General features: G+C 40.7%; 1 protein-coding gene and 1 long non-coding RNA gene across 2 annotated transcripts; both read left to right on the forward strand.

The window, feature by feature from the left end:
• Positions 1–65,047: 65,047 nt before the first annotated feature.
• Positions 65,048–179,117, forward strand: tsnare1 (T-SNARE Domain Containing 1). The gene is made up of 12 exons (XM_084027916.1): positions 65,048–65,157; positions 85,116–85,237; positions 103,831–103,908; positions 105,252–105,321; positions 117,108–117,198; positions 117,308–117,382; positions 117,603–117,659; positions 119,980–120,126; positions 138,298–138,370; positions 145,353–145,435; positions 157,825–157,934; positions 177,921–179,117. The coding sequence occupies exons 2-11, from the start codon at positions 85,153–85,155 to the stop codon at positions 157,918–157,920; spliced, it is 855 nt and encodes a 284-aa protein (XP_083884042.1). The 5' UTR covers positions 65,048–65,157; positions 85,116–85,152; the 3' UTR covers positions 157,921–157,934; positions 177,921–179,117.
• On the forward strand, positions 91,889–93,531 carry LOC311024806. The gene is made up of 3 exons (XR_014598338.1): positions 91,889–91,943; positions 92,775–92,902; positions 93,013–93,531. It is a non-coding gene; the product is annotated as an uncharacterized lncRNA (long non-coding RNA).
• Positions 179,118–216,199: the final 37,082 nt, after the last annotated feature.

Genomic DNA, 216,199 nt, shown 5'->3' on the forward strand with positions numbered 1-216,199 from the left:
TTTATCTCTCCCTCCTAATGCCCATATCTCTCAGTGGGGATGTTACTGATGGCAATGTGATGGTCCTTTTTTTTTTCTCCACTAGCGCCATAAGTCTCTGTATAATGGCCACTTTGTTCTAAGAAGTAATCGCATTAATATGAAAGGCAATTGCTCTGGATAGCAAATCAAATCAAGTCGGATCGCATTCAGATGAAAACGAGCTAATCAGAAAAGCTATGTGATTCCACAAAGGGAGGGGGGATTACAACTGAAAGAGGACATCATATGCAACCGGGTGCTTTAAATGTCGTTGCAGCTCCGTTCCATCCGGCTGTTAAAAAAAACACATTGCACGCGAAAACACCTGACAGTAGACAATATGGGAATTTAGTGTGCTTGCATCAGGTGAAATGAAGACAGCTTCTTTATCCCTTCTTCTAATTCTACAATATACGCATCCACAGGGGAGGCTGAGATGGTATTTGAAGAATTTGTTAGGATTGATTTGTATTAGAGCACAGATCTGTTTTTCTAACCAGCCTGCTCCCACTTCCCACAGTCCATTATATTAGGCCCGCCACAGCCCACAATTTACACTTAGTGCCAGTTCTCATCACGGATGTATTAGTCTTGATTAGACATCTCTATGAAAGATGGACTGTGTGGGGCTACATACATTCAGCTGGCAGATTAAAGAAAAACAAAATGAATGCAAATGCTTCCAGGTCACTGGGTTCTCTCACTGAATGCTTTGAAGAGTGCGGAAACGATGTGATTCATATGCTGTCGTACGCCCCAGCCACCAGATCTCAACCCATCTGAGCACCAATGGGAGGGATGTGACACTGTCCTCCATCACCATCATCTCAACGCTTCATTTGCAGCGCCGCAGATCTCAAACCCGTCCCCTTAAAAATTTAATGTCGCAGTTCGGCCAAACGTAATTTAATCTGAGTTCATTCTCCCGTTGACACTCATTCTGCAGGGAGAGGCCGCGGGGTCCCGCCCACGCTTATTTATTTTCAGCCATTCTAACTGGTGTTGTGCTCACTCACCGCTGCTGCTTCCCCCCCGAGGCCGTCACTGTCTTGTGCAATCCTGTCCAGGATCAACGGCAAGTGGGGCAGCTGTTTTATTCATTAGAGGTTTCCCAAAGTGTATTGTCACGTTTAATCCAGTTTCGTAAAGAACAAGGATGAAGTGTGTCATTGACGCGAAGCAACAAGCAGTGTGTCAGTTATGAAAAGGAAGCGAGTTGGCTCAGTCGAGAGCTACTTCCATCATCAGTTCCAATTAACCAATGTGTTGAATTACTTGTGACCATTTGCTTGGACAAGTGAGTTGCTAGACTTAGTAGCTGTAGGTGGCAAGCTTTATTGGCGAGCCCTGCTGTCTAACATAGTTACTGCTGCACATTTGTATTTTAATATATAAATGTAATTCTTAAGAGGGTGGATGCAATCTGCATACTAATTTGATCTGGAAGAACTGCTCTTAGCAACCGGGACTGCAACATTTGTATGAACTAAAAACAACAAAACAACGCCGTGTCATCACACACATTATGACATTACTCATGTAATTGCAATTGGTCTGATTAAGGTGCATTGGAGGTAACAAAGGCCCATCACCCAGAATATACCATTAGTATAGGGGGGTTTGATTATCTTTCAGACAGTTACCGTTGGGTAAAATATCGTGATATCATCGTATCGTGAGTTACTCTGTGATTCCCATGCCTAGTTGATACCAATGCAGTAATAAAGATGACTTGAACACTTAGCTGTGAAGTTGACCTTGAAATATGAAGCTAACTCTGTTAACAGCTTCACACCAGAAGTCAGAAGTCTGTGTGTTTGGCAAATCCAACCGCCTTGTGGACTCCTCCGCAGTCATAATATGGTCACTTCCTTCACTGGTTGCAGAAATTCAGAGATGGTGACGGCCAAAATCCGACATGGCAACAGCCAAAACATAAAGCTTCAAAACCAGAGTCCACAAACCAGTGAGTGTGATCACCGGGACAAAGTCCACTTCTTTCATGCAGGCTATCGTCAGGCCAAATTAACTGTCCGTTTGAGGCAGGTATTAATTGTTTGCACTGTTACAACCATGTCAGCTATTGTTATTTGAGAACCTCCACTTCAGCTGAATCCTTTCTGTGCTATTTAAGACATTTTAGCCAAATTTGCATGTTCTATTCAGCTACTCCTCATTCCGTTGTAAGGCCATTCTCTTTTACAAGCACCTCGCACGTTGTCATGGTGGATGTGTGTCACTTCAATGGAGCACATTCCCGATCATCTGCAGGTTAAGTGCTGTCGGGTGAGGAAAATGATTCCATTCATTACAGCGTCATTAACGACGTGTGGAGAATCATATGAGGCTGTTTGTGCCAAACGCTCAGTGAATTCCAGCGTGGTACTTTTGATAGGATACCACCTGTGCAACAAGTCCAGTCGTGAAATTTCCTCACTCCTAAATATTCCACAGTCAACTGTCAGTGGGATTATAACAAAGTGGAAGTGATTGGGAACGACAGCAACTCAGCCAAGAAGTGGTAGGCATCGTAAAATGACAGAGCGGAGTCAGCGGATGCTGAGGCGTATAGTGCACAGAGGTCACCAACTTTCCGCAGAGTCAATCGCTACAGACCTTCAAACTTCATGTGGCATTCAGATTAGTTGAAGAACAGCTTCATGGAATGGGTTTCCATGGCCGAGCAGCTGCATCCAAGCCATACATCAGCAAGTGCAATACAAAGTGTCGGATGCAGTGGTGTAAAGCATGCCGCCACTGGACTCTAGAGCAGTGGAGACGCATTCTCTGAGGTGACGAATCACACTTCTCCATCTGGCAATCTGATGGACGAGTCTGGGTTTGGCGGTTGCCAGGGGAACGGTACTCGTCTGGCTGCATCATGCCACGTATAAAGTTTGGTGGATTATGGTGTGGGGTTGTGTTTCAGGAGCTGGGCTTGGCCCCTTAGTTCCAGTGAAAGCATACCAAGAGATGTTGGGCAATTCCATGCTCCCATCTCTGTGGGAACAGTTTGGGGATGGCCCCTTCCTGTTCCAACATGACTGTGCACCAGAGCACAAAGCAAGGTCCATAAAGACATGGATGAGAGAGCTCGGTGTGGATGAACTTGACTGCACAGTGTCCTGACCTCAACCCGATAGAACCCAGACTTCCTGCCCAACATCAGTACATGACCTCACATATTCACTTCTGGAATGGTCTAAACCTTGCTGAAAGCCTTCCCAGAAGAGTTAAAGCTTTTATAGCTGCAAGGGTGGATTGACATCATATTAAACCATATGGATTAAGAATGGGATGCCACTTACATTTACATTTAGGGCATTAAGCAGACACTTTTGTGTCTGCTAAACTAAGACAGTGTATGTCAATGTCCAAAGCAATGTTGTATGTGTGTGTGAGAGAGAGAGACACACACACACACACATACAAAGGGTAGCAATGACTCAGTATAATAGCCATTTGTGAAAAGGACCTTAGAGAATGACGCGGCGACTCATCATCCACACATGAGCTCACAGTCTGATAAAGACCACTCTGTAATCCTGAACACCTCAGCGCCACATCGGCGCTGTGACTTTAAGATTGTGATTAGAACTCCATCATCATTTGCCAGTTCATTTATACCATATTCTATTGAAGTTATCATGATCTACTCAAACTATGTGCTGATTCATTCGTTAGTCATTCGTTATCATCGAGTAAAAATGTCAAACATTCTCTGGTGGGAGTTTCTCCAGTGCTTTAAACTTTTTTTTTTTTTTTTGAGGCATGATTGCTGATGAACAAGATTGGTGGAAGGTTGGTAAGGTTAATCATTTCAACTCAGATAAAGATGTTTTCCTGAGGATGGCAGCCTTTTTGTACTGTATTCTTGATTATTAACTATCACATGTTAACAACACCAAGCTGCTACATTACTTACTGTGAAGAATTTACAGTAAGTAAACAACATCAAGCTGCTACATTATTTACTAGAATTTACAGTAAGTAAAGAGTCAGTGTGTCATGTTTTATTCTTGAAAAACATTACGGTAAAAATCAGCAGTGTCACATTTGTAGACATGACGTAACCATTTACGACATCGATACAGCAGAATTATGATTTTCATTGATTGAAATCTTTTAAACTAATTCAAACACATCATCCGTCTGTAGCTGCAACATGATTTTCTGGAGAAGCGGATTCTCACAGTCGTAGCATTTTGAAATTCTTGACGCGTTTTGAATAGTTGTAAAAATATTTTAAATATCAGCTGTGTCATTCCGACAGCATGGGCCTTCAAAATCCCATTCGCTGTCAAGAGCAAGAGAAAAAGCTCAAACAAGAAACAATAGCGGAACCAGCAGACTGTGTGAGAGTGCCGGATACACACAGTTACGCTTCAAAATGCTTGTAGCAGTATGAAAGAGACTGTGAGAACAAAACCCCTGTGCTGAGCGAGCAGACACTAAATTCCTCCTCAGACTATTTCCAGTAGTGAAAGCAAATTTCACAGGTTGTGGTCCTGGCGGATTTCAAAAAGGCTCTCGTCTATTTTGGGTTGGGGGATGGATTGGTGTAATTCGCTGGTAGACGATGGAGGAAGGCTGTCATCGGCTCATATATCGGGCTGGAAATCATGTTTGTGATTGCTCACACACACTCAGGGACATAGTTGTTCTTACTTGTGAATTACTACACTTATTTATTAAGCCTTTCCTTTACCTGCACCACAGATTAACATAATGACTGAAACTATATACCTGTCCCAGCTCAATGTCCTGGCTATGCATGTAAGATTTCTGCATCAGGCAGACAGTGGATGACAAACTAGATATCATTTTAGTGAAGGAGGGCAAGAGTGTATAATGAAGTGAAGCTGATCATTCAAAGTTGAAATAATTCTGAGATGTTTTCCCATCCTCTGTGGCAGAATGTACAACTGGATGTTACACAGCTTGCTAATACAAGGAGAATGTTGTTTAAGTTTGCAATAACAATATCAAGACAAAGCTTCATTTTCTAGCATACTAGAATACTGATTATATTAAATAGAAGACACGGAATAAATACATAGAATATATTGGATTCCACCACGCTGTTTAAAAATAATTTACCTCAAGCAGCTGCATTTTGTTTTCCTTTGTTCTTTCAAGCGGGAGTTTAAGATATAGGTCTCCTGGATTAATACAATTTAGCTGTCTTATTGCCCATGCTGTTTCTCGTAATATTGAATCAGATCAATGGATCAGATGCAATCAGCCATCCTGACTCCTACTTCTGAGTTACGTTTAAGTGCTATCTTCATCATTATTCCACCACAGGAGCTTTCACTTTGCCCATTGCATTGTAGCATTCTGGGGTTTGTGTGGTTTCCACTACAGCTGCTCTAAGAAGAATAAACTGACCAGAGTCCCTTGATGTTTCTCAAACGGATGTATAAGGACAACCTTGGATCGACGCACTAACCGTTACTGGTCCAACAGTCTAATGTTGACATCAGACACAAGAAAGGTTCTTACAATGATGCATTGTCCGAAGTGTAGTTTGCAACAATTTGACATGTTTTGTGTTGTAGTGTAAAAAAACCTGTGTTAATGCTCATGGTACAGGGTGTTATGTCCACCGATTTCCCCTCTGGCTCTTGTTAGAGGAGACGAGGCAACAAGGCCAAACAGACAACTGGAAGTAAGTGAAATAGTTTTTAGATTAATTCAGATAAAACAGCAACATTCTATGCAGGTGTCTCAAAAACAAGGACTCTGCAGAACAAAGCAGTGAGAAAACCAGCATGCATAGCACACAATGCTGTAGCTGTTTACAGCGGCACCGTCTACAGTTTGTTCACTCTCTGCTTGCAGTGCTCTGTGTTGCAGGTCGGAGGGGGAAAATACTGAACCCATAGCATTGTTGCTGTGATTCCTGGTGTTTTTGGTAAACCTGACGCTATTTCATATACATTCCTGCATATTGTGTACCTGATGGTTAAAATTAAAATCCACTAGATCAGGGCAGAATCCAGGTCTCCAAAATAACTTTCTTTCTTTGGTTTTGCACACAGTAAACCTTCCTAAGCATGCTGAGACTTGAGTTCCTATATATTGTTAATGAAGCAGCAACACGCTCTATTCTTTCCAGTCTGCTTCTGAATCTACATCCTGGTGGGCTGCTCCCACGGTTAATTGGTTGAACAGCATTGTTTTCTAAGTAAATGCACAACCAACACCTAGAAGGAACACACAACACGCACACACAACGGAAGTAGTAAATCGGTGCTTACTGCTGCTTATGTAGGACCACCTGCTGACATAATGTGTGAAACCACTGTAGTGTGCTTCTGACTTCACAATAAGGTTTGTATCACTATTTATACATTTGTTGGATGACACTCTCCCAGAAATAATTGTGATAAACAATATTGTTGTCATTTTAGGAATCCTATGCCACTGATATAACCATAACATAATTTTGTCATAATTCAGGAAAACCCTTTAAAAGAGAAATTAATCATTCATTCATAATTATTCAAATATTTAGATATTGGAATTGGAATGTGAAAGCAAATATCAAAGTATCTTAAATAAACATGAATAAATAAAACCACACAACCAATACCAAAAGGTATAATAGATCTTAACGTCTGTGAACAAAAACGTGGTTCGGTCAATATTTCATAGGATAAGTCGATGATGAAAAAAACGGCTGAGGTCATGTCCATATATTGTGCGATAAGCTGATCTATACGGTCTATATATCGTACAATAATTTCATATTGTAAAGATGATGGATGGCGGTAGATGAGTCAAACCAAACCTAGGCTTTCAACCAGCTCAGTCAGGTTCAAGCCACCTGTGTACTTCAGATTTGGATCCAGACACCATGGATTGTCTTCATACTTTCTGCTTGTAGGACACAATACATTTGCGGTGAGCGACCCACACCTCACCTTGTGATGACCAAATGTAAGTCGTGCAAACCTCAGTGGAGCCTCACAGACACGGAAAGTAAAGCTTTGGCTGACATGAACATTGAAGCCGAGTCGAAAATATGGTTTTAGAGGTTTGATGAGGAGCCACAGTGAAGTCTGCCTGTGGGAATAAAGATAGAAGCCAGCGAGGCAGTACAGACCTGCACTGTCCTGTGGTCGTCACTCAGCTGGTGTGTGTGTGTGTGTGTGTGTGTGTGGCGATTTCCCAGGCCTGAAGGGCTCCATTGAGATAGGTTCTCCTCTTTTCCTCTCATTGCCATGCAAAGGGGACCAGCTGCCTACACTCGGCCGTGACGGCTGAAATATTTACCACTCTGTTTACCAGGGACGTGCTGACTGACAGTCCCAACCTCCCGAGCTTCTCCTGGCCTCACCTAGAACTTCATCCCTCCCGTTCTCCTTTCCCAGCGCTCATCTGTCCGAGCCTCCTATTACTGCCGGCTCACTGCTGGCTCCGAGCATCTTCCACTGGTTTTGTCGATAATAGACTCTCTGAGTGACAGATTTTAATCCTGTCCCATTCTAATGATATTTGCACTCCCCCCCAGTGTGTCACCCACTATCAAAATGTCACAGAGAGATTTACAAGTGCACAAGCTGCCAAACAAAGCTTATTTTAGCCTGGGGCTTTAGGGCGGGGGCAAAAAGAAAATCCATATATACAACAAATCAATGGGGGAAATTTATGGCTGGCACCTGTGGACTCAAGATTGCGAGCGGCTTGCATACGCACAAAAGGAAATAAAAAATGGCATGGATGGATTTGATCTATGTGTGTGTGAGAGTTCCAATCTCTTTGAAGTTTACAACATGAAAAAAGGAAGACAAGATCTCATTACGACAATTTGAACAAATACGACAGCAAAAATGCTGTAGATGTCTTTTATGTTGTTTTCCTTTGACTGACATCAGTGGATTTGCAGCCATGTTAGCGAGGGTTTGGAGTTTGTAAAGGCAATTTATTTCCATGTAAATGAGCCTCACAATAAAACACATTGTAATGTTGCTCTAGGTGACATGTTCCTTCATTTTACTTTGATTCAGTCCCACATACACCACATACTCAACAACCACTGCTGAAAATAGTCCCCGACAAATGCACTATTTCCTCCTGTTTGGTTCAAAACTACGGTGACCAGCTGTTTTATAGGACATTACTGAGCCTTTTTCCAAAAATAAATGAAACTTTATATTCAAAGTTTTTAAAATGATTTGTTTCTTGATGTGCAAGAGTATGTTGAGCGGTATTTGCCTGGCTTCTCTTCAGACACTGCATTGAATTACAATCACTTTTTTGAAAAGTGTCGGGTGCTTCCTCAGGGGAAACTGTGTTTCCACACACATCGGAGCTCAAAGCCCCACTGCCCTGTGTCCTACATCTAATGCCCACTAGGGGGCTGAAACGAATGCTTCATCTCCGTTGGCGGCCAAGTTCACTGTACTGTAAACTGTAAGCCTGACATGACTCACGGTTCTCAGTATCTCCTTCTTTTCTATCTTTGTCATCTCGCTCCCTCCTCCGTCTATCTATCTCCCTGCACTTGCCATCCATGTGTGGGGGTGTTGGTGTGATTCCTCAGTGCAGAAACGAAAAAAGAAAAAGAAAAAAAAGAACACATGATATGCCTTGAGGGCACAATTACCCAATGCCAGCAACTATTACCGTGGTTCCTCTACAATCATTCCCTGAGGGAAGGGGCCTTGGAGCCAACACAGCACCTCCCTACCCCCCCTGAGTAATGGATTTATGATATCCCCCTCTCCATATGGAGCCATCGGCCACATAAACATACACAACCTGTGAGCTTTTCACTTCACTGCAGCCATATGCTGAAAACTCTCACTGACTTATTCAACCAAAGCTATCCTAAAGCATATATGCATTTTCCATACAGGGTCATGCACACTGTTTTTTTTTACAACTCGGTGTGTAAGGATTAAGACTGACAGCGGGAGAAAGACAATCATCTATAAAATGGCTTAAAAGGAAAATCCACCCTCGGGTCTTTATACTGCTGTATAGTGTATGCTTTATACTGTGTGAGACTTCCTTTTATCTCCTTTGAGAAAAAAGGTGTAGTAATTTACTCACCTGTACCCTTTGACTCATATATTACATGGTGTGACAGTTAAATCTGGACCATGAAGAAAAAGAAAATCAATTCACTAGTTTTTCCAGAAAGAACCAAAAGTAAACACTAGTATATACTGTATATGTGTTATTTGTTTTAATTTACTTCCATAACTTAACTAAGTAGCCCGTTGTTACTCACATCTGTATCATTATTTAAATGTCTGAGCAACTGATGTATAAACAGTGTGGAATTATGTTAGTGTTAGGTGAGTAGGTAGGGTAGTTCTGTCAAACAAACACAGGACTTTCACCCCAGAGACTACTGTTCATGTCCCTTATTTTACAGCAGCTCTGTTTTTAATTTACATACTTCATGAAACCTTAAAAAAAAACAAAGTAAACCTGACATGCACATACGTGTACTACATAAATTAGGAATGAAAATGTGTAGACATAACGTAACACTATCCTATTTTAAGCATGACGTTCTTACGAAAGCTAACCAAGTACCTGTAGTCTTGATGCCTAAATGTAACCAAGTAGTGTTGCAATCCCGCAGAAATGTTTCCCTTAAAACGTAATTGCAAAAGCAGTTTAGTTTTATAGGAACATGATTTTTAGGAGACAGGTTTGGGCAATGACGCCATGAACTTTCACATTTTTCATAGAAATTTGTGGTCCGTAGCCATTGACAGAGAGTGACATCCTAAAATATAAAAATTGTGCGGGCTTTTTGGGCTTTCTGGGAGATTGGTGGGTGGGACTTGGACCATAGCATTTCTTAACCTCTGGCTATGGCTGTTGTCCTTTTGTGAGTGTTTTGGTTGATTGGTGTAATAACTAGACACACACCGAAAGGAAGGAGCTGTTGTGTATGTGCTGTGTCACTTTGAGAGACTGTGTGTGTGTGTGTGTGTGTGTGTGTGTGTGTGTGTGTGTGTGTGTGTGTGGTACATGGCTGATTACACACTGACAGGCCTGCTTCATCACTGTACACTAAGCCTATGTCTATGTGTTAGTTACTATACATTTTGTTCCTCCCAAACTTTCTTTTCCAACAAAACATTTTATTCCCACTGTGTAACCCTACATTAACTTAATGGGCTGTGGCATTTTCATTTACATTAATGTCTGTTTTTCCTGCTCCCATACTGATGCAAGTAAAAGTTCATGAAAGTTTGCACATTTGGTGTTCTGAAAACAGTTACTTGTCTTTCCTAAGAAAAATCCTTGAGTGCACAGCAAGTGAAGTGTGATGTGTACCCCCCCATTTCTCTGACAGAAATAGAAGATTTGGGTAGTTAGCATGAGCGGTGGCTGAACAGACAATGAAAACAGTGCCAGCTGCAGAAAAATTACACTTCGTCAACAAAAAAATTTGAATCTGTTCTACCAACGCAGACGAGAGATACAAGCTTTCAGAGGTTCCAGAAAGGGCAGATGGTGGAGAGAGTGAATTAAAGGCCAACAGCCACACTTCCAACACATTTATGGTCGTCATTAGACAACAGGGACGGTAGGGGGTGGGGAAGGTGATACTTGATTTGGTATTTGCCTGTTGTCAGTAGGTGTCCACTGCTCTCCCTTTGACCCTGAGCCAAAGGAAAACAATGGCTCTTTAGAAAACCAGCTCCCAATTGGCAGCTTGATAATTTCCCTGCAGGAAGTCACACTATTGAAACTCCTAACTCCTAACCTGAACCTGTTCATCAAGGTTACGGCAACCACAATCTATTCCCAACCCTACTTAAGCCCTACTCGTCCTGTGAAGACAGAAGTTCATTTTGAGAAGACCCTGAGTGTTTATGGACATGGCGTCACCAACACATGTGAAACCGATGCTCGAAGGGAACGTTGTTGGTTTCCAGTGAAAATCCTGCTGGCACACACCATTCCCATACAAACGTTACGAGGTGATAATACGTCAGTGTTATGTTTATAGCCCTGCTGCCCTTGTTTTTCCAATGAATACGGTTTTATTCAAATCATAGTCTGTATGTCTCCATCAAAACGAGATTAAACTGAAAAGTTAATTACATGTCAACTATATGTAATCACTGTCAGTGTCACCCCATACACCCCACTGTGGCTGCTAAACATGAACACATCTGGCCTCACCCCGGCTGTGACCTTTTTCGCTCTTTTACAGACAGCCAGTCTGTAGACTACTTTGAAATTACTCACACACTGTAGTGCATTATAGCAGCATATGCATACAATTACAGAATATGACAAAAGAGATTATTGTCTTTAAAAGGTAGTAACAGGCTCCGTGATTTTGTTTTCATTAAGTATCAATGCGCTTTATCCACCAATTCATTTTGTATTTGAATATTTTTGCATAATGTGGTCTTGGAATTGCATAAATGAGGTATGAAAGGAAAGCTGAGACTCTCATAGCAATTAGTCCACTTGTATTCATGTGTGATGATGTGAGCACCCATAGTAGCTACTTCAGATAGTCAGACCATTATTACCGTATAAAATGACCCGTTGTGACCTCTAGTAGGAGCACAGCCTTATGAAATGCAATTATTGCAGAAATCTCCAAATGTCAAATGTTGATAATAAATTGCAACATGATTTTGTATGGTGTTCCTCAAGGTCTTGACGTCTAATTTGGTATTCTGAAGGGATTTTATATCATTTTTTTCTACCACAAAAATTTATTTTATAATGTTCTAAGACATTTTACAGTTTCACAATATATTTAAATGTATTAACTAATTCATTCTGATTTGATAAAGTGCTTAATCTTCAGGTTGCCAGCTTTCAGATGACAAAAAAAAACAACAAATGTGGTTCTGTGTGCCTCAATGAGTGTTGATCCCTTGAGGCCATTAGACCAATGGTAGCACAGGTTCATAGAGGACAGGTTAGGAGTTTAGGATAGGAGGTGCCATCGTAGAAAATCCTGGCACATTTTGAACTGGTATGGGTTAGAATAGCTGTGCTTTCTTTACTGTACTGTGTTTTGACCCGTAAGAAACTTGATGACAGACCAAAACTGAAACCCGTCTGTTGTGGAGTTGAAATGCTCCCAGCAGCAGATGTCTGTAGATTGCTGTAGCCAAAGATATGTTGGGGGGGATGAAGCTCCACTCTCTAATACCACTATACAACGGCATGCTTCTTTATCGCTCCAACATGTCCAACAGAGTGATAGGTCTTCTCTCTAATAGATGCTGTCAGGTCAATTTCAGGAGTCGCATTTCCCTAAATAGTCTTTCATTCATGTCACATTACTGACATAACTTTATAAAGTCATTTTGTTAATGAGATAAATATAAGTAACAGTTCGAAATTGGCATTATTAAAGGACTTAGAACTACTATCAAAAATAACACATTGGCTCTAAAGTTTCCAAATAAATCTTTCAAAAAATGTATGAAGTTTTGGAAATATTTTTTCATGTTCCTTCATTTACAAATATTTTTGGATCAATGTGTTGTAACATATTATGAAGAAACATGTCAGATTTTGTCAGATTATCATGTTGTGATACTCCCAAAAAATACAGAAGCAAAAATGCCATTTCTATTGCAGAGTTCAAAGAGTTAATGGGTTGTCTCCAGTCTTTTTTTAATCTTCCTAGTTAAGTTTGATTACTTTCAGCTGACAAAATAAACAAAGATGCAATGATTAGGGCTTCTTATTTCTGTAATCCAGGCTAAGGCTCTGCAAGTGTTGCGTCACTTCCCACGTTCTGATATTAATCCTGACCATTTCTTTCTTAAATTCATGCATTTTACCAAAAGTCATATTTCTGTTTTTGGATTGTGTATATGGTTTCATGTTTCCTTATAAGAAAATGGTGAATACATTGAGGAAAAGTATTGTAACAAGCAGCTTTCTAGACAGTTCTACTCAGCTCAACAACTGGCTGTACCCTCAATCGGTATCCAATCTCCTGTTGCTTCAGTACGGGAGTAAGACAGAAGCAGAAAAAAACCTCTTCAACCTGCTCCTGCAGACTCGAGTCAATGACCTGAGTAGACTGGCGATAAAGCTGGGGAGGGGCAGAGAGATAAGGCTAACAGCCATGGACTCTGAACAGTGACAGAGGCTATCACTGTCAGAGGCTGCACACTGACCCACACCATCCATCACATCCAGGAGAGGAGAGGAGAGGGGGAAAGGGCAGCAGAGGACAGGACAGTGGAGTTACTAATGCTTGGACCAAGAAGAAAACAGTACAGGACACAACATTTTAGGGGATCACGAGAGGATGGAGAGCTGGATCGGGTAGAAAAACAGGAAAAGAGCCTGAATAGAGAGAAAATAAGACAGGCGAAGAGGAGGAGGGAGGGAACAGTGGTTTGATCCAGTTAGGACAGGAAGGGGAAAATCCTCCCCAAAATTGCACTTGCTTGTTTGTATTTATATATTTATTTATTGGTCCACTATTAGCTCCACATGAAAGAGCATAACAGCAAATTAACAAGTGCTCAAGTAGTCCAAATATGCCGAGCTCAGTATCCAGCTGCAATGTCCTTTTATGTGGAGAAAAACAACATTGTAGATGTAATGAGGTGGAACGTTGAGGGGTCACAAACAAATGCTTCACTTCCGCAGAGCTGTTGTACAACACAGCTGACAACGGCAGATTGAAAAGTCAGCACTTCAGGGCCACTTTTCCTTTTTTTTTTTTTTTTTTGGAGGGGAAGGGGGAGACAGAAAAGTTTACCAAGACGTTTTTCTCGTGGAAGACAAATTGCCACCAGATGTGTTCTGGATATATGGACCTCCGTGAGGAGATTGACAGCTAAGCTCTGGCAAACATCTGTTTTTTGGGAGAATCTGATTGCAAGAGCAGCACAATGAGCATGGTTTTCCTTAGATATTACAGTAGATCAGCACTACTGATCAACACTCTAAGCATAAAAAAGTTACAACTTCATCACTCCACCATCCGTCTTGAGCTGTGGATCATCTTTGTTGAACAGATGCCGCTGAGGTATCGCATCGCAATGGACTCGACTTTGACTTGAATAATCTGGATCTTGTCTAACATGATACTTGACCTGTAACAGTCCCAGGCGGACTTGAGAACTGACATTAAAAGCACTCTAACAGACTAGAAAATCGACTAAAAAACAAAATTTAAGATGCAACTAGGAATGGGAAGATAAAGGATTTTAACACTCCATTGTCAGGATAATTGTAAAAATCATCACGAGTGACTTGAAAAAGCTGTCTAGCTCACTAAGTGTGTAGAGAAGCAAAAAAAGAGCCTGATTTTAAAAAGAAATAGGCCTCCAGGAATAATAAGGAAGTACAGACTCACACAATGTTGCTATTTTACATTTTATACCTTTTTTTACTTGCCCTATCTGATCTTCACTCTCACAAAATGTGTTCTATCTGTGATGCAATAAAAATGTGTTTCTTGACGAGATATGGAGTAAAGTGATTCCAGTAGATTTTGCTGCCAATTTTAACATATTTTGATGATTATCAGAATAATATAATATCGTACAACAATGCCTTCAATGCTTAGAAGTGAAAAACATTAAAGAGGCTGCAAGTGTGGGCCTCTCTGTGGCTCCTCTAAGCACCTGAGACTTTACCAAAACTTCCTAAAGGAGTTGAGACTTAACTTGAGACATCCTCTTGCATGAGACTTAAGACTTGACTCAAACTTGTGTCGACGGATTGAGACTAAGTTCTGTTGCCCTGAAGGACTTGAACTCTTGACTGAGTTTTACTTTGCCTGGACTGGGCTGAACTAGAGTGGATGGCGTTACCTTTTACATTTATTGTGTCCAGGTTCCCTCTGCCAAGTTACAAATATGTCACATGATCACTTCATGATGGTGTTAAATGAATCGTCATAGGAGGAACCGGCTATTAACAAACGTTGTCATTCATCCATCGTCTACTTATCCTGTATCCCAGCTGTCATTGGGCCTGGACCCTGGACAGGACGCCAGTCTATCACAGGGCTGTAGAGACATACAACCATCCACACTCACACCTACGGGCAATTTAGAGTGATCAATGAACCTATCCCGAAATAATGTCATGTGTTTGTAAATGTAATTCTTCTCACTTTTATCCCTCCAAGGAAATATCAACTGGTTCTTCACTTATTTTTCCGTCGCTTTAAAAGCAGGGTTAGCAAAGGCGGCTTTCACTGCAGGTGAAATTCTGGTGACAGAAAAAATTGAATCAGCAAACAGCAATGAATCAAGCTTGCGCAACATCAACACGAAGCAGAAGATGAGCGGCGGAGCCGAGCCCACATCTGCAGAAGTGTGACGTTCAGTGGGGAGAGTAGTAATAACCCTGATTAGTTCCAGTGTTGATGGAGCTTCCAGGGGAGAGCTGAATAGAGATGGAAATCAGGGCTCAGCTACGGATGATTATCTAGCCACTCCAGATCAAAGATTTCCCTTGGTCTCATCACAGAGGATAAAGAAAAGAGCATCTCACCCCCACGCTAAGAAACTACCTGTGTCTGTTTTATTGATATATTCTGAAAAGAGTGGCAAGGCTGTCTACAATGAAACAAACCAGCATCAAACAGAGGCAAATCTTATGGTTGTAATTTTACTTGCTGCAGCACAAAGTCGATTTTGAAATTCTTCTGAAAACGGTTATTATGGAGCTATGACTATTTAATGAATTAATCAAGGAAGTGCACAAAGGAGATAATGGCTGTGATAATTTGTGAGAACTGATATTTTCAGCCAGAAAGAGGGTCACGACACCACTGAGAAAGCTGTGGATGAAGCGGAGAGAACCATCTGTGATTTCTTAGGCAAGGTGTTTAAGGAGCTACAGTAAGTGCGTGGGGGGGAAATGCCATAAACATGCCTACATGCATGTGACAAATTCCTGTGGCATTTCTTCAACTTGCAGTGTGAAAGAGCTGGCGTTGGTTGTGCGGAGAAGTTGGGTTTTGTTTGACATTTGAGTCATAGCCATCATTGCCAATCACGAAGCCTTTGGATGTAACAAACCCTTACGCTACAATTTAATTTGAGTAAAACAAATCTAGGTGAAACCTAGTATATGGCTGGACTGTTTGGTCAATGTGCTTAATTGCAGTCACATGATATTGGTAAGCTACACTTGAGTAAAATGTTACAAATGCACAGGACTAAAACGTCATACTTATATCTTAAGATGTTACTCTTTGATTCCAACCGCTAATCTGTGGTCCCCCACGGCTCTATGATAGGACCCCTTTCATTAGTACAAAAACTGAACTTAACTGTGTGTATTAACCAGAGACTATGGTACAAATAACAAGGGTCCAGGGTGAGTGAGGTGAATAAACACAAATGATCCTGTGGATAAACATAAATGATCCTGAGAATAAACACAAATGATCCTGTGAATAAACACAAATGATCCTGTAAATAAACATAAATGATCATGCGGTCTAAGCGAGTAATGCAAAGAGAAAACTTTGGATTCAGTGTGAATGTACCTTAATACCTGTAGCTCTTTGTCAGCAATTTTTTAAATAATAATGTAATCATTTTCCGAGAGACTACAATATAGCACACAATAGCAACATGATGGAGTGACATTTTATCAACAGGCCTAAAATTCTGATTATTTGATGATTTTTTCAGAATCACTGGAAGTACAGAGATATTTATTTGTGTGATTTCCCACAAGTGGTGAAAAACACTGCCTCTACTGTAACTCGTGACTGGTGTGATGATTAATACGAAGCAGGCGGTTGATATCATCTGATCCAACTGTTTTCAACAATGCCTCAGTGCAAACTGTGAGTGTGAGCCAAATCCTCCTTCGTGTGTGACCAATGTAAAGTCTGTTAAATGTTTAGATTTTCAAATCAAACTGCTAGCAAGTAGCAAGTAAAACTTAAATAAAAAATATACTGGGCCGATATTACAACTATATTTTTTGTGTATAAATGTGTATAGAGTTGTGAAATCTAAATCAATGTGTATAGTCATATTTGGGAATGCGTTCTACAATATGTATGTGTACTTACATTTTGTGTGTTTAGATAATAAAAAATCATTTTATTAATAGAAAATCAAAGTGCAGGGCCATCAAGTGTTCTGGTAGTAAAGCTCCACTTGTAAAAAAAATAAGTAGAAAAAAAGCTGGAATGACAAATTGGTCACATAAGGTGTATAATAGTCTTTAATCTTTATTTATTTTACTGTATGTACTTATATGCAGCTCACATGGTTGTGTCAGGCTGCTGGGTCTTTTCCTCATTAGAGGATTCCAAAGGTGTGAAGGTGTTTCCTCTGCTTCTCTCACACATGAAGGTAAAAATAGCAAACTGACTAGAGAACCCTCAAAACTAAAGACTTTGACTCCAAAGCGATGCAGCACAGATCCTCACAATCGCTGGTCCACAAGGGTCCTGCCATGATACGAGCCCTAACCACAACTTAACTGATATTTTTGCCAATAATCAGAAACACTATGGTTGTTATTCCATGTCTTAAACTACACAATGTATGATATTTATATTCAACATAAGTCACCCAGATGTATCATGTCTGAGGTAAAAACTGCCCCAAGTAATAAAAGGGAGTCAAACCAAATTTTTTCTACACTTGTGAAACGAATGTCCCTATTTTTACCAAAAGGGCTCCAGGATTTATGAGCAGCATATATTCTTGGCCACATATGAATGTCACCTCAACGCTCCACCTTTGCCTCAAAGCAAGTTTATTTTCAGAACGAGTTAAATGTTTAAAGAGAGTCAGGCCTAAAACCAGTTTTAAGTTCTGACCCCATTTAGAAGTGAGACCTTTGCTAATGCAAATGTAGGAAGTATTCCTTTAACAGGCGGCTCGCTTCGTGCATGCGCTACTGCGCTTGTAGATGTATTATTTTAAAGGCTCATTATTACGAGTTTGTATTTCTCTGTCATGTAGCAAACTGTTAACAATGTTACTTATAACATTATTTCTCAGCCCTGGAACTCAAACCATTTTCTGATAGGACGGCTCTTTTGACCTTAACCCTCTAATGGCTTCAGACTGGAGACATAAAGACTTGTAAGTAAGATGGAGGTAACCTTCGGATAACCTTATAAATAACCGTAAAGAGAGGGAATTGATCTCCGCATACAGCATACAGCTCAGTGGGATGTGTCATAAATACACTACCAGTGTCAAATCCCAGGGCACTGTGCAAATAAAAGAGTTTCAGAAAAGGAGGAGAGTGAAAGCAGTAGAACCTTGTATCTGAAATTTAGAAAAAGAAATCTATCCGATGTCAATCTAAAATAGACAATGGTTAAGTGTTTAACAAAGGAGGCAACCTCAGTTGGTTTTCCTTTAGATGTAACAATCTGCCAGTGATGCAGGAGTTTCCACCTGTATTCTCAGAACAGCGTTTACATCCTTTTGTCAGGATTCAAGAACACGTTAACAGCTGAGCCTGAAACCTTTTTCCTGTCTAGCTGCTGCTTAAAGCTGGGGCAGGTTACGTTGGAGAAACATTGAAGATTTTTTTAAATCATCCAACTGGAAATCCAGCCCAGTGTTGCCAATTCTTTTCCAATGGAAGTAGCGAGAGGAACTAGCTCCAAAAGTCGCATAATTAGTGAGAAAGTCGCCAAGTTGGCAAGCTTGTCCCTACAGGCCTCCCTGCAAAGCCTCCCCTCAAAATGATCATGATGAACGTAAAAAAAAAACAACTCGCCTCCATCGGCTCCCACACAGTCTCCTACTTTGTCATGTACACTACTGATGTGCTGTCAATTTGCTTCAGGAAATAAAATGATTTCATAAATTGTTTCATTTTTGACCTCCACACTGTCAAGCGTTCTCCCTCCTTTGTTGGACCTGTGAGTGAGTTCATGACAATAGTGCCATCTGCTTTCTATGAATCAATAAGAAGCTCTGCACAACATGGTTTTCTCTAGGGCTGCCCCTGACCAAAGATTTTGCTAGTTGGCTAGTAGTCGTTAGTACATTAGTCAACTAGTAATCGCAGAGGAGAGTCTCCGCAGAGACGAGTCTCCGCAGAGACGAGTCTCCCCAAAGACGGGAGATCTATATATTTCTATTCTGAAAAGGAGCCTCTGATGACGCAAATATCGTCATTTTGCGTCAACGGAGGCTGCTATGGATAAGAACTGGACCGGTCCTGTTATAATAAAAATGCCACTCTGCCTTCTGTCCACAATCAATGTTCAATCAATTTTTTTTTTTTTTTTTGCGACTAACCAACCAATGAAAACTTGGTCGACTGAGGCTCTTCTTGACAACGAACGTTTGGTAAATGCATTCAGCTCTTTTATTCTCAACATCAGATCGCTTACCGGGTCTCTGCATGCGTGTGTTTATTTGCGTCCACAAAGCATCGTAAAACCGAAATCTTTTTGATTTGGGATGAGAGAAAAGTTGACTGCCACACTGACGACATAAAGTGAGATCTAGAGCGTTCAATCAACACAGGATTAGTATTTCCATGCTTATAAACACCTTTGTCAACCAGCCGGTGTTAAGCTCACATTATGCTCGGCTGCTCTCTCGACAGGTGTCTCCAAACAAAAGGCCCCATGCAGCAACTCAACCAGCGTTTCCACCTTAGCAACAGGAATGATAAAGTGATCACGCCGTTTCTTCCGCAGTTCCCACTGCTGTCATTTCACTCATGAAGGAGCAGAGAAATAAATAGTGGTGGTAAAAGATAGAATTTTACTCGTTTGGAACTAACGTTTTTTCCCACTGCCTGCCAAGTGCCAAGATTCACCCTGACTACAAACTATCAGATCATGCTGCATGACAGTCCTTGACATGCCACTATAAAATTGTTCATTAGCAACACTTATGCTCAGTGACATCATTTTCAAACAAAAACAGCTTCATTTCTGGGGTTTCAAGGGTGTCTTGGCGCCCACATGGTCGACATCGCACACCTGATTGGCTCTGAATCGGGTATTCTTCTTCGCAGGATGTTGATGGGAAAAAATCTGTGAAACTGTAGGCCATCCTACTCCTCTTTGAGTGTCAAGGGAAAATGCTCATCATCCTAAGTGGAGTGGCCTTATCTGACCCAGAGTCAGAACCAGAGACCACTACACAACAATCCAAAGTATGTGTTTTTCGGAAGGAATGGCTTGTCCAATTTCTGTGGCTCAGATACGATAAAACAGTCAACATTATGCATCGCAATGATTGCACAGTACACGGCCAAAGCACGTCTGTGCTGCTGTTACTGTCCAACCACATCGTTCCCTATTCAAACGTTAAAAAAGCACAAGAAACACACCCTGTATCGTTAGCCGTGGAGAATCCTGCTTCAATGCTAAGTAAGATGAATGGAGGGCACTGCCACTTCAGAATCAAGGTCACAAGAGTTTCAACGCCTACATCGGCTCATTTTGGCATCAGACACAAATTGCAACCTCCGTATGAATAACCACTCAGAGCAAACACGACTAAGCAGCAATTCAGAACTGAGCATGAGGGCTGAGGTGTGAATGTGTCCATTGAGGCTCTTTCGTGGTAAAGCTTTGTGGCTGTTACATGCTGGTCGACCTAAGTTCCTGTCTCACTCCGCACATTGGCCAAGCCTCATTAAGCACCCTTCCCAAGATCCTTGTTTAGCCCCTAATTAGGGGAGCCAATGATGTTGCAGGATCTGGTCAACCTCCGAAACATAGATCCTCTCCCCACAGTACTGTTGACAAGCCATTAGGAACTTTCAGGACACGGGATATTGTCATGCCTATGTTTTGTGTGCGCTGTGTACCGGTGGGTGTCGCCCACAAAGCGATGTGTGGAGCTCAGAGGCAGCCGAATAACACTGTCTATCTATGTCACACAGCCCTGTGTCTACAGTCCCTCTCTATCTCGCCTCTAATCCATCTTCTATTATCCCGCCGACTGTCTCCTCGTCCCCCATCTATTCATCGCCACTCTTTCAATGACTCCCTCTGTGCCCCCCCACCCCCCTCACTGTCTCCTCTCCCTCCCTCTGATGTCACAAATTCAGATATGAGGTTCTCTGATAGCACACAGCCTTGGACACTGCAGCCTTGTTTGGAGAGCAGTGATCAGAAGGATGAGAGAAGGTTGGTTGGGTGGGGTGGGGGGGATGCAAGTGAGTTGACATTGCAGGTTTTTTTTCCAAACATAGGGAGGTTGTAAGATGCAGAAACAAAGGAGGACATCTAGGTTAAAAAAAAAGCATGCATGAATGCCTCTGAAAAGGCCTGTGTTGTGTCGCCGGCTTGTATCATCCGTGTGACTCCGAGCCAGCCGTGCCTGTCAGGGCACTACCGTTGAGTCTATTTATGTTATCTGCTCCCTTTCTTGCGGATGAAACAGTTGACTGCTAATATTCATACCTGAGGGGATGAAGGCAGGGTTTTCAAGACTCTGAAACCTGGCACTGTCCCAGAAATGCATGTGCTGTCATAAGAGCAGACAAGTCCTGTATGCTTGACTCTCCTCAGAGCCTTGTGGCAAGTCTCACATATGGATTTTAATGGCGCTGTGACAAAATAGCACTTTTCTTGTTTAAAAAAACATCACAGAGAACACTAAAAAAATGATGTGTGGTGGTGTCTGGGGCCCCCCACTATTTCCTTGTGGTATCATGTGTTTAAGTTGATGTGGGACTAACACGTGCACGGCCTTGATTTTGGAAATTTAAATATGAATGACATGTCAGAAGTAGGTTCATACCCTTGGACCACAACAAGGGTTAGGAACATTTACAGATTTTATCATGGTTTGAGATAATAAAAAAAATAATGTTTTTAAAAAACAGATCATGTTGAATTTTCATTGTTGGTATTATTGAAATAATCGCTTGCTTGCTTTGATACAAAACAGAGCCTAAAAAGCACCTTTTAAAAATAGGAATAATTATAGGAACATGCAGGAATTATCACATCAAAAAAACTGAATACCTTGATGTTATTTATTCTTATGATTTCTGTTCACCTTATTTGAGATTGTTTGTTTACAGAAGTGTCCTATCTGTGAGAATATTGGAAAATATTGTGAGCTGCAATTATTTTAGCAACATAATCATGACATGGAATTTTAAGATCCTCCAATGTCTAACCTCAACTGTGACACTTTTTTTTTTTTTTACTATTTTTTTCTTTTGCAGGCATCAGACACTGCAGTGACATGCGTCCTCCTGCAGGTTTTTCTCTGATGATGTAAATGGAGTTTTTACATCAGCCCCTAAATGGAAGATGCATCAGTAAAACGGCAAAACTGTTGGATATAACAGTAGAAGAATACACTGGGTATCAACATAGCAAGGGCACTTTTAACATACAGTAATTTGACCTTCAATACATAGAGTATATCTACCTCTGAATATATCTGCATTGTTGGAGCTGCTTTAAAGAGCTAACCCAAAAGGTTTTCATTTACGCCCATTCTGGCAGTTTTAGTGCTTTGTAAACTTTCTTTCTGCTGCCTTTGAACACTTTGTATATCACTATTGATTTGAGTCTGGGAATGTTGGCTGTTAAAATGACACACAGTTGACAGTTTTCTTTTCCTATTAAACAGATCAACAAGCAACTATAAACATAAATGAAAAGATGATTTAAAAAAAAAAAAGCTTCTGCACATTCTAAGCCACTGCCTTAATTAGCTGGTTTATTGACAATTAAATACCACGTCATCACCTGTTGAACACTTCTTCATGAAAACCTATATGACTCTGCATTTTCCGCTCTGTCGCGTTGTAAGAAAGGCCACATTATGCTGCTGTAAATCAGCAGTGGTCAGCTCAGCCATGACGCTGATGGGAATTTAACCTGTTATGTCCAAGGGATTGGCTTACGTGTTTTTATAGCGCCCCCAATAGTATGATGTGGTAACTTATTACAAGATATTTTGCCATACACAGAAAACACACCACAAAAGTAGAAAAAAACAAATATACAGTTGCTAAAGTTTCTCAAAAAACAGCAAAGACACCCCACCTTTTCCATTTACATGAAATTGTGGGCGCAAATGAAGCGTTGCCATAAATTGGACATTAGTGAGTCTTACCCATTCTGTAGCGAATAAGACTGCCGGCCATCCGTGAGTGAAAACAGGCTGAGAGAAAGTGCGCCACAGCGATCTAGGCTCCGAGCATCCATCTGCCTACTCCACTGCAAAGACATCAGCTACGTGCCTCTGGTGTCTCCCACGAGCATCACCCTGCCTCCTCCTCCTCATCTACTACCAGGACGTCGCTCGAGCCCACACATTATGCATTTCAGCAGGTTATTATAATCATTCCATCCTGCCTTAAAGTTTGTGTACAAATACAATATGTGTTTTTTTTAAACTCCAGCCTCGTCTCTCTTCACACTTCCAACATATTACTCTGTATTTAATCCAACTCCGACAAGTCATGCACCAGGTTTGTGCCCGGACACGCAACGCTTTCCCCTGGATGGAAAACCCAAAACGTCAAACTCTATGAAACAAATGTGAAACGCAGCCGTGCACACTGGCAACGCGTGCGTATCAACTGGTATTTTCTGTATTAAAAACATCTAAAGAAGATGGGATTTTGACGTAAATTAAAAAAATCAGTCTGATGGACCCAATTTGAAGAAAAAAAAAGTGTAAATCTATATGTTTACTGAAATGCATTCTGCTGTGTGTTTCATGTGTGCCGATGTAATAGTTCCGCTCATTCATTCTAAAAAAAAAAAAGGCTCAAAAGATCACCAAGCTGGTATTTAACCTTTGCGAGTGAGCACACATTAAATTAGCTGTTTTTCGAACGAAGTTGGGCAACAGTGTATCCCCAGATGCACACGCCGCCTGCCGTCCTTGCGGGCTGACTGTGGAGCCCAGACGGCGACTACCAGCGGTGCGACTCCCTGAGCACAGACCGGTTGGGTGTGTGAGACCCCTGTCCAAACGGACTACCCGCAGACCACATTATAAGGGGGGCCACCAACAACCACAATAAATGTCCCGAAAATGCTAATAAATTTTAGCTAATTTTGCCCCAAACCGCCCGAGACACGCAGTTGACCAAAACAAAACGCAAAGGCAACAGAAAACAATGCGATGACGTGTGTGTACAGTTGACTCGGAGGTGTCAGTAAGAGGTCAATTAGAGTAAATATGATTCATTAAAAAGATGTATAATTTACCTTGAGTGAGTTACGAGTCCCTTTGATGCATAGTGTCAGCGCTCGGTGCGTTCACGGGGCATTCACAAATTCCAAAAAGCCGGGGGATAAGTCCTGGGATAAGTCCACGTAACGCCTGGTTTTGAACGACAGCTTCGTCTTTGCTGAGCAAAACAGGTGTAACGTTAATGGGATAAAGAAAAGGGGGGCAACTCAGAAAGGAGTTGTGAATGTCCGTTAGTTCCCAGTGCGTAAAACGGGTTCAAAAATCCAGAATGTGTTCAGCGACAGCTATTTTCTTACATTGTTCCGAAATGAAACGTGCTTTGCTCCTCTTTTTTTAAATGTGTAAGAAAACTCCTTATCTTCAAAATAAGTGCCGTGTTTCCTTATTCCAGAAATCAATAAGATTAGTCTCAAACAAAGTTATTCACCAAATCTCCCGTCTTCAGTTCACACGGTCTTCCGGGGGAATGTGAGGGTTTAACGGAGCGACAAATCAAAGAGGTGCTCGCGCGCGTCTAGGGAACCGCCGTCCCCAGCTCGCGGCTCTAGAGCGTCCTTGTCTGTCTGTGCGTCCGCGCGCAGCAACAGCCGGATTCCTTATTTGGAAGCCCGGGGCTCGCGCTACTGTCAAGAGAGACAAGTTGTAGCAAAATGACTTCCAGCTACATCTTTCAAAATAAAAATCATATCCGGAGATCCGCTTGATTAACGCAGCACGAAAGCACAAAGGTAGTAATGCCGAATTAACCATAGATGACGTCTATATACACACACACACACACACAAAAGATAAACATATTTTCATTTAATGGGGAAAAAATGTTTTCTGTATTTTTTTATTTTTTTCAAAAGACTGCCAATCATTGAAAATTGAAAGCGCAGATGTATGTTTCCACAACCATCAAACACATACAATAAACAGATTGTAGCTAGCTCATGTTATGGGTGGATACACGTTTGTTCTGTCGTACATTACAGCAGTAATGACAAACAATAATTAAACTACATTCAATAAAGAGAGACTTCCCCCCTCGGGAATTATTTTATTTTGAAGGCTACATCGCTCACATTTCCTGCTATACTCTGCTTTAACTGTGGTCAAAGCTGAGGGGCTTCCTCTCGTCACCCACCAGCCCCCTCTTCTGGAGTCAAACAGCGTCAATTGGTTGTTGTGCAATGTCTGTGGCACCACCTACATTTACCATACAAAAAGGAAAATGTTAAGAATAAACAGCCTCAACTCAGTGTTTTGTTTATTTATTTCTCTTTTTTACACTTTATAGAAAAGCATTCAGGGGATGCTGAGTCAAACACATTTTGCCAAATGAGGTGATGCTGCAGGGGTTTGGATTTTTAAGCTCAGCATTACTTAAATGCTGAGGGGCCTGGAAAACTATGAGACTCTCCAGTTCCTCTTACTTTCTGTGCCTTGTACATATCAAGTGCACACAGCACACACATGGCAGCTGTGTTATAGTTTGACCCAGAAACCAAGTGATACTCCAGTGTTTGAATGTCATCTGGCCCCAGGTTTGCTGCCCTGTGTCTCCGTTTATGCTGATTTTATTAATCTCATATTCTTTTATAAATATACATCCTGTAGCCATATATCAATAGAGATATTGATATTTTAGCTGATTCTCTGTATGAAAAAAAGGTATTAACCCTAGATTTTGACACAGAGTGCCTCAAGATTGGATACAAAATTCACATTGTAATATCTGTATAATTGTTATTTTAAACCATAAAGGGCTTTACACATCGGGAACGCAAATTGGCATGTCAATGTATGTTTTCAAATTGTAGTTTTTGTTATGAGGACACAAAATGCAAATATTTTTCTGCATAAAAGCTACTTTTAATTTTTGCACTGTGGATCATCAACCATTGTGCATATACTATATTGTACAACAACACAGCGGCTCCTTGGTCCAAACCTTAATAATAAATGTATAATAAGCGGACGTAGTCATCAGCGAGGCCAGGATAGCGAGGCCAGGATAGCAACGCCATGGTAGCGTCCTCTCCTTCTGGTCTTACCTTTCACAATAAAAGCCCTGACATAAAGAATTCCTAACAGTTTACCAAAGGGAACTCAAATTCATTCAGAGCATTTCGCTGAAAGGAGACAATAAAATAGCTGACAGGATTTCTGGCTATACAACAATTTACCTCAGACAGACTGTCAGACGTTGCTCTGGGTCAATAGGATCCTGGTAGTAGGTTCTTCGACTGTATGAATCTCTCAAAACCTTTGATTGAAAAACTCTTGCAGCTGCTGGTAAGAAGAGATTTAATGAGAAACATTCGCAGCACAGTATTTCAGATGCACCAGCTTTCACAATTTCTTTTGTCATTTTTTCATCACGCCCCAGGTTAAAAAGTTATGATGTGCTTTAATGGCAGCACAGGGCCTCTGGGGCCCCTTGGGGGAAGCACAGCAACGCTTATTTCTACGATGTCTTGCCCCAGGGCAGGAGTCCACTTTATTCAGTTGGTCGTCCTGCCTCGGATGTGAAACATTTCAAATATAAATATCAATATGACTTTTATTCTGTGTGTTTCTTCTGTTCTGCAATAGCAGAAGACAATTAAATTAGACCTTCATTTTTAGATATGTCATTGTTGAGGGGCGTTCACATCGAACCGTTACTCTCGCGAATATAACCGAGATAACGGAATAACCACAATTACTGCTTTGTACATGTTGTTGAAGTCCCGGATACACCGGGAAACCAAACCAAGTCCTGTTTGAGTTCATTATTTTACCCAGAGGTGCTCAGTGAATTCAATAAAGCTGTATGAACTCTGAATAGCAGGGCGCATATCCCCTGGCTCCTACAGTGGTATTCTCCAAAATCAAAAAACTATGTTGTGATTTAATTGCAATAAATGCATAAAGATTATGCCGAAAGTTATGACGATTGGTAAAAAGTTTCAAGTCTAAAACATGGACTTATATTGATGGCTTTTCCAATATAAAGGGATGCCAGACCATTGCTGAGAGAACTGGCTCATGCAATTTTAGGGCCCTGAGGAGAATCTGAACCCAGGTCCCACTTGGAACAGACATTGACAACGGTATTCATGCGTTAACTGAAGAGCAGACTGCAAATTATTGCCACAGTGTTTTGCACTGCAATTAAATTTACTGAAAGAAAGAAATTATAACTTGATGATATGTCAGTATGCAGTTCTATTTTTTATTTTACATGAAATGACATCTGTTGCTATACCCACTTAAACTATTCATGGTATAAAACAAAGATTCAAAAAAGAAAATATGTCGGTTCTGAAAAGAAGCAAACAATGTTGTTAAATGTCTATGTCCGAACCGGCTGCTTAATTATCTTATGCCTAAGGCCGGCTGAGATTGACTGCTAACCTTCTCAGTCATTAGTGCAGTGTGTGTGGTAGGTCAATATCAGCAGTGGTTAATAAAACATAAAGGGAGGGGGAAAGGACCCACAGACCAAAAAGCAATAGTCAGAAACTACATTTGTTCTAAGAAAACATTCACCTTCTAACCTGTTCTCATTTCCCTCATCAACCACTCACTACCTTCGTTCCCTTGTCAGATTGTCATAATTGTGTTGCCTGTTAACTGCCAGTCTAATTTGGATACCAGACTTGGACAGGATGTCCTGCCCCTCTCCCTGATTTGAATTACTTGAAAAGACATTCATTTAGCATTTTCCTACTGTGTACATTAGAAAATGGTTTGAAAATTGTCTTGCTAAAATGGGGTGCATGTGGAAATTAAATGCTGAAAAAGAAATGAGACTTTTATAGACCAAGCTGACGCCCATGAGTGTGTTCTCCCCAGCAGTGGCCAGCATATGTTTATATAAGTGGTTAGTGTCATTTTGAACACACGCTGGAGCCATTAGGCCATATCGGAATAGATGGAGTGTAAATAATACGACCGTCGTAAGAGAGTCATAAGTATTACATCATGTGCTGCCATGCGGCCCAGAGGTGTAAATGGAAGTCCACGTCGGTCTGGTCTGCTCTCCAGCAGGAAGACTCCTGCTCCCTGCACACTGGGGCTCCGTCTGAAGGCAGAGTGTTGGAGGACGGACATGCTCATGCACAGATGGTTGGGACAGCTTTTCCTGTCAGTGTGAAGAAACAAATGTTTTTAACAAAGGTCGAGATGTTGTTTTTTGTGGACTTTTATTATCGAGTCCTTTGTAATGTTGTTACATTATCGCTCAAGATAAGAATGATAAAATCTGGAATGGATGGAACCACTTACTGGTGAGATCAGAGCGCTCCATGACCGCCTCCTCTAGGTGGAACTACTAACATTAATGTTTGTCTGGTGTGAGCCAGCATGCACAATACCAAACCTTGGAACTAGCTCACCTAAATGGAATATAGCCTTCATTAAAAGTTCACCCTTTTTTCATATCAATAGCCGAAAAGCAAAACCTCCTGTCTGCAGGATTTTCTGATTAGCAGATTTTTAATTTGGATGATGACAACAAGGAAGGTTGAAGAAACCTTGAAAGTAGAGATTGAGACCAGATCAGATTTCTATTTGCCAGCAGAGTGAATGCAACATTAAGGCACTTCAGGGTTGGCTTCACTTTTCAGAAGCGGCTGACAACACAGGATCAGGACCACGGACAGCTGCCCAGTGTGCACCCCAATGAGTGGTGACAAAACAACGAACACAAATCACGGATACGATTCAAAAATAAAAAGGAAATTGTTCTTTCTGTATGTGAAAATCATTCTAAATGACATTTTGAGGACCCTGAATACGGACAGCAGATTTTACGGCCCACTGATATCACTAAGACAAAGCAGACAAGCAGCAGAGGAGAACCTTTGAATTGCTCTGTGTTACGATGCATTCAGTCCAAGTATGTCATGTTGGTATAGCAGCAGTTAGTGGCCACTGCAGCATCCTGAACCCTCATGGACAAAACCGCAGTAATAGTTTGCATCTGTCTCCTCAGTCTCACGCTCTCTCTCCCTCACTCTCTCTCGCTCTCTCTTCAAGCTGTGGATGATATATGTACTCAGGCGTTCCCCTTCCTCCACACACACACACACACATGTAAACACACCCTTAGCATCGCCACCGGGCACGGCCACACAGCTGGGAAACCCTTCTGATGTGAAACCCAGAGAGATCTGAGAGGCTTCTAGAGGCAAGTGCACAAACAAATACATCTTCCCTCCTCGACAGCCATTGTCTCCACTTCAATCAAATACAAACGGGCGTGTACAAGTGCACACGGATGTACGCAGAAAGATACATTTGTGATGTCTGATCATTTTTTTCAAGCTGACGAATACACCAACAGTGGATCCTGTAATGCTTGCCCACCACCCAACCCTTTTTTCTTTCTTTTTTTTTTTTGCTGCACCCATGAAGCAATCAAATTCCTGGCACAATCAAAGTCTTATGCAGCCTCGTCATGAATTGCATTTACAGCGGGCTGAGGGTGCATTTTTTTTCCCCGTGGCTCTTTGTGTTGGAATTATGTTCAGCTCGAATCCAAGAGCTCGGGGAAAGCACGGGGATGAGCACGGAGTGGAAAGCAGTGGTGTTAGCGGCTGAACTAATACCAGAGCATTTAAAAAGAAACACCCCCGTCTCCTAATGCCTCACACTGACACGGAGGAATTAACTATTGCTAAGTTTCCAGGAATTCATTAATGCTTGACATGATGGACTATTGCGACTCATCATCATTTAAAGTAGTACAATAGCTGGGATTTATCACTCCCGTCTATCTTTGCAGAGAGAATGAAGTTGTAATTTCGGGCACATAATTGCCAACATGCTTCATGTTGTGACACGGTTTTATGACCTCACTGTGGTGATGCGGTAATATTTTGCTTCTGCAAATAATGTGGTCCCACATTTCATAGACTGGAAACACAAGTTGAATGATTTCAAAGTTATTGTGAGGACTGTAATGGGATTATTATGTACTCATATCAGTACTCGGTATTCTGGTGAACCTACGCCTTACATTTACATTTAGGGCATTAAACAGACATTTTTATCCAAAGCGACTTACAATAAGTATATTTGTCATTTATCTTTCCATTCCCACAACAATGTACAAAGAAAATGATAATTTTTAGAGTATATTTATGAATGGTGATTAATCGTGATTAATATCCTTGATATTAATCTGATTACATGTTTAATGGTTTCACAGCCCTAGTATGAACACAACCTACTAATTGTCCAGACCTGTTGTAGGAGACATGTGCAATTAGTCCGCTGTTATCCAAGCTTAAGCTTTTCACAAATTAATCTCATTAATTTGAACCAATTTTGAGTTTGAAAATCCTACACTTCATAAATTCAAATACAAGCTAATAAATAATAACGAATAACTGATTCACATAGCCTGACAATATTACCATGCATTTATATTGATTATTGCTGCTATTGTATAAAACTCCAATGTCCAAAATATAGACTTAAATCATTGTTCGCCTTGCTGTGGCGAGACAATTTTCATATGGGACCTTTTCTTCTTTATTTCCATGACAGTACGACCCTCAGGTGACACGGCATTAACACGTTATTTTTCCACATTCCTTGGCTTTAGGTCTCTTAATTCTGCCACTGATGCTTTTAAACATTCTCGTCTTTCTTTTATGGATCTCTAAAATCGTGGCGTGACGCGTAGCCTTATATCGTACTGTTAATTATCCTAATTAACAATTCTCATGAACCCGTGTTCATTTACATACAGGTGGCATCCATCATGTTTACGACGGTCATTTACGCAGGTTATCTGAAGTTAGGAACGTTTGCTGAATCTAATGTGGCACATTCGTGCCCATAACACCAAAAAAAGAGAGGGAGATGAGAATACCAAAATGTTCTTGAATGAGTTTCATTGTTAGCTTCTGACAGAGCGAGACGAGCAGTTCTCCCGGCCTCCAGCTGTTGTGGGAGGCTCCAACGGGCTAAACACATCCTGGAGCTATCTCTGTACACACAAATGGAATTGATATTGATTTTTTTTTATTTTTATATATATATTTTTTTTTAATTTGTGACCAGGTTTTATAGCAATTGACCATATTTTCTTCATATCATCCATAGTCCTACTTCGGAGCTTTCAGTTTCAATTCTGTTAATCTTTTTTTATTACAAAAAAGGACCACATTGAACGTCTCTTTTCTATTTGGTAATGTGAACAAGCAGGTTGCGCTTCAGGGCTCTGGAGACTGCAGAGCCCTGTCATCTGCGCTGCACACCATTATCAGACATGACTAATTCAGCACGTGGCCAAAAGACTCTAAATGTGTAATTAAATATTTAATAAGACCACTATCCACCCACCTCGCATTGGCCGTTTTATGTGCAGCATTTATGCAGAAAAAGCACCAGAAGCTTCTGCCTCACCTGAACACAAGCTTGTCGTCTTCGAGATGTGCCTGGTTGAGTCTCCCGTGGGATTTAAGAAATGCATGTGTGCTTTATATGGAGGAATGCCACCACGTGAACCATAATGGCTCTTCGTCATCCTCCGCGTACACATGTAATCTTCCTGATTTGTCTGTTTGTCCTCAATTGTTTGTTTTGTGTGATCTGGACTTGCTATCTAATCTCTGGTCGCAGCCTTGTGTGTCATTTGAATTCGCACAGCCCATGCTGGATAACGCTGTCAGGGACATTAAACCCCAATTTGAGTGTGACCTTTTTAGCTGCTTTTATCTAAATGACTCAGGGAAAGGCGGCCTCTCTCATTGTGAGGATTTTCTTCAGGATTCTGCTTCAGTAGCTATTCAGAAATTAGCTTTTGTCCCTGCCTACTGTACGCCAAATAGTCCAAACCATACACTTACACAAGCTTAATAACCCCTTTTTAAATTTGGATGCAGCTGCATTCCATGTGCCTTTAATCACACAGTGCTATTAAAATACAAAAAAAGGCGGACTTTTGTACGAGGCTTTATTAAAGCGGTGCACTGATCCTCCGTGCTTGGGTACGTTCAGGCCTAGCGTCGAGCCCAGTGTGCTGAGCTGGGATCTGGCCCCGGTTCACTTCCACTGCGGCTTGGGGTGTTAACCGTGCGGGGGAGGCTGGGACCATCCAAGCCAGAGAAATCATCGCCGCTCACATCTCGTCCCCCCAGCCATGTTTCTGCTGAGAGAGGGAGAAAGGCGTGCCAGAGATGTGAATATGTGTCAGCTTATGGAGCATACACTGAATAAAGTGATTGTACCAGTGTGTGTGTGTGTGTGTGTGGAAAGACTGCAACCCATGGTATCTACACTCGTGCTCCCAATGAGTCGATACGACTGCAGTGACGTGCTGACCGGCGCCTCTTGATGCCTGTAAAGGTTAATAATTCTATCAACGCGATAGCATCGACCGAGATGAAAGTGGACGATATTTGCAATGTTGTCATTTAAAGTCCGTGCGGGAAACGGGAAAATGGGCCACTTCCCTCAACATTATCTCGACTGATGTACATTTCCATGCAGTGTTTGTGCTACACATACACTGAATGTGCAACGCAGCTCTGAATGTATTACAAAGATTAAAGTCTAAAGCGCCCTTTTCATTTCATCCCACAATACGGTGGCAGGATGTAACTATTTTTCAGAGCTTTTCTAGTTGGGAAACTGAAAGTATGAAGTGTCCAGAGAGAGAGAGAGTGGTTATTTAGTTATAATCAGGAACCTTTAAGTGCTTTTGAAACACTCTCAATTTAAAGATGCCTCTTTATGAGCTACATAAGTCAACAAGACCATCACCTGTGAATTTTTGAAACCATGCAGGTTCACCAGATCCTCCGTCATGACTCACCCAGCATGATTCCCTTTCAGCTGCCGCCTTCGGCCTGCAGGCGGAGCTCAGACGGGAGCAGCATTAAATTATATTAATTTTTGTGTTTTTGGCCTGATGGTGGCACAGGAAGGGTTAGGGGTCATCACATTAATCTTAACACTCCACTGAGTATAAATATTGAAAATGGAACCAGCACCTTACTGAAGATGTAAATCATGTAGAAATCTCATCCTAAATGCACAACTCTCTGATTCCAGTTCCCATTGCTGGTTTCTTTGATATGACCGTTTTCATGTTAACAAGAGTAATAGTTGGGGCTGGTGTTGGCACCATGACATTGGCCAGTTCCTGCATTCTGCTCTCCATCCCCATGCCTGCTGGGTCCCATTAGGTGGGCTGTTTTTGTCCTTGAGCGCTTTGCCACTTTTGATTATTACGCTACATATTTTTTTTCTTTTTCCCATCAGTATCTGCTTGAAGTCTGGATGCAGCAACACCACTTGTGAATAGATGATAATGTTCCAAGGTGCTTTGGAGGTCTCCTGGGGCGGAAGGGGAATTCGGTCTCATTTCAATGTGCTTGCTCTCCGCCACAAGGCCCTGGATTATACGCATGGCCCTGCGTGTGCATGCCTCTGGGCCACTTCTTTGTATTAATACTTACTAAGCATGCTACAGAATGTTTCTCGAAACAAGGGATGACAAACTAAGGTCATAGCAGCATTCTCCTATTCACCTTTACACAAATTGTCCCCCACTCTGAATTGAGATCATAATTTTTTACCTGATCAGAGACGGAGAGAGCAGACCCTTTGCTATCCCCTGGGGAAATACACCCCTGCATCCTCTGAGGCTGAAAACACTGAAACTGCATTTCATCCAATGGCCACTTGAGGCTGGGGTTCAAAAGCGAAAAGACCTCCATGTTAAAATGCCCAACTTTACAGCAGAAATAAACACGTTTACAGCATGAGACAGGGGGCAGCTATGGAGAATGTTCTGTCGCTCCAGGTTCGGTACTCGATCCTGAGCAGTGGAGACAGGAGGCTGGCATCAGACGAGTGGAGGCTGCGGGACGGCATGAGGTAGGAGGGGGTCTGGTTATGGAGAGCAGGAGGACTTTGAATTGGATCTGTTGTGGGACTGGGAGCCAGTGGAGGTTCTGTGGGAGCTATCAGGGGTATGATCACAGGAGCTGGAATGGGGAAGCAGAGAAGCAGCGGGGTTCTGGATGTACTGGAGTTTAGTTTGGACATTGGATGATGTGTTATAAAGAATGCTGTGTCAGTAGTCAATTCTGGATGTGATGAAGGCATCGATCACAGTTTCAGCAGCAGAAGTGAGAGTGATGGATGGAGGCCAGTTAAGTTTTTGAGGTTGAAAAATGCAGTCCTGGTGATTTGAATCTCTGTGACAAAACCTTAAAATGATGTTTGTGTGCGTGTGCGTGTGTGTGTGTGTGTGTGTGTGTGTGTGTGTGTGTGTGTGCGCGCGCTCTTTTTAACTAATCAAACTAGTGTGCACTGGGGCCTGTTGAATCATAGAGGCATGAATAGAGATTTTAAAACAAACATTTAATTTTGCAGATCCATAGCTTGTAAATATGTTATCATCATCATCATCATCATAGAAATCTGAGCAGAGTGAGAACTCTTTTATCTCTAGGAATGATTCAAATTCTAAAACAAAAGTCATTCTAAAATATTAGTGTTGGCATCAAATAAATAAAACCAGCTGGTGTGACACGAACTGCCCCCATTGGCTTAAAAAGCCTGAGCTAAAGAAAGGATGGAGGATTTCAGATTAATTTGCCTCTGCCTTTCGGCACTCAATCTCAGTAGAAGGCAGCTGAAGGCAAGTATTAGGGGAACTGGTGAAAGCTCATTTTCCTGTGTCTGGTTTGGATAGAAAGTTATCCGTAGAGTAAAGTCTGTTTATTTGCCCCCTTTCTTGTCATTGTCAGCTGACTCCAATATATTTGTCACATTTGATATTTGATATTTTCCTCCTTGCAGATGGACACAGTAGGCTCAAACATAGATGTACTTCAAATCAACGCCCAGCAGTGGAGGTCATGACCTTGGAAACCAAACATGTTTTCAAATCAGGATGCCTTGAGGTAACATCTGGTCAGGAGTAGTTCAGCATTTAGGGAATAGGGCTTTCTCAGTGAGAGTAAGATGAGAAGATAGATCCCTCTTATAGCTGTGCTGAATAGGAATCAAGAGCTTTCAGGTGATTAGCCTAGTTTAGGATAAAGACTGAAAAAAAGGGAAAAAATATAAAACATGTTCAAATTCCATCCTGATTAAATGGGTGTTATCAATGGTTATCAGCCTCCTAGATATGGGTAGGGAGCTGCTACACCTATTAGATCAAGGATCAGAAGACTGTTATCATAAAGTCACACGGCTGATCATCATTATGAATACAAGAAGACAACCCCAAAATCTAGTGGCCACAGTAATATTGTTTGGAGCAAAAGAGGAAATCAGGTGACAATATCACAATATGGTCAGGTCACAATATGACTTTAACACAAGAAAGCTGTTCTCACATTAATCTGTGGAAGGCTTAAAGTGCCTCTGTACACAAGTATGTACGATCATGACATCACAACTAGTTTGAAAGCCAATCATTGCCAAGCTCAAACTTCAGGTTACCGAGGTTTAAAGTTCATGCTTGACCTCGCAAAACGCAATCTCACCACAAGGTCCATTTAGTTGCTGCTCTATATGCGTTCGATCACAGATGGACAATTCAATAAAACAATTTCAAGGTCAAGCTTTTAAGCCTTTAACGTCGAGGGGTTGTCCTAAAAGTGCTTTGGAACTAATAGGGATTTGAACATCTAATTCCGTGACAATTTGGCAAACTGCCGCTGAACATGACAAATGTATGCTCAACAGCTTTAAAGGATTAATTAGGGTGTGTAACAATGGTATTTAAGGAAGTTCCCTTCCTTGTGCTTGTGGCAGGTATGATAATCCATGGAATCGGAGTAGGGAACTTGTACAACAGTTTAATTATAAGTGAGAAAGACATTCCTAACAACATCAAATTGCTATAACACTTTTATGGTACTGTAGCAAACTATCCAGCACTCACAACATTTCCAAACACGTCTCTACAATCTCCGGGGCTCTGTTAAAGAAATAGCTCCAAGGTATTAATATGTTTTTTAAAACCAGTGTCTCATTTCCTGTCAAGCTTGTGTTAAATAAGCAACAGTAGCTGGCAGGCAAAATCCACGTTTGCCCATGCAAGGCTGGCAATTTCCTCTTGGATCTAGTTTGTGTGCAAAGTCAGTGCTCCGAGATCTGTCACAGTTCAGGTAAGCAGGCTCTGGACCCAATTCACACACAGACTTAGCAGAAACAGGAAGTTAACTGTGGTCAAATACAGGTTTACAGACTGCTACATAGGGGCAGTGCAAAAAAAGCAACTGAAAAAGTAGGCTGGATGCCAATAGACTGGCATAGATACTAGCAGAAATGGGCAGCCAGCAAAGGAGGACGGCAGGCTGGCTACTATAAAAACAAGGGGGTTCATTCGAAGTGGAAACAGTTCAGCAAAGTATTTGAGAAGAATGTTGGCTGGTAAATTAGATATGGCAGGGTCATTACCTTTAGAGATCCCACTTGATAGGGTATACGTGGACTTAGTTAATCCCCCAAAGGAATTCGTTTTTCAGACAATATTAGCACAAGTATCTACTGAATATAATGGATGAATGGAGAGGACATTGTATCAACGTTGTTTATTAAAACTGCTGCAGGAAGAAAAATGTCCTGAACCTTTCAGTAGAGGATTTGGGCGACAGGAGCCAGTTGCTAAGCTTCCGTCTGGTTCTCAGCTCTTTGAGGGCTTCCAGAGAATTGGGAGTCAGGCCAAAAACATAACCCACCTTTTTGTTCAACTTGCTGATACTGTTCATGTCCACACACAAAAAAAAAAACACATGTAAAAGAGGCCTGCTGACTTCAAATGACCCGAGCTTCCTGAGGAAACAATGGTCGTATTTCTGAAGTTCTGCCAGAGAGGGCAATTGAAGCAATAAGACAAAACAGTGCAATTAAGTCAATAATGGAGAGCTGTGAAGTCACATGCCAACTGTTCAGCTAATCTCATGATCATTTGGGTAGCTGGCACTCATCCACTTAACTCGTAGACAGAGCCGCCTCCTCAGGCTGGCCTGCACCTGGTCTCTGTCGCTGCTGCAGGTTCTATCAGCTTACAAACTGCTGTAGTGATACGGCCTCTCCCTGGTCCCTGCTGTACCTTGATGTGGACCTAACCTCTAGAATCACTGATTAAATGTCCTTTTTTTGGTTCTCCCTTATATTAGATATCAATATAAGGTACTTAGCAATTCAACTTATAGTTACCTCTAGTCCCAGTGCACCTATTTCATACATCACAGGCTGCTGTTCCCCAACAATAATCTCATCACATAGCTGAATGACCAGGTTATAGCTTAAAATGGGGGTAATCGTTAGCAATACAACACAATCAATATGCACAAGAGTTAATAGACTGGCTAATACCAAGTGGTTTGGTTTGCCTAAACTTAACTTCCCTTGCAGATGAACATTTATTTTGAAAAGACACTATGCATGTAGCACACTGCAACTGACGTCCTAGAAGGCTATGTGGAATGTCATAGTTAGAGGCTTATGTCCACCTATTAAGCCTCAGTATTTGACACATTTGTGGCTGGGATGTGTTGATAGGTAAAAGCTGCTCCTGTACTGTGTTCCTTGTTGTAGTTTCTGTGGTCACGCGGCAAATTTTGAAAAAGGCAGCAACATACGGTTTACGATAGCACCTCCCCTCCTTTCCTTGCCTCTGTCGCTGAGAAAACAAAAGGAAGCTGCAGTAGCAACCTGGCTGTCTGACAACACCTTCAGGCTAGTGTGCAGCTGCTCGGCCATGGAAACCCATGTCATAGTGCCTCCTAACAGACAGATGTTGCGCAGTCCTGACTATTGCAAAGACTCTACAATACTGTGGGGCCTACGGCTTCGCAGCCGAGCTGTCGTTCCTCCTAGATCTTAAACAACAGCAGTGCCAGATTGCAACCTCTTCAGTGTGACCCTTTCGAGTGCTTATGTTGATTAATGGAGATTCCATAGATGTTTTGAGTGAGACTGAGGCAGCTGAACCAACTCATTTGAAGGGGTGTCCACGTACTTGTGGATATATAGCATAACGACACAAATCTGACTTTAACTATCCTGTATGTCTGACCAGAGAGACTTACAGCATCAGAGGCAGGTCTCTGCAGACATTATACAGCCAGAGCTGTAGGAGTCTCATCCAATTGCATCTGTCTTGCTTGAAAATACTGGCAGAGTGGAGCATTAGTTCTTTGGCTGGAGATCAGTGAGCACATTTGGAAACTAATCCTTCCCCGATTCAGTAAATACTCCCGGCGATTAGACTGCATTTACTGTACCTCCTCGCTCCCTTACGTCTAAGGTTCTACTCATTACCTGGATCCCTCTGTGTCATCATGGCTGATGTAAACACCTGAGTCAGAGTTGGCCCAAATATGTATTAATAAAACAAACACAGGCAGAGTGGCTCCGACTGATTTTCGAATTCAAAAGATACCACAGTCGATCACACTACTACGACAAAGCAAAGTCTTTCTTTGACAACATCTCGTCTGATAATAAGTTCAGGCTAACATGGGCCGAGGAGCGGAAGCGTAATCTGGAGACTTTTGGGGTCCCCGGCCGGTTCCTGATGGGCCAAGGCTTCAGAGGAGGCTATGTTGGACGGAGAGGACGGGGCGCCGCTCAGACACTGTCCTCATATCGAACCAGGATTGAACAGCAGTAAAAAAAATACATATCCTCCTATGATGGCTTCCTATTTTATGTGTAACAAATGGAAATGTTGCCCATTAATGATGATCAGCAAAAGCAGCTCTGTTGTGCCAAATTAATAAGGATCTTGGCAGCTTGGTCAGTGGCCGCACATTTTAATTCCACGTTAAACATGATTTCATCTCATGATTAATATAAAATGTGAAAAGTTTGGAGTTTCTTCTATTTCCTGTTATTTCTGCAAATATTCTCACATAGCTGGTGTATAGATATTTTACTGGACTGCATTATGTTTAAGGTTACTAGTGATACGTATTGGAAGTTAACCTCATCCACAGGTTGCACAGTTCCAACACATCTAGTCACCTGTCTGGCATCACTTCTCAATGAAGGAGGTGGAGCATGCTGACCAGAACGTCATGCCCACCACAGGGAATGGAGTTTACTTCTCCTAACCTTCCTGTTTACAAGAACCCAGGATCAACAGCTCAATTGTGCCATACCCATAATCAGAATAATAATGGAACCCTTCCTCCCCAACCTTCTAACCAAGGCAACAGCTGTCCCTCCTCTCCATGTCAGAGTCGCCTTGGATGGCACGCAAAACTGAAAAGCATCTTGGGCGTTCTTGGAACACTGCTTCTGAGACTACTCAGTCAACCCAAAGGCATCCAAGTTTACACCAACGCTGCTCCTTTAAAAAGTTTGTTCCTATGAGTTGTAATCTCTCAGCTAAGAGATAAACACTCTCCTTCATCTGTGCTCCATGCGTTGTAGCCTTTCCACATAGCTGCCATTGGGGACACCAAATGGTCTGAGAAGTCCAAACTCATAACACAGCCATTATAGGAATCCTAAAGAAAGGTTGATTTTGCCCCAATGTTTAACTAGCTCCACAACTGGAAAACCTTTCAAATATCTCACAAGAATCCTTCACAACATTTCCCTACACTCACTCTCATCCTTACCGGTTGCTTTCAACACATGTCACACCAAAATCCTTTCCTTGTCAAGATGTCTATCTGCAATGCAAATCAACCATCCACTCTTCTAGCATTCAGACCTTGTAAGGAATCAGCCTTTTTCATCAAATTAGTTATCAGCAGCGGGTGTCCTTCTACCTCCTATTCCCACGCCTCCATGCAAAAATGTGGCTGCCAAATGTTTCGGTCCTTGGATGATCACAGCATTTTCAAAGCTGGAAGGCAGAACTTGCTCTGTACTATTATGTTGTTCCTGTTTTCTGCTTTGCATGTTCTCCCTGCTTTAGCGTGGGTTCCCTCCGGGTACTTTGGCTTCCTCCCACATTCCAAGGACATACATCTTAGGTTTAGTGATGACAGTTACAGATGATGGATGGGTGGTAAATTGCTTTTATATTTTGATACTTTATTATGATATTATTTTACAGATGTTTTTTAACAATGGTAAATAGTAATTGTATCAGAATGTATTTTAAATTCACCCTTTCAACCCTGGCGATGCGGTCAAACTAATATTACATGATGATTTGCTCAGTTTGTAGGCTACACATACAAACTCATTCAGTCTGTTTCCGATCTCAACAAGGGGAAGAAAAATGCAGCCTTTGCTCATGGTGCACCAAAACCACGACACTTTGAATGTGTAAGCCATCTCTAGACTGTGATGTTACTGCTAATTGATCTCATTCTAACTGCAATGATGGAGGACACCTCTGCTGTGGGATTCTTGTGTCACTGGGGTCCATTCACTGGTACAAACATGAAGCTGTTTAAATGCAGAAAGTGCATTTTGTGAGATCTTTGTGACTGCATTAAACATTATGGAATCAATACTTTTTAATAGGTACTGATGCCAAATGAGTACAGTATTGAGTCGTGTATCGAGGTATGGATTACTGTGATATTGATCCAGGCAGCTGTACCTGCCAGGAAGAAACCTCTCTTCTCTTGGGTCTTAAAGCCCACATCCAGCATGTTCTGAAGTATTTTTCTTCCTTCTTCTGTTCCTATCCTCTCCCTTCATTTTTTCTGTCCCTATCCACTCCCACTAATCTGCAGGATTAACTTATTCTGCATCTCTACCTGTATTCTTTGATTATTGCCAAAAGCCTGAGCGCTGAAAACTGGCTGGGATTATCTCCCATTGGAGTGTTTGATGTTCCTGTCTTAATGAGGCTGGCAGGAGAAAGCTGCCACGCTTAAAGCCTTCCCTTTTATGTTAATGCACTGTTGCAGCCATCTTAAAAGGCAGTTATTACAGAACCATTGCATTCACTCAGGCATGTCCACTTCTGCATCAATTTCAGGTCACACCCGGGTCAAGTGGTGTTTATGCTCAGCAGCATTGCAAATAGTTTGGATAGCTTAAGGCAGCGCTGAATATCAGACAGGCGTTTTGAATTGCAAACATCCCGTCAATGCAAGATAATGTAGCCACACACACACACACACACCACTGCACAACAGGAAATGCTTAGTCGATGATAAGCGGAGCTTAGTAAATTGACTGATTAAATTGTTGCTTGTGTGGAGTCTGTCGAAAAGACTATTAACATATCAAAGGAAGAGTCAAGAGTCAAGACGTTACAGTACCAAACATGTACATTTTTAAAAAGTTTAAACATGATTTTGAATTTTCCAAATAAAAGTAAAAGATTAGGACATTTACAAAACGGAACTGGATTAGTAAATTTAGTGGGGCTTACGTTTCTTTGCAAGATGAAACACTGTGATGCTGAATTAAAAAACAACATGTGAAGTTTTTTTTGGCTAAGCTTAGTTGTCAAATTTTGTCTTTGTCTTTGATAAAAAATAATAATAATAATTGTAGGACATCTCCACTCTTTCCCATTCGTGGCAGTGTAAGCATGAGAAGAATGTCTATGGTGGATTGTAATTCTTTGTAGAAACATTAATCCATTTAGTGGCATATCGTATTAGTCTACAGAACTCTTTCCAGCACCAAACAGCAGGCAGACAAAGTTGCCTAGCTGGTGAACATGTTGGATATGCAAGACTTGTTCTGACTTTCTAAAAACTAATTATGAATACAAGTGCTCCTCCAGATCACCAAGCAAGTGCACAACTGTGAGGAGAGTGGCTTTTTCAGGCCAGAAAACCAAAACAGTGAGCTGAAAGACACCAAAATCAAAGAGACAAGGACTGCAGAAAATCAATCATCAAACATGGTGATTTGCAAAAACACAACACGACTCTTTGTGCACATTCAAAACAACTTTCAATTCTCTTCTCACTAAAACCTTAATTTCATGAATGTATTTTGCATAATATTTGCTATGGGAATAATAACAGGCTTTAGCGTGGCACATTTATATGATCTGTGATCATCGTTATTGCACAGACGTTTCAGTTCCTGATAACAGGCAGCTCCAGATCTTCAGAGAGCCTGATAGCTCGCTCCACCCTGAAACCAATCCAAGCCAATCCAGCCCAGCTGCTCTGGAAGGACCACTACGTCACGGTTCACAAACTGACCCTCCAAACAACCAGTCATGCAAGGCTGATTGAGGGAAGGGCATGGGATAAGTTAGGAGAATACTGAACATGTGAGCAGCGATCAATCGCATCTTCTCGTCCCACAAAGTTTCCGCTTCATTTCCCCTTCTTGTCATGACAAACATGTGAAATAAATCTGAAATAATAGCCTACCACAATTTACCCCCCTTTCCAGGTACATTTTAAATGTGTTTCAATAAATTCTTTACCTATCAGCTTCTATTGCCAAGTTTAGCATCCATCAAATCAGCAATCTATCCACTTTCTTTATTTAAGGCAATAAAGGATGGCGCCAAGATTGTTGTCGATTCATGCATCAGCATAATAAATCTGGTTAAACTTGTGGAGAAAAAACAACAACAAGTGAAAACATAACAAAAGTAGCAAAACAGAGTTCCCCATCACAGACTGTGTCTTGTTTCGCAGCAGCGATCGATTCCGTCATGTCTCAGTCGACGGCAGATAAAAAGTGTCTGCTAATTTATCACCTTTTGCGATGCTGAAAAATCAAAAACACATGTTGTGAGAGAAAAAGAGTGGCTCAGCCCTCTTCATAAAGCCCAGGAGTGACAGCAAATCCATTTCTGTCGCATGCAATTACCAGCATGCTGATTCGGGGAAAACGCTCCCGCTTTATTTTTCATCAAGGCCATAGAGGAGCTGAGATGGCGCTCAATACTGGCCTCCAGAGCAGCACACACACACACACACACACACACACACACACACACACACACACACACGTACACGCGCAGTAGATAACTACTAAATGACTAGACATGTGTAGAAATGTTGTACAAGGCCACACAGCTCTCTCTCTCTCTCTCTCTCTCTCTCTCTCTCACACACACACACACACACACACACACACACACACACACACACACACACAGTTCAGGCAGCAAAGCAGCCAGCAGCCCCTTCATACTCAGGACCTAATCTGTCCAACCCCACCCCCCAAATGCCACTAAATGTGTTTTTCCCCAAATAGCTAGTTTAACAACTCCTAAAAGAAAAGTTGATCGACACGGGGACCGCCAGGATTCCAGCGCCCCCTACAGGCAGCACAATGGTCTGCCAGACCTTCATGATATCATTTCATTGTCCGTATCCACAAGCAGATCAATGATGATTTGTTTGATGAAGTTCCTAAAAATGATGGGAAATAAATATATCACAGATCATAAGGATCGCCTCCCTTATTCATTGTGCCGTGCCAATTAACTGACAATTTTGCTGACAGGCAGAAATCAATCGAAAGCAGTTACTTTGTAATGAAATAATTGAGAATAATAATCGTCTAGGAGAAAGGTCCCGACCAAAAACATCAGTCCACCTCGACTCTTTCAAATCAGAGCCTGTCAGGCCTGAATAGAAAGCCGGGAGTCCAGTCAGATCAGCCTCCTGTGAAGAAAATAAAAGAGGAGAAACAAGGATGACTCAATTTATCTTATTGTTATCTATTATTCATCAGCCTCAGTGGGGGAATATGTGAAGACTTGAGGTCACACAGCCACTTGTTGCTTTCTGTCTTATGTGTGGATTAAATCAGTAGATGAGGACCTAACCTATTTATTCACTGCTGGATTCAAATACAATTGGAATAAAGTTCATCCTGACATTATATATTGTGATGTATTGAGATGTTGGGAACTCTTCTCGAACATAGGAGGTGTGGCTATAGGGAACGAAGACTGCCAAGTGTTTTCCAAATTAAATTCAGTGCATTCAGTCTTCTCTTAACATGACAACTTTGATCTTACAGACAGGAGGTAAACCAAAAAACAGGTCATTAAATCAAAACTCCAGCCCACGGATTTCTTAACCCTCCTGTTATGTTACGGGTCAAATTGACCCGTTTTAAAGTTTGAAGATCGAGGAAAAATAGTTAAAAGTACTTTTTCAGTATGAAACTTCTTCTGCTTGCCTTAATTAGTGTAATCAACATATAATATGAAAATGGTTCATCTCACATATTTGCAACCACCCCCGCGCATGTTTATATCACATAGATACTGTTCGGGTCAATTTGACCCAGCAGTCAAACTGGAGGTAAAAGGGTGTCAGAAATGTCAGAGTATTTCTTTCTTTGCAACTTTGAGACATATTTCACCCCAATCTCACACACACACATGCACACACACACACACACACACACACACACACACACACACACACACACACATACATAAGCACACGTTCATATTTGTTGTATTGTTGTATTGCGATTTTGTTCATTTCTGGTTCACAGTGCATGTATGTAAAACAAAATTTCAATGTTATATTTCAAAGTTATGTAAAACTATTGAGATTTATATGTTGGTCTTTCAAAAGTAATAAAGTAGTGAAACATTAAAAAAAGGTTTGAACATGTATTTTTTTTATGAAAAACGAGTAAATTATCCTAATTGAACCATTTCCTGTTAGAGGTAAGGAACACCATTGCACTAAATATTGATAGAATAATTAGTAATGGAGTTAGTAATGAAGTATTCACACTGCTTGTTAGCATTTTTTTGGTTTCAGACATCCTTTGGATAAATAAACATGCAAATTGACCCAAATTGACCCGGGAACACCATTGCTGTTCCTGACAAATGAACATAACAGGAGGGAGTAAGGCTCTGTTTCTCTGTGTATAACTTTCTTTCCCTTTTTAACTCGAATCGGCTCATATGGTTCCGCTGGGCAGCAATCATTGTCCTGGCTGCCCTGCTGACTGGGTTTTGTAGACTTTTACTTTTTTGTTGCATCCATTGGGAGGGGAAGCATCTCCCCTCTATGACACTACCTCTCCTGACATCACACATGTGACAAAAATGATTCAAAGAGATGGATGACAGCTGAAAAGAGACGCAAAATACCAGAGAGATTAGAAACTACTACAAAGAGACACAAAACCACTACAAAGACACAAAAAAACACTATAAAGAAACACAAAACAACTACAAAGCGACACAAAACAACTACAAAGAGACGCAAAACAACTACAAAGCAGAGACAAAACAACTACAAAGAGACATAAAACAACTACAAAGTAAAACAAAATAACTACAAAGAGACACAAAACCACTACAAAGAGACAAAAAACACTACAAAGACACACAAAACAACTACAAAGTGACACAAAACAACTACCAAGTGACACAAAACCACTACAAAGAGACACAAAACAACTACCAAGTGACACAAAACAACTACAAAGAGACACAAAACTACTAGAGAGAGACAGAAAAAGGCAGATAGATTCTAACATGTGCAAAGAGACACAAAGTAACTACAAAGAGAGACAAAATAACTACAAAAAGACAATACTGAATACAAAGCAATATAAAACTACAGAGAAATGTGTAACAATTATGCAGGGACACAAAACAACTCGAAAAACTATAAAGTGTGTTTGCTTCTATGTAGCAGATGTGTCCGTCATGTCTGTGCCCAGAGGCTCACTGTCTCATAATCCACTCATGGGGGTAGGATAATAATCTTATCTGACATTATGATTAAATAAACAAGTTGCAATACGTTGGTACAGCATCATCAGGCATAAATTTATATCGGTATATATTACTCCATTAAACTCTAACTCTAGATCATACAGTGTATGTTTAGAAATGCATGATTAGCCCGTAGGGAATTAAGTATGAAGTATAGTTTCATATGGAGTTCTAATAGAGAAGCAAGCGATGCTTGCCTGAGGCCACTCCCAATCAATCTTTTTAAGTGTTAAAATCTCCTCTAAGCTCTTCCGAGCTTTTGATGTGCACCCTGAACCGCTTGTCTAACCTGCTAATACATTGTCGGATACTGTCGGAGCTCACTGCATGAACCCAGTTGACAGTTATTAGGAGGCGAGGCATTTCCCTCTGCTGTGTCATCCAAAATCCATTTTTAACCCCTGCAAACCGTGCTGTTAAGAGACGCCTCTCACAGGCCGCACAAGCCGTATACAAGCAGCGCTGTGGCTGCAGATGTGCAGTCCGGCTCCGGGCTACAATGATGCATCTGTTTATCATCTTTAAGACGGAATCTAAAGATATGACTTCTGCATGATTCATTCTGTTTAGTTAACATCAGTATTAGCAACAGAATAGCAGAATAGAGAGTTGCAGACGAAATTTTCGGTAAATCTCGAAAAAAAGAGAAAGGCCCGAAGCTAAGTGCACTCAAACACAGAATTCATATGTTCTGTGAATGAAACAGTCAGATTATCCAAACCAACAGACATTCAGGCCAACTACCTGGTCACCATGTGGTGATACTTCCAAATCAGAGCAGGCCTACAAACATTCTGATAACATTTAAAAAAAATATATATGCTTGTTCTTTATGGAAGCAATTAGCCTATTTTAATTCTGCATAAATCCTGGAAGTAGGAAGAAACTAATCTGGCTCAGTTCCTGTAACACCCCATAAGTAAATTAATGTATGTGACATCTGGTTTTGCCAAGTGTGGACACAAACAGACACAGACCAGTTTTCCTTGACACCATCCACACTGTTCACTGTCATCATTTTTCCTTAGCTAGCAAGGAGGGATGGGAGATACCAAACCTTTTAAATTCAGTAAGATACTGATACTTTTTGTTCCAATCTTAACGATGCCTTGACCAATATTGATCATTTCTTGAATGGGTAGGCTACCTGATTGTTCAATATAATGGTCATTTCTAGGAAAAGGAAAGGGCAAATGAGATTACGCATGCTCACTATTAATTACAAATGATTTACAAAATCAAATATGAGTGCAATGTTAGACAACTGATGGATCCTTCAAGACCCAACCTATCCTGACAGTCATTGTGTGTCGGTGACAATTGGATTTCAATCAATGTGGCAACAAGCGATACGGTTGGGGTAGAAATACTCACTCGGCTAAAATATTCCATGTGGCGGTGGCGCTGGCCGTGAAGCATATCCTCTATCAAAATATAACATAGAAAGAATAAAATATGATCTCTGGCTCCATTTTTATTGTATAGCATTAATTACCTCTTCTATGCTTTCTCTTGTCATCCGCAGCTGGTTGCTAGGCAACGGGAGTGGCAAAGGTGACACAACCGAGAAATCCTCTGTAGAGCAGACCGTCTCATTTCAGAGACCGTCCGGTTCGGCCCTCGTTGTCTTCAAAAGGACGCGGCCATATAGAGCGAGAAGGCGGGATATGAAGTGAGAATTCTTTTACCCTCTTTGGTGGACTCAAAGTAACCCATAATTCATCTTAAAAGTGGTGTACAACCGATGAGCACTAACCAGGCATTATGTACCATCATGCATTGTGCTGAAGGAAAAATGACAGACGGACGAGAGCAGAGAGACAAATGCATGTAAATAATAAATGTAATGTGAGTAGAGCATCACAACACAGACAGTCACAAAGTACTTTGTATTTATTTATTAATTTGGGAAAATACGCTTATTGCCTCCACATTGACAAAGACAGTGTGTACCGCTCCTTTTGTTCCAACCTTTCACATTAAAAGCTCTAGACAAAGAGACGGCGTCAGTGCTTACCAGGGGAACCAAAATGTACAAAATACTAGCTAACAATTTGTATTTATTACAAAATATGTTTTCCATTATCATATTGAATGATCCACCAGCCACTGTGTGGGACAGATGTTTTCATTAATCCTTCCCACAAAGTTCTGATTGGACGATTGTTTCTCTCAAACCACCCAACAAGAATGTAGGTGAACTTTTAAACGGCTGAATTATTTAACTTTATCAATAAATAACGTCTGTTAAAACCATTTCACCTACGCAGGTGTAATTACAAAGATAACTGGATGCATTTATTTTCAGCTCGGCTTGCTTCAGGACTTTGGTGATGGACTCTGTCAATTCAATTGCGTCATTCAGTGTTTTTGTATTTCCTGTTTTATTTTCTTAATTACCTCTCCTCGTTTTTGGATGTTCTGCCCTGTCCTTGATTGGATCCACCTGTGTCCCTTTGTCCCTCCTCTTTGTGTTTAAAGCCTTTGTAATCCGTTTCCTGTTGCCAGTTCATCCTCGACCCTTTGTCTCACATTCCAGCATTTCCTCTTGTTTTCCTTCCCTTTGTTTTTGGATTATATTCTGCTTCATCAGACCTGTTTTTTTTACCTGACCCTGTCTGACTTCGCTCCGTATCAAACCCTGAACTTCAGTAGAATACATTTTCATTTTAAAATATTGCTATGTTCATGTGTAATTCATCTGGAAAGGAAGCAGCCATGTTCATTCTAATTTGTCCAACATTTTTATTTATGACATCCCCATCAACCTCAGCTGTACTTTGTCTTCAGTGCTGATTAGCAAATATTAGCATACTAGCACGCAATAAAGAACAATGTCAGTTGGCTGGCCGGGAGAAGAGAGTGAAAGGAGCACGCAGGTCTGATTTATAGACTCCTGAGCCCGGCCTAGCTAATGTATCTTTAACAAGGTCGCAGCTCCACCTTCGGACTTCCAGAAATAAAAAGGCAAAAACACCCAGAGATGACGATATGTCGCTAGCACCACCCTGGGCCTGTCACCGTGCTAATTCTCCACTGGTGGCCATTAAACCACTACTGAAGAATTGGGCAACGGAATGATGGCCTTTGACCTCAAACCAATGGTAAAAACTAATTAATACTTTAATGTATTAATGTGAGGAATATTATAGTCTCCTTATCGCTCAGTCAGCCTAAAGTACACACTTCTTGTACGTCATGATTAATTAGCTGAGTCTCTTTAGGGACGTATTGTAAAATATATATTCTGCTGTTGCTCTGCCTTGCTTCCAATTGTGGCCACTCACAGTATTGCAACATACAATCCCTTTGGTCACAAAGGCATCTCCCTCATAGACCACCATTGTAAAGGATGAATCAAAACCAATCAGAGTATCTGCCATTCCCTCAAAAGCCAGGTCTGCCTGCAGTTCGACACGCCATTGCACAGAATGTAGTATTAAGGTGGAATTAACCTTGCCTGATCCCGGGTTTTAGTTTTATTTATTTAAACAACCCCAGTTTCCTGTTAACATACAGAGAGTGATGGGGACTTTAATGGTGAAAGACAACCCTCATCCTGAGCTTCCTGTTTGTCTGGGGTTAAAAAAAACGTTGCTATGACGTCCACAGGGAGGTTTTTGTATACGGTTAAGAGAGATCAGGGAGGTAGGAAACAACCTGACCTGTTTGACATGTCCTTGCAGGGTAAACACATGTGTAAATAATAACATGAAGTTGGCCCTGTTCCTTTCGGCCCTGGTATTGTGCATGTTGGCCCACTGGAATGGCTGGGACACACAAATTGAAATATGGATAGAATAAATATCATATGGCCTATATGCTGAAATAGTTTTCCACTGCAACTTAAACTTGGTTTTAACCACAAAAAAAAAAAAAAAACACCTTCAACAAAGTACAACTACCTTTTACTTTTCGCACACCTTAAATGCTACTTCAGGCACTGGCACTGAACATTGGTTAGTGGGCATAAATTGTGTCCTGCTGAATTGTCTGACTGGGCTAGTAATTTCTTTACAGAATGCTGACACCATTAAGAAACTGGACAGGAGGAAATTAGATGACATTAATTAAAAGATTTTTTTTTTTTTTTTAATGCACAGGCTTTAGTCTGCACTGGTAGGGGAGCCAGTAGTGACAATTTGATTTACCTGATCATACAGCTTAAGGGATCACTGTGTGTGTGTGTGTGTGTGTGTGTGTGTGTGTGTGTGTGTGTGTGTGTGTGTGTGTGTGTGTGTGTGTGTGTGTGTGTGTGTGTGTGTGTGTGTGTGTAAAATGACCAACACTTGGAGGCCTGGCCGACAATCCTGTAGAGATAGCTTTGAGCAGACAGAGGCAGGCTAACAGCGTGACTAGCTGTGTTCCTGTAGAGTTGTGATAATGGATGAGGTCCAGGGGAAGGAGGAAGCTGGAGATCTAAAATAGTGTGTGTGTGCACATGTGAGTAAACCGTGCTTGTGGGAGATGTAGTGGAAACGGTGGAAGTGCCTTTGTCTGTGTTTTTAATGTGGAGGTGCTGCCGCTTTGAATTGTTTTAAATAGGAAACTCTGTCTTTATTAATAATTAACAAGCTCCTTGTTTTCCAACTTTTGCTAAATGTAATAAAATTAAAACTTTATGAGGGTTTCACGCATGAGAAACTTGCTAATAATAAATAAGTTAAATGTGAAACGTCATGTTGCCTGCTGTTTGACTTCCATCTCGGAGAAGAGACTTCGGAGTTAAACAAAGAGAGAATCTGTCTCTTCCTCGAATGTTTTTAAGCAGTCGCGTCTCAGGATTTGTCACCGAAATGTAGCTTTTCTGTCGGCCAAAACAAAAAATTTAATAAAAACGGATGAAGTTTTTACCATAACTCTAAAGATGCACTAATATCACGGAGATACTCTGAATATTCAAGTGATTTTTTTGTGGGCAGTTGCAATTGGGATTATCAAAAGACTTATTAAAATCATTGCCTGTAATTTGGTCAGACTTTTTAAAAAGCTTACCTGGTGTTTTGGACAGAGACATCGCTGGAGGACTCTCAGCAAGGGACGATCCTGAGGGGGTTGTCAACAAATGAATAGATGTCGCAGGTTTCACGATTCATTTTCAATAGCAACTCTAAAAAGCTGGTATGAAGAATGAACCATTCAAATTGAAAGACAAGCTAAACCTTAAAAACATGTTTGTGTGATTGCGGAGAGGTTTATGGAGTGCCTGCACCAAATAAAGGCTGTTGTCCTAATCCAGCCTTCGGAGGATACTCAGGTGTAAAGAGCATTTCCTGTTTGCGTCACCATTGCCACTCCCATCACCTAGCAACCAGCTGCAGTTGACAAGAAATGGTATGGAAGTGATAACTACCATTACATGATTGAAAGGGAGCTAGAGATCATATTTATTGTTTTTTTTTCAATAATATGATAGAGGATATGCTCCACCGCCGGCGCCGTCAGCACATGATGTATTTCAGACAGAGAGAGTGTATTTCTGAAGCATCTCCCGCTGCTGATCTGCTCGCAGTTGCCATGTTGATTAAAATCCAGTCGTCACCGCCACCCAATGAATCTCGGGATAGGACGGGCCGTGGAGGATCCATCAGTTGCTTCCTCAGAATCCGAGAAAAGAAGGCCGCATTTCTCAGCTGCTTTTATATTCTCCCACTAAGGCGGCAATTCACAAAGGCCATGGTTACACTTGAATTTTCTTATTAATGCAACTTTTGTCATCCGATAATACCATTGATTCTCAAGACCGTGCTCTCTGAGATCTCGCAGTGGGATCCCATCACCCCTGACCAACTGTCCTGGACCTGAATTTGGACCTGAATTTATATATTTTTTTTTTACTACTCAAAGTGCTTTACATTCAGTCTACATTGACCTATTCACACACATTCATACAATGATGGCAGAGGAGCCATCTGCACATTAGGACCTAATCTAACTCATTCACACACATTCATAAGCCATTCATTGTGAAGACTGTATAGGAAATTACATTTCTTTGACCATGAAACATAATGATCGCTATCTGATTAGACCGTGGTGCATAAATACACACACACACACACACACACACACACACACACACACACACACACACAGACACACTGGTTGTAAAAAAGTATGGTTGTAATACATGTTTAAATAATTCTCCTAAAACCTGAATAATATCAGTATATCTTACACAACGAAACGCCTAATTCAGAATATCCAAATGCAATATGCTTCCATGACCCGCATTACATTGAGAATATTGTCATTATTGTACTTGCATATTTGCAATATATTTGAAAGCATTAGCATAGTTGTAATCCATCACAACCTCCTGCAGCTACGCTTGGCTTGGACTTCCCCTATATGTCTCTTTGGACAAACAACGACATGATTAAATGTAAATACACACATGAGAAAATAAAGACTGAACTAAATGAGTGCTCATAAAAAAGGAAATAAAGTAATGCAGAAATAAACAATGAAATAGCGATATTATACCGTATAACTATTTATTGGCTCTGTATGTATCATGCTAATTTATTTATTTATTTACGTATTTCCTAACATTCTCGACAGAGATTTACAACGGTGGGGACAGCGGTCGCATGAGTCATCACATCGGTTTGAAACATGTAATCATGTATCCATCCACTCATGTGAAAACTGTCGGTCGGTTGTTGTGTACGACTTTGAGACTGAATTCAAGCAAAGAAAATGTCCTAATGCAGGTGCTTCTGAAGGAATCCTACCAAGTCCATCGGCTCAGAGTCGCATGTTTCCCCTCCGACCTCTCACGACACGACAATAGACAGTAGATAGATGCTTCCTCCCGGCTGAGACTCCTCTCTCACTCCGTCCTCATGTCTTAAAGGCCAATTTCAAATGCAACGCAGGATGACTTAAAAATCCATTTCCCACTTCACGTTCTCATTCTCAGTCCATTCGTCTTGCCAGGATTCCTGTGTTTTGTGTATTGATTAGGTGCCTGCTGTTACGCTCTGGACCAGAAGAGACCTTGAGAGGAGGGGAGGACCGTAATTGAGTCGTCTCCACCTTGTTATCCCTGTTGTGTGAGCAGGAGAGGAAACAGCCACGAATCCTATCTGACCTTCACCCCCTCCCCAAAAAACAAGAAATGACAGGCCGTCCTATTGGCACACATAATGGAAATTAACTGTACACTCTCTACTGCCCCAACCTTCCAGGACCTCATCAGGTTTCTGGGACCCACCACCTCCCAGGACCTCAAGTTCAACCTGCCGATCCAGTCCTTCACTGCAAAAATTGAATCTGTACATTCATGTATCAATGTCCATATATATCCGTGTGAACCCAATAAACATAGCCATCCTTACTTGTTCATGCAGTACATAGTCATATCCAATATTTATTCATTACACAACTTGTTTTCAATTTAGAAAGCATTTGACTTGTTTATAGATGTTTATTCTTTACGTTTATCCCTCCAGCTTTTTTACATCCTTGTTTCTAGTTTATTTCCATTTATTTAAAAGTGCAATGAGGGCATGAAAAGAAAAGACTCATATGGCTTGTTTCATTTCATGGTAACATTGACTATATTTACGTGCACAATATAATCGTCTTCTTAAAAAGGCAATAATCCCGCTAAACTGTTAAAACGGCTGATGAAAAATAATCATTCCATTAATAATCCTGTTTATGTGCAGCCGAGCGTCTTCCTATTAACAAACGGCGGCGGACTTGTTCAACCGTGCAAACTAAGCCTCCCTCGTTTATTCCTTCAGCCGCCTCCTTGAAAAGGTCGCCATGTTGTTTCGGCCCCATCTCAGTGAGCGAGCACGTCGCCCGGCAGCCAAGAAGAATTAACATCCGCTATATTTTCTTTAAGTCAATAATCAGTGAGAGTGCAATAAAAGCATCATAACAGAGATTGCTTAGCAGGAGTGTAGCGGTGGTACTGCATTGTAGTGAGCTCCCGAAGCGAACATAGAGATGATAAAAGGAGGCAAAACAGTCACTCGAAGATCTCTGCAACACTAATTAAATGTGCACATATAGTGCTGTTATATAGCTCACAACAGGCCGTGGTATTTAAGGGAGTTGTTCAGCCCGGCGTGAAGCAGGGGGCACTTAGTAAGGCAATGTGAAAACTTGAATTGTATCAAAAATAATGATGTTCACAATAAAATAGGTCCTCCTGGGCTGCACATAACCAATCGTTTGCCACGGTACATACACAAGCATATTTCTTCTTTCATCACATATTGATTTCATTATTTCTCTTTATTGACAGTAATTGTATGTTATCAGAGGGATGGATCCGATAACTGGATGTTGCTTTACCTTCGTGTTTCGTTTGCTCGTAGCTCCACAGAGAGGTTTCACACTCACGGCTATAATCCCTCTCGTGTCAACACCCGGCAGATGGTTTCTGATTTGTTGTGATTGACATTTTCAGCCTGCGCTCTCCTCTCCAGTTGATTTGTGGTTTCACTAGCCCAAACTCTACCTGTCTCTACTCCTCATGTTTGGCATGGACATGGCGTGAGAGATGAGATGCAGCAGGAGCTGAAAAAAAGCTACAAAGTAGACCTTGAGTTGAGGGTAGTTGTCACACATATTCATCATAAAGTGAATCATACATATGTATATTGATAATGATATGTATGTAGAGAGTTACACCGGCCCTCCGTAAGTGTTTTAATGCACGCAGCCCAATCAAATCAGTGGAGTTACACATGTAAGTGGCAAAACAATGCGTGAGTAAAGTGGAAGCCTTTATGCAGATTATGAACACACGTTATTGATTTAGAAATTAACATTCCATCTGTGATATGTCTGATGAAATCTGTTCCATCAGACGAATTTTTGACAAATATTGTTCTATAATTTTGTTTGGCTGCCACTTCAACCGTCAAAGCTGAATCTTACACTCAAAACATCTTCTGTTTCTCTCGTTGCAAATGACAAATAGAACTCTCTATCACCGCATTATGTTTGACTGATGATCTTTTTTCGACATTATGTAAAATCATGCTCAAGCCTCACAGCAACTGCCACCAAAAAGGTAGGGTGGTTAACGTGTTGCCTGAGAGGTGAATTCAGGGGCAAAAAAAACAGCCATAAACTCATGTGGTTGTAAAGTTAAAATGCTGTGGGTTCATGGTAATAACTGAAGGCCACTTTAATGAGCATAGGATTTCATCAACTCAGAGCTTCTCCCACCTGGATTTTGGCAGTCGGACAGTAAGAGCACAAGGTTTACTTGCATTTCAGTGGATGGAAAATTGCACCCCAGGGTGCAGAAACGGAGTAAGTTTGTCTTGGAGCCAATGTGTAGGATTTGAAACTGTCTTACTTTGGGAGTAAAGTGTACTTCGAAAGTATTCACATTTGAAGTTGCAGCCTTATGCTTCGATAATTTAAGTTAATTTTGCCCTCATCAAACTAAACTCCATCACATAATGAAAAGCCAAAACAAGGTTTTAGAAATGTTTGCCGATTGATTAAAAATTTAAAAAAAATATATGACATTGATCAGTGTATTATGCCAGGTTATATTTACTGTAGCTGGTCCCTTCCATTTCTCCTCTTTGTGATGTCTCACACGTCAGCCCACCTGTGGTGAATGCTGATTGGACATAATTTGGAGAGGCAGACATCTGTGTGTATAAGATCTCATAGCCGAGTGCATATCAGAGCTGAAGGTCTGTGTGAAAATTACCAAACTTCTCACTTAATTTATTACCTCAGAAAACATTGTAAACATGAGTTTATGGTCTCAATCTCTAGTTTCAAAACTTCTCCAATACAGCAAGGTCCATTTAGAGTCAAATAGACCAGAAAGCAGGATGTTAGTTATGGCTTTTGTGATTGACAGGTCACCACCATGGCGTTGTCTGGTTGTTTTAGAACATTTTCAGTCTCTTTTCAGACCGTAAAAGTTGATTGTAACATTTTGGGCACCCAAAAACCAAGACACAGTTTCCAGAGAGCGCATTGGCCTCCATGATTCTTAAATAGAATAAGTTTGGAGCAACCAGGACTCCATCGGGGCTAAAGGGTCAGGGTAAAGAGGTGTCCAACACCATGGTCAATCTGAGCTGAGCTCCAGAAATCCTGTGATGAGATGGGAGAAACTTCCAGAAGGAGAAGCATCACTGCAACACTCCACTGATCTGGGTTTTATGGCAGAGTGGCCAGATGTAATTCCCATCCTGAAAGAAGTTTAGAGGATCTGCAGAAAATCCTCAAATCCAGGTATGCAAAGCTTTATCACATCATATTCAAGAAGACTCAAGACTGTAATCAAAGGCAAGTACAGACTACTGAGTTAATGGTCTGCATACCTTTTTCAATGTGATATCAATGTGATTTTGTCTTTTTTAATGCTTTTGAAAAAGAATCCAAAGTCCAAAGTGTTATTTCCCCTTCAGCTTGAGGCTGCAACATAATAAAATGTGATGAAAGTGAAGATATCTGAATATTTGCTCTCAGTATGTTTAGTTTTTTATTTCCCCCTGTGAGTGCTGTGAAGAACTTGGTTCATATATGTTGGGCGTGAAGTGCTTTATAAAGGAAGTTGATTTTAAATTTGGTACAGTCAATCATTGTTTCCAGATGATGAAATTGGCCCAGCCCACTTCTGAGAGAAACTGAACGTTTAGTTGCTTTCCAGCATCCCACTGCTCTTGATGCAGAGGACGGTTCAAATACAATATGACACCTTAAGTAACTTCTGATTTAACACTGAACCCAAACAGTGGTCTCCAGGGTGAAAGTTCTGTCTTCGAACCCACCTGTCAAAAGTGCTTTCCTCCCTTATGTGGACTTTGTCTGACTTTCTAATTCCTGATTACATACAAATTGATTCAGTGAGTTATATAAGGATTAAGCTCGATTCGCACAGGGCTATTACTTGGGAGAGCAAGTTATTTGTAATAATTGCGGTTAATTTGAGGTCATTGAATGTGTATCTATGTGCATAACTCCCATCCAACCCTCCACTTTTATTTTGGCAAACAGAGAGGTCATGTAATATAAGTGCTGTGGGCATCTCTGTGATTTTTCGATCAGCATTTTTCTGCCTCTTTCCCAGTCAAAAACGACGGAGGCTGCGTTGGCAATTATAAATGAAAGTTTAGGCTTATTTCGCTACACAGCATAGAGTTTCCTCCGCAAACAGAGCAAGAGGTCTTTGTGAGTATTATACATAACATAAATAGGCCCAGAGGATATAATAATAGTCATAACATCAAATGTTAGAGGTATAATATCTTGAATACAAGCGGATGTTTTGCAGGGTCTTGACTCATACAATACGTTTCATAGTTATACCACAATATATAACAGCCTGGTTACATTGTACCTGCTTCACTTCAGGGAGAGAGCTGCTTCTTACTTTGTCGAGTTCCATTCTAACTGCTTTAAATGTGAACCATGAATGTGCAAGGACAAGTCATTTTAATGGTGGATAAAAACTGACTCTGTATTCACACTAAATTGTGCGCGGCACTAGAAAGCTATCATTATATTTAGCCCAGAATTGTGTTAAGCCCATCAAGTGGCATTGCTGTTCTATAATGAATACTGCAGAACCTTTTTTTCCCCCTACATTTATAGCCTTCATTCGAGAGAGTAGGAGGGACGGCGAGTGCACCCTTTATGCACACGATAATTCGGGTCCTTATTAGGCTGACTGAGTGGTTCACTTAGCGCTCGGTTTACATTTTCCCCGTCTTTTCTCCTGCTCTGGTTCTCCAGGTGTCTCCAGGATGATACTGCGTGAGTGATTTCTCCACTCGCTGCCATCTGGTGAGGAGGACCTGAGCACACAGCCATAACGCCGCCCAGCCGTCTGCAGCACGCAGAAACACCCAGCAAACCGAAGGCTGGAGAGAGCAGCTGAGAGCCACACACTGGAAATAACTTAGAGTATGTTAAAAACAGAGTGTTGGCATGCTATCAGCCTTTACAATACAAAACAAGTGGAGTTTTCAAAGCATGTCTGCATGCAAGGGGACTATTTGTCCAGATTTGATCACATTTCTTTGAATACATTATTTTATTTCTCATTTTATTACTAATTTTAAATAGTCTTTTTTTAAATAATCCATTATAACCTGTAACTTCAGTGTGACATCATAATGTTCATGTTTTACGTATACATTAAAACTTCTTACATAAAAGCTTCTCTTACTGTTAAAAGAAAAGTAAAATGCACTATTCAAGTATATGCCGCATTCCACCTTAAAGTATCTTATTCGTGCCGTAGAAGTGGAAGGTACTGTATGTGGATATCCGGGAACAACAGTCCTACTGGGAATACTGATGCATGTTTCATGTTTGCCCTTAAATCAGCCGATTTCCCAAGGATGAACAGTGCAGCGGAGTGGAGTGAATGGCACAGTTAACCTGAGGGATTGTGTTTGCGCGAGACACAGTAGGCTGATGAACTATAGATCAGCGTGAGTAAAGTGTGCTGTGTATGTATCTATGTGTGTGTGGTGGCACTGAGGAGGCCTGACAGACTTGTCCTCTGTCAGCAGATGGAGGCATACATAATTCAATCTGGAGGCAGTTTCATGCTGTTTCTCTTCCTGTCTCATCACTGTTCCCAAAGACAGACAAAGCAGGATTTGGCTACAGAAGGGGGGGGGGCGCATGGGTTACAAGGCGTCTTCCCTCACTGGCCCGGCAGTCTGCCTACCCCCGAACTCTGGCAAACCTCCAATTTGCCTACCAGCAGAGCAGGTGTATGGAGGACACCATCACCATGGCGCTGCCCTCGGCTCTCCGCCACCTGGACAACAGTCACTCTCCGATCGCGATCAAGAAGGCGCACCCTTCTTCCTGAACAGATATCTATCTGTCAACACAGATTCTGGTGATCTTCTCCAGCTACACCATCTGATACCATCCTCGCCACCTGCAACTGCTCTGAGAATTCCCGCCATGGAGGGTTACACCTCTCGCTCCAGCTACAGACTGCCTTTGCCTTTTCTCCTGACTCTTTTGGAGATACAGCACTCTCCGTTCCAGGATCAGCTGTCTCAGGAACAGCTTCTTAGCCTCAGAAGTCAACTTACCGAACTCTGCACCATGGTGATAGACTCCCAACCACACCTCAAACACCTTCCTCCAATGACTAAACATTTGCACAACAACTCATTGACTGCTGGATCAAACTTACTTCTGACTGCCGCACATACCTCTAGACCTCTAAACAGCTGATCTATAGTAGTAGAAGTAATAGTAGTAATATTCAAATATCTACTGCCGGATTTTGAGTCTTTTCAGTACACAGTTATCTTTGTGTTTGCCCGGGTAGTGTTTTCTCACTTATGCCTTTACTCTCTGGTCCCTCTCATAAACTATCGGCTATCGGTCTAGTGACGCTAAGCCTCGAGGGACAAGGGACAAAATTCTGGGGTTCTGTCCAGACCAAGACTACTCGGCCAACTGTTTACAGGCAATTTGCAACATCTCTTGATTTATTATCTCAGTAAACACTGAGTTTATAAATCTTCCTAAATACAGCATGATGTCCTTTTTGCAAGTTAAGGTCCCATTTAGAGTCAAGTAGAAGATTTGATAAAAATGCATCCTGATGCTGTGCTCAATTTGTACTTGAAAAGTTGTTTGATGCTGAACCTTTCCTTCAGTCCTCCTTGAAGCTCTTTGGATGCCCTGTGCAGCGTTGAACTGTGGTAATGTCTGAAGCATCTGTCCGTTTAAACGTCCGTCTGTTCCTGTCTGTGCTGCCACTCCCCACCGCTGCTCCTCCCTGCTATGCTGCCATCATTCTCTAAACTCTTCTCCTTGTGACGCTGGATAATTGTACAGATTGTGTGAGCGTTGCACCTGCTACGCTGGCTTATTTAGGATTGCCTCACAGTGATTATACTGTCAAGGTAACATTTTTGTTTGCCTGTCTTTGTAGGTTCACTGAACCATGTATATTGCTTTATATCTGATGCTGTTACATCTCATGGGAAGTTTGCAATTCCTCTGTCAGGATCCTATATAGAAACACAAAATGTTGCCCAGGAGGAGTGACTCCCACATGGTTGCACTCCTAATGACAATCCTGATAAATCTGTACTTTCTCCACTCAAACATGGACGCAGATCCACATCTTTCCCCCCGTAAGATCAGCAGTTTAAATATTTGTCCAGTAGAAAGTACTTCCATTTACAACGGACTTTTATGGGTTTGCCTGAATAAAATGGACATTCTTTTTAGGAAAGAGAGCAGTACAATGAAATATAATGAGTAAATTTAATTTTCAAGTACCAAAGTGGGACTCTTTGCTCTTTGTTAAAAAAAAATTTCAACCTGAGCGGTTATTGGGAGTCTTTATGACTGCAATTCATAATTGTACAGAGAGAAGAAGAAAAGCAGAGCAGACACTTTCTGGTGAGTTCTCAGATCAGTCAGAGCTGCCACACAAACACAAAGTTCATCTGTAAGAATATGAACTCTGCGTTTTGCTCTGTTTTAGCCTCCACCAACTTCTGAGAAAAAAAATCCTATTTGGAAACAAGATTATTGAAAGCGATGAGACGGAAGCAACACAATATTAAAGGCGGTACAATCGAAACAGTGAAATAAATGACTGAATCGGATAAACGAACAACTAGAGACTGGCACCCATGAGACCGCTGTTTGTGTCCAATGTAAATTATTAAATTATTTTACCTCACTTTGTTATTTAGCTTAAATATTTTGAATAACAACTATGGTTATTTTCAACCAAAGCACTATCTTTCCTAAGCCAAAATACTAGTGTTGCCTAAACCTAACCAGGAAAACCTAAAAACTAAACGTGAAAACTGAAAGGTGAAAAGATAAGAGAAACCCAAGCTAGACTCGCCTCTGTATTATACATTTAAACATTTCAGCCCAGAAATTAAAAACCTACATTGCATTACAATTACTTCTCCAGGGAGCATAAATTATTCCTTCGCTGTCAGTAGACGTCCCGCGGGCCAACAAGGGTTAAGGGACTGTACGCCGAGGCCAAAATGACAAAGCCCCTGTCAGACTTCACAGTCACAGGCCAAAGTGTTTTTAAAGTGGAGTGGGACAGCCTGTTTCACACACTGACAGCATGAAGATTGAGTAAAGAGAGTAGAATCGTCCATCATCTCACACACACGTACAGCGTAACACTGACTGGCCAAGATCCAAAAGATGTCATTAACAGCTCGATTACTAGGTATATCAGTCTCAATGTGGACGCGACAGCTGGCCACAGTCTCCGCCGTTCCTCTTGCCATATGCACCGTACCGATCAGACAGCGGGAGGTTGTGAAGGTCACTTTGGTGTCAGCGAGGCAGATGTCTCTGTGGACACGATGCCCCCAGAAGAGATCCCAGTTTGTGGTTGGAAAAGCAGCGGCGGCAGTCAGAGTGGAGCAGGGTTCACAACCTGCACAACACAGCGCAGCACCGAGTTGAGGGGAAATTCAATAGCAAACGGCAGGCTTCTGCTAATAAACTTTTAAAATAAAACGCTGCAAATGGATTTGAGGAAATAAAACATGAGTTTAAGTCAAGAGCTGCTTTGTATGCTCATGTTTTGGACAGGAGGTGTATTTTCCAACTATGATTTACAATAACTCCCCTTATTTAGCATTCATAAGCTCTATATCAACATATTTCATATGACTGGTTTGGACTTTCAGAATATAAGTATCAGTAATATAACTTGCTCCACACAATGCAGGACTTTAACTTTAGTTTCATTGACTGTTTTACAAGCTTCTCTCTGAACTAATATTTCTAAAAGGAAGCCTATTGAACTGGTTTTAATCATTGAAATGGAGAAACAGGAATCATACGTGTTCACATCTTGAAAAGCCACAAATGTGCCAACAGTGGCGTTTATGCTTTTTTATGCTTCAGACGGTTGCTGATGTCACAGCAATTGGTTGATTATGTTCTGTCTAAATAGTAACCACATTCTAATATAACCCCCACCCCCCCCCCCCCCCCCCCCCCCCCACACACACACACACAAAAGGTTATCCAGTGTAATGGCCAGCTCTGCAGAAAGCAGATTAATGATCAAAGCAACTGAAGCCAGGAGGGTTCCACACGGTGCATTAACATTTACAATTAACATTATATTCGTTGATTGTATGACTGAATCTATAGCTATTACAAAGGTCTTATGGCTAGCTTGGCTTTGACTGATAGGTATGACTTCTGTACGCCAGTGGCTCTACATGGCTTCTGTAAACCAGGCATAGCAAAAAGGGTGTGGTCCAGATCTGGAATGAGAATCCTCAGATTTGGCTCAGACCTGCTGCCCAGCTGGGCTCACTGTCAGTGTTAAGCTCTAGCGTCTGTGCCCAGTGGTGTGGTCTTAAACCAAACTGACCTGATTGGATGAGGGCTGCTGCTCTATTGTTTTTATTTAAATCAACTTTCAGTTCAAACCTAAAATCTGGGTTTTGTCCCGATAATAAAATCATTAATAAATAGTGACTTGCCAGCCAGAGACCTGATATTTAATAAAGCTAAGCTTAGTGTAATAAAGGCATTGTCTGGCACAGTCTGTAGCTGGCGCACAACTGCAGTGAGATTAGATAAAGCAGCTGTGCGCTTTAAGTGCACTCTGTTCAGGCTGATGCTGGTCAAAACAGGAATGACAGATATTGGAGCTGCTCCTCCCTGTCTGGGTGGGCTGTATCGTCAACATCTGTACATGCCTGCAGGACAAAAGCTGATGAAATTGAATACATGGAATACATATTTATGTATTCATTTTTTTATCAAAGTTTTTTTTTTTTTTTTTTTTTACAGGTTTGGGTCCAAAACTGCTGCCATGGTTTATACTTCGGTCTGGCTTGGATACTATGCAGGGTCACATAGGGTCGGGCCAGATTTTGGGGAACTGATCATAGGCCTAGAGGCAATTTGGAAGGAGCTATGGAGTCATTGAGCAAGGGAGGATGGGCCAACTTTAAATCTTGTTTTAAAAAACTACAACTGATAAATCCAACGCATTGTACCTTTAAGGCTCATTTATGATCTACGCTAGACACGCATACGGATACGGACGGAGCCTTCTGTCCATTCTCTGCGTACATTTCGTCCGTATTTCTGTCCGTATCCTGCAAGCTTGCGGATGCGTACCGATACGGACCAAACGTTGCAGTTCCAACGGAAATCGTGGGGGCAGTGTTGGGCATTGTACACAGAAAGTGCCGTGAATAGCATACACTAATTAAACAACGTTTTAAAAATGACTGATCCCTGACGCGAGGAAGCGAATGGTGACCGCTAGTCGCTCAGCTGGTGTCACCGGTGAATTGTGCGAGTTCCCATGCTTAATGTGAGCAGCCACCCGGCGAAGCCAGTTGTCGAAAGCCCCGACGGACATCCTGATATACTGAAAATGACGTTCGTCGTCAATTTCTCTCATCGGTAAAACCAATGAGTGGAATTCTCCGTCCACACTCGGGATGTATTCAGTGGTCTCACAGACCACCGCCGTCTACAACGCTGCCTGCGACTTTGCCTCCTTCTCAATAGATGCAGGATCATTATCTCCTCCATTGTCCAGTCGCCATGTTTGTTGTTATGATAAACTTATTTTTTTTTAAACTTTATTGGACTAACGTTTTAATGTGAACGACACCCCTCTGGAGGATGTTTTGCTCAACGTCCATTCCAACGTAGAGGACGCATGAAAGCATGAGGGCAGCGACGTTTAGAACGTTGATCGCACATCTCTATTCACGCACGAAATGGAAGCATAAATTAGCCTTTAAGCTGCAGTCGGCAAGTCTGGCAGATCGAGTCAAATTTCGAACGTTTACAACACTCACGCCCCTCCCCCTCTAACACCGAGCTCCTCCGCTCACTCTCATCTAGTGCTCGTCAGTGCGCGTGCACCAGATTCCTGTGAACGCGCCCGTGTCTTCTCTCATCGATAAACTTCATGGAGTACACGCTATGAGGTAGGCTAGCTAACTTACTCATAGTTAGCAACTGCTAACCTCATTTAGTGTATGCCTAGCTTAGCGGGCATAGTGTCGGTTTCAGTGAAAATGATCAAACAAATTTTGCCGACTGCGACTTTTAGCTTAACTTACTGGTGGGTATTCTCTGCAGGCAAACTCAAAAGTTACTTGTTTCCTCAACAAGAAGCCAGTGGGATTTCTTCATTTGAGTTTGGATTGTTCGTCAGAAGTAAAAAGCTAACGTTTCGATATATGAATTACAGTAGTGTATGTACACAAAGTGGCTGTGAAGGCAGACTAATCAGCATGATGATGTTTCCTCAGTGTGTAAAAGCTTCAACATTATTGAGAAGTCTTCAGTGGTGTGTTTTATGTTGTAGAACAAATGTTAAAATATCTAAAAGTTGTGTTAAACAGACTTTATTTCAGGCATCTAACCAAAGAGCCATTAAAAAACACACTGACTTTGAGATGAGGGAACATGGTGGTACAGAAATGTGGACTCATTTCTGGCTTTTAGGACTGCATGCCTAAGCCATTATTAACAGTATGCTCTATTATTGTAGCCCTGCAAAGCTATTGCTTGCTAAATTATGTTCTAAACAGGTGGCATCATACAGTTCTGAAAAATGAAACTAAACTGCCTTTAAACATGCATTGCCTTTATCTGTCACAAGGGGGCGACTCCTTCAAAAATAATTCTGATTGCATGTACGATATGACAAAAGGACCCTACTTCTCACTTGATTTATTATCCCAGTACTATTACTATTTCTGTTCTTGTTGCTATGGCATCTTATTGTCATATGACTCAATTTATTAACAAGTAAGTAAGTAAGTAAAAAAATCAATGAACAGAAAATGAAATTATTATGACTAATATTAGTGGGACACCATGGCAGGGACCAGAATAACGTAGATATGTTCGCATCTGAATATTGTGATACGGTATTTTGTCAAATTATATCGTCATCTTATGACTGCTATCATAGAAGGCCAAATATACAATATTCATACATATTTACTAGATAAAGAAATCAGTGGAATGTAAAATGCTTATTGCAACTGGTAAACATTTACTGTATTATTAAAATGTAACAAATCACAATTACCCAGTCATAACATTTTCTAATTCTGACATGTACAATTTATTTTAATAATCTTAATGTTCACTGATGAAATTGTCATCGAGACATAATCTGTATTTTTGTGTGAAGTTAATTCATACCTCTCACTTATTTTCATTTATGCTTTTAAACCACCGCACATGATCCTATTGAGCGTGGAATCCCATCATTGCCATCCCCTCAACTACAAATCCCAGACATCCTTGCTGTGGCCTAAACTGGTCATATGACCAGGCAGCAGGAGGTCTTGGTCACATGATGTTGTTAGCCGTGGCTGAGGAGCAGCACCATCTGAGCTGAATCAAAGCCCACATCACTTCCTACATTGAAAGGTAAAGCCGGAGGAATCCCTCTTTTTCTCCCTGTTTTTCTACAATTAGTGACGGATGCTGCAGCCTCACACAGAGGCAGGGGAGGAAGAGGAAGGAGGGGGGAGGAGGATGGGAAGCAGGAGTGAGGGGGATGGGAGGCCAACAGGGATGCCTCTCCGTTGTCTCTCCTTTTAACAACAAGGAAGCACAGATGTTTGTAGTGTGTAAATCTATCTTCTGTAAACATGTTGTGCCCGAGGTTGTGCATGAGGAGTGTGTCTGTCTTTGAATGCATCCCATATTGTTGCAGGGATATGACAGAGAGGAGGGACGGCAGTGTGAGTGTGTTGCATCCAGTTCCTCTTTTAACATCAGAGCCAAACGTGGATGAATGATTCCCATTTTCTATTTCCCATTCTCCTTTCCATTCCACTCAAGTCTTTTTAGAAGCAGGATTTTTATAGTGTGCGTTCAGCATCTTTTTGTATGATTCGCTCGGTTTAAAAATCATGTAGGGCTTCTAATCAATGCAGACATGTCAGTGAAGCAATGGCAGGGAGGGTTTCTGCTGACACAGTTGGGTATGTGATTGACTTGATATAATAACCATCAAATGACAATCATAATCTTCGAAAGAGACCATTATTCCTTCAGATATGTTATACAGGAAGATGCATCCCATCCCATCCCTTTTTTTTTTTTTTTTTTAGCAAATAACCACTGCTATGACCATTTACAAATAAGTGACACAGGGCGACTGACTGTGTCTCTGTGTCTGTGCTGGACAGGACTGTCCTGGTCCCTTATCCTGTTCTTTGACCATCACTAGAAGCTCATTTAAGCCCTTTGAGACTGGCTGTGCAGGTTCCTGGTGTAGCTGTGATCTGCTATAAGAGGCTTTCCGGTGTGTCTGTGTGGAGTGTCAACCAATCATAGCTCTGCTGCTTGCCGTAGCTAACCCTGCTGCTCTGAATGCAGCACAGTTACTGCCCATGTGTTGTGGGTATACTGCCACTGCAGGAATAAGTCTGGTCCATGTATGTTGATTTTTGCTCTGGCAGTTATCAAGCTAATGTTAGCCCGGCTAGCAGCTGATACAGCAGCGTGTCGGCCTACACCAGGGCTATTCAATTGGCGGCACCTGGGCCCGCAAAGGAAAATGTATTGGCCCTATTAGTGAAAAAAAAACAAAAAAAAACAATCCTCACCGCACGCTCCCGCTACGCTCTTCTTCGTGTACTTTACGCTCCTGATGCTGTTCTGATGACTGTTCCGTCTGGTTGAATCACCACAATGTCGCTTTATACCTTGAAATAACGGAAAGTTGACACAGAAAACACTGTATTTTGATAAGCTGTTGCTCTCTTCAGACTTGTGGTGTGAGCGGTCCCGGAGCGGAACCGGACCGGTACTTTTATGATAAAATGCCGCTGTGTGTCTCCGTCCAAAATCCCACGGCCGCTCGTGCTCACATGCGCTGATGAAGGCCGAGTGGTTACTAGAACTATGTGCAGACGTGACTTGTCAGTAAAGTTTTAGTCATGTTCTCTGTGTTGTTCTCTCTTGCATTGACTTGAGATGGTGCTCCTTGTACAACTCCTTGAACAACATCAAGCCATTCGTGTGTCATATAACGACTTGATGACAGGCAATCGTGCCGAGGCACGGTACGGATCGTTTCTGCCACTTTGGATTCAATCCAACGAACAAACTATCAAATGGACCACGGCAACCCCTTCTCACTGCCAAGGCATCAGATAATACAGCTTGGTCAGTGCTCTTTGGTGTCTGACATCTGCGTTCATTTAGCGTTAGAGCGTTTGTATGTGACGCACTGCATTATGGGCAGATCAACTGCCGTGGTATAAAGCATGAGATAGTCCGCACAGGATGGATGGGTCAAACAAACTGGACTTTGGTCCAGGAGACGTGTTTGTGTCCTGTGATATTACACTTCTACGAGTTCCTAAGGGAAATAATAAAATGAAATGACCAGAATACAGCAAAGCTCAGCAGGACAAAGATGAGTGAAATAAAATAAAATGTTTTCTGAATACGAACTGAAGTCTATACAGAAGGCCCTGTATGACTCACCTCACAACGCGTTACATTTACATATTGCATAACTTCTACAAGTTAGAGAAGCAGATGAGTGTTTGCTTAAATTTATTAATATAATCTGAGCTCTCCATATTTTTTGGCATTTCTGATTATCTGAATTAATTCTTCCTCAGTGGTGTGTTAGCCAGAGGATACGTAACAGGATGTTGAATGGTGGGTGTTCTCGGCGTGACTCATTACTCATGTAGTTGATCCGGACAGTAGATTGCTCTCTGAACACTTTTCTTTCGTCTTCAAATTTGTTATTTTAATTTGATTATCTGCTGTTTGTCATGATTATTTAGTGATGATTCAGTGTATCACAGTATGAGTGAATACATTTGTATACGAAATTGTGGTTTTGGGAGTTAGGACCTAGCGGTGGGTCGAACTGTAAAGGTTTTTGTGTCTCAAATATTTTGTTTAATGATGTATAAGAGAAGCCATGTGTATTATAATAACCTCATTAAGCTCCAGAATTAAAAAAAAAAAAAAAAAACAGGCCACAAAATGTTTAGCCATTATGTTTATTAATTCTGTCATTGTTGAAGTGGCAAAGCGAAGCTTGGTGATGGATGTGTTTTTCCTCAAATATATTTTTGGCCAATTTTATTTTTGTTTTAGCTAATCCAGTTAATATGGCAAACACTCAATTGAGCCAATCAAATCAATCCTTTACTGTTGATAGTTAGGTAGAGAGAACAACAGCACTAGACAGATGCGAGCGAGATGACAGCATGGACACTACTCTGACAACAGACGGTGTCTGGGACGTTGGTTCGGTCCCGTGGTCGTATCAAACTCAATTTTCTGCTTGGCAAATACTGTCATTCTGGATCATCCGGAGAGACGTTTCTCTGCAAAGCCAGTAGAAGTAGTGCAATTTATTTAAATACTACCCAATGAGGGTCAGTAACTTACAGTACATACATACAGAAGTTAAAGGCCTCACCATAGTAGTTATCAGTTAAACTGGACTGGGACACAATACTTTTTTTTTTTTGCCCAATATATTAAGTGGCAATCAGTTTCGGTCGGTCTGGTCTAACATGTGTAGGTCCACAGAGACACTCAGCTGTGTCAGCATGCCATGAGACCCACAATGTCCATCACAATGTTGTGAATAATGTATAAGTATGGCTCCCATTCAAAATTGCCATCTGCTGTGATGTTTGTACAAATGCATCCTCATCCTTTGGCACACAGTCACACTGTATTGATAGTTTGCTTTTGCCTGGTATTGTGTGATTATTTCAGCGGCAGTCATCAACACCGAGAACAACTCCAGCTATCATACAGGCAACAATAAAAGTTCTCTCAATGCCAATCTACATTTCCCTTTCTCCTGGAGAACATTCAACGTAATAAACATGTGACATTGCTCTGAAAATCGGACATTTTCCTACTTTGTATTTCTTGGTTTCAAAAAGTTTGTTCATCAGTTTTTATTCCAAACTGACAAAGTAAAGGAAGCAATTTCTATCACTGGACAAAATGTTCTCAGTTTCAACATTAACGCAAGGGTCACTTGCTATTTTTTTCTGGAGTGTACACCATAACTCATAGCTTTCCTCAGCAGATGGAGTTTTTGCTCAGTTCTCATGGAGATTAGCAGTTATCATCACATGAAGCATGAGTGTTCAAGTAGAGGCATCTCCATAACAACTATGCAAAAGTCCATCTGCAGAGGAAGACTGTTTAAAGTGCCAGAAAATCTAGCAAGTGAACATTGGTATAAGATTATTCTTCAAACTGCACGATGTTATGTAAACATTCTCATTCGGACATGGATACGTGATGCAATATCCACCATCAAAACATCATTCATATAGTCATAATTACTTAGTAATATGCTGTGGGTCAATTTAATATTTTCTTTTGTATTTTTTCTGATGTAAAGTTGAACAATTTGGTCCATGAGATTGCCTTGCTTTTGGAGCCATTTGAGAAACTGCAGTTTTTCGCAATTGTGCTGTGCATTTCATCCACAGAGATACCCTTTCCTTGTTCATAGGGTTTAATAGCTATATTTCAGTGCACTGCAGGCAGTTCTCATTGTGGGATTGTGTCAAACAAACATAGGACTTTCACTCCGAAGACCAATTCATTGTTGATTTAATTTACCTTACGTAACTTGCATACTTTACTAACAACACCTCTGTAAGTGCTTTTTTTTGCAGGTTCTGCACAGCAAGCACACTGATCAATCAGGTTGCTGGCCATTCCTAGTAGCATGACAAATGGAAAATAACTTTTCTTAAAAAACAACCATGGAAAAGCCTAGAAAAAGATCGGAACAACAACACATATTTTTTAGTGTGTAGGAGATTATTTTTGATTGTTACATCAACATTTAATGACATTTTTGATCCATGGATTTACTAAATTTACTGAACACGTTACTGAGTTTTCTTCTAAGGCCAGCGTTTTGCATTGCACACAAAATATCTCACAGACAAATTGCCATGACAATCCTAGAGCAAATTCATGTTAGCTATCAGATAACCCTTCTCCCATGGCCTTGCCTATAGCGCCAGCATGCTGTTTGTTATGTACAACACTTATATTGGTGGTTTAATAACCATTGTAGCCTCTAACTGGGATTTACACCTTTAGTTTTGTTATGCCACAACATGGAAATGCATTTTAATTCCACATTTTCTTCCTGCCTATCAGTGGATTATGTTGAAAATGAGCAATGTAGCTCACTTAATAGCTTAAGTAGGTGACTTGAATGCTTGATGACAACTGAGACCCTTTAGTGAGGACATTTTTCTAGATTTAATTTGTGGATTCGGGGAGACAAGAGGTCTTGCCGTTAGAGATAACAAGGCCAGGCTCTGTGGTGTGTGAATAATTGGTGAACAGAGGTTTAGACATCATTAGAATAATCAGCCCTGATGTGGTCGGAGATGCACAGCAATACAGGGGAGGCCTATACTGATGGTTGATAGTGCACTAATTCAGATGCTGGTGCACTTTTCTTTTTCTTTTCCTTTTTTTTGAAAGCGCAGATGTCCAATCTCTGCCAGTTTGGACATTGTTCAGGATGCTTCCGCTCATTGTTTCTGTTTTTCGTGACCATTAGCGTTCATTCATATTTAGTTTTTGTTTTATTCATTAGACATCCATATTATCCCATGTAGATTGTGCTCTATTGTGTATCCTTCTGTTAGACTGTTTTGCTTGAGCAACTTTGCTTGAAAAGGAAAATTGTATTTATTTATTCAGGGTTCTCCATTTAGCTGATGTAAAAGAGTTGAGCTTTCGGGAACAGTTTTGGCTGCAGCTCAATCCTACTAGAGAGCATTCAGCATGTTTGAGGTTTTCTCGTTTTCCGCGACTCATCTTGCTGTCTGCCGGATTGGAAACCCCATTGATCATATCAGATTGGTTAAGTAATTGATTGTTACTGGTTATTAACCTCCCAGAACTTTGGACCTGCTTGCCAGCCACCGAGAACAGCCTGTAATCAGTCACAAATGGCAGCCGCTAATGAAATTAGTTCCTGGTTCTGCCTCACAACTTTGTTTGTTCCACAAAGTATTGGCAAGGGCATAGAGATGACATGGTTTACTATCCCCAGAGAATGGAGTGACAGAACTTGAGAATGCAGATAATGAGCTGCTGTGTCTGTGTTATCTCTTTGTAATTATTCAGTTGTCTGACCGTAATATAAAGATGAGGACATGAAAACTTCCACTTGCAGGAAAAGAACAGTTTGTGACATGTCCAGCGTGTCACTGCAGACAAGAGGCCTGAGCAGGGTTGGAACTAATATTGGAATGTGTGCTTTTTGTGCAAATTGGGACAGTGCTGTCTCTATTTCTTGATCCAATGTTATTTTTCTCCCCATATTAGCATTACAAGTTGAAATAATTTCTAGACCTCTTCAAGTAAATTAAGTTTGGTTCAATAAGCACACATTCATGGTAGATTATGATACTTCATGAAATGAATGGGATCGATTCTGTCATCAAGACAGTGGATAACATGATAGATGCCTAAAGCATAAAACCCAATACAACTGGTCCGCTTGTAATTTTGATTTCATTTATCTAGAATTTCCACCATTCCGCCCACCTTACCCTCATCTACCATGGTCTGCGGACCCAATTTGTTTGCAATATAATCAATCATGCTTGCTTTCAAAGTATCCCACAGATTAGCCTGAGCTTGACAGTCAGCCAAAGCAGTCTGATTGTTTCCCAAAGCATGACCACTAGGCTGCTTGGCATTGTGTTTGGAAGTTTCTCCGATTATCTTGTCACAACCAGAGAGTGAAATCCATTCACTCAAGAGTCAGCTTTTGTTCGGGGCTTGACCGAGACGCATCTTAGCGTCTCGTAACAATGATTCGGCTTCGTGTGAAATCTGAATATTGAAGAATGTAAGAGAATGGGATGACCCAGTATTACCAGTATGTGTTAGGGTGATGTAATATTGTCCAACAGTGGCTTTGGAGTGCCTCATATTTGTGGTTTTAGGGCTTCAAGAGGCTGTGTGTGTGTGTGTGTGTGTGTGTGTGTGTGTGTGTGTGTGTGTGTGTATGTGTGTGTGTGTCTGTCTCTGTCTCTCTCTGTGTGTGTGTGCGCGCGCGTGTGCACTGAGGTCTGTTCCTCACAACTGGGGTTGTGTAGCCATGGTGACGGCTGTGAGGGACTGTGAGAAAGCAATCTCCAGGAAGTCATAGCCGCGGGATGAAGCATATGTGGCATGAGGATGGCACCAGAAGGCCGCGTCGTGGATGTCCATTGGCCATCTGTCGTGGTCCTGCAGTCAGGGCCAGGAAGCCCTCCTAGAAACCACACAGGAAGAACGGCATTTTCAAATGCCAGGGCACGGGACAGCGATCCCCCCCCACCCCCACCCCCCCGGGAGCTCCTCGGCACATCCCAGACACTGAGCTTCAGATGGTCCCGTGGGATTTCCAGAAAACATCCCCGACTGAAGTGACGACTCCGTGCGGTGCATTTGTTGGTGTGCAGCATGGGACTGCTAGAGTGGAAGCGGCCACAGCATGGCTCACTCATTGTCCAAAGATCATTACTCTTCCTTATCTCGAGCCAAGTCCTCAGGCTGCTCCACTCCACTCCAAACAGGGAGCCCATTACCAGCCTGCTCACTGGAGGCCTGTCCACACGGCCTGAGGAGACCTATTGGCATTCAACTGCTGGTTAGGGACAATAGCTGTACTGCCGTCAGCCCTGTACTAAAGATGAAGAAAAATGCTGTGATGGCTGTTGAATTTCTTAAGATATACAAGAGGTGACATGACAGAGTCAGAGGTTGTGGAAGGAAACCAGACCCAAAGCTTTCCATTTGTAGGGATTATAACACTGGGACAATCACTTTTGTGTGGTTATTTGATGTTTCCTGGTTTCACATGACAGCACAAACTTTGCTATTTGTATTTTCTCTCATCTCTTTGTTATATATAAACCAAGGAAACAATATTTGATATAACTATCACCAAAATGTGTGCATCTTAAAATGTTTTGTGTAGTATTTTAAGGTTATAACTTCAGTGATCCTCTGACTTTCCCTCACATGGTAGACTATGATGAAGAACCTGTTAAAATAATCCTACCTGTCGCCTGACAGCAAGAGGGTCCCGGTGGAGTTTGCATGTTCTGTTGTTAGCGTGGGTTCTATCCGGTGTTCTCCGGCTTCCTCCCACAGTCCAAAGACATGCAAGACTGGGATAGGACTCTTTTTATTCAAGGCAATAATTTTTCACTTAAGAGTTTTTTTATGGTGTTACAATGGCACACCTCTGAAAACATTCCCTTTAAGGAAGAGCTGTCTTGTCTAGCCGCAGTTAAATCAGGAGAGATGTGATTTAAGAATTAAATGTATTTACATGGTACACAATAAAGTTTGGAAATGTGATAAGTCTTTGGCGATGAGACCCCATAGCGACATCACAATTACATTGTTGGGGCTTAGAGATGCCAGCAATGATGTGATGCTGAGCAGGGCTTCTAATGATGGAAGGAACCCTGAGCATTGAATTTGAGGAGGAAAAATAAGCTTGATATGATTGACTCTTAGTCATTGTGGCAAAATCTGGTTGTTTTAACTGAAAGAGTGATATTCAGAAAGACAATGAATGACAAACAGTAAGTCTTTCTGAATGAATCAAATGAAGCGTCATTTGTTGCAACATGCCTTCACATGCTGTGTCTGACGTCTTGTGCTTTTGTTGATGCAAAAATATGTTCCTCTGACATATGCGCTTCATCCTCCACTTTCATCCAACATGTGCCTTCTGGTTATTTTCTTATTTTCCTTTTTTTCCCCCTCTCTCGCTTTCAAGGGCCGACATTCTAAAAATACAATCAGCTGAGAAAGCTGTTGAATACCCAGACTTGAAATATAACTGTAGGTATGTGGGTGCATGTTACCACCCTGAGGTAACATAATGGCTACTTTTTTCAAAGGTCAGATGAAAAGAAGGCCAGATATATCTGCTGCTGCACGCTTCGCTGTCCTTTAGAGAAAGGCCACAAACCAGATTGAGAGCGAGAGAGAGAGAGAGAGGCTGAAGAAAATTGAGAGAGCAGAATAGTTCTTATGCACAGATTAGTGAGAGGAGTTAGTGGAATAATGAACAGTCTCCCCTTAGGACCATCACCTGCTCCACATCACATTCGTATGCATGCGAGGCAGCGTCGTGTTGCAGAAAACTCACATCCTGCCATTGACAATCCAATCAAATAAGTGCAGAGAGGACAACCTTTTTGGTCCTTTCAACCAAATGAAAGCGACATATATAGCGCTTTGGCTCTCCGAGTCAAGGTCACCTTTGACTAAAGCATTCCTGTCTCACTGTGGGACATGTAGGCACCCCTACCAAACAGCTTTATGGATAATCGTCTGGCTGATCTAGCGTGTGTTGTTCCCGGACACCTGGCTCACTAGTAAAGATCCAGCTGGTTCCTTTCAGACACAACAAAAGCTTATGGGTTGTTCCGATGAGCTGACCTGAAGTTGGACCCCTAATAATCATGTTTTAGTCACCGAGTTAATTGCTGTGATCTGGGAGGAATTGTAAAGAGAAGTTTGACAGGCCAAGAAACACAAGCAGTCAGACTTGTTGTTAACACATCCTCACATTATCCAAATTCTCTGGAAGACAAAACCAGGACAAACAATAAAATGACTCAAACTTTGCAACGTCAACTTTGATGATGGATGTTTATAATTACAAGACGATTACAATCGACATTTACAAGAGCCTTTGTAAACATCCATCATCATTTACTGACATCTTGGTTCAGCTATGATCTATTTTACTTCCTGAAGTTGTGCACATTGTGTTCAATAAGGGATTAGTGCACTCATTGAACCTGTTCACACCTCCTATTAACAAGCGATCAGGTCCCAACCAGACAATGCTTAATAACCTAGTGGTTGTGGTAAGTTCAACAATAAACAATCCAGAGTTAAAGCAAATGAAATTGGGGTCATGGCAGTAGAGTAGAGATTAATCAGTGCATATTTGTACGGATTCAAGGCTATAGGGATGAACAGGGATGATGTCCAGCTGTTAGATAGGGTGGTTCAGGTCATTGGAATAAGCATTCTGATAAGTTGCAGATGGGTTGCAGTGCATGAAATAATAAATCATTAATGAGGAAAATATTAATAACCTCTGAATTGTGAACAAGGCAAATAGCTGCTGTCTGCTGCTGTTCCACAGCTTCTAGCTGTCAGGCAAGTCATAGGCCCTGGCATATTTAAGCACAAGGAACAGCCACGTCATGATTTTATTCCAGAAGCTTAAAGATTAGTTTGGTTTCCTCTGTGACTTTTATGACTACACTTTTTAGTTTTGCTGCTTTAATGCCCCTCGATATTTGCTGCAGTGACATATCAGCTAAGTTAAGTTAAGTGTTTAGGAAAACACTCATAGACGTACATTAATAACCTGCGATACATAATTTATAAGGCAACATAGCCTACAGAGACTCGTAGACAGAAAGAGACATTTCTGTGGTCTCAAAATTGGAGGAAGTTATTAGTTTGGTTGGTGGTGTGTGGATGATTTATGCCTACATGCAGATATGGATGACATTAGAACCAATATGCACATCTCAAATGGTCAAATAAAGTGACGCTCACACATAGATGTTCAGATACAGTATGGAGCATAGCACTCATAGACTTTAAATAACAAGTGGATGTAGTCATTGAGATGTCAACCCCATTGGGTTCTAAAGACACAAGGTCAGGATTTTGGTGGTCACCATCTTGGATTTTGGCAACCAGTGAGATTATGTGACCATATTTGGACAGCAGATGAGCAACAGGTGGATCTGACGAACACAAACAGCAGAGCGGGACACCGAGTGGCAACCTTACTTAATCTGGCTCCATCTGGTATGGGAGAGAGTTGTAAAAAAGTTATCTTTCATAATTCAAGTGTTAAAGTAATCTTAGTAGCTAATTGAATTGAAAGGTAGCCATGCACTAAACTATGCCCTGCTTTATAATCTGTTTTACTCTAAATGGGACCATCATGTACTAAATGAACACCATGCTGTATTGAAGAAGATTTGAAACTACCGATTGAAGCCATGAACTCTGAGATAATAAATCTAGTGATAAGGATCTTTTTGATACATCCATTTGCAAACAGACTTCTATTTGCAAACTGTTTACCCAGCTGTTGACATGCTTAAATCCGCAAAGACCCACAGCAGAAACAGTCGAGTTTAGAGCCAGTCTCAAGTGGCCATAATAGGAACCGTAGTTTTTGACACTTACAAGTTGGCTTCACTTTTCAGCACTGGATGCTCTCGCCTCATCATAATGCAAACAGATTTTGCTCACTTTTGTGTTCTGACATTCAAGGGGCAATGCAGTCCACATTCAAGTTTGATCTTTACCATAAGATACCTACATGTGAGGCTTAACTTGACCAACCATTACTTGAAACAGCACATAAATTGGACCTGAATTGATCCACTAGTGTTCCACAGAGCAAATGAAAAACTGTTTCACTTAAATCCTGGGGAAACTGCTGTATTGAAACATCTTCCTGATACTATTCATGTGTGTTATTAACCTGTTTTAGCAGAGAAATTTGTGTGCGAAGGTTCAATGTCAGCCACATGTTATTCAGTATGTCAACCTTCTCGGTCACTGCAAAACCAAGGCCACTTCACTCCACATCATCTCCTCTGTTGAAGGTGTCTCTTTCAGTTTATCAGCTCCCAGACAGAGCGGCTGTCTCCATGGTTTCCAAACCCAATTAAAGAGGTTGTTCCAATTAGACAGTGGAGAGAGCTCGGGTGTTATCGGTAAAGAGCATGAAGACCCTGGCCTCAGCCAGGCGGCCAGCAACTCCTTCCTGTACCGAAACTTACATCACTGTACTTTTGTCTCTTAACTTATCACAGTCCAGACGGCCATTTAAACAGCAGTGGCTGCTGTGTGAGCTCAATGCCCACATGTTGGAGTTACTGCCAAATTGACATGACAGAGATGCCGACTAAATAGCAGGTTGCAGTTGTTTATGGGTGTTTTATTGTGGCGGTGATGGCATGATAATGTACATGGATTCATTCACTAACACCTGGGCTGGAGTCCATATGCAATCAATAGAATGCCAGTAACAAATCCTCACAGAACAACTGTGTAAGCAAATGAAGGCAGAGCGGTGGGCTCCGCGTCTCTCCTCAGACAGCGTTCCATATTGAGCCTGGCTGCTGCTAGTGTTTGCCTTCCTAAGGCCAAAGCTGTGACAGAGAACAAACACAGATAACACATCCTTTGTGTTCCATCAAAACCTCCCCTCTAACGGTTTACTCTATCCCTGCCAATCCACACACGCTGTTGAAGAAGAAAAAGGGGGTCGTCGTACTGTAGATCGCAGGATCTTTTTTGTTGTTGGGATGACACGAAGTGCTCTGCAGGGTGAGGAAGATAAAGACAGTGTCAGACTGCTAAATGCACCACATTATTACTGGGTGTTTCCATTAGCTAGCTTGCTTGGGGGCAGCAGCGGTGCCATTATTTGTAATCGCTGGGAAACATAGCAATAGGCTCTGGCATCTCAGACACATTAGGCACCGAAACAACACGAGCTGCAAATTTGTTAAAAGCAGGAGTGAGTGGCAGCAGTGATGTGATGTCAGAATTTGACATAGCGACCAAAAGGGAATCTAACATGGGACAATGGAGCATCATACTGTGCATTTCCCTTTTCCCTGTATTGTGTGCTTCGGATGTCAGTGACTTTTAATAAATTACAAAACAAAACATGTTCAACTTATGTTGCAATTTAGAATAAAGTAGATGATAAAGCAAGCTATGATTTATGGCTTGGCTACCTTGTGAGTAGTAAGTAGTTAGTATTGCACTAAAAAAGTTGTATAGAACTTCCTTAATTTATTCTTGCTTTAGGTGGTTTTTGCCTGGTTGAAAAAGAGTTGATGCACTAACTGGATTATGTAAATGTTTTTTCTGAAGAAGTTCTAAAACATTTATCTCACATGATTGAGTCGTTTCTGACAGCGTCTTCCGGGATTTCCCATAACACACTCTGCACAGCATGAAACATGGCCAATCATCATTCAATTCATATGAAAAGAACAATTAAAACAGGTCCAATTGAAACAAATTCCTGAAGACCTTTCTGCATTTTTCCATTGAGAGATGGCCAAGGTGATTTGTTCCTTCGTTTATATGTTTGGAATCAGTAAATGGAAACACATCTTATTTGCATTCAAGGCACTCCCTGTCTTTGTGCTTTTCCCTCCTATTTTCCGTGCGTCACCCTTTGTTTCTTCCACCAATCAGATTCAGCCTTGCCTCAAGTGTTATTGTTCAATTTCTTGTGTAGTTAGTCCGTGTGTTTTCATTTGTCCACTTGTGTGTTACGTCATCTGGTTTAGTTGATGATGTCTATGTCCCTACGCCCCCCCCATAATCCATGTTGGTATTGTGTGGTTTGTTTTTAGCCCAGTATTTTGGTGTATTTTCCTTAGTACTTGTTCCTCAGCCCCCTCCCTCAGTTGTGTTGTTGGTGCCTTTTGTACCAGCTTTTATTATTACAGCTCTCTGTTTATTCACCTGCCAGCTTCGAGTCCTGCATTAGGCTCCACACTTTTTTGGAGTGACACCCCTCAAACTAACAAAAAATGGGAACCATGGGTGCATGGAAACTAGACAATAGAGCAGGAAAATTAGCAGAGATGGGCTGGTGTATCTATTACAAGGCTGATTAACGAAATGGGAAGCAGGTGTTAGCATATGGCAGATTAAACATTGCAGGCAACAGAAGGAATGACAGGAACTGACTGGTGTTGTGACACCTGCAACACATTACTGTCTTCTTTTTAAAATACTCAGTGATTCAGCTTTTGGCCTTACCTGTTCGATGAAAAGCTCTTTGCGTACATCACACTGCCAAACCAAACCTACCAATGGCGGTACTGAATCCTCCTGGCAGACAGAGCTTCAGACTGGAGAGTACATGCGATAGCCCAGCCTGGATGGCAGGTGCCACGGGAAGGCAGAGTTTAGTTATGGAATAGAATTGGGTGATTTATCTCAATAATGACTCCTTTTTGTGTGACAAGGCAATTCCACTGCCCAGAGGCATTTTCTCTCTCTCTCTCTCTCTCTCTCTCTCTCTCTCTATCCTCCGTGGGCTGAAGGTTGTTTTCAAAAGGGAAGCAGTGCTGATGGAATGGCCTGAGATCAGACCGGGGACGGGGGAGGAGGCTTTAAGTAAACACACATGAGCAATCCTTAAGTTTGGCTGTGTCAGCCGAAGAGGTGGCAATAAACAGAGGGGATGAAGCAGAGCCACTGGGGAGAAAGACATGAGTTTTGAGTTCATCTTTTCTTTTCTGAAGAGGTTGAGGGTTGAGCCTCAAAACACACTTCCTTTTGATTTCCATCCTTCCCTTTGATCCTGTTATACGAAGCTGCCACGTGCCCGTGTATATGGGTCTGGGTATGCACATCAAAAAGCTTGAAATCAAACCAACAACAACTTGGTCCTCTTTGTGATATTGGCAAAACATCCTTTCACTTTAATCTCAAATTACAAGCAGGCATGTGGCTTATATATGATATGTAGCTAACAGGCTTTAGAATCAATGTCACCGAAAGGGTATTCCAGGCAGATGCATTCATTATCTGGCACAGCTAGAAGATACTGCTGTTGTTCTGTGTAGTGAATGCTGCTTTTGGAATTATGTTTCACTAAATCTTTAACTGTGCACAAAAAAAGGTAGAATGATCAATCATAAAGGAGGGAGTAATTGTATGAAGAACAGTGTAGTGCAAATCACCAGTATTGGTTAGGAGAATAACTGCAGGAGACATTAGAAAACGTGTAAAAAGATATCAACCTGAATAATTGTTAAATTGAACATCAAAGTAATTTTCAGAGTAAAACCGTAAGAATAGGATCTGGTGTTTTTTTTTTTTTTTTTTTTATCTACCTGCTTTTATGTGCAAATTGAAAATGCACATAAAAACCTGAGTGAAAACATTGAAAATCCCCCTAAATATCTCTCTCTATCTTAAAAGAAATCTCTTAAATCTTGTTACGCTTGGCTCCACTGAAAAGAAAAAAACAATTGTGGGATAAGGTCTGTGTGGAGTGATGAGGAGACAAAACAAACATAAATGCCTTCAATATCCTTGTTTTTCACAATTTTGGTTCGATTGGCACTCTTTTAATTACATCAACATTACATCTGGATGAACCAACTCCTTATACTCTATGTGAGTTTGATCGTTAATACATGGTTGAACATTATCTGTCAAGTATGCAGTTGGAAATGTTAACAAGGTGTTAATGAATGGATTTTGGTCCACACTCTCTGCAGCATTTTTCAAGTAGGTAAATGGCGTAATGGTCTACTGGCCGAAGCAATTGTCATTGCCAAAGGAACGTTTAGTTAACTTATCACAATTCCTCCTGAAGGGGGCATGAACGTCTGAAATACATCCCATGGCAATCCATCCAATCATTGCCAAGACTCTGAACCACAAATGTGACCCTCACGGATGCCCAACATTATTACAATTCATTGTCTGTGAATGTCATGATGTAAAAGACGTGTTGACTTATTTCACTGGTTGAGTAAAAGTGATGGATATCAGCTCTATGAAAAGTTGGCGATGGAAATGTCGGTCAGTCCCCAATTTTGTGATCTCATATTGGATGGCTTTGAGTTTGAGAATTGTGTTTTCTGTCTATTTGCTGACTGTCTATTTTCTATTTCATCATAGCAGAGCTCTCAATACAGACGTCTGTTTGTGCTATCAGATAACTACGTGAATGTAAAAAAAAGTAATCAGACATCAGTACAGTCCTGCCAATTGTCCAGGCTTGTGCAGCTAGTTTGAGGAGTTAAATATGTTCTTGTGGCTGCATTGCTTTCTTCTGATTTGGCAGTTTATGCTATATTGGCATAATATAATAACTTCGTGGCTATTTCTGTTTCTCCACACCACTATTACAGGGTTGTCCGATCTGCCCGGGGCTACAGATAAGCATTAGGGTTAAATGAGAAACCATTACAGCGCACTGGAATATGGAATTATTCCAACAGACATTCGTCTGGCTCGGTAAATGAATCATATCTAACACATTTATATATCCATTAACCTGATAGAGTCACTCAATTGAATTGTGTGTGTCTGAGATGATTAGGCAGCTTCCAACAGAGTTGGGAACCAGGATGTCTTGGATATCAGAATGAGGAGATGGGTCAAAAGAACGCTGGGTGATTAGTGTCAGTCCCGTCTTAAAGAAACAAAGTCCCAGTATTAATGGTTCACCACGTCTAAGTGACTTCAGGGCAATTTTCTTTTTGTTTGAAAATTTGATTCACTGCGCAGTCAGTGCCTTTTCAATAAGCAGGCAAATGCTTGAGCTTTTTTCATGTGCAGATATATACTGATACATAATACACACACAATACGGATATATGGCTCTGCCATGGCCTTTTATTCTACACCACATATTGAGCATTCAGCGTCCACTCTCATTTAAAAGGCAGCCAAGTATCCCAGAGTCCCACCCTTCTAAGGACCATGTATGGTACTTCACTCTGCTTGATTTAAAGGACCCAACTGCTAGTCTGCATGTTCAGATTGATTTTCTACCTTCCAAGAAGCCATTAGTTTCAGTTCTGTCAAGATGCTTTGTAATGCGGCTGGGCAATAAAAACAGAAGCGGAGCCAACATTGGAAAGCGAATACCAATCAAATGTTGAATGAGAATGTGCAGCTATAGGGCATAGGGGCAGCTGAGATGGAGCTGTTACACAGTCCCAGTCGGTCACACCTTTAATCAACGCACATATTCAAAGAACGCTAAATGTAAATACAATTAGAAATTAGTTTTGCGAAAGCTGACATCATTTTGTTGCTGTCGCCTGAAAGACAACCAATCCTGCCAAAGAAAGAGTGTCCAGTTACAATTACGAACAGCAAATATGATAGTTTGGGAGAAATATATCACAGCCACAGTTATAACAAAAAAACATTCACTGGCAACTTCTTTCGTTGGTTTAACAATATTCACTTATCCCAACTGAATCATCATCAACTCAGACACTCAGGCACCTGTTTATGGCAAGGGGAAGATGATGTCAAATAACTTGTGCAGGAATGATCGTACCAAATGGCCCGTGAAATGCCAAGCATCTGCACAACAATTAATCTCCGTTGTGGCTGGGTTGTACAGCTCTGGATTGCCAGTTGTGGCATTGGCCGCATCACGACGATTGGTTCTTCAAGAGTTGAAGGAGGAGGATCATGCGATCGGTCACAAATGTGTGTGTCCGCGAGTGAGTGAGTGTCCAGCAGAACTTGCATTCTGCTGTAACAAACTGCATCATATTTTGCAGTTATTACTGCATTCTCAAGGATTTCTTGTGGTTGCGGTGGCTCCCACATTCTCATTGCTGATAAAAAAAACAAACAATTTAAACATGTGCTACTTTGTCTCTGATGCAGCTGCTTCTCCGTCTGTAATTACCACTCTTAGTCTTGTGCAATGTTCCTCCCACGGCACTATCCGATTGGTCACACATAATGTAATAGCCTATCAACACGACCAAAGGGAAATGTGCCAAAGATGGGCAAAGAAGTTCGCACCTGTGTCGAACGTTAGGCAGAAGAGCAAGTTGCAAAAAAACACCTGGTAATGTTCTGCTGTGTTGGCGAAAAGAAATCAGAACAGAGAAATGGTCCTTACTGGATGTTTGTTAAGTTGAGTTTCATGAGTATGAGCACTGCTAGGAGAGCAAGAAGTAGTGAGACGGCACCTGGATGCTGGCGAGAAATGCGACCCATGGCCATGTGACCCAGATCCAGTCATTTCATACAGCCAGATGGCACCGTCTGAAAAGTGAAGCCAAAGCTGAAGTGCCTTCAACTTGCATTCACTCTGCTGGCTCTCTGGGGGCGTCTTCTCTAGTTGCAAAGACAAGTCTGATTGTCAACCTCAGTAAACACTATAGGCTAAACATGATCTCAATCACTAGTTTCACGTCTTCTTCGATACAGCATGATGTCCATTTTGTCAATGATGATTGATGATTCAGTCTACAGCTGTTTAAAGACTTTCTGTCAACATACAGACTATTGGAAACACCTCATATTTGGATATGGTCACCTATGTCTAGAAATATTGACAGTTGAGTCCCTCCACAGGTTGGCCCTTGCTTTTTTTTTTTTGTAATAAATGCAGCGTTTGTGTCCAGGGTGGAGGCTTATTTCTGCTCAGTTGCCTGCTCTCGCTCAGCTAAGCCTTGTTTTGCTGATAATGACAGCTGTGAAAGGAGGGGGGACTGAATGAAAGCCAGAGGGGGGGGTTCTGGAGTAGCTGTTGATCCAGTCACTCTGCCCGGCCTGCATTCACGATCATTTTGTGTCCTGCAGTGTCGCACAGGGGAGCGCACCACTCTGCCTCACTTATGCTCTGTTTACCGTTGTAGAGGCCTTTTTGTCTCTATGAGCGAGGACCAATCTCCGTTCAACACTGGCATTCATGTGCTCTAAACCTTCACTGCCAAGATATATATATATTTTAAGAGGAACACTGCTGAATTGTTACATTTCAGGGTTGTGATTTATATATTTCTAAGTTAGATAATACACAGATAACTGTTTATCATGTATGTGCTGTTTATCATTTATGTGCTGTATAATATCCCCTGATTGTTGTTTGTAAGACAATCTGTAATACCAGCCTAGATTATAATCAGTTATCACATCTTTGAAAGATTTATCCTATATAGGCAACTGGACTTTCTTAAGGTTTTTGATGAAGTTTCTCCTCTGATCCAAGATGCTCCTTCAGTTCTAACTGAAATGGGGAGTTTAGGTATTGAAACAATTGTAGGGTTGTTAATACTGCAAGAGGCAAGTGACTCCTGGACCCGCTCAGTGCCAGGAAACACACCACACGGGCCCACAGATAACTGTGCTACTCTATATTCAGCTTCATTAACTTAAATGTTCAGTATTTATTTAAAAACTATAAACAGTTTGGCAGCATCCCCAAACACACACACCTGGAGAACCATCCATTACTACTGTGGTGATGATGCTTCAACAGAAGGTTGGGATTCAGAGGACAGGGCAAGCTCCAATGACATCACCAGGGATGATGCCATCATGTGCATGAGTTATGGAATGGCAATATACCTATTTTTATTGTCCCATCACCCTAAATTACCTCAATTTTCACTTGTATGAGCAACAAAGTGAACGGCGAGCAGGATTTGGGGTGAAGGGCAAAGCTGCGTGTATGTGTACAGACGTGTGCATCCATTGGTCTGCATCTTGTAAGCAGATGGAGGCGGCGCATGTCCACACTTCAGAGGGATGCGAGGCGCAGTCACTGGGCTTGAATTTAAGCAGAGTGAAGATTGTTTATGGACTGCCAAATGTAATTAATCTCCCTTCTCCATAAATATTAATCGGATTAAACATTCTCGTGGCCCAGTGAATCCGTTCTCCCTGTAATGGGGCGGACGCTGAAACTCTGGCTGCTCCCGCTGTCCCGCTTCGCGCCCGTGATGCCAGTCCTAAAGGCCGGATTCACTGGCTTCGCCACAACAATGGCTGCACAATGACTCCGGAGTGTAATCACATTCTCCTGCTTGTCTGAATGCTTGTCTTTCACGGTGGGGGGAAAAGAGCTTTGGCCACTTGACCAATATCATATTCTGACCTATGATGGAGATGCTGAGGCGCTCAGAGGGGATTTGTTGATTAGAGTTTCGTCTGTGTCTCTTGCCGCGGGTGAAACACATGTTCACATGATGATTTGACCTTTTTCAGCAGTATTCAGAGGAGTATTCCGTATCCTCCCCCCCTCTCCTCGTGGACATGGGTTGTGGGTTAACATCCTAAAGAGGCTGATGCTGAAATATTAACTGGTTACATTAGCTCTTACATGCTTTAATGCCTTGCCTTGCCAATGATGTCGCTTATTGCTTTGTGGAATACAGTTTTGAAGTTCGTCATCTTGATTTTGGGTCATCACCATTTTGGTTTCTACCCATCGCCATCTTGGGTTTTGGATGTCGCCATCTTGTTTTTTGCAACCTGAAATGACACAAGAGGATGGAGTACAACCGAAGGCTGAACAATTAACTTTCATGAAGGGAAACACACACACATCTTCTATGTGTATATATATATATTTGCTAGCAGGCCTCCTCAAGTAATGCCATCTGTCCAAGGCTTATTTCTACAAAGACATTACCCAAATCATACTTGCTTTCTCCACTTATTGTCAGTTCTGTGAGTGCATTCATTTTTAGAGTGGCAGGGCAAAGTGGAAATAAATTGTGTTTTCTTGTTGAATTCAGTTATTGTTCCTTCCCTAGGCGCCTGCAGCTGACACGCCACCAACCATCAGGCAGAATGTCATATGGGTCCATTGATGGAGGCTCTTTTGGCAGTCGCAACCCATTTGGAGGTCCTACGAGGCAGGGCTACCAGCCAGTAGGTAAGGACAAAGATTGATGTTCTTCATGCCCTTTAGAAAGGTCCTATAAGTAGCATTTTTCAACATAATGTGATCACTTTAAAATTTGAGACAGTAGCGTGATTACCATAAACGAAGAAGACACCAAAGTTACTTTTCTTTACCACCATCTACAGTGCATTTAGTCAAGGTGTCCGTTGTTTATATGTACATGCAAGGGAAACTTATGTTATCGATTATTGCTGAAAATGCTCTCTTCTATGTAATAATAATTGAGACATGTTCCTTGTCACAATACAAGAACAAAGAAGTTTGGTTCTTGTGTTACATTTGTTGTAAGTCTGTAAATATGACAATTATATGACGACCGATCCCAATTGCGAGGTTTTAGTGCACAATAGTAGTTTGTCAAAGAAGTGGTGGACATGAAATTGTAAATTAGCACATTTTAAAACAACAGGATGGACAAACAATGTATTTGTTAAGTATCTGTTTATGACAAGCTTGTTCCTGACATTTTCAAAGAAAGATTTAGTGGCTGCGTAAAAATAAAAACTGGGTTGGGTGGACACAATGCTTCATTTTTCTTTTGTGAAGAAGCATAAAAAGCAAAATATCATCAAGGTTACCAGAGCTTGGAGCATTGCTTACCAGCTGTGCAAAAAGAAAAATCAAATCCAGAGTAGAAAAGGAAGCCGTGTAAATAAAGTATCAAACTAAGTGTGCATTGTTACTGTGCAAAGTGTTTATATTGCATAAGACATCCCACTGATATTTTCCCGGTTTTGAGCTGCATGTCCTGAGTCCCGGCAAACACTAAAATATCCTACCAAAGTACCAAATTGTCCTGGTTAAATACAAGTATAATAATAATCATTTTTAAACTTGTTTTGAGCGTTAAAATAGACGTTCATCATGTTTTGTCCTACTCATTATTACCTAACCCAATATTAAAAATATAAACTGTGCACAGCATCTTTTGGTGTATTCACGATATTTTTGCCACTTGGGGAAAACAGAAGCTATAAACACAACATTTACATTCATAATATTATCACCTTGTATTTAATATTTGTAAACAATTTACATGCCGACACATAAGACACACTGTATGTACAATTATAAATGCAAGTCTAACTTTCACTCTAATGTTAGCTCCAGTTTGATCTCCACCAACACCTGAGCAAATACCTGGTTCTGCAGATGCTAAGTGTTCCACTTTATATCTTTCCTTTGTTGCAGACCCAACAAATTAAATTAATTAAGAGTGCATGTTTTATTTTAGGAAGAAATAGGTCCCAGATCTGCATTGAACATGAGTGCTGTGAAAAGAAACTGCTTTCTGTTTGTTCATCTTCATGTTCATGTTCCTTCCATTGTAATTATCTAAAGTACGTGTTTGTGTATCCTCTTGTGCAGAGGTCACAGGTGTTCAGAAGGGTTAAACAATGTGAAAAGCAACTCAATTGGATTTGATCTTCTCACTGCTTTCATTAATGGGGTAGGAGCAAGACAGAGCCCCCAAGGCAAAACCTGTTCTCAGCCAAACTGGAGGTGTGTGTGTGTGTGTGTGTGAGAGAGAGAGAGAATGAGAGAGAGTGACAGATGAGGAGAGGTCAGTGCACATAGAGTCCGAGATGAATAGATGGCAAGGACAATGAATGAGCGTTTCATTTTGTGGCTAAAACAAAGAGCCATTTGTCCGACCAAATAATATTCATACGCATACGTGACAAACTGAGGAAATCTACTGTGTTCTTGCATTCAAAAACCCATGACATTGATTGAAATGACACACGGCCTACGTCAATTCAAAACACACAAAAGGGATTCACAAAATGCATTCCAGATCATTTCATATGGTGTCTACTGCTCATATAATACATATAGATGTATCCCTTTTCAAGTGAGTTATTGGAAAAATATATACAATGGAAAAATAGTGGAAACCATCCCCTTTATGAAAGAAAAGCCTTACATGAAACAACATACTCTTCATATAGACGATCCTGACAGTATGACATTGGCATTTGCTATATTGTTGTATCTCTTTGGGACACCATTGATAATATAATGATTTCATGTTGTTTGAGACTGTAGACATTAATTTCTAGACAGTTTTGCAGACAAAAAAATCAAGTTTTTTAAATTTGGCCACCTATCAGATGTAAATCTAATTCACTGGCTCTTCACTTTGCTCACCTTTTTTTTCATGTGTTCTTGGTGATGGGCAGGAAGTCTATACAAAAGGAGCAGTAACATTTTGCGGCAGTCTCAGTTGTTTCAACCCAAAAATGACCCTAAATATAAACTGTGTTTTACTCTATTAGTGAAGTAAACGTTGTACATCGTGCATATCATATCACATGGCATAAAAAAATATGATTCTGTCTAAAACTGGGTGCACAGTGCACTGTGCTGGTTGAGCTTTTCATCACAAAATCTGATTCAATGCTTGAGCCTATGAATGGAAGAGTGAGAAGAATGAGTGTGTTCATTTTGAGATGGCTGTGTGTAATAGAATAATTGTACTACACCAACAACAAATACTCAAAATAAAAGCAAAATGGTGAAAGCACGGCCATTCCCTTTGTGATATGCTCTCATTTTTCTGAAATGTCAAGCTGACAGGGATCAGATTTTGTGCAAAGAGCTGATCCTAGTTACAACCTACAGCTTTAATGATTAGTGGTGTTTTCCATTAACTATTCATTTCTTATTTTGAGTGGCTGCAGCTCTGAACCCCAGTTGGAAGACCACTGGTTTTGAGTTAATACAGTCTCAAGGCTGGTAATGTTCAAATCTTCAGACACCCCAGTGGAGAGATGCTGTCAGACACCATGAAGAGATTAATTCTCTCGTGTGGCAGTCAACATAACATTTGGCTTCTGTAGTCATTCAGGCTTGACTAATATTAACTAATCACACTTAAAGACGGGCTACCACAGGAGCTGATACAGAACTACACAGAAAGTTGGAATTGTGGTCAGTCAGTGTCCCCCATGTATTTCTATAAGACTTAAAGGTTGAGTAGGTGATTCTGTTCAGAAACGCTTTCTGTTATATTACTTGAAATCCTCGCAACAGACCCATAGCAATGACTAAATGAAATGCTTAGACGTAAAAAAAAAAACATTTCAAAATCTCATGAAGTTCCTCTCAGGATGAATCATTATCACTTTAGTGACCTCATAACTGTTCATCTATCGCCGTAGTGGTCAACTTCCCAATTTGCCCAAGACTTTGGTTCATGACTAAATACCACACAAATCTGACACTCGTCTGCTTCAGCTGTTCATTTCCAAATTTGCAAATCTTAGCATGCTAACATGCTAAATTAAGGTTGTGAAGATGGTTAATATTGCTTAACATCATTATGTTGCCATTGTGAACATGGTGCTGTGCTAATGTTAGTATTCACAAGCCCCACAGCATTATATATGGTAGAATGGTACATTAATGCAGGTTTGATGTAATAATTCACTTGGTTACTGATACATTGTTTTTCTCTTATGTAAAGCATTGTTGTTGTTCCAACTAGAATGAAGTTTCCATGTTATTTTGAAGGATAATTGGCACACCTCATCCTTACCACACACACAGAATCACTGTTGATTAACATGTTGATTGGTATTGTTAGTCACTGAAGTAATTGCCGAGGGTATTCTCATAGCAGTGGGTTTCAGGCAATCACACCCTCAGTCAATTCATGAAAAAAGCACTAATTACACAGCAGAACATGGGGTGCAATCCTGCCGTCAGTGATGAGCTTCATGAATAAGGCCTCAGGTCTTTTGTTTTTGCTGTCCGACGCTCCCCCGTTTGGCCAGCCGGTGCCAAAACGAATAGACTTCTATCCGTCTGCTTTGTACTGGGAATTACATCCGCGTGTGTGTTCATACCGATCACGTCTGACACTCGATGGGAGTTGCTGGCACGAGTCATTACGCTGCGATCCAGATACACTGTGAAGGAGGAAGGGAGGATGTGTCAGAGGGAAAAATAAACATCACACATGCGTTTTTGTCTCTGGTCTCCGGCATACTGTACCCGTACGTACTCCCCTTCACTCAGTCTGACAGTTACTTTCTCTCTCCCAGTCTTTTCTATTGTAGGCAGACAGATGGGAGCCTCAGTCACCAGAAAGGGTGTCTTTGATCACAGTCAAGCCTGGGTACATTATGAGGGATACGGATGGCGGTGGAGGTGGGGGGGCAAAGCAGGAGCCTGTCAGATTTGCCGTCTGTTGCTCAGGCTGATCTGAAGGGGAGCTCAGGAAATGATCAAAGCCCAGGTTAAATCTCTAATAGAGCTGTCTTTTAGGCTAATCTCTCTCCTCCCTCTGCCGGCGAAAACTCTGAACCCTCCACTCTGAGAGGTGGCATGTCACTTTCCAGCGCAGCCGAGGGTCTCATTCAGGATGACAGGACGACACAGCTTTCATATCAACACATATTGACGCTGTTTTTTAATGAATGCTGTATTGAAAATGAAAGGGTGCAAAAGCGTGCTTATTTTATGCTTGACAGTGTACACTCGCTGGCACAGCTGTCATGTATTTCTATGTATTTTAAAGAACTTGAGTGCAATTTGAGGATACACCGACTTGGTTTTGGCACACAAGTGTTGAAATACAAAATTTCCCTCTGAGCTTGTCAAGAGTATTTTATCACCCAATACCAAAAATCACTAATTTGCCTTGAGGGGCTTTTGGGAGCTTTGTGTGGATGTTCTGAAGCTGTTGATGTTCTGAGAAATTATTTTTCCAGAACTTGTGACTTCTGTGATAACTATTAAGTTCTGAAATCTGTGTCCATTAACCAAAGAAAAGATGCAACATCCAGAGGTGGATAAGAAGTTTGTCTAAAAAACTTTATCCACAATGATGATTATATAGAACATTCTATGCCTCAAGGATTAGTTTTAAAGGATCCTGGATCACCTGTTTCAGATAGTGGGGTAACTTTGGCCACTTTTAGGTCAGAAGCAATGATGCTGGTTTCAATGGATAATGTAAAAGATTTATGCTAAATATTGAAAAATTGAAGTCTTGACAATTAAGGTGACGAACAGGATCAATAGTAAAGTTAACATGCTGATGAATTTGGTCTTTGGCCGAGGTATGCCAGAGAATTAAAATTGTTTGCTGGAAGTGATTTCATGTTGCCCCCGGTGAGCTTTTTTTGGATTGATCACTGCACCAGACTCTAAAAATAGCTTTTTAAATGCTACAGTGTTTTTCAGCAACTGATCATATGGCAACGTAGGAGGCAATTTGGCCTTGTGCTCTGATTCATTTGGCATGCATTTATAATTTTTGATTAAATGAAAACTCCTGACATTAAGAAGATGGAACTTGATTATGTATAGCATTTGCTTTTCTTAGAAAAAGACGTGATGAATCAAAGTTGCCGCTGCACATAAAGTGGTTTTACTTCCTTATGAGCACAGTAAAGATCAGCATTGCTTGACAACACACCTCTCCGCCCAGTTATAAAGGAGTTCCACCTGGTTCTCTGCAGCAGACAGCAGAGTGCTGGGTGTTGGACCTGACCCTGGGACGTGTCCACATTGTTAGTTCCCTGTGATGAGCTCTCGGGAGACAATTCCCTGCTTATTAAGCTTGAATGGAGCATGGTGGTGAACTGGGCGTGAGGGGGCTGTGATGAGCACTCGCTCCTCCAGCTCCACGCACTGCTGATGGGCAGTAAGTGGGCCATGTGTGAGACAGCCACGCGTGGCTTAATGGCCCAACTGCGACGCCATTGATCTCCAGTCTAGCCTTCTGTGACTCTGCATCCTTATATGAGCATTTTTATCGACTTAGGCTTCACTGTGCCCCCTGCACCTTTATTCTAATTAGCTCTGGAGCTATTAATACCACCAGGTGGCAGCACACTTTGCAGTTCTTTGGTACATTTTGTTGATAAATGTGTTATGTGGCAGTGAAAAGCTCCCACTCTGTTATTCATAACTCAAGGACATAAAGATTCCTTGAAATCCTGAAGCATCTTTGTATAGAATTGTAAAGCCAACAAACGCATGCTGCTTTTTTTACACAGCTGGTGTCTTGAATTGATCTATGCACAGGTACTCTGGAGAAGTACAGCAAATCCCAAACTCTGTGCTTCTTTTCATCGACACTTGATGAATATTGAAATAAAGAAAGAACACCACTTGAAAGACGCAGAGTTTCTTTCTATTTAGTGGTCTTGTGCATTCACAGTCTCTTACATGAGGAGAGTTTGACCAGATTTACAATTTGAAGGATAAATATATTTTTATAAAATGTAATATTTTGAATACTGATTAGATTGATGGTGTTTGTTAATGTTTTTAACCTAGAAAGAGTATTTACAACTATATGGAGAGTAAACCCACTCTAAGAGTGGAGTTAAAAGTCAGTGTAAAATCCCACAGACATGCAGTGTAACTTTAACTCCACAGAGAGTAGAGTTAAAAGTCAGTGTAAAATCCCGCAGACATGCAGTGTAACTTTAACTCCACTGAGTGACAAATCCGCGCCAGTCGGTCGTGACGTCTTGAACACTGGCGGCACCAGGGCCGGCTCTTGGCATAGGCGATATAGGCGGTCGCCTAGAGCGCCATCTGCTGGAGGGGCGCCGGAGAGCAATCTCGCCTAGGGCACAAAATTAGGTAGAGCCGGCCCTGGGCGGCACATTGACGGTTTCTGGAGCAGTCAGGTCTGGAGTCCTGCCTGGGTCGGGTAAGTAACATTATGAACGATTAATAATTGTTTTCCATCTCAACACGGGTTTATCGGTTCAAAAATGTAGATTGAGGACATGTTGCTCATTCCTCTGTTGAATGGCTGTCGAGTAGCTACATGTCCCATACAACTATCAACTTGCTAGCTTCAGAAGTTCGACATTTCTCGTTAATTAAGCTGCACAATTAACTGCATGTCTTTTTCCTCAATGTTGGTACACACAAAGACATGCTGCCTGTCTTATGGTAACGTTTTATGTTATTGTTTACTAGTATGCTAATCGTTAAGCTAACCGCAAATTAGCTTGAAGCTAATCGTTAAGCTAACCGCAAATTAGCTTGAAGCTAAGAAGTAGCTACACCACGGCATAGCCCCCCTCCCTCTCCCTCTTCCTACATGTGGCCTCAATACTCGACGACTCAAACGGTCAGTTGGTTGGTTTGCCATTTTCTGAATTGGCCAAAGTGGTGCCTTAAAAAATTACACAAAGACAGTGAAGTTGCGCATGCCAGTTAGCCTACTGTACTGTTAGCTCTCACTAAGGAATAAAGTTGTTAAGTTGTGCTTGTCCGTGTCCGGTTCCATTCACACTGGGTTTATTTCTCCATAACGACCAGCTCACTGTGTGAAATTAATAATATGAGACACAATGTTGATAAAAATAGGACTTAACGTTTTAGAAATTGATATTTTAAGCATACATCGGCATGGTATAAGTCCAGTCTCCTTTCCTCTGTGCTCCAAAATGCAGCATTCATTCAATATAATATATAATGAATTATAACCTATCATTATCTTAATGCTAACCTGATGTTTGTTGCCATTTAGGCTGGGACAGTGACATGTCAGCCATCTTGCTGCTCCTTCATCTCCTGCCACCATCTGCCCAGGGTAGGAAGAGGCCAGGGAAGATGTCTGCAAGTCAGGCTGTGGAACACCTCATCAAATTCATAAAAGTATGCTGGACAGTTGTTTGTCATATGCTTTTCATCACTTCAGTTTCATGTACAGTGATTTATTGCGAGAGACTGGTGACTAAATATTGCTGTTTAATGTTTGATTCTAGGCTGGAACCAGTGTACAGCAGCATCTCAACAACATCAGCCAAAGCAGCCAGCCTTACCTCCTCGCTCAGGGGCCTACGAGAAGCAGCATCCACACCTTCTTTATTGTCACCTTCTTTACAGCTCTTTTTGTTGTTCCGTATTGCTTCATCTGGTGAGCATTAAAGGAAGTTGTGACTGTAACCTCAATTGTTTGTGTTTTATTTGCTATTTGATTATTAATTTATTATTGTTTAGATCAAAGCAGTTCAGTAGTATAGTACATATCACCTAAAATTAAAAAATAACACTGTGGAGAAATAAAAATGAAATATTATTACACATTATAGTGTCATTTTAAGAACTAAATTTGGAGTAAAATTAACTCTATAAAGTGTAATCATAATACTCTGAACAGTGTGAACAAACCTCAGTGTTAAATATTTTTACACATTTCATTGTTAATTTTGACACTGAATTGAGTAGAATTAACACTGAAAATTTGACACTGGCCATTGAGTAAATTTTACTCTATTTTTGAGTGGGACCAAATGTTATCTGAAATGGAGTTAAATTCAACTCTATAAGAGTTAAATTGACACTTTGTTTTTTACTGTGTAGTGGGACATTTTAAAGTAGCAAACACACCTAAATGAATTGAAACTCACAAGAGATATAAGTAAAAATACCAAACTGAAGGAAACATCTTTACTCCTTTTGATGATTGGTAAATGGACCTGCATTCATATAGCACTTTCTTGTCTTTTGACAACTCAAGGAGCTTTACATTACATTCTGGTATAGAAGACAAACTTATTGAGGAACAAATTTACAATAGTGACAAAAAATGTGCTGAAAAACATGCTCGTCGTAATGCAGGAGGTCATCTGTTAGTCAACATTTATATTATCCTAATATTCCAGAAGTGCATCTTGTCATGAATAAAAAAAATAAATAGATGGAATGAAATGGAAAGTGCTTTTTTCATAACGACTCATCCAAATGCATGAATTCAAAAGCAGTTATATGTCCAAAGTCCAAAAAAAAGAAACACAAATCAGACCAGCAGGCAGACAAAAACTCTAAACGTGTCAACAAACAGGGAGGCAGGCCCAAATAGGGATGGACCACTAGACTACCTGGCAGAGGGGTTTAGGGAATCTGGGCCGGTATAGACGGAGTGGTTGAAGACCAGGTGTGGATTTGGTCTGAGAAGCTCAGGTGAGGGGAATGACCTGATTGCAGGGCAGATGAGGGTGACAGGATCTGTAATGACAAGACAGTTAAGGCCTATTCACACAGGACTAGTATTACATTGGGACCTGACATGATTGAGGAATCGACCCCTGACCTCTGAGTTTCATGCACAGGATGAGCAAAGTCTGTATTTTACTGGAATTACTTGAATTTACCGACATTCCCCTCCAGATAGGATTGAAAATTCCACTGCCTGCGTAACATCTGTTTCCTGTGTACTGCTTTCCTGTTTCTTCAGCGATGAGAGGCGACCACATACAGAATTAACTTCACACTATAGACGTTTGCATTGAGCCTGTTGAAAGATGGAAAAAAATGTTCCCTATCGCATGCTGCCATGCATATCATCCATCTTATCATCTTTGGAGTTTCCGCTCTTGTGATGGATTTGAACTCGCTGGGTGTCCATGGTGTGTAGCAAGATGAGTCTCCTGAAATTGCACCCAAAATGCTGTCAAAACATGAATTTATCATTTGAAACAAGAGGCAGTAACAACAACAAAGAAAACAAATGACCCGTAATTACTGAGATGCAACAAGGATTATCACTGTTTGACAAAATATGGTGGGTAATTTTTAACCTTTACAAAATAGAGACATGCCCATTCACACAGGGTCAACATCACATATGTCCTGCACAATTATTACAAATTAATGGAGGTCCCTTGTAGGTACTAGTCTCTAACAAATAGGGCTTTAGGGATCAGCCATAAAGAAATTACCCAAAAGTTAAATTTGCATTTGTGTCACCTTAAATTTGTTTAGATCCTATCTCTGCTCATATTTCACCCCTATTTATGCAAAAAAGACTATTATCTATCTATTTCATGTTATTATTTCGGTATTGCTGGACTTGACTCTCAGCTCAACTTTTTAGTGGTCCAATCAAATGCAAAGGATTTCATTGTAATCCCTCTCATAACTATAGGCTCAAATATTCCATTTCGCTGGGGAAGACTCGCAGTCGAGAAGCTAAAGACGCTGTAACTTCCGTTACTTGGGACTCCAAGATGACAACATTGTTGATTCCATCCATCCAACATTTTAGTTGAAAGCACGATACTCTCTTGGAACCTCCTTATCACGTTGCCATGACATTTGCTGTCCATAGTCATTGGCCTTGAAGAATGACTAATCATCAGCCCCTGTGTTTTCCTCTTCTGCCACGCTCTGATCCGGAATATTCCTGATCATTTATTTGTTAATAAATTCGTTTTTTGTTTGTTTTTTTTAAGGTCAGATAATTTACCCGTATTTTGAAAATATAGAAAGCATTAGAATTTTATGGATGAAACAAATCAATAATAGGCTACAAGATAACGAGTGACAATTAGATCATTAAACCATCATCTATAATCGTATTTGATAGGTCTTGATACATAGCATAATCAGCGGTTTAAATTTTATTTCAAATTTGGTCTCCATGTTTATCATAACTTTCTGTCACTAAGCATATCCTGAGCTGCCCTCAGACCCAGGAAAATGAATGTTTGGACTTCTTGATGACGATGAGTGAAGACCAAAAGAATGAAAATAAAATCCAAATAAGGAGATATATAAAATATTGGCAAAGTTCATCTCCTCCTTTTGTAGGTAAATAAAAAAAAAGTAATTATTACATCGAATATTTTTCTCTAATAAATACACAAGAGGTTTAATTGAATTATATGCAGATTACAGCTTTTTTCGTGGCAAGGTCATGTTTTTAATCAGATTCTGCACTGGAAAATCATTTTAGATGCTGCTGGTAAGATGAAGAATCGTGAATGTAATTATATTGACCTGACAGCTTCATGACAAGAAAACAAAAAAATCTATTTTTCTGTGACAGCGCCCTGGGCATTATTTTTCTGCTATTCATTTAGAGTCTTAATTTGTGAAAAAGAAAAAAAAAATCATATTTATTGCACGTTTTCAAAATGTTCAGGTGAGGTAAATTAGATGACCCCTTTGTTTTACGTCCCTGCAAATCTTTCCTCGCGCTGGTTGCAAATTGTCCGTCTCCCACTGAGCAGAAAAGTGATGCGAAATTACGAGGGCGTTTTTGAATCAAAGAAACAAAAATATTCAACCGAATCGCAGCATATGGCAAATGGATGTTCAGTCAGATCAGAACAAAGCTTTTTGCGGTAATGACTTAATTTTAATTCTGCATTTTCTGCACGTTCAAGCGACATGGTGGCAGAGCAAACAGAGCAGAACTCCCCTAGACAGCTGCATGCGGGGTTCATGCTGTACTGTGTGTGTGTGTGTGTGTGTGTGTTTTCGGGTGGTTGTATCCTTCCAGCAATGTCAAGGTGAATCTTTTATGAATTCATGTGGTTCTTGTGTTCTCCAAGCTTGATGTGCTTAAAATAGCCCTGTTTGTCCACCCTGGTGTTGCTGCTCCACCGTCTGTGCTGAAGCATCACTGATGTATGCATTTAGAAACGTCATGTATGTTCACATCTGAGTTTGAGCTAAATATATAGCTCTTGTTAAAGCATGAAGTTGCATTGGCAGGGCCATCCAATACTTTAACAGCAACAAGGAAAAGCCTGCCTGTTAAGGCTGTAAATTCCGACCCGGATTGTCATGAACAGAATGTGAAGAGGAGCACAGCTAGCAAAAATGTGGTTTCCAATATGTTCTGGAAATATCATTCTTTGGTTCTGGTAAGGTTTAAACAAAAAAAGTCCACACAGACTTTCAACCAGGAGACCCGTGTTCCTGTGAAACAACGTTATATTGCAATGTTTTGAACAGCTGTTCTTGTCCCGTAGGCCACCTGTTCACTTTAGACACATTTTAACCCAAACATGATGTTTTTCTTGCTTAAACCTAACCAAGTTTTTTTTATTATCCTTTTTCTTAAACCACAGTGTTCTTACTGTGACCATGGTGGAGCGTCATAGTTTGACTCAGAAAGTTTTGCCGAGAGGTCCTGATAAGGCAATTTGGGAACGAGAAGGTGTTGATATACGTGTTTCACCATTTTCCGTATTAATAAGAAAAAAAGTAATAGAGGATTTCACACTTGTAATCTCCTCATTCGAGCCTCCTGGTGGCCATGGCCCACTGAGAAATGCAATTCAATTTAAAAAGTATGAGACAAGGAAATCCACAAACAATACTTTCACGCACAAACAAATCCACATTGTTAATGGTGGAAAGACTTTCAATAAAACGGGTATAAAATGTTGGCAGTATTCTCTTATCTACTACAAAGGAGTTTAGTGTGCAGAAGCAGCCGCAAGTATTGGTTTATTTTGCAGACTGGGTATATGTTTTGGTCAAATACTGAACACAAACCTCATCAGCTCCACCTGCAGGGCCAGATGTTGGGATCAGGCCAGCTTCTCATTCCCTCAGTCAGCTGCTCGCAGGCTACGTTGCAGATTTTTGGAAATCCGTCCCCTCCTCGCCGAGGACAGCCACTGACCTCGGGCATAATGAGATGAGAGCTCTTGATTAAGTTCCACTCTGATTTCAGAGTATAATTGAACATGTTGCAGATAGCACATTTGTGCTATCGACAAGCTACTCCATGAGGGCATGATGGTAATTTACCCCCGGGATGCTCACGACTCTCGTGCATTACAGTTGGAGAAATCAGGGTGCTTGAAATTGATTATTCAATGCTTAAAAAGGAGAAGAAAATCAACCACACTAACCAAGTGCATATCATCTATAATCAGTTCACTGGGGTTTATCACAAGCAACTGGGAATATGGAGAGAGAGACCCTGCTCTAGAGCTTTCCTAATTACCTTTCAGAAACTATGATTATGTATTGACAGCACATACTAAAAAGTCAAAATCCCATCAAGGACATATCAAGCAAATCAAATATGTCCCACATTGTTTGGAGTGGAATCTAAAAAAAGATTTGAGAAAACAAGTGAAATTATCAACTGATTTCATACATCAGTCATAAAAATAAAAAAAGACAAATCAAGAAGGGAATTGTTTTCTTTCAAATATTAACATATCTATAACACACACAGTCAGAGAAGAAACTGTTACAGTAATAGTTTTTCAAAGTGAACAACTAAACTGAACAACAAAGAGATAGTTAGCGATCTAAACAAACACAGTGCAGGAACAAGCGTTGGGTTGGAAGCTAGTTTCCCTCCTGTTAGTTAGACAGTTAAATCCGGAGCACGGTTTCTGCTGTAATCAGGTTAAGTGAGTTGAAGTGCAAAAAGACTGAGGCGGATAGACTGAGCAGACTCTTTTGCAGCCCTGAGGGAAGGCAGATCTTCCACTGTCTGCAACAGTCTGTGGCCTTTACAGGCATGTTGAGAAGATGAGAGGCTGTTTGAGAAGGTTCCTCAGGTTGGATGCAACCCTCATCCTGATGGTTTACCCACCAAAAGGGAACAATCTACCTGCTAAACATTAGAATATTAACAATGTCACACTTCAGCTCAAAGTCCTGCCATGTCATTTAATTATGGTCACAAAGTGCTGCTAGGCTCTTCTTCTTAACATTTTATCACATCATTTCTAGCAGCCTTCATGAGCATTTCCAAAATGCCTCCGCAGGGATATAATATAGGAGAAAAATCTAAGTTCTGACTTTATCAGACACTCTGCTCAAACCACAGAAGGACCAAATTTGTCCAAGAGTGATTTTGTGAAGGCAGGGGCCTATCAGCGGAGCTTTGAAGTGGCATGCTGATATGCACATGTTAAAGTTGGGGACATGTTAATGTGAGAGGAAAAGTTTCAAGTGTGAAAAGATAAAAGGGCTGAAATGATCCAAACCATTTACCAAACAGTGGACTGTGAACTGTGAAGGAGGCAAAAGGAGGTATACAATGGTGTATAGAAAAGAAAACTTGCACATTTGCGACATATTTTTCTTGGACTATTGCCCACCTCTCTCGGCTCCGTTTTTTTCCCTACACTTATCCAAATACGCCATCGTAGAGTAGAAACAGGAATTAATGTAACATGGATCAATACCCTTAACTAGTTTAGCTAAGAAGATTTATACTAAGGATTCTCCCTTTTAGCCATTAAATTGTGTTTTTACTTATTTACCAAAGCACTGAGGTTTAACACAAGCAAAATAAAATAAAAACAGCTCAGAAGAAAATTACATGTTTGGTTTCATGGAATATTTCCGTAAGAATTTACACACATTTGTGTTTAGAATAAACGGCTGACAAATCTGTAATTGAAATAATCTGACAGCCGGATAAACAATCTGATTCATACGAAGGAGGGTATTTAAGTAACAAGCCTGAAAAAAAAAAAAAATCCTTAAACATACAGACAAGCACTGACAGATAACCACATACAGAATGCTGATTTATTCAACATGTCATTAATGATGCATCATGTTTCAGCTGTCCGTCCTGTGTGTCCTCAGAATAATCAGCTGTCAGTACTCTCTTTGCACACAGCCCATTTTTTATCTCTTTACCTCCACAAGTGGTTTGCTGGTTCCTGCTCCACATGAGGACCCCTAAAGCTCCTGAACCCGGCAGCGCGGCCATCGCACTCAAGTGTGTCGGAATTGTGGCGAACACACTTTTGGTTATTTCGTGGCCAAGGTCCCATGGTGCGCCTGTGGGGACAGAATCTTTTAAGGGACAGAATCTTTTAAGTGATTCACAAAAGTCTAAAATGACAAACATGACAAAATGTTTTCAATACATCGGTCTCCAACATGCCTGTTAATGTGCAAAAGAAACTGTTGAAAAATGAATCAAAACAACGCGGTTGATGTGCATCTAAGCATGGAGGATTCTGTGGTGATTGTGATGCTGGACAAAATATAACCACTGGGTCTGCCAAGTGCTATACTGGCAACATCACTCCAGTTGGAGACTGAATGGAACAAAAACCTGCTGCCTCTGACCGGCTGTCAAGGAAAGGCTTTCAGTATAGCACTCATGTCATGACGGATATCGTTATTCTGTCAAGCTGGCACTAATGCCATAGCCAGTGGCTGTAAATTCAGCATTATCATTAGACTAAAGTCATTACTGTCACAACAATTACACATTGGAAAATAAGGAACTTTTGCTGATTGGAAATATTATCCAGGTTCCCAGGCAAGATGCTACATTTAAGGAGGTTTTTTTTTGCGTGAGAAAGACTCGAGAGCTGATGGCTTGTGGCCGTGAGCTTTGTAGCACCTGCCTTGTTTATCATGCCATGTGACTTTTTTTTTTTTGCTGTGCCATCAACATTCATATCTATACAACTGCTGAGTGTTATGATTGCATGGTTTACCAGAGCATAAAACTGTTTACAAGAGCTTCGTGGATTTCAAAGTTCACCACACTGATGCATTTAACTTGGCGTTATTATATTTATCTTTTAATAAAAAATCTCCCTCAATGTTGTTTCAAATTTTCTGCATGGTATTAAAGATAGTATCAAATATCTGTGTTTGTCAAGGTATTGTATTGAAGTTACAGATCCTAGTATCGTGACAACACCAATACTCATATGGTGTGCTTATAGATAATTAATTAATTTAAAGAAATGCTGACATTCAGTCATAACAGTACATGCTTTGAATTCATTAGATACGCAGTGTTCTCACTAGATGGCAGGTTAGATGCAGCAGATGATGGAGCGCCCATTACAACCATAACGTAGGAAATGCACCAAAGCAGTGGCGGCGAGCTCCCATGCAATGTCTATAGAAAACTGAGGCAGCACTCCAAGCTCAGCGACTTGTGGCTGTTTTGATTTTGTGGTGAATTGCGGCCAAATTAAAATTTGGGAAAAGATTAACTTTTGGTGGTAAAGTGCAGCCTGAGAGCAACCAATGCCCATCAGTAAACATGACAAGTGTTGACCTCATGTTTCAAAAATGTTCTTCCTGCCTGAAACACATGAGTATGCCTCCTGGCTACAGAAAACATATAATTATTACGGCGAACAGCACTCCTGCGCTGCTTGGTGTTTTCAGCACTTGAGACTTGACAAAAACTTGTGAGTGTCTCTCGGTTGAGTCGAGTCTGAGGCTGTGTTCCTGACTTGTTGACCAATCAGAGGCTGTGTTCCTGAATGTGTTGTTGCTTGGTCACTTTAGATGCACACAGCATTTCATAGCATTGGACGTTATGGTCTGTCATGGAATTTGAATTTGAGGGGAGGTTGCTTCCAGAACGCCAGTTTTCACTGCAACATATTCAAAGATATATAGATATTCTGTAGCAATAACAGAGCTATTGTGGGTAACCTCATTTAGTCAAGGCAAACTTGCTGTCACTTTTTCCACCTACCCATGCAAGCTTGACCGTGGGATCATTTGTGTTAATTCATGGGGAGAGGCTTACCTCCATATACACCAATAAGGTTTTATCCATCATGGCTGAAATAAACACTTTTGCTGCTTTATAAATGTAAAGAAGTCCAAAATATGCCAGGAAACCAAACTGTCCTGTCTAAGTTCATAACATCATCTGGAGGTGCTCGGTGAATTCCACTGGGCTGTATTCACTGTATCTAGGCAAGACACACATCGGCTGGTTTACTACAGCGGTATGAACCCAGAATAAACTATTTTGCTGTGATTTAATGGCAATAAACAGATACAAAAAAGATTCTGAAATAACTATATAATGATGACAATTTTGAAAAAAGTCTGAAGTCATGCTTTGTTAAGTCGTTCTGCAAGACGACAAGCAAACAGATTTTAAAATGCTTGTTTTCTGAATGGAGTTCAGAATGATCGGAGGTAGGCTACGCTAACACCGTAGCTGCTCCACCAACACTTAGAATAACGTCATCTAGACATAAATGCGGCCTTGTTGATCATGCCATAGTCAGTCTTTGGTTTATACATGTACATTTACAACTTTCTGTCTATTCATGTTTTTGCATTGACTTCATATGCAATAGCGCCACGCTAAACATTGGCTTCACATTTACACCTTTAATGTTGTGATGTGTTATATATATTTTTATTCCCATCAGTCTGTGCTGAGTACACTAGTAGTGAACACTTTAACCCTGTGATAGGCCTGTCCACTTCCACTGTAGCATGCACACTGGATGTCCATCCATCATGCTAAATGAAAGGTGGACAAAGCGTGTGTTAAAATGAGTGCGTGTGTGTCCTGAGATAACGTTAAAAATGCACTTAAGGTCCCTCAGATGAAAAATTAGCCATTTACAAATGTATCAAAATCTTGTAATGCTGCTTGACTGACCGCATGCAATGATGTTATTACCTTAACACTTTGTCAGTATAGCTCAGTGAGTGGAGTTAATGACTTGAGACGGTCAGTGGAGATCCTTCCCCCAGCCCACGCCATGAATATCTGTTTCATTGTTCAGCTCTGTTTGGTCTCAGACGTCACCGTTTCTCTTTTCATGCCAATATTTGATTGTCCTCCCCCCACTTTTGGGCATTTTCAAACTCAAATTGTTGTCGATACCCATGTATTTTGAACATGTCAGGAAAATATGTAGTAATTGCAGTAATTTCAGGGTGCAGCTTTTGACAAAAGCTTGGGTGAGATTGGTCGTGTGTGTGCAGTTTAGACAGGTCGTGATGTTGATTTCAGCCCGCTGTAATGACTCCAGGCCATTAACCCTCCCTGTCATTTGCAATGACATGTGCTTTTGAAAAAGGAAAAATGGCGCTTCCCACATAACTTACACAGTAGTCTCCCCATTCTGCTGCCAGCCTGTGGCTTAGTGCCATTCCATTTTCCCCGTCCACTCTATCATCATAACTGCAGTCGGATTCTGCATTAGAGCTTGCCACAGCCTTTGATGTCCATTCAATTTCCATATTCATTGTAGTAACAATACAGTATTTCAATACAATTTTTCCCATCACTAAATATTGTGACTTTGATGCACCAATTCTTCAAAATTGTTATGTTTTTATACAAGAACAACTCCCATTATTGTTTGTTCTTTGGTTAAATATTTTCCAAATAAAACCAAAGAAATGAATTCCTTCAATCCTGATCCTTTGAGGGTGGAATAACACTCTGAAATCAGTACAGCTCTTCTCAGTGACGACTGAGGAGCTTACTGCGGTCAAGCTAGCCTCCACTCTACATCTCTGATGAAGCATTTCAAAACAAAAGCCATTTAAAATCCCATATGACACAATTGCCCTTGAAATTGATTGTCTGTACATTATCACATAAATAAGAGGCCAGTTTTATTGTTGTTCCTGTTTTTCTGTCTTTAAAACAAAACAAAAAAAGAAGTTGTTATATTGTTTTTCTGATTTTACTTTGCAAATAAATAACCAAAGAACCATCGATACACAGATTGCAGTCTGATGTGAAGGCACCATTGTTTGACATTTAAATAAAATGCAGAATCAGGCATATTGAATAAGCTGCAATCATCACAATACCCCACGGGTGGGGGGAATTATCCGCAGGAGGGACCCCTTTCACATTGCAGTTATTTGATGCATTGTTAATCCAAACATGTTGATAAATGCCCTTTAAAATATATTGGAATGGTGCAAATCCACTGTTTCGATAAGAGAAAGTACAAACTCAGTTGTCCCCGTGTACCGTCACTGTGTGATTAGCTCTCTGACTGCTGCAGTGTCACGCTCCACTGGCCTTAGAAGTGTTTGCTAATATCATGTTTTCTCCAAAGCCACACAGGTCAGCCCCTCAGAACTGCAAGATGTGTTTCAGGAAACCTCCTCCAACATCTTCCAGATCAACGCCAACGGTAAAAACACAACTCATCACATAAACCCAGAGTCTGTGTGTGCATGCATTTGTCCTTGTGCTGCAGTTCTAACATTAATACTTTGAGACCGTTGGACTGTGGATGTTTTCACCTTGGTCTTCCTCTCTTGAAGTGGATTAGGATCTGGGTTCGTAATGAAAGACCTTCAGTATTGTGGGATTAGCGTTGGACTCGGCTTTGAAATTACAAGGACTAATTAAGGTTTCTGGATTAGTGTTAGTTTAACATTGTGTCTTTATGGCTTTGTGGACAAAAGTAATAGCACTGCACTTAAATATTGTAAATATTTTTTTAAGATACTGTATGTATAGAAATTTGTCTTGGTTTAAGGGTCAAGTATAAAAGTAGCACTAAATGTAATGTTGGCTCAAGGAGGTTAGTTCAGATCATGATTTTGGTTTCAAGCCATGAAAAATAGCGTTTAACATTAGAGATGGATAGAATTTAAGAGAAATAAAGGATGACAAGCAGTAAAGGGTTCTCATAAACATGGTGAGTTAAGATTAGTGTTAAAGTTATCTTTGTGATTTGAGTTTAGATTTGAGTTTAATTAACATTTGAATTATTTTGATGGCGACAGTTTTCTTTTAAGGCCCCCACACACCGCCCAGACGTCCAACTGCCTTATCCGACCACTCTCCGCCCACTCTGTTGCCTCTCGTCTGACCCGTTCGGCAGAAAAGTTGCGTTGTACACACCGCTTCGACGTGCTTCCGACAACACAGCAGCGTGTACGTTCTGCGCTTGCGCGAGATGCAATAACCCTCCTTAACAGCGGGTGGCGCTAGTCTCGTGCCAGTACTCCAAAACAGGAAAACAGGAAATGACGGAACAGAGTGCAGATAAAAACAATGCACACACAGTCTTGGTTCAGTATTCGTTCGACTCGAGAAGACCTTTGTGGACTAAATACTTGGCATTTCTGGAAAGATGACTCTGGCTAGGGTGACACTCGCGTTGTGTGCTCTCAGGCTCATTATTTTACGAAGACGTCGTCTCAGTAGGGAACGAGTGGTTTGTTGTTTACCATCGTCACTTCCGCCCCGCCCACACACCGCCATTGGATACTCTGATTCGCTAGCACACCGCCAATCAGAGTATCCAATGGCTCAGACGTCCAACAGCCCACCTCCTCAGACTTCGCATGCTCAGTCTGATCAGACAACGTCCGTGCAGTTCCGAAAGCTTCCGACGCAGCTGTACACACCAAACATATGTGTTCCCGACCTCGTCCGAGCCTCTCCAAACGCTTCAGACGTCCAACGGTTGGGCCGGTGTGTTCCTGCCTTAAGACTCATTCAATGTTTGTATTGTTCCTTCAGTTGTCACACTAGAGAAGAATCTTCAATCTCTGGGAACATCTAGAGATACAGCAGAGCTACGACAGAGTCTGTGAGTAACACACAGACACACACACACACACACACACACACACACACACACTGATGATAACTAACTGTATATACTCAATTATTGTACTTAGTATACAATTGAGATACAGTATCCGTACTTGAATAGTCTCGTTTCGTGACACTTTTTACATCTCTTCAACATTTCAAATAGAATGTTATGTTTTACTCTGCTATATATTCATAGCTGCTTGACAGCTGCAGACTTCACAAAATTAAGTTTTGCATACAGTGACATTTGAAAAAAAAAAAAACGTTAAAAATGCATTGATAAAAAACAAACTACCAAACAGTATTACCATTTTTCCAAAAGCCAAACAACAAACATTTCAGCTCCCAACTGTGATAATTCGACTTTCCTTGAAAACTAAATCATTTTAACAAACAAGACAGTTGAAGGTGTAAGCTTCAAATAACTTGTACATTGAAGAAAACAAACAATAAATAGATGAATCAAGGAAATGTCCACAATGAAAATAATGATTATTTTCAGCCCCATAAGTAAAGAAAGAGCTAATAGTTTTTTTTTTTGCTTTTAATTTATGAAGTAATGCTAACCCTAACCCCAGGCAACAGAAATGTGGACGGTGGAACAACTGGGATAATATCAATATGAACTGTGGAAATGCTACCTGACAAAAGACCCCCACTAACGGAGGAGGCAAAGAAGGCGAAGGATGAGGAATGATAAAAAAACAAAACATTTATTTCAATTTAGCTAGATCGAGGAATTTTGGTTACACTTTTGGGGAGTTGTCATGTCGTCCATCCATACAGTTTTTGCTTTGGACAGTAGTTGGGTTGCTAGCAGTAGCCACATTGCTAACTGCTCTGCTCTGAAGAAAACCACAGCAGTACGGTTGTCTTTGAGACAGCGCCAACAACAAAACAAAAATAAAAATGTTAATCTATAAATTCTTTTTTTTCTTCTTCCTACACCCCGGAAGCACATATAAAGACACCAGATACCAACCCATACTCTTTCATTGTATGTACTTGGTGCTTGCATTTCTCTAGAAAAGTGCTTATTTTCTCTTTGTTTCATCGCCCTCTTTCATATTGATTATTCTTTTTTAGTTGAGCTGCCAGCAATTACCACATTCAATGTTGATGACAAAGTGGCCAATCTCAGATGATTGTGTCTGTTTAAAATGCATTATATCCCACTGTGTTGGCTGGCATGTCATCAATTCTATTGGATTTTTTTTTTCATGATCGCCTCGGAAACTTACTGACAATGCTTGGCTGCTTTTATTTTTAAATGCTCATTTTTCTCCAGCAGTATTGATGCTGGACGCAAACAACACATCCAATGCCTCTGACTGATGCAAATTACATCCAGTGTAATTTGTTGTGTTGTGTAGCAGCTCTGTGTTTTGAAAGATTGTTCCAGATACCAGTCTAGAGGCTTCCTGATTGAAGAATTTTACTTTTTTCAGTTGCCTGTGATAAACTTTAACGTGAGCTGATTCTTATGACACAATTTGATGAGATGCATATATTTTTATGAGAATGATGTCACTCTCTGGGTTTAATTTTCCCTCTGTGGTTTCCCTCTCCCACAACGCTAGTCGAAATTGCCGGTGGGCAAAAATCGTTTTCGCAATAAAATAGCACTCAGAATAGAACACTCCTTTGGAAAGTGTTAGAAAAATAACACGCCATGCAGATTGAAAGAACCTTAAGGTTTCTTGATGAGGGTCTATTGACTGAATTGACTGTTTGAATAAAGCAACCAGTCAGTGTAATCACACTTATACATCTATTTATTTATATATTTGGTAAATTCAGTTGCATAATAGGAGAAATAGGAGATTTTGCTTCTGGACAGCCCATTTGCAAGTAAAATATATCATTGTGCATTTTTGCAAACCACAGTTTCATTGAATGTAGACGTTTTCTTTTTGTTCCATTTCTTTGCATTCCGTCAGAGCAAATAATGTAGTGGCTATTAAAAGTTGCGTGGTATAATTACATACAATGGGCAACAATCTCCAAAAAGAGAGATGGGGTCAAACAGATATAGGACTTTCACCCAGGAGAACGCTGTTTATGTCCTGTGTGAAACTAAAAGTATTTGTGGTTCTTATGGTTGTTAGGTTATTTTGAAGTTATTTCAGTATAAAAATGTTTCCTAGGCAACACCTGACCAATACTTTCACAACATTAACTACGTGGCATTGTGCTCTTCTGCAAGCATGATACGAGGCTCACATGAACCATATTCATAACATGTATGTACACATCTGTGTGCAGGAAATTATGTTAGCTGATTCAGCTGAGTGAGGAGTCCAGGAGCCAATCGATCGCTGTATAGGCATAGGCTGTGTGTAAACAGGCAAAATAAGCTGTTTTGAGAGAGTGTGAGACACTGAAACATGGAGAGGTCCTTGAACATGCAGCCATTATTATACAGTTAGGTGCAGCAGTGGTTGAGGACAGATGCAGAGATGCACACACATCTACTCACGCAAGACTGACCAATATTATTATCTCCTGGCAGTGATAACAACACACTCTATTGCTAACAGTATCTCCCTTCCTCTCTCTCTCTCTCTCTCTCTCTCTCTCTCTCTCTCTCTCTCTCTCACACACACACACACACACACACATTCATTGTCACGTTTCAGTGTTGACAGAGTCATATTTTCAGTTCAGCACTTTCCGACTTAACTGTCCATAGCCAGATGTTTTGGAAAGCTACTAAGCATGGGCAAAATACATGGGCATGAGTGAGATGGCTCACGTATGTGACCGGTAGGTTGATCTCCTCTATGTAGTTTTTGTCGTATAACAGTGTTCGGTTTGCTCATGAAATTGTGACGTGAACGGATGATAACACGAATGGATGAACTTCAGATTAGTGTATACTAGATATTAATCAAGACAGCTCATTCTCTCATCAGGCTTGAGATGGCTGAGGAGTTACTCTACAGCGAGAGCTACACTCTTTGCTCCTCTCTCCCAGTGTCTTGTCCCTTCATCATCAACAACAGTAACATACGGAGGACTATTCTCTGGTCTCCATCCACTCTTACTGAAAAGGCCATATGCATGCATAGTGTAGTAATTACACACACACGCATGAAGAAGAAGAAGGGAAGGGAAGTAGGGCTCTTGGGGTTTGAGAAATAAAGTATTTTTTGAGGCCGTGGTTAGAATGGTAACTCACCATCTGCTCGCCTTTCTTCAGGCAAAAAAAAAGAAAAAAAAGAAAAAAAGTCAAATCTCACGGTTAATAGAATTTGACCCGCCCCTGTAATCGTGGAAATGCACACGGCAAAAAGTCTAAGTAGATTAATGGCGGACACCCCCTGAGTGTCATTGTCTCTGTTAGCACATTAGGCATTCACTGGTGTTCTGGCTGTAACATGCCAGAGGACACTGAGCTGTGTTTGGAGGAGAGCGCCCTCGACTGACAGACGGACGTCTCTTTGCAGACGCAGAACGCTACAGCTCATCAAAATGCCAGATAGAAATAAACTGAAGTTCAACAAGGGTCAACAAGGCCACAAATAAGTGCTTTATTTTTGTTCACATCTTAGGAGTGTTGAAAAGTGATGTACTTAAATGCATTTTTGAGTAAATGTGTCGGAAATGAGGTGACGGTAGCGACTTATAATGTTTTCTTTTCTAGGACTCAATAAATCATTACTGGTTGGTTATTCTGTTGATCCTGTTATGCTGCTTACATGTTAATAGGTGATAACAATGTAATAATATGTGATTATATGAAAACACTCTCATGGGCCATTCTGTATCATTAGTTCTTTTACTCATAATGATGCAAACAAATACAGGGGAACATTTTATTCCACTACTGGGTCTATACAATCTAGATTTACAGTCATCAGTTATTAATAATATAAAGCAGTCTTGTTCACCGTCATATGTCACAGTATCTGAAGGCAAGAATACTGTCTTGCTGTTAGAAACAAAAAAATGGGTAATTGTGGAAGGCAATGACAAATATCTATGTTTTCATTAATGGTACCAGGTAAGGACCAGCACAAACGGATAAAGGATATTTCTTTAGTGAACATACTGTATTAGCATATTAATCAATATTTCACACACATTTAGAGTCATAGAATTGGTATCGTGTTATTGTATCATAACTGTGGTAGCAATTCCTATAAGGTGGAGAACTCAACATTCCTCACCAACATGGCTGGACACAATGCAGGAAACAGGGAGAAAACGGCACAGCCATGGTTTCAGACTCGCGTCATGACTGTGTGGATGCTCCTCTCCACCTCGCCCTCCTCCACTCTTACACAACAGGCGGCCGGGCATCATTCTGCCTCTCAAACCCACGTGGACGCTCCACTTTCATACACCCATCTGCATGTGTGAACCAACGATGGGTGGAGATTCTTTTGGAGATGCACGTTTAAATGTCAGATGGATTCCATGGCTGCAGTTATAATCAGTGTTTGTGATTTGGGAAATTAAGTCTTCTTCTCCGTCGCTCTCATTGGTCGTTAAATAAGCACCTGGAATACATCCCTGTACATGTAAATATGAAAATGTCAAGTGTGTTTTTGGATCAGGTGCTCGCATGCATTGGAACCTTTAAGAAAGACGCTGAAAAGAGAAGAAAATCCAACCATCGGCTACCGCTTATCCTGTATTCAGGGTCGCGGGGGGTCTGGAGCCGATCCCAGCTGGCATAGGGTGAAGGCGGGGTACACCCTGGACAGGACGCCAGTCTATCACAGGGCCGACATGTAGAGACAGACAACCAGTCACGCTCACATTCACACCTACGGGCAATTTAGAGTCATCAATGAACCTATCCCTATCCTGCATGTCTTTGGACTGTGTGAGGAAGCCGGAGAACCCGGAGAGAACCCACGCTTACACGGGGAGAACATGTTAACTCCACACAGAAGGAACCCGGGGCTGAACTGGGAATCAAACCCGGGACCGTCTCGCTGTGAGGCAACAGTGCTACCCACTACACCACTGTGCAGCCCCAGAAAAGAAAATACAACATGAAAATAAGAACTGTGGATTTATCATGGGGTGCATTTGTTCTCTTTTTGTTGAGCTTAAAACTGTCAGTTCTTTATCAGAGCTGCGAGGAGGGTGGGTCCCCAAGGGTAGCACCTTGGAAACCTCCTCCTCACACCTCTCAGACATCCGATTTAGGCAGCTGTGGTTGGCGGTTTCCACAATTGAAAATGCACACCCACTTCATGCTGCGGTTGAGGTGAAGAGATTTCTCAGCTTTTTTCTCATTCTTTACACAACTATTTCTGGCACTGAAATCCTCTCACTGACAGACCTTAATGGTTAGCACGTGGTCTCTCAAAAAGACATGAGGTTGTACAACATACAAAGTTGTTCTTTTCTAGAGTAACCCAGCCCTTATTGGACTGTCATTATATAGTTTTGATAATTCATTAAGATACAAAACATACAATTAACATACAACCAAGTTAAATGAAATGAAAAACCAAGTTTAAAGAAACAGACATTGTACCTCGCTGATTATTGCAGAACACATTTCATTCAAACTTGACAGAAACTTTTCACAGTTCCAGTTTCAGAGGTTCAAAGAGAGACTGATTAATGTGAAGAAATGCCAAAATAATTACCACCGTAACATACTCACTGTTTACTAACTGGGGTTTCCGGTGCATTCGTGATGTTGAACATGACAGACCAGAAAAATACAAAATAAAACAAATACATAAATAAAACAGGAAGGCATTTCATCTCCTGGCACCTTCATATACAGCGATATTTAAACAGGTATAATATCAACCCTGCCAGAAACCACAGTGATTGTGTATTATCAAAGTCCAGTATAAGTATCTAACGCCCTGAGACTAGTATTGCAGTCAGAGAACAGCCCACCCCCCACCACCACACCCTGCCCCTTCTCCATCCTTATTCACACCTCCCCCTGCAGGCAGCTGCTCCCAGACTCCACAGTTCTCCTTCACCGGGGCCGGCCAGACCTTAAAGGAATACCAAACAACAAGCAGGCAGGAGAAACACACAACAGAGGTGACTGATTGAAATTCACAGTGTGAGCAATTCCAATCTTTTGCATGCTGTTTAGTGGCCGCCTGGCTCTCAAACTTGTTGTTGGGGAAGAGTGTGACTAGCAGATGTATCACTGTGCGGCTATACTGCAGAGGTCTTCTCAGGGGTCCTCAGAAGTGGGCGAGCTCTGATTGTTCGGTATCAGCGTATCAGTGGCGTGCAGGGTTTCCACTGACTCATGAATGATCCATCAGGGCTCATCAGCACCGAGGCACTGCTCGGATTGTATTTTTAGACCGCAGCTTTTAAAGGATCTCCTATACTTGAGTGTACTCCCACATGCCAAATGATTACAATATGCATCCGTCAAATAAAGTTGCTGTTGATTGAGTTACTTAGAAGGAACCGTCGAAAAAAATGTTCAAGTCTTCTCAGTGAGCATAATTTGACATCATCCTCAGCTGACTTTTTAACAGAGTTTTCAAACTTAAAGGAAAGGCAATGATGGTCTAGCCAATGGTCAGTCTGTCATACTTCTGTGATATATCAAAATCTACTCGCCGCACTCTTTGAGAAGCCCTTTTCGTTTGGTCTAGTGCCAACATTAAGCCATAGTTAAGGTAAGATGTGGCGTTTTCAACAAGGTTGGTGCTATGGAGCACTAAAATAAAACAAACCATTTTGTAAATGATGGTCCCATTTTGAGTAAAATGGACAATAAAGCAGGGTATGCTTTAGGGTGTGGCTACTTTGTGATTGACAGGTCGCTACCACAGTGTAGCTACCACAGTGTAGCTACACCAGTGTAGCTACCACAACCTTGCTTCCGTCACTACCACGCTACCAATGCAATTAGCTGCTAAGGTTACATTAACGCAGCTGTAAAGTTGACCTTGAATTATAGAAGCTAACCGCATGGTGCTGCTCTGCTGCTTGTGTTCGTTAAATCCACCCGTCGCTCTTCCACAGAATATGGCCACTTCCGTTCACTGGTTGCAAAAATTCCAAGATGGCGACGGCCAAAATCCAAGATGGCGAAGAACTTTAGTTTTCAAAACCAGAGTCCACAAACCAATGAGTGACATCTCGATGAATGAAAACGTCTATTTCTGATATACAGTTCATGATTCTACTCTTATTTCTAACAGCAACAATCAGAACCAGGCAACATATCCACTACTGGTTGGTCAGTAGGCTACTGTCATTGGCGATAGCAACGATGTGTCATCGATCGATCATTACATGTGGTCCTAAAAGTAACCTCGCCATATTTTCACCTTTTTATCCGTCATTCCTCCACATCCCTAATGCAGAGTGCCAGCCTCACAGTCTCTACTCTGCTGTGTGGTTTTGGTGGGTAACATGATGGAGCATAAGCTGAGTGTGATTTCAAAATAATCCTTCACTTGTGTTGTGAAGACATGTGATGCGTCATCGCTTAGCGGGAATGCTAAACGATGACGCATCTGAGGTTCAGGCTGAGGCTTAGCGCTTGTTAATCTTTCTGTTGTGTGTGTGTTTTGGTGTGTGTGTGCCAGTCTGAGAGAGGTGTGACTGTGAACAGAATGCATTCCTAATTATAAAGCATATGTACCATAGTGGCTGATCGTATATGGAAATCAATAGTACACAATGTAGAGTGCTTAGCTCAAGACAAGTTACCCGTGTAAGGAAAAATGTAAAACAGTACCGATTTTGATGTTATCGATTATACACTAAACTGCGAAACACTGCTTTGTTCTTTGGAACATTAAATTAATATAAACTAATCTCACACAAACAGATTTACTACCTGTTTCCAGCAGTGAGATAAGACAGCATTCTGCCTATGTAGCGCCTTAAACTCTGATTAGATATTAAGTTTAAAACTTCACATAAATGACACCATTTTTGTCTGCTATGACTTTGGCCAGGGAGAGACACTGGCTGCAGTCCAATTTAATTATTTCCTTACAGTAAATTTTTATTCCTAGCAGCAAAATTAACTTCAACCCTGTCTACTTCCCTGACTCTTCAACACTCTTTAACCGTGCTTTGCACAGATACGATGGGAGATGTTTTGGCATTTTCCCATCGTGGCACTTTGGCTTTTTCCACAATGGACAAAGAATTATAGTTTTATGCCCCTACAAGCCCCTGCGCACTCTGGCCTGTCAGCTCCTCCTCCCGCCACTGGCTACACGTAGATCAATATTTGAGTAGGCTATGCAGTAGCAGAGGTGTGCTTGTGTAGCTGCCTATCTCTGTGGTACAGCCCTATAGAGTGTCAGGTCTGGAGGATGGGAGTTGGCCCCTTTGGGGAACGCGAGGCTGCGAAGGGGGAGACCAGGATGACCTGACAGTATTGATATTTAATAACAAGCTTAACCTGAACTTCCAGCGGATGTGCTGGAGAGTTATGAATATGGCTGCACCTTAGACCTTTCACCCCGGTGGAGCTTCCCCGTAAAAATGTACAGATAAAAGTACAGAGAGGATTTGGCAGTTACACTGTTCAGCTCCATAAGACAGCTGCTAATGCTCTGTCACTGTGCTAGTTGTAAATATATATATTATCTGAGGGCAAGCTTGCTCACAGAATCATTCAAGGTCTAGTAAAAGGGCTGGTCCTTTAAAAAAAATAATGAAAAAAAAAAGACATCCACAAACTTTATCCAAAAAAAAGTAGAACAATGGGTGCTGAAATTAGGATACAATGTGAGTACAATAAATAAATAAAATTAAATAAAAATAAATTATTTCAACAATGATAGAACATGATGTCATTTTAGCAGTTTTCCAGCTATTTCCAATTCACAGAATGCCTATTGTTAAATCCACTTGGGTGAAAACTAACTATTTTCAATGAAAGTTGGGAACCATCGTTTCCATTAAGAAGAGGGTCATTATGTCTGAACCCCAAACCCACATAGTACTTCCTGTTTCCCCATAAAAATGTTTGATCATATATTTAAAAAAATATTTTTTTGCAAATTTAGATTTTTGGGTATGATGGTGATGACGTTTTCCTCTTTTTATTTGAGAAATTATAACTTTCTGCTTTTAAAACTGAAATGCCAGAACAAATAAAGCTTTTGGGCTGTTGTCATAATGTCCTTATAAAGATGAGAGCTTTTTCTGTTTCATCTGATAATGATGATCATTCATTTTGCATTCTTCTTATTCACCCTTTAAAATTTAATCTGTACTGTATGCTCATACATCATTTGTAATATATATCTACCTCTCTATTTATTTTCTTTTGTGCATTGTACAAAAAGTGTGTTTTTTCCAGATTTCATATGATATTATCTCTACAAGAATCATTGCTGCGTCCTCTCACACAAAAGCTGTTAGCTTCCATTGTTGTTATTCAGGAGGTGGTTTCCTGTAGCTTGTTGGACTTCATTTCTAAATCCATTATCTTCATGCAGGGAATTATTTAATCTCCATATATGTTTCCTCTTCTCTGTTTCCAACCGCAGTGCTGTGCATGAAAGTGCTTAAAGAGTTTAATGGAACTTGCTCGTGTTTTTAGTGATCGGTAAACTGGATATATCTGTATGTTAATAAATGTGAAGCACTTTAACTCTCAGGACAGTTGACGACGCTCATGCACTGTGTGGCCATCAAGTTAAAATACTCATTAAATATGTAGAAAAATCAGACATTTGTGTGTAAATATATACTGTATATACTTTGTACGGATCTTTTCAATATTCAGGTTTATAGTTTAATCAGTTCAATATGCCTTTGCATAACCTATTAATCTCTCAGCCTTCTTCCTCTCTCAACCTTTCTTTTGATGTAACCAAAATTGCATAATTCTTCCAAAATCAAATATCGAGGCTAAATAATTCCCTTTCAACTCTCTACTATGTCATCCTTAGTCATTTTTTTAAAATAAAGGAGAAGAGAAAGAGAGTTTGAGGGCAGAAATTAGAGGAGAAAAAGGCATGAAATAGGCCATTATATTTTAATCAGAGGGATCTGACACAGAAGACAAAAGGCATTCATTTAAATTCCCCTTCTTTCTATGTTTATCCTCTCCATACTGTCTAGAGGAAGAGGAAAAAAAAACAAATATCACTGCAACCAGAAGGGCCAACAATAATCCCAATTTCAATAACAAATAAATCTTCGCTTTTTTTTTCATATCCCTCAGGTTCTCCAGCCTTTATATGTTGAGCAGTGTTTTCTCCCCTCTCTGCAGACAGTCTCTGTAATTTCCACAGTTCATCATGAATTGAGTGTCTCTTTTTTATTCAGGCTATGGATGTAGAGGAGCAGTACTTTATATATATATTTTTTTTTTATTTTTATTTTTTTTGCGGAGAGCACAGGGCTTCACCTTTTCCCGCCCCAGGTGCATGCTCAGCCATCTGTGGGTGGGTCACTTGTACTTGTACTTGTACTGTCCTCCTTCACCAAGTTTATTTATTGCACAATCTGATTGCTTGCTCCTTTAGACAATTCCGGAAGCCCTTGTAACCTCTTCGGTGGATTTGCTGTTTCCCAACACAGTCTTCAGAATATCCAGGGGGTTGTGGAAAGACTTGCGGCTGCTTCCACCCAGACACGGTGCTCCTTTCTGTTTCACAAAAGTTACAGAGAGCACAACAGCAAAACAACCACATGAGGGCTAAAGTGGAAGTGGAAATCACTTTGTTTCATTAGCACCCTCCATCTCGACTTTAAACTCCCAAAGGCTATGTCCACTGTTATTCATGGCTGAGCTACGGTAGAAGTTGAATGACTCGTGCTCTGGTGTTATGGCTAGAGACAGGAGGTAGATTTCATTAGTGGGTAGGGCTGGGACTCCGAGAAGAAAGGGCTCCACAGGTCGCTCCTCAATCATCCTCACTCTCTAAAGGTAGATGAAAGGCTACGTGCATTCTCCATCCACAACACCGGAGCACAAATCACTCAACATGTAAAAGGTTGTACACAGTTATTTGAGCGAGGGGGTTAGAATAGGAATGGGAACATTTTCCTAATCATTTTACTTATCAAATCAAGTGCTCACATTTCTTCACATTCATCATTGAGCTCTTCATCCTCTGTCATGAATCCATTTCTCTGAAGTGAATGATGTCTTATGTGAGCTGTGACGAAGTATAATATTTAAAAGGAGTTTGGTCTTTATGTTGTGCTTCAATAGAGACGGCTGTTAACGTGTGTGTGTGTGTGTGTGTGTATACCCCTCCTTCACCTTTCTCTTTATACAACCATGGCCTTCCATTGAACACTCAACCTATTTTGGAGCAGACAAACTGAACACTTCATAGTTATGAAGAGCACCATGTCACGAAATATCTGCCCCAAGACACTGATCAGTTTGTGATAACAGTTTGTGTTTTTTTGGCTAACGGCTTTTTGGAAAGATTGAATGAAGCGTATTATATGGCAACTTTGACTTCGGGTTTGTTTTTTAATCTTGGGTTGTGGGTTGCAATCACACAATACAGCAGTCGTTGTTGCAGACACCTGGTGGAAATCATTCTAGTTTTTAAATGAATGTCTTATTTATTATTTCTATGCATATGTGATAAATATAAGTTATAGAAAAGTGTCGGACCTTTTAAGTGTTTCCTTCTGCTTACTCCTTTGCAAACATTGGTTTTTCTTGTTGTGTTTTCTCATTATTATTATAAATAAATATTTACATATAAATGTAATTTATTTGAAATAATTCAGTGAATCTCTCTCTCTCTCTCTCTCTCTCTCTCTCTCTCTCTCTCTCTCTCTCTCTCTCTCTCTCTCTCTCTCTTCCAATCTTGTTTTCCTCCCAAGACACTCCATGCAACAGCAAACCAACAAAGTCATCACCAGCACAAGCCAACTCATCAAACAGCTCTCTGATATAATCAGTGGCTCTTCACGGGTATCTTATGCTCCCCTTACTCCGTCATTCACTCTCATTTTGAAGACTAAACAGTGCATTACCAAACTACATATGTGCTAATCAAAGCTAAACTTGTTTTGTTGCACAGCAAGACCGTCTGCACCTGACCAGACTAAAGACTGAACTCTCAGAGTCCGTGCAGCGCTATGGGGATCTGCAGAAGGTATCCCCATGTTGAAAATCTTAATTTCCTTTCAGAAATTCATTGTTATGAACGATGCATTCTTATTAATAGCTGGGAAAAAGATGGAGCTGCTCCATTGAAAGAAAGTTGTATAAATCTAAAGAGCTTGTTTTACATACAGGCAAAAATAAAACACTCTGATCTCTTTTATAAGGAAGGACTCATCTTCACTGTGGCTCTTCATTTGCTCCTCTTTCAGAAAATTGCAGAGCGTTCAAAGGCCTTGCTCCCTCCAGCACAGAAAGACAAGAAGAAGGTGAGCTGATGAAAACCTGTCCTTTGTTTCAATCATATCTGCCAATCATAAAAGAGCAGTATGATAAGATGGCCTTTCTCCACTCGATGTCATCCTCAGAAGAGCTCTGTTGAAGCTCTGTTATATTACTGTGGATTCCATTCATCACATCCGATTCTTATACACGACAATGTATTAAATTGGTTAGAAGGACAGGTTATCAAATGTGCTGATATTTTTAAGTGCAAATTGAATTACATATTAAAAAAAAAACAAAAAAAAAACATTAAAGTACCATTATTATGGCAAACAAAACTGACAAAATAGACCACATACAACGTTACACAGTCACCAGAATAAAATGTTGGCATTTTATAGTTCTGAAAACCGCAGATGTGTCTAAATTTCTCTGAATCAAAACTAAGTTTCATATAAACTTTTTCCCCCCATCTTGTCACATTTCTTCGCTGCCCAATGTCCTTCAAATCTGTCTGTTGAGTTTTTTTTTTTTTTTCAATCTTGGCCCAGGAGCCCAGTTACATTTAGTCACTTCTTACATCTCAGATATTTTTGATCCAAGGGAAGTGCAAATATATCCAAGAAACATTTGAGATGGATTGATGGAGATTACATAAAAATGGGAGGCCATTCGATCCCTGAGAAAAACATGCTGTGCAGTGAAAAACACAACAATAATCTTGAAACACACTGTAAAACCAGACAACCCAAAACAAAATTACAAATCACAAGGCAATGTTTATGAAAAAATGTTTTTGTAGTTTGGTCCTAACCTTGAAATAGTCCGGGTCTTAGATGCCACTCATCATTTGACGCTTTATTTTTGTACCAATAAAACAAGCAAGATTCAATGTGTTACTTAATAAGGATGTACTGATATCTGATCTCGGGCCGATACTGACTCAAATTGCTGGATCAGTTATTGATGATCTATTTAATGCAATTGTGTTTAAAATTTTGTGATTTTATACAATATATACATCCCCCCCCCCCCCCCCCCCCCCCCCCCACACACACACACACACACACACACACACCCCATTTCCAGTGTTTAGGCGAAGCTATGTTTGCCAGCTCTGTAGCTTCATAGAATACCCACATAAGAGTGGTATCTTCTCATCTTACTCTTAGAAAGAATAAGCATAATTCCCAAAATGTCAACCATTTATTTTATGTCATTAATAATTGTATATGAACCGAGTGTGATCGCCCGTATCACTGAGGAGAAAGTTACTATTTAGGTCCAGTTCAGCAACAGAACATCACCTCTGTTTCTCCCTCAACAGTGCTTCAGTGAGGCGGAGGTTTGAACTCGTTTGATTGAAGGTCCTATCTTGAACACCTTGTTTTTGAACTGAATGGGGAAATCATTTACACCTTCAACTCATCAACTCGTTGGACAGTAACAATTTTCCAAAGAACAATTTTGCCCATAAATAGCCTCTAAAAATAGACAGAAGGGGGGATTCATATGTTTTAAGGTGTTATGTCCCTCTGAAGGCATATTATGGAGGTCTTTTATCGTTCGATGTAAAAGGCTTTGGGGGCGGCGTGCTGGATGGTATGTTACATAAATCTGACTTCCCTCAAATCATAGCAGCAAGGTCACTAATCAGTGAGTACATTGTGGAAGAACAAGTTGGTGAGTCTCCTGCCACATCCAGTTTGAGCGGTCGGTTTTCCCTAGATAATAAGTGGATTACTTTCTCCGTTCATGGGCGGCAAATGGTGAGAGGCTTCCTGACATTCGATACATACAGACATACATATGCATTTTAATCAAACATTATGCAGATGACTGCAACTGTTATTGACTTGCCTTACCACCCACATCTGCAAATTCACGTCATCAGGGTCGACTGAAATCGACAGCAGGAAACACGAGTAACTGCGTGAGCTTTTTCAGCAGCATGTTAACTTGTGCAAGAAGGTGTCAGAGTTATGGTCTCGAGAGTCTTTCCCATCTATGTGATGCACTAATGTATTCTGGAGCATTTGTTGTGGGTCCGCATGTGGAGGAGTGAGCACGATGTTGCCGAGTTTGTTGAGGATGCGGTGAGTCAGATCGTGGCCAGTAGACAGTGCGCCGTGACTCAGCCCTGCGTTGGTCTTGGTGCTCTGACCCACACTGGCCCCGTTACCATGAGTTAGCTGTGCAGTCAGCCACACAAAGGTGGAACATATTAGCAATGCAAACGAAAGTAAAGCAGGACTGTATCTGGCTATAGGTGTCTTCCCTTTCCTCATCAGCTAACCCCACAACCAAGCTAATTGTTCAAATAATCGTATCTAATCTAATATTTTGTCTGTGTGTGTGCTACAGAGTCCTCAGATTGAGCAGATCGATGAGGGTCCACTGTTTGGAGAAACAGTAGGCTCAGAAGTAGTGACTCAGGCTTTCCTGTCTGAGATCAGCGAGGAGGATGTGGAGGTGCTTCGCCAAAGAGAGGAGGCCCTGCTGCAGATCGAAGTAAGAACAGCATCCGCTGAGCTTTGTACAAATATCTTTAGGAACATCATGTCATTTGAACACTTGCATCCATCATACATGGAGATCAGGACAAGCGTCAAGCACCGTCACTAACTAGAACAAATCTAGTGTCCTGTGGCTAGCCGATGAGTGGCTTCACAGAAGCAGCTGGGGATTATGAACCTTGCTTCAGGGCATCCTGTTTGTGATTGTTCTACAGTCCTAAAAACCTGCAAAAGGCCTTAACAGCTGACACCGTTGGTACAGTTTGTGCTCGACTCAGGTAATAATGATCATGATGAGGGACAATGGGCCCTGAGGCACAGACACTATAACAGCCCCTCTTAGTACTGAGCAGCAGCCCTCCTGTATTACATCTTTTTCAGGTAGATAAATTCCTGCTGCTGGTTGACATCAGCACCTTAACTACCTCAATATTTTTTCAATGCTGGAATAGTGTATATAGCCTACAACACCACTATAGGTAACATTATAGGAAACCAGGTAAAGAAAATATTGGAGGTTATAAGTTATAATTTTCTTTGGGCCTCCTTGAGTGACTTGGGGAAATCAAGTGGTGCTGAAAAATGAAACCAAGCATAAAACTTTCCACTTTCTTTTTTCTTAAAAGCAAACCAAAAGTCAAAGAAAGTATTGACTTCACTTAAACATAAATTAAAACAAGGTGCCTTTTTGTATGTTTGAAGAAAGAAACGCTCTTTTGAACAAGATCAAACGTATGTTTTTGTGTGATTTTTTTTCAAGAAAGGGATCAAATAGAGTCCCACAGGCGGAGGACCAACTACCGGGGTCCTATTGACCCAGATCAGCATCTGGCAGTCTGTCAGAGGTACATTGTTCTGTAGCCTAAGCTACTCTAAGCTATTTTATTGAGTTTCCTTTTAGCTAAATGCTCTGAGTGAATTTGAGTCCCCTCTGGTAAACAGTGAGGAAGTGTTTATCGAGGGCTTTTATTATGAAAGGTGGATCTGGTGTGTGCTACATTTGTCAAGGTTGAAAGAAATAAAGACATAATAAGAAACGTCTTAATTCGCACTACGGACCCTCTGTGTTGTTGTACACTATATATAGGAAAATCCTACTTGTTATTGAAACAAAAAAAGTTGGATTATGGGTGAAAGTATTTATGACAAAAACAGTTAAAGAACATAAAATGAATTTAAAATGAATGTAATATAACTACAGTCTACCTCTGTGAGGCATCTGTTTGGATTGTTTAAATAAATGAGACACAGAAAACTAGGAATATGCTATTACAGAACAGAAGAAGACAAATGAAGATCATATACTGAAAATGTTTAAGGTGTATTCACACCAACTGGGACACAAATTATTACACAGTTACATATAAAGTAAATGCAAAGACATGACTACACGCACATTTATAGCCATGTTTGATTAAATAAAACTAGTACAGCTTTCTTTAGGGGATTTCAGAGACATTTTTTATGAAATATACAGTTTATTCATGAGCTGTTTTTACATCTTACTGACTACAGTTGGAACCAATGGGTTTGGGAGGAACAGATAGTACGGAAGTCAGAAAGTATTAACAGACGGATTAACAAATTGTTAGTTTGGGGGTTTTCGTCATGTTTTCCCTACTCCTACAACTTATCCAACACTTTTTTCGTTTTTTTTTATTGATGTCATTTTCTTGAGTTTCATTTACCATAACATGTTGTACCTCTGCAGATATATTCCAAACATCCAAGAAGCCAAAATAATGCCACTCATGGTTCACTTTCCCTACTCATGTATTCCCAGCCAGCATGCAAAATCCAAACCAGCAACCTTGTGATTATAAGCCTGTTTACAGAAATCCCCTAAGGGTCCTATTTACTAAGCTGCTTGCACCTTGTGTCAGATGAGAAATGAGAACCTGTGTTTTCATGCTCATGGCCGATGGTCTTATACACTACAAATACGAGTCCCTGGCCATTTACCTTTCAAACAGGCAGGATTCTGAAATAAAAAACAACCAAATTCAAACCCCTCTCCAAAAAATAAAGCAAACTAGGTATTTGTTTTCTTCAAATATCTGTTCCCAGGAGGAAAGCACATGCCAAATTAGTAACTAGAAACTCAGTCCGTCTCCATCTTCTTCTCCCACCTCCAAAAGCTTATTAGTATTTTGTCACAGTACCAATGCTGCTGCAGGATATTGAATGGTACCCAATTACCAAGGTGCTTATATAGACTTGTTTGTTCCTTACCTGGGTAGACTGTGTATGGAATCATGATGTTTCTAGGCTTAACTTTTGGAGCATGCATGGAAGACCACAACAATCTGTTTAATAGTCATATGTAAAGCATCTCTAATATAGGAGGAAGCTGGAGGACCTGGAGAAAACGTACACTGACACAGAGGAACACAACGTGCCTTTCTGTTAAGGGTCACGGGGGTTGTGGCCCCTGGACGGGTCGCCAGTCTAGACACATCGAAATTAAAACAATCATATATTAATATCACGTAACAGCCTAACTGCCCTCGAACTTAACTCATTATAAAGCTCAGTAAAGCCAAGGAGGATTCAGGATTCAGGAGCCGGATTCAGATGATAATTTCTTTGTAGGTTCATCACTACGAGCATCGTTTCTACATTGTAATTAACAAATATGAAGGAATTAAGGTGAAGATTGAAGATTCTTAAGGTGCCAAATGTGACCAGGGTTGTGATCTAAAAAGAAAAAAGACATTTCTCATTTCCTCTTGACTTTATTGACTTTTAAACATTGATACTTTTACAAAGCAACCTGCATTGTTTTGTGGGAACAGCGGTTTCGGTCTCCAGACGTTTGGGATTTATCAACGCCTCTCCGCTTGTACAAAATCTACTGATGGAAAAATCCTGAAGATGTATTGTAAAACTTCATCACCCATCTCCGAACCATATGGCTGAATCAAAGCAGATAACAGTCAGACACACGGTGCGGCAGCCTGCTTTCAATATGTCAAGCCTATACATGGCAGTCCAGCTTTTTCCGTCCAGAGGTTTGAAGACTAGTGATACTGTTTTAGGAGCACTTTACGGCATAATGAAGATCTATCTCAGAGCCCGGTTGGAGCTGTCTGAACTTCATCAACATTTTAAATGGGCTAATCCCACTGCAGGAGCTGAATATGAACTATGAAAGAGAAAAAAGGGTGAGCATAAATCTCTCTCAGCAAGTGAGTGACACGCAATGAAAGAGCGGCGGCGGCTACGCTGAAATGAAACTGTCATTCCCGCCACCGCTCTTGAGATGGGCCAGTCAGATGTTCGGTGTTCAGATGGGGGCCGTCTTGGCCTGCGCTTTAGTCATAGCAGCATGGATAAATGTCATAGTCAGCGCTCAGGCAGGTGCTGAGGGGCGAACGATGGTATCTGACAATGCGCCGTTTCACCTCCGTACCAGACTCCTCGCTCCGTTCTCGCCATCCAAGCAGCCCCCATCTCTTCATGCTACTACATCAGCAGTGTTTGCTGTCAGTCCCGACGCACCTCACCTTCCCCCCCCCCACAACTCTCCTCGCAGGGGACCAAAAGAGCCAAGTGTCTGTCATCGTTATCAGCACCTGTCTCTCTGTAAAAGGTTTGATGTGTTCTGAGGGTTAATTTGGCCTTCCTCAGAGACTGGGACTGAGACACACACACACACACACACACACACACACACACACGTCTACACCAACATTGTGTATTCTTAAAGCCTCTCAAAGATCAGTCCTAGGAAATGTTCTCTGTACATGTATGAGTTAGCTTGTCACTTTGGGATGTGTCAGTTTCTACTTGTTAGAGGCATCATTATCTTTTCGCTTTACTTGCGTAGGTTTCAGCAACAAAAGTACTCGTTTTGGATTCAGTTTGTTCAGATATAATACGTGTTTGATACGTAACTGACGTTGGTTTTCAAACCATCAACCTCCTCTCACACCCCATATAGGGGGACTTTCTCACTCTTTTCTCACTCTCTACTACATCAGATGCTCTGACTGTCGGTGCGTTGGTATTACAATGCTGAGGGGCATGGATTAAAGATTGAGAATGGTTAAATTCATGTTTGACTGTATTACACCTTGGAGAAAAAAAGAAAGAAAAAGCAATGCCCTGGGGGAGCTAATAGCTGTCCAGAGCCGCCCTGTTCGTAATTGAATGACATATCAATGAGTCATGGCTATAGTTATATTATTCCACATGTTGTGACAAGAAATATTGAGGATGTTAGTATCCATTCAGCACATTCTGCACATTCTAATCCCCCCTTAGACTGTTACCTCCCAGCTGCACTTCATATACCTTGGCACAGGATATGATTTCATCACAAATGAATTCATAAAAAAAGGGGGGGAAAAAGCTTAACAGAGGACATCTTTCAAGGGGAATTTGAATACAACACCTGGCTCAGTAGAGCTCAGTTGTAGAGAAAAAAATGACCACAGCAAAGCGTGTCTGTCCTACTAATTCTTCCTCAGGACAGTCCTTCCACAGAGTTTACCCTTGAGTGAAGAAAGGTATAGTGGGAAACACCAGCAGCAGCAGCAACCACTGCAACCTGTACACCAGGTGTGTCAAACTGATCCAGTAAAGGGCCGCTGTGGCTGCAGGTTTTCATTCCAACCAAGCAAGAACACACCTGATCCAACCAATCAAGGTGTGAAGGCAAATCAGGTAGGTGAATAAGTCGAGTCAGGTGTGTTCTTGCTTGGTTGGAATGAAAACCTGCAGCCACAGCGGCCCTTTACTGGATCAGTTTGACACACCTGCTGTACACCCTCAGCAGAAAACACAAGGGAACGTGGTTTATCAGATGCATGTGTTATTAACCCTGGCAATCATAACCATATTGATTTCCTCTTTACACACTGAAGCTAATAGTATGATGGCAGATCACATGCCGCTTGTTGACTCCCTCAAGATAATGACAATATCATCCTTCTGTGTAATATGAACGCTGATATTCTAATCAAATTGGATTATCCATTAATGCACTAATAGAGGCTTCAGGTTCCCAGGAAGGAGTGACACTATAAATTTTCTCTTAGTTTGTCATTACTGCAAAAGTGAGACACAAACATGAAAATAACAGCAGAGCAGGTTAATTACAGTATTTGTGATATTCTTAATGGTATTAGAATATCCTGCTAAGAAACATGTGGCACTTTGCTGAAATTTAATTGAAGTAGAGGTAAAAGTCTCCAGATAAAACCGTTTAATGAAAGGTATCTATATTAGGTGTATTAATTCCAGAACATTATTGTTTTTGTTTCTCACATAATGTAAAAAAGATTGAGAAGACGGAGGTTTAATTCGATTTTAAATAAAAAAATAAAATAAATTGAATCGAAGGAAGTGACTTGCCATCATTAAATAAACCACATTTCATCGGCTCAAACACCGGACCATTTTTTTCTTTCCTGTTTCCAAGCAACAGTAAATTATGTCTTTTTTTTAAAGCATGACCCTAACCTTTCGATGAACTTAACTATTATCTTTATTCTTAATGAAGTAGCCATTTTTATCCAAACCACAATGCCCGCTTAGCAGTAAGCATAAAGCAGCGACATGAGTAAATAAGGGAAGCATTAACGGGATGAATAATGTCATTTTTAATGTCTGTGGCCTTAAATTTGCTCTCTTCAAAACCATGAGACTCCTCTGACAAAAACAGCAATTTTCCTTGAAGAACACAGGAATTTCTTGTGCACTGCTGGGTCCATCCATTACCTTGTTTATGTCTGGTTTACCACAGCGGTATGACCCCAAAATACACAACATTGTTGTGATTTAATTGCAATAAACGGATAAAGGGATACCGAAATAACTACATAATGAAGACAATGCATAAATACTCTTAAGTCATGGTTTGTTAGGTCTGTGTGCAAGACGATAAGCAAATTTCGAGTTGAACTATTTAAAAACAAAATTATAATAAAAAATTGAACCCAAACCATGATTCTTCCTTTAACCTCACCATATGGGTTTTGTGTCGTAATCCTTGTTGTGTCACAAAACAGATGTATTTTTCAACAGTGAATTGTAACAGTTTAGATAGGCAGAGACAAATGATGTCATCCTGCTGACTGGGGCAGAAAATGCTTCTGAGTTCCAGAGGGCATGGGCAAACTATGTACATGTCATTTCATTTGGGAGACGTGTTGTGATGGACAGATGGACAGATGCACAGACCCTTAGGCACACCACATGTGTGGCAAAAAATACACAAAGCTGTGCAGTAATGGTAACAGGAGTAAATGTCATGTGTTGCCTCGATCCTTGTTTTTTAGAGATCACAGAAGAGGAAGCAGGTTGAGCCAGAGCAGACTGTAACCTCTGTCCCTAATATTTTCAGCTTAGTCTCCTCGCTGCCCTTCAGGCCCTGCTGTTGGCATCCCGTTATCGTATTCAGGGGTGTTAGGTCCTTGGGCTACCGCCAGTGAGGAAACATGATTTTACATATATAAACCATTTATTCAGCTAAGGCCAAAGGGAAAAAAGAGCTGTCTCATGTGGAGTCAGGGTGGGAAAAAAATGTCATCGTACCCCCCCCCCCTTCCTTCTCACCAAGAAGCGTGCAAATAAATCTGCTTAATGTTTTTTTTTTCTGCTGTGGCAGTGACACCGTGTCCTGTTGCCCGATGCCTGTGGGCTCGGGTGGGAGATGTGGGCAGAATTTCATAGCAGCATTAAGCAAAGCTATCAAGGAGAATGTGAATGAATGACTGAGCATGAGAGGAAACAGCAGATAAACCTATTTGCCCAAGCCACGTTGATCATCATTATCTTTATGTATTGTATTCTCAGATAACAACATGAACGCTTTCTATACTCGACTGAACAAAGATGCCAATCACTCGCCTGTCATTGGTCTTCAATTTTCAAATTGCATCATGCCAGGAAGTCTTGAAACTGTCTCTTATTTCAAATGTGTTCAATTCCCAGAACTGAATCCAATAAATCATATTTTGAATAGAAATGAATGGAAGTAGACTTCCAGAATCTTTAACAAAAAATCTAAAATGAAGATCATTTATAACTGTTCTTGAACACCAAGCAACAAACAAACAGTCATCATCCACAACATTCCCCACAGTTTGTTGATTGGTCTTGGCCTCCAGCTGCTGGGCTAAATTGGTTCTCAGTGGATTTTTCTGACTAAACTTTTAGAACAATGTGAAAAGGCACAAGATGCTAACGATAACAGACTCATAACAGAGGGCACTAACCAAAATATATTAAAATTATATTTATAGACAAATAGCATGGAATGTGAATGATGAATCTCCTATCCAAGTTGATCAAATTCAATTTTTCTAGATTGTCTTGTTTACTTATGTCGGCCAGATAGTCATCATGATTACATTGACACTGTTTCATAACCTGTTTCTCCCAGTACATATGAAGCATGTGTACTAAAAGGGTATGTTGCCTGAAGCTAACTTCCTGTGAGGATGAAAGTTTATTTTCATCTTCACAGACACGGCATGCAATGAGAAGATAGTCACATGTGATGCAAGTATGTAATGTATGTATCAGGGGGCTCTGTTATTTGAATCATGGAATGAGAATGTATTGGACGTAATAATAGTACATGTACAAAAACCATGAAGATCATCTCTTTAAACAGCTTTTACAAAACACAGTATTTACTCTTAATGGATACAGACATTTACAAGAGACGAATGCATTATGTACAGAACATGATTTCTACCTCCTCTTCTGCTCCTCTGTGCCAATGGTGTTCCTCAAGGTTTAGTGCTTGGTCCTCTCCTGTTCAACTTCGTGCTCCCACCTGGCGACATTGCATGCCACCATTGCCTCCCATTACACTGCTATGCCAATGATGCCCAGTCCTACATTTCTACTAAATCAAATACCACTGCTTCCCTCTCAACCTGGACAGGCTGCCTCACTGAAATCAAATCATGGATGCAAGCCTACTTCCTCTGACTCAACTGTGATAAATCAGACATGATCATCATAGGTCCCAAATCCCTCACCGAAACCACTCATAACGTCAGCCTCACCACTGAAAACTCCACTCCCCCTCCAGTCTCCCTCCCCACACATTCCCTACCACAGAGTATTTTTTTCGACAGAAACCTCTCCTTCACCAAGTCAGTCTGCCCATCACTCTCCTTCGCTGCTGCTGCAAATGTGATTGATGCCTTCATCACATCCAAAATTGACTACTGACACAGCATTATTTATGACACATCATCCAAAGTCCAACCTAAAGTCCAGTACATCCAGAACTCTGCTGCTCTTCTGCTCCCCCATTCCAGCTCCTGTGATCACAGTACCCTTGTCCCCCAGAACCTCCATTGGCTCCCAGTTCCACAACAGATACAATTAAAAATCCTCCTGCTCTCTCTCAAAGCCCCTCAATAACCAGAACCCTCCTACCTCACCGACCTTCACCAATACCTCACAGCCTCCACTCGTCTGATACCAACCTCCTGTCTCCACTGCTCAGGATCGAGCACCGGACCTGGACCTTCTCACAGTTTTGTTGAGATCCAATTAATCTAAAATGCTGTTACTTGGGACATCACCCATTAAGTGAAACTCTTCAGCCAGTTTAATAGTTTTTGTCTTTTACTAGTTAGGGGTACTTGAAATGGTTCATTCTGATTGAAGACATTGGTGACAATTTTTTACAGAGTGATTATCAAGAACCTGCAGTAAAAATGTTAATTCAGCTATTAAAACATGTTAATGAGATATGTTTTGATGTTCCTATTTGAATTTAATAGCAAAGACAGCAGGTCCCTTCACTGAAGCAAAGACATACCACATAAGGTATCTAATTATGTAATTATAGGAGCTATGTACAAAATTAAGAAAAACACGTTATTGACGATTGCCCCCACATGGCTCTCAACATGGCGATTTCTGGGCCAGAGCATAACAGCTAATAGCACAAACAGCACGAGCACTGCAACCAATGGCAACAGAGCTGAGAGAACTTGCAGGCTTCTGCGACAATGCTGTGTCAAATATGGCGTTACCAGCTTTAACTGCCGTATTTTCGCAATGCGGCACAGCAGCTATTAGCTAGCCAGTGAGATACACACTGGAACTCTCATGCATGTGCAGCAGCATCAGCTGTGTAAACTAAGCACAGAGAAGCTTGATGCCATGACTCCACTATTTACTTAGAAAATGGTTGTGTAGGTGTCAAGGCTTTAATTGCTGTATATATGGAACCATTAAATGCTTCAGGTGCAGCTGACCTCTATTTGTGAGGTGTGCTGGTGGGATCTAATAACAGTGATAGCATGTAATGCCAAACGCAAGATAATCTACATCCCAGACCCAGTTGGGTGCTTCATGTGTAGTGGGGGGTGGGGGTGATGTCAGGACGGAGCGCTCACTTGCTGTTGTGAAGGAGACAGTCAGTCTTTTGTTTTGACTCAAGCCCCGTGTTGTGTGTTGAGAGGAATTCTCCTCAGTGTTCCTGAATACATTATAACGTGCTCATATATTTCAACAGCATCTAATGTTTGGTCTCTGGTGCAGCCCCACTGTGTGATTTAAACCGATAAGATGTCTAGATTTTTACATAGAAATTGTGCTTTGTTCAACTTGGGTTTGTGTAAGGCGGCAGACGGATCTATATTCAGGATTGATTGGGAGAACAGAGTTCCACTGAGCTGCTCTGCACATAGTAAAGAAATTGTTTCCCCCTAGTGGGCTATGGATTTGCCAGTATGCAGCAGGAACAGAAGGTACTTGAAATGACAAGTGCTGACAGCGAATGATGACTTGTGTGCCTCGGGAGACCGGACATACGTCACTGAACACAGTAAGAAAAATCACAATTGACATGACAGTCGATTGATGTTCTCCCTAAACGTGTCTACACCTGAGATGTACAACAACTTACCCTCTAAAACACAATATGGAACATGTTCTCTGAAACTGTTCTCATCGCACCGCCAGGACAATGTCAAACTTTCCTACCAGCTAAAATGATTTTCAAAATACTATGGTAGAACTTTACATTACAGCTCAGCAATAACAAGGCCATATGATGGTAATCATCATTAAAAATCTGAAAAAGTAAAGTGCTACTGATGTTTTGTGCCAACATATGTGAAACTCCATAGTAGTTCCATTATCTGCAACACAAATATTATTCCTCAAGTCAAGTTTTGGTTCATGTGGGATTTTCAGGAGGCAAGGGCAGTTTGTGAATGGAATTACAGCAGATTGATTGAGTCTTGGGTTGGGTCTTCAAATGAAACTCCAAAAATGTAGTGTTGCATTTAGATATAATGGGGTTTTAGAGATTTCACTCAATAATATATATCATCCAAGATCCACTACACCAGGTCCCAAGTGTCCCATATTGCCAACAATAGTCATGAGGGGTATTTTCAAAGACTTGACTGAACTCCTCTAAGGCCACAGGAGACAATATTCCACTGTTGTTCAACCTATAACTAGTAATTATAATCAGTGGAATCCCCTTTCATAATCTCATCCCTGATGTATTACTATTGACGTAATATGCATGCATGAAAGTGGAGTTTCTCTGTTATGGAGTTGGGATTGATGAGGGTCACATGGAGAAAAAGTTGAAAATTGAATTTAGTGGTGCTGATAGTTGCTTGATTTATTATAATGTTATTACATTTTAATTGAATTTCGATTTGAATTAAATACTACGTATGCCACACTTCAAATTATATGTCATGCAAATCATAACACATGGAACATTATATGTTGTAATTTAAACTTAAAAAAACAATTTTTTTGCTGCTGGGTCAGGTAGGAGATGGTTGCAAATCCCTGTTTAGCTCCCATCACTCTTATTTTACGTGAAATGAATGGAGTTCCGTAAAGAGAAAGCGTGTTGTGACAAGTGCTTTCTGTAGTTTGATCACAGTCGGATCACGCTCGGAGTCCAGAGGAGTTGTCGATATTGGTTTGGGAATGTTCTGAGTGGCTTCTCATACAGCGTGGTCTCGCTCTGATTGTTTTGCCCTCATTTGGCCAAAAGAAGCAAACTGAGTGGGGAGCGAGCAGTTCGGAGTTACAGGCAACTTCTCCAAGTGAACAAGGTGTGAAAACCCCTTAAAATCTCTCAGATGCCTCTCCAGGGGTCGTGCTGTCTGTCAGCTCTTTCCCTCCCATGAGGCTGACCTGCATACTAAATCCGCTCTTATTAATGAAACCGGTTTCACCTTAAAGAGGCTGACGGGGAGGCTCTGCTGTGCCACACTTCCCTCTGCAGGCACAAGAGCAGACCTCCACTCGTCTGCAGTGTGAGGCCGGACGGCATTTTTAGCAGGCATGCCGCTGGCCTCTGCAAACTGCAATCGTTGCATGAAACCCTTGCTGAGAGAATCATGCACCGTACGTGGCACTTTTACTAATCCCTGCTGCTCACCGCTATATATTGGTTTGTAAATCATCTTCATCGTGCTGATACCTTGTAAGGTATCAAACTGTGCCCAGCCAATTTGACTTTAAATAAAGAGATTTTCAAGAGGCATACAGTATGTAGGTAACATGAGCATGATAATAACTGGAAGGAGGAGTCATTTTCCCCCTTTTTTTGCTCATCCTCTATCAGACTGCAGGTTGCAAAGCCTTGGATTGACTCTCTCCCACAAGTGTTCATATCAGCTTGTATCAGACGGAATCCTTATGACTGCAGCAACGCAAGGTGCCAATCAGGTTCTGCAGGCAGGCTCGTTTTTGTGATTTTGTTTTTGTTATCTTGGCCTCAACTTTAAGCGTGTTTGTGTTGTCTCTGCCGTGGTGGCCTTAGTGTCAGATAGAACACACAGTATGTCTGACATTTTAGTCCAATGTAAATATACAGACCCTGAGTGCCTTTTGTTTTTTCAAGTCCTTTTCATCAGTCACACAGCAGCAGGATTGACAGGAGACCAGCAGAGGTGAGCGTCAGCACTGAAGACGAGTTTGACTTGTAACGATTCGTGGAATGCAACAAATGCTCTGCGACACTATATTGTTCCCTGAACTGGAAGTTGTGTTTCCCTCACACGGAGGTGAGGTTAGGGTCAGCTGTCGAGCACATGCCCCTCTGAGCTGCTGCAGAAGTGAATCCGTCACAAATATTGGCCTTTTATGTTTGCTCGCCAGTCTCCCTTGACTATGATAGAAAAACACGATGTCGTGATTGCTAGGAATGCTCCATGCTCGCGTGTTGGCAAATGGGAAAAAAATTATTATTCCGAGATGACTTCCCTTTTGCAAGCCTTGAAAATCAAAAATCCTTTATAAGCAAATTTGTTTTTATGTTAACCCTTTACATATTACCAGAATCAACGGCGTACAGCTCTTTCCACATGAGCTGAATGGAGCTAAGAAGCTGTTCTTTAGTCTTTGCATAGATGCACCACTCAACTAAATCCAAGATAAACACACCGTGCATCATTAAAAGATGCTCAGAGCAACAGGCAAACTTGTGGGGTGGAGTATGGACCGAACAAACTGTGGCGGGGAGCATTTGTGAATTTTAAATGATAAGATGTCGACTGTCCACCTGGGGAATTTCACCCCAGGAGGTATTTTTGTTTAGTTACCCAAAGTAACAATTTAGGCACCATAGTTAGAAGGTTAATGGCTGGTAAGGTAAAGAGACATCACAGGTTCGTAATCACAGAGAAAACCAGATAGGTGCGAGTACCAAAAATGATGATTATTTTTCACTCAATAGCACTCAACATACACATATATTGGACGCAATACAACAATTATACAATGACCTGTGGCTGGACACCATGCTTTAGGAGCCTAGTGGCCTATCAGAGAAAACGGGAGGCACTAGGAGCAGGGCTAGGGGTTACTGGGGACATGAGAGGCTAACAGACATTTCCTACCTACAGAATTAATTTGATTGGCTTGAAAAAGGAAAATGGTCAGGCAATTAGAGAACTTGACCAGCTCTATTATCGTGAGTACATCCACATCTTCTGACCTCCAAGGGTGCCTTCTCACCTGCCTTGTGTGGTAAAGTTCCAGCAAACTCTTTATCCATTAGTTTGGTTCATTTAGGCTGGAGTGAAAGCTAGTATTTCAACTTGGCCCAAACTCCACCTGGAAAGGTGGGTCGCAATTGGTTCCCAAGCACGATACTAGATATGGGACATTAAAATAATTTCAGGAGCTAAAATTCTATTACATTTACACAGTTTATCTGCTCTTTAAATGTGAAGGAAGCAATCTCCTATGCAATTATGAAAGATCCACAACAATAGTAAAAAAAAAAAGAGTTAAAAAGGTGAGTGAAACAGACATGTAGTAATTATATCCCATTACAAAAATGCCTCAATTTAATGCTGCAGCTGTCCATCATTGTCCATTAGAAGCCTGTTCAGAATGGGCTGGATGTTTGCTGCTTGCAGCTTTCTCCAGAACCCCTCATACAACTCTGTGGCCCCAAACTAAAAGAGCCTCTATCAGCTTCAGAATCATTATCATTCTAAATGTGAAAAACATTCAAATATGTTACTATCCTAAATCATTGTGTTGTACAGATTTGTCTTTCACGCTTCACTTGAAGTAAACATTTGAATACAGGACTTTTGGAGTATTAGTAGTTTTACTATTAAAGGGATAGTTCGGAATTTTGGACATAAGACCTATTTTCCAAGTGAGCCGGTGTGTTCGAGACGTCTGGAGACGTTTTCAAGAAATTTCATTCAGTTCTTCTACTTGCCGAGTTCGCTTATGCTATGGCTAGCGCAAGTCAATGGTTCTTAGCTAGACAGGCATTAAAAACAGTCTTGCCCACTCCACAGTGCACCCGAGGCCAATCAATTAAAACACTAGACTGTCGATGTACATATCTGTGTTGATAGAATCATATTTGAAACAAAACTAACCTCGCATCGCATGAATCATCTATTTTTTGAGGAACTAGTTTCTCAGCAGCAGCGGAACTTTACTTTGCTCCGTCGGACTCAAAACTCGAAATACTGCCCGTAAATAGGCAATCGAACCGGGCCAAACTGTCGGCACTTATACCCCCAAGGCTGTCTGAAAAGCCCTCGGAGCTCACTCAAACACCGGGCAGCCCACGGCCACGCAAAGCCACAATTACGCACCGCGAACCCGGACCACTGCTCCGTCCGAAGAACCGTAAACCCTCAGACGCGTTGCGGGGATTCCCTCCAGTAAATAGACACATGAACACCGACGAATAGTCGGCCTCGTGCCCTCAGAGCTGGATGAAAACCCCGCAGACCGCAGACCAACACCGGGCAGCGGGCGGCTCCGCGAATCCACACATGCGGACTCTCCGTCGGACTCAAAACTCTAAGAAGCGCCGCCCGAAATACTGCCCGTAAATAGGCAATCGAACCGGGACGAATTGTCGGGACTCATGCCCTCAGACCTGGGTGAAAAGCGCTTGGACCTCACGCAAACACCGGGCAGCCCACGGCCACGCGAACCCACAATTACGCACCGCGAACCCGGACCTCTGCTCCGTCCGTAGACCCGTAAACCCTCGGACGCGTTGCGGGGGATTCCCTCCTGGCACCACCGGTCTCCGTTTGTTCGGTCCCGGTTCTCAGCTCCAGCGGGGGCTATCTCGGTCTCCATAGACGCTCGTTCACGTTCTGCACTTTGAGCATCCCTCTCACGCAATCCCTCTGTATATTCAGGCTCGTACAGGTACGGTTGGGTTTGGGTGGAAAAAAACTCCTCATCAGAGTCTTCAAAAGTTTCAGTATATTCTCCAAAAGTGTCCATTTTAGCACTGCGGGCTACTCTGCGTCTGTAGCAATGACAGCAGGTAAACAAACTATTATAGAACCCGGAAGCGAACTCGGCAACTAGAAGAACTGAATAAAATTTCTTGAAAACGTCTCCAGACGTCTCGAACACACCGGCTAACTTGGACAATAGGTCTTATGTCCAAAATTCTGAACTATCCCTTTAAGTATTCGTGTTACTATAAGCGATGCCTAGATTGACAGTTTGATTAGAGTTTCCGAGCTTCACCGTCAGCGATTGGCAGCTGCAGTAGAAACTCCTCGGCTCTGGTTGATTGTTTTGTTGTGGGAACTTGCAAATGCATTAGGAGCCCTAAAAAGGAGGCAGATGAACCTGCATTGATCACAGCTCATCTGTCTCAGGCACTGCTGCAAGGAATTAGTGACAATTTGATAGAATACATGTGACATCACGATATTGTCAAACTGTTTCTACACTTTCAACAGCAAGTAACGTCTTCAAGGTTGATTGCTTATTGTTGTCGTCCACAATGTATTTTATTTGTTTTCAGTGCTGAGTTATTGTCTTTGTGCATTGCATTGTACCCATCAAAAGCATGCTTGAGTTTAGGATAATTCATTTTGTCACTTGCTCAATGTGAACTACTTGAACCCTGCTTCGGATGAGTAGGTAGAATGGACGCCATTCGTGAAGAGCAAATGGCCAGAACTGACAGGCCACTGTTAACTGTAAAGCAACCTAGCTACCCTGCACCTGATCAGGTCCACACAGGAACTGAGGCAGAAACGGTCTCTGAGCAGTGTTGATATACTTGCCCTGGGTGATAAGAAAATCTCCTGTTGTTTGAAGCATAATAGAAAAATCTCCGTCCCTGGTTCCCCGCCCAGCGGCAGAATCCAGTCGCTGCTAGATGAGCGGAATTTAAAGCCCATGAAATACGGAAAAGGGCACTGTGTTGGCCCAGAGCCTGGCCACCCACTCAGCCTTCAGGCAGGGGTCCCAACCCATCACATCTCTGCCTTCTCCCTCCGTGTCTCTCTCCCTCCCCATTCACTTCCACACACTATTTGCTAAATTGGTTACACACTGTTTATGTCATTATGATGAAATGAGCCCTGATTGCCCAGTACTTTGCCAGGTAAAATAAATGTGTTATTCTATTACAGCATGACAGACAGGGTTGCCCAATGATAAATATAAAAAAGTCTTTAGCATCACAAGGTTTGCCAGGGGCCATTTTGGCTCGATTCAAATGGTTTTTGCCAAGTGGCAGGATGGCTGCCAGTTTCCACAGCAATCTCTGCCACCTGTGATGGATGGCCCAGTGGGTTAGGCTACACAAACGCAGCTGTGATTGCATGAAGCCATAATGGAGGAAAGGGGGGACCTGTGAGCGGGAGATAGACAGAGGTTTCATAAGCTTTCATATTGCTTTGAGCTGAACGAGTGAGAACAGATTCAAAGCTTGGGGAGAATTAGCTGAGGTCAACCATGGCTGCACTACTTTCCTCTGTGCCCTGACAGGGAAATAATTGAACAAAAACTTAGTCAAGCCAAACACACAATATTTAGGATTAAACACAAATCCAAATTTGTCAATTATACAGGGACAAGGAACTTTAAATTTACTTTTTTTTAAATAAATACATGTATTTGCTTTTGCACATCTGAGTGTAGTCGCACAACACATCAAATAACAATCAAAAACCACAGTAGTTTACTCTGTTTCTCAGGGAAATCTATGAGATGCCACTTTTATTGGGCATTATATATATATATATATATATATATATATATATATATATATATTAGGGATGCAAATTATCGAGTAATTCATTAATCGATAGTTGTTTCATCTTATCGATCGATGATCGATTAATTGATAAGCGGCAATTCTTCTGAGAAGCTGAATTTCCCTCTGAATAAGTAGATCTACTGCATACATAACATCAAATGCTATCTTCCTTATGATATAAAGAAAAAATGCAAATCATATTTTGAATAATTTCATTTTAATGCATCAATTTGGGGAATTTTGAGAACCAAAATATGACATATCGTTTCCTGACCAATTTCTTACAAACTGCTGGTACTGATACAAATGTTGACATACTAAATGGGGTTGAGGAGTTTAAGCATTCAAGAAAAGATGAAAACAAAAATGACTAAAACACAGTGCTGAGCCTTTAAACTATTAGTTTATTATGACTATTATTATTATTATTATTATTCATATTAATATAAGTGGGTGACTATTCCTCAGCCTTCCTTGGTGTTTTGGGTTTGACTAAAACCCCGTTCACATACTTCGCCACTCGCCCATCTCTGAGCGACAACTGCCAATGAATGTGAATGTGTTCTAGCGGAATGTGGCCAGGACAGGCGATGCGATGTGGGCGGGGACGGAGAGAAAATAACTTTAACTTTCTGCGATGTGAGTGAAGCGAGTACCAAGTGAGTACCAATCAGAATGTAGAATAGAGATGATTGACAGTTGACGTCAACAGAGAGTTGCTGCTTGAAACTAGCCGCCGGCGGCAGTGAGTTTTTTTGCTATAGTCTCGTCGTGTGGGAAACACTGCTCCCGGTTCTCGTTTTGTCTTGTTGTTGTCGTCAGAGCCCTGCTTCGCTTGTGTTCGCGCATGTGCGTCAAGTACGTCTGGCGTCAAGCGCGCCCTCACGTGGACTGGCGGGGAATTACGGGTTCAAAACGCAATTAATTACAATTAATTTATTTTAATCGAGTAATTTCTTATCAACAATTAATCGATAATCGATTAATTGTTTGCATCCCTAATATATATAAATGATGGCCATCAATACAAATAATAAATGATGGGCATCAATACAAATCAGAATGATTGATGAAACAATTTCCAACTCGAAAAGGCAATTAATCATTTCTGGTAAAGTTCTATGATGTCATTCATGTCCCTATCTAAGCTTATGTGAAAAGAAAATTGTGGATCATAAGAGCAAAAAACATTTAAAATGCAAAAAAGGAAAAGGGGCGTTATGCCTCAACAAGTCTACTTTCTCCATGGATGTTTATTTCCTGCTCTTGAATGATTCAAGGCGGCAGCTGTTGTTAAGTCACCCCTGACGGGTTTAACCCAAGTCTTTTTTGCATCCCATTGTTTGTTGCAGCTGCACAATCTTCGTTTTTTTGCAGATTTATCCATATTTGTACATGCCAAACTGACCGAAAAACACAACAACTTTCTTTTTACACACAACCAATGCACATAAGGGTGCCTGTGGTGAATGATGGGTGGTGGTTTCCACTGCTGCTGTTATATCAGATCTAGGATGGGAAAGCCAACAACGTAATTCATAAATCAGGGCTTTTTTTCTTTCTTTTTTTTGTAGCTATAATGTGTTCTCAGCCAATCAGTGCCAGATGTTGGATTGTTGTGTAACAGTAGAATATTCTGCATTTCCTCCACAGAGAGACATGCTGGACGTCAGTCAAATCATGAAGGATCTGGCCAGTATGGTCCACGAACAAGGGGACGCCATAGGTAAGATATTTCATGTGCTTTGAATATTGTTTACATTGCCGTCTCGCACTCAATTAGCAAAGGTTACCTTTGTGGTCATGTTTTAATGTGATGTGCTTGATTAACAACACAAGCTTGGAAAATGCTGCTGGGCAAAACAAACTAACCTCCACCTCGCTGCCACGCTGTAGAAGCAAAATGCTCTGGGTTTACAAACAGTGGACTGTTAGAGAAAATCCATTTAGCTACCCTGATATCTGTAAATGTCTCTCCGCAGCCTGCAGTGATTTAAACTTTGCCAAAAAAACAACTAAACGTAGCACAAAGATATGGGGCAGATACAGAGGCTTTGCTGCTGGGTCACAAATCTGCCACCAGCTACATCTGGCCCCATCATGAACATTCACTGGAGAATTGACTACTGGCTACTTACTTATGTCAAACAACAGAACAGACCAACAGATATACCTGAACAATGATGGGGTGAAAAAGTCTGATAGTAGATGGCTTTCCAAAGTAAAATGATTGTCTTTTCCTTCAGGTTGGATTTTTTTTCCCATTTGAATAGTACATTTACATGTACAGTAGTTAATATGATTCATAAGATATAAAGGCTGAAATTCAGATAATAAAGTAACTATTTTGAGCAAAGCTCTTTCTTGCGGACTGCATCAAATCCCGTCACATCTACAGTTGTTCCCTTAATAGCTCATCACCGTGCAGTACAAAAACCATCCTTTCCAATGGCCACAATTCCGTCCTAAATTAATAATAATAATGGTAACTTTCTAGGTATGAAGGAGCTAGTTCGACAGAACTACCAGTATAAACCGTGCTAAGTAGGGGTCAACCCAAATAGTCCACTATTTGAAGATAAGATCAAAGGGGTCTGATTCGACTGCCAATCTCAAAGTCCAATCACAGACAGTGACAGTGAAATAATAATGAAACAAATGGTCATGTCCATGTGTGGCTCTTCACAAGGATGACCTGAAGCTTTGGCTGTTGCCACGGTAATCAACGTCCAGATCAGAATTTAAATGCATTTTGTTGAATAATTGTTATACTGTACATGCATTACCCCAACAAAAAACCCAAAATAGCCTGTGACATTACGACCAGTAATTCCACATTATATTATTCCAATAGGTTTACACTTTCTGTAAAATTCAGGGATTATCTCTGCTCCTCAATTTGAACAAAGCGATTAATCAGAATCAATGCGTTAATTGTTTTTTTTGTTTTTTTAAATACTATTTTATTTAATGAATATAACTTCTCTCGCATTGTGTGCAGCAAGCTGGATAGAACACAGTTTTTTTATTGTGACTCTCATCACAGTATTAACCCTACAAGAGGTTAAATACCTAAACTCTGAGTCAGTTAGTACTTGGAGACATAGGCGCCGATCCCGTGGGTGCTTCGGTGCTCGAGCACCCACTGACAACGTTGAGCACCCACTGGCCAATCGGGATGGCCGATGAACAAAAAAAACAAAAAAGTGAATAAATGAAACTTGTGGTGGAACTGTATCTTTAAAATGAACTGCCTTTACTTGAATCGTATTATCCAATTAAAATCATTAGGCCAGCTCTGTGCTTGTACACTATGGCGTAGTCACCTAACAGGTAACCAATCGGATGATTGGATTTGGCTGCGGCTAAACAATGTAGGACTTAGAAAAAATAAAGTTATGGATGGGGTCCGTGTGGGGGAGAGTGAGTCCGCATGAGGTGGCCTTAGTCCGGATCGAAAGACCGGCCGCACACGCCTGGATGTATGTTAGAGAACCACATGGGGGGTCGGTGTGTAGGAGAGTGAGTCTGCATGAGGTGGCCTTAGTCCGGATCGAAAGACCGGCCGCACACGCCTAGATGTATGTTAGACTACCATATGCGTGAGGACTTAGAAAATAAACGAACACAACTCATTTTGGAGTACCATATGCGTGAGGACTTAGGAAAAATCTAAAAATGTATTTTTGGAGTACAACGTTAGTTGTGGTTATGCAGTAAAAGTCAGTTTGTGACAATCATTACCTTGGTGGTATTCATTTAATTTGAGCACCAAAAATAATAAAATAAATAAATAAATAAATTGAGCACCCACGGGCAAAAACATAAATCGGCGCCTATGCTTGGAGAGGCCAAACCTCTTCAAAAGCCTTCGAAAAAAAAAGTCCAGTTGCCTATGGTAAAGCTTCCGGAGATACACACATTACTTTTAGCAAATAATTGCAAATGCATATGTACAGTATGTGCGTATGTATTGTCTTCCTTGGCCCTTTCAACCCCCCATAGTGTGCTTGTGTGCGATGAGGTTTTTTCTGAAAGGAATGGGATGCAATTACTTTTTCTAATTGCTGCCTTTTGTTGTAGTGTCTTTTTGTCTGCTGCCTTAAATCAGGCTAATATAGATGCCCTTTAAATACTCTTAAGAGTGATTCAGACTGACTCACCACGATTCGAAAAACATGTAATATTTGTAATGTTTTTCCTTTCCCCCCTCTAGCACACTATTTTAGATCATTATGACTATAATTTAGAATAATGAATAGTGCCCATAATGTAGAAGTGTGTGTTGTTCTTTCACTGTCCCTGTTCTGTATCAAACACCAACACATACACAAAGTGACTAATTAGTTCACAACAAAATATTAATCCAAGTCCATTAAAAATGTCACACTCTCGCAACCTCTCAAATGCTTTCATTGAGCATATTAGTAAGAAAGACTTAAGGTCAATGGGCCTCATGCATAAAGTGAAAAAACACAGACAGATACAGAAACGCTGCAAAGCCAACAGAAGGAAAATGAGTGACATAAGTTTTTAGTCAACTCTAAAGGCCTGCACACAGCTGGGACAATATTATCTGTCGTCATGGTTTGTGGCTGTTGATGTTCCTGAAGTCGACCACCGCATCAGTGGTGTTGAAAAATTAGGAAATAAGTTTGAATTTAACATTCTGGTTGATTCAGATAGTATTCCAGATATTGCCTTTTGACAGAGTGTTAGGTTTTTTGCTGATTACTCGCACATCAATTCAAATGATGGTACAATATTATCTGAATCATGCAATCTGAATATTAAAATTAAAACAAAGAAAAGGTACTTCATGAGCTCATTTCCATCGGTTCTGTAAGACAAATGCTGAGTTTTTGTATTTGGCTTGGTCTGTTTGCTAAATGTCAAGTTCATAAAGATGCCATCATTTGACATAATTTCCTTTTGTTTGGTTATGGGCTCTGCAAAGTTTGGCCAATCAGATGGTCCTATAATAATTAAAAAATAGATAACTTTTATTAACTAGATAACTAGATAACTGCTATTTTTAAACAAGTAAAATCCCTAATTACAAATAATTAACAATAATTCTCAATGTTGGTAGAGTTTGCGCACATTAAATGGAGAGGCAGAGACAGAAGCACATGGGCAAAAGGTGTTCCAAGTAAGGAAACGCGGGATCCGGCCATGTTTCATCTTAACACCACAGAAGGGGTTTGGTTTTGGCTCACGGTCCATCATTTAATTTAATTTTTTCCGAGCAGAAAAATGTGGCCTTTTGCATGTTTTCTTATGTTGCAGTATATGAAGCACTCAGGGACATAACTTAACATGTAGCTCATAGCCCAACATACAGAATCATGGAGGCTTTGAAATCCTAATACGTGGTAGATGAGTTTGATTTCTTATTTAAATAAAAAGTCACAAACAAGTACATGCACCTTCACATATTCCACATGTCCATTCCTCAGTATGATGTAGAATGCACTTAACACTTCCTTGCATCGCGCTCAGTTCTTTCTTCTATTTGTAAGTTCTTTCCCATCTTGTCAGACATGCAGCTGAGGTTTTCAGCCATTTTGTCATTTGCATGTGAAAGACTATTGTCAGCGTATCGTGAACATGGAAGGAAGAGGAACACAGCGTGCTCCCACCCAAATGGGCAAACAGGGAGATAGAAGAGGACTCTGTGGAAGACTGCAGAGTTCATGACATTATACCACAGCAGAAGTCTAATCTGATCATCACAGAGCCACGCAATAATGGACCTATCCCCGTTAAAAAGAGATGCACTGAAATTGCCTTTGGCTTTTTTTTTTAAGACATTCTTGGTGTAGTGGCATTATAAATAGTGTGTGACTGTGCAGTGGGGGTGTTTGTATCAAAAGCAGCAGGTAATACAAAGAAATGAAAAGGCTGAAGAAGGAAGGATTAGTGCTTTTATTGCCCATTCATTCTGGCTAAGGACACACTATATTAAAGAGTCGAGCTATACGCAATCAACACGGTTGGTTCGGCAGGCAGACACAAACTCTGCCATACCAAACAAAAGAGGTTTTAAAAGCTTATTCATTTGTACACATCAAAGGAGTGCTTTCACTTTGTTTTACAGGGTGATTAAAATATTCTTGGAATGGACAGGCTGTGGGCTTGTTTCCATTGGATGTTATAATGTACCTCAGATATCTGTGTTTATTGGGCACTTTGGTGTTTGGAATGTTTGAATAAACTTTGCACAGAAGGCGGCACTAAAAATGTCCATAAGGGAGTTAACATTGTGAATTCAGAGTCCAAAGGTTTTTTTTTCCCCCCCTAGGTCTTGAATGAATTAAAGACTGAATTAATTCATCGGCTTCAGGGTTCATCCTCTTGAGGACATGAATGTTCTCAAAGGTTTCATTGGAATGGGTGTATTAGATATTTATGTGTCCAAATGGAACACAATTTATTTTCTTACAAAAAGTCAGAAGGGCTGGGCAATTAATCAATTACCAATTACAATGTTGGCTGTCCATCAATAATGACAACAAAACAATCATCAAACCTGACTGGCTCATCACAGGTCACGTGACTTCTTAGCCACTAAGTAGTGATGTAAGCAATTACTCAAGTTATTGTCTCTGATCCAAACAAAGTGGTTTTATTGCCTGAACCTACATTTCTATGAAGACGGAAGTTTATTTTGAAAATAAAAGACGCCTTGAATGAGTGGAAATGTCACAAAACTGACAATAGAGGGGTACCAAGGGTGTAATATTTTGAAGATAATGGCCACTGAACATGCTGTCGAGTTAGGAGTTAGGATTTGTTGTAGGTTTAGGCAGTAATGCCACTTCATTGGCATAGTGTCTGTATTTGGCATTGAAAATTTGACTGGGTTTTTGGTCATCTTGGGTGATCCAAATATGCTGTAAATGTAATGTGCCATAATAGAAACAAGTTTAAAATGCAATATCAGTGAAATAATAATAATAATAATAATAATAAAAATCATCATCATCATCATCATGAAAAAAAAATGGATCCAGACCAGAGAAGCAGTCAAAGAATGAATCAGCCCAGGAGTCATCCTTATTCTGATCTTTAGTAAACAAAAGAGGAGGTGCATTTAGTCAATCAGTTCTTGTTCAGTTCACTAGGTAAATCTCAACACAAGTGGTGCAGTAATTATCAGAGGCCGTCACAGCATGAAACACAGAGTCTTTACACCACATCTCTGAACTTGCTGAAGCCATTTCACTCTCACAACACCAAAACAATCAATAGCACTCTCACTATTATTGGCCTCTTGTAAATTTGTGGTGGTAATTATGCCGTGATAACAAATATTTTGGACCATCCATTTCATTAAACATGCTGTGTCTCATCCCATTAACTTCTGTGTATTGGCAGCCTTAAAATGAAGCCCCAGTGTTTTAACTGTTTTAACTATGAGAGCAGTGGTCCTTGGTAACACCAAGGGCTGGTGGGCTGCCATTTAATGTAATGTAAGGGCTATGTGGAAAGCATCAATGTGAACAAAAGTCCGTACTTCCATTAAGCTAAATATGTTTCTGCAAAGATTGGAGAAGAGTACATTCAGAAATACATTCTAGCCTAACAAGGCTCAGCTGCATAATGCAAGCTCAACTGCACTGACAATAGACATAGCATACCCAATACATGTGTCAATCAGCCAACTATGGAGAGTGATCAGATGACATATTAAATTTAGCTAATTATAACATCCATAAACAGGGAAACAGCTAACCTGGCTCTGTACAGAGTTACACAATTTGCCAATCTGCTCATTGTTTAACTAGGATCGTTGTCTACATAGCCGGGCCTGCTTGGAATGCCTTTCAGTTTCCCTGAATCTCTCGAGTTTTGCCCCCACTGGACAGCTAATGGCTGCTTCTCTGCACTGTGCTTATACAGCGATTACAGCTTCTAACTCTGTCCCGACCCAGGGCGTAGTCACCGGAGCATAACACCCACCCTCTGGTTTATGAGGGGTGACGGTAACAAAAATGATATGATAAAAATGGAGGTGATGAAAATGCTTGTGATTTGAAAAATGGAGCCATAAAAAATGGATGTGAAATGAAAAATAGAGTGACAAGTTATAAAGTTATTTGATTCGTTTAAAGATAATATTGGGCTAAAACAACTGTGATGCAATGAAAAACAGAACTGGCATTAACCCTTTGGCCCAAAACTGCCATTTATCATTTAAGGAAGGTGACTGTAATCGTGGGAGTTACAGAAAATAATTAAAGTAAAGGAATGGGATGAAAATAGTTAGATATGAATGTATGTGAAAAAAAAAAATGTCAATCAAAAAACCCACTACGATAGCTTTGGGAGTTATGTCCTGGAAAGATTTCTTGGCTAACAACAGTTAGATATTGGCTGTGTTCATCAACCATATTGAGCAAACCATACTGGAACCAGAGATACTGTTCAGTAGTTCTGGGCAAGAATTGGTAGGTAGCTGGGCTTGGAGGTACAACCCCAAGGCGAACAATTAGAAAGATGTCCAATTTTTCTTTTCCTTCTCAAGTAAACCCCATGATTACTCTGACCTACAATAATTAAATCAACTCATAACCAAATAAACCAAACTTTTTTGTACTTATAAGATAGACACATTATTTTACAATGAATGGGTTCCACACTTTTAAGCATGAACTGGAATCAACATTTTGTGACACCACCTGATCTGCTCTTTGTCTCTTCAGACAGCATTGAAGATTACATCCAGACTACATCATCCAACGTGGAATCAGCCAATCAGGAGCTTGCAAAGGCCAACCAATACCAGGTACAGCCAACCGCCCCGTACTGCAGTGTGCTGCACGCTTTGCACTCACTTTGATCTGTTTTAATTTTGTGTACTTGACTGAGCTTTTTGTATTGTAATGCAGTAACAAGAAGCTTAGCTTGATCAGTCATGCAAACAGGGACTTTGCTAACTAGATTACACAGCTTTATCACATCCCCCACTAGCATAATAACAGAGATGATGTAATTTCATGTCATACTTTACTAGCTTTTGCCTCAGTTAAATTAATTGTATAAAAAAAAACAGAGCATTGCCTGGAGTCTTCACACAAAACCACATATGTAATTCCAATTCCATGAGAAAGTATTACTTCTACTGAGATAATGGTTATATATTTGCAATTTTATCCAACGAGTGTATTGGCTTAGAGAGGAAACTGTGTTAATGGGCAAATAACCGCAGCCAGAAATTAAATAGAAAATGTTTTTGTTTTTTTCTATGTGGTTTTTGGGGTGGCTAGAGTTTTCACTTCACAGCACATATTGGAGAGACGTTTTATGAGATGCTCAAGGGTCTGTTTTCCTTCTTTCTTCCAAGGAAATATATGTGTCTTCTGCCATTGTGTCAGGGACTATCTCAGTAGGCCAGAGCTCAGAGTGGCTCTGTGCTGTCGACGCCCCTGGCTATGGTAAATAATGTATTGACTGAAGTATCACTGGGTTAATAAAGGATCTAACTTTTTTTTTTACATGGGTTACATAGCTCCAGAGCTTCATCTGAACTCTCTACTTGCAACACCTTTTGACAGCCATGGAAAATACTGTATCATGTTGTTGTTCTGGACATTTAGAAAGTGGAACTAAGACGTAGAATTCATATCTACACCGTTCTGGAGACCATGTTAATCCGACACATTATATTTTATTTTAATCATATTTTGACCAATTTGTTTTTCTATATATGGATGCATTTTCAACATCATATCAGCAGCTACTCAATGTGAAAACTGGGCAGTATTCAGAGTCTGTCATCACTGCAGTGCTTTCTGTCCGTCCCCAACGCTGCTGCTCTTCTAGCGAGCGAACAAATGAGCGAATGGCAACAGCTTTCCCATTAATTGTCATTTCATTATCTCAAGGAGAGCTGAGCCGTGACCAAGCTCACACTGAGCAATTTAGCTCTCCGCCAATCCAGAAAGCCGCTGTCTTTGGCAGAGGCAGAAGAGCTGAAAGAAAGAAAGACAACAAAGGAGAAGACAGAGACACAGACAGACAGGCATGCTCAGAGTCAGGCAGACAGCTTCTGAACCTGGACTGAGGCAAATCCTGATTCTACACAGTCCCATGTTGACATCAAAAGATGTCTTTTTTTCTGCTCAGAACACTGTCAAAATGACAATTCATACCTGTAAGGACAACACATTCTCACTTCCAACTTATCACCCAGGAAAGTGTCAATTATTGACATGTCAGGGCAACCCGCTCTCCCTCCAAATGTATCCAATACCACAGCTTGGTCAGTGCTCCACTGTGTTGGACACCCGCGTATGTGACCGGGCTTTCAACACCAAAGAACCTCATCCTTATTACATGCTCAGTAAAACTAAATAAGAAAAGTAGCAGTAGTAGTAGTAGATAGAGAGATGGGTGGTGGCTAAGTTGAACAAACACTTTGATCAAGGAGACTGTTGTTGATGTCCTGTGCAAAACTAAAAGTTAACATTGACATTTTGTCACATCAGTCGTGAATAATAATAATAATGGATTGGATTTGTATGGCGCTTTTCAAGACACTTAAAGCGCGGCTGCCATTCTGCGCCTACTGCCCCCTTCCCTCTGCAGTGTCTTGCTCAAGGACACAACGACCATGACACAGTGACAAGGGCGGGGATTGCCAACCCGCTCTACCACCTGAGCCACAGCCCGTCGTCATTAGTAAGCTGAGTCGTTATTGTTGTTAGTCAAGTCAACATTAACCATGATATTTTACAAAATCTAAAGCTAGGTGGTTTAATTGCCTAAACTGTCTGTGAAGACAGAAATTTATTTTGAAAAGACACTTTGCATGTTACACACTTTGATGGACATGCCTTCCCTGGCACTGGGGGGGGGGGGGGCATCATTGTTTCAATCTATAAAACTCCCACATAGTTTTTCATAGATTTTGTTTACGGAACAAAGCTACCACAAGAGATTGTGGTTAGACTCAATAATAAGTCAAATATAGCTTGATTTCACACAGGAAAAGGACAGCCATCTGCTGTGTGAAAGTCCTGTGTTTGTTTGTTCTATGCACTCTCTCCTCCCTAGGCAGACTTTCTGTTTATACTACGTCAGTTGCTCTGATCGTTTAATAATGACGCCGATGCGTTTACATTGGGATTAGTTGAAAGCCGACTGCGTCTCATACAGTGTGTCTCGGTGCATTGGTATCAGACAGGAAGGGGCACTGACCAAGAATGGGGATGAGGATGGGTGCGTTGAGATTGATATCATGAAAATATATATCTCTGTGCATGGCTGCAGTCAATCAAAAGCATAAAACTGTTTCCCAACTGTTGGACTATGCAGCTTTTTTCTTTTTTCAAAAATTTGTCAGACATTTTACCTGAGGCCAGTGCTTTCAAATCAACTGACACTCTTTACAGTGCACACACTCAGCCCGGCGCTTCTCCTTCAGGCTGACATTTCAACTGCTTTTAGCAGGTTCATGTCAACTGACAATTTCAATAGCTTTAATCTCTTACCCTTTAACTGGCTGTTCCATGGCGTTCAGTGCTTACATATTAACTCACACGATGCTGTTTTCCTTTCTGTACAGTACTTCAGCTCTAACTGACAATTGGCTATATCTTTTACTTTTCAGCTGACAGTTAAAGTACTTTTAGAGCTTCAACTGAAATTTTGTGTTTTCTGACCGGGCGGCAACCTCCGCATGTACTGAAAAGCCAATGCTGAAGTGCCTAATATTTTTATTCTCTATGCTGGCCATGTCTGCACATTTATCGACCTGCACATCTTGGAAATGACATTGCACCAACATCAACAGTTAAAAGGAAGGCTACTACAAGATAGCATGCGCTGTAGACAAAGAACTCCAAAACAACATATTGCACAGCCCATCCACCCTTAGTCAGGTTTCACTCATACACAATTACATGAACAGCAAATTAACATTAAGATATTTAACATGTTTACAAGGACAATTTTCAACAAGAGTACACTTTTTCTCCTAAATTTGGCTCATCATTACCACATTTGGGTCATCATTACCACAATTTAAAGCAACATTTTGCAGGTTTGAACAATGCAGCAAATCACACATGGCTGAGGTGATTTTACCATAATAGGTGTTTTTTTCTCAGTTAAAACTTTCTTCATTTACTTTTTTTTTTCCAGTAGCTGTGAACAGCGAACAAATGTTTCAACAAAGATCAGAGATGTAGACACTCAGACAAAAGGATGCAAACATGAGTGCCATATTGATTTCATGTCAAGATTTGGAACCAGGAAATTAAGTAGACTAGTGTGGACTCCAGATCTGGTTCAGTTTTACTCAGGTGTCAGCTGTTTGGGAGTTGGATATGCCCCAAGACCTTTCAATGAAAGAAAGAGATTGAACCCTAAGTACTCATGTAGCCTTGAACACTGCTTGATGCTGGTTTACATGCATCACTGCACATCTCCACCGATGGTCAATTAAGAGCGGATGTCATTTTCTTCTCCCGCCCCGCCTTGTCTACTCAGTTTACACTGAAAATAAATTGAATCTATAATCCATTATCCGGGGGGCAGATTACTCTCCCGCTGCAAGTTTCTCTCGTTGCAATGATGTTTTATCACCTCATCTGTGTTCACTGGACCACGAACTCTGATTGTTGATCGCCGCACAAAAAGGTTTTTAATTACCAATAAAACACAGATGTTCTACCAATTCAGTGAACAAAAGCAGTAGCCATTACACTGGGAGGAGAAAGAAAACGATGAAATAACTGAAGACACTTTCGATTTGATTTGTGGATGGGGGTGTGGCGTTGCTTGCTGATGTCATTGTTGAGACTTAAAAGTCATCCATCTTCAGAGCTGAAATTGATCTCCTGGTGAGCAACTACATCCTTCTGAGTCTCAAAAAAAATCAATGCAACAGTTTTCCTGTGGCTTAATTGAGGATAATATAGAGCGCTGGCTATTGTGGTTGTGAAAGGAACAAAGAAAGCAGGGGAAGGAAAAGAAGACAAAAAAAATTAAGATGGCTTGGAAATGAATGGTAGACAGATGATGGACCCATCTACATGCAGACACATACAAATTGTTGCTCTTTTGACTAATATGATCGTGAAAAAGAATAACCTTATCACAGTGTTAAAGCTCTGCACTCGGACTGGGGGATGGGCTAATGGTGACATATTGCTGGGAAACTGGCCGACTGTGCAATCACTCATCCCGTAGTCCCTCTAGACCCATTGAAGGATATGGAGTGGAAATATTAACAATGCTAGAATTTAACCAAGTTGATGTCAGTGACACTCGTGTGCCCAACCCCTATCAGCCACAGCTGACCTGGGCATGTTGGAGAGGAAAGAGAAAACTTGACCTCAAATAAAACATGGGTACATTTGAAGTTTCTTAATCCCACACCAGCCACTGTTTCCGATGGAACAGGCTATATACAAACTCGAAAAACTAACGTTGATACTTCACCATTAGGGGAAAGGAAAAGAAAAAAGAATTTTTCCTGACGATGGCTCTTACCTATCTTAATAAAAGTAAATGGGATTATTGAAATTAACTGCGTTTGCGAGCATATGTGTAAAGCCTTTTTGAATTAAACTGAGAAATATGTATTGATATTTTTGCCTGATGATGCAGTTACAAGAAATGCCTGGTGTTCATCACCCGCTGGACCATCCATCCATCCATCCATCCATTGTCTTCCGCTTATCCACCGGGTCGCGGGGCAGCTGCCTGAGCAGGGACGCCCAGACTTCCCTCTCCCCGGACACTTCCCCTAGTTCCTCCGGGAGGACCTCAAGGCATTCCCAGGCCAGCCGGGTGACATAGTCACTCCAGCGTGTCCTGGGTCTTCCTCGGGGTCTCCTCCCGGTGGGGCATGCCTGGAACACCTCCCGAGGGAGGCGTCCAGGGGGCATCCTGTACAGATGCCCGAGCCACCTCAACTGGCTCCTCTCGATGTGGAGGAGCAGCGCCTCTACTCCGAGCTCCTCCCGTGTGATGGAGCTCCTCACCCTATCTCTAAGGGAGCGCCCCGCCACCCTGCGAAGGAAGCTCATTTCGGCCGCTTGTATCCAGGATCTTATTCTTCTGGTCACGACTCAAAGTTCATGACCATAGGTGAGGGTAGGAACGTAGATTGACCCGTAAATCTCTTCACCACGACGGACCGATACAACGACCGCATTACTGCAGCCGCTGCACTGATCCGCCTGTCAATCTCACGTTCCATCCTTCCCTCACTCGTGAACAAGACCCCAAGATACTTAAACTCCTCCACTTGAGGCAGGAACTCCCCTCCACCCGCTGGACCCTCTTGAAGAAAACAATATTGACTTTTGATTGGTGAAGTTGGAAGCACTGCGTAAGTCACAAACACAATTCTTATATTATACAACTTTGTATCAGTAACCATCAATGCAGTTCGGGTCTATTTTCTGTCACTGAAGCAGTGACAATGTAGTAAGATCATTGGAGCTTTTCCATTTGTTGTTTATTAAACATAAAGTGATGTGCCTTGTTTACCATTTGAAATTTGCAATAGAACGTTGTGTGCTGTGAGTGAGTACTGTTTACAAAGTGCCACCTACAGAAACTTAATTAACGGTAAATCCCAAATCAGAAAGCCCAAGCAAAAAAGTAATCACAGAAGCAGCCGTGCTGTTTGGTTGACAAGTGCAGAAAGTGCAGTGCAAGAACAGGAATGAGGTCTGAGCAACAAAGTTTGAAGACAAAAAGAACAACAACAATAATTATGTTGCAGGAATATGTCAGGCAAGAAAGTGTACGCATTCTGTACGACAGTATTTTCATGTATGGGTTCATATGGTGTGTCTAAAGCATGTGTGACCATGCTCGGGAAGCAACGGAATACACGGAACGGTGTTATGTAATATTGATTTTAAAAAAAAAGGTAAATGTATTTTGTTACAGTTGCAAAAAAAAAGACATAATATTTTAGTAAAAATGGGGATGACCAGCAGGGTTACATTTTTAAAATAATTCTGAATTATATACTTCAATGCACATGCACACATTAAAACATTTCAAGTCTCACACCTCTAACATTACAAAACTGCTTTTACTGGATGTATGTTGCTATTATTAGAGTACACTGCAAGTCATGTGACTTAACAAAGGTGTTAGCCCACATTTAAATAATGGTTAAATAATGTTAATGTGAAGAAGAAGAATACTTCTTCTCCAACCTCTACTTACCTTGCCCTCACTCACAGGCACAACCTGGTGGCAAAAACCATGCAGCGCGTTCCCAAACATTCATACTGCTTAAAATATCACTGCAGCCTGAAATGAACATATATACACAGCAGTACATATGTTTAAATACAAGTATTGATATTTATTTTTTTGTTGACTTTATTTGAATATTTGTTATTGAAGTAATCCAAAAGTAATGGCAAATAATCAATTTAGGTTAACCCATATCTCGTGATTATAATTGAATTGTAATACATTTTTAGAGTTACCCTCCCGACCCTCTCTATATTTCAGATGGAATTGCAATATGTGGATCAGAGTCACTCCCCACCGCAAACATTTCTACCTCAAGCCCTGAATCTGGGAGCAAATAAAGCCAAAGCAGAGTACAAAGCCAGTGCTGGCGCTTCACTCCCCCCCCCCACACACACACACACACACACACACACGCACAGATGTGAAAGGCACTATAAAGCAAGGCTTCTCCTATTGAATCCAGTGTGATTGCACACGCCACACTTTGCTCGGAGATAAGTTCACCTCTCATGCTCAAGGTTAACCCTCAATAGCAGCAATGAAGATGCCTTTGTGAGTCCAAAAAAAGCTCCATTCTTTCTTCACTTTCGTATCACAGAGCTTGAATGAATGAATCACATCGCAATAAATGGCTTCGCTGTCCCTTTAAACAATGGGATCTCAAGTTGTTGGTCAGAGGCGAAGCAGCTGTATGTGACTCCACAACCTCATTTGATTGTTTTGTTTTTTTTAACTTATTTTCTTCAGTGTATTTGATGCTAATATTTTCAAAGAAAAGATTTGACAGTTAATCTGCCCGAAAGTTCTAATTTTGACCAATAATGCAACCCAAATCATTTTACACAGGGCAGCAGGACTCTAATCGTGTATGGTTGAGTTCAATCATGTTTCTCAGTTACATGAAATGCACTGAAAGGAAAAAGAGTGACATTGTCTTTCAAACACTGGTTCACCACAACAGAGCACACTCTGAGCCACTCAAGTCTTCCTGACTTCAACAGATTTTCCCGAATCAACTCACAGAACTCCATCTGAATTTTTTATAATTTTGTGGCTTTTTGTTTTAGTAGCCTCTCTCTGTTTCCCGTACCGATCACCACCTGAATCGGAACCAGGCAGCAAACCTCTGGTCCTGAAACGTGAAGCCAAGTGGAACTGCCTTAAAATGTGCATTCCCTTTGCTTGCCATCAGGGGGCGACTCCTCTGGTAGCAAAAAATAAGTCTACATGTTTTTTCATTGATAAGATATTTTAATTTTAAGTTCCACGTCATGTTGCCTATTTTTCCATTCAATTTCCAGATGTGTCAACCATGTCAGTACTACATGACGGGGCTGATATGCTATTTTTAGGCAAATCAATCTAAAGCCCAGATATGCTGATGCTGATGCACTTTTTGTTCCATTATTGACAATGGTTGTCACAGCGCTTCCTCCCAGGATTCCAGGATTGGCCGTGAAGTCTGTGTTTATTTGCTGCTCGTCTTAAATATCATAATCAGGGTGACTGCATGGGACTCTGAGTTTTATGTAAATTGCGTATAAGCCGATTAACAAGTGAGGCAGTTCCGCTGTAAACATTATTTATTTTATGGAATTCCAATTTTACCGAACCAGATGCGATAAAGGGAAAATAATATTATGGCCATTATCATTGCATTGCATTATTGGTGCATTATGAGGGTATTTCTCATGTCACACAAGGGAAGTATTTTTTCTCCCAGAGACACAGCAAGTTTGTCTTCCACGTAAGGGAGGCGGACAGGAGATATATAGTTGTTTGTATAGCAGTCCTATGAGCTTTAATGGTTATAAGGCAGTTTTTCTGCATTCTCCCTTGAAGAAATAAATGTTTTTTAAAATGGTTTATGGTTGTTAAAAATCCCAGAGGGCCTTAGCCATATTGAAAAATATAAAGGTGAATAAGCCATTTGTGCTCTACCTCCTCTTTTCTCTCTCTTCCTTACTCTTGACAAGCACTGCTGACCTTCATGAGGACATGCAGGGTTTTTTGGGAAAGTGAAGTAAAAAAAAAAAAAAAAAAACCAACTGCAGAGAAGATCATGCTGCCCTTCTAAACTAGGATATCTATAAAATGCAGAATAACTTTACATATAGGAAACAATGACTAAAAACGATATCTCAAGTGTCTGCACAAGGACAAAGCTAATTTCCAGAAGCCCCTCCCCCCCACCCTCCGTTAGTGACCTTTTTGCATAATTATCAGACTGAACAGGGCTTTTGTCATTTTCAGCCATGACCTCCAAGATTTCAAGGTATTAAAGTCCTTAATATTCAAAACAGTTAACTGTTGGTGCTGTTTATTCCTGTCAACAGCACAACAGTTAGAGTTCGAACAACGGCGTGGCTTTGTATGAGGCAGGTTTTAGTGGTCGACAGCAGTGTTGTAGTACTAAAGGTCGGTCGTGGTCCAGGGATCGCTATTAAGACCCCTTTTTTTAGTTCTGGTTCTCATCTCGGAATGGACCCCATTTGAACACACTTTTAACTCTTGTCTCACTTTCAGACAAAGAGGAATCAGGATTTAACTTGAGTGGTCAAGACCACAACTGGGAGTATATCACTCTGGGGGCACGTATCAATCATCGGGATTTGATTTGAATTTGGGAGTGTGAATAAATACGGCTGAATATCCGAGTCAGTCAAAACATAGTAAAATGTATCCTCCTCCAACAAAAACCTCTGCACTCATATTTTGGATGCCATTTTCTGTTGGAAATGTAACAAGTGTGCAATACAAGCAAAGACACCAGTGAAGTTCTGTTTTGTGAGTGGCATCAAGAGCACACCCCCTGGCTACCCAGAGAAACCCGAGCTAAAATAAGAGCCTACCACCAATTATGTCACTGTCTCCACAGGCACAGTTTGAGTTCAGGGGGATCAATGAACCCCATAGTGACTGGAGCATTTACTGATGTATTCATCATGTCAACAAACCACGTAGCCTGCCTATTAGCTGTGTGCTCGAGATCAGACTGGAGACTTAAATTTAACCACTTAAAAGTTGGGTGATATGTGTTATCTTTTGTAGCCTACCTTTTAAAAAAGAAAACACATCTTTGGGTTTTGCAACCAGACACAACACAAGAGGGTTGGGCTCCGTACAAAGGAACACTACTGAACCGAAAACACTGAAAAAGTTCTAAGATGAACGTGAAAACACTGACCTCAACTGGTTGAAACCAAAATGAACTATAATCCCTCTCAATCATCACTTCTGACTGGAAGTGTGTGGCTGTGTCTATATCTGCAGAGAACCAGCTTCCTTCCTGTATTTTCTCTTTTTTGTTTTTCTTATTTTGCTTCTATGTGCAGCCCAATCTCATTCAGAGGTCAAACGCTGCAGCTTTTTAACGCCCCTCAGTCTACCGGGGCTCACAGATCTCACAGGCCTGACACAGAGAGAGCAGACAGGCCATAATAGGATGAAGCCCTTGGGCTGCATTCATTCACAATTTGGCACCTTTCCCCAGGGTTGTGTAAACGCTGGTTCCTCTTTTCATTCACTCTCTAGCTCACTCGACCGCTGCTGCGCTCTGTCTCTCTCTCACTCTCTCTCTCGCTCGTTGAGCCGGAGAGGAGGGGCCGTACTTGTGAGTGCTGTGTTTACAAACAGCGACCAACAATGTGACTACATACTATACCTTTAAGAGGATTCTCCACTCTGAATAGAATCATTCTCAGTAAAAATATTTGTTCCCATCAACATCGTGATGTAAAACACTGAGAATGATGAAGTTGTGAAATATCACATAACAATCTGTAAAAATGCAAACTGATTATATCCAATCTTAAATAGGAACGGTCATATTAGCCATTAGAAGTGATTTAAAAAAAAAAAAGCTGCCGTCTTCTCCCTGAGGACATGCAGCACCCATAGGCCCTAAAGTGCTGGCACTAAGGACAGGCAGATTAAGTCATTGGTGATAAGAGCACCCCTCCCTCTGCATGTCCCTCCGTCCCGCCTCACATCCTACCCCGCAATCTGGAAAATTCTGGTTAAAAAATACTGCAACACTCCCTTTGTTATACTAAGCTTTTTTTTGTTCCCCCCTCTACCTTATTTATTTTCTTGTTCTCCCCAAATAACAGCAGTGGCGGGATGAGCGAGTGGGAGGAATAGAAAAAGAAGGGTTTTCAAGAGTGCGGGAGGGAGGGAGGGAATACAGTATATAGAGAGAGGGAGCGACTCAGCACTGTCAGAGTGAGCAGAGAGAAGGAAGAGGATGGCAGAGAAAGTTTATAAGGCATAGTTTAGGAGGAAACGCGTGAGAGAAGCTGGGGAATCTGCGGTGGCCAGCTGCAAGAGGGGAGATAGCGGAGAAAGGCTTTTAATTCTCAATCCCCACAGAGCCTTTGAAAATTACCAATCTTCTTATCACAGACGCAGGGCTGCTTATGCAAATTGTTGTGGAGTGGAACGTTTAAACGGAAAATTACTCGACAGCATTTTTTTCCCTCCCCTCCTCCCTCTCTCCCTCTCTCTTCCACACAGAAAGCCTGTTTTGAGTCTCAGATAAGAAGATGAATTGCTCTCTCCGTGCTTTGAAGCGCGTCAGGATTTAAAGACTCCAGCCTCGGCTCTGGTCTAACGCCGCTGCTCTCGTTGCCTTTGTAGCAGAAAACAGGCTGGGAGGGGAAAAAAAAAACGGGGAGAAAAAGCATTTCAAAACAACATAGATTCTGTGCTCCAACACAGCGTCGCCGCCTGAGGAAACAAAGAAATAAATAAATTCCCTTACCCCAACTCTTCCCCTCTATTTACTTTAATATTTTTGCTTAACACAGTCAACACTTTTTTTTTCCAGACATGGCAAATAATTGACATGGATGAATAAAGCTCATGTGCTGTGTGGAGGAAATGTTTGAAGCATTTGAAATCTGAAATGTACCACAGGCAATAAGAGACATGAAAAACAGTGTTGAAAAAAAAACATTTAAGAGCCACGAGCACTTCAAATGGAAATAACTTATTGCATGCAAGTGACGGAGAAATTGTGTCGTTTTACATGTTTCTGAGTTTCATGTTGTGTAATCAAGTAGATTTAATGTGATGTTGTTAACAATATGGGTGAAACACCTGAAATCAACACAGAGACGTCCTTCATATTAAAAGAGTGCGTATTTCATTAACATGAATACGTGTTAAGTAAATCAATGAAAAGGTGTGAGTTCAAAATGGATGTACGCTTTCATAATGAGGTGATACACCTGCAGTAAACACCATCTTGATGACGTTTTTCTTCGGCTTTCTTCTGGTTTTTTCTTCATTTTAACTTTTGAAGCTAAGCAACGACCCGAGCACTCAACAAGCTAATTAATTGATAGACCTGCACGGGCTGAGTAGATACATTCCGGAAAAATAAAAAATGATTTAATTTGCGTGATTTACATCTTGCCAGTCTTTTGCCTCCCTCCTGTTCGTCCTCCTCTCAGTCAGTCAAGGTGCCATCACACAGACAAGAATAATGTGCAGCCGAGCCATCACAGGGTGACTGCACAGCATTTTAATGGAAGGGAAGTGTAGGCCAACCCCTGGACAGCCATTCAGTCGTCCTCCATTTTATCTGTATTCATCACCTTGAATCTTCTAGTTCTTCAACTTTTACGTTCATTTTATCCGGTTGAAATGCCACTTCCCTCGTTCTTCCGTGCTCCCTTTTAAGATGGGGCAGCCATCTTCTCTGTTCATATTTTGAGTTTATGCACATGTGGGCTTTGGGGTTGCATTAACTTAGCTCCAAGACAAAAGAAATATGCAGATGTGGCGGTTGTGGCTCTGTTTTGAGATTTGCTAATGCACTTAATGCAAACATAAATAAATATGTTGAGTCCTCATGAACTGATAAATCACTGTTAACTACCAGTCTAAATTAGGATTTCAAACAAGACTAATGCTCGGACTCAATCATTATCTTCACAGAGGCAGCTGAGGAAGAGGAAGTGCTACCTCCTGGTGGCTGGAGCCATCGTCCTCACCATCCTCATCATCATCATTGCTGTGTCAGCAAGAAAATGAGCCTGGCCACTGTGGTAAGAAACATCTACTTACAAAACAACACTGCAACTGTACCAGATATATGAAATTGTAATAATCCATGTTAATAATGCTAGTAGTTTGCCATGTATAGCTGATATTTGCTATTCATTGAAATTGGGGTATCAACCAACTTGATGTGAACATCTAAGAGAAAAGCTAGAAAAGCTCTCTTGACAAACATGTTTTTTTTTTATATTCATTACTATTTGACGTTCAATACAAGCGTTCTCTGCTTGCATAATTATTGATTGTCACCGGAAAAGAAAAGCTGTGAAACAAGGCATTATTTTCCTAACAGCAGGCTGAGTCGAGGCTCCTGTGGCGACTGGTCCATGTTGAGACTCCATTTCCCGCTCGACGCTCAAGCTGCTAGACAATATCAGTTACTAGAGCAAGGCTGTCGAACTGTTTGCACATGTTTGAAGAAAGCTTTGTTGATGCTCACATGTGCTGTCACAAAGCATCGCCACAGTCCAGGCAAAAATAATGACTGGGACCATGGGGTTCATATTTTTTTGGTTGAAATTACTGTGACATTACTTTGTCTTCTATTTTCAAGAGTTTTACATCTTTAAATTGAGTATTGAAATAAGCATCTAAATCCAACTGCCTAAATTCATAATTTATCAAAAAAAACATCCAAACCTAAAAGTTTAAAGTAAAGTTAAAACTATATGATCAGTGATCAAGTTTAAGAAACATTCATTTAATGTTACTTTCACACATTTTATGAATGTTTACAATGATTTGATTGGAGGGGAGAGTGGTTTAATAAGATCCCATTTATAATACCTAAAAAGAAAATGCAGCAAAATGAGACACATGTTGGATTTTAGCACCTAGGACAATAAACATAACCTAATTTATCAGCCTGAAGCTCAATGTGTTAATGGTCCCGTGTGCTTTTGATCCATTGTCGATATAGAGATTGAGATTAGTACAGCCTTAATTGTTCACATTATCTTAATTTGATTTACCTTTTCCATATTTTTCCAATAAGCTAAAAAACAAAACATTTTTATGTTCACTCTTTTATACTGACAAAAGATTGATCATTAAAGTAAGTGTTTAAGATGCAGTGAGCAGGCCTTCATACAGACATCCTTTTATTGTCTGGTAGTTAAAATGATTGACCTCTCTTATTCATTATGGAGGCGACGGATGTCATCATGGCTTCCATAACACAGGAAGAGAATCTGTTACAATGAGTGACTGACCACTTCATAGCTCAATGCCCACTGTTATCCACCCAACCGTTTGCTGTATGCCTTCTGTCAGTGTCTATCAACCTGTCAGTCAATTTTTTATATGGTACTCTAAAATGAAAAGAAGTCTGACCGGCATGCTTCAAAAGTTGGAAAATAAAAACACGATTAAAGAAAATCAAAGAGTCCAACAAGAGAAAGAAATAAACAACCTGTGTGGTAAACACAGAGGACTGAGGAGAAATCACACACAAACGTAAACCATGGAGACAAGGCATGATTTGAAAACGCTTCTGAAAAATATGACCTCAGAACAGAACTTGCAGTATATCGAGAGATTGTGTGGAGGAACATCAAAACTAGAGAAGGCAAGTTCTGAAGAACTTGCGGTTGTGAATGCTCCCTGTTGACAAGCTGAAGCCAAATGTGGATTGCTGCCTTTGAAAACTTTGAATAATGTCTAGAATATATAAAAACTGGAAAATAATGTAGGGTTTGTTGAAAAGCTAAGTGACCAATATTTGAACTGTGCAAAAAGTATGAATGCTGTTACAAAGTTGAATTCATGTGAAAAAGTCCTAATCTTTGTGAACGTTTGAACGGAGTTTCTATCTTGAAGTGTGAATGACTAGATGAGCTTTGAAAATTCTTGAAAAAGTGTGAATATTGAGGATTTTTTGAAGATTCCGTAATCTGCTTGAAAAGTGGACGAAAAACATAAAATATCTCTGAAATTATGAATGATATCAATTAGAAAAATAGACACAGTCGATTCCCAATTGAGATGAATATTCTGTGTTTGAATGGAGTGAATATGTTGAAAAAAAGAAAATTAAAATTGACTCAAACTTTTACTGTGAGTCAACTGAAATGAATCAGAATGGACATAACATGCTCCCTTTTTTGAGCCAGCCTACGAGTTTGTTAAAATATCCAGAAAAAGGGAAGTTACAATGTTGATAAATATAAAAAAACAAATAATTTTATTATCTGCTACAGCATACTATAATGTTGCAGTAAAAGCTTATTTTTTATTAAAAAAAAAAAAAAACCTTGATATATTAAATGCACAGCGTAGGGTGAGTTTAGTTTCATTGCTCTTATTTACAAAACTCAAAGGAGTTGCTGAAGAATTGCCTATTACAATCTAACCCGCAGTCACAGAGGGAAATAAAGTAATAACTGGATGCAAAAATGTAAAGCACAGGGAGGCAAAAGAAATTGGTAGCCACAGAATAGTGCAGCATGCTGTGCAAGTCTTCATTGAGCTAACCTGCCTAAACGTCTATAGAGTCAACCGCAATCTTTACTTGGTGGCTCTTTGAATGCAGGTGAACTCTGAGGACTCCACCTATAATGTTACAGCCCATCTGAGGACAGGTGCAGACAGATGGGCCAGTTAAAACTCTATGAAACCTAATGTTCGCCAAATGTTCATTGCTGTTAGGAAGTTGATGTCAAGCTGTCGGTTGATTGGCCATCTGCCTGTGCTTCAGCAGAAACTGTGTACGAACGGTAGTATTTTCATATTACATTACATTTATTGAGCTCACGCTTTTAGCCAAAGTGACCTACGATAATTGCATTTAACCACGTGGATAGAACCCAAAAATTGCAAGAATCGTGAAGAAACTACATCAGCTTCATTAAATATGCTGAACTGCTTCAAGTGTAACAATTTGGTCCAAAGTGATACAATGTTACAATAACTGACTAATTTGGTGTTGAGTCCAGAATCCTGCCGTAGTGAACAACGAAAAGTGGCGATGAAGCTACAGAAAATAATAATCTTAATCACTTTATTGAGTTTACTTAAGTATATGCAACAATAATGAATCAGAAATGCAGTAATTCACTTCAATATCTGCTTTTTTTTTCTATATTCTTGCAGTAATTTACTTGTGCAAAGTAAAAATTTGAAACAAAAACAATTCCTGCATATCCAGGGTTGCAATATGTTATAACAACAACAAAAACAACATGGCTTCCACCTTCATTACTCTCTAAAATACAGTAAATCCACAGTTAGCTATGTATTTACCCTGTTTGGGTGTTGAACACACATCTTACCTAGACATACCGGAGTTCTTTCACATGTTCATTGTTTCTCTCAGAGGGTCTAGTGTACAACTGCTTCATCCTTATTTTATTTTTCTCTGGGACTGGGTAATTGTCACCGTGCTGACCGTATTCACGTTCCCAAGAGTGGTTTTGTCTGCCAGCACCAAATTCCCCGCAGTATTATTCCATTGTTGCCAATTACCATATTGCAGTTTTTCTCAATTGCTTTGGCACGATTCTCAAATGATAATGATTATTTTTCAAAACAACATATGTAAACCTCCAAACCACACTGGGCACTGGTTCACAACAGATTTTAATTTCTCATCATTTCAAACAAATTGCATAAATGAAAATGAGTAAGTAGAATTATCGACAATTTGCTATCTTTACTTCCTGCTCACATTCGAACTCCAGGTATTCTCCTTCAGACAGGGCCGTCTTAAACTGGTATAACCCAGGACAAACCAAGACGTCTAGCCACTTAAACACTACATTATTACTTGATCAATAAAAAGCTATTTCATTTAGTAAACACAACATTGCATTAGACTTAGGTTCATGGTTTCCCAATCGTAACTATACTGTCTACCACATATTTAAACGGGCAATGGAATAGTGAACGGTGGCCACGTGTCTTTTGCCAGTGATCCAAACACACAATTTAAGTGGCAGTTAATGGCAACAAGTGTCTTCCTCACAATTTATTTCCCCAAACAGACATCCAGCCAGATAAAGTGCATAAAAAAGTGAGTGAAAGAGCGATGGAGAACAGAAGCAAGAGAGGCAGGAAGGAGAACAGCAAGTGTCATACATCAGTTTAATGAGGGTGACGATGACAGAAATAACTGCTGAGCTGCTTCTGCTCTCAAATCAATAGCCTGGCTCTTTATGACACTCTAAATAATGCAATAACTGCTTCCTGACACTTATTCCTTCCCTTATAGGAATTATGTTACTGGCACTGCTCTCAAATCTTGTTTACAAAGTCATTTGGGGAGTGAGATTTCTCTATGCATGTCAGCTCCATGTGCTAAAAGAACACTGTGCATTGTGTTGGGCCTGCGGGGTTTCCTATTCTCTATAAGCCACAGCAGAGAAAAGAACAAGACTTTAATGCTGTAAGGCTTCAAATAACAACCCATCACATTTTATGATAAGTGCATTTTAATTCTTCTACTTCCATTCACGTATTGATAAGATGCCAAGGTAGATATGTCCTTTACGTCCAGAGTCATCCCATTTCCTACTCCAGCTATTATGGACATGACTAGGGCAAAGGGGAATATATTATAATACATACAGCCTGTACCTCACAGGTGAGAAGAGATATAACTGGCTAAAGAAATCTACTCTATAGGATAAGAGTGACTGAGAATAATTGGACGGATCTTTTGTGGTCACTCTAAAACCACACAAGCCTACGACTATTGTGTCTCAGACGTTGGCAGATAAAACCCTTAGATTTCAGAGACAGTGGTCTTCCCTTGGCCACACCTCCTCCCAGGTGTTGAAGGTGCATCATGCTTTTGCTGTCACAAATATATGAAATAGAAAATGCACAGCTTGCAAAAACATAGAAGTTACATTTATTTCCATTGGTTTTAGATGGAAGAGGGGCTGTGAAAGGTTTGCATTACATGCTTGATCAGAATGTCACAAGATAGCCTTAACAACACAAAGAGAGGCACAATTGAATGCAAGGATGATAACTCACTCAATAGAAGTTGGCTTACTCCTGAACAATCTGCCCCCCTCATTTCTGAAATGATGGCAATGCCCCTGGCTAAAACAAAACAACAGACACTTAACTTCAGTATAATGACCCACAGAAGCCAATGTTAGAAATGACCAGTGGAATAAAGCAGACAGAGAGTCTGTTCAGGAACCATAGGTTGACATGAGACATTTCAGAGTGAAATGTCTCCCCAACTGGAAGGATGGCCATGACATTTAGTGCAGACATTCATGTTCTCGACAGGATTAATTGATCCACTGACCTTTCTTTCCAGCACCACCATCAGGTCAAAACGTTTTCCAATGCCTTGTTTTATGATCAAATATCTTGAAATTCACTGACATCCTTATCAGTTCTGTATTTAGTGCTGATTTAGTAACGGTAACATGCCAACACACAATGGTAACCATTATCAGCCGAAGTGTGTCATCGTGTTAACAATGTAATTGTGAGCATGTTGACAGCAAAACACAGATATTGTTGTTTTTACCTCAGGAGTTGGTGGAGACCAAAAACAAAGTGAAAAGGGGTCAATATTGCACTTACATTAATCAGGTGGACACAAACAAAAGTCTGAATGAATATATAAATTTCACCAAGGCCTACGTAATATAACAGCAGATTTTAGCTGCTATGGTTCAACAGTAAAGTTTGGCATGACAGGAAGTCATAGTCTTCATAAATTGTTTAAAGAATTGTGTATTTAAGTGTAGTTTGATCAACTTTTGAAATCTAGTTCTAGTGATGTGTTAAAGACATTCACTTGCATCATTATCAATTGGATCTTGACGATAATAGTCCCTGATATTGCCTAGGACATTTAAATTAGAGGAAAAAAAAATGTACTTTTTAAATGTATTACCTTTCAAACAAGACCAGACATAAGCATGTAAGCCTTGTGATTGAGGAGTTATTTCTAATTTATTTTGGATTTTCCAAAGGCTAGGGCTTATTAATGCCACTTGGTGTTACTTTAGAAAGCCTCATAAACTGTGTCTGTAACTGGAATAGGGAATAGGTCAAGGTTTCTATTTAGATTGTGATTGACTGTGGAGTAATCCTCTGCATTTCAGGAAAGCCATCGCAAAACAAAGACGTACTGTAGATTACAATTTAACTCCTTGGAAAGACATTGCATGCCAATGAACATGTTTGTTGACAGTTTATTATGACAAGGCCGCCTTGTACAGCAAAACTAAAGAGCAAATGAGCATGAGAAGTAAAAGGCACCGTAGAGTGAGAATGGGTTTTAAAGCCTTATCACATTTTTATTTAACAATGTGTTGGTTCAATATATTGTAGCAACTTAAGGCATATATTATTAAAGCAGCTTTACAAGACAACATTTCCTATGATGTGTGGTCTTAATTTGGAGGTACACAAGCACTAAAATACCAATGTGTAATTACTGTCTATTATACTGGCCTTTTGTGCTTAACAGTAAACATTCAAAGATATCACAATGTATTTAATAATACATACATTTCTAACAAGATTAGACTCTAAAGCACCATTAGTGGCCATGAGAGATTCTAATATTCATATTACAGACAGTAATATAGAAGTGTTTCAATTAGATGAGGGGCATTTTGTGTGAAATAGTGACATTTTTGACCATAGTACAACTTCGTAACAACCTAGAATAGCAACATGTCTTAGTATTGTACTATCCCCTCAACAACTTAGGTGCTCCAAGACGTAGATTCTCCAAGTGTTCTGTACGGGCCAGAGTGAACAGCAATTACTTCTGTGAATCAGCCACTTTATCCGTCATCCCAACTGACATTGTCATCGGCCTTATATTACCTGGGATATTACATGGCCAAAAGTACTGGTGTGGAAAACTGTCATGCTACAGCATAGAATATTATTTTTCACAATAGGGTTTCTCTACTTCTTGGCGACTCATCGTGGAAGACTTTTTATTCAGTATAAAACAGTGTTGTGGGTCCATCCATGAATAGAAGGCAGAAGGAGTACAGGGACTGTTCACAACTTACTTTTTCTTAAGCAGATTTGAGAAAAACAAATGCAAACATATAGATACAGGCTGAAGAGATGAAGTAATGATATATAAGACTTGTGGTGACTATCACATTCAAACTGAGCTAACCCTAGAGAGCAAGCAAGAAAGTTCCAATATGGTGGGTGGGTCAAATAAACACAGGACTTTCACCCAGGAGACTATTATTTGCGTCCCGTGTAAAACTAAGTGTTCTTTATGCTTGTTGCTTAACATTATTGCGCTTGTAAAATAAGGATACGTAAGAAAGTTAACACTATTTTTTCTCATCTTAACCAAGTAGTTTGATTGCCATTAACCACATGTCATTGTGTTTCTACAAGCATGATAAAGGGCACTGTAATAACCTCGCAAATTTGTCCACTATATATTGTCCACTTCTCTCGGCTCCATTTTTTTTTCCTACAGTGGCCCTAATACGCCGTCATACTTCGGCTACAGCAGATAGAGAAAAAAAAAGATCAGTTGCTCAGTCTTCACTTAGCTGTCTGCCGTTAAATGCTGTCATCTCACAATATCTCTCTGTATTAGCTCCAAGACATCAGCGAGGAACTGTAGTGGATGGATGGAGAGCTGCAACACAATAGAATGTGTAATGATTTAGTGCTTTTAAACACTCTGTTTGCATGGCTTTGTCATTGTGTTCCACAGGAGAGTTGGATTACACTGCGACTATGATGTGCTGCACATCATCGACATACCAGTGGGAATAAACTGTTCATTTCCGACGTGGTATCATGACAGCCTGTTGTCAGTGTTGAGCAGCTATCACACAAGTGAGAGTCAGTGCTCAGAGTGTCATTGTAATTCACACTGTGGATCAGTAACACGATGTGGGCAGTGGTAGACAAGATATCGTTTTTTTCCAAAGGATATTGGAGGGATTTGTGCTGTCCTGAAGGTGCAGTCGAAGTGTCTATGTGCAATCAAAACATGTCACCACTTGAGCACAACTTGTGTATTTTTTTGCCGTTTTCCTACTGAATTTTAAACACGGATATAAGATATAAGCCACACTTCAAGCACCTTTTACCCACTGATAAATATTAAAGAATGAATGTAGTGCATACATGTTATATTTAGACTCCAAAGCTGCTTTAGTTACTATGAAACACAGCGCACTCGCACTGAAAGAGGCTTATTCAAATGATGTAAAAAGCTAAGTTGACAACACAGAGAGCGGGAATTCAGGAGCGCTGCCATGCAACGATATGACGAAAAATAAATATTGAAAGAGAAACTGGTGTTTAGGAAAAAGAGAAGGTATACGTGTTAAAATTTCAATTATAATATTTGGCTTCATCTTTACCTTTGTGGCTTAATCAAGCATGATATGCTCAAGGACAGGATTCTGACGGATGCTAAACAATCTGGCGCTTGACTATTTGTATAAATTAAACAAATATGAAGTATTTTGCGATGCGTACTACAGACTGTCTGAATCTCCATCCCTCTGAAACAGACATCTGAGCCAGTGAAGGGGAACTTGTGAGTTGCTGTCACAGTTAGTGGAGTTCTTTGGGCCTGGTATCGTTAATCCATGTCTATGAACAAGTGTGACAATAAGCTCTCTGTCTGAACAGCAATCCTCTTAGGCGAAGCTTTGTGGGTAAACTCGCCTCATGCAAATTCTAAACCCCATTAGCTTTGAGGGACTAGTCAGCTGCACTGAGATTAATGGCCAAGTGACTACTTGATTTAATAGGGTTATTTCACATCTTCCGGGGGAAAAATAAACAACAAAGTTAATTCAAGACATTTGTCACTGACGTCCTCAATCTCTCTTCTCTAAGCGGGAGAAGTTTCTTCTAGATGTGTTACTTCCTCTGCACTTGTGGAAAAGCTGGAAAGCTTATGTTCAATGTATTGGAAGTGAGAAGTAATTATTTCAAATAACTTTTACTTGTTTGGCCTGTAAAAAGCCAAGGTGAAAAGTTTTTTTTTGTTTGCGCGTTGTGATAAATTACAGTATATGGGTATATCTGAAACTGTATTCGAGATAAACACGGCGAGGAGAGAAAGTGCTGTGCAATTTTTCATTACATGGTAAAAAATGAAAATCCTTATTTATCTTTTTTCCATGCCGTCAGCTTACTCCAAACTTTGCTGCGAGGGGATTACTGGTTGGGTAAGGCTCTGTCACCGCAAAGTGGGAGACAACACAGTGTGACAACGGTGATCTGAGAGCGCCGCCGACTCCTCCAGCTCACAGCTGCGGAGGAATGATTAGCCACAAGTTGAGCAGGAGCGTTCAAATGCTTCTTTATGACCTTTAATCCCCAATCAAATGAAAAAAGCCACCCTTCCCGATGCAAAACACAAACACTCCACTGCCTGCATGTCTTCTCAGGTCCCAGCATGCACCGCTGAAAGCTTTCCAGAAGATCTGAGATTAGCTAAAACTGTGACTGATTACCTTGACAGGTGAGATAAGTGTCATCCCACAAAGGAGAGCTTAATGCTGGATCACAACCGCAATGGGACCGGGACTAAAGCTATGATTGAGACCAAAAAATCAAGCCTGACCCTCATTTCATGAAATGAACCTGCATCATTTCTAGATAGCTTTTATTTTAAAATGGAAACAGGAAGTTAAGAATAAATAAAAATCATCTCGGTAGCCCCCCGCTATTTTTGAGTGAAAATATTGTTGATGACTGTGCAAGACAAATGGATTCTGGTGAGTCTTGCGGTGAAGAAAATTTGAGAGCGAGAGAGCGACTGTGGGGCTCTTTGTGTTTTTATAGTCTTGCTGCCCAGGAGTCCAGTATCATGCTAACTTAGATAACTTATCTCATCCATAAAGGAACGTCAATTCCTTAATTGAAATGTATTTCATTATGTGCCCATGCACATCTAATCCCGACCTGTCCAGGGTGGACCCCGTCTTCGCCTAATGTCGGCTGGGATCGGCTCCAGCCCCCCCACAACCCTGAATACAGGATAAGAGGTAGACGATGGATGGATCTAATCCCTTCATATTTTGGAAGTTTTGGAAACTCTCACTGAGCAAAACAAAATAAAAAAGAATTAAACAATTACGCAAGATCATAGCAGGCAACTGTGTGTGTGTGTGTGTGTGTGTGTTTGCATGGTTTTGCATGCGGCATGGCCAGAGCGATGCAAGATATCGGCCATAGAGAGGGGGATGGGGGTCATAAATTACCAAATGTTTTTTTAGTATTCTTATGGGGCGTTCACACCGGACGCGATAGACGCGAATACAATCGCTTGAGACGCTTGTATTGCGCTGCTTGATCATTTTGGACTATTTGTGTCATTCGCGTCATTTTGTCAACGCGCTCTCTTTCCACGTTGATCATGGCTGATATCACCACCGTTGCTGCACTGTACCTGCTGTACAAGTCCCAGAAATGCCGGAAAACCACCCGCCGTCGTGTCTGGGTTCATGAAGTCCTCCGGAGATGCACGGAGTTGGGGGAATTTCATTGTCTCCTCCAGGAGCTCCGTCTGGATGATGACCGGTTCCAGCGGTACCTCAGGCTGACCGGAGCCCAGTTCGAGGACCTGTTAACTCGGGTCGGTGCCAGGATCTCCCGCCTGGACACCAACTACAGGCGCTCCATCTCAGCTGCGGAGCGCCTGTCCATCTGACGTCGTCGGCTTGAACTTGTCGCTGATTGGATGTCGCGGCAATGTAGAGTTGCCGCTCAATTCGCGTCTATCGCGTCCGGTGTGAACGCCCCTTTATGTGTCACTGCTGATGTCTTGATTCAAGATCAGAATCTTCTGCAAAGATGCAAAATTGGGATTTATGCTCACCAGGCTACAGGGACATGGATGTCTGTACCAAAGTTATGAGAATCCATCCAATAGTACATTAGCAAGTGGCCCGGTATTTAGTGGCCAGATATAAACAATCAATCAATCAATCAATATTTGGTGGAGAAACCTCGCTCATATCAGTGAGATATTACAAGCATACATGATGATCCAACTACGTCACCTGTGTTCATGTATCGGATGTCAAACACAATGACAGTTTGAGTTGTAACAGCCATATGAAGGTAAACAGCAACAAGGCGATTCCGTCTGACTTCATCCGAAGCAGTGTTCCCCACAGATATTTAATGGAGTGAAATAGCAGCAGTCTGCCAAAGGGATTCCACTCAGTGGGTCAAGGATTGCTGCTTGGTGTGGGAGGAAATTTCCATTTATGTGGCGTCGTGACTTCTGGCTGTAGGTTGGCTATGAAAGGGCCGGGGTGAAGGTTCCTCTTTGCTCTGACTGTGAACTCTAATCACCCTTTGCTCGGACCTCACCACTCCCCCGAGGTCGTTGACTAAGTGCAGGGAGAGAGGGCACAGTTCTGATGTTAACATTGTGCTAGCTTACCCTTACCGGGTACCCATATCAATACCATTATTGGTACAGCATATCAATAATGGAGAAAACACGTATCTCAACATTCACTGCACAACATTTTTGTATGAGATCTTCCTTTTAGTAAAGGGTTGTCTACATGAAAATGATAATCATGTGTTTCAGTTGAGTTTCAGATTGTAGAAAAGGGAAACTACAAATAATCAATGCCAGTTTGGTTAGTTTTATTTTTTTTTTCTTTAACCACCATGCTCCTTTTTCTTCAGACATCAGATTAATTACAAAACAAGTGACAAGTAAGAATAAATAGTAGACAATTAGAGCAGCCATCATGAATACAGAAATGTGGAGACAGCAGACAAAGACATGGTGGCTATGATGGTGGACGTGGGTGGTGGGTTGTGAAAATGATGACAGTTAGTGATTACAGTTTAGTCAATCTGTGACTGTTTGTGTTTGTCTGAAGTGACAAACAGAGGTACTGGCGGTGATATGATAGAAAATTCCAAGTGTCCTACACAGTTCTGGAGAAGTAGAAGACACATCTTCGGTGCAACCAGTTGTAAATGTTGGAGAGACTGAAAAGTGAAGGAAAAGATATTGATTGGAATTGAAGACCAACACAAATCTCATACTTACTAATATTGTAAGTTGCTCATAGATCAAAGACTTCCAATAGAAGCCCAACTTTTTGTTATTGATTAGGTGAACAGAAGAAAAGAAAGTTGACAATTAATGATATCAACCTTTAGAAAATTCAAATGTTTGCAAAAAGAAGTCATAGAAACAGACCTACTAGATTCATCTTACGGCATTGCTATGGCTATGGTGTTAAACATCTATTGGCTTCTCACAGCTTGAGCAGACATACTTCTATCCTGTACACCCGAGGAATGCAAGTACAATAGTCACACTACTTTTATCTCAGTTTTCTGGAAAAGACTCTCATAGACAACGATGAATCCAAAGCTGTATGATCCCTTAACACACAGATCTTGCAACACCTCGGTTTGCATGACTACCCGTTGAAACAAGTTCAACCTGAGAAAATTGGTGATTCACAAGAAAAAACATACACAGGAAGTCAAGCAACCACAGTACAAAGGAGGCAGAGAACTTCAAAATAAAACAGGAAATTAACAACCTTGGACCATGAGAGATTAGGGCAATCACAACATGACGTATTTGTCTGACTTACAATTGAGACAGAAGTAACTCTTTACTCTGTACTTATTGTTTCAGTCTGTTCGAGGTTCATCAATGAACCTTTCAGTCTTGAGAGGACCTCAGGACATTTGACTGCTCTACTCCACCAACCAACACTACAGAGATGCCACTCATCCTGCTACTGACAATCAATAGCAGTGCCTTGGAACTGGTTTTGGCTGTGATTCATATGCGCTATTAGCTTCCTACATCTAGACACTGTTGTGGAAATGGGGCGTATTGATCGAGACTAGATTGAAACCTCTAAATCACCCTCGCTTGTTTAACACTCAAACTACCTTACTCACTTGATGGCACTTGTTCCTTTGTGAGGTCTTGAAAACTTATTTGAATCTGGGCAGTTTTAATGATGTGACTCACCACTTCTCAGAACTCCTTATAACAACGAGAGACTTTTTTGCAACTGCTCGCTGAATATATTTAGCAGGAATTGTTATTTTGAATGAGAGAAAAAAACTGCCTTATGGAAGAACCACTCATACGAACAGATGTGCTCTTAAGTGGCAAGTACAAGCAATTTCAGCAAATTGTTGGTATTGTGCAATTTAGCCACAAACAGAGCTCTCGAGTGGTCCAGACCTGTCACTCCAACGATGTACAGACAGTCTGCATTCCACAACATTGGAAATAAAAAGCCACTTCTTCGACTCGAGAATGATAATGTCTTAATGCAAAATTAATATTCAGTTCAGCAGTTCATTATAATGGCTTGCCAATTCAGGGAGAGGTTTAACAGCATGTTTTGTTTTTGTAATTAATGATGTTATTGGCAGAGGCTATTAGAGTTCAGTACAGCAGTTTGGAGAATTGACTCACTTTGCATCTGTCGTTTTACTCTGCTATGATGGTAAATTGTTGGTTTGTTGTCTTCCTATTTTTTGGTCTCCTAATATCACTTGGTGTGATGTTCTTCTTCTTAGCCTTTGGTTATATTTCTGTGGATAAATGACACAAAACAGACCAGTGGCCTTGTTTGGCAATTAAGTGGCCTGGTTAAGTCAATGATCAAATTTCACATATATGCACCTCCTCATGAAGAGGAGTCATTAATCAGACCAAAATGTGTTTTACAACAAATGTGTTAGGTTAGGAAAGCTGGGTCAATCGGACTTGAAACACAAAAAAGTAAGAGTTTGGCATTCGTAATATGGTAATGTACTTGCATTAGGCCCATTTATTTTCAACATGAGGTTATTCACCATACCATATCTAATCTCCTTTATTTTACAATCCCCACACCTGGTCACTAAAATAATAATTAACATTATTGAATGGTTGCATTAAGGCAAATCCAAGCACTTGTTTAAGGTTCAGTAAAGATTGTGATGGTTAACTACTGAAGCGTTTGTACACGGACTGACCATGACGCATGTGACTTTCACTGCATCTTTCACTAACATTACCGAGTGTTATAGTAGCCTTAACATCAAAACACAATCACAGAATGCCTAGCTATGTCTCTAGTATCAAATCGCTGAGCTTTGACCTCTACACAGCATAAGGATGTCCCACGATTGGGAAAAAAACAGGTTAATATGACACGTAGACTTCTATTGCAGTTAAAATAGTGGGCATAAAATTAACGAACACGAACCCTCTAATAATATTATGACATTACTACCAGCAGAACCGCAGTGATCCACAGGTGGCATTGCTCTCCCGTCCTTTTGTATCTTATACATAAAAACTGTGTGAACATTGTGAGGAGTTTTTTTTTCAATGTACTCTTTATAAAGTTGTAGCAACAAAAGTAATTTTCAGATGTGTCCTCCTCTTCCATTCTGTTGCCACATCGTTGCTTTGCTTTCCCCAGTTCTGACGATAGCCTGCTAGAGCTTCATGTAATTGGAACAAAGCGATCCAAAAAAGAAATACATTTTGAGCTAGAAACGAACTGAACCACAATTTGATCCAGACCTAGACCATTTCTTTCTTGTCTTTTCTCAGGTTTGGCTATCTGGTTTGGACAGAGGTTTAACACCTGAACTTTTGGTTAGGATCAAACTCAAAAACCTGAAAGGACAGACCAAATGTGTTAGGTGTAAAGCACCCTTTTAGTTAATGAGTTCAGTGTTCCCATCTTTATTGCTGGATATAGAAGCTGTAACATCAGGGGGGGGCCTTGCCAAAATAACAAAGCAGCCCCAAGTAGAAATACAGTCACAGTACTAAATAAAATAGCCTAAAAGAATAGACACAAGGGGGGGGGGGAGATTGGCAGCTCTCCCCTGAAGTGCCATTGCACCCTTTGGGATTCAGTGTAATATGCACTCGACACCATCCCCAAGGTTTGCATGCCCAGCAGTTTGTCATAGAAAAGTCTACATGTGCATCAAGTCCTCTAGGAAGTAAGCGTGAACAAAAACATTTAGTAAGAGAGGGATCAGCAATATGTGCCTCATGTGTCACAGGACAATTCAACGGAAGTGTATTAGGTTAATCTTTTTCCAGAAGTTGTGTTGACACAGCACTTTCAGTTTTACCTTTGTGGGTGCTTTAATATGGTAACTTGTACTTTGAAGCTTTATCGTAGGCATGCTGGCTTCTTCAGTTCTAACTGACTAGTGGGCAGTTCAGATATTTAATCTCTTATAGGGTCGTTAACACCGGCATGTGCTCCTGGACCCGATCAGCCCCCAAGTGAAATTTCAGGTGCCTTGAAAGGAGCTGCTACAACCACATTCCTTCATGACATTTCCTCTTGATATAATTCATGTTTTATGTCGAATGTAGGCTGCGTCCATTTCAACTGCTAATCTTGACATTTTACTTTTACAAGTGCATCAGTCATTTACTGTATTTCACGCCGACATGTAGATAGTCAGAAATAACTAGTGTCCAGATTGGAGAGATGCAATGATATCCGTTTGCCCAGCAGACAGATGCTGTGTGCATTTACACACAAGAAACAGCAGCATAACTTCACCGTTTTTTATTTATTTATTTTTTTAGAAGCTAGTTCTTTTTCCTCCAGAGTGTATAACTGTAGTGAGTTTTTTTTCTGTTTTATATACTGTGTATAAATCTTTAAGGTTTCAGGTAAGGTCAATGAAGTGTAAATACACCTGTATTTATTTGTGATGAAATGGTGTCATCATATTGCATTCTCGCTTGTTGTCTCTTATATTATGATTTGGCAAATACATCAGCAAAGCATGGGCATACTAGATTATGTCAAAAAGTAAATATAAAACATGTTACAGTGTTCTTAAAATTATCATTCCAGTAAAGATGTCCAAGTTAACACAGACAGCCACTGATTACATCCTGGTCTCTCCAGTTACACAAAGACAATTAGAGAACTGGTCAAATTAGTCTCTCATCTTTCTAAAAATGCCCCACATCAGATGACTCATCTAGGCTTATTAGGAGATAATGTGCTGTTGCATCATTAATTACCTATTAAATATTCACTTTGACCTGAGGAGGAGCATCTGTGGTTGGAATATTATATCAGTCATGTCAACGGACAATAAGAGCAGTTTGTCTTAATGCACACCATCTGAATATTTATATGAGGGCAGAAAATAGGCTACTGTGCATGTCACGAAACGTATTTGCATTCGCACAAGACACAGACATTAGCATTTATTTCAGCATATGTTGTTAAATAGGTGCTCAATATGACCAGGGATGTTAAAAAAAATGCATTAAATCATAAATAAATAAAAGTAGCACAATGGATGCATGCAGATGTCACAGAGTAAAAGTACATATTTTTCTCTAAAAGCTACTCCAGAGTAAATATTACGCTGCATTAAAACGGTTTGATGCAAAATTGAGTCAAATTTACAACCCAAAGTTACTTGAGTAAGTGTAATGAGTACATGAGTAAATGTAACCATTCCTGCCCAACTCTGACTCACACTCACACTCTTCACACAGTCATGCTTATGCAAACAACATGAGGTGGTTCCATCAGGACCGGGGGACAATTATTTAAAGAGGACACCTACCTAGCACATCTTTCAACACCAGGGAAAGCACTTCGGAAGATGAAAAATGATGTTTGTTCTCACAAAATCCACCAAAAAACAGTGTATTTGAAAACTCCATGTTAACAGGAGAAAACCAAAAGCACAGTGATTGCCTTGGTGTAATGTATTTACCAGATACCCTTTAAAACTTAACACGAGGTATTTGTCAGTGTGCAGAAGCGCAGGGTGGCGACTAAATGGCCGACTGTGATACATTCTCCTCCAACTAATGATTGTGGACACTTGAAATTGGGACAAAACTGGACAAACTGGGAGGCCTGGTCACTGCAGGTATAGCAGCCATAAAGGATAGAAAGGATGTCCAAAACAATGAGCTGTAATAAACCAGGATTCAAGGCTTGTGTCTAGACCTAGACAAAGAGCAAGTAGATTGACAGCAAGAATATAGACTGAGTGAATGTAGTCGTACAGAGGTGTGGGTTTGTTTGTGTCTACTGGAAGCGGATGGGCCAGGACTAGCAACACTTTCTGACAGACAAACCAATATATATTTAGTGCATATACACACTCATGTGGTCTATCCACCTCCTGTCCTCCTAAACTGGCGTCCTTCCAGCTGGTCAGGATTGGAACATTGTGCAGATGGGCACAAAATCACAGATCTGACGGACGCCTCAGGTCTTTTCATGGACGGGCTCTGCAGTGTAGTCATGTTCATTCTCCTGTCAAACTTCATAGTCCTCTCCTCACTCTTCCTCTCCCTACAGCTCTCTCTCTCTCTCTCTTCTCTCCATCTCCTCTCCTCATGCCCGCCTTTCTCTCTCCTCTCCGAAATTTCCTAAACCAGTGAATGAAAGGCACAAGGATTTTTGATACGATGTGTCTGCCTTTTTAAGTTTGTCCAGCTGCATTAGTAACGTTCACGTCCGTCTTCATTGGAGCAATTTTCAGCAGAGTCTGTCTTGTTTACTCAACATTTTGTTGGTGTTTTTGGCATAAATATTCAAAGTGAACACAACAAAGTGAGTTTTCCACAATGTGAACTCTGGCTCTGCTCCCCCCGATACAATTTTAATCTTTTCTTGATCGCTCAGGGAGGCCATTGAGTCCATCAGAAAACCGTGGAAAACACACATATCGTCTTTGCTCAAATAGTTTTCTTCAATTGAAACTTTTTTCTTTATATACATATATATATATATATATATATATATATATATATATATATATGAAAACAAATCAAATCTTGTCTTCAGTGTGACTGGGTGCCCTGTCTTTCAATTAATTCAATTAAATGCATTATGTAACAAAGTACACATTGCCATAGCATATTTGAATGTTACATGTGTCTCTTTAATTCACTCTAAATGGACTAAGTGTGTGTGGTCAGTAAGTGGCAGCCCTCAGCAGCAGAGATAAAAGATGAGACATTGCAGCAGACAGCTCATTTAATGATAATTTGGAAAATGTTCTGATTGGAGGTCAAAGGCAGCAGCAGTGTGTACAAAGCATCACACCAAGTTTAAGGCTGATTGGATGATACAGCGGCTCTTTGTTGCTGTTTCCTGATGACCTTTGCATCTACATGAAATGTTTGTATCAACTAATGAATATATATTACATCATCAGTTGTTAAATAGCTTTTGTACGTGGTATAGGGTGATTGAATTACGCCGTTTAGGTGATAAAATGTTTTTATCTGCTATATTTTTGGTGTAGTTTACTAATGAATCTACAGCTTACTTGATTAATTGAAGAAACATCTCTCCAATATAAAATATTGGCATTTCTAATACTTTCAGTTCCTCCCAGATTAGCAAGGCTCCTATTCGATTGGATCCGGCGCCTGCTTTGTCAATATCACATCCTGCAAATACATTTCGTCATATTATCTGTTCTGTCATTCTGAGATGAATGGCACAGCGCTGCACCACGATCAGTTTCAAAAAAGTCATTTATTTTGTAGGATTCTGTTCTAGTAGGATATTCAGGTCCAGCCCTAGCCCAGAGAATACTGTATATACCATATTTATGTGCTACAGCTTGTGGGTGTTTGGGTTGTGCAGTGAACTGTGTGTATAATTTTCATCATTGTGTGCATAATGTTTATTCGGCTCCATTGTCACGTCCGAAGATGCAGCAGTATTATCCATCGGTGTTGTTTATTATGCCTTTTCTCAGGCAGGGTTGTTTCGATGCGTTCTCTGCTTGTTCCATGACTTTTCTTTCTACCCCCCCGACTCACCAGACCAGTAGCCTGTCATGACATCATATCTTTAGTGTCTCTCTTTCCCTGGAGACTTGTCTCCCTCCCTGTGTGTGTGTGTGTGTGTGTGTGTGTGTGTGTGTGTGTCTCTCAATTCAGTGGGCTTGGCATTCCCCATTCTGTCCTGATCACCTAATTGTCTGCTCACCTGCAACCCATCAGCCTATCAGTCAGCAGCATTTAAACCCCAGCTCTTCATCTACTCTTCACCAGATTGTTGCTTCTACCCGTTTGGTATGAAGCGGTTTTGGACAACTTTTTGTATCTATTTCCAATTCCCTCATGTTATCTCCAGAACTAATCTTTCCCTCCACATCTCAATCCTGCACCATTCTCACTGCTCTGCTCATTCCCCAACTCTTGATCTATTCACCACCATCTCAGAGTTCTGCATCTGGGTTTTCCTGAACTAAAACCTTCCTGATGTACACATTTAAGGACTGCTGGTTATCATTTGTTCCAGTCTTCTACAGTAAACTGAGAGACCTCAGTCGACTTTGGAAATTACCTAAAAGCTTTTTCATCTTTAGAAGTCGTCTTTCATTGTTAGAAGGCTTGGGTTTGATATCAGCCTTTATTTGTTTAAATACACATCAGTCAGTGTTGTACACATGTTTATGATGACATAATTCATGCACAGATTGGGAAGCCCCTGACCTGATACTAAATCCATATTTTGATCAAATTCAAGCCATTTCTGTTCATCAAATGTCAATACGATCCTGAGAATCCTCTTTCCCCAGCAGGGCTTGACTAATGCACTTGCATGTTTCCTGTTGGCCAACTATTAACTGTAATTCAGATAAAAGTGATGCGCTTTGGCCTTTCATGTACAAGCCTAGTCTGCCGGTTGGTGATTAATGAACCACTTCCATCTCAAGCACTATGAACTCTGGCCTGGACTTAATTAAAACTCTGCAGTTGACCACAAATCATAAATTACTTCCCACAACCTGTGACACTTTTGAAATAAAAAGAACAAATTGGTTTCTCACCAATTAATAATTCACAAATGAAAGGGAATAACAGGCCCCGGGGCAGCTGCTCCTGGAAGAGTTTCTGCATCCTCCGTGTGCTTTGTGAATGCAGAGCATGCTGAGACTGGCTAAGCACGAGGCGCTGGCGTCTACTGGGTGATTGATGCCTGTTGTCTGCTCTGCTTGTGTTTTACATGTAGCTGCTGTCATTACTGGGGTGACCGCAGTGCTCCCGCCCAGTCTGATCCCTGACCTCGAGCAGCTGGTTTCCAGTAGGAGGGAGCTGCCCTTGCCACAACATCTCTACTCCATCATCCCTGCCCTCTTTACATGTGCGTCAGTCCGGGGATGGACGCCTTTCTCAGAATACTGATTTTTGTCGAGAGCGAGCCCCAGTCACAGCCTCTCATGTAATCATTGTTGCGTTTCTTTTTTTTTTTTTCTGTCACTCAAATATCATCAAAGCTGAAGTCGCAAATGGGAATACAGGGATTACATCAGAGGAACAAGCTGGGTTGTTTCCTGCCTTGAATGTCGTGTGTGTGTGTGTGTGTGTGTGTGTGTGTGTGTGTGTGTGTGTGTGTGTGTGTGTGTGTTTGTGGGAGGGGGGTCTCAGAAATATGTAAAATGATCTTGACCTTAAAACAGCACATTACGTGACCTGAGAAGTTGGTTCTCCACCACATAATTCACTGGTGTTGCACCATTTTAAGGTTTGGTTACTTAGTTAGGCTGAGAAAAAACATTGTGGTTGGACTTCAAACAAAAAGTTAACAAAGTAAACAACAGAAACACAAATGTACAGGTCTTATGTTTGACCTGTCTAGGGGCTTGTGTCCACATACCGCCTTTTTCTGAGTGTCGTCTTTTCAATTGTGCCTAACAAGCAGAGAGCATTTTTCGAGTTGGAAATCTGAACTTTTCAGAAAAGGGCTGGTGACATCACTGTAGAAATGAAGGAGGAGCTTGTATTGGTCGTGGCTCCCCAGCGCCTTGTGGCTGATTTTCGGCCAGAAAAAGCCGCTATGTGGACTCTGTGTGTGTGTTAACATATACACATGGATGCACTTAATTTGTGTGTCCACCACAACAAACAACCTTAATCAACTTTCCATGGCTGTTGTTTCCATGGTGACGGCGACAGATGCTATTAACACGTCTTTAATGAGCTGTTAAGAGGTTGTGGTCATTTTGTGTGTTTCTATCAAGCTGGACAAGGCAACTTGAGCTTTACAGTCTACACTGCTGTACTGTATACTCTGTTTCTTTTATGTGATTTTACTGAAATGGATTTCATATTTATTTCATGTGTTATTTAGTCAGTATTATATTGTAGCGGTTGTTGATATTGGTACATTTTTGTTTGACCAAATATATCTTCCAAAATAAAAGTCTAAGTTCAACAGCAACTGAAAGTTTTGCCTGCGTTTGTGTTTTGCTGACACTCAATACAATAGTGCAAAATGACTGACTGGCTTCACTACAAGGACTTTTACAGAGGTTGAACATGGAGGCATGTTGAAGCTCATAGCTCCGGTAAAATGAACCACTGCTAAACCACAACTCAAATGGACGAACCTTAAAAACACGGCCAAAAGTTTAAAAAAAGCACAATTAAAGTCAGTTAATTCCAATGAAGTGAAACTTCAGTTTGTTCAACTGTGTCAACTTCCACCTTTATTTCACCTCCTCCCCTGCAGTATTGACTGCTCCACAAAAGAGCGATACTTGCAGACACTTAGGAGACAGGAGTTGATTTAATAACTTATAAATTGTTATTATCGTCAAAACTATTTTCACAAAATAGGATTTGGACTTTAAAGTAGGTCCAAATATTTACCCTGCTAAATAACTCAGAACTAAAATGGTGTAGTGTCAGCTGTGTGTCTGATATGGAGCAAAGAGCTCAGACATCAGGAAGTAGTTTGGAGCTACTGCACCGTGTTGAAAGATGGATGTCTCCTGGTCTTATCCCTTTGGACATTTTTAGGCATGTCCAACTGGTAGGAGACCCCAGGGTGGACCCAGAACACCCTGGAGAGAAGGCCTGAGGCAGTGAGAACCGGTCCATGATGGGAGGTTTGACTTAAAGGTGACGTTTTGTCAAGACCAAGTCAATTGCCCATGAGACACTTGGAAGAGGAGTCACAACCTTGAGATCAGTGGCTGACAAAACAAGTCAGATCAATATGATGCCCACTAGAGAGAGAGAGAGCTCTGGGATGTTTTTATCTTCTCTGGGTTTGCACAACAAAGAAGTGCATTTGCCAAAAATGCTGAGTGTCCCTTTTTATCTGTTGCTGTGCCTCCTCAAAATTTAACAGATTGGGGATATGATGTCAATATGGGACGCCACTCTATAGCCAGGAACTCGAGGCTACCTGGTCCTGATACTAATGGAGGTTGTTGAGAAGTTGACCAAAAGCTCAGTGACTTCCTCCCTCCAAGAAACACACTTGTTACAGAGACACGGAGACTCTGGGCATTTCTCATCTCCCAGTTTTGGTCATCCTGTTCCTATCCTCACCTCTCTCTCTCCCACCCACGGGAGATATGAGCGAGGAAACTGGCATTTAACAAATGAGACATTGTTGCCTCTGAGCTGTCACTTAAAAGCGACATCAATTAAAAATGAGGCATGGCACAGCTGGATCAGCTGTCCATTGTTTTGTTAAAGCGCTGTGTTATATGAGCTCTGTCAGATGAGCACAACACTGTTCATGGCAACCTAAGTGTTTACAATTAATTAAATTCAAATGTGACAGAATGTTACAATGACAGATGTCATATTTTTTATTCAACAGACTATATACGTGTGTAGATGTTTGTGTGTGTGTGTGTGTGTGTGTGTGTGTGTGTCTGCGTGTGAATATACTGTATCTATAAATAATCAAGGCAAGTGTAATTAAAATTGAATAAAACAGTAAGTACTAGTGTGTAAGAGCAATTAAACAAGCGGGAGAAATAAATGAGCTATCTTTAAAATTTATGAGAAAGTAGTAGTACATCAAAGCATTTTTTTTGTTTTCATAAACATTGAAATCAAGTCAGTGCATCAATATATAAGGAACACATAAGGCCCGAGTAATAATAATACCATAATAATAATAATTTAAAAAATATATTATATATATTTTATATTCAATTATCGATGCAGACTTAATTGTAACATGCGTGGAGAATCATGCAACTTACCTACCTAACAGTATCTGCCTTGCACAGTGTACTACACTGTAGTATATTAATATAATCAAACAGTGTATCGCGGCCGCAGACATACACTAATTCAACTAATTAATTATGTAAATGTTAAACAGTGTATGTTAGCAGCCGTATGTGAAACTCCCTCTGGATCCTCTCGTCCTCATCATCTGCCTCCATCCATCAAGTAAACACCAGCCTGCATGTCTGATTTTTACTACTCTACATTTATCTGACAGGTTAACACAATTTACAGATTCAGATTATTAAAACAAACATATAATCACCTAAGAAATAATGCTATTTTATTATATTTTAAACTACCTGTATATAAAGTTATTAAAGTAAGCTCCACCTTTTCTAGCTGCAATATCACAGGTCTAGGTAGGTGTAGGATTTTTAATCAAATAATGGATCGTAATAAAAAACACTCACGATAAGTTTGTCGTGGTGAATTAACATTATCTGGATAATCATAATAATCACAATTGACTTAAACAAGTTGTCTATCTTAATATCATACCAAATGAAAAGTAAAGCTTTGTTAAAAAAAAATACAGAAAACAAAAAAAAAAATTCAAAGTTGTTGTCTTTTTTATTTCTGTTGTTTATGCAAGGAGACCTTATGATTTATAGTCATCTTGTTTAAGATTTTTTTTTTACTAAAAAGGATGTTCATTTAAAAACAGACTGTCCTCCTCGAGAAAACGACCACATAGGTCGTGTGTCAAGCACCGAATTACGACCATATGTTACGTTTCAAAATAGCGCGCCCTCTAGCGGTCAAGTAAATATCGACACTCCGGTGTCTCAGACGATCGCCCCCCCCACACGTCGACCTAAACCTACCCCAATTCCACGACATCTTCCCCCCACCCCCTCCCCACCCCCCCCTACCCCCCCCCAATTGTTGTATTCCCAAATGTTATGTTTTTTTATGTGAATAAAATAAATTTAGATCCAGGAGCACCTCCTGAGCAAAGCTGACATTTAGGTTCAGGGACTCCCTTCCAAAGAGGTACAGCGGAAACACAATGAGAAGGTTTAATTATGGGTCAAGTTCCTGACGTGGAAAAGCTCCATTAGCCACATATCTACATAAATGCACACACATCATTTTACGCTCGCCAAAAGCAGGGAACATGTGACTCATAATTTCAGGCTTTTGGTTGCCTGGAGTGCGAGTTCATCGGCAGCAGACGATTTCCTTCTTTGCTTCACATTTCTAGCAGGAGGTCTTATTTAGAGATAGTAATAGACTTAATGTGATCTGTAAGAGGGCTCATTATGATGTGTGTTAGAATTTTCCAGGCTGTGTGTTGTTTCCCAGGGCTGTACACGGATCAGTGTGATGTCACGCTGTGCAGCCGCGGGGTCAAGTCCCACTACCCATCATCCTTCACTCTCCTCCAGGAAATGTTAGCTTCATTCTCAGATTTCGCCAATCTCTCGACATTTTGGAATTATTGGACATTGAAAGTGCAAACTCATTTCAATCGGTAATATTTTCCTCAAACCATCCTGAGTCACCGCCGCTGGAGCCTTTCATTTTTTAATAGAGTTTTTAATAGACAAAGGGAGGCAACAAAGACATGAAATAAAAGTGGAAAGCTTGCAGTTGTCCTTTTGTCTCAAGCATAATGTAAAACAAAAATTGCAAAGTAATTTTCTTTTGTGTCTGTCATTCTTCAGAAATGGCAGAGAAAAGTTCTCTACGAGGTGATGTTTTTCAGTGAATGTGTCGTAACAAAAACAGCAAAGCAGCACTTCACTAAGCTTTTTCAAATGTTCAGGTTTTTTTCCATCGTAGAGGCTCTGAAACTAGATTGAATTATTTGCAAGTCGTTAGACGAGCTTCACCGTGGTCCTGATTGCTCACAGCGGTTACTGTCTGACAGCCTGCAGCCTCGGTAAATACAACACGAACAAGGGGATAAACCTCCCGGGAAATGTGGGCTGAGGGGAATTTCAATGGCAGGTGCGGCGGTTATCACCTCTGGTCGATGTCTGGAATGTTAACGAAGGCCAATTTCAGGAAAACAACCCAGAGGAAGAATGTGTCTTTGCAGCAGAGGACAGACTCATCTCCAGCATCATTTCTGGACTAATAGTGGTGTTAGAAGGAAAGAAAAAAAGAAGAGGTCATCAGTTGCGTCTATTCTGCAAATTTGCTTTGCATCGGCCAGCAATAACATTTTGCACGTTCCATCCTATTCCATTTTGTCTGCGTCTTACTATCTTCATCAGTCCAGATCAGCTCACTCTCAATTCAACCTGCAGTAACCTTCAGTGTGTTCCCGCCAGTTACAGTCGTCAGACACTCAACTGCTACTCAACAAAATAAAACTATCTGCCCATCTCCATGTTGGTTGCCTGTCCTATTTCTGCTGTCTGCCTGCATTTTTAAATTCTGCTTTTGGGTCTAAAGTTGGTTGTACTGTTTAATTTCCAACAAGTATTAACCTAAATAAGAATCTGTATCAGGATGATCTATCGGTTGGTATTTTCAACCGTCTTGCATCAGGTTTAAGGCGAAATTAATGGAGAAGATACAGTTTGTCCGGACATGCGAATGTAGGAGTTTATGACGAGTTCATCTTTTTTTTCTCAAACATTTGGAGTTAAGTCACAGTGGGAGATGTGCAGGTGTTACTCATTCAAGTGAGAGTTAAAATGTCTTCTGTGGAAAACATCTATAAGTAGCTCTTCAGCAAAATATACATTTTAAGCAATGAAGAATGGCTGAATGGTAATTTTCTGGACCTCATGAATCTTAACGGTGCAAACTCTGTGTGCAGGACTCAAATCATGTTGTGCTGCTGCATTAAAGGAGGGTTACTATAATGAAAGTAGTGTATTTGAATAAATATGAAATACATATTTGGGAGTCCTGTAATTCTAATTATATATTGTTCAGTAAGCCATAATATTTTGAATGAAATCACATTCAGAAGATAATATTTCAACTAATTAAGACATTTTTTTTTTTATACTGCAGCTTTATTTCACAAGCGAAAATGCCGTTTCTCTATCTTAAAATGAGAAACATTAAGAAGTCCTTGTAACACCCTAATCTTCAAGTGTTTTACTGGTGAAACTATTGTTAATTAAATGTTTCTACTAAACCAGACGTATCTCCCCATGTACCATTTCTCTTTGCTCCTATAATAGGAGACTGGAGGATGTGGGAGTCATCGTGTCTGGGACAAGGCTGGAACCACAGTGGCAAAATGGTTTCTTCCCTTTCCATATTTAAACCGGTGTTCAAACAGTGGTTTAAATAGCTGCAGTAGTACATCATTAGCTCCTCTCCGGGCTCAACGTGCAGAGCTGTTGGAGAGGGAAATAAATCAACATTTTATAGCTCCTCGGGGCTCTGTGGATCAGACTGAGCTCTGCAGTGAGAAATTAAAGGCTTCCTAATGGGCTGCATAGATGAAACATACATTACTGTATCTGAGAACACAATGGAGTCTTCTCATACCCTCATATGGACAAACAGTTTTATTTGTGGAATACATAACCTTTTGAACTTATGGTATCCATGAATGACACTCTGGGTCAGATAGTAACATCACACCTCTGAGATACAGTTATAGTGAGGTAGCCTCGCCACCACGCCCCTCTTTTGGGGACGAAATCTACTTTGTTTTAATCTTTTTTTTTTTTCAAATTAGCAATAAAAACACTGACTTATAAAATTCGATGACACAAACATATTTTTTTTTTCCTGAAAACGCAGAGCGGTAGAAATCAACACGTCTAGAACACACAGATCTTGATCTTGATTGGAAAATGCTCCATTCAGCATACAGCCTAATTCAGGAATATTGTCATATTCGGAATATTATTGGAATATGTAGTCAGTGTTTCACCTTAGGAGTTCTCTTGAGGGATTCAATGCTTTATGAACAAGTTTCATCTTTACCAACTTTATTTCGTGCATTCCCGGGGAGGTCGGGGAAATGGAAAACTTTCTTTTTTCGAATTTTCTTTCATCACTAAGAACAAATGTTCATATAGGACACTTGATGAATACGACCCCTGGTGTTTAGGCCCTTGTGAGACTTTCTTTGCTGTCTTAACTTTTCTGATTGAGTGTGATTTTGAGCATTCAGAAAGCTAGCTGGAGTGAATATTAAAGAAGACCTTTACCTGCATCAGTTTAAATCTCAGGTACGTTCTTACAAGAGTGTGTGCTGCCTGACGATAACTTAAGGACGGGCTTCATGTTGTAGATTATCTGTCAGAGCAGAGGAGGCACGGCATATAAACACTAGTGTTCCAAACACCCATCCATGCACTGTTGATACTCACCTAAACCTTCACTTTTACTGGGAATTAATGGAAGAGAACACAAACAGCATTGCATTACATTTTGCAAGAACATTGACTCTTTGGCAGCACAGAAGCCAACAAAAGAGTGTAAAGAAAATGACCCACTGTGTGCATCTCAGTTGGAATAAATCTAAAAAGTACAAGAAGTGAGTCCGAACGGAGAAAAGAAAAGAGTGCCACCTCCAGAAACCTCATGGACACATTAACACAGAACTGATTATGGAGGCAAAATGAAAACAGAACCAAAGTGGGAATTACAACCATGAGAGAGCTGTCGACTTGTACAAACATATGATGGATTGCCACTTAATTCAGCCATATCATTGCACATCGATCTGCTTTACAAATTGGAGTGATATCTTTCCCCCCCGAGAAACTGCTGGCAAAGACAAAGCTGTGCAGATAGTTGGCGACAGCACATTAAAGGTCTCTGTGGTTCAGCGGTCAGCATTAATAGGCTGTGCTTTTCTTCCATCAGGTTGCTCCACACAAGGCTACATCATTACCAGAGAGCTCCCAGCAACCAAGCGCCCGGGTCAGACTTTTTAAAAGAAATGAAATTGGATCCAAACAAAAGATATTACTGTTACTCACAACATCAAAGATGGACTGTTTACAGCTCCGTGTCATACTTACAGGGCTCTGCTTTCTCTAATGGGGAAATTGCCTTGTGCACTTCTTATGTCTCCATTTGGAATTCTTTTCATCTGCTCTCTTGTTTTATGACTGACCCACTGTATGACTCCAGTGCCGTGTCTTATACTGTATGTGTGTGTGGGTGAACTCTGTCACTTAGCAATGAAGATGAATACAAAGATATTCCTCAGATATATAGCATGCTGCAGTGCAAACCTCACAGCACTCCGTCTCAAAGTCTTAACTCACATCGAATCAGACAGATTCAGATTTTGCCTCATTATCATCAGATTCAGACTTTTTCTCCTGTATAAAAGCAAATCAAGGTGGTGGTTGTCTCTGCAGGGCAAACAGCTGCAAGACTTTCCATGTTACACAGTAAAAAATAAATAAAAATAAGAAATGAAATCAAATGCACGTTATGAATCTACAAGGTCAGGCATTAAACCTTGAAATTGCCCCAGCTATATTCATGAGGTCAAGTTAATTTTGTTGAAGAATATTCCAAGTATGTAGGACAGAGATCTTCTTAAAACTGCATGTGATGTTATCTGTGCTTCGACCTGTTGGTAACAACTCAGAAAACACTTAACCCAAAAGCACAGCATATGTAGAATGTCCCAAATCCTATTTATCATTAAAAAGAAGAAGCAGGAATCATAAACCAGATATAGCATACCATTTTTAGTTTTATTAAGTTGGATGAAGCTGTGGCACATCCAGTCATCCATTTGTTCAATGCAGTTAAGAGTCTATACCCCAATCCCTCAAGTCTTAAACTCCTTTCCGTTGAAAAGCATTTCTCTGAGGGGGAAGAACTTCCATTCATGTCCCTCCTCAGAAGGATAGCAGTGGCAGACACCTATGCAGCACCATCCTGGGTTCCTCCATGCCTTTTCATCCATTTTTATCTGGAAGATATATCTGCATCATCCCTGACTCATTTGGTGTTAAATGTGCTAAATGGCAGATGAAGTCTTGGTTGATCTGGCGCTTCAATGCAGGCGTCAAATGCTGCACCTCTAATCAGATCGTCACAGATTGTTGGGTTGGATGCGGACAATTACGGGACATAATCAAGGTTTCAATTTTCTGTGTTGGCAGTGCTGTATCAAGAGAGTGTAACAACACACATCCCGCTTTTGATATGGTGTTAACCTTGTGGTCGCTGCATTATTATGTATGGTGTGTGAACTGGTGTATGTTGTCTGCTTGTTGACTCGCTCCGAAGTCCCCCATGCTATTGTCTGCCTTTCTACCTGTTACTGTAAATTATGCTTATTTATGGTAATGTGTTGCCACACGGTACATTTCTGCAACACTTTGAATATGAAGTATATTACAGTATGATTGCAAGATATCAATATGGGTCCACAGGTCTCCATAACTATCTGTTCAATTCCCAATCCTGTACTGGAAGCTGAGAAACCTGAATGTCTGACATTATTTTGATATTGTGCTGGCAAACCCACCTGTTGCCAAAAAAAAAAGGCATGGTCAAAGATAGGCAGGTGTCCAGCTTGGTTATGAGGGGTCCACCCATCTCCAGCAGGAAATCACTTTCCTGTGCTATCACCAGCCACAGCTCCCTGAGTCCTATCATGCAGCTATGAGCATAATAATATAGTTTCTATCAGAATAAATTGACATGAGATGAGATTATATTGGTGTACACACTGTTTTTTTGTGCTTTTTTTTTCATTTCAAATTTGTTTCAAACAAACAACAACAATAGCAAATGTGTTTTTTCTTCAATCAAAACTGTATTTCATCAGCAACATATTGCATATTCTCTTAAAGCATTGTATACAACACAATATCTGAATAAAAATGAATTAACATCAAAACCATTCATAAAATGTTTGTCTTGTAAGGATTGTGGTGATTGTGTGTACTTGCTGTGACTCTGAACCATCCAGACACGTCCTGAGGTAAAGCTTTCTGTTTTACTGAGCTGCCCTTATCATGTTTAACTGTGATGTTATCAATAGAGAAGAAAAGGGAGACGAAAGATGACACTCAAAATTAGACTGTGAGCAAAAACGCAGAAAAAAACTTATTCTCCTTTAAGATAATTGACTACATCTTATTGAGTAAGCAAACTCATTCAAATCAGTCTAATGGGTGGAGAAGTGATTAACTTAATTCAGGCTTTTACAGCTACTCATGTTAACACTGTTGACCAAACAAAATTGCTTACTTACATCTCAAACAGCCTGATATATGATCTTGTTTGCTTGAAGCAGTGGTAATCCCAGCTGCAGCATATTTGGACCATAGAAGTTGATGGTGGGGAGCCTGCAGAGCACATTACAGTAATCAAGACAAGAAAAAAATGAAAGTATGAACAGCTCTGTGTAAATCTTCAAAGGATAAGAAGGATCTGATTTTTTTTTTATTAATTGACTTGAATAAAGCCTGACTGAACAACCGTCTTTATATCAGCAAAACAGAATTGAAGCATCCAAAGCTCTAATACAATTCCATAAGTAAATGCATTTCTATCAGGAGAGACAATGAATGAAGAAAACAAAATGGATAATAATAAAGTATTTGGCTCTACAGGGAGATTTGTAATCAAGGGGCATCTGCCCTGAGCAGCAGCAAGAGAAATACAGTTTATGATTTATACAGGGGACCTGTTGCTAAATACTGCATCATTGAAAACTAAATATCTGAAAATGTCCCATAGTGTGGATTACGTGTTCTACTGACACTGGCCACCTGGAGGGATATCAGTTAAGGTTGTCGCATGGCGAGGATCATATTGTTACAAAGAGCAGAGCCTTTACTCTGGCAGCGCTCAGGAGTGCAGCTGGCTAATCAAACACCTGACACGCCAAATCTCATCTGAACACAGAGGGGCCGCCTCTTATTGATGATCCCCTGAGTGCCGCTGGCATCGATCGTCTCTGTGAAGTGTGTCCATGCCGTTGATGGGGATGTGTGTGTGTGTGTGTGTGTGTGTGTGTGTGTGTGTGTGTGTGTGTGTGTGTGTGTGTGTGTGTGTGTGTGTGTGTGTGTGTGTGTGTGTGTGTGTGTGTGTGTGTGTGTGTGTGAGCCTGCACAGGACATCTGAGATACGCCTGACAAGATGCCTCTTGTAGTCGACATCTGGATAAATGCCTCTCAGAGCTCCTCAACTCCTAACCGGCTGCATTGCGCCGCTCCTCTCAGCCCACCCAGTGCCTCCTAAAGAGCATCAAAATGTCACGTATCCAACACACACAAACACTGATTTATGGACTCAACAACCGTAGCTGACTAGAGGCTGTTGAGCCAAATGAACATGTACAACCGGGAGCGTCATGAGAGCGGGCATTATGTCCTCATTACCAAGCAAAGTCATGCATACATGTGTGTCTATGCGGGTTAACAATACTACATTTATCTGTGTGTGTGTGTGTGTGTGTGTGTGTGTGTGTGTGTGTGTGTATAAATATATATATATATATATATATATATATATATATATATATATATATATATATATATATATATAAATGTATTGAAGAAGACTTGAAACTAGCGACTGAGACTTCTTTTATAACCAGAGGAGTTGCCCCCTGATGGCCAGCAGAGAGAATGCAGTTTTAAGGCACTTCAGCGTTGGCTTAAATTTTCTTGCGGCTTACTTTCTTTCCCCCTCCCCATCTAATTTTTATATCAGTATCTAACATTGTCACGTCTGGATAATGTTCAATTACACATCTCATTTAAGAGTGAATTAAAACTTTAATCATTTGTTTACACAGTTATTTACTGATTGTTTATAAATGATTGTACACACAGTAGTGGATGCCAGATGCTCCCTACCACCAAATACAGATATCACCCTGTGTTTGAAACCTCCATGTAGCTCACAGGTGTTGTGAGCTACATGGAGCTTTTTAAATGGAGCACCCTGGTGTGTGTTTGTATGTGTCTATATGTTTTGTAGCCTTTCCTTTTTTATCTATGTACAGTTCCGTGCTATGCAATCAAATTAGGAAGCAATTGGGGACCTTAGAGATGTGCAGTGAAACCCTTAAACTCTAATTAAAGCCACAGGGAGTCATCAACATCCCTCCTCCCCCTCCCTTTAAGGAGATAAAAAACATTGTCTCACACAATTACAATGCCGTAGCACTGCATATGTTAGTGGAATAACCCTTCCTGCTACCAGCATACCTATAAGAAAGCTATTTTTTTTTAGTCAGCAGTCCCATTTTGCACTCTATACTGAAATGTCACAGCTTGGGCTCTCGTCACATTCCTCATCTCAGCTTCGGTGCCTCCCCCCTGCTAGCCACTCCGCAGAAACCCCCATCACACAACTTAATGATGTGGAAGATTCATCTCGACGCCCAAAATAACCCATTATCTAACTGGCAATAGACACATTTTGGAGCCGTGACACTCCGTCATGTTGTCACCCTGTCCATTGATGCTCCGGTTTCTTCCAGGATGCATGAAGTGCTGCTGGGTAGCATCTCCCCGGCTGCTAAATAAGAGCACTGGTGGAAATGAGACGTTGTGAAGTAACAGCAGGGGAACGATGTGAAGAACGAGAGGCCATTGCACTTGATTAGCTTTGAATTGCCATCTTGGAGATCCCCAGCAGGAACAAGAAGCCGTGCCACGCTTAATTGCTGGTTACTGGGACTATTTTGTTCTTTCCCTCCATATGAACTTGTATTTGTGACGTCAGCAAACGTCCTGTCAGCAGCTGCTCACACTCAAACAATTAGTCAGAGCTCAGATGTATGTAACATCCAAGAAAAAGTAAGAGCACTTTAGAACAAGACGTCACCAATGGGATGGCTCATCGCCATCTTGGATCTAGGCCCTTGCCACCTTGCAAGCTGTCAACGAAAATGACCATATTTGGACATACGGAGGAGCGACGTACGGATCTGCACCTGTTTCAAATGTTACCAGACGATTGAACGGGTTTAATCAGTGGTTATCAGCCTCATAGATATGGGCTAGAAAGGGCCTGCTAGACCTGTTAGTAGGTTCAGAAGGTCGTTGTTATCTATTCACGTGGACGATCACTAATACACTTACAAGAAGATGATGAGGGCATCTAGTGGCTGTAGTAATTATGACAGTAGCAAAGGAAGAAGCAAGGTGACGTAGTATTAAGAGAGTTAAAGTACTCATAGGTTGGGGTGGATGTGTGGGTCATGACTTTCACCCAGGAGACTGCTGTTCCTGTCCTGTGTGAAACCAAAAGTCCATGTTGGCTTATTACACTGCCTTTTTGTTATGTGTTAGAACCAAATTATCTTCTCCTAAACCCATCCGAGCAGTTTGTTGCCTAAACTTAGAGTTGTTCTAATTTTCACTTTCACAAAATGGGAAGACGGGTTCGCCTGTGTGAAGCATGCGAATGGTTGTGTTAACCACTGATAATGAAAAATAAATTAAAAAGTCCAAACTCTTTTAGATAAGGTTAGAGTAAGTCAAAATGAACACAGTAACAGGCTGATGAATAAAGGCAAATAAAGAGTCAGCAGGAAGTTGTTTCTGTTTGTTCATTAACCCTGACATGAACTAATCAAGCAGCCTTTACTGTAGCGACTGCACTCTGACACTTACACAAATAGAACCATACAAGCCACCCCAGTGTATCTTTTTGTCTTGTAATTTCTGTGAAACTGAATTACTCATTCATACTACAGTCATTTTACAAGCCTTTTAGTAGGTAAAGATGATCATTTTTATGAGTTTTAGATGGCCAAATATGTTTTTCAACTCATACGGGGAACGCGCTGCAGACGCTCTATGCTCTGTTTCACTGGGACTTTGAAGCGCGACCTAAGTAAATGTTTCTGATTTTTATTTCAGCTGCATATTCATATCACTTTAAAAGTTGCCGATTTAAAGCAAAGCTCTATATATCACTATAGAACTGTAAACACATTAGCGTCCCTGCGGCACAGCAGAGGGACTAAGGGAAATATGTGTCGTTTGTCCGTAGTAGTGTGTACTAGAGCAGTAACAGTCGTACACAGTGCAAAGTGAAGCAACATAACTCGTGCAACACAGGTCGCTCATGCATAATGCATCGGTCCTCCCGCCTCTTTAAAACAGGGAACTGTCACTCCTGGTTAGACCCAGCCCTGAACCATATTACACTGTGTCCCACTCAGCCCTTGCCCAGGCCCATCCGCACATTAACATGTCGTCTTTCATCACACAGCCGCACCACTTGGCCTCTGTAGGGACAGTCTGGGAGAAATAACTCTGTTTAATATGTTCGGACAACAGCACACAATGGCAAGGCTAATCATGAGCACAAATGCTGTACTCAGTCCGCTCATATTATACCTACAGCAGTGTTTCCAGTGTTCCTTGGTGGTAAAAAGGATTTGGAGTTGATTATTTCAAAGTTATGGTTCTAGATACAGTATTACTACTGATAATATTACTACCAACACCAACTGCAGATGGCACCCAAGAGCCTGGTCTGCTTGAGATTTCTGCCTAAAAGTCTGTAAAGGGACTTTGAAAATGTAGTGACTTATTTTAAGTGTTGATGGAGCAGCTACAGTTTAAGCATAGCCTATCTACAATTGAGCCACACTCCATTCAGAAAACAAGCATTTCAATAGTTGTTTGTGTATCGTCCTACAGACAGGCCCGACAAACCACAACTTCGCATTTACAAATTGTTGTTATTAGGTAGTTATTTCAGCATCCTTTTTGTCTGTTTATTGTGATAACATCACAACAAAATTGTTTATTTTTGGTTCATACCACTGTAGTAAACCAGCCGATGTGTGACTTGCTTTCCACAGTGAATACTACTACTGTGTGATCTTCTGAACTTGGACACTCAAAGCAACTGACATAGTATAAAGAGAGAGCAAGTCAGCAGGGTGGTCCTGTATGAAACTAAAAACTTTGGCTTTGATGTCACTTCTTTAGTATCTTTAGTTCTGCGGGCCACAAAAATTGTTCATCAGTGACTCACTCACGTGGGTTGTTAGTCAGGTTAACCTTTAGTCGGCAAATTCACTGAGCGATGCCTTCTGTCAAATATAGACACAGCGCTATTTATTTTTTATTTCACCTCTCCTGTCCCTCACATTGTGCTGATGTGTTTTGTATGTAAAATGTATTTTCTGCAAAGCAACTGCGTCTGATCCATTAATGTCATATTCACCTCTGAAATGTTGAAATGTACAAGAACATAAGTTGCATTAAAGAGAACCACTTAAGCCTCGGAGTATATTTCACTTTCCAACACTTCATTATAGACACTTCAGGCCCATTCATAATATTCTCTAAGGTACACTCTTTGTGTAGTGTGTGTCTATTGCTTGCATAGAATGACTGGTTAGGAAGGGTTACTGGCATTAAGTACTTTTTTCTTTTTTTTAAACCACACTGTTTTCTTCCTATCTCCCCAGAGCTGTTGTAGAACCTGGTTGATGTGCATTTTTTTCTACTGGATGCCATTTGTTATCCAACAGTGATGATATTCACCAGACGTATCTAACCTCCATGAATTTACACCCAGCCTGAGCGAGTGTCAAAATGGTTCCCGCTCAGAAGATGCAAAGTCGACTCCACACAGCCCTCTTCCTTTCACATTTTTATTTTGAACATCCGTCAGGGTGGCACAGATTTTGGATGTTGCACATAAGCCCCTTCCTCCTGGTCTGCGCCTTTTGGAAGCAGTAACGACATTCTGTCATTGGTTGGTGAAGGGGAGCGGTGCCAGGGCAGACAGGATGAGGACTAGGCTGTCACTGTAAGCAGTCAAGCGCTTATTCATGAAATGAAATGACTCTCTGACAATAGCACTGCTTTGCTTTTGAAGCAGCCTGTCTTTTCTGAACTGTAAATCCTTTGGCTAGCACCTCTTCCCGGGCCCCCCCCCCCCCCCCACCTCTTTGCCCCTGCTAACTGCACAAGTGTGATTGTGAAAGAGCAAGCTTTTCTTACCTCCGCACAAAGAAAGTGGATTTGTCATCAACATTTTCACACCTTTCCACTGTGAAGGGATAAAGCAAACACTGATTTGACGATAGCTCGTATTTCCCCCGCACTGAATGCATTTATTAGGGGAGCGAGGTGACTTTCCACTCCAGTCTCATTTCCATTGCAAAAGAGACGTCAAAGTGATTTCCAGCAGAATGCTGTTGGGGACTGGACTCTGTGATTGGCTGACAGCCATGCTCAATGTCAACAGTGTGGAAGTAAGCCTCATGAATATCAGTGAATTAGGTTTTTGAAACGATGTACTGGAAGAAGGTAGTCAGCTATTATTACTATTTAAAAGTCAATAATAGTCATAATTCAGAAGTGTTATTATTGGAATTAAATGACTTGCTTTGCATTTGCAGGTCTCTCCAAGTCGTAGTTCCTACTTGTGAACTTTGGCGAAATCCATCTTCCCCGATATAAAGATCCAGTTATCTGTTGTCACACAACAACGGGAGCACACATGCAAATAGTAAACCATCGACTAAAAGACGCTAGGAGTATTTGCCTGTGTATATAATTACAATAATACTTACTATCATGTAAAACCTGTTGTGCATGTAAATGCATGACAAAATAAACAATCTCTCAACTGGAAGTTATGGGCCCTGCAGCAACGATATTTGCCAAGAAACCAAGAAAAAACCTCCCACAGGTGAGATCCTGCTGAGTTCCCTGTTAAACATTTAGCCTCTGGGGCTTTTATGTTGAAACCTGACTAGCTGAAACTCATTTCTAGTATCTAGCTCCCATGACACATTTCAGAGTGAAACAAGATAGACAGGTGGGACATAACATTTGGTGGAATTTGATCGTTGAAACGATTAGCTCACAACCTTCTCTGGCTCTGTGTGAGTCATAGTTGCCGATTGACTGATGGATGATGTGGTGAAAGGATTGGTTGAAATTGGACCTGATGTAAGCACTCATCATATTTTATCATCATCATATCATTTTTCCACAAAGAAAAATATTTCATTTTTAGTTGAAAATGTTTTTTTTTATTTAAGGATTAGATTTTTGAAAAATATATTGTTTAATAGGAGCATCATCTGTCATTTGGTTACGTGTATAAAGATACAACTCCACAGCCATGAGACATGCCATCCATCACAATGAGTTGATCGATGCAGTGTATTTTGTAACTCTTCCACTGTGTGGGGTTCAAGCTCAAACAGAAGACGTCAGTGCGGTTCTGCTGGAGAGAAGCTCCCTGCTGTATAGTTAGCATCTGTCCTCTGATGAGAACACTGCTGCAGTGAACAGGTAGACTCCCAGCCCCTTTAGCTGCCACCGTCTCCTCTGAGTGTTCCCTTTTATTGAATCCCAGAGGCAGTGTAAACGCTTCGACTCATGTCTCTGTGTTGCCTGTTGCTTTGAAAAAAAATGATCAAAGTGCTACGAGGTAGTGAGGGCCATGAAAACAGACGAGCCAAACATCAATTTGTATGAATCAAGCAACCAATCCTCTCGGGGTCATGAAAGTTGTACCCTTTGTGCTTCAAAAGAAAGAACTAATGAAGCCAGAAGTCACTGAGAGACTTGGTGTGAGGTCAATTACTGTGACCTTAAGCCCACAGTAAACCAATTAGACATTAGCACCAGGCTGTCAGACTGCTGACGAGGGCTGCATTCAACCACGCACAAGGAAAGAGTCCAGATATCAAGTTAACACCAAGCTGCATGGTTTTGCTTTTCAGTTTTCATTATGTCCTTTCATAAAATAAACCACTATACTATATCACAGGGATGCTCAAACTTAATATTCAGACGTCTGAATCTGATTTATATTAAACATCAAAGGTCTGGAACGATGGGTGATTAGCAAATTACTTTTATTAAACCTGCCTATAACTCACAACTAATTCAAGTTTAAGGCAGTCTGAGACAATGCACATGATGTTTTCCACCACACTCCTTTTGTTGCACTTCACTGACCCCAGCCGGATTTGACACCAGTATACTGCAACATGGCACAGTATCGGGCTGTGAAAGCACCTTGGCTGCTCACAGCAGCCTATTACCCAGCCTAATTACCAGACAGTCAGCTATAAGTCAACAGTGGCTGGGGATAAGCCTCACCTACCCCTGAGCAAACACTGCCATCCATTTTAATAAAATGTCCCCTTTGGCAACCAGGGGAAGATGATGGAGAAGAAAGGCCTGATGAGGAGTGGTGATGTGAAACATGGACAGAGGGAAAGATATCTTGAACGTCTGTAATAGCGTCAATTTATGTTGTTTCAGTCAGGAATGGAAGACTTACAGGGTTTGTGTGATCAGCTCTTTGGCCATAAGTCAAACAGTTGATTAGTGAGTGGATATTTTTACTTGCAGGAATGAATAAACTTATTTGATAAGTCCAAATTAATTCCCATTTCTGCAAAAACACACATATTGTTTAAAATGTGGCAGTTCAGTTGTGGAGTATGGGAGCACATTTTGTACTTGTTGTGATCCTTTAGCTCTTTGGTTAACTTTGCACTGAACTTTTGGCTTGGTCACCTGCTTTACTGTTTTGTGTGCTAGGAAATGCAGTAACTTTGTGTTTTGGGGTTTACCTGTTCCACCTCATGTTTGTAGCCATTTTGTACCCAGTGGTTGTGATTGCTGCATTTTAGTTGGCTCTTGTGTGTGATAATATCTTGGTCTGTTCCAAATTTTACACCTATTTTCAGGTGTGCGCTTCTTAATTTCAACGAACAAATGTTATGGTGGTAATTTGTTGCTGATGTGGGTAATTATTTATTCATTTTTTAAGGGTGGGGGTGTTACGGCTGTCTGTTTTCCCTGTGCTGTTTTCCCTTTTTTTCCCCCCTCTTGTGGCTCTGCCCAGGTGAGCTGAATCTGATGACGAGGTGCACCTGGCCTGGGAGGAACTTAAGCTCCAGTTCCTGCAGCAGGAGGCCTCTTGTGCAGACACTGGCTGCGTTTCGGATCGCATGCATTCGCGTCTATGCATGCACGATACTTGAGAGGATCCGCCGGAACTCGTCATAAACACGTCAAGTTCCCACCACGTCAAGTCGGACACAGGTGCACTTCACAGACTTTTTTTCATTTATTTTTTTATTTAAAATGTATTAATAATTATATACATAACAAAAACTGTCGCTCCAGGGGAAACTTCACGGACTTTGCACAAAGAATATGGCCTGCCCAGCGGCGCTGGCTTTCTTCGTCGCTGACGAATTCGAGCCGAGGCATTTGAACTCCCCTTGTTGACGGAGGCTGAGGAATTTTCTCACGTGGGAAATACCACGTGATAATTCTAACCAACTAGGGCAACGTTGAGGGGAGTGTCTTATGTCTGCACTTATTTGAGATCATCTGCACAGAAAAGCATGCGGAGGGAGGAAACCCTGAAGATACCGCAAGTTTTTAAAGTCATGTGACATGTCGCAAAGGGAAGTTATCACCAGCTTTTGTGACGTTTTTTTCCCAGAATGCCTGGTTTTGCGAGGCAAATGCATGCGCATGCATGATTCGAAACGCGCCTACTGCTGGTCTTGCTGCCTCTTAGTGAGGAGGTTTGTCATGAGTTGTGGTATTCCTTTTATTAAATCCTGTGGATTTGATTGGTTTAAACTGTCTTTTGTAATTTATTTGGGTCAGTGATGGATGGTTGTTCGCCCCAAAGGGCTGCCCAAGGGTGGAGCGTAACAAGGATGAGGAAAGGCAGGCGACCAGCTAGCCAGTCAAGAGCAGGCAGGCCAGAGGTTCACGATCCCACTCGTGAAAGGCCACAAGGAAAGAACCAAAATGCAATCCAGGCAAATGGGAAAAGTTCAGTGATTTATAGAAAAAACAGAAGCTTAGTGACATGGGTAGCAATTTTGAACAGGAGTAGGCCTATCTGTGAATCCACAGGGACAAGAAAAGGTACAGGCAGGCAGGTACAGATAAGGGTTCAGGTACAGGTGTCTGGAATGCAAAGCACAAAGAAACATTGACAATCTGGGTGCATCCTGGGTCTCTTAAATCACGTGCAGGTTTTCCCCTTATGTGGCTTTTACTTGCATCGCCCAACAGGGAAGCAAGGAATTGTGTTTTTTAGGGAAACGCAACATCCTTTCCTGTGAAGCGATGTCCGTTTCTGATAACAGCGGTAGCTTATCACAGCTGGATCAGCTGTCAGTCCGCTTAAACGGCTAGTAGAGACTTCTGATGAAGTTTCTCTCTGTAGCCTGTTACCTGATGAACAAACAAACTGCATTCTGTATACTGTGTTCTGATTAGAGGCACAGGGCTCATTTGTATTGGAAGAATGTATTCATATTATTTATTCATTATTTACACCTGTATTTATTGACATTTTGATTATGAGTACATTTTAATAACCCTTAACATGTCTTTGGTGTCTTTTGACACTGGGAATTATTCATGAGTCTAAATGTTTTTAAGCAGAGATCACTCATCGCTCAAATAAGAGACTTGGGACGCACCCTCTTGGCTGAGATTAAATGGAAATCGGCAGGTTTATACATACTGCTGCATTGATGAGGGAAGGAGGAGAGGGAAGTGAGGGGCAGTTGGGAGGTATCATTTTGATGGTTGGGAGAATGGTTATGAAGGCACCTTGATAAGAAGGAATGTGGCTGAAGGGACAGACGGAGGCAGAATTGGAACAACAGGTCTGAGGTGCTTTGACACTGTTAACAACTGACATACAATCATTACTGTTCCATGCTTAAGTGTTAAAATCTGCATTATCAGCACTTCTGTGGTGGTGAAGGACACAATGTGTTCTGTTTCAGTGGTTCCTGCCAATTTTGATCTCAATTGTGATTCGGGGTCTGCAGACTAAATCGTAGGAGTGCGCAAATCATTTAACAGCACAAGTCCCAGTCTTTTAATCCAACCTGGAGAGGTGACAACTGAGTTCAGTGTAAATGTTTTAAAGCTGAAACAAAAAGTCTTGCTTAATGATGTCATCGATAAAAAGCCCCCTTTGGACCAGATCGTACCAGGGACTATTGCACATCCCTTTTCCATGTCTGCTTTCTAGTAGAGTAGGGTGGAGTAAAGCCTCAGTCTCTGTGAGTTTCTACTTTGATGCTTTTCAGCTAAATGCTAATTTCAGCATAGCAACATACTCAAAATAAAATGTTAACATGCTGATGTTAATAATAATAATTAGCGCTGAACAAAATGTACAGTTAAAAAAATTGAATGTCAATTGTGTTTCAGTTATTGCTTCCAGGTCCTCAGGAAATGCTAGACATAGTTAAATTAAAGAAAGATATTCAGTATTCCATATTGTTTCTTCTCCATGTTTATTAAAGAGTGACACATTCAAAATACGCCATGGGAAGACCCTGCTCTATACTTTCCAGTAATGCACTTATCAACCACAGTGTTTGTTCATCCTGACTGCTGATGGGGAGGAGACAGGCTACAGATTAATGACGTTTGGTATCGCAGAAGATTCTTTAATAATCCCTATGTCATATTTTAATGAGATTTCTTCTCCCTGCAGCAGATACATGATGCAGCCATCACAGGCCTCTCTGGGACAGCCAATCGTGTCTCACGGGTACAGGCATCTGACCAAAAGATGGCTAAAGCTGCTGCACACACACTGTCAATCATCCGTGGATATAATCATTCCTAACAGGCAGTCACAACATCCGCTGCAGAGGTCTCTCCCTGCTGGTATTCTCAGATTTAAATTTACAGTCATGGAGGAAAAAGGACGTTCCCGCACCTAACAGTTAGTAAGTGCTGGATGAATCAGTGCTTAATTAAAGTTGTACTAATTAAGACTGTGTTCAAAAGGAGACGGGCTTTGATAGCATTAAAGTAATCACAAACGAGCTCATAGACTGGTGTTGTACAGGAACTGAATGCTGATAGCATCTCAAACTATCCACAGAGGAGTTTTCTCTGTCTCATCTAATCCCGGTAAATTGGTTATAGAAAGACGACGGCATGTAAAGCTTTTGTAATGCTGCTCATTTTGCTGGTGTAGTTTTATGTTCCCATCCATATGTGCAAAATGTGTCAAATGAATCAGATTGAAATGTTTAATTGGGATTACACTGATAATTGGCCTCCAATAAACTGTACTTACAGTGCCTTTTTTGTAGTTTTCATTCTGCACTTGGTCCTCAGCAAGAGATCTCAGCAAACATTTATATAGCAGCACTGGTCAGTCACAACCAATTGAACATTTTAGAAACACATCTCCATGATTTTCGACATTCTCCTGACCATCAAAGTCCTTGGTGTACCTTTTTATTTATTTTGTTTTGTTAACCTGCTGAATGTTCACATACAGTATGTACAAGGAATACAATGAGAAAACCTGTCGGTGACCAGAGGGGTATTCCACCAAACTCGCTAATTAAAGTGGCGCTTACCTGGTTAAACCTGGTTAGAACTAACGCCAACTTCCACTTGCGGCTAAACCCATTCCATTAACGCATTTCAGCCGCGCCTTGTTGAGGCTAATTCAAGCCAGGTTAACGTTGTCGTGTGTTACGCACGTTCACGGGATATGAAACCAGACCAGAACCGTGAATGTCGAATCATCGAGAAAATGGCAGAAAAGACCAGAGCAAAAAATATTGATGGAACTGTACGAGGAGTACAAACCCATCATAACCAAAAAAGGGAATACTGTAGCGATAAATAAAAATCGCAAGGCTGCTTGGGCAAGAATTGCCGAGCGATTAAATGTGTAAGTACCGTTAAGAATAACATGTTCTAATATAATACTGACAGAAATTTCACAAATGTGAGGGATAGTGTAGAGGTAACGCACCGGCTTCCCACACGGCAGGCGACGGTTCAATTCCCGACTATGGAAGTTTGAGAAATTTCTTTAATTAGCCGGAACTCACTCACTCTCCCCCTCTCTCTCTCTCCTTTTTTAGATAGGCCTAGTAAATGCATCTACATTGACCAACACATTTATCTCAACAATTCAATGAAATTATTAATGAACTCACCTGAAAGGAATTTATGTGGCTGACAATTGCATGCAGCAATGCCTTTGTCATTGGGATCTATAACATGCTATTAATAATAACATCTTTATGCCTATCATGTTTTTGCAAGTTATCTTTGGGTTCTGTGGAAATTGTATGACATATTTATCATAGTTAAAGTAAAATGTTGGTCTAATTCTCTGATCTAAAGACAATTATACAAGCAAAAAAAAAACAAAAAAAAAAACATAAGACATCCTTGCCAGGATGTGAACCCGGGTTGCCTGCATCTGGGGGCACGTGCATCACCACTCACCCAACTGAGGAACGAACAACATGTGAAATACAATATGTATTTAGATAAAAATATGGCCAGTCGGTGTTCAGGACATAAACGATTTATTCATATTTTTTTTAATTGCAAGCATGTATTCCTAGACACTTGATGAAAATATAGTCTGTTTGTACTTCATATATGTAATTTTGGTAATTTTTGGTCTTTCACGTGACGAAATCACGAGGACTAGGCTTGGCGGAACCTTCTGCTGGTACAGTTGTTTCCGACAGACGGCCTTCTCTGAAACCCCCGCTAAAGTAAGCCTGATGGTTAGCCTGCCCCGGAGCAGGCTAGTTTGTTCGGATATATTCCCATGGTTACTTAGCGGGGAGTGCCTCAAGTCACGTTGATGGAACGCAACTCTCGCTAAAGGTAGCGAGGCTTATCGAAATTAGCCCGGCTTTGCGCTTAGCGAGTTTGATGGAATACCCCTCTGTTTGTCTCAGCTAAAAGGGTTTTGTTGTGGGTTGCAATTAACATAACAGCCTCTTGGGACCCCTGGCAAGGTTTCAAACTATTGGCCTCTTTACACATGAAGAACAGCAAAACTAACAGTTAGTTAGTTAGTTTTTCTCATATGTATAGTTACCCACTCTCCAAGATGGAAATGTAATTCGACTGTTAAACCCAGTGATGCCACTGGCCACCATGCCGCGCTTGGACTCATTTTCTGTGTGGCAAGAAAAGATGGAGAAATTGTTACTAGGTAGGTATCCAGCCCCTGAATTTCCTAAATTTTAACAAGTTAATGTTTCAAGCAAACAGTCTTGTCACAGCATAGGAAAGCACATTGCTATCGCCAGATTAGTGACTTTGTTTGGTTAATTTTCTGCAACCAGTGTTGCATAAAAGCATGGCGATATGAGCAAGCTAGCTAAGTAGCAGCCATCTGCTTGCCTGCTAATTCCATAATACTTTCATGCTACACTGGTTACAGAAAATAAGCCTAAGAGCAGGCTAGAGGCCAGTGGCGGCCCTGTAAAGACACAGTCAAGTGAAATTGAGGGTTTATAAGTCATTGGATGTCTAACTATCCTGCAGAAAAGTCAGTCGATAGGAGACTTGAAAGGACCATACCAGTGTTACTACATGTCATTTTCCATCGACATCGGCCACCTAGCTTACATAAACCTTAGCTGCCTTAGCCTTTAGCTGGCTGAAGTGAGCAAAAGGCTATTAGCATCCTTTTCTCCTCTGAAACACTTCGCCAATGATGTAGTATAAGAGAGCCTCAAATCACGATTTGTCATCTCACATCTTTGCAATATTGATTCTGGCACCTACCAATGCAGCAAGGCTCACTTACTCTGAGGTGATTCAAATTTGCCTCGTCTTTCCTTTGTCTTGCCTCCAGCTAACACCCAACCTATTTTAGGTATTGTGTCATTCAGATTTTCCACCTTCCACAAAAGCTTTAGTAAAAGTTAAATTAAATACAACCTTGACATTGGGTGGGAAAGGTCATGCTTGACCTTGAAAATAATAATTTGCTAACAAAACTCAAGGTGCACTTCCTGGCTTTTTCAAATATATCAATTGCAAACAGCTTGTTGCACTCCTAGCCACAGTGCTCAAAGTTCAAGATTCATATTAACTTTGACAAAAAAGTCCATTATGTTAAATGGAAGCGGTCCTTCATGGACAAAAAACCTGTGCTCAGTGATTGTAGGGTGTTTTTCTTGTGAATAGACCTACAATGACTATTTACGCTTTCCTACTTTTTGGTGGATGTGCATGTGGAACACTAACCCTTCATGTAGATGCCCTTTGTCTTCATGTAAACGCATTGTTTTAAAGGCAGGAAAACAGTGTATATCCCATATGTAAACAGGTAGTGGGAAGTATTATCCCTTAAATTGTACGGAATTGTATACCATGGACCATGTCTGATTAATAAATAGTCCACACAGTTTAACAGCTGACAGGACAGTTTGATTAAAGACTTATTTAATTTGATTAAGGCCTTATTGGCTGGACCATACTAGAATATTTACATATTTTGATGACCAAGGAGCACTCTTGTCCCCTATGGCATTGATGTTGAATTTGCTCTGGTACCATTCTTGAAGCTACTTAGTTTAAAAGTCAACATTTTTAGCGGCCTTGATCTGCTGAATGGGACTATCATGAAGAGTTTTTAGAGAAACAAAAAAATCCTAAACAAAACGTAGATCACTTGAACTTGACTTTGAACCAATAAGTTGTCTCTCCAGTTTTGCAACTCAAAAAAAGGTTCTTGGGTAAAATGACTGGTAAAATGATCACCCAGGTTTAATCAAAGGCACTTGCATAATGTATGGCATAATTAATTTCTAGCAGCAAACAAAACAGGAGAACAAAGACAAACAGCCAGACTAAACTAAGCAGGATACTCATTATTTTTGTGCGATTCAATTACAAAATAGGGACGTCTGTGCATTTGCAGTCTAACAAATAACCTCCCGCAGCATAATAAATGCCAGACATAAATCATTTGTCAAATTTCATTACAAGCCAAATCAGGAATGGATATGCTCTGATTTCCATGCCTTTGCCTGATTACTATTTCCACATGTCTTTTTTACGGCTGCTGCAGCGGTGGGTGTTGTATGTTTTCTGCATGTGTTTGCTCATGTAGTTTTGTTGAATCATATTCAGACGGCAGAATCCAAATAGCAGAACATTTTAATGTTGTTTTTTAAACTCTTCACACAGTCACCATACCAGAAGTCAATGCAGACAAAACTGTTTATTAGTGTTCATTGCTTAGAGACAAAAATGCATGAATGTATACACTATTGACGGAACACCCATTTTCAGTGCTTGATGACCTTAATGAAAGACTCTCTGTGTGTTTGTGTGTGTTTCAGCAGTCTCATGTCACAGACTGGATGGATTTACAGTCCATCCCATCTGCGTTCCTCAACTACATAGGGAAAACATTTTCCTCATGGAGGTGATAGGTTTATCACCACCATAAGATAAGTCCCTCTGTTAGCTAAAGTTTGTAATTGTGTAAAAAAAAAAAAAAAAAAAGCTATAAGTCTCGTAATTATGTAATATCCCTTAGTCTCCCTTGTCTGTGCTGAAATGGTTCCTTCAATGCCTTTTTGGCATGTTCTAAAGAAGAAAAATTACATTTTTGCATCTCAATTGAAAACGTTTTTTTTTTTGTTTCGTTTTGTTCTGTCGAAGAAAAGCTGCTACTTTGGAACGTACACTAGTACCAGTATAATAGCTGAAGAGAATAAGCTTACAGATGGATGTGCTTTTGTAGTATTTGCTTTGTATCTTTGTTATTTTATACTTACACCAAGACATACCTAAAACCTTCATGGGAATAAACCTGATTCTAATTCTTTACCTTTGGTCATTGCTGTGCTAGTACACTAAATATAAGTTATCTTGAGTGTGTGTAAGTGTGTGTAGTTCAAGTAGGCCTCCTCCCGATATCTTCATGGTGCAATTATGTGGGACGTTCATATCCCGTTGCCAAAATATACCCTCAACAGTCTATTATAGGACTGCTCATAATTACCTCCTAATTTAGACTGCTTTATTTTGTACTACACACAATAATTAATGTCCCAATCAACCTTTCTGGAACAAATTATATTACTTCATTTTGAATTCCTGTCACATTTGCATACAGATTACAGAGAAATGATTTTTGCTCGGAAAAATGGGAATGAAGATAATTACAAACAAGAGCACTGAAGTATGATTCAGGATTACTATTTTATGATAGCTTAGTCAGAATTCTGTATTTAACAAGATACCATCAGCATCTCGACTTTGTTTGTGATTGCAGTTCCCCTTACTGCCATGGCTTATATAACGTAATTGAACTCATGAATAATGTCTCCATTTAGTAGTGTAAAAGTTTACAGATAATGGAAAAAAATGTACGTTTCCCCCGTGGCATTATGTAGTTACTTTCAGATTCCTGCCAAATATGCAACATTATGTTTTCATCACGTGTTGTCCTATTTCATCCATCATATGACGTCGAAACACAAATTTGACAGGTCACAGCATGAAAAGCACAGATTGGATGTAACACAAAGCGAAATTAAGGGGTTAGAGAGGCTAAACCAGAGTATAAAATGATGACGGTAACTCTCTTTTAACCTGGCCTAACCTCCATGGTAACGTATGCTGCAGACCTAAACTGCTAAGCAGGTAAAGTTAAGAGTTTTGTATATAAATTGGCTATAGAATGCCTTCCTGGTACAGTTGTAAGAGCTTCTCTTCAAAGAGAGAGAGAGAGAGAGAGACAAATGCCATTCTACAGAAAAATATATAATACCCAGAGGTCCAGACATTCATTTAAATATCTGGACCAATGATTCAATGAAACATGTTAAGGACTTGTTACAATAAATGCATTGATACTGTCATTGATCAACTGATGACACTCACTCCTCCCCCGATGGCCCCTGGCTGGTCGGGGCCACAAGTGAGGAACAGTGGCAGAAAACAATGTTCCCACTTTTATTGTTTTGGGTGGTGTGTTTGGCTAACAGAACTTCCAGTTCACACACAGTTGAGTGCATCGCTACCTCACAGAACTACAGACTTTTGCTCTGCGGCCAAAAACACTGTTATCCTGTGCCAATGTCATGTTCAGACAAGCATTGTTGAAGAAAATCGACTCAAAGTCCGAATAAACGCTTCGAGTCACAGTTATGTCCCCGAGACAGAGCCGAGACATGCTTGGCACAGAGCCAGGGTAGACATCTGACAGCAGACAGACTTGCAAGTGAAAAACTGATTCACTTGTGAACTAGATGACTAGATTCAGTCAAACATAAACCAGTGGTCATTGGAGAAACACTTTTTTTTACTGACCCTTTCTATTTCGTGTCCTCTTGTATGGAGAATATTATACGTGTACATATACAGACAGACAGAGACAGACAGGTAAACCAGGGACTGCCAGCTTTGTGCCTCTCACCCAATAGGTTTCGGAACAACCTCCAGCTCTCCGCACAGGATGAATTGATTTAGATAATTAATGGATTCTCTTGCATATGTTGTGAATCCAGAGACTTGCAGATGGAGTGTGTCTTTGAGGGACCTTAATTATCATGAATCAACTCCATGGCCCCGTCTGACAAAGCAGAACACAAACACAATATTTTGCACTTAACAGCTTTAAAGAAAAAGATTAACAATGACCATTAGTGCTGTAAGAAATATTTTTTTCTGCTGCATCAGGGGTTTAATACAAAATATGAGTAAGGTAGGAAGAGAGACTCACATAAAGACCCAAGCAAAAAGTCTTTGCACAACTAATGAGAAGGTTGTTACCAATGGTGCTATCACTGCCTATTATCAGTCGATGTGGTCCCTGACATTGCTTCAGATGGGAACAACACTCTTCTCAGATGACAGGAACAGAACAGACTTGGCAAGTCTTTTCAACCTGATCCCCGCTCGACCTCCGTGGTCACATCTGAAGTTTTACAGAATTTTTCAATTAAATTGTCTCCAAGGCTGAAATTCCATCATAAATACTCAGGGGAAGCTTCCATTGTTTTGAACTCCGCAATGTGACCAATGCTTTAAAGATGGACTGACAACACTGAAGTTAATCAGTTAAACCCAACACGAAACCTGCAAAATTGTTGAATTGATATTTTGATTTGATATCCAAATACTATTTGGGAATAAACAACACATGAAATTATTTTATCCCATCCATGTGTGTGGAGGGCCAACAGGAAGTTAGGTAGCTCTGCTCTGGTGCACACGGGTCAAACCTGAAAAGGGTTTTATGGACTGAACATGAAAGAATGGGGCGCCATTAAGCAGTTCTCCTTAAAACTTTTCAGCTATCACCGAGCTTTTTGAGACTGAAGGCTAGAAAGTAATATGGAGGGTTACTTGTTTGACACAATCTTCCTGAATGACATACATTTGCTTGCATGTTGCAAATATACAAATGGGCCTATCCTATATTCTGTATGTAGATGTAAACAGCTCATTCTAAGGTAACAAGAACTCAACAGTTCTTATTTTCAGATGAAAATGTATTTAGTGATACTATAATCCAATAGATCCCCATAAATTGTTGTTGTTTTTTGATGCATATTTACAGCATTCAAACGTTACCACTCCTCTCCGTCTCAACAAGCGAGCGATCGAGACCACAGTAGTGGTCGAGCGAGCTAGAGAGTGAAAGAAGAATGGGGCCGGCGTTGGTGAGAACAAAGCCATGCATCAAAGGTACAATGCTTTATATACCTACAAATGCTTATACCTTCAAAGCTGCTTCATCCTGTCTGCTCTCTGTGTGCCTGCATCCGGCCTGTGAGGTCAGACAGCCTCGCTACGGCGAGTGGCGTGACAAAGCAGCAGTGTTTGACCTGGGAATGAGAACACGCTGCACACCCGGCTGACATACAGAAGGCTCTTGAACAATTGAAGGGTCTCTGCAGGTACAGACTCGTAAGCGGCTTCGCCCGCCCTGCTTTTTCCTGACATAGAAACAAAACAAGACAGTTTTATGGTCTTAAAAGGGCCAACTGCTCATATTACATATACCTTATGAACCTTATTCAGATTCAAATTTCATGCTGTAGTTGAATTGTATTACACAGAGAGCTGCGTCTCTATTTTACTCTCAGTAATATAGTATAGAAGTATAACCCGGCAACAATTAGAGGAATGATACACAAATACATCAGCTTCAAATAATGTTTTTCACATTATGTCCCTTTAAAGTAGCTTGTACATTTACAGCAGCTGGTTTTATGTAAAGGACAAATGTGTTTATGCTCTCACTTTAAGATCACCGTGTAATTATCTCCAAGACAATTCATCAAAGAAGCAGCGTTTCTGCACTTAAGAAGGAGATACAAAATCATGGCGGCGGCTAAAATGTCATCCATTTCACCCTCAATCTGCCATTTAAAAGACTGTTTTTGTATGGGACTAACAAACAGTAAAACAAATGTTGTCACACACCACATGCACAAATCATTTGTTTTGAAATTGCTGATATGAATGTCTTGTTAAAATCCTAGATGATATATTTGCATGAGATGGTCCGATGAGTGAACAGATGGACCCAGGTGGCTCCACAGTCCCTGCTACCTTATTTCCTTTCTGCCGGGCTGAACAAATAAGGAAGTCGAGCATTGCATCTCTGACGTACTTGAGTACTAATTTAAATTAGAATGACTCAGACATCAGTCTATTAAGGTAGCAGAATATTAATTTGTGGATGGTACTGAAGAGTGAAAGGCTGGACAAAAGCAGCCTTTGTTTATGCCCCATCAACGCAGAGCAGCATCAGGTGAATAATTACACATTTCCAGGGATTTATTTATACTGTAATTATATCCTTTTTTCTTTTCATTAATTATTTAATCCAAATGAGTTATAGAATCCAAAATACACTCTAAGTAGCACAACTTTTTGAAATTGAGACAAGCAGCCTCATCAGAAGAAATCAACAGTAGCCTATCAGCTCGCTGCGGGGACACCAGCCACAGCTCTGAGCTCTGCTATTAGCATCTGTAACATGAAATATTACACCCATGAATATGTAACAATAAAATGAGAATGAAGGTGAGAAGACCTGGGGATGTAAATTGTCTGAAACAGTAAACCCCTTTCTGAATTTCTTGAAATTAACAGCCCTGTCCTTACTCTCTCTTTCTCTCCTCTCAGACAGATCTATTTGCTCCCCTCTTCCATTCAGAAAAACTAAATAGAAGCAGCATGCAATGCAAAGTCTATGGGAGGAGGGGTGCTCCATTGTTGACTATGAATGTATAAAAAATGGGCAGATATTATGCAGATGCATGTATACATGCATACACCATTTCCTGCATATAAACATCTCAGTTTTACTTCAGAACAGGTGTGCACATGTTCAAGAGTGAGCTGGAATTAAAGACATAAAACAAAACGTACAGTTTATGAAGTATAGCTAATTTCAAGTACAATGCTTAATAATAATCAATAATTCCCCTTGGATTCATTAAAACTAAAGTAACAAGCCTGTTTTGAAAATGTAAGAAGTAGAAAGTACAGATATGGAACTGTAGGGAGTAGAAAGTAAAACAAAAAATACTCAAGTAAAGTACAGATACCTGAATATTCTACTTAAGTAATGTATAGAAGTATTTGTACAAATGCAAATGGGTTAAATGCCACAGACAAAAAGTAGGCATCAACCCGTCAAAGTGAGCGTCCTCTCTTCCCAGCAGCTCCCTCCTTGTGTTTCTCCTCTGTCTTCCATGCTATTATCATGCAAACTTTTATTACCCTCAGTATTTCTGCTGTCCTTTGATTCGCTTCTATTAACCCAGAGGTGGGAGAGGGGGAGCAAATAAAACAAGATCTAAAAAGAATCGATAAATGTTTCATCAGATTTAAAAGACGGCGTTAGCCTCAGTTTTATGGGTGCTACGCTACAGTTTCAGGGTGGCCTTGGGTTTAAAAGAAAGTTTTATGGTGCTGTAAACATAGCTCAATTCTCTTTCCCATTTCAACCGCATAAAGTCATGGCAGATAAGTAAATCTACACGGGAGCGTAGAAACACTTTGCCCTGCTCTTTCTCCCCTGCAGGTTTCTCTTCACTTTCTCCTTTCTGTGTAGTCAAGGGCATCTGAAGGGGAAACGCTGGGATCAGGCTTCGAGTTAATTGGAGCAAAGAGGAATCATTGTTAGTGATGACAGTAGGAGTATGTGCTGAATACACGCATTGTCCCTCTATCAACCACCCTCCGTAAGACTGAAACTGATTTAATTATCAACACTCAAGGATATGAAAGACTTTATGATGTGAAATACACTTTATACAGAAAATAATCTTAGCTGAATCTCACCTACAGTCTTTCTCAAGGTCTATTTTTTTCACAAATCCCGCTGCGCAATAACACGTCCAAACAACATCTTTTCTACGTCTTGCTTCTTGATGACTTTCCCTTCTTCACTTCGCTTAGTGTTTCTTTTTCTTGGGACTGGAAGTTGAATGGTCTTCTCTGACTGTTGATCCTCCATTGTGAGTCAGCAGTAATGAAATGTACCTGGCTGCGTCGGTCAAACACTTTAGACTATAGGGAGCCTGACTAGCATCTGGAAGTTAGCGATTGCCGATTACAATGAAACGCAGCATACGCGTCCGTGAGTAGCTCCATCTGGGCAGACCAACCGCTGCTGACTCATGTAAAAAGCCACAATAATTTTGAATTATGCGCAGGAATGTGGCCACAGACACAGAGAGCCTATTTCTGGGCAAAGTAGCAAGTACAAGCACCTTCATTAGTGGGTCACATGATCAATCACCATTGTTTTAACTCACTCTTTGATAGAAAGTAACTTAAAAGACAATTAAATAGATGAAAATGTTACGGACTACAACTTTAATCATGTTGATGACAACAGTGTTGATATTTGTCATGAATAAAAATACATTCATGATGTCAATTTCCTGCACCTGTTTAATATGTCCAAATGACGTCCAAAAAAGTTACATATGATGTCCAAATGTTGAACCGCTTATTGACATGCCAGTGGGGTCTTTTTGTTTTGAGTCAAACTAAAATACCTGTGAAGAAGCAGGATTCTCCCTCAGTCATGGACTCTGGAAAGGCCGTGGGTTTGGGGTGGATCAGCTCTAATAGAAAAACCAACCAGCTGTCAAGTTATTGGGAAAAAAATAAATCATTTTCTTATGGTTTGTTTTATGCCTTTTGTATGGTTAAAAGTTACAGAGCTAGTGTTTGCCTTTAACCCAGCATCTGTGTGACGGTGCTACACAAAGTAATAATAAATTATTTTTTATTTCAATTTATGTCCTCTTAGATGAATTTGAAAACACTTCGGGCAGCTCTCATAAACAAAAGAAAGTCCCTCTCCCCGGCTCTCCGGTCCCCCTGGACCACATAAGTAGCTCAGCGTAGAGTTAAATTTAGGTCAGCGCTATATTAAGTGTAACTGATGCCTTGGTCGGTCTACCCCAAGGTTAGGGAATTGCATTTGCGGTCTGCTCTGACAGAATGGTAGACGGCTATGATAAGAGAGTGGCAAGGTGGAATCCATTTAACCTCCAACCACTGGAGTGGGAAGCCAGCCAGGCCGCTGTTCTCCTGCACAGGGAGGCTGCTGGAGAGGAGGCAGAGACGCAGGTAACAGGTGATGGAGTTCAGTTTTCCCAGGGCAGCAAATGCACCACTCTCCAGCTCATCACCCCAATATCTACATCATTAACCTCACTCAACAACTGCAGAGCCACCAGAAGCATAAGGGGAGCTGTCCAGCACACAAGAAGGTTGTACATTCATACAGTAAAATCAAATATTTTGTTTGGACTGTTTGTGTGCTATGTATTCGTATAAGCGTCCGATGCACCTAAGCTTGAAAACGTTAGCTTTAGTAACATGGCAACTGACATATTTCTCAATGGTCAAAGAATTGACAATTCATTTTTTATTTATTTTCATAGGACCACTTAAAACAGTCCATAAAGCTGAGTCAATCTCATCCACTGCTGTCAGCATTTTCATTCTGCATTGTGTAAGACTGACAATAATAACAGATACATTTTTATTTTTGAATAAGACTGCAACACAATGATTTAAACCACTATTTAATCCATTTAACTGGCAAAAGAATTGTCTTCGCATATGGTGCATTGCGTTACTACAGGCAGAACACTGAAGTTGCATTTTGTTTGGTTGTTATTTTTTTTTTTTTTAATTTATATCCCCATTAGCTGCTGTTACAGTCTTCTGGGGTCCACATAATGCATTTCCCTCCAAAAAATCTGCAAAATCTGTAAAATCCTTCATCCGTATAGACCATCAGGCTCAACCATTCTAATGACAAACACTGCGACAAAACAGGCATTCTTTCTAAACCTGTCTCGTAAAATAGATACCTCCCTGAGAGACCGGCGATAAACAATAAAGCAACACAGCCTCTGATGAGAAATTAATCAAGAAGGATAGCTGTCTCCATCAATACCACACCTTAAGGAGTAAAACCAGGACTATATTCACCTAACTATATTCACCAGACTATACCTAGGCAGCTATACCTAACCTATAGCTGCCCCCTCCTTCTGGAACTCTCTCCAAAAGAGAGAAGGGTTAGTTGGGATAAGGTTAGTAGGGATGGGATAAGTAGGGTTAGTAGGGTTACAAGATATAGTAGCGATAGGATTATAGGGTTCGTAGGTATAGTAGGGTTAGTAGGGATAGTATGGTTAGGATAGGGTTAGTAGGGATAGTAGTGATAGTAGGGTTAGTAGGATTAGGATAGGGTTAGTAGGGATAGTAGGGTTAGATTAGGGTTAGTAGGGATAGTAGTGATAGTAGGGTTAGTAGGATTAGGATAGGGTTAGTAGGGATAGTAGTGATAGTAGGGTTAGTAGGGTTAGTATAGGGTTAGTAGGGATAGTAGCGATAGTAGGGTTAGTAGGGTTAAGATAGGGTTAGTAGGGATAGTAGTGATAGTAGGGTTAGGATAGGGTTAGTAGGGATAGTAGTGATAGTAGGGTTAGTAGGGTTAGGGTTAGTAGGGTTAGTAGGGTTACTAGGGGTAGTAGGGTTATTAGGGTTAGCAGGGATAGGGTTAGTAGGTTTAGGGTTGGTACAAGCACAAGGTTCAATGTATAGGTACAAACATTCAGAGTTTGGTTGTTGTTTTTTTCTTTTATATCATTATATTATATTTACAAGCACATTGTCAATTAATCAGCAACACAACTATGTCATTATATACAATCTATGTTATCATTTAAGACATTTAGTATTTTGATCCCATAGTTATAGGGAACAGTTTGTCACACAAAATCACCCCTCTCCTGTGAGGTATTTGTTACGATTAATCTCTTCCTGCCTCCCAGATGTCCTGTCGCGAGGCATTCATGTGACCAGCTGGAACCGCCAGATGTGTCAATGGATTCCAGCGCTGAGCGATTGACTGCTGTTCAGATTCATAAGCAGGCCGATTGACTGTGCCTCGGATTCATACGCTGCGTGATTGACTGCTGTTGGCACAATAGCTGCCAGCGGCGCAAGTGGTGGCTGACAAACGATAGAGTTGACTTGGCGACGAGGGAAATTACCTCGGCTCTCTGCGAAGCCGCCCAGCAATCATCCCACATCCCCGTGTCTCTCTCAGTTTTTTTTTTTTTTTTTACTGCCACACTCAATCACTGCCAACCGGATAATACAGCCACAACTGCAACAAACACATTTGCACTGCACACAAAAAGAGCGTCCCCCGTGCATATATGCATAGGACAGTCAAGACACCTCGATGATTATGAACATCTGTAAACCACTTGTGGTAACAACCGACACGCCATTAAAAATCACAAAATTAATGTGACAGCAGGAAATGGAGGAAAAAAATGATCATGAATTACCATTCTCTGCTTTCTCTCTCAAATTTAATTGTCTTTGGGAAAGCTAATCTCTGAGTGCTGACTGCTTAAGTCAATTTGTATTATGTTTTAATTGACTATACAGCAGTCAGGAGGCAGGCATTATGAGGAGTGGGAGAGGAAAAACACCACATTATGCTGCATTAAAGTCGATTAATTGGAAAAGTCCTCTGTTAAGGGGCTGTGCTCCCTCACTGCCACGCTCTTTCGCTGTAATTATTGTTCATACACTTGTGCAGTATCTCTGCAAATAAATGTTTTTTAATGGCGGAGAGTGGGGATGCAGGGGGACACAGTGTTTTCAGCGAGACAATTTAATCTGAGAGGGAACTTTGACTCTGATCAATGGCTTTTGTTCACTGCAGCTCAACACGGTCTGAGGAGGCTTCTTTGTACAATGCTGCTCTTTTAAGTCTGTGCATAAATACACAAGAACTGGCAAGAAGAATGCTGCTGCATGGAGAGATGGAGGATTCCAATGGTGTTTTATTGAGTCTGACATTGCATTGGCCACATTCTGTCAATGCAGAGTAGAGCCATTAGCACAAGATAAAAAATAGAAGAATAGAAATAGAAAAAAGAAAACTAGAATTACTGCCTCGTGCTTGTATGCCTCTGCCAAGTAGAATTGTTCTAATTAGATCACAATGATCTTTGACCACTGAAATCTAATCAGTTTATTCTTGAGTCCAAGTGGACGTTAGTGCCAGATTTGAATATATTCCCTCCAGTCATTCCCAAGACATCACCAGAATGGGACAGAGGTGGGGTGCCAGTGACCTTGACCTTTGACCAACCAAATCTAATCAGGTTTGTGCCAAATTTGAATAAACTCCCTCCAGTCGTTCCTAAGATATTGCGTTCACGAGACTGACAACCTGAAAAACATAATCCCTTCAGACATCCAACAGATGTTGCATAATTCCTAATTGCTGGAAAAGAGAGATTTGCCCATCAAATGGTTCATCTGTGCAACATTAATTGACATCAATATACAAGGGAGGAAAGCAAATGATGTCATATATTATAATTGTTTAAGACATAAATGAACGCAGACTTGACTTTGCAGACTTGGCATGGTTTACCATGCCAAATGACATACACTAACTCAAGCAAGTTTCCTGAATCTGCTAATTGACTGAGATTATAAAATAATGCATTCCAAATTTAAGACAGCAGTATACTTTGCAGGCTAAACCATGGAAACAACTGGTACAAATGTTTACTCATTTCAAGATAATTGTGTGTTGAAAATACCAAATGAAAGATAACAATCTCCTAATGCAATAGCTTCCTCTTCAGAGAGAAATATTTCTAAAGTGTGACAGTTTTAAGTACAATACAGAAAATTGAGTTGCAGAAATACATGATAATTACATGTATCTCTTAGCGTAATTTGTTTTACTTGCTAATTGCTGTGGGCTTCCGTAGTTTCTGATTTATTACCGATTTGAAATAGGCGTGCCCTTATTAAAGTCCAAACCATAATGCACCACCTAAGGTTAAAGCTGAGGATGACCCATGCTTCGGTGCAGTGAAGATGACAGAGTGTGGTGTAAGGGATTGTCCATTACAGAAGCATTCATCCCAACACAATTTGACTAATGATTTCATTTGGATGGTAAAACATGGTGAGCCTCTAGGACCGTAGACTTCCAGGGCTGGCTGCAGCTACTTACTGTTTCACTTTTTTAATGAGGCTCCCCTGAGGCCTTCTCATTAAAAGAGTTGTCAGTGGCAGTAATCTAAGCGTGAACCGTAAACCCATAACACACTTTTACGACCATAACTGTTGTTGTTGGACTCCAGGCTAACATAATATAATATGATGTAAATGAACATACTGTATGGGAAAATGTTGAGGTTCTCAGAACAGAGAATCCTCATTATCATTTTTTTTTATCTTGTATTTCCCTAAACCTCTATTACAAAAGCGTGAGCCCTGGATCAATTTGATTAAGTCTTTTATTGTTTTGTTTTTTGTTGTTGCTTTTTTTGCTCCATCGGTTGTGGCAGCCAATTAAATTGAGTTACTACAACTGCAGAAGCCTGCCACTGATACAGAATACAGAGACGTTTTCACTGCAACAGACAAAACACAGAAGCAATGTTGCATTTAAGGGTATTATCCAAATCCATAATTCAATTAGATTTTTGGATTTTAAGATCAATCTGATTTTCAGTTCTTTTCACTTTTTCACGTTTTCCTTCAGGACTGACAGCTATGACATTAGATGTTTGAGTCTTGACTGTAAAGAGATCATTGGTTTCACAGACACTTACAACCAGGCATGAAAGGAGTATTACAATATTGTTAATGTAGTGTTGTTTTGAAGGAATTATACACAAGTACAAGGAACATTACAACAATAATATTTTAGAATGTACTCCGAAAATGATAAACAAAAAATAAAAACAAAAAGTAGGTCAGTTATAATAAAACCTACAAATTGCCATTTTGAAGAGGAAAAACATGTATCTGACGATGACTCAACAGTCCTTTCGAATTGAAGAACACTTTTAGGTTACAAAATACAAATGTATACACTAAAACACAGCAGCATCCCACCAATGAGCCCTTATGTCCTAACCACCAATACATTCCTTCTCAATAGAGAGGCACTTTGCACCCTGTGGATGCTGTGCAAGTATTTATCAATTATAAACAG

The sequence above is a fragment of the Eutrigla gurnardus genome (assembly GCF_963514095.1).
Source record: "Eutrigla gurnardus genome assembly, chromosome: 14".
Taxonomy (NCBI): domain Eukaryota; kingdom Metazoa; phylum Chordata; class Actinopteri; order Perciformes; family Triglidae; genus Eutrigla; species Eutrigla gurnardus.

Coding starts and splice junctions, on each gene's coding strand:
- tsnare1 (XM_084027916.1), top strand. CDS start 85,153: ATGTCATATGGGTCCATTGATGGAGGCTCTTTTGGCAGTCGCAACCCA. Junction 117,383..117,602: donor GCTATGGGGATCTGCAGAAG/GTATCCCCATGT, acceptor CTCCTCTTTCAG/AAAATTGCAGAGCGTTCAAA. Junction 145,436..157,824: donor CAAAGGCCAACCAATACCAG/GTACAGCCAACC, acceptor TTATCTTCACAG/AGGCAGCTGAGGAAGAGGAA.